The sequence below is a fragment of the Panthera onca genome, chromosome A2 (genome assembly GCF_046562875.1).
Source record: "Panthera onca isolate mPanOnc1 chromosome A2, mPanOnc1 haplotype 2, whole genome shotgun sequence".
NCBI classification, from domain to species: Eukaryota; Metazoa; Chordata; class Mammalia; order Carnivora; family Felidae; genus Panthera; species Panthera onca.
This window is the reverse complement of record NC_138340.1, coordinates 55,184,653-55,469,100: the sequence shown is the minus strand read 5'-3', so window position 1 is coordinate 55,469,100 and position 284,448 is coordinate 55,184,653. Positions and strand designations below refer to the sequence as shown.

General features: G+C 52.1%; 2 protein-coding genes and 1 non-coding gene across 8 annotated transcripts; 2 read left to right on the top strand and 1 right to left on the bottom strand.

The window, feature by feature from the left end:
- The first annotated feature begins 79,479 nt into the window (after nt 1-79,479).
- LOC132679952 (U6 spliceosomal RNA) lies at nt 79,480-79,582 on the top strand. Its single transcript, XR_009610438.1, has one exon. It is a non-coding gene; the product is annotated as a U6 spliceosomal RNA (small nuclear RNA).
- A 9,994-nt stretch (nt 79,583-89,576) lies between these two features.
- Nucleotides 89,577-178,029, top strand: SLC6A6 (solute carrier family 6 member 6). 3 transcript variants are annotated; one of them, XM_060631863.3, is made up of 15 exons: nt 89,577-89,865; nt 103,235-103,272; nt 133,474-133,716; nt 135,616-135,750; nt 137,085-137,319; nt 147,531-147,663; nt 155,179-155,313; nt 156,521-156,624; nt 156,755-156,879; nt 160,818-160,930; nt 165,382-165,519; nt 166,851-166,953; nt 167,526-167,626; nt 170,104-170,274; nt 173,538-178,029. In XM_060631863.3, exons 3-15 carry the CDS (start codon nt 133,488-133,490, stop codon nt 173,676-173,678), a joined length of 1,863 nt encoding a protein of 620 aa, XP_060487846.1. In that variant the 5' UTR covers nt 89,577-89,865; nt 103,235-103,272; nt 133,474-133,487; the 3' UTR covers nt 173,679-178,029. The 3 variants fall into 3 exon arrangements, with proteins under 3 accessions (XP_060487846.1, XP_081651123.1, XP_060487847.1); XM_081794997.1 differs by lacking the exon at nt 103,235-103,272; XM_060631864.3 differs by lacking the exons at nt 89,577-89,865; nt 103,235-103,272 and adding an exon at nt 121,254-123,576.
- Nucleotides 178,030-183,434: 5,405 nt separating this feature from the next.
- Nucleotides 183,435-276,383, bottom strand: GRIP2 (glutamate receptor interacting protein 2). Of its 4 annotated transcripts, none has more exons than XM_060631860.3 (24): nt 276,129-276,383; nt 211,819-211,899; nt 211,398-211,533; nt 210,341-210,486; nt 209,576-209,662; nt 208,990-209,065; nt 207,624-207,769; nt 206,616-206,763; nt 206,334-206,503; nt 204,124-204,249; nt 203,646-203,795; nt 200,838-201,024; nt 200,199-200,344; nt 199,359-199,439; nt 196,736-196,802; nt 196,498-196,643; nt 195,533-195,677; nt 193,496-193,635; nt 192,691-192,870; nt 191,482-191,671; nt 189,778-189,883; nt 185,598-185,741; nt 184,700-184,846; nt 183,435-183,668 (listed from the first exon to the last, which is right to left on the bottom strand). In XM_060631860.3, exons 1-24 carry the CDS (start codon nt 276,181-276,183, stop codon nt 183,510-183,512), a joined length of 3,159 nt encoding a protein of 1,052 aa, XP_060487843.3. In that variant the 5' UTR covers nt 276,184-276,383; the 3' UTR covers nt 183,435-183,509. The 4 variants fall into 4 exon arrangements, with proteins under 4 accessions (XP_060487843.3, XP_060487842.3, XP_060487844.3 ...); XM_060631859.3 differs by lacking the exon at nt 276,129-276,383 and adding an exon at nt 239,009-239,230; XM_060631861.3 differs by lacking the exon at nt 276,129-276,383 and adding an exon at nt 224,277-224,397.
- Between the last annotated feature and the right edge of the window lie 8,065 nt (nt 276,384-284,448).

The window sequence follows — 284,448 nt, the reverse complement described above, 5'->3', positions numbered from 1 at the left end:
GAAAAGTTGTTAACTTTAATCAAAGACAACATATATATTTCTTTTTTTCCAGTTAGGGTGCCTTGTCTCCTGTTTAGAAAAATCCTTGCCTCCCAAAGGCCATGAGGACTGTCTCCAATGCTCCATCCAGTCCATCATCCACCTTGGATCATTTCTATGCACAGAGTAGGGTAGAAAGTCAAGGGGTGTTGGGGCTCCTGGGTGGCTCAGTCGGTCAAGTGTCTGACTTTGGCTCAGGTCACGATCTCACGGTTCATGAGTTCGAGCCCCGCGTCAGGCTCTGTGCTGACAGCTCAGAGCCCAGATCCTGCTTCTGACTCTGTGTCTTCCTCTCTCTCTGCCCACCCCCCACTCTTTCTCTCTCCTCTCTCTCTCCAAAATAAACACTAAAAAAAAGAAAGAAAGTCAAAGGGTGTGGTTTTCCATATGATGTCCAGTCATGAACACAAGAGCTGCTGCCTCACACAACAGCATGGGTAAAGTCTGTAGATTTTATGGTGAACAAGAGAAGCCAGACACAAGGGAACATGCTGCAAGATTCCATTTAGGGGGCCTTCCAGAGAGGCCTCTGCCATGACAGGGTGATCCTGGAAGCCTCATCATGGGGTGTCACCCAGGAGGGGGCACGAGGGATTCTTCTGGGGTGTGGAAATGTTCTTTACCTTGACCTGGGTGTTGGGTCCACGGGTGACTGCAAATGAAAACAAAATTGATGAGCTGTGCCATTAAGAGAACATTCTTTTAACTTAGTGTGCAAACAGCCACCATTTGCACGCTATATGCTAATTTTAAGGACTGTTCTTGGAGCATGGGGGAGGAATTCTGCATTCAGACGGAAAGTGTTCCCTGAGGAAGCTGAGGAGTGGTGGAGGGAGAAAAAGAGAAGCAGCCCCTGGAAGCTGGCCTGGCTCCTAGCTGGGTCGTGCTGGCCTCCTGTGGGACGTTAACAAGCTCACAAAACACCAACCTCAGCAGAGGTCCCTCTGGGACAATGAGAGAGTGAGACACAGCAAGGCCACTTCACAGTCATGTCTCAGCATAGACACAACCCGTGCCACCCACAAAACACAAGCGGCCTGTCTAACTGGGCCTCTCATTCAGTTAAAATAAATATATCTTTACCAATGATCATCTTTATCAGCAATATCATCATTTGGGCCTCCCCTGTCTGTAGATGAGATTGACTGAGATCCTCAGTCACAGAATTGCCTCTGCTTTCTGACGCCATTGAATCTGGTGAACCCCTTCGACCTGGGTTCCTCCCCTAAACCACCCAGCCAAAGACCAAACCCCATACTAGGTTCTTTCTAGCACTCTCTACCGAGAACCCATAGTCCCCACAGGTGTATTCTCCCTCGCTGCAGTGAGTAGCAAACCCACCTTGTTTAACCACAGGTGGCTACAGGTAGTTTTGCCGGAGGACATCTGCCAGGCATTTGACCGAAGTCCTGAAGAACAGAGAATAAACAGGTGTTTGCCACCTCTCATGTTTCAAAAAAAATGTTTAAGAAAAACTCTCATTTTTTAAAACTTACATAAATTTACTTCAAAAGGATATCTCTTATTATTACTTCAAGTAGAAAGTGAATATCACTTTGCTAAAAACAAACAAACAAAAAAAGACAGAGGGGCTTGTCCAGGAGGCAGCTGGACACATAGGTCTGGAGTCCGGGGGGTGGGGGGATCTGGACAGCAGATGCGCATTTGGGGTGATCAGCATGTAGACTGAGGAGGCTGCCAAGGACTGAGCCCCAGGACCTCAACAAGCTAGGGAGCTGAAGAAAATAGCAGTACAGGACCATTTGGCATCCGAGCTGCTCCTGTGGCAGAAGGTGTAGGGAGGCAAGGGCGAGGGGCTGCCGAGGAGGGTGGTCCCCTCACCAGGAGCCCAGAGCGCCTGCAGAAGAACATACGGCCAACTGTGGCTTATGAAAGTTCAAATATCAGATGCCTCCTTTAGGAACACAGACCTCAGCATTTTGCTATAAAATGCTTTTCCTACCTCTCCCATAAATGTAAAGTTTCCTATTTAAAAAAAAATAATTTGGGGGCGCCCGGGTAGCTCATTCGGTTGAGCATCTGACTTCGGCTCAGGTCATGATCTCCCAGTTTGGGAGTTCGAGCCCCACGTCAGGCTCTGTGCTGACAGCTCGGAGCCTGGAGCCTGCTTCAGATTCTGTGTCTGCCTCGCTCTCTGCCCCTTCCCCGCTCATGCTCTGTCTCTCTCTGTCTCTCAATAATAAACAAACGATAAAAAAAAAAAAAAAAGAAAAAAATAATTTTGAGGGGTGCCTGGGTGGCTCAGTCGGTTGACGTCCTACTTCAGCTCAGGTCATGATCTCATGGCTTGTGAATTTGAGTCCCGCGTTGGGTTCTGTGCTGACAGCTCAGAGCCTGGAGCCTGCTTCGGATTCTATGTCTCCCTCTCTCTGCCCTTTCCCCACTCATACTCTGTCCCTGTCTCTCTCTTTCAAAAATCATAAACATTAAAAAAAATTTTTTAAATAGATAAAAATAAAACAAAATAAAATTTTTTTCACGAGAAAAACAAATGATGATTGATATCTTTCCAAGGGATTAAGTAACTCAAAACCAGCTTTTACTTGATGCATAAGCTGATATCTTCAACATATCCCATTCCAAAAATAACAATAACCAAAAAAACAAAACAAAACAAAACAAAATACAAACAGGGTATGTTGGACACCAAAGTAGAGAAGCTTCCAGAAAAATTTAAAAAAAATTATTTGTCTAAGGTTTTAACAACCAAGCTGACACTACCCCCCACCCCTCACCTTGGCTTCCAGACTGTAATCAGAGCTGAACAATGGAGTAAGACAAGCCTGTTTTCCCTGAGGTGCAGGCCCATGTCAGCGGATTCATCAGTGGGGTGTCTGATCCTGTCCAGCTTCGTGTTTCTGAGCTGATGTGCAACACAATTCACTTAGTTGGTTTCCTGGTTTGAGTTGAGAGCATCTGCGCCACCCCCTGCCACAGTAGACAGCCCCCTTTTCCAGCAGACCTGGTTTGGCTACAAGGGGCCAGTCTCAGTGGACTTTGGCTGAAGACTCTTAACTCCTTGGACTGGCATTCAAGGCTCTTCCCAGCCTCCCAAGACTCCATTCCCTTAGACTTAGCCCTTCCCTGCAAGCATCTGGTGGTTTCCCACCTCTCAGCCTTAGCAGTTGCTGTTCCCTCCATCTGATACACTCTTACTGCCACCCATCCCCAATCTCTGCATATTCAAATTCTCGCCGTCTCTTAAGACCAAAGTGAGCACAGAATCCAACTAACTTGCCATAGTCCGGGTTTGTATGTTTTGTTCGGGTGTAATTATTAACAGGGCCCCCTTTCACTCTCAAAAATATGTATCTTGGTTCAGACAACAGATTCTGACAAGAGGTCCAGCTCAAATGCCTCTTCTGGGAAGCCACCCCTAATTTCCAGAGCAAGATCTTCGACATCTTGAACTTGCACAGCCCCGAGTCCCTCTCCTGAATATATCACACACACCATTGTGACTACCCTCCTCTACATGCAGGTCTCTCTCCTCGGCTAGGCAGATACAGTCTCTTTATTAAAAGCATTTATAAACATAGTATTACAGGTTAGATTGTGTTCCCCAAAAAGTTACATTGAAATCTTCACCCCTGGTACCTGTGAATGTGACCTTATTTGGAAATTATCTTTGCAGATTTAACAAGGTTAGGATGAGGTCATTGGGTGGGCCCTAATCCAGTATGACTGTGTCCTTACAAAAAGGGGAAATCTGGACAGAGAGACAGAGAGACATGGAGAAGACTACCATGTGACTGGAATCACGTGTCCATAAGCCAGGGACGCTGAGGGCTGCTGGCAAACACCAGAAGCTGGAAGAGGCAAGGAAGGATCCTCCCTAGAGCCATCAGAGGGAACACGACCCTACTGACGTCCTGATCTCGTACTTCTAGCCCCCAGACCTATGAGACGATAGGTTTCTGAGGTTTAAAGCCACCCTGTTTTGGGTACTTTGTTACAACAACCTTAGGAAACAAATAAATACAGTAACTACTCTTTTAAATAATTGCTTCATTGAGACACAATCCGTGTGCTATAAAACTCACCCTTTCAAGGTGTACAACCCATGGTTTTTGGTGTATTCACAGAGCGGTGCAGCCATCACCACCACCTAATTTTAGAACATTTTGTCGCCCCAAAAAGAAACCCAAAACTCGTCAGCAGTCATTCCTTATTCTTCCTCATTCCTGAGGCAACCACTAACCCGCTTTCTGTCCCTATGGCTTTGCCTACTCTGGACATTTCATACAATAGATGGCATTTGTGTTTGGCTTCTTTCACTTGGCATGGTTCTAAGGTTCATCCATGCTGGGCATGTATTGGCACTTCATTCCTTTTTATGGCTGAATAGTGTTCCAGTGTAGGGATAGACCACATTTTATTTACCCATTCACCAGTTGATGGACATTATTTCCACATTTCGGCTCTTATGACCGGGGCTGCTATGGTCATTCATGTACACGTTTTTGCATGGACATGTATTTTTGATTCCCTTGGATAAGTAACCTTTTTCAATGGAAAGATCAAGCCTGCACATGGTAAACAAAAGTGCCAGAGCTTTAAAAAAAAAAAAAAAAAGTATATACCATTAAAAGCCAGACTCTTTCTCTCTCCAGGTAGAGATGCCTCCCCAGAGACCACCTGTTCGTTTCGTTTCATTCCTGTCCTTCCAGAAATGTTGTCTGCACCTTCACACTCAGGTAAGTGAATGTGTGTTTTCTCCAGCAAGAATACCAGCACACAGCTGTTGCTGTGTTCCTGTTCTTCTAACATATCAATACTTCTTGATCCTTCTGCATTGGGGCCGAGGGCCACACTTTATTCTGTCAGTGACTGCCTTGCTCAATTGCGTGAATTGAAATTAAATTCAATTAAAAGCCCTCAGCTTTTTAATTGTTTGAAGGACATTTAGGCTGCTCCTAATTCTTTGTCGCTGCAAATATACTGGGCTGAACGTGCTTGCAAAAATTTCTTAGGGGTAGACCAGAAGGCCCAGGGGTGGACTTGCTGGGACACAGAATGTGAGCTTCTCAGGAGATGACCCTGAGTTTCTTGAAATCGTGGCTGAGTCTTGGTCACCCTGGTGACCCACAAAGACATGTGCCCAACGGGGAGATGGGTGGAGCTTGCCCTATTCTATTCTGTCCCTTGAACTTGTGTGTTTTGAGCCTCGCAGGGCTGGGGGGATATATGCTGCACGGTACCTGCTGATTCACCAGCCAGTTGGTGACCTCTTGTAGATGTTATGTTTCTAGTAGAGAAACTAGATCCAACCATTTTGCCAACCCATTTCCATAAATGTTAACAGCCGAACTCAATTATTCTCTTAAAAAAATAATAATTTTCTAGAGGTTAGAAACCTGCAACTTTAAAACCAGCCAGATTAACAAAAAATAATCTTTCTGAATTATATACTTGGTATTATGGTATGGAAAGTCTTTTATTTATTTATTTATGTATTTTTTTTTTTTTTTTTGCATCTTGCTGACACAAAGACAGGCTTTGAAAACAATCTTTGTTAACTTTACACTCATTTTCCAACCGGACAAAGGTTTTTTTTGACAGATCAATTTTATTGTACAGCGTGCCTTAAAAGTTGAGAATCAGGTGAGGGCAACTCTATCCCAGCCCTGACACCAAATTAGCCTGGTGACCTTGAGAATGTTTGTTATCTTCACTAAGGTAGCAGTGTGCTTAACAACAAAGGGAGGGGTTAGATAAGACTGAGAGAGAGCCCAAGATCTTCAACTTCTAGATCAAGGTAATCTCTGTACTCGATGGTGCCTACGTGCCCACTGGTGGATAGGGAGTCCTCTCTTCTGGCCTGAAACCTTAACCTCAGAGGAGGGGTGAATATCAGACTTACCGTCTAAACCTTGTTTGAACTTGAAGGGCAAACAAAGGGTTAATGTCATATGTAACCATCCAGAGGGCCATTTCAGGACCTTATTTGCCTAGATAAACTCAGAACCGAGCTTATTAGCCTGTGCAGGTACCTTTGGCAGAAGTTTCCGGGTGGAGATGGGGCTTGGGAGTGACCAAGGGATTACAGATGAATTAGCATTTCTTCCCCTGGCTCATTACCGGCAGATAAAGGCACCTCCCGCAGCTCCCAGCAGGTTGGGAGCAGGAAGTTGGGTGGTTTGGACAGCAGGAATCTGGCCCCACAAAGGCCGCTGAAAAGCCATTGTTCCAGGGCTTAACAGGGCCCTTTTGTTGGCAGCTCCCTTCAGTCTCAACTGGAGCCAAGGTTTTCACCCAGACACTGATAAACAACACAGTCTGTGCCAGAATAAGCTTCATACAGTCCCCTGCCAGCCAGTCACTCCCCTGCTCAAGAACCCTCAATGACTCCCTGTAGTCCACCCACTCTCCACTTGGTGCTCCAAGCTAACCAGACCACTTACCTGGCTAATCCTCATGCCCACTACTTCGCAGTGGTTTATTTTAACCAACGTCTGTCCAGCATCCAGTCTGAGCCAGCTCCTGTGCCAGGTGCTATGTGAGCATCATCCTGTCTCATCATGATAAGCATCCTTAAAGAAGGTCTCATCCCCATTGCGTAGATGATGAAACTGAGCCCAGAGGAGCTACAACAGCCTGCCTAATGCCTCACAGCCAAGAAGCCAAGAGCCAATGCAATCCCCAGTTGAAATGTCCCTGCTGCCTGAGGTTGGGGCCATGTACCGAGCACCAGTGTGGGCAAGGCAGAAATAGAGGGCTTCTGAGGAAGTGACGCTGAATGATGAGAGGGAACAAGCTAGGTGACAAGGGGGGAAGAACATTCCAAACAGGGATCAGCATAGACAAAAGCCTTTCTCTGGGCCTCTGATTTCTTTATCTGTCAAAATGTACATAAATGTGTGTGTGTGTGTGTGTGTGTGTGTGTGTGTGTGTGTGTGTAAGGTGTTATTTTCTGGTTCCCTGATCCTACTTGCACCCTTAAAACATCTGAAATTTCTCTGAATCTCCACCCCCGCCCCCAAAATCAATGAGTGAGTTGGGGGGGGGCTCTTTAAATGTTGTGCCCTAGGTACCTTCCTTGTCTCTCCTCTGGACACATCAGGCTGCTGGCTGCAGTCACCCTTTAACCTGATTCAGGAAATAAATAACCAACCTGGCTGAGATTGGTGACATGGGAGTGGGGAGAACTGGAATGATCTGTTCTGGCAAAAGTCAGCTGGACTGAGCACAGGCTGCTCCCTTCAGACAGGGCACATCTCCATCACTCCTTACTTATAAACCAGCTAGGTCTGACTCATTTTTATCCCCTGCAAGGCCCTTGTAGCAATCCGAGCTTGCAACTGCTACGCAGCGTGTTTCATGAGGCAAGGACCCATTGTTCAATCTCTATTCTACTTAACACACCTTTGGCAACCATGTTCCTTCTCATTTGCTAATTTTCGTTATTCTTATTCCTTGCTTTCCTGTTCTATCATCTTCTATTCCTTCCGTCTACAGTCTCTCTTCTCAGTCCTCACCACATTCCCTCTCACCCTTACTTATTTCTCTGTCACATCATGTCTAAATATGCTTTGACACAGGGGCACCTGGGTGACTCAGTCGGTTAAGTGTTCGACTCTCGATTTCGGCTCATGTCATGATCGCACAGTTGTGGGTTCAAGCCTTGTGTCGGGCTCTGCGCTGACGGGGGGAGCCTGCTTGGGATTTTCTCTCTCCCTCTCTCTCTGCCCCTCCTCTTCTCGTGCTCACGCTCTCTCTCTTTCTCAAAAATAAATAAATAAACATTAAAAATATATATATGTTGACATAAGAAGTCTATCAGGAATCAGGAGGAGCTTCAGTGAGATGGTAACACTTCAGCAGAACTTTGAGGGGTGAACGGGAGTTTGTCGAATAGAGAAGGAAGGAAGGAAGGAAGGAAGGGGCAAGAGACCCACATACATAAATACAAGGGCTGGATTCTTACAGGCCAAGTACGAATCCTGGCTTCTCTATTCTCAAGCTCTGTGCTCTGGGCCAGAATATATCACATCATCAAGCCTCACTTACCTCATCAGTATGGTGGGAATTTCTCTAGCACTTACTAAAGAGCTGAACTCAGCCTTCAGCGAGAAAACCTCTTGATATAGGCCTGGTGCCTGACTTACAGAAGGCACTCGGTAGGCATTTGTTGAATGAATGCAGAGATATTCCAGGCAGTGAGGATGGCACAGAGAAAGGTCTGGACATGAGACCGAGCACAGCATGTGTGGGTCTGGCTGCCAGAATCTGTGGCACAGCCTGGTCTTGCTGGTCCCTGAGAGCCAATCACGTGCATCTCTTTGCAACCCTGCCTTTAGTGATGTCACTTGGTGGCTTGGGATCCACCACTGTGGAAATTGGCAAACATAGTAGAGCTTCCCACCCCCTCCAATGAGCCAGGTTACCAGGATGCCACCCCCTGTAAGCTAGGAAGACGGGCTAGGGTTACGTCCCAAGGGGCCTTGGATTTCCAGGGCCTGGTGATGTTCTGCACACTTTGGTTGTTGGAGGACTTTAGAGATCCCGGTTTGACTTTACTTGACCTGAGAAAGAGGTGTCTCAGAACTAAAGAAGACCAGAATTTGAGTTCCTAAAGAATTCCCAGACATATAACCATTTTATACTCATATAAGTCTAAAAAAGACCCTCAGTTTAATTTTAAAAAAAGACCATTTATTTCTATTGAATTAGCAAAACTTGAATTAGAAAATCACTTATTCCCAAGCTGAAAAATCAGATTTTTAAGAAGAAATTATTCATTTTTTTTAACGTTTATTTATTTCTTTTGAGAGAGAGAGAGAGAGCAGGGGAGGGGCAGAGAAAGAGGGAGAGAGAGAATCCTAAGCAGGCTTCGTGCTATCAGCACAGAGCCCAACATGGGGCTCGATCCCACAAACGGCAACATCATGAGCCCAAATCAAGAGACGGATGCTCAACCCAACTGAGCCACCCAGGCGCCCTGAAAAATCAGATTTTTAACTAGGAGAAATGGGTGTGGGAGGCCCAGTATGAGAGGGTGGCAACAGCCAGGCCACACATGATTTTGTGGGAAAGGATGTTGGCTTTGATCCTAACAGCAGTGGGAAATCATTGGAGGGCTTGAAGCAAATTAATGAGATGATCAGCTTCTGGTCTTGTAAAAGAGCCTTCCCGCTCCTCTGTGGAGAGCCTGGAGGGGGCCAACATGGATTCAAGGAGACCAGGCAAGGGATTGCCCGGGTGCAGATAAGCGTGTTTCTGGACAAACAAGACCACGTGCTCACCTTACTTCCTTTTCCTCCAGGACACTCAGCTGGACTACCTTTCCTCGTCTGAGGTTAGGAGGGATCATGTGATCTAGCACTGGCCAATAGAATATGGGAGGGAGTGATGTAAGCCACTTCCCCCTCCTGGCCATAAACACCTCCTGGCCAATTGTTGAGGTTGTTTCTCTTCCCCTCACACCTTACGCCAAGGATCCAATGGAGGACTCCAAGGCCTGGGGAATGGCGGGGCCAGAAGCTTGAAGGGGGCTGGGTCACAGAATGGCTGTAGGGAGCAGAGTGCCCCCGTCTCCCCGCAGTGGACTGCACTGAGAAGAGCAAAGCTTCATTGTGTTGAGCCAGGACATCTGAGTCTGCTTGTTATATAGCAGCTGACCTGGCCTATGTAGGGGGATGGAAGCAGAGACAGGTGTAGACACCTGACAGCTTTTCTAGGGTAGAATCGTGGGACTTGTGATTGGTTGCAATGGAATGAGTGAAGAAGAGGCATTGCAGGCCACACTTCTTACTGAATGGAGAAGACACCTTGGGGGACCATCAGGTACATTTGAGGCACCAGAGTGGAGGCATCAAGAGAGATGTCTTAGCCCAAAAGAGACTCTTCCTGTAGCCTCTGCAACCCAAGGCCGTCTGGCAGATCCTCTGGCAGCACATGATGGTTACGAGGACCACTGCCACTCATGGGGACAGAACACAGGGAACGTCTGTCTGTGGAGCCATCATGCTGTCCTTGACCAGAGCCTTTCCATGAGGGTGCTGGAAATACTGCTTCCTTCCCACTGTGGCACACACCTCACCATGTCCAGCCTGGACTCTGAGCTATAGCAAGGCTCATGTTGGGACACAACTTACTTCTTTTTTTTTTTCCCTTTCAACAAACATTTCCTGACTCCCTACTATAATAATAATGTTAAAACTATCATTTATTGACCACTTCGCATTATGCCAAGACCTTATGTCATGCACTTTACTATATGACTTCGTTTATCTTCAAACAACAGAGATGAGAATTATGGCCCCATTCGACAGGTGGGAAAACGGAGGCTCAGAGAGGTCACAGCCCTTGAACCCAGGTCATTGTCAAATTCCAGAGTCCACCATTGCAGGCATGGGGCCAACCCTGCCCTGGGCACTGAGATTGACACAGTCTCAGAGCTGAGTGTGTCCCCATCTCCTGAGTTCTTCTAGTGATGGCCCCTTCAGTCCCTCACAGTTCCTGTTCCTCTCAATTGGGTAGTGGCTGCTTTCTGCCACCCAACGCATTGACACATCCTGGATCCCTCTTCCTTTGTCTTCAGGAAGCCTAGGAGCAGGACGCCATATTTCATTTCCTTCTCCCACAGGGGACTGTCATTGTGCCAGGTCCTGGGGCCTAAATTACTGGTCCAACCACTGTTGGTATCAAAACAAGATCATATGACCCAAATTATGGCCTCTGATGAGCACAGATTCCCAGGCAGTCACTGTCCTCAGAAGGGGGCCATGGGCTTAGCATCAAGAGAGATTCCAAGGAGAGTCTGGAAAGCCATTTGAACCAGCTTAGCCCAAAAGTAGGGTTTAAGGCATCACAGAATACAAGGGAGGGTTTAACCAAAACCTAGAATCAGACACCTGGATGCTGCTATAATGTTCTCTCCATCTCTCATCTCTGCTTCTTGACGACTGTCACAGGGCAGAAGTGAACAGTTGCCCACCCAGCATCCCTTTTCATTTAAAGAGCCCTGATTTTGTTCAGCAATGTACTCGGCTAAACATTCTTTCCCAGCTTCCTTTGCTGTAGCCATGAGACATTGTTTTGGTCATTGAGATGTAAACAGGTAACTGCTGTGGGTTTTTGTTTTTGTTTATCTGTTTTTGTTTTGTTTTGTTTTGTTTTGTTTTTGATAAAAGGCATCAAACTCAGTTGGCCTAGCTCTTCTCCCCTTCATCTTTCCATGAATGCAGATTTGATGGCTGGAGTAGAAGCAGCCATCTTACAGTCATGAGGGAATGGCAAACAAAATTCTGGCTCTGACATCATTGAGTGACTGAACCGATGTCTGTGATCAACTCCTTCTAGATTTCTTATCATATAAGACAAATATGATTTTATTTATTAAGTCATTGATGGCCAGATTTGTTTTGACTTGCAGGAGAAAGCCATCCTGATAGAGACAATTGCTGTCATTTTCACTGTGGCTGCATAAATGGAAATGCAATTGCCCCTGGCCCCCGAGTTTCACATTTTACAGTGTCTGAACTTAACCTTCTGAGTCCCAAGTTTGAAAAACATTCCTGGATGAGGACTCATTGGCCCAGTTTAGATTTCTTATGCCTGGGCCAATCACCGGTGACCAAAGAGGGCAGGCTGTGACTGGTCCAATCAGTGCCAACCCCTAGGCCAATCAACCACAGCCAATACAGGAACGGGAGGGGTTCCATTTGAACATGACAGTCAAAAAGGCTCAGGACAGCTTAACCTATCAGTGTCTGTTCTTGTCACCCAGCCAAGGCAACTGACCAGGTCATCTCCACTCACCCCCTCCAGCTTTCATTCATCCCACCATGTTTATTATGCATTTTCTGTGTGTGCTGCATAGTGCTGGGGCAGAGCAGCATTTGAACTGAGTCCACCATCTGGCCCATTGCCACAGCTAGACCCCAATGGCTGCCTGGCTTTATGTTGTCTTTGGACTCAGTTTACAGGGTTCAAACGGCCATTTCCCACCACAGCTCTGTTTCCTCATCTGTATTAGGTTGGGACACCCTGCTAATCCTTGTCCTCTCCTGACTTCAGTAAACTTCAGAGTCAGCAGACTGGATTCTGTTCCCCACCCTGCCCCTTCCTGCCTGTGTGACCTCAGGACAGCTGCCTCACTTCTCTGTGTGTGATCTCCCTGTCTGTAAACTGAGGGGATAATCTTGACCTCCCAGGTTGTCAGGGTAAGAAGATTCATGAGACAACTCTGGTCACACAGGAGGTGCTCAGTAAAATCCTAAAAATAAAAATGTAATGGTCCCAAGGGAACGTATGAGGGGCAACAAGCAGAGTTTCCTAAGAACAGCTGCCCAGGAGGACACTGGGCACCCACGCCCACCCCCCAGCCTGGAGATCCTGCTGGAACAGGCAGACAGGACAAACAAAGGGTCTCCCAGCCCCTGGCTCAGGCCTGCTTAAGCTCATGGGACTGGTTGGCAGATGTGGGTCAGTGGTGCATGCCAATCCCCAGGGTGAGGGAAGCAGAAAGCTGTTCCTGTCCATCTGGGGGCTGGCAGCCACCAGGGCCACATCTACGTCGGAGAGAGAAACCAAGGGCAGCACTTGGGTCCTTCAATGACAGCTGCTGGCCCCAGAAGAGAGGCTGACCTTCTCTTTGTACCGTGGGAGCAGGGCAGGGCTGGATGGGTAGACAGCGGCTCCAATCCAGGAGTTTAGGCAACCTTCCCCATACACTTCGAGGTGCCTCGCCAATTGCAGGCCAGGGGCTGTGAGGAGAACAAAGCTTCCTGTCCGTGCCAGGCACCTACCACCACCTTCCTGGCCAGGCGCTGGGCCGGGGCTGCTGAGAAGGCCCCGCTCTGCCCTCAGGACACTCACTGACTGATGGGGGATAGAAACTACGATTGAATCAGAATAGCTCTCTTTATCAAGGATCTGCTGGGTGTCAGGCACGGTGGCCTGATGTCATTATTGCTCACCATGACCTTAGGAAAGAGAAGCTGTTATTATACTGTCCTTATCCCCATTTCACAGAAAAGGAAACTGAGGCTGGGAGAGATGAGCTGGCTTGCCCAGGATCACACAGTCAGGAAGTGGAAACGGGATTCCAGACCAAGTCTGTTCCAACCCTAAGAGCGTTTACTTTCTCCTGTGTGACCGTCTCCAGGAAGCAGGCAAAGGGTCAAAATGGCATTCGGGTGTCATGAGAAGCAGTTGGATTGGGCACCAGAGAACTGCCCCTTGTTCTCCCCAAATCCCCATGGCCTGGCCTAGCTGTCTGCCTGAACCACCTCTCTTCCCTCTCCCTAAAGCTTAGCTTTTCTGCCACCTCCTGCCTCCGTTTAGATGCTGCCTCCTCTGGGAAGTCCCCTTTGGTTTTCCGCAGGTTGTGGCTCCTTTTCTGAGCTCCCATAGCCCCCTCTGTCCAAATCCATCTGTCTGCCTCAGGAAAATTTAAACTCCAGAGGACATTTCTGTAAAATCCCCACAATATCTTCAGGGTATAGCAGGGTGCTGGCACATAGTAGGCTCTCAGTAAACATGTGGAATAAATGACTTTGACCAACAAGAGTACAGACCCTTAGTGGGAGTGGGTAGAGACTGCATCTCTGAATCAAGGGGAACAAGACAGAGCAGACCCCAGGAATCCCAGGGGTCCCAGGGACTGCCACTCAGGACCCTGTCCACCACCCCGGGTGAGATGTGTCCCCAGAGCCCAGCCCATTGAATTTTTTCCTGCCGACTCACTCTGTGATTCATGCTCAGCCCCTGGCATGCCTGGGTCTACCCAGAAGCCACAGGCCCCCGTGCTAAGTTTAGTGACTGCAAAATGTCCCCGTGAAATTCCAGGCAGAGCCAGGGTGCTGGTGGCACATTCCACAGAGCTTCCTTGGGCTGAAGAGGAACCAAGCGTCCTTCCAGTGAATAGCCTGGAAAGGCTGAGTCCTCCTCTCAGGGCCTTGACCAAAGGCCACAGAGCTCAAGGACAAAGACATCCTTTAATGTCAGAGGAGCTTGGTGTGGAGAGATGGAAGCCTGGGGAGCTTTTGAATGACATACAACAATGGAGAGGGGTTTATCAGGATTCAGGGCAAGCCCCTGTCCCTGCAAATCCCATTGACATGTTGCCTTCTTGCTGAGGGCTGGGGTCTGCCTCCCTATGGAGATAGAAATGTCCCAGCTCTACCTTTTGGGACTCAGACCCACCTGTCTATTGCCCTTCACAAGACAGAACCCCTATCCCTCTCCCTACTCTGTAGCCCCCTCCACAATTTTCCTCTCTGTTCTGTCCCTTCCCCTGAGATGCACAAAAAAAACCCAAACAGGATTGAGTAGAGGAGAAGGTATGGGACATATGTGAGACCCACAGTATCTTCCCTTCTTCTGCACACAGTATAAACTATATATATGCCATGAGAGCAGTCAAGGGGATCTTAAATTACCTTAAATTATTGACGTGGATTGAGCTTGTGGCCCATTGAGACCTTCAGATCATGTTCACATGAACATGTTCCCTGGGAAGGCATCCCCCAGCTTGCATTTGGGCAATTGGTTTCGATCAATTCATCCTCCATTTGTGTCTTTCCAAATGGAAGAAACCACAGCTCCCTCATCATAAGTCAGAAGCCTCAGTCTTACCGATAGACAGTCAGCTCAATGGGGGTGGGAAAGGGCTGTCAGATCACAACAGTCTCCCCAGCACCGAGCACAATAGTGGTGTCTGAGGCACTGAGATGGAGGTCCTTCTCTAAATGTGAAATACATACATTTATATGCAGAAGAGAATCAACAGTTTAAAGAATAATAATTTCAATTTTTTTAATCTATTATTTATTTTTGAGAGAGAGAGAGACAGAGTGGAAGCAGAGGAGGAACAGAGAGAGAGGGAGACACAGAATCCAAAGCAGGCTCTAGTCTCCGAGCTATCAGCACAGAGCCTGACACAGGGCTCGAACCCACGAACTGTGAGATCATGACCTGAGCCGAAGTCGGAAGCTTAACCGACTGAGCCACTCAGGTGCCCCAAGAATAATAATTTTAAAATAATAAACCAAGGCATTGAATCAACTCAATAGAGAGAGAAAAGTACTTTTAACAAATGGAAAAAATAGGAGATCAGGGAAAAAAAAAAGAATCTCAACAGCTACATCACTCCATATGCAAAAATCAATTTGAAAATAATAACAATAATAATAATAGGGGCAGGAACAAACTTTGGGGGGGTGATGGATATGTCTATGACCTTGATGGTGGTGATGGTTTCATGGGTGTATTCTCACCCCCAAACTTGTCAAGTTGTATACATTAAATATGTATGGCTTTTTACATATCAAAAACCAATCAATGTGAAATGGATCATAGACCTAAATGTAAAAAGCAGAACCAAAATTCTAGAGGACACAGAGACGAATATTTTGCTACATAAGGGAGGCAAAGCACTACCCTAAAACAAACAAGCAAACAAAAAATGTAAAAATTGGACTTCATCCAAATTCGAATTTTCTGCTCATTAAAAGATGCCATTAACAAAACTAATAGGCAAAACAAAGACTGGGAAAAAATTGCCAGGGAGTGTGTGTGTGTGTGTGTGTGTGTGTGTGTGTGTGTGTGTCTGATCTAACAAAGGACTTATACCCAGAACATATAAATAACTATATATCAACAGGAACCAAACGCACAATCCAAGTGTAAAAAAAACGCAGAACACTGGAACAGTTATTACAGAAGGAGATATACGAATGGTCAGTAAGGAAAACAGAGCTTGACACAGAGGATGTGCAAAACATCAGAATTAAGATTAAAACCACACACCGTCTCATACCCCCCAGAATGGCTAAAAGTCCGTAAAGCTTACAACACGGAGCACTGTGCTGTGGACGTGGGCCAACTGGAGTTCTCTGGCTCTGCTGGAGGAAATACAGAATGGACAGATACTTCGGAAGACAGTTGGGAAGTTTCCTGTAAAGTTGGGCAGGGAAGGAGGTCTTCAAGTTGCCTTAAATGAAGCACACATCCAGCCATGGGATGACTCAATCACTCCGCTCCTAGCTACTTACTCAGAGAGATGAAAACACAGGCCTTCACGGAGACTTGTGTGAAAATGCTCACAGAAGTTTTCTTCACATTAACCAAGAATGGAAACAAGCCAGATGTCTATCACCAGGGAAGTGGATAAATAAACTGGAACATCCATACAATGGAATACTACTCAGCAATAAAGACACACGGACCACTGAGAACATGGCCGCATCTCCAACATCATGTGTCAGGGGAGGGATCCAGACTCAAAAGAGTGCAGCTTGTACAAATCCATTTGTGTGACCCCCCCTAGGGGAGGAAAGCCAACCCATGGTGAAGGATACCTGCAAAGCTGTTGTCTCTGGGGGGACAACGGGCGACTGCAGAGGGGTCCAAGGGAGGTTTCCAGGGAGCTAGAAATGTTCCATATCGTGCTCAAGTGATGACTATGGCGGCGAATACGAGTGTAAGAACGCATTGAGGTGAACACTTAAGATGTGTGCAATTTATTCTATCCTGATTATATTTGTCTTCAGCAAAATATGTCTTTTAAAATAAAAATAAATAAATAAGTCATGGCGTTAATAATTTTTTTAAGGTTTCATTATTAAGTGATCTCTACACCTGGAGTGCCGGGGTGGCTCAGTCGGTTAAGTGGCCGACTTCGGCTCAGGTCATGATCTTGCCGTTTGTGGGTTCGGGCCCCGTGTCGGGCTCTGTGCTGACAGCTCAGAGCCCGGAGCCTGTTTCAGATTCTGTGTCTCCCTCTCTCTCTGCCCCTGCGCCACTCGTGCTCTGTCTCTCTCAAAAATAAACACTAAAAATTGTTTTTGAAACGTAATCTCCACACCCGACATGGGGCTCAAACCCACAACCCCTAGATCAAGAGTCGCACGCTCTATCGGCTGAGCCACCCAGGTGCCCCAATAATAATTGTAACTAATAGTCATATAGCAAACTGAACATTTCCACTCCCCAGCTTAAGAAATAGAGCAGGAGCACGATCTTAGAACCTTGGCATTGTCCTCCCTCCCTCAGAAGTGAGCACGAGCTGGAAGTGTGTGTTCATTATTCTGTGGATTTTCCTCTTAATTGCAGCACCTCTGCCAATTCCTTAAGTAGTTTATTGCATAGTGTGTCTGCCTGGGGATGCTGTGTGTTTTGTCTTGTCTGCATTCTTCTGAAGCTTGCTTTTTTCACTTTCGTTGTGTCCCTGACATTCACCCCTATTGTCTAAAGCTGAACCTCATTCATTATCGTTACTGTATAGTATTCTGGTGTGGAGCTTTACTGCGACTGGTTTATCATTGTCCTGTTGATGGACATTGGGTTATTTCTAGCCTAGAACAAATAGTGCTTGTGCGTGTCCTCTGACTCACAGGGGCACGGGTTCTCCTAGGGTATGAACCCGGGACAGGAATCGCCGGGTCATGGTAGATGCATGTTTTCGATTTACGAAACGATTCCAACTTTACCCGAAATTATTGGATAGTTTCCAAAGCGACCCCAAGCAGCTCTTTGTAAGTTACCCCGGCTACCACAGAGGATAAAAATTCCAGCTGCTTCACACCCTCACCAAACCTTGGAATTATTGGACTTTTATTATCATAGTAAAACCTTGGTTTGGAAGCATAATTCGTCCCGGAAATATGCTTGTAATCCAAGGCACACATATACCAAAGTGAATTTCAAGCATTCAGTTCAGTCGTGATCATGTGACATTGGGCGCCTTGTACCACTTGTATTGCAAGATGTCACTCATTTATCAAGTTAAAACTTACTGGAAATGTTTGCTGGTCTTGCGGAACACTCATAGAACAAGTTACAATCCAAGGTTTTACTGCATTTTTTTTTTTATTTTTTTTAAGGTTTTATTTATTTTTGAGACAGAGAGACACAGAGCATGAACAGGGGAGGGTCAGAGAGAGGGAGACACAGAATCTGAAACAGGCTCCAGGCTCTGAGCTGTCAGCACAGAGCCCGACGCGGGGCTCAAACTCATGGACCGTGAGATCATGACCTGAGCTGAAGTCAGACGCCCAACCGACTGAGCCACCCAGGCGCCCCTGCATTTTTTTTTTTATTTTAGAGAGAGCGAGTGTGCATAGGGGCAGAGGAAGAGAGAGAGAGAGAGAGAGAGAGAGAGAGAGAGAGAGAGAGAGAAAGAGAGAGAGAGAGAGAGAGAGAGACAGAGAATCTTAAGCAGGCTACACACTCAGGCATGGAGCCTGACACAAGGTTCAATCCCACGACCTGAGCAGAAATCAAGAGTAGGTCGCTCAACCAATTGAGCCACACAGGCACCGCTGGACTTTTAGATGTTTGAAAACGAGGATAGGAACCCAAGTTCAGATGCCTTAGGAGCTACTAAAGTAACCAGTGATCGGACTGGGGGGCACAGTAAGAGAGGCACGGACTACAACAAACTGGAACACGTGCATCCTGTCTGAAAGAGGTGGCCTTGGCTCTGCTACCCTGACTGTGGTTGGGAGGGAGTGTAGAACCCAGGATGGCCAGAGTTCCAGAATATTCCAAAGAAGCCAGAAATCCGGATTGTTACATGAAATCTGATTTTGAAACGTCAGCAGTGATTTCAGATTTGTTTAAAACACTGTATCGTACCAAGTACATCTGTGCACCAAACCTTAACTATTCTAATAGGTAGATTTCATTAAAATTCAATTCACTTTAATTTATAGCTATTGGAACTTTGGCAAAGTGACCTCAACTTTCCATGGCTTCAGTGCTGATGTGCTTTATAGATTGTCATTCCTTATTGTCATGAGCTCACTGTGCTTCCTTGTGATTTATTATTCAGAAAGCTCAGATTTCCACAAGCCCACTGTCTCAAAGGAACCAGGATAGTGGGGTGCTATTCTAGTCTGCTGTTAGGTTAAACCTTATTCATTTCAAGCTACTGGAAGAAATCGTTCTCTCCTTCGTCACTACAACCCTCCTGTGTCTTGTTTTCAGCTCAGCATCCAGATAGATTCTTGCAGGATATAAATCAGACGATGTTGCTTCCCTTGCGTGAGTCCTTCAGTCCATCACTGTCATCCTCATAGATAGTCCAACCCCCTGACCAGGGGGCCTTCATTGCATCTTTGCCACACACTGTGCTTCCCCCTCAACCCATCCAGTTCTCGAGCTCAGTCTCAACTCGGGGTGTTTGCACATGCTGTTCCCGTTCATGACCTCCCTTCCCTCTGATTGTCCATGGCTGGTTCTTTCTCAGCCTCCAGGTCTGGCATAAATGTCACCTTCCCAGAAAGGCCTCCCCTGACCACTTACCTAAATAGCAAATCGCTCCCCCTGGTGCCCTCCCTCACGGCCCTCTGTGGCTGTCCTTCTCTGCACTCCACCATCTGCGTTCATCTGATGCACTTGTGTTCCGAGTGCTGACTACCTCCCCTATGATGGGGTCAGCTCCTGTCCCCTGCCCCTGATGTGGGGACTGGCATATAAGTAGCTTTTGAATGAACAGATGTGTGTGTGCGGGACCCATGTACTAGGGGGCAGAGTGAGACCAAGCATCACCGTAGCCCAGGCCTCGGGAAGACAAGACTAAGGAGAGGAGGCCGAATCATCCATAAAGAGCCACGGTGCGAGGCAGGAATTGCCGTACATGGTGCAAGGCAGGGGTGCAGGCCTGGTGTCCTGATACGGCCGAGTTGGCTGTTTGCAGCTAGCATCTGTTCCCATAGATTGCTGTGTGCCCTGCCAGTTCTTCAATATTCTCATTTTCTTCCCTACATAGAGCTAGCGGTGACAGCAAAGTCTAGCAGAGCAAAAACGACTTAGGGGCAGATGAGCACTGGGCACAGGGTCAGAATCCCAGCCCTGTAGTCTCGGGAAGCCTCAGTGTGGATGAGGGATGGACACCCCCATTCCCGGAGTCAGGGAGAAGGCAGCACCATCCTGTGTGTGATCAATGCTATGATGTATTGGTGATGAGTCCTGCCAGGTGCTGCGAGGCCAGGAGGTTGGAGTGTAGTCTAGGGGACTTGGTAGGGTAGGGAGTGGAGGATGCCTTCCTGGCAGGTAGAAGGGAGTTAGCAGGGGCCAGATAAGCAGGTGAGGGGTGGGGGACTGAGGTGCAGGAAAGCACCAGGGTACCCAGGCCTCACTCGGGCCTCATTATGTCCCCACCTGTCCTCCAACAGCACCAGGATTTAACTTAAATGCCCTCCTCTCCTCTAGGTACTCAGGGGGCTTCCACTCTTAGCCTGAGATGCTGCCACACTTACGGGCTTTCCTGTGGGAGACGGGGTGCCCAGTGGATCAGGTGACTTCTCTGCAGGCTCAGTGACCTCCAGGGGCCACCCTGTGGACAGTGGGCTGTGTGGGGTACATGCTTGAGAAGACAGTGAAGGGACCACATTTATGGAACATTTGCTGTATCCCAAGCCATGAGGAGACCAGAATTGAGAGAGGTTAAGTGAGCTGCCCAGGGCCACCCAGCAACAAATACGGAGATTGAACTCAGCTCTTCTGATCCCAGGTCCCAGGGTCATGATACAAAGTGCCAATTATGTGTCAGGCGCTGTGTGGTTATTTACATGTGCAGATGTTGGCACATCCAATCCCCACAACAACCCCGTGAGACAAGTAGAGTAATTTATCTCAATTTCTCAGAAGAGAAGTCTGAGCGTCAGAGAAGTTAAGAAACAGGTGACAAGTTGTATCAGAATGATAATGGCATTTGTAGTAAGAGGTAGCCAACACTTAGATCGTGATTACTCCATGCCCAGCACTGGCCTGAGTGCTTTGTTAACCTCTTCGGTCCCCGCAGCCACCCATCCAGATATATGCTATCCCTTCACCGCCATTTTACAAGCCCGGGAACCGAGGGAAAAGAGGTTAAGTCTTTGAGCCCAGGTCGGTCTGACTCCTGAGCCTGGACAGTCATGCACCAGCCAGTGGCACAACTCCCCCATGTTCTGCAGCAGCCAACTCAGACTCGTTCTGCTATTCCAGAAGGTAGCAGCAACACCACTCTGAGAGGTGACTGGCCTCCCACCTCTGGGGGTGTGCAAACTGAGGAGGTCAAGGATGCCATGGGTGCCTGGAAAGCATCACGGATGCTGTGTGAGGGGACGTGTCCATGTTACCTAACCCGCTCGATCCCCCAGCTGGTGGTTCCGTGGTCCAGGGAGGTAGGTGGGTACCAGCGGGGGAACAGCTGGACTGTTTGGTCCAGAATGCATCGGCCACCTCAGAGGTCAGCTCCCCTAGTTGGGCTGAGCCCTGAATTCTGGAGGCTCCACAGGGCCCGGTCCTGCCCTGCCCTTGCCTTTGGAAGGCAGTGACCTCCCCTGAGCCAGGGCTGGGCACACCAAGAAGCTGCCTGGCAGCCAGCAAAGCGGAAAACATTGCTCTAATTAGTCTAATATGTGCACTATGTGCAGCGTGCATCTGGGCCCAGCTGGGCCTGCCTGCTTGCTGGGAAGCCTGGGGTTTTCCAGGCTGGAGTCTACTGTGGGGCCTCCTTCCTTCCTTCTTTCCCCGCTTAGGCATTTATTGAGCACCTCCTGTTTGCCAGGTACACTCTGCCTTGGGTCCCAAAAGTTGGCGTTCATATGTTAGTTCCTAGGGCAGGGACTGCCTCCTCTCTTCCAATCTGCTGTGTTGGAGAGGAGGGCTCTGATAGTCCTGGTTCCGAATTCAGGGACTGCCATTTGCTCACCGTGTAACCTCACGTCAGTTGCTTCCCACTCTGTAAAATGGGCTGACAACCCAGCCTGCACAGGGTAGGTTAAAGTCTCACCTCCCTCAGAAAGCCCTCTGGGACTTATGGGTCCTAAATCCCAAAGAGCTTCTCCCTGCTGGACTCTGGCAGTGAGTGCCGTGGGGAGTGAGATGGCCTCAGTTCCCCATCTGCTAAAACCCTGGGAACCATCGGGGCGGAAGGCAAGAAGTAACCCAGGAGCTCAACCCCTCCCTCCACAGGTTGCCCAGGGGAACTGAGACCCTCTCTGGGGACTGGCCTGAGATAACACAGTGAGCCAATGGCAGAGTCAGTGCTAGAACAAAGGCCTCAGGACTCCGTCTCCAGTGCTCTTCTCAAAACAGGGCCCTCCTGAGGCAGCTCAGCCGACGGCGAAGAGCACAGCTTGGAAGTCCCATGAACCTGAGTCTGAATCCCAACTTCCCCACTTAACAGCTGGGGGCCTGGAGCCGCTAGTTACATCTTGCCGGACCTCAGTCGCTGCATCTGTAAATGGGGATGATAATTATATTGTTGTTAGAGTGCTTGTTGCCGCAGCCCCTTGGGGGAAGCCAAGAGTATGAGATTCACTGGCTCCCTCTGAGCCTTGGCTATGAATGGATACTCCCCCTTCTGGAAAGCCAGAGGTGAGGTCAGCCATGGTGAGCGTGGGAAAGAGCGTGGGCTCTGGAGACATCCTGGTCCAAAGCCTGGCTTTATTCTTTCTCAGCTGTGTGACTTGGGGAAAATTACTGAGCCCCTCTGGACCTCAGTTCCCCGTCTGCTAAAACAAAGTTAGTGTAGAAACTCTCCTCACTGAGGATGAAATGGGTTAATATTTGTGAAATGCTTGGAACAGTACCTGGAGGCAAGGCTTACAGTTTAAATAAAATATGAATGCCCACCTTGCATCCCTGTCCTGATCAGTGCACTGTGGGGGGTCTAACGCCTTCCCTCCTAGAGGGCTCATGAGGCAATGCAGAGCCCACAGGATGGCGGGGGGGGGGGGGGGAAGGGGGGGGGAGCGTGTCTGGGACATTGGCCCCTGACCCTGCCCCCTCAGCTGTCCCTCTCCGGGGAGAGTCAGCTCTGGGCGGGGCAGGGGGTGTCCTGAGCATCAGTCACTGGGTGAGCCAAGAAAAGATCAGAATGTGTCTACTCGTGATCTTTTTAAAAATTCCATTCGAGTATGTGCTTTATAGTGTACATAATAGGCTAGTTCAGTGACGCATCTATACTTCATAAATAAATATCCGTCTGTGGGGGCCGTGTTCTCATTCAAGCTTGGAGGCCGTTTGACCTAAATTAATAACAGTGCTTGCCAGGAACCCAACACTGCGCTAAAAGTACATCCGCTCCTCTGATCCTCCGATGACCGTAGGAGGCGAATGCTGTTATCGTCACCACCTTCCAGGTGAGGCAAGGAGAAAATCAAGGCGACTCTTCCAGATCAGGAAGCTGGCGGTAGCCCAGGGTTCACACCCCCACAGTCTGGGGCCAGGGGGCTGTGCTGCTGGTTTTAACTTAAAAGGTCTAAAATGAAAGAAACGATCACCTTCGTGAGGATTAATTTTCTTCCTGTAGTCCCCAAAATGCATGTGCGTGCGTGCACACACACACACACACACCCCACCATGACACCACCACCAGCTACTTGTATTTTTTCTGGCTTTTGCTAGAAACCTTGATGTCCCTTCTATCAGCATAACTGTGGCCTCATTTCCTGCGAACACAGACCCCAACCTAGTCCGCGGGGAGAGAAGCCTCCCGCTGCTGTGTCTAGATCTCGAGTTCCATCTCCTTCTCTGGGTTCACAAGGTGTCTCCCAAGCCCACCCTGGGATGCGAGGGGATGTTTGCTGAGGCAGGACTGGCAGAGAGCACAGGTGAGCCGAGCCTGGTGCTGGCACGCAGTAGGTCTGTTTAACTCTCTGTGACCCTCTCTGCTCTAGGCTAGTGGAGTCCGTCTGACTTTTGCAGTCCCACTCAGGAGGTGCCAGTAAATGCTTCCTGTGAGAAGGAGGGTCCTCCTCTGTGAAAATAAAAACTCCAGGGGTGCCTGGGTGGTTCAGTCAGTTAAGCATCTAGCTTCAGCTCAGGTCATGATCTATCTCGCGGTTCATGAGTTTGAGCTCTGTGTCGGGCTCTGGACTGACAGTTCGGAGACTGGAGCCTGCTTCAGATTCTGTGTCTCCCTCTCTCTGTGCCCCTCCCCTGCTTGTGCTCTCTCTCTCAAAAGTAAACATTAAAAAATTTAAAAAAAAAAACCTCCAGTCCAGTCCCCAGAAAGCCAACCAGCCGGTAGTTTGGGTCCTGCTACTGGCTAAGTATGGAATTCAGCTCCTTAGGAGATTCCTAGGACATAAGAGGAAACCAAAGAAACCGGGAGAGGCCAGTGCCTCTCACCACCCAACTGCATTTTACAGAAGGGGAAACTGAGGCCCAGAGAGACACCGTGAGTTGGGCAGAGTCTCTAGGAAGTCTGGGGCATGGTCTGGGTCATTGGATGAAGGAGTGCGTGCACAGCCAGAGCCTGCCCCTTGCTGTGGACCAAACCTTAACCGTGCAGACCCCTCCCCAGGATTTATAGGAACAAGCTTCGGGGACCCGGCAGGAGGAGGTCAGTTGCCTTGGGTCTCAGAGGGGTCCCAGGAGCCAGCTGAGGCCAGGTCCTACTTTTCTCACCACTGCCATGTGGAGATGACTAGTGTGGTAGTATCCTCCCTGTGGTCCCAAGAAGGAGGCCTGGCTGAGAGGTTCAGACACATCTGCCTCTGCCCTGGCCCCACCACTCTGATGTGACCCTACGTGGCTGAGCTCCCCTCTGCAAGCCTCAGTTTCTCCATCTGTATAATAGGAATGATAACAAAGTCATAGCCCCACTAATAACATTGGCCATCCTATACTCACCGGTGAAGCACTGTGCCGCACCTGGCCAGTCCTCAGGGTGGCACTGGGTGTTGAGGACCGTCATTCCTTGTTCCCATTTACCGTGATAAAATTGGAGGCTTTTCTTTTTCCCTTTGAGCAACATGCCCACCTTTGCACAGCTATGAAGCTGCCCGGTGTTTAAGGACACAGGTTGTCGATCTCCAAACTCATGCCTTTAAGTTTGTTTTACATGTTTATTTATTTTTGAGAGAGAGAGTGAGAGAGCACACAAGCAGGGGAGGGGCAGAGAGAGAGGGGGACAGAGAATCCCAAGTAGGCTCCACACTGATAGCAGCGACCCCGATGCAGGGCTCAAACTCACGAACCATGAGATCGTGACCAGAGCCAAAGTCAGACGTGCAACTGACTGAGCCACCCAGGTGCCCCCAAACTCGTGCCTTTAAATACGGTGTTATGTTACCCACTTGTCTTTTGCCCACACCATCAAATGAACCAACGGATGTACAAAGGGATTGGTGTCATGCCTGGCCCACAGAAGCATTGAGGAGATGGTGGTGTTAGTGTTAGCACTGAAATTATTATCATGACTCGTGTTTACTGCTCAAACACTGCACTGAAACGCCCCGAGCCAGAGGCAGACGGGTGGGGCAAGAAAGCATGGCCTGGACATAGAATCATTCTCTCTCTGTCTCTCTCTCTCTCTTTTAGGTTGCAATTGTCCGTTCCCCTAGAATCCAATGCCTCAGATGAAAACATTTTTGCCTTTGGGCTCCAGTGCCCATCCGTCATTGGCCTGTGCCAGCTGCACCCCGCCCCTCCCCCCATCCTCGTTTCATTATCTTCTCCTCTTGGTTCCCATTTGTCGCCGTCTGCAGTGTAGACGACCATCCTCCAGTGTGCGTTGCCTGCCCCTCTGTGTGCCTTCTTGCAAAGTGCGGACACTTCTAGCTTCCAGGACACCTGTTCAGAGGAAGTCACTCATACAGAAAAGGCCAGAAGCGACACACGGAGAGCTTTGTGAATTTTCACAACCTGAACACACCTGCGTCACCCAGGTTAGGGAGCAGGATCCAATGAGTGTGTCGTAGAAGCTCCCACGTGCCCCCCCCCCCGCCCCCACCCAAAGAAGGGCGGCTTTCCTGATTCCTAACACCCTAGAGTCAACTTGGCTGTGTTTGAACTTTGTACCAATGGGATCATGCACCGGGCACCCCCCCCCCCAGCTTCTTTTGCTCAATAGCACGTCAGTGAGACTCATCCAGGTTGGGGTGGAGCTCATCCCAGCTCGTCTATTCTCTTTGCTGTCTGTGATTGCCTCGTATGGAGCTGCTACAGAGCACCTTCTCCCGCTGTTGGGCGCGTGGAGGGTTTCCAGTTTCCAGCCGTTCCAAACACCGCCGCACATTCCTGAACAAGGCTTTCGGTGATCCGGTGATCGTAGTACGTATCTCTGTTGGGTAAATAGCTCGGGGTGAATGGCTGGGTCGCACGTACGTGTACCCTCAGCTTCAGTAGGCTCCACCAAAGCTTTCCAAGTGCCTGCACCGCCTTACGCCCCCACCGGCCGTGTAGGAGAGTGCCAGCCCCCCCACATCCTCACAACTTGCTGCTGCCTGTCCTTCTCATCATAGCCTTTATGCTGAGCGCACCTGGATGCGTGATTTCTGTGAACGGTGGTGTTTCCCGGCTCTCGCTTTATTTTACTCTTCCCCCCATGCAGCCCCTGCGTCTTTCCTAATAGCTGGAAATTGCAGCTCCTGTTTGCTGAACACTCTATACACACCAGGCTTTAGAGCTTAATTCTACGACTATTACCTCACTCAACCCTCAGACACCCAATGAGGGAAGTACCATTTCACAGATGGCAAAACCACGGCACAGAGAGGGAAAGACCCCCTCCCCTGGACACAGCTGATCGTCCCAGTCAGCAGGAGGAGAAGGGGTCAAAGTGAAAACCTTCAACATGACTTAGGGATGCTCTGACCCGACCTCTCCTTTGCCTAAAATGTGACTGAGAGGCAGGGAGGGGCCCCTGTGCCTGCCCTCCCTGCCTTAATTCTGGGAAAATCCTAGTCCTTCCCAGGCTCAGTCTTCCCATCTGTAAAATGACAGTGTCCAGCACCAGGCACAAAGACACACATTTGCTCCATTAAATGACAACCCACATCCAGACCCTACAGCATGAGAGGTGGTCTTCACATATTATCTCACTTGATTCTCACACAATCCCTTCAAACTGTGTAGGAAATCTCCCTGTCACAGCCACGAACACCGAGGTCCAGAGAGGTGGGCACACTTGAGCAGAGTCAGACAACAGGTGATAATGCTGGGATTTGAACTCACATGACTCACTGACATGCCCGATCCCCTCACGATTCCCCCATTTGGGGCTTAGCCCGACCTTTTCGGAAGCTGCAGAGATGCTTAGGTGTTGCAATGTATTTTTAAATTGTTAAAGAAAGATGGGGTGCATGTGAGGCTCAGTTGGTTGAGCGTCCGACTCTTGATTTCTTTTGGCTCAGGTCATGATCCCAGGGTCGTGGGACTGAGCCCCACATTGTGCTCAGCACTGAGCATGGAGACTGCTTGGGATTCTCTCTCTCTCTCTCTCTCTCTCTCTCTCTCTCTGTCCCTCTCTCCCTCTGTTCCTCTCCCCAGCTCGGGCATGCATGCACATGCTCTCTCTCTCTGTCTCTCTGTCTCTCTAGTGTATGTATATATATATATATATATATATATATATATATATATATATTTCATTTTTACTCTAAATTAAAAGGGAGCAGAATGTTAACTATACAGTTACTGTATGTTCCAGCAATTCCATTCCATGTACTCAATAAAAATGAAGACATATGTCTCTATATCATTATTCATAGCAGCATTAATCACAACAGTTAAAAGGTAGTTAAAAAGTCAAATGCCCATCAATAGATTAATGGATAAACAAAATTCAGTGTAGCCACACAATGGACTCTTCCTCACCAATAAAAAGGGATATGGTGCTGGTGAGGCTGGACAGCTCAGTCGGTTGAGTGTCTGACTGTTGATTTTGGCTCAGGTCATGATCTCACAGTTCATGAGTTCGAGCCCCGCACTGGGCTCCACACTGACAGCCTGGAACCTACTTAGGATCCCCTCTCTCCCTCTCTCTCTCTGCCCCTGCCCCACTTGTGCTCTCTTTCTTTCTTAAAATAAATAAATAAACTTAAGGGGGAAAAAAAAAGGAATATGGTACTGATACATGTCACAGCACGGGTGAACCGAACAGGCTATGCAAGTGAAAGAAACCAGTCACAAATATGAAAAAATGCAGAATAGGTCAGTCAGAGAAAGTAGCTTAGTGATTGCCTAGAGCCGGCAGTGGGGCGATAGGGATGGGGAGTGAGTGCTAATGGATGCAGAGTTTCTTTTTTGGAGGGATGAGAATGTTCTAAAATTAGATGGTGGTAATAGTTGCACAATTCTGTAACTATGCTAAAAAACACTGAATTGCACATTTTAAATGGATGGATTTTATGGCATATGATTATATCTCAATAAAGCTGTTTTTTTTTTTTTACAACTCAAGTAAGTGGCTGAACATGAAGCATGCTGGACAGGACATGCTCTGGGGGCTTTCTGCAAGCTTGTTACTGCCCTCACCCCCGCAGCTTGCCTCTTGAATTGGGCAACTCGCCCCTTGCCACCCCATGCTGCCAGCTGTCCTTAATGCGTAACAAAGGGTCATCGGAACGAATTTGGTGTCCAGGCTTTGCTCACTGTGGCCTCGTTTGCAGGAAAAATTGTTGGCCGTCTTCCTCGTTGTTTGTCTCTCTAGGCTCCTGAACTATCTTTTCTGGTTCATTTATCCATTTTGTTTAGTCATCAGGCATTTATTGAATACCTACTGTGTACCAGGTTCTGTTCTGGTCATGAGAGAGATTCAATCCAGTCCCTGACCTTTAAGAGTAAACATTTTGTCATGGGAACAGACTCAGAAAGGGAAACATGGAATCTGATACAATACATCTGGCCACGTATTTGATGACTATTTATTGAGTGCCTACTACATACTGGACCTGTGTTGGGGACTGGGGACATCATGGTGCCAGAGAAGCAGCATAGCCCCGACTCAGGTGTCCAGACCACAGCTGCACCGCCTGGGTTCAGGTCCCGGCTCTGCCACATGACCCTCCTGTAAACTGGGGATGAAAATAGAGTCTATGTTCTAAGGCTAGTATATGTGAAGTTCCGCGAACAGCACCTGGTCCCTACTAAGGATCAGGTAAACGTCAGCTATCACCACCAATGTCACTTTTAGTTCTGCTAGATGTGGACAGTCTAGGGGAAGCAGGGGAGGTCCCAGTGGGTCAGGTGATGGTGGGCAAAGAGTATAGCAAGCAGAGGGGATGGCTTGGCCAGGAGCCTTGGTGCAGGACGACTGTAGAGGCGGAATGCACAGAAGAGGTGGTAAGGATGAGAAACGAGATAGATCCTGCAGAGCCGTGGAGCTCCTGGTTTCCTCTGCACTGGCTCTGCCTGTACTCTGGGGGTTGGGGGGCCTCTCCCTCCAGAGCAACCTTACAGCCTTGAAGTCAGGGGAGTCCTCTGGAGCCAGTGCAGGGGGAAAGGGCCAGTGCACCTGGGTAGAAAGAGGCTGGGGACAGAGCTGGATGCCAGCTGCTAAGGGTCCAGGCGGGTGGGAGGAGCTGGCTTCGTGGATTCCCTCCCGTCTACCGCCACAACCTCTATGAAGCTGGCATATCTTTATCCCCACTTGACAGAAGAGAAATCTGAGACTCAGGGAAAGGAAGCACCTGGCCAAGGTCACACAGCCCTGAGTGGAGGTGCTGCTGAGGTTCAAGCCCACATGGATTTCCCTGAACCCCCCATCCTTAGCCGCCAAACGGGGGAGGAAGGCAGTGACTGCAGAGGCTGGAGATGTGGATTAGGGTCAGAGTTAAGTTTTGCATTAGCTAGCGTCAGACTTCCTGTGAGCCCCCAGAAACCCTGCCCCTCCCTGGGCCTCAGTCTCCTTCTCTGCACAATGAAAGCAGCAGAGACTATTCAAAAGCAGCTACACTCACCTACCAGGTGGCCCCAGGAGCACTTGAAAGGTCGAGTATTTGATGGTCAAGCGCCATCCAAGTATCCGGGAAGGACGCTGTCTGTCTATGTGACCTCAAGCAAAGCCTTCTGCATTCCAGGCCTTGGGTCACAGATGGGGAAATGTGATTTCTGAGTCACTTTTGTCTGAGGTTTCCTGAAAATGTTCACCTGGTCTTCAACTTCAAGGGCACTTAAGTTAGTTTCAGGGTTACCGTCTGGAGGTGAAGCATGAGTAGGAGTAGGAGTACGGTTGCCAGATTTAGCAAATAAAAATAAAGGAAACCCACTTAAACTTGAATTTCATATAAACGACAAATCCTTGTTTAGTAGAAGCGGGTTCCCATGAAATATTTGGGATACACTCGTACTAAAAATATGTCATTGTTTTTCTGAAATTCTAATGTATCAGGGCGTCCTGTGTTTGATCCCGCAGCCTTCGTGGGGGTAGGTTGAATGTCTGCCTGAGAGACACTGGTGTTGGTCTCTCTTCACCAGAAAAACATGGTCCCAAGAAGCCAGAGGCTTTGTGGGAGGGGGTAGGAAAATCAGAGGGAAAACATACCTCCCCCTCTAGCATCCTCCTTTCTTCTGTTATTGTTCTGAAACTCACCCCTGCTGTTGGCTCCCTCAGCACTGGGGGCCTGAAGAGATGTGATGTAAGACTAGCCTTTATCTGATGGGCAAGTTCGGAATGGCTGTTGGGTGTTTGGGACCAGGGTATGGGTGGGAGGGGCAGGCAGCCAGGGGACCTAGCAGGCTTCAGACCCCAAGTTATTTATGCCACCCTCTCCTGCCTGCCACTCTCCCACCATCACTGGAACCCAAAGAACACTGGGTTTGAGGACCACCCTACCTCCTGGGACACGCCATGCCCTGTGATCTGGTCTGCACCTTGAGTGGGGTCTCAGACCACTTCATAGGGACGAGGGCCTTCTCGCTGGGCCCTGTTTTCTCACCTGGGAAATCGGGTTTAATTTCTCTGACCACTGCAGCTGGGGGAGATGGTTTCCCAAACGCCTCGAGCGTGTGCCCGTGTGCAGTGCTGTGTCCCCTGCTCAGTTCCCTCTGTCCAGCCACACCGCCCGCCCTGAGTTCCTCAAATGTGCCCTGTTCCAGGGTTGGCTGCATAATCTGAGGCCCCCTTACTCCCATTCAAAAGAAAGGAATAAAGTATCATTAAAGGGACTAAAATATAAACCTCTTCCATTCTTCCTCCGTCTTTCTTCTTCCAGTCTGTTCTCTCTCTCTGTCATGGTGTTTTGTATTTGCCACTTAATGTCACACTCCCTTCAGTGCAGAGATGCTCGTGGGGTCTCACACCTGCACCTGGGGCTTTACCCCCAAACTCAGCACTCCTGCACCCACTGACTTCCGGGTTGCCCCTCCCACAGGCTGCCTGACCTGTGCCGTGCCCCAGGACAGGGGTGGCAGACCAAGCTAGACATCTCCCCTTCCTGGGCCCGTCACCCCAACCCACTATGCGAGGCAATGCACAGGGTATTGTGCCTTCCTTGCTGGGGCAATGTCCTTCTGTACTGGGTACCTAGACCCCCTAGAGTAGCTTAGAGATGCCTCCTGGTGCTGCCAGCTTGGTGCAAGAATTCCCATTGCTTTGCCCTTCTCTGAGATGCTAGGGATGTGTGATCCTGACCCTCTGTCTGCCAGCACCCCAGTGCCTGGCGGAAGACGTGTCAGTCACTGGGTGGGGTCTGGGGTGCTGGGAGTGGGGTCACGGGCGGGACTTTTAATGTCCTGGAGCGATGGCAGGAGGTGGGACCACATGCCAGCGTGCCAGCCGACGCTCCAAGTCCCTGATACACAAATTCAAAGACAAAACTATTATGAATTTCAAGGCAGCAATGGGGAGCTTTAAACACCAAGCGTGGGGCCCTTCTGAGAGACTGCACGGGTGACACATGGGTGAAGGCAGCCTTGTCCTGCTGCCTCCTGCTTCACGGAAGTTCGCATGGCTGCTCCCTCTGCTTGGAATGCTCTTCCCTCCCTTGCTTCCCTAATTCACTTGTACACACTCAGCACCTGCTCAGGTATATCCCTTCCCTGGAGAATCTGCATCAATCCGTCCTCCCAGACTGGAAGCTCGTGAGAGCAGGAAACAGATTTCATCCTCAGAGTACTCAGGGCCTGGCACAGAGAAGGCGCTCAGTAGTGTGGAATGAGTTAGGAGCTGAATGAGTGGCTGGGTGGGGAAGAGAACGTGAGAGAGGTCTATACCAGGCAAGGGAGACAGCAAGGCAGCTGCCTGGAGGCATGATGAGCCTGGTGTGTTTGGGAGACTGTTATTCCCTGGGTCAGAAGGCAGGCGAAGGGCTGCTGGGAAATGAGGCACCATATCAAGTTGGGGTCAGACTGTCAAGAGCCTCGAATGCCATGCTGAGGATTCAGACTGTATCCTGGAGAGAGCAGAGTTCTCAGAGGGGACTCTGGCACTGGCGTGCTACGGTCACAGCTGTGCTGTGGGCTGATTGGAGAGGGTAAGACTGGAGGCAGGGAGCCTGGTGGAGGCTGGTACAATTGTCCAGACCCCAGGCAGTGAGGGAGGAGTGAGGGCAGAGCCGTTCAGCCTCTGTCCCCTGTGCTGGGTCCCACACAGCCTAATCCCTTTCTCTGGCACGTTAGAACGAGGTGCTTAAACGTCACGGGGCCGCTGAGCCCCGTGCTATGGGATTATTGTACGCTCGTGGACTTGGGCCCCGAGGAGGGACACACACCAGTGTGCAGCCACTGCTGAATCTCGTTGCTGCCATGCAGCTTCTCTCGTCCGATCTAGGGTCCAGATTTAGCTCTGAGTCTGAAACCCCTCGCGCTCCTAGCACGAGAACTTTGGAGATCAGGCGGGGCCCTGGAAAAGGGAGTGTGGAGAGAGACGGGCAGATGCCAACCCAGGAGAGTAAGTGATAATTCCAGGAGCAGTGCAGGCGCAGGTTCCCGTCCCAGTGTGAAGGGTTGCCCTTAGAACCGAGCGACACCCTAGACAGGTGGAGATGCTGCGGGTGGGGAGGGAGTCAACAGAAGGGGTGTGAGTGCCAGGTGAGGACACGGTAGGCAGTGAATCAAAGATCTCTGAGTTTATCCAACTCCCCCGCCCCTACCCCACCCCCCAGTTCTGAGTGACTTCTTGGTTTGGGAAGAGACCGTGACGAAGGGAGAACTACTGGGCTGAGCTGGAGACCATGGGCTAGACCATCCTGGTGCCCATCCTGGCTGGGACACAGCTGGCCAGCCAGTGCCCAAGAGGAAGGGGGAGTAACGCGCCAGATCCTGATGGAAGCAGCAGGTAGTCGGTAACAGAGAGCTTGTTAAACGAGTGAGTTTAATAAGCGTGTGCTTCGGAACTGCCCGGCACCATGATGATGCCCAGAACGACCAGGCAATCAGATGCTGCTTCTGCCCTCAAAGAGCATCAGGTCTCCATGGGGGAAACTCCCCAGTGAGCTACTCTGAAGGCGAAAGAGTTCATGCACTTCAGAGAAGTGGAGTCGGAGGAGGGGAGCTTGAAGCTAGAACCCAGGGTGGTTTCTTGGCTCTGCCGTGAGCAAGGGGAGGCCTTGGGCCTCAGGGTCCTGTCATGCACTGGACCTGAGCAGGCATCCCCAAGCCCGATGGAGCATTGGAATCCCAGGAGCTTGTGACACACCCTTCGCTGGGCCCCACCCCCAGAGTGTCTGATTCTGTAGGTCTGAGGAGGGGCCAGAAAGGTGCATTTCTAACAAGTTCCAGAAGCTGCTGTTGGTGGTCCAGGGACCCTGCCTTGAGAACCAGCAGACTTGAGTAAGGACTTTCAGCCATTGCTTTATGGGCATAGCCTGTCCTTGTGAGATCCTACCAGAAGCTCTGAAAGAAAGGTGCATGGGCGTGATCAGGGAGCGCGACACTGCCACCCACTTAGGTGACACATTACCGCCCCCCCCCCCCATTTGTGCTCAGCAGCCCTGAGCTAAGGCCCCGGGGACATCAACAGGGTCCAGACAAAGTTTGCTGCTGACAAGGTTTGCTGCTGGCCTCGGGTACGGACCCTGTGTGCCCTTTCTGGCCCTCAGTTTCCTGCTCTATGAAATGGGTCATCGTGAGAGCGAGCAAGGCACAAGGCCGCTGCTGTGGGCAGTCTGGTCAGCATTTCTGCTGTCCGGGTTTCTCCCTACATCCTTGGGCGGCTGCGTCGGCTTCTGGTGCTCACAGCCAAGAAACCAGCCGGATTCGGCCCCCAACACCCCAAACCACAGGCATGTGCCGCCCCCACTGGGGAGGAGCAGGCCAGGGTTCATCTGGCCCCCAGGAGCCCCTGGCTTCTGGCTTTGGGGCAGGCTGAATATCTCCAGTTACAGAACCTCCCAGAGCAGTGGCTGTCTCGGGCCTGCTTCTATCTCTGCCACCCCTTGCAAAGCCCCTCAGGCAAAAGCTATCACGGGGGTTTTGTTCGGTGTTTTGTTACTGAATTCTTCTTCTCTAAGAAAGAACCCACTGTGTCGGGCAACGCCTGGAGTCTGGCAGGGCAAGAGGGTCATACCCCTTTCCCCGCCCCACCCCCTCCATCCAGAGCTGCTTGCTGAGGGTAGAGATAGTTCCAGGGGCTTGGGTTTCTTCTCTCAAGCTCCCCTTCCTCCAGGGAGCAGTTTCCAAAAAGTCACCGCAGTTCTTGATGCCCACGTCTTGTGCTTGGCATTCGAGGTCCCTGGAAGCCAGTCCCTCCTCTTCTCTCCCTCTCCTCCCTGCTCCCCAGACCCGGCAGGGTTTCCACAAACCAAAGCAGCAATATCTTCCACTCACAAACTTTCATTCCCACCTCCCAGCCTTTGCTGGGGCCGGGCCTCTCGCCTGCCTTGCCCTCCCTTCATTCAAGAGTGACCTGCAAACCCAATGTGCCCATGACTGAGGTTGCCAGGATGCACGCTGTCAGTGCTCAGGCTGGGACTATCCCAGACAAATGGGATGAGTGGGTCACTTTAATTTACTCTATGCGCACCACATCAAGGCAGCCACTCGCCCAGAGCAGGGCAAGGACACAGACACAGAATGGAATAACAGTTCAGAGTCTAGCCAATCCAGGTAGACCTTGATCCAGGTCCTTGGTCCATAGCCACATAGCCTCCTCCTGGGTACAGTCTCTGTTCTCTGCTGCCCCATGCCTTGCTTCCAGGAGTCTGGGATCTGTTTTATGGAGCAAGTAGCAAATGTTAGGGAGGCCATGGAGGCAGAGACTGAGCCAGGAGAGGCAGCCAAGGGTGTGGGCAACGTGTGGATTTGCAGTCTCTACCTCTTGCTGCTGTGTGACTTTGGACAAGGCACTTCCCTTTCTGAGCCCAGTTTCCCCAACTGTAAAAACAGCCTTTTGATACTATACCTTTAGTGGCATCAATAAATGGCAGACCAGATTATAATAAAGTTTAACTAGCAGCCCATAGCAGATAGAGGATCCAAAATCTTGCAGTCCAATGCCCTGTGTTCCCTGCATATTTGAGATATGAGACTTGGGGCCCCAGAATAGAGGAGAAGTCCTCTCCCAGGCACTGAGACCACCCAGGGAGTAAGGTACAGCAGGGCTGGACTGACCTCATGACTCCTGGGATGGTCAGGAGAGGCCTCTTTGAGAAAGTGACCTTTGGGCTGAGACACAAAGAAAGGGAGTAACCAAAATCTGGGGGAAGAACATTCCGGGCAGAGAAAACAACCAGTGCAAAGGCCCTGAGGTAAGATCTAGCTGGATGTGTCTGTGGCTGATAGGGCTAGGGTAGGAGACAAGATCAAGGAGCCCAGTGTGGGTCAGGTCATGCAGATGTATGAGTGCAGCAGATGTGAGTCTAGAGAGATCATTTGACCCACCTGGGGTCACATGTCAAGCTCATGAGTACAAGGCTGAGGTGGGAGTCATGCGAGGTTGGGGCCCAGCAGAGGATGCTGTTTTTCTAGTGCTCGAGGCAGAGAATGCTGGGGTCCAACACCCCACTCAGCTAGGGCAGGGCAACTAGATCTGACCCAGATGCAGCCTCAGGATGGTGGCCTGAGCAAGGAGCAAGTACCAGATCCCTTGGATCTACAGGACTGAAGGCATAGAAGGGCCAGCTGCACTTTTGGTCCTGTGGACTGGGTTCCAGATGTTTCCAAGTAACATAGGACATGTCAGCAAATGAGAGCAAAGGTCCCTGACTCCAGAGCCTCTGTTATCCCTGGAGATTGCATGTGACCCTGTGCCCACCATGCATTCATTCATTCATTCATTCATCCTTTTACTCTCTTATTTCACTCACTCATTCATTCACTCAAAAAACTTTAATGAACAGCCACGCTCTGAATCAGATCTTATTAATAGCCACATAGCCTTAGAACCCAACCAGACTCTTACAAAAAACAAAAAACAAACAAACAAACAAACAAACAAACAAAAAACAAGAGGAACTTGTCCCTGGGAAAGGATCCCCAGAGGCGAGGACATTTGCACTAAGACTGCAGAAGGTCTGTTGGAGAGAGGAAAAGGCACCCTGGGCTTCGGGTACTGACTACAAGGGCACAGAGTTGTGAACTTGCATGGCTTTTAGTGTCTGGGACCAGGGCCACTTGGGCACAATTGCATCATAGGGTGCAGGGACTTGTGGGAGAGTAGGAGGGGACCAGTAGGTGTGAACAGGACCGGGGGGCTTGATGCCATGGACCCTGGGGAGCCACCGAGGGAGCCTTACCACTGGCTCCATAACTCCAGGCCATGTCCAAGCTGGCCCCAGGACCCCAGCACCCTGGATTCCTTTGGCAGCTTGGCCACTTCTGCCTCTCCCTCCCGCCCTCCCATGAGTTCCAAGGCTGGACTCGTGGGTGTCTTTTCTCCTCTCATAGCCAATCCCCATAAATCACCCCTGCTCATCCCTGAGTTATTTTTTCACCGTGGAGATATAACCTTGCACATGCTTGGCCTGGAGCCACCCATTTGCTGGAAGGAGATATCAAGGCTCACATTGCTCAGGGCCCTCCTAGCCTATCGTGCCCTAGCAAAGCTGGGAGGAGCAACTAAGCTGGGAACATTCCTACAGTTCGGTCATTAAACATGTACGGAACAAGGGGCTGGACCCATTGAGGGGCTCAATGCCCACTGATTACATCAAGAGACCAAGATGGGGCTCATCCTCTTCCCCAATTTATAGTTCAAGTGAGGTAAAGAAGGTCCTCAGAGGACCTCCGTCATTCAGAGGCTGAACCTTTAATGTCTTCACATTTGCTTCTTAGGCCCCCCACTTTCCTTTCCCAGTTTAGCAGGGTCTTGTCCTGGCTGAAGTAACAAAGGTATTAATGTCCACTGAAGCATCAGCTGAGAAACAGGACGGTGAGAGATCACGAAGCGTTAACTTAGAAGTAAGGCGTTTAGCTGAAAACAAAGATGTTAGTTGCTAATTAAAACATTAGTCAAAAAGCAAGGAGTTTGGGGTGCTTGTGTGGCTCCGTTGGTTGGGCGTCCAATTCTTGATTTCGGCTAAGCTCGTGATCTCACAGTTATGGGATCGAGCCCCTCGTCTGACTCTGCATTGAGCATGGAGCTTGTGTAAGATTCTCTTTCTCTCTCCCTCTGCCCCTCTCCCCAGTTCACACCACTCTCTCTCTCAAATTAAAAATTGAAAAAATTTAAAAACAAGGAGTTAAGTGGTCACCAAGGTGTGAGCCCATCTTCCAGATACTGGCTAAAATTTAGGGATGGTGAATAACTCAAGTGTTAGTCGATAACTTAGATGTTGGCTGAAACACTAAAGCAGTCAACCACAACTAAGGTGGAAACTAAGATATTAATTTAGAATTAAGGTTTTCCTAACTTGGTAATGAAATGACTACCCAATTATTGAGGCAGAAACTCTAAGGGATATTTGTACACCAACATTCATCTCAGTATTAGTCTCAATAGCTAAAACACGTCCGTCGATGGATGAATGTGGCATGTGCGCACAATGCTCACAAATCACAATGTGGCGTTCTCTCACAACGGAATATTCAGCCTCGAAAAGGAAGGAAATTCTGACACATGCAGAGCATGGGCAAACCTTGAGGACATTATGCTCAGTGAAATAAATAAAACTCATAAAAGGACAGACACTGTATACTTTAATTTATATGAGGTCCTTAGAGTCAAAGTCATAGAGACAGACAGCAGGATGGTGATTGCAGAGGCGGGGGGAGGGGAACGGAGAGTTAGGGTTTAATGGGGACATAGTATGGGAAGGTAACAAAGTTCTGGAGGGGCGCCTGGGTGGCTCAGTCGGTTAAGCATCTGACTCTTGATTTCGGCTCTGTCATGATCTCACAGTTCATGAGACGAACCCCGCATCAGGCCCCACACTGTCAGCATGGAACCTGCTTGGGATTCTCTCTCTCATTCTCTTTCTGCCCTCTCCCTCTTGTGCATGCTCACTCTCTCTCTCTCTCTCTGTCAAAATAAATATACAAACGTAATAAAAAGTTCTGTGGATAGATGATGGGGATGGCTGCACAGCAGTGTGAATGGACTACTGGCACTGAACTACACTCCCAAAGTGGTTAAAATGGCGAATTTTATATTATTGTGGTATCTTCAACCACAATAAAAAAAATGGCAACCCACATGGGTGAAAGGAAAGATATAGGGTGGCCAATAAGCACATGAAAAGATGCTCAACATCACTAGTCATCAGGGAATTGCAAGTTAAGCCACCATGCCATCCCAGCACATACCCTTTGGAACTCAAGTCAGAGCGACAGGTCACATCAAGGGTAGATGCAGAGATGGAACCCTCAGAACTCTCTTGCATGCCTGGTGGGAGTATGAGATGGCCCAATCTCCCTGGAGAACAGCTAAAAGTTAAACATCTGTTCACCATTTGGTCCAGTGGCCCGGCCCCTGGTGGGGGGTGGGTACCCAAGAGAAATGGAAACATATGGCCACAAAAAGACCTAGACTCAAATATTGCCAGAATTTTAATTTTATTATTAAACTCCAACCTGGAGACCACCCAAATGTCTCTCACACAGTGATCCATCCACAAAGGATCACTAGTGACAATAAAAGGGAATCGACTACGGGGCACCTGGGTGGCTCGGTCGGTTAAGCATCCGATTCTTGGTTTCAGCTCAGGTCATGATCTCAAGGTTTGAGCCCCAATTTGGGCTCTGTGCTGACAGTTCAGAGCCCATTTGGGATTCTCTCTCTCTCTCTCCCTCACTCTCTACCCCTCCCCTGCTTGCTCTCTCTCTCTCTCTCTCTTAAATAAATAAACTTTAAAAAAAGACAAAAGGGAGCCTACTACTCATTGCACAACATGAATGAACCCTGAAATCATTTTGCTGAGGGGGAAAGGATAGGCTGCAAATAATACACATTGAGTGATCCCATTTATGTGAAGTCTAGAAAGGACGAATCAAATTGATAGTGACGTGAGGGATAGAGGCGGGAATTGTCTGCAAAGGGACAGAAGGGTAATGTTTTGGGGGGTGATGGATACGTTTTGCATCTTGATTATACCATTCACTACATGGGTGTACAAAACTCAGCAGAGTATAAACTTAAAAGGGGTATGTATTGTGTGTCCCCCTCATCAAATTCGTATGTTGTGCTCCTAACCCTCAGACCCTCAGAATGTGACTATACTTGGAGAGAGGGCCTTCAAGGAGGTGATTAAGTTAAAATGAGGTCTGAATAGACATTCTTCCAAAGAAGACATACTGATGGCCAACAGGGACGTGAGAAAGTGCTCAACATCACTCATCATCAGGGAAATGCAAATGAAAACCACAATGGGATACTACCTCACACTCATTAGCATGGCTATCATCAAACAGACAAGAGAACACTAGCGTTGGCAAAAACGTGGAGAAAAGAGAATCCTTGTGCACTGATGGTAGAAATGCCAACTGATGCAGCCACAGTGGAAACCAGTATGGAAGTTCCTCAGAAAATTAAAAATAGAACTACCCTATGATGCAGCAATCCCACTTCTGGGTGTATATCCGAAGGAAATGAAATCACTACCTCAAAGAGACACGTGCACCCTCGTATCCACTGCAGCATTCTTCACAATAGCCAAGGCACAGGAACGATCTAAGTTTCCTTCAGTGGCAGAATGGGCAAAGAAAATGTGGTGTATAGATACAGTAGAATAATATTTGGCCACAAAAAAGGAAATCCTGCCATTTGCGACAACATGGATGGACCTGCAGGACATTATGCAAAGCGAAATAAGTCAGAGAAAGGCAGATGCCATCTGGGCTCACTTACGTGGAGTGTTAAGGAGTCAGACTCACAGCACCAGAGAGGAGAAGGGTGGATGCCAGGGTCCAGAGAGTCCAGGATAGGTGAGATGTTAGTCAAGGGCACAAACGTTCTGTTGCAAGAGGAGTACGTCCAGAGGATCTAATGTGTAGCCTGGTGACTGTAGTTAACAATCCCGTACAGTATACTTGAAATTTGCTAAGACGGTCCCTCTTAAATGTCCTCACCACACACAAAAAAGAGGTAACTATGAGGTGATGGATGTGTTGATGGACTTTACTGTGGTGATCATTGCACAACATGGACAAATATCAAATCATTATGTTGTATACCTCAGACTTGTACAATTTTATTTGTCAGTCATACCTCAGTAAAGCTGGGGGGGAGGAGTAAGGTGAGGTCGTGTGGGTGGGCGCTAATCTAATAGGACCGCTGTCCTTACAAGAAGAGGAGATCGGGACACAGACACAGACAGAGGGATGACCATGTGAGGACACAGCGAGAACAGAAGACTGAGAAGAAGCCAACTCTGCCAACACCTTGGTCTTGAACTTGCCAGCCTCCAGAATTGCGAGAAAACAAACTTCTGTTGTTTAAGTACCCCCGTCCCAGGTCTATGATACTTGTTCTGGCAGCCCCAGTAAACGAATACATTTTACTCTATGTAAATTATAGCTCTATAAAACAAAAGTGAAGGGAAATGAAAAGACGAGCAAGGTTCCGTGATAACTGGATTATACGGCAGGTCCTCAGGGCTCGTGCGTCCCCACACTCGGGTCTGCTCCTCGTGAGCCCTCCATAAATGCAATAAATGCCAAAGTCCTGACTGCCACCAAAAGCATGAAGTGATCATTGTGGCACTCCCTTCCTTTCTCCGGGAGATTCTGGAATTTTTAAAAGCCTCTCCAACAGAGACAGAAAGTAGCATATGGTGGCTGCCAGGCACTGGAGGGGGGGAGGGGGGATCGGGGAGTTAGTGTTTCCCGGGTGCAGAGTTTCAGTTTGGCAAGACGAAAAGAATTACGGAGACGGATGGTGGTGATGATTGCAGACAACATTAGGGACTGTGGTTAACACCACAGAACTGCACACTTAAAAAACGGTTAAGACGGCACATTTTATGTCATGTGTATTTTACCGTGAGTTTTAATATTGAAGGAAAAAAAAAGTTTCTCCAGTCCAGAGCAATACCTACTACGTGCCAGACTAGATATGTAATAGTGGCCAAATGACCCAGTGGTTTTTGAACACTGTGAGGCTGTTTTTTTTCACCTGCATTGTACAGGTGGGGTTTCTGAGGCTCAGAGAGAAGACGTGACTTGCCAAAAGTCACACAGTGAGTTGGTGGCCATGTCGATGGCCCAATGAAAGCCGTTGTTCACACACGGGTGGGTCAGGTTTCCATGGGCTCACCAGTTCCCTGGGCAAGTGCCCAGATCCTTTCAGAGGAGGTAAGTTCCTCTACACTTAGCTTTGTTGGGCTTTGAGAGGCCTAAGGCAGGTGTTATCTTTCAGGGCTGTGGGGTTCCTTCACTTAGCCAGGAGCCTGCATGTGGACACTGGCACCAGGGAGGCCAGGGAAATGGCCTGGAAGGTGGGCTGGACTGTCCCACCCTGCCGGGGGGGTGGGGGGAAGCTGGTTAGTGACTTGCAAGCCCAGGAGGTGCGCCCTGGTTGATGGGGGTGGGGGTCACGTCCCTGAGACCCAGGGCGATGTGGCCGTGGAGGAGAGGGCTGTGGTAGTGTGGTCTGGGTGGCTGCCTGGCTGTGGCCTTCGGCGTTTCTGTCTGACCGCCTTTTCCTTATTTCATTTCACATCTTCCGGGCAGGCGGTCCTGACCCTAGCAGACCAGGGGCGCCTCTGGCTCCCACAGCCCACTGGCCACTCACACCTACTCTCAACTGTCTGTGGACCTTCCTCCTCCCCCCAGATCGGGAGCTCCAGGACGCAGAGCCCGCGCCTGCCTTCTGCCGAGCCCCCAGAGCCAGCCACACTCAAAGGGGGGCCAGACAGTGAAGTGGAACAAGCACACAAGCTAGCATCACACCTGCATTCAGCTCCCAGCTTACCCAGCCACTCACCGTGGGACCCTAACAAGTCACCACATGCCTTTGAGCCTCAGTTTCCACTTCGGTCAAATGGGGCCAACGAGGACTGTCTGCCTCTCTAACTGCAGATGACATGACATGGTTCAGAGGCCCTGGGACTCCCTTCCTCAAGAGTCCCACAGTAGGTGGGGAAGGCAGGCCAGGACGGCCTGGGCCCAGGGGTGGGACCCTGCTGGAGAGAATCCCAGTAGACTTCAGGGAGGAGGACACTCCTCGAGCAGGGCCTTGAACGACACCACTGGGAGCAGGCATACTGAGAATCATAGTGACAGTAAGGGCAGACGTTTCTTGAGGACGTACCCTCTGCCAGGCACAGTTCTAAGTGCTTTTAACAGATTCGCTCATCTGAACCTCAGGATAACTCTTAAATGTAGTAACTCTCATTAGCCCCCTTTTATAGAGAAGAAGGCCAAGGCACAGAGAAGCTACATAACTTACCCAAGTAGGAGTTGGCCAAAGTAGGGCTTAGCAAGTAAAGGGGACAGCCTGGAGGAAGGCACAGAGACGGGAAACGAACAGACTGGCGCACGGGGAGCCAGTGGTAGGTTGGCGCGGTAGTGGCTCCCGTGACTCACCCCTCCCTGGATTTTCGCCCTGGTGTAGCCCCCTCCCACACTGGCTCTGGCTTGGCCAGGTAACTTGCCTTAGCCAACGGAACATCGGCAAACGTGACGTAAGCAGACATTTAGAAAGAGGGATGCCCAAGGCACACTAAGACTTGCTCTGGGAAAGCTGCATCCAGCGGAGAAGCCCAGGCTAGCCTCCTGGAGGCGTGTGGCTCGGCCAACAGCCACCACACCAGGCCTCAGGGATGTCATCTTCCACCATCCGGCCCCAAGGTGTCTACAGCTGCCTGAGTGCGTCCAAACAAAACCGCAGAAGTGCCCAGCTGCACCCGGATCAGATGGCAGAGCTAATAAAGTGGTTGCTATTTTAAGCCACTAAGTTTGGGGATGGTTTTGATGCATCAATAGATCATTAAGACAAACTTCTGAGTGTCTGGTGCCTAAACGGAAAGGGACAGGCAATGCCATACAGTGTGACATAACAGATGACTGGAAGGTGGCCTGTCCTGGGGAGCATCGTGGGAAGAAAAGACTTTTTAAAGGAGAAATTCTGGGGCTCGGGTTAGCCAACATGTGCCGCCCCCTCAGGAGGTAGCGGGGGTTTGTACCCTCCTCTGAATTCTGGACCCTGAAAAGAACCCTAGCCTAGCGTCCCACATCACTATTTCCAAACCATCCAACTACCCTCAAAGGCTGTCCCGTCTAGCACCGGGCATGAGCCCAGGCACACAGTAGGTGCTTTAGAAATGGTCACATGATAGAGGATGCATGGGTCCTTGCGTCCCCACCCTGTACCCTGAGCCACTGTGGAAACACTAGATTTCAGCTGCCTTGTGTCCACCCCTCCAATGGATGGAGTGTTCTCCTCCCTCGTTAGGCTGAATCTGGTGTTCTGCCCCCCTCCCATGTTAGGCGGCCCCCAAATCTCCCTGTGGAACGAATTGGGGCGTGCGTCCCCCCTTGGAATGGATGAGTGTAATCTGACTCCCCATTTAGATTACGGGGAATGTCCATCTACTCCCTCACACTGGATAGGAGCAGCCCACCTGGGAGCTCCTTGACAGTAGGGTGTCCACTTCATCCACCCCCGTGGCCCCACACCCAGCGTAAGACCTGGCCCCAAGGCTCTGCGGCATGAGCCTCTGTTTTTCAGGAGGGCCTCCAGCCTCCACTGCCTGATCTTTCAGTGTCTGTCTAGAGCTTGGAGTTCATGCGTGATGGTCAGAAAGAGGGACGGACACACAGCCTGCTTCCATTTTCACTAGTTTCCTCTTCCTCGTCCCTCTCTCCTGCCCAGCATGTTTCTTGCACCCATTTCACAGAACATGAAACTGAGACCCACAAGTGATGATGGATGTGCTCAAGTTGCCGACAGGCAGTGTGGGATGGAGCCAGGACTCAAACTCAGGTCCATCTGGCTGCAGGCCCAGAATTCCTGAGAAGCACACCAAGAGCCACTGTGCAGGAGGGAGACTGTGCTGTTTGCCAGGGTTCCTGGGTGAGGCTCAGGAGCCAGTCTTGAAACGCTGCCTGGAGAGGGCCCCTCTGGCAAGGCTGTGCATCTAGGCAGGACCTCCGAGGACCACCCGAGGAGGGCTGCAGGAGTCCCTCCAGACCCACAGGGACTCACAGGCCCTGCAAAGAGCCCTGGCCCAGGAGGCACACACAGCTAGAAGCCAGTCTTGACTCTGCAGCTAACTAGCCACCTTGTCTCAGTTTCCTCATCCATACAATGGGGACAGTAATACCCATCTGAGAGCAAGGTACTAAGTGCCTGGCCCATAGTAAGTGCTCAGTAAACACGAGATCCCCTGACTCAAGGAGCCCCCATCCCACCTTGGTCTCCCTTCCTCCTCATTCACACAGGTGCCCCCCCCCCCATTTCCTGGGTCAAATGCCAGCCACAAATGTCATCCTCCTTTGACTTACCCAAGGCAAGTTGGAGTTGGCCATAAAATAGAACAAAATACCAGCAAGGAAAAAGAAAAAAAAAACAAACTCAGAATAAACAAGCCCCCAAGGCTCGATGCCTCTGAGTGACACGTGAGTTGGGGGTCACTTGGACAACCATGACCATCCAGCTCACCTTCACTCCAGCCATCAGGGGTGGAGAGGACCGGAGGCCACCCCAGGGTTCTGAAGCTGCCAGCCCTGCCCTTCATCCAGGCTCCACTTTTCGGTCAGTGTATGACCTTTGGAGAGCTGTGTGGCCTCTCTGTGCCTCACTCTCCCCATCTGTGAAATGGGCAGAGAAGTAGCCATACTTGTCTGCCTAATAATCTTATTTGCCTGTTAAATGTTCCACTGAAGGTAGAGCATCTAGCACGGTGTGAAGCCGAGTTGGGCTTTTCAAGAGGCTGCTGTTGGTGTTCTTCCACGATAGGTGGACACCATGGGGAAATTCAATGCTGCCACAGACCGGGGGCACCCCCAGTCCACAGCCCCTTCACACTCCACAAGAGATATAAGCACAGCCAAAAGATTGGGGGAGCCTCTCCTTGGCCCCCCAAAAGCCTGCCCAGAGCCCTGCACCCACCGGGTCCTTTGCCAATCGTAGCATGTCAGCTTTGGAAGTTCATCTAACCCAGTGGTGTTGAAATTTTTTTGTGATAAGAATTTTTAGCCTCAGATCTCTTTCTTCAAACGAATTCTTACAGAGTAGCCCGTTGGGTAAAAAACAGCACAAGGTCCCACATTCTGTCAGTTTGCTCCTCCTCCCCCTGCCTCCAGACACCCCCAGACCCCCCACATGAACCATCATGTGTAAATCCCTGCCACAGCACAGTAGTAATGACACCTCCTGCATTAATAGTGCGCCTGCTGTGTGCTCCGCACTGCCCGAACCTGTTGTCTCCATCCCCTGCACTTTCCAATCACAGTCAGAGAACTGACACCTCATTGTATTCCATCACCCAGGTGGGAAGACTAAGTTAGCCAAGGTCACCCGGCTCCTATGGGGTGGATGAGATTCCCACCGAGGCCTGCCATGAGCTCCTTCTACTGCCCCACATGAGGCATGGAGAAACTGAGGCCAGAGTGGGGGACAGAGCAGTGACTTCCTGAGGCCATACCCAAATCTGCTGAACCTGGGTCAAGACCAGTGTGATCGGGGTGACTTCTAGGCTGGTCATCTGCCTGTGGGTCCCTGGGTGGGGAGAATTTGCTAGGCCAGGATTTACAACTGTCCTAGACTTGGCCTTGCAGCAGATTAACCTCCAGAGCAGCTGAGTTTTAGGGTGTCTGGGGCTGAATGCTGTCATTGCTTTTCACCCTGAAACTCAGCTCCAAGGCATCTGAGGGTGGCTAGAATAGAGGGATTATCATGTCTAACCCTCTTGCTTACAGATAGGGAAACTGAAGCCCGGCCTTCCAGCTGGCAGCCAGTGGCTTTCCAATGGGCATTCTCTGTCACCATTATTTTATGTGTGACACTAGTGACAGCATCCTCTTAACAACCCCAGCAGTCAAGGAAGGGGCAGCATTTATTAAGTGCCAACTGTATGCCTATCCTGCATTAGCATTAGTTACTATGATGGGAGTATGGTTGGCACAGATATTATATTGGTGCACAACATAGTGATTCAACAATTCTATATGTTACACAACATTCACCACCGTGACTGTGGTCATCATCTGTCACATACAAGGTTACTGCAATATCATTGGCCATGCTCCCTATGCTGTACTTTTCATCTCTGTGACTTCTTTGTTTTAAATTGGAAATTTTTACTTGCTAATCCCCTTCACCCGCCACCACCCCTTTCCCCCTGGCAACCACCAGTTCGTTCCCTGTATTTATGAGTCTGTTTCTGTTTTCTTGTTTGTTTTGTTTTTTCCTAGATTCCACATGTAAATGAAATCGTATGGTATTTGTCTTTCTCTGACTTATTTCACTTAGCAGAATATCCTCTAGCTCCATCCATGTTGTTGCAAATGGCAAGATGTCATTCTTTTTTATGGCTAATATTCCATTATATATATATTTCTACATACACACACACACATATTCACCACGTCTTCATCCATTCATCTATTAATGGACACTTGGGTTGCTTCCATATCTTGTCTATTGTAAATAATGCTGCAACGAACATATATCTTTTTGCATTAGTGTTTTCGTTTTCTTTGGGTAAATACCCAGTAGTGGAATTACAACGGAGGAATAAACTGAGGCTGTTTTCCGAGAAGGCCTCCAGCCTCCACTGCCTGATCTTTCATTGTCTGTTTAGAGCTTGGAGTCTATGCGTGGTGGTCAGAAAGAGGGACCGACACACAGCCTGCTTCCATTTTCACTAGTTTCCTCGTCCTTGTCCCTCCCTCCTCCCCAGCATGTTTCTTGCGCCCATTCACAGAACATGAATCTGAGACCCACAAGTGATAGTGTTTCTATTGTTAAATTTGAGGAACCTTCATATTGTTTTCCATGGTGGTTGCACCAGTTTACATTCCCACCATCAGGGCACAAGGGTTCCTTTGTCTCTAAAACCTCACCGACACTTGCTTCTTGTCTTTTTGTGACTAGCTGTTCTGACTAGTGTATAGGTATATTTCCAACTATCATCTCCTTTGCTCTGCACAACGGCCCATCTAGTAGAAGGGGGAACTGAGGCTCTGAGAGGGAAAGTGACTTGTACCTTCCCAATGCCATGGAACTCACAATAGGTGTGGCAGTGTGAGGAAGAGGGAGGGGGTAATTTATAACTCTGGACACACCCACTAAGAAGCTCTCCACTCCCCACCAAACAGAATGTGGACTCTTCCACACATAATATATGCCTGTGGAATGTGTGGAGGACTGGATGGATGTCAGGCTCATTGGTGGTGCTCTGCAAGGGTTTATTGAATGAGAGGATGGATGGATGGATGGATGGATGGATGGATGGATGGATGACTGTCCATAGGGCACCTTAGTGGCTCCAGGCCACTGACCCTAGAGAGGAGGCCCGGAGAAGTCTGCTTCTATGCCCCCAACACCATGCCTCCAATTCTTTCCACCTTTTTATTCCTCCAGGGGAGCCAGCTGCCCACCTCCGTTTCTCCTTTGAAAGTAATTGTTTCTGCTTCCCTCTGTCTCTTGCCTCTCAGAACTAGTTCCATGATGCATTCCTTCAAGGACAACTCTTGACTGAGGATTGAGCACAGATGGGCTGCCTGGTTCCTTTCTAGGGGAAAGGTTTACACTTTGAAAGGGTTAGTCTTGAGACAATTGAATCTGAGGACTTGGTGTGTGGTCTGGCAGCATGCAGGATTGGGGCTCAGCCTGGGGCTGGACTTAGGACTCAGTGTGTAACCAGGGGAAGGGCTTAGCCTGGGGAATGGGTCAGTCAGGGATGAAGCTAGGGCTCAGTGTACAACCAGGAGCAGGGCTCAGTCTTTGACCAGATCCAGGGCTCAGTTTGGAGCTGGGGTTAGAACTGAAGACTCAGTCTATAACTTGGGTTAGGATTCAGCTGGGTTAATGTTTGGGATCAGACAAGGATAAAGATCAGGTTTGAGTGTATAGTCATGATCAGGGCTTAGTTCATTCCATGAACCAGGATTAGGGATTCGTCTATGGTTAGCATCAGAGCTCCATGTAAAACCAGGATCAGTCCTAATTCTATGGCCAGAGCTAGGGCTCAGTCTATGACCTGAAACCCAGTTCTGTCTATGACCAGAGTCAAGGCCCAGGTTTTGACCAGGAACAGTGCTCAGCTTGGAACTAAGGTCAGGGCACAGTTTATTTTTAGGGTCAGGGCCCAGGCTCTGACTAGGGTCAGGCTTCAGTCTGTGAACAGGATCAAAGGCAAACCTATGAACAGAACTAGGGCGTGTTTGAGGGAGAAATTCAGGCCTTAGGCTACAGCTAGGATGGGGGTTCAGTCTGGAACCAAGGCTGGAGCCAGAGCTCAATCTGTGACCAGGGTCAGGGCCCAGGTTATGATCAGGATCAAGGCTCAGTTTATGTCTGAGGCTATGTTTATAACCAGGCTATGACTGGGGGGAGGAGTCCGTCTGAGACTGTGATCAGGGCTCAGCCTACATCTAAGTTTAGAAGCTCTTCCATGGATTCCTAGTGACATAAAAGATTGAAGACAGATTCCAAAACCACTTAGCTCCCTCCCCAAATTTGAACCCCCTGGAGCCAACTGAATTTTTCTTCTGTTCATTAAAAACCTAGCTTCTTTCTAGCGGGTGCTGTCCTAGTACATCCCACACCACCAGGGGAGCTGCCTCAGTGCCTCCACCCAGACCCTGTCTCCCCCATCCCTGCCAGGGAGCCTCCTGGCTCCAGGGCTATTAAGGGAGGAATCTGTGGGAAGAAGAGGGTAAACAAAATCTGTCACGCGGGGCCGGGGCAGGCGCCCGATCCTCCCTGTGGCTCCACCAGCTGACTCCGAGGGAAACCAGCAGCACTGAGCCAGTGATGTTGACGGGAGACTTAATGAAATCCAGAGGGAGGGGCCCTGGCAGGGCCCACCTGGAAGGAGGCCCGAGATGGTAATTAAATTAATTCTGGTATATGTCCCAACAAGCGCAGAAGCAAGATCTGGGGCCAGGGTCCGTTTGCCCAAGGCTCCAGGAGTCTGTCATAATTACAGGGAAAAATAAGTTTCAGAACTTACGTAACTCCACTGCTTGGGCCCCAGGGGTTGGGCCCAAATTGTTTTTCTTTTCCAGGAAATGCATATATGACAAAGTTGCACCTGCACACCAGGGTCACTTCCGTGGGTCACAGGACATGAAAGAGCACAGAACGACAATTTAGTTCTTATCCCCCTTTCTCAGATGAGGCAAAATGAAGTTTGCAAAAGCCTCTTGTCAGAGTTAGGTGATCAGGACATAGGACTATCAGCAAGCCCCAGAACCCGGTTATGCTGCTCCAAAACCTCTCTACTGTAGAACTGTGGGCAACCAGGGGAGGGGCAGATTCATTCTGCCTGAGAGAGAGGAAGGGAAGGTTCTGGAAGGGGGCCCTCCTTTAAGGATGAATTGGGGTTGGCCAGACTGAGAAAAGGAACCACATACCAGGCAGAGGAAACAGCACATACAAAAGCACAGTCACTGGAAAGAGCATGGCATGATGGGAGGAAGGGGTCATCCTATAAGGCTGAGTGCTACCTCAAGGGCAGGGTGGGAAGAGGAAGCTGAGGCAGTGTGGCAAAGAGCCCCATACGACAGATAAGTAAATTGAGGCTCAGGTGATTTGAGACATCTGTCCAAAGCAACACAGCCAGAAAGTGGTGCAGCTGGGATTAGAACCCACATCTGTCAGGCTCAAAACTGCTTCCTTAAATGTGTTTCTTTCCTGCTTTACCCATCCCCCAGCCCCATGCTTTCCCAGCTTCCCAGCGCAGCTCAGCCTGGGTGCCAAGGCATGGAGATACCCCTGGCCATGGTGGAAAACCATCGGGGTCTCCAGAAAATGAGGAGGAACAATGGGACCACCAGCCCAGGAGCAGGGCAGCGGCAGGGGGCTGGTTGCTGACCCACAGGGCTGTCTGCAGGGTGAGGAAGCAGAGGAGTCTAGGGACCCAAGACCCATGGTGGCAGGGGAGAAGGCAGTTCCTGAGAAGCCAGTTCCAGTCTTGAACAGGAAGTAAGCATCCCACCCAGGAAGATATATAGGCCAGGCACGGACAGGGAAGAAGGAGAAGCCACTTCTGGATTGGTCCCTCCAGAATCTTCACATCAAGTTCTCAGGAGCCCCCGCTTCTCCTGGAAAATGCCATCCCTGGTGGTTGGCAACTGAGGGATGCCATCAAATGTAGCTCCTAGAAGAGGCCAGGCCTGCCCAAAGGATCTATTTGCTTTCAGAGGGTTTCCCTCTCCAGATGCTTTTTTTTTTTTAAATATTTTTTTAACGTTTATTTATTTTTGAGACAGGGAGAGACAGCATGAACGGGGGAGGGTCAGAGAGAGAGAGAGGGAGACACAGAATCTGAAACAGGCTCCAGGCTCTGAGCTGTCAGCACAGAGCCTGATGCGGGGCTCAAACTCACGGACTGCAAGATCATGACCTGAGCCGAAGTTGGACGCTTAACTGACTGAGCCACCCAGGCACCCCCCTCTCCAGATGCTTCTAATACCTTGAAAACAGCACCTGAATGGAACCTGAAAAAAAAGTCTTTAGCTTGTGGAGACCTCTCTGTGGGGTTTTGTCTCCTCCCTCAGCTGGAGGCAAATAGATTCTATAGCACAGAGATGAGCAGTGACTGACCAGACATCACACAGCACAGTCCAGGTGGGCCTCCTGGAGAAGGGATGTGATCAGGCTCAACCCCCAAGGCAGGGCTCTCTCATTTGGGTCAGAGGGTCCTTGACGTCGCCCTTAATCAGGAATGAGAGTGTTTGTTTTCAGCTGAATATTTCCCCAACCGCAGACGAGACGGGACTGCACATTCCAGATTCCTGGCAGCTTGGGAAACTGTACTGTGGGTCCTGCCTGGTCACTTCTCCACCTCCTGGTGGCCTAGTGCCCACCCCTAAGGCCTTGGGGTCTGGCTGCCAGCTTGGATGAGAACACTACTTGTGGCAAAAGGTGCTGGCAATATCTTACTGCCTCTCCTTTCCCCGTCCTTCCAGACTCCTCTGTTCCCTTCCCTCAGATCTCATCTCCACAGATGCTAACTTGGGTCATTGGAGTTTCACCAGACACAGTGAGGATAAGCATCTCAGGCAGGGGAACAGCATGTGCTACAGCCCAGAGGCAGGAAAATGGTGCAGCCTCTTAGGAGAAGGTCCATGAGCCCGGTGGCTAAAGCATGGTGGCTCCTGCCCAGCGAGGGGTGGGTGATGAGACAGGGCTGGCTTGCTGAGGGCCCAGAGCACTAAGGACCTGTTTTATCTAATAGCATCAGGGAGCCATAGAAGTTAAGCAGGGGAGTGCCAAGGTCAGAAACGTATCCCAGAAAGCACCCTTCAGTGGGGGTCGGTGGGGGTGGATTGCACAGGTGAGCATGTGGAATCCAAGAAATGAGGGAAGGAGTTGGAGGGGAGGGCCCAACCCAAGCCCAAGCCAGGTTCAGGACCCTCCAAAAGATGACACAGGCAGAGCCACGTCATCAACAGATACGGGGTCGACAGACATGCATGGCAAGGCCCCCATTTTACAAAAGAGAAAACTGAGGCTCAGAAAAAAGTGACTTGCCCAAGGTCACCTATCCAGGAAGTGATGGAGCACAGCAGACTCCAAATCGCACACTGTTTGTCTCTCCTACAGTCTCCTTTGCCACCTGTGCCCGGGATCTCTGAGGTGATTCACGCCTCCAGCCAGGGCCCTGGTTAGAGGGGACACATCTCCACCCCCATTCGCTCCCACCAGCCCTGAAGTGAGCTCCACTCTCCCGCACGATCTGTTTCTCCCCCTCTACTCTTCGGTGGGGTTCACTTTGGGAAGTTCAGAGGTCTGCCTCCTTGCTTTCATCCAACTTAAATCTGCCCCTCCCTCTCCAGCCCCCTGTCCACTGCTCACCTGGACAGCTGGGCAATTTTCTCCCCAGGCAACGCATCCCATTGACCCCATGCCCCCTACCATCTTAGTGACCCCGAACTGTGGGATGTTGCCAAATAGACCACACACTGCCACACAGCCATGACGGCACACTGGCCATGCTATCTGTCTAGGTCACTTTTCCTCGCGAACTTCTATTCATCCCTTGATACCCAAATGAAAACCACCTCCTCAGAGTTTGCCCTCTCAGACTGCTCCAGCCAGAATCGATGTCTTTCTTCTCCAAACCCTAGGGAGGTGGCTTGTTTGCCTACCCCACCACCAGGGAAGGCCTTGGGGACAGAGCACCTGTCTCACCTCTGCCTCCTCAGCATGCTGAACAAGGCCAGGTATACAGTAGGTACTCAGTAACTGCCTACTGTAGCCGATTAGAGAGAGAGATGAATGAACGCTTAAGTGAATGAATGAAGGAATGACTCCGTGCTCACACCCCAGAAGCACAGATGGTCAAAGACAAGTTTCTAAGCCAGATCCCAGCTCTGCCTTTTGCTGGCTGGGTGGCCATGTGGCTTCAGCCCCCGAACCTCAGTTTCCTCCCCCATAGAGTGTTGGCAATCATCCTTACCGTGCAGCCTGAAGAACGAGTTAGGTAATACGCTGATAACAGACCCAGCACAGTGGCGCCCTTGAAAACATGCTCCGCAAAGCCAGCTGGCCTGTTTGCCTCTGCCACCTACCAGCGGTGTGAGTTTGGACAAATTACTTGACTGGTCTGTGCCTCGGTTTCCCCATCTGCAAAATGGAGACTAATCGTGCCGACCGCAGAGGGTCCTTTGGAGGAGCAGAAGAGGAAATGCACTTAAGATGCTTACAACAGAATGTGGCAAGTGCTAAGTGCCAGATACATGCTTGTTTCATAAACTTGTACGCAAAGCGCCTCACACGTGGTGTGTGTTTGAACAGGGTGAGTGGGCAGGCCCTCTCACGTCCCCTACCTCTGTCCTGCAGCCCGGGGCAGAGGGGGTTCTGATTAGTTGTCACAGCCACAGCTATGCAGAAACATCAGTGAGTCAAACGTTGCAGCATCTGCTGGTTTTCCAAACAGAGATCCCACACAGGCATCGAGTTAACCGCCCATGTCAACAATAACGGCATTCGCTTCAGAACCTTCCGTGGAGGGGGCAAATACAAAGCAGGTCACGCTGACAGGGGACTTCAACTTAATGGGCTTCACCCTCTGAGCCCTGCTCTAGAAACGCCTTTTGAACCTGCTCCTTTTAAGTCCCAAACCAAAGTGTTCCCTTCCGCTCTGCGAGGCTGATATTGCTGTGAGCATGATTATTTTAGTTGCTTTTTCTTTCTTTCTTTTTTTTTTCTGAGCTCTAAGTACCAGCTGATTCACTCAAATGATGATTTAATCCCTTTAGCCTATGACAAGAGTATGATTCCCAATGGAAAGAAGAAGAGACCGAGGCTCAGAGAGGTTGCCAAATGAGCCAGAGTTCACCCAGCGTGGAAGCAGAGGTTGTGTCTGACTCTAAAGGCAGTGCTCTTAACATCGGTGCTCAGCACTGGCTGTACGTTGGAATCAACTGGGGAGCTTTGAAAATGCTGACCCTGGGGAGCAGCCTGGGCATCAGGTTTTATAAAGCTCCCCAGGAGATCCACTCGACAGCCAGGTTGGCAGGAGAGGACCTGGGGACAGAAGAGCATGTCCAGGGGAGACACAACCAATGGGACATGTACAATCCATGCAGCTCTAAACCTCACCCCCAGCAAGGATGGAGTGACCATCTGTGCCTTGGTGAGCCAGCTCCCGCCAGCCTCCCAGTGGCAATTTAATCATTAAAGACCAGACCCCAGCCGGACACAGGCCTGGAGCTTCCGGAAAGCTGAAATTCTGCGAAGGATCAGCAAGAAGGCAGCACATCTTGGGGCGGAATTTCTTCCAGGAGCCCCTGCTGACCCCAGACTGTTGCCTGGACTGGGGGCTCAGCGTGTCCCCTTGATCTGGCTTCGGCGCCTGCCTCCCCTGATGGTTCAGCTCAGGCATGGCTTTCTGACTTTTTATTCCTTTATTAGCATGAGATCATTTCTTCAAAGAAAATCTCAGGGATTTGGTTTCTCCAGACTTTGACTCAGGCCCATTCATTCTGACATTCCAGTGAAATGTTTCTAAGCCAGCGTCCTCCCTCCAAAACTCCTCTGATATCCACAAACATCAGTCCTCGTTGCTCATCCAGGTTCCCAGAGGCCGGCAGATTCCACAGCCCCTAAAAGAGTTCAAGTTCTAATTCCGGTTCTGCCACCTTTGAACTGAGTGCCATGGGCTGGTCGCTTAACTTCTCTGAGTCTCAGTGTTGTCACCTAAAATGGGTACTTACCTCATACTCATTCAAAGACTACTGAGGGGGCGCCTGGGTGGCTCAGGCTGTTAAATGTCCAACTTTGGCTCAGGCCACGATTTCACAGTTCGTGAGTTCAAGCCCCACATTGGGCTCTCTGCTGTCAGCTCAGAGCCAATCCTCTGCTCTCCCCTCTTTCTTCTCTCCCCCCCCCCTCAAAAATAAATAAACATTTTAAAAAAAGGACTACTGAGATTAGATGAGATAAGAATGTAACATTCTTAGCCAGCGCCTGGCATGCAGGAAGCACTCCATAAAGACAGCTGTTATTAGATTGTAGTCAGAGAGGGATAGAAAACCCCGAGTCCCACAGCCTCTGCTCCGGGCCTCAGGGATTCATATCCTGTGTGGCCCACAGCTCTGACCCAAAGTCATTGTCCTGCCGCCAGAGATGGATCCCAGGCGGCCATCCTCTGGGTCAGATGCTGGCACACCTACTGATACACTGCCCGCCTCCCCTCTGCCCTGGCCACAGTAATGAATAAAATGAAGCGGAGCCCTGAGAAACTACCAGCTGCCACCAGCCCTAACACCATCTCTAAGGCTCTCTCGTTCTGTCCCCAATGCCACCACCCTAGTTCAGGCCCCCACTGGTGCTCATTCCTTACTCCTACCCTGCCTCTAGGCTCAGCCCCACAAGTGGTTTCTCTACTCAGCTGAAGCCACATAAATCATTTTATTTTTTTTACGTTTATTTATTTTTGAGAGAGAGAGACACAGACACACGGTGAGAGCCAAGGAGGGTCAGAGAGAGAGGGAGACACAGAATCCAAAGCAGGCTCCAGGCTCTGAGCTGTCAGCACAGAGCCCGACGCGGGGCTCCAGCTCATGAACCAAGAGATCATGACCTGAGCCGCAGTCAGATGCTCAACAGAGTGAGCCACCCAGGTGCCCCTCCACATAAATCATTTTAAAACACTGTGATCATCTGGTTATAATCTTCTATGGCTCCCTAGTCCTTCCATCTAGAAATCACGCAGCATCATTCTGTCTTTGTCGCGGGCCCACCCAGACTCAAGGGGAGAGAATACACCGGGCCTCACCTCTCCAAGTGAGGAGGGTCGAAGCCACATCCTGAGAAAAGCCTGGACAGTGGGAGCTGGTTGCAGCCATTCTCAGAAAACATGAACTGCCCCAGGGAGGGGGGAGGGAGGGGAAGGTACATGTAACAACTACATAAGCACAGCAGCCGGGGACACTCAGTGCAGGGACAAATGTCCATGACCTTCACTGTCTTACGACTCATGCCTTGGTGGCTGATATGGGCCTGACTCAGTCAGGAAGGCTCAGCTGTTAGCCCTGCCTGTAACACGCAGGAAGCATGCAGGAAGATGTCTGTCTGTACCGGGAACATTGGCCACATAACAGGTTTTGAATTTGAAAGCTCTGAAGGTTAGTGATCTTAAAAATTCCCCTGTGATGCTGAAAATGTGAGATGGGCTACAAATGATTTCCAAGAGGTTTGGGGCAGGAAAGATGGGAAGTTTTCCAACTCTTCCTGGCCAGCTGAGGCTCCTGTCCTCCAGAGGTTATCAGGAGAAGAGGGGCTAACTGGCATCTACCCTTCCAAACACAGAAAGGATTTGGAACATTCTGGGCAGATGTTCCGATGGGATTGGGTGCATAGGCATTCCATGCAGAGGTTACAGGAGGGAATTATAGGGTCAGGGGTAGGGGGCTGACATGGGCGGATTTCCTCTCTTCTTTTTCACCCTGGGCCTTGACTCCTCTTTCCTCTCAGCAGTTGAGCCCAAACAATACAGACTTCCAGAATGTGGGGAATCCTTCAGATCCCATGGTTTAGCCACTGATACTTGTTTTGGCTGTTTTCTGTGCAGACCCCCACTCACCTTCAGACCTTTGGTTGTACCATATGGATCTCCCGGGCCTCTGGTATTGACATCTGTCTCCTTGCCCAGGAAAGGCAAGGCTGTGCCACCTGGGGTATGTCCCCTCACCTCTCTGAGTCAGTCCTAGTAGCAACCTCTGAGCTGCTAGTCTTATGGGGCAGTTAGGAAATAACAACACAAAAGTGCTCTGTAAAGGAATAGTAACAGGCTATTAGTAACAGGAGTTAATAGTAACAGGAGTGTGGGAAGAGAAAAGATTTTAGGATCAGAAGGCATGAGCTCTTTTGCTTCCAAGTGTGGGTGAACCTCTCACTGAGCATTTATTGAGGACCCACAGTATGCCAGGCCCCAGGCAGTGCTGCGGAGACAATGACACACACAGTGAACCTGAACTTGAGGGCTCACAGTCTGATCTGGACTGTTCCAGAAACTGGGGGCAGGGACTAAGCAGATACCTGAAAGATGAAGAAGAATTAGCAAGACAGAGAGGCAGAGAAGGGGGAAGTATGGAGAAAGTGGCAGTTCTGTGGTACACATAACCTGTCTGTCTTCTGGGTTCCTGGCAGACATCATTAACTGTGACCTGTTTCCCCTTGATCCCAGGTGGCTTTTCAGACTCCTGACCCCAGAGCTTTAGGCTGTCACTCCCACTAAATGGAGGTGAACACCCAGAGAGGTTGGAAGGCAGTCCAGGTTCACATGGGGATGGGAACCATAATTTGTGGGTGTCGACCACGGGTCTAGCGCTGGCTAGGTGCTTTTTAAAAAATTAATGTATTATTATTATTCATTCATTAATATCCAGCTTTATTGAGATGATAATTGACATGTGCTCGTTGCTTTTCAAATTCTCTCATTTCAACAGCCACAGCATAAACCGGGGGGTTGGCATTAGCTGCCCACCTCACAGATGAGGAAACTGAGACTCTGTGAGGTCCAGAGACCCGCCCAGAATTTCCCAGTTAGGAAGTTTAGCATCAGAATTCAAACACGACGGTCATTAATTACCGTGCCATCCCCAGTTCCCTGCGGGAGACCCCTTCCCCAATCGGCTCAGGCCTCGCTCACCACACCTAGGCCTCCTGGCCCTGCCAGGGCCCTACATTCCAACAGGCTGGTAGAGGCAGGTGTGGGCAAAGCACACCTGGAGGCTGAGAACGCCGCCTGCCAACCCTCGGGCCAAGCAGGATGGCGTGAAGGGGTGCGTGCTCCAATGTGGGGAGCCAGGCACTGGCTGGGGGCTGGCCCAGCCCCGCCCAGGGGCTAAGGGCAGAGCATGGCCAAGGTCGTCAGTTTCTTCTCTCCTCTGACGCAAATAGAAGTTCAGGGCCGAGGGTTCTTAAGGAAAAAAGTACAACTTGGGACATGGGATCATCTATGCTTGGAGATGGGGCAGGCCCCTGTCACCTGGGCCACTCTCCCCCCACCGGGGCATCTTCCACGTAATTAGAGAGTTGATGTGTCTGTCTGTCCTGATGTACTGGGCGGTCCCTAAGAACCTGGTATGACTGAGGAGGACAAAGAGGCTCATGCTTCTGTAAGGGGCTCCAGAGCCTGAGCTGGGATACCGCTCTGTCACTTACCTGCTGTGGGGCCTTGGGCCAGTTACTTTACCTCTCTGGGCCTCTTTATATGTATAAAAGGAAACAGTATCTACTTCATAAGGTTTTTGTGGGTATTGTGAGTGGCAATACACATAGAACATTTAGCACGTTATTGGTTATTGTTGCTATTATCAATTATTATTCGTCCCTGAGACTTCAAGATCCACATGGACCTGAGCAGGTACCCAGTTGATCTGTGGAGAAACAGTGCAGCCTGCCTCCTTGAGATGGTACTGGGATGGGGGTTCATGAAGAAGGAAAGGGAAGGAGGGAGCCGGGTATGAGCCCATGTCAGCTACCGTATGAGCTTGGACAAGTCTAGTGTCCTCTCTGGACCTCCATCGCCCTCTTGTTCGTGTGCAGGACACATACGACAGCACTCTCCTTTGGCGGCTCTGTGACAAGACTTTGTTTTGACACCTGTTGTGGGCCCAGCCCAGGACCAGGTGATCTCTGAGGCCTTGCTCTCAGAGTTAGAGGGGGCTTGGGATCCCTCCCAGTCCCTTGGAAGGGTGCCTGTTTTCCCCAAGGAGGATGACTGGTCCTTCCTGTTTTCCCCAAGGAGGATGGCTGGTCTTGTTACTGGATTTCTTCCCCTGTGCACGTCCTTCCTACCTTCCACCGGTCTGTGAGTTCTAGGAGGAACCATACTCTTTCTCTCTCAGTGCTCTGCAAAGCTCAAGCCTCAGGACGAGACCTGCTCCTCCTCCTTCCAATCTCAGCTTGGGCTTCTCCTCCTCCAGGAAACCTTCCTTGACCCGGGCTGAGTCAGCTGCCTCCCTGGGCCTCCTCAGGGTCTGTGCTTCCCCCTCTCATGAGAGGGTCAAGCGTGGGGTCCGTCTCCCTACCAGACAGCTATATTGGCAGGTGGGGGCCATGTGTCACCTGTTGCTGTGTCCCCGGGCACTTGCCTCTGGCCACAGCAGGCCTGGGGAATCCTTGATGAATGATGGATGAATGAGTGGAGGCCATCTAAGGCTCCAGCCTCAGAAGGAAGGGATCTTTCATGCCGTCTGCCTGTCGGGATGGGACTGCACTGAAAAATGGGCAGAGAATGAGGAGTCACGTGGATTTGGGTCTGAATCCTGGCTCTGCTCTGTGCCATCTGGGCAGACTCCCCCGCTCTGAGCCTCGGTTTCCTTATCTGCCAAAAGTGGCCAATTCTCACTGCCTCTCAGGCAGACCCACATGGAAGGCTGATCCCTGCAGTGCTTGGAGATAGCATGGATATAGTAGTGAAGGGTCTCTGCTGGGTGACATTCCGTGTGTGCCCCCGCCCAGTCATGGGCTCTCCCAGAACCCACCCTGCCTCACTGGCTTCTTGCCATCGGACCAGCCCTGCCTCGCCCACCCAGGGCAGGGCCAGGCTGCCTCGGCCTGACCTCCTGTGCCAAGAAGTGGTCTCCTTGCAGGGGGCTGTGGAGCGGGCAGGTTCTGACGATGTGAGTGCTTGCAAGAGTCTAAGCAGAAATCCGGGCAGGCTGGACAGCCTCTGCTCATCCCCAGCTTGGCTGGGCAACCTCCATCCAGTGACCAACACCTTGAAGCCTCCATCCTGTCACCTGTTAAGTGGGGACGCTCAGCATCATCTCAAAGATTAAAAGAGCTGCAGACACAGAGGCTTGCCTGGCTCTAAGGAGAAGAGACTCACCCGGGAGAGAACTTTTCCCTTTGCTAATGTCTTCAGTCCTCTGGGGACTCAGAGCAGGGCTAGGTGTCTCGGATGCCTCTCTGGCCACTTGGTATTCTGTCCTTTTAGCAAGCCAGAGGCAGGTCTCTCTGGCTTTGAACTCTCCCGGGTCACAGCATCTAGAGAAGATTACAAGGCCACATTCTGTCTTTCGTTGTATTTGTTCTTCTGGTGCCTTCTGTTTACAACAGCCATTTCTCGGATGTGACATGGCTTTTTCTTTTTAAATGTGCTGACCTAAGCAACAGTGTCAGGTGGCAGCGAAGTGTCAGCCCAGGGGCCCTGGGGCCAGGTGGGCCTGGTTCAAACCCCAGCTCTGCGTCCTTGTTGCCGTGTGCCCTCAGGCAGTTCTTGCCCTCTCTCCTCACCCGTCTGTGTGAGGAAAGCAGTGGGACCCCACCTGGCCTGAAGGCTGTTTTGAGCATTGCGCTTAGAGCTGGGCCCAGGGCCTAGTCAGGGTTACCTTCTGCCGCGGCAAACATTTTACAGAGGGAGCCGGTGCAGAGCAAGCAGGTTGGATAAACCTGGTGAGTTGTAGAAATCACGGCCTGGGAAACACTGGCCCGGGCCGCCCGCCCTGCCTGCTCCAGGAGGCCTGCTGCTACCTGCCTCGCTGGTAAGCCCCCTGGCAGCAGCATCGTCTTTCATCTCCAGGCTGGTAAACATGCGATCGGGTTTCCCAGGCTTTGTCCTGTTACTTGGAGCAGTTCTCAGGCTCGGCACCCTCCTCCCAACCAGCCCTCCCCATCGCCCTGATTCCAAAAGCCTCAGATTCCCTCTGCCCCTGACCCATGCCTCAGTCTCCTCATCTGTGAAATGGGCGATGATTCCTACCTCTCACCCGTGCAATGGGCAGAGCACCGTTCTTGTCTCCGAGGCTGGGACGAGACACGGAGCTGCTGTTATCACACGCATCGCTGTTGTTCCCTGGCTGGCTCAAACGCCAACGGCAGGGCCCCAGACGCTTCTGCGGTGCCCTGTGCCCACCACTGCCCACTCTCACCTCTCAGCCTCCTCCTGAGCTGGGACCATCACCCCGAACGCCCTTCCCATTCTTTCCCACTCATCTTCCCTTCCACTCTGAACATCCCACAATGTGGGAACCGAGGGCATGACCTGCTGCTGGGCAGGTGGGCTGGGCAGAGGCTGGTCAGACCTCAGGGACCAGACACGTGGGCTTGGGAAGGGCACTCAGCTCCCCGTGCCGCTGTTTCCGCATCTGCAAAGTGGGAACGGTAACAGTTGCTTCCTCGGAGGTCATCACAGTGACTTTGTGAGCTGTGTGCCTGGCACGCACTCTGCCTGCCGTGGCTATGTTCACTGGTGTCATCATCTGTGTGAGTCCAAAACAGGGAGGAAAGCCTGCTTTCTGCGGGGTGGTTTTCGGCACTGCCTTTGCTCTTGGCACAAACAGAGAAATTGACCCAGTCACACGCTCTATGCACACAGCTACCTTGGCAGGGTGGCTGGCGCCTCTCACCCACCCGTTGCCACAGACCCCGCCTGTCGCCCCGGCTTCCAGGCCCCATGTGTGACCAGCTCCTTCCCTGCCCGAAGCCTCTTGTGGTGCCTCACTGTCCTCACCTCCTCCCGGCTACTCTATTGCCGCCTCCGCTGGTGCCCTGGCCGGGCCCCGTGACGTACGACACCCCAGAGAGGCCTCGTGCTTTCCCGGCTGGGCCTCCAGCCCAGAGGCCTCTTGGGCCAGCCCTGTCCTGTCACCTGCTGAAATATTACTCATAGTTCAAGGCCTCGGGCTTGCCACCTTCCTGGACAGAGCTCGGGGCCCCGGGTCAGCCAGGCCTGCGCCCAAATCAAGGCCTCCACCTCTGATCTGTTGCCTGATCCTGGCTAAGTCACCTTTCTTCCTAAAGCCTCAGTTTTTCCGAGTGGAAAATAGGATCATGCTGGAGATTCAGGATAACACAACTTATCAAGTGGTTCTGATGATCCAGGCACCCGGCCAAATATTTCACCAGCATGATTTCATTTTCTCTTTCCAACTGCACTGTGACGTGGGTTAACAACTAATATTTATGAGCAATGACTCTGTGCTAAGCTCTGTTCCAAGCATTTTATATATATTCGTGCATTTAATCTGCAAAACAATGCCAGAATCTCTCTCTGTTTTACATATGAGGAAACTAAGGAATAGGATGGTGATGTGACCAGCCCAAGGTCACATACGAACAAATGACAGAGCCGGGCAGTCTCGCTCCAGAACATATGTATTTAACCCTTTAGTGACGTGGTATCTCCATATGCCCATTTCGGATGAGGAAACGAGACCTAGAGAGGGAAAGTGACCTTGTCCAAGTCCAAACAGCAGCACTGAGTCTGAGGTTGGGTCATTCTGAAGTCCATACCCACTGCCCTATTCTGTGCCTGGCACAGGCCAGGTACATAGTAGAGCCTCTGCAGAAAGGATTGAGTGGGACTGCCACTGACTAAGGGAATATCACTCTCCTTAAGAGAGTCCTCTTTGGCACAGTCCTCTTTAGGACCCCTAGGCCTTTCTGCCTGAAAAGGAAGTGAGTTATGAACAAGGGTAACGCTCCTACTCACCTGGGGGCTCCTTGATGATAAGGGCTTTGCCTCATTTATGCATCCACTTACCCACCCATTCATCCTTCCATCCATCCACATACACCCCACTCATCCATCCACACCGACCCACCCCTCCATCCATTCACACCCCCACCCACTCATCTCTCCATTCACCCAAAACCCATCTATCCACCTATCTATACAACCAACCATCCCTCCATCCATCCATCCATCCATCCACCCATCCATCCACCTCTTTATCCATGCATCCATCTATCCGGTCATGTGTCCACTCATCCATCCATCCAACTATCCACCCACCCATCCATCCACCTATCCATCCACCTATCTACCCATCCATCCATCCACACATCCATCCACCTATCCACCAATCTACCCACCCATTCATCCACCCACCTATCTACCCATCCATCCATCCACACATCCATCCACCTACCCATCACTCTACTTTCCATCCATCTGCCCCTCTATCCACCTATTTGCCCACTCTTCCTCCCCTGCTCCCTCCCTTCCTTCCTTCTCTCTTTCTTAATTTCCTCCCTTCCTTTAATCCTGCATCCATCCATCCGTTCACCCATCCCATCCATCTTTCCATCTATCCAGCCACTCCGCCAACATCTCTTCTGTGCTAGGCCCTGTGCTGGGCTGTGCTGAGGACTTGGTCAATTGTCCCCAGTCCCTAATGTCTAGGACTCACTCCCCAGTAAGGGAGACCAATTTATAATTTAGTGGCACATGATGTGACAAATGCTATGTAACTGAGGCAGCAGGAAGGGCTAGAATAGACCAGAGAAAGTAGAGGACTCTTGGAATCAAGGAAGGAGGTGCCTTTTGAAGGACGTCTGTATGGGTCAAGGCTCTCCAAAGAAAGAGAACCAATAGAAAGTATATATAAAAGAGATTTATTTTAAATAAATTATGATTATTTGGCAAGTCCAAAATCTGCAAAGTGGGGCAACAGGTTGGAGACCCAGGAACAGCTGATATTGCAGTTCAAGTCTGAAAACCATCTACTCAGGGGAGGTCAGTTTTATGTTCTATTCAGGACTTCACCTGATTAAATGAGGCCCACCCACATTTGGAGGACAATCTGCTTTACTCAAAGTCCACCTTTTGAAATATTAATCTCATCCCCAAACCCTCTCACAGAAATATCTACAATAATGTTTGGCCATATACTGGGGCACTGTGGTTCAGCCAGGCTGACACATAAAATTAACCACGACAGCATCTTACACAAGAAGAGGAACAGGGGCTCAGAGCATCCTAAGCAGTAGAAACAATCCTTGCAGCGGTCCAGAGGTGGAACGTGGCTGTGGGACAGTGAGCAGCCTCCTAAGGATAGAGAACGTGGGCAGGAAGAGGGACAGCGAGAGGCGTGAGTAGGTGACTCTGTCCTACACACAGCAGGGAACATTTGCTGAAATCTACCTACTCAGATGTGGGGGAAATGTGCTGGTTCACAGCTGACATTGCCCACCTGTTCCCCTCCCCCCACCACGGGGGCTCTGCCAGGCCCAAGCCGGAAGCGGCAGGCATGGAAGAGGGCCTGGCAGGCCAAGGCTACTCCAGCTGCTGCATCCAGCTGCTGCATCCAGCTGCTCCTGGGTGAGGGACCTTGTCCCTGCTATCAGGGAGGGGCAGACCTGGCTGGGTTTCCTTGTGCTCCCCACCCCCTCACTCTGATTTTTCTCCCCCCCACCCCCACATCTCTGTTCACCTTCTCTGTTCTCTGTACTTTTGTCTGTAGCTGTATCTGCTTCTCCCACACCACCACCTCTCTCTCTATTTTGTTCTCTGTCTCTCTACCTGTGTGGTACCTGCTGTCCTTGTGGGTCTCTCTCCATCTCTCAGATCAATGAGGCACATATCAATGGCTCTTTCCCACCCAGACATTCAAACATCCCCAAAACTGAGAATATCCTGCTGGAAATATCTCAGAGACCACCTTGTCCAACAGCTGGGATCATTGAGGCCTTTGGGTCTTGCCCAACATCAGTCAGCAGGTAAAAGGGGGTAAGAAGTGCCTTCCATCTCCACTAACTCAAAAGTGAGCCATCTCAGGTCATGATCTCAGGCTTCGTGAGTTCAAGCCCTGGGTTGGGCTCTGCTCTGACAGAGTGGAGTCGCCTTGGGATTCTCCCTCTCCCTCTCTGTCTGCCTCTCCCCTGCTCTCTCTCTCTCTCTCTCTCTCTCTCTCTCTCTCTCTCTCTCTCAAAAACGAATAAATAAACTTGAAAAATATCTTTAAAAAAAAAAGTGGGCCATCCATGGAGTTTCCAGGGTCTGGGACCCTTCTCTTTATCTGCAACCCCTAAGACTGCTAAACACTCAAAATAGTGGCAGAACTTCAAAGTAGCAGTTAAACCCAAGGCTCACAGGAGGGGCCAGTTGCTAAGGGCAGAGGACATTGCTTGCTGAAGGAGAAGTGCCTCGGAAGTTTCAGGGCAACCAAATGTCACGGGACACCCAGGAAGAGGTGGCCGGGGAGGCAGATGCCGCATGTGTGCCTCAGTTTCTCCAACTGTCTCTCTCTGCTTCTGTGATGCCTCCGGTCTTCAGAGGCTGGGGTCTCGTTTGGGGATTTCTACAGGCCCAGGCCCCTCCCTGGCCTGCCCCCTCGGAGCACCCACATTTCCTGCTCTTCAGCCTCTCTCCTCAGACCTGCTGGTGCGAGGCCTGGGAACATGGGCGTTCTCTCTGTGTGGCCTGGGGTGACAACTGGGTGTCAAGTTCCTGGCATTCATCTCCCTGTGCCTCCCTTTTCTCATCTATTGCATGGGGACAGTAACACCTGCTTCACAGAGCTCTTGTGAAATATGAGTTAGTTCATACTTTTAAGTGCCTAGGACGGTGCCTGGCACAGAGTGGATACCGTGATCCCCTCCTCCTCTCGTTTGCTAGTGTTGTTACAGCTAACACTACAACAAGTGGCTTCAGCCTCTTGTTTCTCTTCCCAGAGATGCCAGTTCCATTGTGTCCACTCTGGAAGAAAGAGCTTAGGATATTCTGACCAGCTGATGCTGTGATCTTGTGAACAATGCCATCCAGGGGGCAGGAGGTCTAGACCCTCACCCACCGCTGCTGGTCCCTGTGCCTCAGTTTCCCTACCTGGGAAATGATTTCCCCCCCCCCCCCCAATCCTTCCAGCCCTGGGAAATTTTGGCAAAACTCTCAGCCCAGCTATTTAAGTGTGAAATGCCCCCCTGGCAGTGGGGGAAAGGAGGAAAGGAGAAGAAGCCTGAGCTCTTGGTGGGGGGGATAGTGGACCCAGGTGCCGGAACCCTTTCAACGTGGCCTCCCTGCTGGCACTGAGAGACACCAACTGGCGGGACTCCTCACCCTTGTGTTCTTGGTTGAATCATCCTCTCACTGGGCCCTCTCCAGGCCCCACCCCAAAATCTAACTCTTTGGCAGGCGTCCTCTAGGCTCAGCTCAAATTCCTTTTCTTCCATTAAGTCTTCCGGGCTCTGCACCCCAATGACTGTCATCCCACCTCCTTGTCCCTCCCTCCTTCCTCTCTCTCTGGTTCTCTTGGTGATTGCCTCTTTCTCACTCCCCTCTTTCTCTCCCTCTCTGTTCCCATACTTCCCTGGCTCCCTCTCTTCGCTGCCCCCTCGGGCACTTACCAGCCATACCAACCTCAGCACCTGGCCTCCCTGGCCCTCCCTCCCCTGGCCTTCAGCATTTGCCCTGCAGTCATGAGTGCGAGCCCTCCAGCAAAGGGGGGCCCACTCGCCTCTTCTTCCCAGCCCCTGTGCGGGCCCTGTCCCCTCCATCATCCCATCGGATCCCACATCAGGGCTTATGCAGGGCACACGGCATGCGCGGGGGTCCCACAGCCCTACAGTGGCAGCAGCAAGATCAGCCCCAGGCTGTCGGACCCAGTTTCCAAGCTCCTGAATCAACTTGCCATATCTCCATCCAGGGTGGGACCCTTGTTCAGCCAGAATCAACTGACAGCGGGGTCTTTCCAAAAGCAGTGGGGGACATGGGAGGCAGAAAAAATGGGGGCTGAAACAGATAAACCAATAGGGGTAAGGATGGAAGGGACCGCTGGGGCCCTGGGTCCTCGGTGACACCCAGAGAAGATTTCCCAGCAGGGGCCCGCCTGAGCCCTGAGCCGTCTCTGAGGGTGACCTGAATTGGCTCTTCCTGTCGGGTTCACGTTGGTGTCAAGCCAGTGCCTCGTGCCTGAGTGAAGACGTGAGGGTGGGCAGGCTCCCCTGGCAGCAGCCGCCCCTGGCAGGATGGGCGGGGGCCTGTGCCAGGTGCCGAGGGTTGATGGTCTCTGGTGGGTAGGCAGACGGGGTGGCTGTGGAAACTCTGAGGGAAGCCGCTGCCCCTCCCCTGGGAGTGGAGTGGCAGAGAGGGGTGAGGAAGGGAGAGCGAAGGAGACAGGACGAAGGGGGTTTTCCTCTGGCCCCTGTCCTTGGGGTGACGTGCCTGCATGTCTGGGCCATGAGCTGACTGACTGATTGTGTCCACAGCCACATCCTAGAGCCTGCCCAGCACGGGGACGGTGCCAGCAACCGGCAGCTCTGGGCTCTGGGATGCTCACTGGTGGCCCTTGCAGGCTTGCCTTGGAGGTGCTGCTCTGCTCGGAACGGGGCGGGGGAGAGGAGACACGACTCACCTCCCTGGAGCCAAGTGAGGGTCTGGGCATCTCACAAAGCCCATTCCAGAGAGCCGCAGAGAGGGCAGTGTGGCCCACGCTCACATAGCCCATTCCCCATTTGTGACTGGTCCTCACCTACCACAGCTGCGGCTGTGTCCTCTGCTCCATCCTGACTCCCAATTCTTCATCACTGTCGGGTCCTCAGCGCTCCATTTAGCACTTGGCCATGGCACATGTCCAGCACATGCTTGTTGAATGGATGAATGAATGAATGAATGAACCTGAACAAAATAGGAATCAGAGGAACCATGAGATCATTAAATCTCAGATGTTCCTGAACAGTAGTCAAGCCTGTCTCTGAGCAGGTACAACAGTTATCCCCAAGTCACAGATGAGGAAACTGACCCCCAGAGTCGAGTCTGGCTCTCTCATTCAGCATCCCTGGCAGCAGGTGCCTCAGGGAGGACAGTCTACCCTGTGGTTTGTATGCACTTCCCATGCAGTGGACAGAGGCCACAGAAGGATTTGGGGCTGGGGTGATCTATGCCCACAGGGCCACCTTCCCAATCAATGCCATTTCAAGGCCCCTCCTCTCCCGGCCACCCCCAAGAGGTGACATAGCCCAAGGTCTAGTCCAGCTGCGTGGTCTCTTTTCCTTTTCGTTCACAAAACCAAAGATAAAGGAGTATGTGAGCCACATTATTCAGTGTTCAATAGGGTTTTTTTCTGCCACTTAGAAGCCGGCTAATCCCAGATGAACTCTTTAACCTCTGGGAGCCTGCTTTCCCATCTGTAATATGGAAACCAAAATCACACCCACCTGGACCAGTGGGACTAAAATCAGGAACAAAAGACTAAGCTGGAGCCTTTCTGGGGAGTACTACACAGCAGTGAAAAATGAACGAGCGTGAGTTACACATACCGACTCCGTGAACCTCAGAAACACACTGCAGAGGGAGAAAGGCAAGGTCCAAGAGAGAGCATTCAGTGTCGAACTTATGCAAGGTACAGCTGTGTTAAAATATGATGTTTAGGAACATCACATGACCAATCTGTGCATCGTCCAGGCCAGTGATAAAGGTGGACAGGTATGGTGGCAAAGGAGAGGCAGATCCGACTGGTATTTTGAAGGTATATTTTGACAGGTCCTGCTTTGGGGTTGTATCTGTATTTGGGACAACTGATGTGACCTCACTGAGCTCAGTCTCCTCATCTGTGAAATGGGGAGCATCTGTGCATGAAGTGCTGCGAGGGGCAATAAAGCCCAGCACAATGCCTGGCTCCCTCAGGCACTCTTTCAGAGATGAATGGCCTTAACCACTAACATGGTGGGGGGGGGGGGTGTGGAAAAGGGGAAGAGCTGAATGGGGGCTCTGGGACTCAGGGCCCCTAAGCCAGGGCAGCCCCCGACTGGCCCACTAGCAGTTCAGGGCCTCTGCATCTCCCCCCATGGCAGGAGATCGGGCCCGGAGACACTTTGCTTCACAGCAATCCCTGCAAATCCCTCCCCACGCGACTCATGGGCCCCACTAATCGGTCATATGGTTGACCCCGAGCACAGAGGCTGAGCCACACAACTCAGTACTACCCTCCTCCCACTGTTGTGAAGGCCTAGGCTGGCATGGAGGCCTCCTCCCAGTGGGAAAGAGAAGGCAGCTCCTGCAGCCCAGAGCATTCCAGAGAGCCGGGCCGAGGGCTAGTGCACCGGTATCTGTCTGGGCTCCCGACGCCCACTTACAAAGCCTGGGATTAGGCTTGGCTCTGGACCGTGGCCAGTCCTTCCAGCTGTGAGCCTCTCATCTGTCAAATGGGGATGTGATGGTGCACACTGCTTGGGGATCAGATGATGCACGTACATAGCATGGCTGAAATGGAGGTAGCTTTATTGTTAGTATCAATCTCAAGGTCACCTTCAGGCTCTGTTCCTGACACAGGATTTTAGTTTTAAGCACCAGAAGGTCTGTTTCATCCACTGCTGAATTCCAGTGGCCAGCACAGGCCATGACGCACAATAGAGAATGTGATTAATTGCTTTGTTGTCAAGTAGAAGTTGAAGGGTATCTCAGGAGGTCCCTGTCATGCGCCTGAGCCCCATGTCTGACTTGACCCCTCAGTGACACTATCCCCCACCTTCATGTTCTCCTGGACGTCAAAACCAGCTCAAATGCCACCTCCTCCTGGGGCTTCCCTGATTGCTTCCAGGCCAAGGAGGTTTCTCTCTCCTTCTAGGTGTTGTTGCTGTTCACTCCAGTGCACCCGGCACATCCAGCCATGTATTCGAGGCTCTGGGTGGAGTGCAATGCCCTTGCTAAGGAGGCTCCATTCGGGCTCAGTGGCTTTGTTCATCCCTGTGTGGCCCACAGGGCTTTGCTCTCCTAACGAATCCACTGAATGCATGGAGTTCTTTCTGCTTAACAGAGGCTGGGCCTGTTGCGTTCACGCCTGCACGTCCAAAGCCAGGCATAGAGCCTGGCACGCAGGATCACTAGAGCTCGGGCAAGTAGACCGGAAGGTTGGTGGTGTTCTTCCCTGCTCAATGCCCACGCGCCTCCCAATGGGGTCCAGTCATTCTTTCCTCCTGGTAGGCACACCCTTACGCGGTCCCCCCCTCACACCAAACAGGGCCGACCTGCGTAACCGATAGGATATTGCAGAAAGGATGGTGTGTGACTTCCGAGGTTAAGTCACAGGGTATTGCATATTGCAGCTTCCGCCCTCCTCTAGGACCACTTCCTCTGGGGGAAGCCAGCCACCACGGGGGCAGAAGCCTGTGCACAGGAACCGAGGCCTCCCACCAATAGCCCTGTGAGGGGGCCACCTTGAGATCAGAGCCTCCAGCCCCCATCAGGCCTTCTCATGACAGCCTCCCAGCCTGACCCCTTGAGAGTGACCTCATGAGAGACCACTGGTGCCTCCACAAGCCAGAGGCAGCCAGCTAAGCCACCCCAGAATTCCTGACCCACAGAAAACATGAGATACAACCAATACCGATTGTTCTTTGGGGCGATTTGTTACACAGTGATGGATCACGAATGCAGGCAACCTAGGCTCCCACCATATTCCTTGGCGCAAACAGAATTTCAGATGGGAGCTGCCCCAGGTGGCTGGGGACAGCCTGTCAGGTGTAGGGGCCGGTCCTCATGCCTGGGCCCCAGCCTCAGGGAGGAAAAGAGAGCTCTTTGACCTAGGCTCCAAGCTGGGAAGCTTCTGTCCTCGGGAGGCAGACCTGACTGTTCTCAACATGGTCACTCTAGGGCTTTGTGAATGGTGCTCCCTGAAGGCAGAAGGGCATCCTTGGTGATTCATGATGCTCAGGGAGGAGGGTGGAGCATGTTATTAATCAGAAGCTGCTGCAAGGGCTGCTGGGAAACCAGGTCAGACTCTTGTTCTGTTTTTTTTGTTTTTTGTTTTTGTTTTTATTGCAGCATCAAACCCCTCCCAAATTCAGGCAGACCCAGGTATGATGGGGACATTCTCTCTGCAAGGTCCTAGGCTGGGTACACAGAAGTGAATGAGCCATGGTCTCTGCCTTCTCGAAGCTCAATGCAGGCAACTAAACTTGACCAAGCCCCTCCACATGTAGGTGCTGAGGCTAGCAGGACTCTACTCAGAATCCTCTTCTTACCACCTCCACTGCTGCCACCATCGTCACTCACCTGGACTGCTGGGGTAGCCTCCCCACTGGCCTCCCTGATTCTGCCTGTGACCCCCTACAGTCTATTCTCTAAACGGAACTCAAAGTGCTCTCGACAAGAGGTGAATCAGACCCTGTCACTCCCCTGCTCAAAACTCTCCACTGACCCTGATGTAAAAACTAAACTTACCTTAAGAGTGGAAAGATCTGAGGTCACCCCCTGACCAATCAGAAATCACTAACAGAAAGACCACCTGACACTTTGGGCCTTTTTGTAGGATGTGTTACGAGGAGCACAGCCCTACCTGTGAAATCTTGACCTGGCTTCTCCAAGGCGTTTCAGTTCATGTAAAATCAGGGGACAGAAGGACAAATTAAGCCACACCACGGGGAAATCAACAGACACCACAACCGTCCCAGACTCTTCACGCGAGTCAATGCCTTATTCATCATCGCCAACGCACTCCAAATAGCCCTCAATGGGACAACAGGAAAGTGTGGTTCATTCACAGCAACGCGATGACTCTCTCAGATGTCATGCTAAGTAAAAGAAACCTTACCCGAGAGAAGGTGCTATATGGGTCCATCTGCAGGAAGTTCTAAGACAGCCTAAACCAATCTGGAGTGATAACTATTAGAATTGTTCTTGCCTCAGGTGGGGGGTAGGGATTCCCTGGAAAGAGCTCAAGGGAAACTCTGGGGAGGATGGAAATATTCTATATCTTGATCTGGGTGGTGATTATTTTTATGTGTAAATTCCATCAAGCTGCAGACTTAAGACTCGTTCGCTGTATGGGTGACATACCTCAATTTAATAAAGTAATAAAATGAATAAAATTATAAAAGGTCAGCGTCAGGGGAAACAGGTGGGAGACTGTTCTAGTTTAAAACAACTCGACATAGCCATCAAGTATAACACATAAGCCTTCATTAGATCCTGGTTCTAGAAAAGGAAGGAAGGAAGACCCAGCTATGTAAAACATTTACAGGACAGGGGTGCCTGGGTGGCCCAGTTGGTTAAGTGTCTGACTTCGGCTCAGGTCAGGATCTCACAGTTTGTGACTTCGAGCCCGCATCGGGCTCTGTGCTGACAGCTCAGAGCCTGGAGCCTGCTTCGGATTCTGTGTCTCCCTCTCTCTGCCCCTCCCCCACTCGCTCTCTGTGTTTCTCTCTCTCTCAAAAATAAATAAACACTTCAAAAGTTAAAAAAAAAAATTTGCTGCACAATTTGAATATAAATTGAGTATCAGAGAACTGTTTTCATTTTCTCTGGTTATCACGGTAATGTGCCTAGATAGAGGGACATCCTTGCTTTTAGGAGTTAAGAGTTGTGAAGTCTTCAACTTACCATCAAACACTAAGCCAAACAAAAACAAAAACAAAAAAACACACATACATATCCTAAAATAAGGCAAAACTGCTGAAATATTCACAGTGGTTGAACCCAATGGAAATATCAGTGCTCATTCTATATTCTTTCAATTGTTCTATGTTTTAGGACATTTTTCTAATAAAAAGTTGGGGGTACAATGAATAGAATCTAAAATTCTGTGAGGTTCTATGTCATCCAACCTTGATCTCATCTTCTGCACACTCCCCCTCTCCCCACGTGCGCGTACGTGCACACAATGCTTCCTCCCTGGTACGGGAGCACACCAAGCTTCCTTCCTGCCTGGGGCCTGGCATTGGCTATTCCCTCTGCCTGGAACAGCTTCTCCCTAGATTGCCACATGGCTGGTTCTTGTCACACAGGTCTCAGCCCTGATCCCAGGGGCCTCAGTAGCTCAGTGCTGACCCAGGGAACCACAGCACTTTCTGACTTTCCACAAAGCCGTCCCTCAGCATGTCAGTGACACCTTCCCTTGTGGACACTGAGGTGGACGGGATATCAGGCACCCCGGGCAATGAGGTGTCCCTTTCTTTTCTCCAGGAGGAAAATCCTTCTCTTAAAGCCCCTAGCTGACTTTCTCTTATGTCTCATTGGCCAGAACATGGCCAATGCTCCCGACCTGTCACCGGCTATGGGAATGGGGTGGCTGGGACTGTGCATTCCACTCAAGGTGGACCACACCAGGGGACATGTTACTCCCTCCCCCAAAGTCAGAGTTCTCTTGGCCAAGACGAAAGGGGATGCCTACTGGGGAGACAATATCAGGGGAAATCCTTGCACGTTTCTGGAACTTGGAGATAATATGGCTCCTTATCTCTCTGTGCCTTCTTGTAAGACTTCCCACCGGCTTGGGGAGCAAGCAGCTGGTGGTCTCAAATCTCATTTCACAGTTGGGCAAATGGAGGATCCGGGAGGCAGGACTTACCTAGCCCTGGCTGGACCAACCCCAAATCCTCTGTAAGCGGAAAGGCTGCAAGGACTTCCTGGGTAAAACATCACGGAGGTGCAGGAGGGGAGAGGTTCCATCATACTGGGAAACACAGCCAGGCTTCAAGGACAGCGTAGCACTCGGTGGTGCCTGGAGAGTGCAGAGGATTTCAAGAGAGGCTGGACAAAGTGTCAGGAGGAGGGAGGTGAGTGAGCAAGGGCAAGGAGGGGCAGAGTACACAGTATATTTGGGCAGCGAGAATGGAGGGGAGCGACGGAAAAGGAGGCTAGGGCCAGATTTACCCACCTGGAGTGTCAAAGGAAGGCCTGTAATTTGTTCTGCTGGCAACCAGGAGCCACTGAAGGTTCTGGGGGGCAGGAGCATCGCAGAATGAGCCAAGAGAGAACTGGAGGGGCGAGATGGGGACCAGAAGACCATGGAGCAGGCTGGTGCAGAGCTGTGGACCTGGAGGGAAGACTTGGAGGGAGCTCACGGGTCTGGGGGCTCACAGGGCTATTTCTTTGGGGAGAAAACCTCTACTTCCTGGGTGACTGGGCCTTCCCTGTGAGACAGCAACGGCAACGCCACCTCACGAGACTCTTGTGAGGAAGAAATTTCTTAGCACAGCACCTGTTCCTAAGGGGTCTTCCCCTTCCCTCCTGCCTTTCGGGGCACAGCCATTTACTGCCTGTGTCAGAGCAGTTCCTACGTAGTGGCCTTGTGCTGAGGACCGCACTGAATTCCCGCAGCCACTTGGGAGGACGGCATTTGTGAAGGGCCTTGTCCACGGCAAACAGCTAAGGGAGGGTCTGGAGATCAGGGGCCTGTGAACGAGGTGCCATGTGGGGGCCTCCTGGCCCAAAGTCCCACAAGTCGGGCCAGCCCGGCTCAAGGGCTCCCGGGACCTGCAGTGGCCCATCTCAGATGACTCCATCTCGTGTCCAGCCTGATCCCGAGCTGCCTCCTGCCTCCCCCATCCCTGCCTCTGCCCTGGCACAGCTTCATCCCCCAGACCTCCACCTCCCTCTGACCCCTTCATCTCCCAGACCCCCACTGCAGGCTGGGCAGCGGGAGGCTGAGCCTCCTGGAAGCCAAGAAAACGGGCGGAAGGATGCCAGGTGCCCACAGCCAATCCCTGGGGCACAGCCCAGATGCTGGCTTGGTTTCAATCTCAAGGAAACCTCACACTCAGAAGGGGCCCTGAGAGCCCTCCTGAGGGGACCCCAGAAGGTCTGTGGTAGCAGACGCTTTCCTTTAACTGCTGGCTGACACGATTCTGTGCATCATGCAAGTGGGCACAGGGCAGCAGCCAGGAGGCTGTGGGCAACTGGCAACAACAGCCTTGGGCACACCAGTTTCCAGAAGCCTCCCAGCTGACGTCTTCTGGAATGTTCTGGGTGGGAGAGGGAGGACTCACGGGCTTCTCGAGTTCGTTCAGATGGGGAGGGTTCAGGGGCCTTGATCCTGAGTCTCTGCTGGCTGACATTCCCCCATTAGGACACTGGGTTTCCACGAACTTTTATCTCTTGTTGCTTCCGAAACTGAGGGCTCCTGCCGCCTCGTGATCCTCCCGTGGCGGCCGGGGAAGTGCTGTGGGTGCAGGGGTGCAGGGGTGCAGAAAGGGCTGGCCCCCAGCCTCAAGGAGTTCGGGAGTAATTGCACAGAACCCACTGTGGCAAGGCAGTTTGATGGGCTCTGTTACCTGCCTCGGGAGGAGCCATCAGCTGGGCCTGGGGAACAGGAGGGTGGACCCACAGAAGGACTTGTTACACAAAGACACACAGTGGGAAAATCCAAAGAGAAGAGAAGCCTTGCCTGCGGCCCGTCTGAAGAACTTAGGGGAGGCAGCTGGGAGACCAGCTGGAAGGCAAGCGTTAGGGCACCCTGAGGGCAGGGCTGAGGGGTTCAATCACTTGGGAGACAATAGGGAGCCACCAAAGATTCTGTAGTAAGAGTGACGTGTGCGTTAGCTTTTCCCCAGGGATCCAAGTGGTGGCAGAGCCTGTGAGGAGGGTTCTGTCAGGGGTGGCGCGGAGGGTCAGAGCCCCAGTCAGGGACTTGGTTCCCCATTAGGTAAGAGTCTCCTGGGGGGAATCTCCAGAGGGCAGGGACTGGCTCAGGGTTGACCAGGTCGGACATTTAAGCCCCAGTAAGGAGCAGGAAGAGACCACGAGAGAGGAGCTTCTGGGTAGCTCAAGAGAGCAGGACTCAGCCCTTTACTGCACAGATGAGGTCACTACGTCCAAAGAGGGCCAGGCTCCCACATGAGTCTGGTGGTTCTGGGCCCCAAGCCCAGGCTGCAGATCCTGACCCTGACCCCTGACTCTGTCTACTGGAACAGGCACCCCCTTCCCTGCTTGCTCTGGAGTCAGGCCGCCATGATTAGGATTCCAGTTCTGCTCCTGCCCGCCAGGGTCTGTCACAGAGGGGAGATGGCTCCATTTCCCTGTGGGCAAAGTGGGGATGACAAGGGCACCTGTCTGGCCGGGCTGCCATGAGGAGTAAATAAATTGACAGGGCTCAAGCTGAGAGTAGGGACTGGCACACAGCAAGTGTGAAGAAGCATCCTTGCCCCCATTATCCCCTCCCTGTCCCCTCCCTCCCCTCTCTTCCTTCCTGCCCTCACTCCCACACGCCACCCTTTCCTCTATTTTGTTTTTCCCTTCCATAAAACACAGGCATTCACCTGGTCAGGTGTGTTTTATGAAAACAAAGATCAAACTCACAGCTCCCCGGGAGACTTGCCGGCCAAGGGGGGCCCCTCATACCCCCACCGCTGTCCCTGGAGCTCCCCCTCCATGGGATAGTGCTGGGGGCAGCTCTCACAGCTCTGCGGTACAGGTGACGATGCGGAAGCCCAGAGAGGTGAGGCTGCTAGCCCAAGGTCACACAGCTTGCAATTATGACGGCTGGGGGTGTCCTACTCCAGAGCCTCTGTGCTGGGCCCCAGCGATGGGTCGGGGGCAGGGTGGGGGAGGGCTGGCCCTCGGGGGCATTCTATCCAAGGGGATTTCACTCGCGCACTTGTTCATTTATTCATTCACCCACCCTCTCTGTTTATCCTCGTGGATCTCACGTTTCTCGAACTCAGACTGTTGTGTTTATTTCCGTATCCCCCAGTCCCAGGAGCCCAGGAGGAGCCCCTAGACGGAAGTGGAAGAAATGCGTACGTGAGAGACTATTTGCGAACGCGACACATCTACATTCCATGCCTTCTATCCATCTGGCTTTCTCCTTGAGCCACCGTGTTCCGACTTCTTTCCCTTGTGCTCCGTGGAACCCCATCTTGCCAGCACCACAGAGCTCATCTTCGTGTGGACACATCCGACTGCCTCTGGTCAGTCCTCTTTCACTGAGCTTCCCTTCACCCCATTACGCCCTCCTCCGTCATGACTCCCATGACATACCCTCTTCTGGTTCCCTTCAACTTCCTGCCCTTCCTCTTCAGGCCCCTTTACAAGCTCCTCTTCTGAAGCCCACTCCTTCAGGGTTGGGGTTCTCTTCTCTCTTAACATACTCCTCCTCTGGGTGTTCTCACGAATTCCCTGGGGTTGAAAATGCTCATAAGGAGGGCTCTCATGAAGGGCACCTAACCCCAAACCACCAACAGGAGCCCCTCTATGACTAGGGCATGGAGAAGGGAACCCATCTCAGGTGAGAGGAAATTAGTAGAAAAAGCACCAAACCCACAAGAGACTTCACCTTCTTTCTTCTACCTTTGACCACTAAGGAGAATTTCGCCAGAGGAGCAAGAGAACATTGGCATTGCGTGGGCATCCATTGTGGTAGGCACTACCCACCTTGTTTACTCCTCAGCAGCCCAGAGAGGACTGGACTGGAAGGTGCCGTCGGCATCAGCAGTTTAACAAGTACCCCCGAAACTAAGGGTCTTAAAACGACGATGATGTGTTTTGGCTCACGGTTCTGTGGGTTGGTGATTCGGACTTAGCTCACCGAGTGGTTCTTCTGCTGGCCTGGCTGGCCTGCCTCACGGTGCCCCATCTGCCAGAAGGCCACCCTGACTTTACACGTGGCAGCTGTGCAGAAGCTGAGCAGAGAGCAGCAGCAGAAGCTGCAAGGTCTCTCGAGGCCCAGGCTTCAAACTGGCACAGTGTCACTTCCAGCATATTTGATTAACCTGAGCAGGTCGCAGGGCCAGCCTTGATTCAAGGGCAGCAGGAACAGACCCCACCTCTCAGTGGGGAGGGCTGTAAGCGTCATGGTCATTTCCCAATGACAGTCTTTTCTTAAAAAAACGTTCACTTATTTATTTTGAGTGAGAGAGAGCGTGCACACATGTGTGAGTGGCAGGAGGAGCAGAGAAGGAGAGAGACAGAGAGACAGAAAGAATCCCAAGCAGGCTCCTCGCTAATAGCATGGAGCCAGACTCCAGGCTCAATCTCACGAACCAGGGGATCTTGACCTGAGCCGAAACCAAGAGTCAGACACTCAACTGACTGAGCCACCCAGGCGTCCCAAACAGTCTTCATTTTATAAAGAAGGCTGGTGGGGACAGAGGGGCTGTCTACACTGCAGGTCCAGTGCCCCTCCCACAAATCCAGACCCGCATGCCTTCAACCTCGGAAAGGCAGGCCTCACCAAAGAGGCTGCTCTGAGGGGTCCCAGGCAGGCCGGTGACAAGTAGGGGCTTGACTCAAGAGGAGGATTAAGGACACTAAATCCATCCCTCGGGCTTGAAGCCTGGCCAAACAGCAGGGCACTGTTCCAAGTACAGGCTTCTGAGGGACGAGCACAGGGCCTCCCCACCAGGCTGCCTGGCTCTAGCTTTGCCAGCCTGTCCCGCGGGGACGCCAAGCATCGTGGGCTGGGCCTGGGGATCTGAGGGCTGACCACGGTCCTCGCCCACACTGTCAGGACCCAAACTCAAAGCCCTCAGTAATGTTTCCCCTGTGGACGTCCTTAGATCTGGGGCTCCTGAGACTGCCTGCGTATAGCCCCATCCTTCCCGAGTGCTGGGTGGGTTGTGAGGCCTTGGGCGCATTACCCCTCTCCCCGTGAGTCTCGGTTTCCTCCTCTGTAACGTGGGATTGAAGGTTATGCGTTCCTCACAGGGACCAGGTGATGAGGATTTGGGAGGACAAGACCGTCAAGGACTTCTCTCTGGGCCAGACAGAGGTGACGCTGTCACCAATTATAGTCTAGGGTCCAAAGTCTTCTCTGCAAACCCTTGAGTCCAAATGTGATCGGGATTGCAAGAACGACGCAGCGCCTATACCGTATGTTACATATCACCCGACAGGGTCTGGAGCAGCCCCTCCAGGCAGCCCAACTGATATGTCTACAGTGAAGCTATGACTAGTGCTATAGGGGCTAAATAGAGTTTCTAGATAGTTTTGTAGAATCTCTAGTTTTGCCCCCAGGTTTGTTTTTAGATTTTTGTCTTTCAAAAAATTGCTGGCTATGGGAATTACGATTATGCGGGTCATTATAATTATTAGTCATGATTCTCAACCGTGGCTGCATATTAGAATGAGCTGGGGAGGGGCGCCTGGGTGGCTCGGTCGCTTGAGCATCCGACTTTGGCTCGGGTCATGATCTCACCGCTCGTGAGTTTGAGCCCCGCGTCAGGTTCTGTGCTGACAGGTCAGAGCCTGGAGCCTGCTTCCGATTCTGTGTCTCCCCCTCTCTCTCTGCCCCTCCCCTTCTTTCTCTCCCTCTCCCTCTCTCTTTAAAAAAATGAATAAACATAAAAAATTTTAAAAAGAATGAACTGGGGAACTGCTTAAGATGCAGGTTCTTGGTCTCATGCCAGACCAAAGGAATCAGAAGTTCAGGAGGGGAGCCCTGGGGAATGGCTTTTTTTTTTTTTTAAGTAATCTCTACACCCAACATGGGGCTCAAACTCACAACCTGGAGATCAAGAGTCACATGCTTCAGGTGGCTCAGTCAGTTAAGCGTCCGACTTTGGCTCAGGTCATGATCTCACGGGTCTGAGTTCAAGCCCCGCATGGAGCTCTGCACTAACCCTGCAGAACCCACTTGGAATTCTCTCTCTCCCTGCCCCTCTCCCATGGTGCGCATACATGTGTTCTCTCTCTCTCTCTCTCTCTCTCTCCTTCCCTCTCTCAAAAGTAAACAACTAAACTTTAAAAAAAAATTAAAAAGAAAAAAACAAGAGTAGCCTGCTTCACTGACTGAGCTAGCCAGGCTCCCCCGGAATGGGTATTTGCAAAAAGCTGCCAAGGCGAGTGTGTTGATGCACAGCAGGGATGAGCCATATCCTAGAGATTATAAAACCGTGTTGGTTGTGGGGTGGGGGTGCGGGGGTGCTTCACTAGTCAGGGAGATCAGGGAAGACTTCCCTGAAAGCGGGACCAAGCTTGAGTACAGCAGGCAGGTGAAGGGGTGGAAGAACCTCCCCAGCAGCGGGAACAGCAGAGGGAACAGCGTGCACAAACTCCCCATGGCAGGAAGACCCTCAGCAGCAAATTAACAAATTATGGGAACTGAAAGGTCCCTCGGGTGGCTGGAGCCTGTGAGGGAAGGGCCCCAAGGCTGAGCTGCCTCCTCCACTTCCTCTCTGGTGGGGTTCAGAGGGGAGCCTGGAGACCGGGGTCTTTCCTGAGGGCAAAATCTGTGCAGATAGACACTCTGTTCCCAGAGAAAAGAGAGCAGTGAGCAGCGGCTGTTCCTCCCTTCCCGGTCCAGGGAAGAGAATGAGTTAAAATCAGAGTGGGTGCAAGGAGTCGCTCGGACTCACCAGCCCAGTGGTTTTAAAGTGTTTTAGTGCTCGCTTCAGCTAAAGGTAGATGACACAGAGACGATTAGCATGGCCCCTGCACAAAGTGACACGCAAATCCATGAAGAGTTCCCTATTTTAAAAATATATGAATTAATAAAGGGTTCTTATCTTGCAAGTTATTTTGGTGCCTTTTTGTCAAACAAGAGATTTCTCCACTGTCCCAATAACAGTTGGAGCAAAGTGGTGCTAATACTGGGGGGTCTGGAGTCCTGCTCTCTCTGACCTCCCCCAGGTCTCCCCAGGTTCCTCGGGGACTCTGTGGGACCCAGCTGGAAAACTCCAGGGAACCGAGGTTCAGAGAAGGGGACAACAGGATTGCCCAAGGAGTTCCCATCGTGAGGGCAAGGCTGGGGCCAGATTCTGGCCCCCTGACTCCCTTTCCCGTGCTCTTCGGGCCGGGGCAGAGTTCCCCAAACCTTTGTCCATTAGGTCCCTCTGTACAAGTATTTCCTTACAACAACTCACCTGTTGGGTATGGGTTGAACTGTGTCCCCCCACAAAAAGATATGTTGAAGTCCTAACTCCCAGGACCTGTGGATGTGACTTTGGAAATAGGGTCTGTGCAGATGTAATCAATGTAAGATGAGGTCATTAGGGTGGCCCTAATCCAACATGACTGGTGTCCTTATAAGAAGAGGGGATTTAGGTTCTTAGTGGCTGGTTCCTGAGGATGTGGGGTCCTGCAGAGTGAAGAGTTAAATCCCAAGGTCATTGCAAAACATCTGAAGTTCATTGCCAGGACCATGATGGCACAGGAAGGGAATGTTCAAGGTGCCTCCAGGACCCTAAACAGAATCCTCACCATGGATGGGATCATTGAGGACATTAAGGGGCAGCAGTACTATGAAAAGCCTTGTGCTGACAGCAGGGAAGCTATGAAACCTGCCTGCAGATCTGTAACACGGAATGACTCGAAAGACCAACTTGATGAGACAATTGGGCAGATCGGTGGCAGGGCTGCTGAGGCCTGTGGATAGTAGGCCCAGTATGAAAATCCCTATCCAGCTGTCTCCTTTCTTTCTCCAACCCCATTCTCTCTTGCCTTTCTTATGATAAACTCAATCCTGTACATGCAAGAAAGTCTTCAGATATCAAAGCAATCCTATAGTTAGCAGTGGACCCTCGCTTTTATTACGTGAAAGAGAAATTGAGTCAAAAAGTAGTCTAGGAGGAGTACCTGGGTGGCTCTGTCAGTCAAGTGTCCAACTTCTGTTCAGGCTGTGATCTTGCGGTTTGTGAGGTTCGAGCCCCACATCAAGCCTCGCATCCGGCTCCGTGCTGAGCATGGACTCTGCTCAGGATTCTCTCTCTCTCTCTCTCTCTCTCTCTCTCTCTCTCTCCCTCCCTTGCTCACGCTCTCTCTCTCTCGAAATAAATAAGCATTAAAAAGAATAGTCTAGGAGTAGAATGGTGGTTGCCGAGGACTGGTTGGGAGAGCAGAATGGGGAATTGCTTTGTTTAATGGGTGCAGAGTTCCAACTGGGAAAGCTGAAAAAGTTCCAGAGATGGATGGTGGTGATACTTGCACAACAGTGTGAGGGTACTTAGTGCCAATGAACTGTGAATTTAAGTGGTTACGATGGCAAATTTTATGTATATTTTGCTATAATAAATTTTTAAGTAAAAAAAAAGAGAGAATTCAGGACACAGGGGGATGGGCTCTCAGGGATGCACACGGAGAAGGTCATGTAACAGCAGAGACAGAGGTTGGAGTGATGCAGGGACAACCCAATGATTGATGGAAACCACTAGAAGCTAGGAAGGGGCAAGGAAGGATACTATCTATCCAGGGCCTCAGAGGGAGCAACACCATCTCTGACCTTTGGCCTCCAGAAGTGTGAGAGAACAGGTTTCTGCTGTTTGAAGCCAGCAGTTTGCGGTAGTTGGTTAAGGCAGCCCTAGGAAACCGATATACCTTCCTAAATCACTGCTCGCTTCATTTTTTTCCTTCAGATGAACTCATTTTCAAACAACTTGCATACAATTTGCTAAAAGTAAACCTCCCATCACTGCTATAAATGGAAGACCATGATCTTTTCCATAAATAGAAGGCTCCTTAAAAATAAAGACAATGAGGGGCGCCTGGGTGGCTCGGTCAGTTGAGTGCCCGACTTGAATTCAGGTCATGATCTCACAGTTTGTGGGTTCAAGCCCCACATCAGGCTCTGTGCTGACAGCTCGGAGCCTGGAGCCTGCTTCAGATTCTGTGTCTCCCCCTCTCTCTGCCCCTCCCTGCTCACTCTCTCTCTCTTTCTCTCTCTCTCAAAAATAAATAAACATTAAAAAAAAAAAGAAAAGAAAAAGAAAAAGGACATGAGCAAATGACAAAGGGTGTTGAAGATATACAGGCACCTAGCTGAGACTTCTCGGCTTATCAGAGGGATAAAAAGAGAATTGAAAAGAGAAAATCTGATTATTACCCAAAATGTCTCATTCTGAGGTATTTCTAATGATTAGGACTTCAGGTATGGCCATTTTCCCTCCTGCCATCTTCCCTTCATGTTTGAGGAAACCGAGCCCAGAAAAGTTCAGTGATTTGCCCCAGGTCACAGAGCACTGGTGGCCAAGTCTGGATTTGGGCTGCACTCCTACGTTCTTTCCAGGAAAGGACTTCCCAGTCCCACCCAGCAACCCCAGGTCATGCCCAGGTGGCCAGGAGCTGAGTGCATGGATGTAGGGCAGGCGTATTAAACTCTCAAGGGTGAGCAAACAGACACAGCCTGTATGTGTTCCGATCCCATAGAAGTTATAGCCAAGTGAAGTCTGTGCAGGGTTATTACTATGCTTCAAGCAACTGGACCTGGACAAAACTTGGCTCACACCAAGTGTTATAACCCAAGTGATGATTGCAAGAGTTTTTTCTTCTTGCTCCATTGGACCACCCATATCAAAAATCAGGGTCCATGCAGCAGCTGTCCCACATCTCGTCACCTATGCTCACCTGCTAAGCAACTGAGGCCATGGGGCACATGTCCAACACCAGGCATCTCCTCCACCCTTGTTCTGACCCTGATGTCACCTTCTTCCTCCTCCCTCTGCTTCTCTCTCTTCTCTTGGCTTTGGCCTATGGAAAGGAGCAGGGCTCATAGCTTAGAGTCCAGCATGCTTGGATTCGAATCCTAGCTCCACTGTGTGGCCTCAAGTCAGTGGCTCATCATCTCTGAGATTCAGTTTCCTCATCTATTACATGGGTTCCTTCCTCCCAGTTACTGGAAAGGGTCGAAAAGATCATGCTTGTGAGCCTAGGAGCTCAGAAAACTTTCATTCTCTCCCCCTGCCAGACTGCAAGAGATGACTGAGGCCTTCTCAGTACTGCTGTGTGTCCTGGGACCAGTCACTCACCCTTTCTGAGCCTCCATTTCCCAGGGGAAGTGGCCTCAGAGGGTGCCTATGGCCATTCAGAGCTGAGGGATTCTGGGATTCCAGGAGTAGAGCTGGGGTGGCCTGTGAGCTGGGGCCCACCCTGCCTGGCTCAGATGACCAGTCCCGAGGGCCCAATCAGGCCAGCTTTGGATCAGGCCATAAGTGGGAACAAAACAGCCAGGGAGCTCGCCTCTCTGGCTTTGTTTATTGTCTGGGAGCTGGGAATATTTTGAATTGTTGTGTTTGGGGAGGGAGGGAAAAATAACCAAATATAAGAAGGCAGCCAGTGAGAGGCCCGGGCAGGAATGCAGAGGAATTAGGCCTGCCTGGGTATGTCTGGGAGATGGTGATGCTCCCAGAGGCCCCAGCACCCCCTAGGTCAAGGATTCTCATCTCTGTTGAACCATTCAAATTGCCTGGAGAACTTAATTTTTTTAAAAGCCTCATGCCCAATTACATTAGGATTTCGAAGGGTGGGACTCAGACAGCAGGACTTTGTAAGCTTTCTGGGTGACTGTGACAGGCAGCCAGTGTTGAGAATGAGTGCTGCCCACAGCAGTGTATCAGGAGCCCCTGAAGGGTTTGTGAAGCATGACTGCTGGGCCCCCCATCCAGAGTTCCTGAATCAGGAGGTCTGGGCTCTGCCTAGGACCATGCATTTCTCACAGGGGCTGCAGCTGCTGCTGCGACTGGCCTGGGGACACACTTTGAGAACCTCTCCTGCACTCTCATGACTCAAGGTGTTGCCTGTGGGCCAGGGGTGTCTGCCTGGAGCTAGTGAGAAATAGGAACCTTGGGCCCCTCCCCAGACCATGCAGTGGGATCTGCATGTGAACAACATCCCCAGGTGACTATATGCACTTTGCAGCTGGAGGAGGGCTGGACTAGGGCCATCTTGGCTCACCTTTGGTGCTAGAGATGGGGAGACTGAGACACCCAGATGCCTCAGGGCTTAGATCCAGATCTCTCCAGGGCAGAAGGGGAAGGGAGGGAGCTCCTGGAGGTGGAACTGAATTCACAGTTTTGCTGACTGGCCCCTTTACCCCCAGCGGCACAAATGGTTAGTTTTGCACTGTGTGTGTGTGTGTGTGTGTGTGTGTGTGTGTGTGTGCGCGCGCGCGCGCGCGCGCGCACGTGCGCGGAGGAGGGAGGGGGTGATCCCTTATATGGATGTGCACAGCAACTGTAGATAGCTACAGCATCATTCATTCGTTCAGCAAATATTCCCTGGGCACCTACCATGGGCCAGGCACTGTTCTAGGCCCTGGGAATGTGGTGCTGGACCTGCCTGGCTCAGCCCTGCCCATGTCAAGTGGGCAGCCTCAATGTGGAAACAGATAGAAACAGGCCAATATATATATGATCGAGGTACATTTGCGCTGTTATCCAAGTTCGGGTGGAAATAAAACCAGGCCCACAGCACAGTGCTGGTGGGGAGGGGCAGGTGGCTGTATGAGACACGGTGGTCAGGGAAGGTCTTTGGGGAAGGAGACACTGGCACTGAGGTCCAAAGAATGGGAAGGGATGCCTTCTGGGCGGGGGAGCAGCCAAAAGCAAAGGCTGGACAGCAGAAGGAGCTTAGGTCGAAGGGAAACCAGTGTGGCGGGAGCGGGTGGAAGGAGAGGCATGGTGCAGATGGGAGGGGCCGGTCCCAGAGGCACTGAGGGGTGCGGGCTTCCATCAGCACAGTGAGAGCTGTGGGGCCATTTAAAGCAGGAAGGACAATGGAGTGGGCCTGAGGACCTTTGTGCTGAGTGAAATGCACGTATCTAAAGTATACAGCACACAGGTGCTGGGGAGATATACCTATGCTCAGGATAAAGCCCCTTTCCAACCCTCAGGAGGGTTTCTTGGGGTCCTTCCAGCCACCCCGCCCCCGCCCCCACCCCCAGAGGTGATCACTGCTCCTGTTTCCAAGACCCTAAGTTTGCTTGGCTGAACTGAGAAGTCCACATGGTCTGTGGTGTTCTCTCACCAAGCCTGGTGTTTTGCAGACCGCCCTACAGTTTCGTGCATCTCATAGTCCTTCATCTGTTTGTCTGTTTTTCCGTTCTCCTGTGGGTGTTACGCAACCAGGATTATTTCTGTTTTTTGGGCTATTATGAATGGTGCTGCCGTTCGCATTCTTATACGAGTCTTTGTGTGTGGACGTATGTTTTCATTTCTCTTTGGTCAATGCCTAGGCATAGAATTGCTGGCTGTAGGCTCAGTGGATGTTTAACCTTATAAGAAATTGCTGAACTGTTTTCCACAGTGACTGTGTCATTCCATGCCCCCACCAGCCGTGGAGGAGGGTCCCAGCATCCCTCTGGCTGCTGAGTGGAGATGGGCTGGTGGGCAGGAGAGGAAGCCAGAAAGCCAGGAAGGAGGCCCCTGGGATGGCCAAGGAGCTGTATTAGTAGATGAATAAATATGCACGTGGACCCATCCCCTCCCCTGAAAGTCTGCCCCGTGCCTTGACACTCCTCTCATCCCTGGGACAGATCTACCACATTCTTGTGGAAGGAGAGAAGGAAATGAGTCCTTGGAGGCTTGCCACACACAGGCCACATCCAGCAAGCATTTCCTGGGATCTTCCGTGCTCTGGGCCCCGTACTAGGGATCGCTGACTTATGGGTGCTCCCGGTCTGGGCCTCCAAGACCCAAGACCTGCTCAACCCCAGGTTTCAGGAGGACAATGGGCAAAGTGTTTTGGGGAAGGGAACAGTGTGGAGGAAACCCAGAAGGTGGGAAAGCTCGGGGCATACATGTGAAAAGGCCAGCGAGTGTTCTGGTTACCCCAACATTGGACTGTGTGCCCAGCATCAAGCTCAGTGCTTTGTATGAATCTTCTCCACTTAGTTCCCACAACAACCTGGGGCATAGAGGTTATGATTAGCCTAGCTTAACAAATTGGGAAACTGAGGCACAGAGATATTTTTTTTTTTTCCCCACGATTCAATCTAGGTCACACAGCCCAAGACAGATGAAGCTGGGATGTGCAAGCAGGCAAGAGGAGGTTAGATAAGTGGGAAGCAGATTCCTGAAGGTTCAGATGCTCTGTTAAAGCCTCCATGGTTCAGGGGTCCACCCATACACATCCAGCAGTATGGACACAGGGGGTGTGTCCAGGAGAAAGTGCCCAGGATGGGGACCATTCGACAGTCTCATGACTGTCCCTTTGTCTCTTCAGGGAATGCCATTCTGAGAGGCTGACCCCATCACCCTCGGCAGGGCTGGTGCGGAGGGGTACCCTGCACTGGCCAGATGGCCCAGCATGGCTGGACCTCCGGCGAGAATTTCAACAGCTCTCCTTGGCCAGTGGTCACCTGATAGATGAGACAAATTATTCTCTGGCAGAGGACTAAAGGTTTTGTTCCAAGTCCTGGATCGATTTTATTTTATTATTGCCAGTTGCTGAAAAAAGCATGATCAGGAACCTTTTCCAAATTGCATTCACTGCTTTTAAGTTAAGGGCAGTGCACAGAAGCCTGAAACTTGGCCACCTTTCCCCACATACCCTCCATGAGCTCTTCCGGCAATTGATTTTCATTCTCAAAACAGTCCCAGTGGAATTTCAGGCTAGTATGTGGCTTTTGAAGGAAACCTCTGCCTGGGTTTCCTTGAAGCTCCCTTCTCGCTGCCAGCGCTTTCAGCTCCTTGGTGCTCACTGTCTCTCCCTGGAGTTTCCAGCTGCCGTCCCCTGGCAAGGCGCAGGGACGGTGCACAGAGCACACTAGGCTTCTCTTGGTCTGCTCTCTGCAGGGCCGGCTGAGTGGCATAAATGAGGGAATTAGCCCGGTGGGGACTGTGGCACCCTGGGGATCCCACATCCCCATGGGAGCAGCTGGCTGATGCCACTCAGCTCCAAGGGATGGTGGACAGGTAGATAATGGCTTGAGGAGGCTCCATCTTGCCATTTTCTAAATGTGAAATCTTTCCACCAGACATTCAGATTCCTAATAGTGAGATCTTCCAAGTTTTTCTTCATGGCAATTAACTCAAGACATTTTAAAGCCAGAAAAGCCCATCTGGGAGCTAGATTCGGCACAGGGCCCCCCAGTTGGAGACCTTTCGTCACCATGGCTCTGCGAGGTAGGACTCACTATCCTATGTCACAGATGAGGAAACCGGTGCCCAGAGAGTGGGCATGCAGACTCCAGTCACACAGCTGGACAGCAGCAGAGGGGCAAATACAAACTGGGGGTCTCTGGCCTCCACGGGGAGCTCTCTCCACCCCACCCTATACTTCCCCCAGTTCCCCTCCCCACCCCACCCCACCCCCACCCCACCAGCCCTTCTCCACCTCTTATGCCACCTTTCCTTGGGGTTGAGGTTGGAGCACTTCCTGGCTTTTCTTCTCCTTCCCCTCCCCCTTCCCCTTATCTCTCCTTCTCCTTCTCCTCCTTCCCCTTCTTCTTCCCCTTCTTCTTCCCACCTTGGGTTTAAATCTCAGCTGTACGACTTACCAGCTGAACGACTTTGGACAAGCTATTTAATTTCTCTGTGGCTCGGTTTTCCTTTCTGTAAATGGGGGAGATTAATAGCAGGTACTTCAGAGGGTGGTTGTCAGGATTCAATGAGTTGAAATATACAAATGCATTGAACTGTGCCTGGCATGCAACTGCATGCCGTCTGTATAAGGGTTTGCTAAATAGAAGGAGGGCAACAAACATTTATCGGGTATCTGCTGTGTGCCAGGCCCTATGATGGACCTCAGGACGCAACGGGGGCACAAAGGACAAGGTCCCAACCTCACGGAACTTATGCCCTACAGGAGGAAGATACATGATTGGACAAGCATCATCCGTGTGTCCTAAGCTGGCACCATCTGTACTATACTGACCTGCCTGAAGCTCGCATGATCCGAAGGGCTTTCCACTGGACGTGCCCCCCCGCTCCCCCCCCCGCTTCCCCCCCCCCCCCCCCCGCTCCTCCCATGGCCTCCACTGCCTTCGCTCACTCTCCGTGACCCTCAGCTGGCCCATATCACCTTGGCTTAGGGCCCAACCACTCTTGCCAACAAGCTTTTCCACAGCAGCTTCCTCTGCTCCCCCCTCCCTTCCCCTCAACCCCTTGGCTTAGTCAAAGCCTCCTCTCCAAAGTCACTTAACCATATTATGACCTGCCACTTGGTGCTGTGTGCAGTGACACACGCGGGAGGCTGAGGAGTTTGGGGTTGCCATCTGCTCCTTCAGCTCACGGAGGAGCCTCGCTCACATAGGGAAGGAGGGGAGAGATGTGAGGACTCAGTTGTTCTCTTCTCCAGCTTTGCTTTCCTCACCCGTAAGAGGGGTGCAATCACCATGAACTCAAAAGACCGAGCTGAGGAGCCGGGAGGTAGATGCCACCTGGCTTGGCTGGGTGCTTCCTGGAGGAGGGGACGGCTGGGGACAGCAGAGAAGGGCAGGGGAGGGCATGTCTGCTCAGCTGCAGCTGGGGGAGAGGGTAACCCACTAGAAGGTCAAGATGGAGGCAGACAGCAGGGGGCCTCAATGAGAAAACCAGGCAGAGGATAAGCGTCATCTCTCCAATCCTGCTCCTCAGCTTCCCTGGTCTGCCTTCTGGGGGCTGTTCTGGAAGAGGGTGTTATGAAGCTCATCCAGACACAGCCAGGTATGATGTGGGGGATGGCTCTCTGTAGAGCCTGTATTTCCTCTTTTATTCTCAGTTGCAAAGGTGGAAGGATCCACGTGTTCTGCACACAGCCTCCCAGGTGCAGAGACGGAGTGAGTGAGAGGAGAAAGTGGAGAGCATTGAGAGAGGGAAAGGCCTTGCTTGAGGTCACACGGCACTCCTCCTCATGCCCACACAGGGCGGGAGTGTGGAAAATGGTCTCAGAGGAGCCACTCATGCAAATAAGGACAAGAATAATGGCACATTCCCCATTTTCATTTAAAAATAGTCACAGTAGCTGACACTTGCCTGGCACTTTCTAAGTGCCCGTGCCTTTCTGAGCTTTTTACACTGTTAACCTTGAGTCTTCATAGCGGTTAGAGGAGATAGGTTCTATTATATTTATTTCCATTTTACAGATGAGGAAACTGAGGGTTAGAGAGTTTGAGTAACCCCCCAAAGTGACCCAGCAGGGGCAAAGCCAAGAATCAAAGAGCTGCTGACTGCTTCATATCACAGCTTCAGATCACTCATGCCTCTGGGGAGGCAGTGAGGGCGGGGTTACTGTGCCCATTTTTCAGAGGAGTAAACCGAGGTCGGAGAACCTGGATGACCGCCCAAAAGGAAGCAGTGGAGTGGTTTGGGACCTGGCCACTCAATGAGCGGTAGGTCCCTCTTTTGAGCCAGGTGGATGGGCGAGTGGTGGCGGTGGGTAAGGGAGGGGGCGGGTCGGGCCCGGGGCTCTCTAGCTCTTTTTCTGGAAGCAGCAGGAGGCTGAGGACCGGCTGTACCACTTGGCACCAGCTTTTGAAAGGAAAGGGTTTCCTTGAGAAGTGCGCTCTAATAGGGGAAGCGGTGGGCCAAACGTTCGCCGCGCTGCATGAGGGTGTGTGCGCGCGCGCTCGGCGAGCCCGGGCTCTTTGTCCGAGCCCGTGCGCGCGTGCGTGTGTGGTGCGCGCGCGCGCGCGTGTGTGCGTGTGCGTGTGCGTGTGCGTGTGTGTGTGTGTGTGTGTGTGTGCATGTGTGCGTCCGCATATGGGGCGGGGCTGGGCGTCCGGCCCCGCCCCCGGCCCCGCCCCCGGCCCGGCCAAGCTGGTATTTTTCCACCCAGCAGGATGGGTGATGCTGAGAGCTGCCTGCTCAGACAACAGACACGCGAGGTCAGGAAGAAGCCGCTTATAAATTACCGCTTCCTCCGCGCCGCCGCCAGCGCAGAGCTCCGGGCCCTGGCCGCAGCCCTGCTCGCTTGCCAGCACCGAGCCCCTAGGACCGCGAGCCCGGAGACCGAGCCAAGCCGGGAAGGAGCGCGGAGCGCAGAGCCCGCGGGCCAGAGACGGAGCAGGAGGGCAGCCCCCGGCCAGTGGAGCCGAGCGCAGCCGAGCGCAGCCCCGCGGCCACCCCAGGTACCCGAGGGAGAGGGAGCCGGGCGCGCGGAGCCCCCTCCCCATCCCTGCGCTCCAGCCGGCCCGACCTCCCCGCCGAGTGCCCCCGATTCCGGCGCCCCATTCGCCACCGAGGGAGGGACGGAGGGTCGCCTGCTCGGACCCGCTGGCGGGGCTGTTATTGTTTGGCCAGTGAAAAGGGCTTGGGCTTTTCGTGCAGGCGGCAGGTGTGTGTGTGTGTGTGTGTGTGTGTGTGTGTGTGTGTCTCCCTCCGTCTCACTGGGTGTCTGTGCCCCCATGTCCCCGTGTGTGTCTGTGTTTCTGAGGGTGGGTGGTGCTCCATTTCTCCAGCAGTGTGCACTTGTGTGTCTCCGTGTGTGCCTGCTGTTCTGTGTCTTGGGTTGTGCGTCTCTGTGTGTTGTGGTGTGTCTGATACCTGAGTGTGGCTGTGTCAGTGTGTCTTTGGATGTGTGCACTTGTGTGTCCCGGTGTGTGTCTGGTGTGGACCTGTGTGTATGTGACTGTGTCTCCGAGTACCTGGCTGTGCACGTGTGTGTCCCAGAGTGTGGCTGTGTCTCCGGGCCCCTGCTTGCGGGCATTTGTGTGTCCTCTCGGCAGTACCTGAGGGAGTGTCCCCGGTGCCTGGAGGACGGAACAGCCAGAGCTGATTCTCCAGGGCAGGGAGCGAGTGGGGAGAGGTGATAGGGGGGCACGGCTCCAAGGGTGCTGCCCGTGTGTGGCGTGCAGGTGGCGGTGCCAACGTCCAGCCGTCTTGCGTGGCAGGACGGAGGCCCCGAGGGACAGCTGGGGGCCAAATGGGCAGCAGGCAGGGACAGCAGGACACATCCTCCTCTAGCCTTTTCTGCTTCCTTCTGAGGGTTCCTCTTTCGAGCAAGAGACTCTCGTCCCCCTCCCACCAGGGAAGCCAGATAGAGAATCTTGGGGACCTCCTCTGACAGCCTCAAAGCTTCAGCCTAAACTGGAGGGGGGGACCTGTGGGCCACCCTCCCCGGCCTTCAGAGGGAGGTGTGTGCCGGGCAGGGCCACCGGCCTGGCTATTTTGGTCACTGCCTAGCCTCTGCCAGATCCTGGTGTCCCCTAGGACCAGCCCCAAAGGCTTGGGAGGCAGCCCGAGCCCCCATTTCCGGCCTGGAGAAATAAATCAGCTCAGTAACTGCCCAGACACTTGAACGGAGGGTCTTTGGGCTGAGGGTTAGTGGCGCGTGGCTGGCTCCATTTGGACTTCGGTAAATTGGCCCACGCTTTGGCACTGCTGGCGTTCAAATAAATGTCATGGAGAAGTCGTTTTAAATTTTCTTTTTAATTTTTTTCTTGGCTAGAAGGGAGGGGATCTCATCCAGAGTCTCCCAGCCAGAAGGAGTTTATTTTTGTGAGAAAGAGCGGGTGAGTGCTTAGCAACCGCCTGCCTCCCTCTCGACCAGGGAGTCATCCTGAAGAGTGTGGGGTGGGCATGAGCAGGTACGGGGGTGGGAGTGGGGGAAGGAGTTTAATCAGGATGGTGTTGAGGGGGATTAGAGGGATGCCCGAGGGCACCGGCTGAGAACCCAGCACCGAGCGGGCTTGGCAGAATAGCCTGGGCTTGAGCCTGGCTCGGCCCCCGGTTGACCTTGTGCAACCTTTTCTTGGCCTCAGTTTCCACATCTGTAAAATGGGTGGAGTCGACTGGTTATGAGGTAAACTGGGACTGAGAGGCAGGAGCATGTCCCCAGGGAGCTGAGTTCAGTTACCGTGCCTCAGTTACTGTGTCTTAGTCGGTAGGTGACCTTGGGAGATACTCTTGGCCTCTTTGAACCTCAGCTTGGCCGTCTGGGCAGCAAGGACGCCAATGCCGGCTTCGCTGCGTCCTTGAGGGGATTGAGGGAGATGAGAGTGAATAAGCCTGCGGTAAGCTGTAAAGCCGGGCTCGGCTTCGTAGCTGCCGATTAGAGGGTATCACGAGGTCTCAGGTCACTGTGGTATGTGGCAGGGCCAAGGTGCACTCTTGAGCTTTTGTCCTTCAGGGATACCCTTGTGCTGGCCCATGATACAGCTGCAGTCAGCCTCCTCTGCCCCATTCCTCTCCCTCCTCTCCACTTGTCCTGCAGTGATTGGGTCACATCTGCTTTGCAGAGTCGGGAGGCCAGAGTGGGAAGTGCCCATTTTAGAGATCAGCAAACTGAGAGCTGCCTAGAGGACTTTGCCTTGATTGGATAGTGATGAGAGTGGGCTTTGGGTGTCTTCCCTTGGCCAGCCACGACTTTTGGCCCTGTGGAGCTTTAGTCACTGCTGTGCTGAAGTGTTGAACTTGGACCCTGGCTGGGACCTGGGGAAAAGGAGAGTCACAGATGCCTCAGTCCTCAGGGTTGGAGGGTGGGTGCCTGGGGCCCACTGGCACCTCAATTCTGTCCCTAGTTATACACTCTCCCTTTTTTGTGCCACTCTTCCTACACAAGGGTCAGTCCCCAGGAGGCAGTTTGGGTTCTGGTGATGGTGTTTTCTAACTTCCAACTTGTCTGCCTGTCCATCTGTCAAAGGACTTGGGAGCTGTACTCTGAAAGTGTATCCAAAGTTCCTGAAATAATAAGATCCCTGTGAGTCATTGAACACATTCCTGTAGTGGCACCTGGGTGCTCAGTCGGTTGAGCGTCTGACTTCGGCTCTGGTCATGATCTCACGGTTCGGAGGTTCGAGCCCCGCGTCAGGCTCTGTGCTGACAGCTCAGAGCCGGGAGCTGCTTCAGATTCTGTGTCTCCCTCTCTCTCTGCCCCTCCCTTGCTGGCGCGGCTGTCTCTCTGTCCCTCTCTCTCTTAAAAATAAACATTAAAAAAAATTACATTGGACACATTCCTGTATATAGGAAAGAGTTGACAAATACAGGGAGCACCAGAGTGCAGCTTCACCACAGCAGGGTGGGGATCTGGGTGGGAACGGGGCTGACCTCGGAACCCCAGGGTGACCCCCGCAGGTGCAGGCTGGTCACTCTCTTCGGCAGAAGGTCATAAGCAAGAGTCAGATTCTTTGGGGCTATATCTCACTCCTCTGTGTTGGCCACCTTATCTTGGTCCAAGTGTTTGTTTGAATTTATGGGTTCTGGGGAGGAGCTGTGGATGTGGACATGCCCAGGGTGGCCTTCAAGTGTAAAAGAGAGCTCTTTTGTTTGTTTGCTTGTTTGTTTTGAGAGGGGGGTCGGGGGGGGGGGGCAGAGGGAGAGAGAGGCAATCCCAAGTAGCCTCCGTGATGCCAGCCCAGAGCCCGCCAGCACAGAGCCCGATGTGGGGCTCGATCACAAACCATGAGACCATGACCTGAGCCAAAATCAAGAGTCGGACGCTTAACCAACTGAACCACCCAGGCGCCCCAAAGAGAGCTTTTTTAATGTGCCTCATCTAGTTGTTTGAGTAACCTAGCTGAGGTCAGTTCTGGCCAGGCACTGGATCTGGGGTAGAATATTGGCTTTTAAGGTGCTCGTAGCCCAGAGGGAGAGAGGACAGTGACCATGCCATCCGTGGCATGCTGTGAAGACTCAAGAGACCAGGTGTACGTTGATGGCAAGGTCGTAGGCAGAGGGCAGTTCATCTTCTTGGAGGGGGTGGTGTCAGGGCTGGCATTTTCTGTGAGTGGAAGAACAGTATGGGCTGGCATTCTGGGCAGGGGGTATAGCAGGTGCAAAGGCACAGCGGCATGAAATAGCCATCATGATAAGCCTTGCAGGGTCCCTGCTGGAGAGAGCAGGAGCCAGGTGGTAGAGGGGAGTGGGCACTGGGTAAATGGGCTTGAGCTTTATTCTGAGGGCAGCAGCAGGGAGAGAAATAGCATCAGACTGGCTTTGGGGGCAGCAGTGGAGAAGCCAGTTCAACCCGGGAGCCCAGAAGACCCCTGACGGTAGGTGAGGAACTAGGCTGGGGTCCAGGAAACCGAAGATGGCCAGCTGGGCCCCTGCTGGTTAGGGCACAAAGCGTTTTCTGTGCCAGTGACTCTTGCCCTGAGCTCTTTTTGTAAACACAGGGTGAAGGCCTGGACATACAGTTTAATAGGTACACAGGCCATTAACTTACTGGCTTTGACCTCCCTGGAAGCATGAAGCCCAGGAGTCTTTAGGGTGAGCAATGTCTGCCCCCTGGACAGGGCATTGGGGTTTCTCTTCCCACCTCACCTGGTCAGAGGCTTTGTTTGGAAACCTGAGCTGAGGGGCAGGGGTTTTGGGTGGCCAAGAGAGGGGAGAAAGAATGGAAATTGCTGTCCTGTTTCTAAAGCTCTGCGAGTCTGCCAACTCCCTTATAAAAACCAATATACCCAAGAAAAGTCACCTAAAACAATAAAAGGAAAGGGAAGTATAGGGGGGTAGGGGTCAGGCAGTATTGAGTCTAATTAGGTGGAGAATGACCTGAGTTACTTTTCACAAATTCAGATTCCCAGGCCCTGCATGGACACACTGAATTGATCCCCTTGAGGAATCTGTATTTTATTTTTTTATTTATTTATTTTTTTTTTTATTTATTTTTGGGACAGAGAGAGACAGAGCATGAACAGGGGAGGGGCAGAGAGAGAGGGAGACACAGAATCGGAAACAGGCTCCAGGCTCCGAGCCATCAGCCCAGAGCCTGACGCGGGGCTCGAACTCACGGACCGCGAGATCGTGACCAGGCTGAAGTCGGACGCTTAACCGACTGCGCCACCCAGGCGCCCCGGGAATCTGTATTTTAAATATTTCCATGTGATTTAAAAAAAAAAATCTTTTTGAATTAAGATATAATTTACATGCAGTGAAATGCAAAGACTCTGTTACAGTTGGATGCGTTTCGACAAATTTATATTCCTGTGTAACTAACCACCCAGATCAAGGTAATAGACTATTCCCAGCTCCCCTAGAAAGTTAGTCGCCCTGTGCCCTTCCCCTCCCAGAGGCGACTAGTTTCTGATTTTTGTCACCACAAATTAGTCTTGCCAAGCCTCGAACTTTGTATCAATGGACTTGTGTCGTCTATATGCTTTTGTGTCTGGCTTCTTTCTGCTTGATGTTTTTGAGATCCATCCATGCTGTTGAGTGTGTCAGAAGGTGCTTCCTTTTATTGCTGAGTAGTATTCCACTGTATGGATTTATCTGTTGTTATCCATTCACCTGTTGATGGACATTTGGGTGTTTCCAGTTTGGGATGATTACAAATAAAGCTGCTATGAGCATTCCTGTACAAGTCTTCTAGTGGACTTATCTTTTCCATAGCTCTAGGAGTGAGACTGGGTTGTAGGGTGGATATATGTTAACTTTATGAGAAACTGTCAAAGGATTCTTTTAGTTACAGAAGTAATACACCTCAAGCAGTACAAAACCCTATCAACTAAAAGTGATTTAAAATATTTTTTTAACATTTATTCATTAAAAATTTTTTTTAAATGTTTTTATTTATTTTTGAAGGAGAGAAAGAGAGCGTGAGCGGGGGAGGGGCAGAGAGAGAGGGAGACACAGAATCCGAAGCAGGCTCCAGGCTCTGGGCTGTCAGCACAGAGCCCGACGCCGGGCTCGAACTCATGAACCGTGAGATCATGACCTGAGCCAAACGAAGTGGGACGCTTAACCGACTGAGCCACCCAGGCTCCCCTAACATTTATTCATTTTTGAGAGAGAGAGGGAGACAGAGCATGAGCAGGCGGGGGTGGGGTGCAGAAAGAGGGAGACACAGAATCTGAGGCAGTCTCCATGCTCTGAGCTGTCAGCACAGAGCCCGACGCAGTGCTCAAACCTGTGAACCGCGAGATCATGACCTGAGCCGAAGTCGGACGCCTAACCGACTGAGCCACCCAGGCGCACCTACTAAAAGTGATTCTTAAAGATAATTTAAAAAAAAAAAAGTGCACTGTAGTCTTCACTCAGTTTATTTGTTTCTTTCTCTGATAATGGTAAGATTACACATTTTCCTCTGCATACAGCTTTAACTGAATCCCTTGGATATTTACGTGGACATATATATTCCTTTTTATTACTTTCTAGGTCAGTTTTCTCTTCAGTTTTGAGGTCCTCTTTGATCTGGGGCTATTTAGGACGTGTCCAGCAAGCTGGCTCTCATTCTGTGGTGTTGTTATCGAAAATGGCATCGTACTGTTCTTGGTTCTGCCACTCACTCTTCAAACAACGGACCATTGTGGGACCGCCATTTGTCAGAACGTACAGACCTGCCAGGCCACCCTGAATAGCTAGTCTGCATTTGGGAATCACTGACCTAGTCTGGCCTGTCTTAGTCACCGCAAGCGCTGCCAGCTCAGTGAATGAAAAGCTCCCATCCGGTGACTTTGAACTTAAAGAAGCAGGCCGAGGCCATTCAGCAGGCTGAGGTGGGAAGGATTGATACTTACTGAGCACCCAAGATGCCTTGTCTCCCTTCCTGCATTTAAGCCCTGTGCCTGACTTGGGGGTTCTTCCCTCCATCTTCTGGATGAGTTCACCCGGTCTCAGGACAGTAACTTGTGCTGCAGCTCACACAGCTGGGATATAGGAAAGGGAATTAGAATGAGACAGAGCCCCCCCTTACTCCACTGGCGGCACTGCAGAGCTTTACTGAGCACCTACTGCGTATCAGGCTGAGTGCCAAGGCCAGGAGGGCAAGGATAAGTAAATAAAACAGCCCCTGTGCTCAAGTGGCTCAGTCTCACAGGAGGGGAGAAGATCTGTATCAGGAAGAGGTTAATGAACAGTTCCAGAGGCTCATGCCAAGGGCAGGCAAAAGTCCAGGTCCAGGCAGGGAAAAGCATGGAAGGTCTGAGGGGGAGTGGTCCATTGGCAGGGGGAAAAGTGTGGGGACTTTGAGATCTTTGAGTTAAGCCTCCCCGCCCATCCACTTTCTGGATCTGGAGAGTGAGGTCTGAATGAGGCTGATCAGCTATCAAAAGGGCCATTGTTCCCAAACGAGTTCTTCCCCCAGACTCAGGCTCCATTCAGTGATTACGTTAAACAGGTAAATTTAAGGGCAGGGTTTTTACCTTTGTTTCAGACTCTTGATGGCCACATTCATAATTCAGATTCTGATTTTATCACAGCTAATAGGAAAGGGAGTGAGAGGACGAAGCCATACTGATCCAAAAGATTCCTTAGCACTTGGTTGCTCAAGAGACATCTGCAGAATCCGGAATGGGGGTTCCTGGAAAGCAGGACCTCCTGGCTCCCGTGGGCAGCTCTGTGGAATAGAATCAAGGCAATTGCAAGAGGGCTAGAGGGCCGGGGCTGAGCTCTAGATTTGCTCACTTGGGTCCTCCCTAGTCCCTTGGAGCTTTAGCCTCCCCATTAAATGGAGGCTGGGAGGCTGGGGGCACTTCTGAGAGTCCTGGCCCTCCCACGGCTTTTCGGCTCTTTGCACACAATAAAAGTGCTAAGCCAATCACTGCCATGTTCCACCATCCCCTTTCCGGCAGAAAGTCTCTAACCCAGGCCAGGTTGCCTGTTGCCTGGTGGGGGGGGGGGGGGTGGAGGGGTGAAGTGTATTTCAGCAGAGTCATGCTTAGTGGGTGAAGGGCACCGGAAGGTGGTGGTCATGAGGGCTCTGCCCTCTTGCCCCATAGCCAGTTGGCACCTGGAGATGATGGCTGCTGAGTTAGGCCTCAGGGAAGACTCAGGCCATGATTTCAAGGACATTCATGCTCTCACCAGATGGCACTTGGTATCTCTTCTCTGGGTGGATATCCCTATGGCTTGAGACAACAGGCTTCTTGCCAGGCTCTATTCCTCCTAGGCACCGCTCTGTGGGGGCATGCCACTCTCCTTGTCAGAAGCCTTCAGTGGCTCCCTAGTGCTGTATGAAATCAGGTCCACACGCCTTAGCCTGGCATTCGAGGCCCTGCAGAATCTGGCTCCTGGCCAGTGTTTACCCTCAGCGGCTACCACTTTTCCCCTCTCCTCGTGATTTGGCTGTTTTCTGCTCCTAAAATGAGCCTGGGGCTCTCTTGGCTCTGCCATGCCTCAGCCCACAAGGCTCTTCCTCCCTTCTTTTTTTTTCAAAGTAGGCTCCATGCCCAACATAGGGCTTGAACTCAAGACCCTGAGTTCAAGAGTCACATGCTCTACAGACTGAGAGCCAGCCAGGTGCCCCTCTCCCTTCTCTTTTTATTCCCCCTCTTCAAGGGCCAGCCTGAAGCTGCCTGCTTCATGAAGCTTTCCTTCAGCCCCTTAACTGTGCCTGACACATAGTAAGTACTCAAAAAGGATCAGATGAGACAAAGTGTACATAATCTAACCTTGCTCTCGGAGCCTCTGTAGGACAGAGCTCAGATCTTTGCAGTGTTGCCTTTTATCCATTCATCTGACTGACAGCACAGCCGGGGAGGGAGGGATAGATGCACCCGCATCCAGCAGAGGGCCTGGCACACAGTAGGTGCTCAGCACACAACTGAAGGCTGATTTCATCTATTCTGAGATGAGAGCCTATAGTTTAAACAACTGAGTGGGTCCGGGCTTGAAAATTATATTCACCCATTACCATCCATATTTATTGGTTCTGGGCCCTGGGGATGTGGCAGGTGAGCCATTCAGACCAAAGCATGGCCATACCCTCCCTCATGGAGCTGACTATAAAATGGTTTAATGAATGATCGCAGCGGCGTGGGGCACCAGACTTTGGTTGCCAGATCAAGCCCCAGGCCTGAAAAAACAGTACCAGTGGCTGCAAAATGGTCTCCCGGGGCCAGCTCTGGACCACAGGCACGTTTTGTGTTGTCCACACGGAGTTGTATAATCGAGCCAGTAGTTTTCAGCATAGGGTTTATTTATTTTGCGGCTGCATCTGGCCGTTGTCTAGTGTCTCTGAACACACTGCCGTCCCACCTGGCCACCCCCTCAACACGCCCCTGACCCCCTAGCTGCTTCCTTGGGTCTGGCCTGGCCCTGGAGGCATGGAAATGCGCTGCCAGGGGACCCCGGGCAGGTGGAAGCATTCCGCTCTGTTCATCCAACGGGGCTGGCAGCGCAGTGCGCACGCGCGAGAGATCCACGAAGGCCGGCTTCGTGTTTACGGCCCTCCAGCGCAGACCTTCGTGTTTCCACGGGGGCAGCTTGAGGCCGGAGCTGGGGAGATCCAGGCAGCCCCCACGCTGCTCCGCGAAGGGCCCGCGGCACACCCCTACGTCGGGCGGAGTCACGCACCTTCCCAGGCAGCCCGCTGTTGTCAGCCTCTGCCGGGAGTTCCGGGCTGCGGGCTCCAGGCAGACGGCCATTTGCCTCCTTGAATGCAAAAGAGTCAGCCTTCTGCAGAGAGGATCCGAGGGCAGCCCTAATCGGCCACCGGAAGCCCTCGGTCTGAGACCTGGAATGTTTTCAGTGGATCACGTTAGCTTGGCCGAGCCTGTGAGTGAAGTTAGTGGGTGATCGGTACCTATTCTTTAAGGCCCCATCGCAGGATGCAGCGGTCCCCCACCCACCCGAGCCGTGGAGGGGCTTGTCGTTAGTGGGGAGGCCGAGAGGCGCGGGAGAAGTTTTCTTCCCCCTCCATCTCTTCCTTCCCTCTGACCCGTGCCTGTGGTTCCCCCAGGCCTGCGGGTTGTTGCTACATCTTGGCCCTGTCCTGGGATATGGCAACAGCCATAATAATGGTAAACGCACAGCAGTGCTTCTCAGACTTGAAAGCTGTAGAGGTCACCTGAGAGCTTAAGATGCCCCTTCCCATGCAGGAGGACTAAGTTGAGGGCCTGAGTTGTGCATTTCTAACCAACTTCCGGCGGTGATCTTGCTGCTGGTCTGCAGACCACGCTTTGAATAAAGGAGGTAAATCATAGCTCTTGGGTGCCCGCCCTACTTCCTCAACCAGCCCCTGTGCCTTGTGAGCATCATCTCCCTAACCATCACAAGAGATACGATGATTTCCATTTTGCTTGTGAAAAGTCAAAGCCCCAGAAACCGCAGGTAACTTGCCCCCAAGGTCACACAGCTGGGAGGCCGCTGAGCCAGGCCAGGCCCTCTGGGCCAGAGCCACCTTGGAAAGGATGCTGGTGGGGAAGCCGTTTTCTACTGAATGGTGTCCACGGTCCAAAAGCCACAGGAGGCTTTTCAAGGCAGCCAAGTCGGATGTAAATCAGGGAGAGCCCAGGGCCAGCCAAGCAGCGCTGACAGCAGGGCGGCCTGAGGCAGTGTGTCAGGATCAGGTCTGAAGTGGGTCTTGCTGCCTGGCGTGACGAGCTGCCCGGGGATGCTCCCAGCTCCTGGAAGACCAGTGTGGGGCCTGCCGGAACCCAAGAAGGCTCCTTGTCAGTCTTACAGCCTCGTTATTTAGATGCATCCCAGGGTGGAGGGCTGGGCGGAAGCGTAGGCACTGGAAGGGCTGTTAGCTGGGACCTGGTGCGTCATTGTTTAAATACTGGTTCATCCTTGCAACTGGGGATCTGATGGAGGGCTGAGGTTGCTGAGATCTTCTTCGTGGCTGGGGCTTTATTTTTGCACCCGGCACCTGCCCCAGGCGATTGGGAAGAGAACAGATTTGGAGTTTGGGTCCTCACAATGTGGTCACAGGATGCACAGTCACGTCATCACCTGGGAATTTGTTAGAAGGTAGAATCTTGAGCCTCACCCCAGACCTGCTGACTCAGACCCTGGGGGTGGGGCCCAGCACTCTGGTTTAACAAAGCCCTCAAGGCTTAACTCTGAGAACGGCTGATTTCTCCATCTCAGGCCAAATGCCCAGGAGTCAGGGAGGGTCAGTCCTACCCTTTGCTGCACATTCTTGGAAGCCAGAGTACCAGGGTTGCAGGGGGACTTCAGATTCATTTCATCTGTGCCCCACTTTTCTGATGACCTGAATGTCAGATAAAGGGGCATGCACAAAGTTATACAGCACATCTGAGACAGGGCGTACGCCGGGATTCTTAGAGTTACAAGTTGCAGAAATCACTTGAAACTAACTTGAAGAAGAAGGAAGAGGAGGAGGAGGAGGAGGAGGAGGAGGAGGAGGAGGAGGAGGAGAAGAAGAAGAAGAAGAAGAAAAGAAGAGGAAGAAGAAAGAAAGAATGTAAAGAAGAAGAAGAAAGAATGTAAAGAAGAAGAAGAAGAAGAAAAGAAGAGGAAGAAGAATGTAAAGAAGAAAGACTGTAGAGGAGGAGGAGAAGGAGAAGAAGAAGAAGAAGAAGAAGAAGAAGAAGAAGAAGAAGAAAAGAAGAAAGAATGTAAAGAAGAGAAAAGAAGAAGAAGAAGAAGAAGAAGAAGAAGAAGAAGAAGAAGAAAGAATATAAAAGAGAAAGAACATTTACTGACTCTTAATTGAAAAGCCCCCGGGTCATACTTCAGGCATGGCGGGATCCAGGTCTTTGGACCTCCGTTTCTCTCTCCATTCCTAGGCTTCTGTGTTGGCTTCATTCTCCTTGGGCTACCCTCAACTGCATAGGATACCTCCTGTCCCAGCATAGCCATCTCAGCCTAGAAAGAGCCTTTTTCCACCCCCTCTTTTTTTAAGAGAGTGTGGGAGGAGGGAAAAGGGGCAGAGGAAGAGAGAGAATCTTAAGCAGGCTCCATACTCAGCATGGAGTCTGATGCCGGGCTTGATCCCTCAACCCTGGGATCATGACCTGAGCTGAAATCAAGAGTCAGACACTCAACTGAATGAGCCACCCAGGGGCCCCGAAAGAGCCTTCTTTTTTCACGATATTTTTAGCACAAGCCCCTGTCATCACTCTCATTGTCCACGCTTGGTCAAGCCCTTATCCTTGAGCCAGTTGTCACGGCCTCTCTGGTTGGCTAGGCCTGGCTCACATGCCCACCCAGAGCCCTATGGGCTGAAAGTGGGTGTGCATGGGTCTCCAGGTGGAAGAGATGTGAGGCTGTCCCCAGAAGAAGGGTCATGGGTGCCAGGAGGCTGTCCCCACAGGAACTTAGTGCCACTCTTTTCCTCCTCCTCCTGAGCTGGGCTGCCCTCACGCAACTGCAATGTTCTCACACCAGATAGAATTATACTCCTTCTTCTGGTTCCCTTAACATTATGCTTATAACTGTGCGTTAAACATGCTGCTTCATCTTTCCCCCTTTCCCTCTTCCCTTGCTGTCAGGATGGCAGGTTACTCGCGCCACAGCACCTACACCTGTGGTAGGCATCACTAACCTACCCCAGCCTTCGCGATGCCATGGGAAGCCTCCGAGGCATTGTGTCACATGTTGGCCCTTTCCATGGGGTTCTGGGCTCCATGACAGCGGGGACCTCAGCTGTCTTGCTCATTGCTGTGTTCCCAGTGCCTAAAGCAGTGCCTGGCCCATAGTAGGTGCTCCATGATCTTTAAAAATGTATTTTATTTTTAAGTAATCTCTATACACGACATGGGGCTCGAACTTACAACCCAGAGATCAAGAGTTGCATGCTCTACCAACTGAGGCAGCCAGGGACCCCTTAATAAATTATTGACTGAATATTCTTACCCCACAGGGCCTTGAACACAGTGGGCACCCACGTGAGCCCATGGGGGCCCTGACGTAGTAATGAAGTTGTGTAATTTGGGGGACCGGGAACTCCATAGACTGCTGGGGCCATGTTTCTGTCAGGAAGGGGCTCCAAGGGCAGGGCCTGAGGCATGGTGAGGAAAGACTTGCCCACCCTGCGGCCTCTTCTGCCCTCCCACCATCTCTCCTTTCCTTCTTTACCCTTCATTTACATGTTCACTGAAATGTGAGATCTTAGTTGATAAGGAGCCATTTCCTGGTTTTCTGCATTTTTATATTCTAGGAAACCAGGGAGCTTTCCAGCACTGCTCTGCTGGTAGAGTGAGAGGGAGAGGTGATCCTCCCCCATTTGCATTTTTCCCTAAGCTGAGTTCCAAAGAACAGGAGGTGTTCTATTAAAAAAAAAAAAAAAAAAAAAAAAAGCCTTCTGGGGTCAATCACATTTGGGGACTGTTTGGCTCAGCAAAGTTCAGATTTCCTTGGCACCATGATTCTCGGAGGCTCTAGCCAGTCGATGAGTTACCGTATTCTCCCAAGAATCTGGGGCCCCCAGGGCCTCCTCAGCCCCTCTGTCTTGCCTTATCATGTCTCTGTGCTCACAGGGAACAGCCATTCACAGAGCTGGGCCCATGGCTAGGCACGGGGCTCCCAGGGATGTAGGCTGCTGGGTAGGGACAGGGCCCCGGTGGCTCTTGCTGCTGACAGTTTGAAGGGCCCTGCATCCAGGAGACGTGTGTGTGTGTGTGTGTGTGTGTGTGTGTGTGTGTGTGAGAGAGAGAGAGAGAGAGAGAGAGAGAGAGAGAGAGAGAGCGCATGTGCGTGTATGCATGAGTGTCTGAGCCCCTGATTTTCCCAGCCCTGGCCCCACTGGGTGTTGATCTGGCCCCTCCCAGCATGTATGAGTTGGTCACACATGGAAGAAGGCTCTGGGTCTCGTGTAAGCCACAACCTGACCAGATCTTCTCTTCTTTCCTTCTTTGCTTCCTCTCGTAATAGGTCCAGAACAACAGCCCTTTCCGAGGAGCCTCCAAAACGTAAGTGGCCTTTGACCTTCTCATGGCATTGGTGTCTCACCGACATGGGGCACTCAGGATCTCAGTGTGTTCTCCGGGCTCCAGGAGAAGGAAACAGAACCCCTAGGGCTCCAGGACCTCGTCCACGCGTCACCTCCGGGCTGTGGGTTTATGGCCCAGGTTGGCCGCCTGTATGCCTACTGTGCCAGGGAGGTAGCCCTACAAATGCTGAGCACTGATTTTGGAGTCTGGCCTGGACCCCATTCCTGGCTCTGCCAGCGAGTGGTAATGGGGAATTGTGAGGATTGGGGTTGCGCACATGTAAAAGGGTGAGATGCTTGGCTCCCAGCACAGCTAGGATGCTCCAGGACTTGGGGCTGGTGTCCTGACTGTCTCTTCATTAAACTTTTTATTTTTATAAAATTGGAAACCCTCAGAAAAGTTGCAAGGATAATACGGTGACCTCCTGTATACCTTTCACTTAGATTTTCCCATTGTTAACATTTGCTATGTTTGCTTCATCTCTATATATATGCTATAAAAATAGTCACGTTAATATTCTTTTTTTTTTTTTTTTTTTTTGCTGACTCATTAGGAAATAAATTGCAGGCATGATGCCCCTTTACCCCTAATACTTCATATGTATTTCGTAAGAGCAAGGCCACTCATTCTCTTATATAAGCACATGCAATTATCAACCCCAGGACATTTAACATTGACACAATTCTGTTATCTAATCTACAGACCTTAATGACATTTTGCTGACTGTCTCATATTTACAGAAGCTGCCCCCCCCGCCCCCCCCAGTTCAGGATCACAGTGTTTTTAAAAGGGGTTTAATGGGGCAGGAACCTGACTTTCCTGCAGATGACTTCTTTACCTTGGTTTAAAACATCCTTACTATTGGGGCTTTCAAAGCTTTTTCATTATGACATTCAGTAAGGAATAGATTTATAGCAGGATGCCACTGAGCTCCCATGTATACACACAGATGAAAGTGAAACCAGCCTCATGGATAAGTCACATCCTCACCCTCTTTAGGGCTCTGTTGTATTCCGTTCTCTTTTATAAAAATGATAGTCCTGACCCTTTAAGTTGATTTCATGGCCCATTGGTAGACTCTGCTCTGGAATTTGAACACCCTGGCTTCTTGGGCAGAAATTTCTCTTGGGGGTGGAAGGGGGGGAGGGGAGGAAGGTAGTGCCCTGGCCAAGCTCCCACTGGTCCCGAGTTGGAGTTTGGCAGATTTGGGGTCCCCTAGGAAGCCAGGACTAGGAGAAAGATCCTGGGGACCCTGGCCCACCGCTGCCCATGGTAGACCTTATTCCATCCCTGTAATCCACTCCCCACCCCCCTCTAGGCTACCTCACCTTCTGGAGACTTGTTCTTTATGCTGTGACATCAGACATGGAAAATCAGGCAGGTGTATCTCTGGGGGCTCAGGACAGCTCCCTGGCCAGCTGCTGAGTGGGAATGGAAACGTTCCCATCCATGTCAGCCTCCAGAGTCATTGCCATATTTGTCACAAACGTCAATAAGAATTATCGTGAACATTTATTGAACTCTTTAACAGCATGCTCGATATGGCATCGAGAGGTTTAATGCATAGGAGCTCATTTTATCCTACAATAGTCTTAGGATGTGGATGTTGTTGTTCTTTTTGTAAAAATGACATACATTTACTGAACATTTACTGTGTATCAGGTACTGCTAGGCACTTTATAGACTCCTGCAGTCTTCAAAGTAACCCTCATGAGTTAGATAATTAGCTCCATTGTACAGATGCAGAAACTGAGGTGCAGAGAGGTGAATTGACTCCCCCCCACCAAGGTCACACAGCTAGGAAGGATTTGAACCCCAGGTTTTTGACCCTGGTATCCACACCATCCAGCGCTGGTCTCCCCTCCCCACCGGGCTTGAAGCGACTCCCAGTCTGGTCCCTTCCCAAGGCCTTGCACTAGTTAATGAGTAGCCCCGGGGCAGCTTGGAAGCCAGATGCCTGTGGCTACAAAGCTGGAGTTTGAGTTCTGCTTCCAGATAAAGAGTCTTGTGCAAGGGGCCCAGCCCCCATCTGGTCTGGTGGCTTTATAGGCAACAAAGGGTCACTGTTCCTCTCCTCCAAGGTTTGCTGATCCGTCCACACTTGGTGGGAACCCATTTCACAGGAGAGCCAGTGGAGGCTGAGAAGCGGGTTTGCTCTCAGGTCTGTGTGACGCCTCCTCCACGCTGCCAAGTTTTCTCTTTATGGAAGGGCTCGTTGGCCATCTGACATGGCAGGCAGCAGGATCTGGAGGGAGGGTGTTGTCAGGGAACAGAAACTGTCATCTCTGAAGCTGGAGCCCCACCGGGCACAAAGGTGTGTGGCTCTCCTCCCTGAGGCCTCCAGGTTCCCATCTGAGGACGGGTGATAATCACTACCCACTAGCCCCTCACAGGGTGTGCACGGCTGGGAGATGATTGAGGTATGGAGGGTTTTCAGTTGTTCAGCAGACTCTGAGTTATTAAAGAGCCGGCCAAAAAAAATCATTCCTGACAGGCACCACCCATCTGGTGGAAAGTCCGTGGAGCTGGAGAGTCAGATAGTCCTGGATCCAAATCCTGTCTCGGTCCTTTGCCAGCTGTGTGACCTCGGGAGGGGAGTCCCTGAACTCCTCAGAGCCTCAGCTTCCCCACCTGTAAAATGGAGCAATAAATGCCCCAAGAGGATTGGAAAGACAGGCAGCCTTTCCTGTGATGACCCCTTTGTCGTCACAGTGGAGGTTTGAAGTCAACAGGCCTAACAGTCAGTCCCAAGCACCCTGGTACATTTTCTAATTTCAGCTCCCTGGACAGATCCCCAGGAGCCACCCGCCCTTAACCTGCCTCAGCTGAAAATCCGATCCACCCTTGGGGGTGTCTGTGGTAATCTTAGCCGGAGGGGAAAGCCTCTCTGGGCTTGCCATAAGAATTCCCAGAGGGCTTTCTCCCTCACCCCGTCCCCTCCCCCCCCACCCCTCCAGGTTGTAAACTCCGGCAGACCTGTGACCCCTCATCACCCCCTCCCTGGAGGGGCCCAGGCAGTGAGAAAATGGTATTCACTGTTTGTCCTGATTATAAAAGTGACACATTTTTAAAAAGTTGAGATATATGTGACATAAAACATTCTGTAAGGTTTTTTTGGAATGTTTATTTGTTTTTAGAGAGAGAGAGACACAGAGCATGAGCTAGGGAGGGGCAGAGGAAGGGAGGGAGACACAGAATCCTAAACAGGCTCCAGGCTCTGAGCTGTCAGCACAGAGCCAGACATGGGGCTTGAATGCAAAAACCATGAGATCATGACCTGAGCCAAAATCGGACTTAACCAACTGAGCCACCCAGGTGCCCCACAACATTCTATAAGTTTTAAGGTGTTAAAACATTTTGATTTGATACATTTATAGTGCAACATGTTTGTCACTTTACATTAGCCATTCTATTGGGCCACATCATTATCATTTCTTCTAGGAGAGAGAGAGAAGGCACATGAGCAGGGCTGAGGGGCAGAGGGAGAGAGAGAATCTTGTTTATTTTATTTTTTAATTTAATTTAATTTAATTTAATTTAATTTAATTTTATCTTTTACTTTAAGAGAGAGCACATACAGGAGTGGGGGAGAGGAGCAGAGAGAGAATCTTTTTTTTTTTTTTTTTGAGAGAGCAAGCATGAGTGGGGGAAGGGCAGAGAGAGGGGGACAGAGGATCTGAAGCAGCCTCTGCACTGACAGTGGTGAGCCCGATGTGGGGCTTGAATTCAGAAACCATGAGTTCATGACTTTAGCGGGAGTTGGATGTTTAACCGACTGAGCCACCCTGGTGACCCAAGTTTTTGTTTTTATTTTAATTTTTTAAATTTTTTTGAGAGACAGAGAAAGACAGACTGTGAGCAGGGGAGGGGCAGAGAGAGAGGGAGACACAGAATCTGAAGCAGGCTCCAGGCTCCGAGCTGTCAGCACAGAGCCCGACGCGGGGCTTGAACCCTTGAACCATGAGATCATGACCTGAGCCGAAGCAGGACGCTCAACACTCTGAGCCACCCACCTGCCCCACCCCCCTTTTTTTTCTATTTTAGAGAGAGAGCACACACGCGCGCATGCTCGAGCTTGTGAGCAGGGGTGAGGGGCAGAAGGGGAGAGAGACAACCTTACGCAAGCTTCACACCCAGCAGGGAGCGTGACTCTGGGGCTCAATCTCAAGTCCTTGAGCTGAAATCAGGAGTCAGACCCACTGAGCCCACTGAGCCACCCAGGTGCCTCAGTAACGTATTTTTAATACAGAAAATTCGGAGAGCACAGAGGAGTCAAAAGAAGAAAATGTAATTTATCTCTGTTCTCGCCGTCCAAACATAACCATCTAACAGTGCATTTATAAACGTGTGGGTAAATATACATTATTTAAATGTTTCCTTTTCAAGTTGAATTCACAGTGTAGCAATGTTTGGGAGCCAACTTCCCGCCCCCGCCCCTTAACATATTTCTAAGCGTTTTTCTGGTTCTTTGGTCTTCTAAGTCAGGGTCAGCAGGGTTTTTTTTCAAAGGGTTAGATCGGATGTATTTTGGGCTTCGGGGCCATGTGGTTTTGCCTCCACTGATCTCAGTGGAGTTTGTCCCGCCTCTGCGGTTGTAGCCAGAATGCAGTCTTAGACGATATGCAAATGAGCAGGTGTAGTTCTATGCTAATAAAACTTTATTTACAAAAAATAACCTGCTAGATTTGGCCCAGGAGCTGAGGTTTGCTGACCCCCCCCCCCTTTCTTAATTTGTTCTGATTTGTTTGAGGAAACCATCATTTATTTAATTAATCCCCTAGTGATGAGAGATTGGTCGTTTGTAGTTTCTCTTTCATGTAAACCACTCTGCTGTGAACATCTTTTTTTTTTCTTTCTATTTTTAATTGTGGTAAAATATACATAACATAAAATTAACCATCTTAACCATTTTTACGTCTACAGTATAGTAGTGTTCGGTATATTCACATTGTTGGGCAACCAATCTCTAGAACTGTTTTCATCTTGCCAAACCGAAGGCAGTGAACATCTCTGAGTGGGCATCTTTACACATTGGTCTGTTTCAGAAAATTGGAATTGCTATCCTAAGCTGGGGGTGCGTTTTTGCAGTGCTGGGCACGTGTTGCCGCATCATTGATGCTGAGAGATTGCCCCAATTTAAGCCTTTGCCTATCAGCGGTGACAGCATAGAGGCATCAGGAGGGAGCGGTTCCCCCTCCCTGGGGAGCTGCTGCCTTCAGGCCTTTAGGGAGCAGTGGATTTAAAACAACTCATCCCAGAGAAACAGCTTCAGCCTGTGAGCCTTCCTCTGTTGGGGAAGAAAAGAAAAATTCAATAAACAAGGTATGCTATGAATACTGGACCAGACTCAGAGGTTGATAAATATACCCTTTAGAGAGAGGGGAGGTATGGGGCTCCTGGGTGGCTCAGTCGGCTAAGTGTCCGACTTCAGCTCAGGTCACGATCTCGCAGTTCGCAGGTTCGAGCCCCGCGTCGGGCTCTGTACTGACAGCTCAGAGCCTGGAGCCTGTTTCAGATTCTGTGTCTCCCTCTCTCTCTGACGCACCCCGTTCATGCTCTAGCTCTCTGTGTCTCAAAAATAAATAAACGTTAAAAAAAAATTTTTTTTTTTTTTTAAAAAGAGAGGGGAGGTGTGGTTAAGACCTCAGTTCAGGTGTCCAGTGACTCTGGGTGTAAATGCAATTTGGCCTCGACCTTGCTGTGTGACCCAGGGCATGTCACTTAACCTCTCTGGGGCCTAGAGTTCTCTCAAAATAGACCTGATGTAGAATGATGTAGAGGCTCTCCTTTCTGGTTGGAAGATCACGGAAGAGATACTATGAAAGTTCTTAGCACAGTGACTGCACGTAGGCATATACAGGCAATAATAGTATGTGCAGCCCTTTGCTGTTCTCAGAAAGGTTTTCCATCTGTAATACTTGCATTATTTTATAGCGTAGTTATTACTGTCCCCGTGTAACAGGTGAGAAATTTGAGGCTCAAGAAGGCAACGGCCACCTCGAGGTCAGCCATGTGTCAGGACAGGGAGCCACGTCTTTGGCTTGTAGTCGGTCCCACACAGCAGCTGCTGGGAGCTGGGGCCTCTGGACGACCAGGGTGAGCAGGAGCCTCCTCTTTGGGCCTCACCTATGCTGGGAAAGCTTGGGCCTCAGGTGGAGGGAGAGAGGATTCCTTGGTTTATGTCCCTGTCTTGGCTTTTAGCACCAACTGGGGTCAGATGAGGGTTTTTTCAAGGAGAGATGTTATGATTCTAACCTGTGGGGATTTTTCCCCCCACACCACCGAGCGATTCTCCAGCACTTGCTGGAGGTCCTGCCTTTAAACTGGCTTCTGACACTATCTCCCTGGAGACAGCGTCAGATTCTGCAGGTTAATGATTCAGTCCTCCCAGGCCGCCCCCCGCCCCCACTCCCACCTATACCTGTGCTTTCGACCAACTGGCTGTAAATCGGAGGTTCCTACAACCTCCTCCTTGGGTTTGATTAATTTGCTCGCAGAACCCAGAGAAACATTTTATCGACCAGATTAGCGGTCTGTTTATTAAAGGACATAACTCAGCAACAGCCAATCGGGCACATGGAAGAGACGCGTGGGGCAGTGTCTGGGGAAGAGGCTCCGAGTTTCCATGCTCTCTCCAGTGCCTCTCTCCCCAACTCTCCATGTGTTCACCAGTCTGGAAGCTCTCCGAACCCCGTCCTTTTAAATTTTTATGGAGGCTTCATTACTTAAGCGCGATGGATTAAATCATTGGCCGTTTGGTGACTGAACTCTATCTCCAGCCCCTGTCCTTTCCATGGAGGTCAGGGGGTGGGGACTGAAACTTCCAACCCCCACATCCCTCCTTGGGTTCTCCTAGCAACCAGCCCCCATCCTTAGGTACTTTCTAGAATCACTCGTTAACATAACAAAAAGACACCTTTATCACTTTCCTCACTTGGGAAATTACAAGGATTTTAGGAGCTCTGCCAGCTTTCGGGGGGCAAGACCAAATATATATATTTATTAAAAATCTCAGTATCACAGTTTTTTGTTTGTTTTTTCCAGAAACTGGCAGGGCATTTCAGAGAGCAGAGCTGCCCGCCGACGTGAAACCTGAGTGGGGTTTCTGGGAGGTATTCCCATTTGTTAGTCTGTTCTCAGCCTGCAGATAAGAAGTCCAGAAGCCCAGGCTCCCAAAAGCAGGAGCCTCCTGGATTCCTAAGGCTGCAGACAGCTCCGGGTTGGGAGGGGCTGGCTCCCTGAGGCACCCCCGAAGGAGGGTGCCCTGAGTCAGTATTCAGACCCAGCCTCCCAAAGGGTTCCCCGTGGCACCACCTTTATCTACCCATGTCCCCGCCAACTTGCTGGGGGACCTTGGACGAGTCACTTGCCTTCTCTGGGCCCTCTTTTTCCTCATGCGTAGAACAAGGGTCCGGAATCATTTTCCCGGGGAGCTTCTGGGATAGCAGTGCCCAGCTTTGGACATGAATCTCAGCTCTGCCATTTAGGAGCCAGTGCCTACTGTGGTGGTCTCCTTCCCTAGGCTGGGTGTTCTCTATAAAGCAGACATCAGTGTGCATGCCCCGTAGGGTCTACCGCGTGCTTAACGGCTGGCCCCTCCCCCCAGCCTGGCAGCTTGGTGGCACACCTTCTGTAGTGGCTTTTTGCATAATAGGTTTTTCACGCCTATGCCTATGCCTGCATCCCTAGGAGTAGCCAGAGGCAGAGTTTGTTGGTTTTTTTTTAATACTTATTTTTTTGAGAGGTGGGGCAGACGCTTGAGTCGGGGAGGGGCGGAGAGGGGGGACACAGAGGATCTGAAGCAGGCTCTGCACTGACAGCAGAGAGCCCGATGCTCAACTCAGGAACCATGAGATCATGACCTGAGCTGAAGTCTGACTCTTAACCCACCGAGCCCCCTCAGGGCCCCCCTGCCGGAGGCAGTTTTGAATGGCTCCTCTGCTCCTCATCCCAGCCCAGCTTAGCTCCCACATGACGTTGCACATGTGTTCTCTGACCCCCAGATTTCTCCACATTCCTTTCATCACCCCTGAGCTCTTGCTCTGTGGGCCCCATCTGCTCTGCTGTGTTGTGACCAGGCCATGCCTCCCTCCCTACCTCTTGCCACAGTGAGGGGGTCATCGTTCTGATTTATGTTTTCAGTTCGAGTTCTGCTGTGGCCTTCTGTTTGATTCCTTCCTAGTCTTTTCTTGGTTTCCTGCCTGTCCCGACCGTGTCCCCAACATGAGAGCTTTCCTTGTTTTTTTGTTTTTTTAATTTTAATTTTATTTTTTTTTTTATTTTAGAGAGAGGGCGTGCAATTGGAGGGGAGGGGTAGAGGGAGGGAGGGAGAGAGAATCTTTTTTTTTAAATTTTTTTTTAACGTTTATTTATTTTTGAGACAGAGAGAGGACAGAGCATGAACGGGGTAGGGTTAGAGAGAGGGATACACAGAACCCGAAGCAGGCTCCAGGCTCTGAGCTGTCAGCACAGAGCCCGACGGGGGGCTCGAACTTGTGAACTGTGAGATCATGACCTGAGCCAAAGTCGGCTGCTCAACCGACTGAGCCACCCAGGTGCCCCTTTTTTTAAGTTATTTATTTTGAGAGAGAGTAGGGGAGGGGGAGAGAGAGAATCCCAAGCAGGCTCCATGCTAATAGTGCAGAGCCTGACATGGGGCTCAAACCTACCAACCTCGAGATCATGACCTGAGCTAAAATCAAGTCAGATGCTCAATGGACTGATCCATCCAGGCACCCCATGAGAGCTTTCTCTTGTCTGTTAGGTTGCTGAGGCCGAGAAAGAAACCATGCTTGTTTGTTTTTAATTTTTTTTAATGTTTATTTTTGAGAGAGAAAGAGACAGCACGAGCATGGTGGCGGGGGGGGGGGGGGTGCAGAGAGAGGGGACACAGAATCCGAAGCAGACTCCAGGCTCTGAGCTGTCAGCACAGAGCCCGATGCGGGGCCCGAACCCACAAACCATGAGATCATGACCTGACCCAAAGTTGGATGCTCAAGCAACTGAGCCACAGAGCCCCCCCCCCCCGCCCAAGGCCATGTTTTAATAAGGACTGTAAGGCTGGCTCCTGATCTGTGGGAAGGATGCCATGATCGATTAGGAATGTCTGTCGGGAGATCAGAATAGGTGGATGTGGTATTCAGGGCATCTGTGAGGTAAGGACTATAGGACATCTTTGGGATCAGACACCTGCCCTAGAAAAACTATGGAAACAGGGAAGAGGTGAGAGGAGCAGGTACCAGGTGAGAAGCTTCCTCTGAGTGGGAAGAAAGAAAGGAACATTCCTGTGGGAGGATGTGACCCTTACAGTCCCAGGGTATTTCATTTGTACTCAGGTTGAAGTTTTCAGTCCAGACGGCCCAAGTATTTGATCCCTTTTATTTCCTGGGTGTCACATTTTATGCTGGATTCTGGGGGCAGGGAGGAGGGTGGTGGTGATAACAGAGATCCCTCCAGATACTCCGAATAAGGTTGCTAGATAAAATACTGGGCGTCCAGTTGAAGTAGAAATTCAGATATACGGTGAGTCATGTTCTGAGCGAAGGATGTCCTCTCTGCGGTCTCTGTCGACCCGGCCGTCTTACCTCTGCAACGTCATTGATTCAGGCCGTTCCGGCAAACTGGGTTGAACCGCTGCTTGAAGTTGCGGACGGTCCCCGTGAGCTGGTTGCAGCAGCTCTCGCCCCAGCCCTGGCCCTCTTGGCGGTGAATCTCTGAGACGTTGCCGCCTTGGGCATCTGCGTCCTCATCCAGGCACCCGAAGGGTCAGCCCGGTGGACTTACGAGGTCTGGTTTTGACGTGGAGATGCTTACTGGGCCCCAGTGACACCCCAGAACTTTACAGTCGTTTCCTCATCTGAGCCATGAGATGGTCCTGTGTCAAAGTCCTGATGTTCTCTGTTTCACGGGTGGAAAAGCCGGGGTCGGAGGGGTGCCTGGGGATGTTGCTGCAGCCACACAGACAGTAGGAGACAGGAATGGTGCGCTTCTAGTCCAGGCCCGGGCTGCCCACCCTGCCCTCCTTCCACAGGGTGCTGCCCAGTGGGACCCTGCTGCTCTCTTCTGGACTATTCCCTCCAGACCTTCTCCTGTCCTGGGAGGATCTCACAGCTGAATGAGTAGAGTCGCTTACTTAGCATTCATCTGTTCATTCACATGGTGAGCATTCGTGGAACACCTGCTGTATACCAGGCAGAGTGCTGGGCAGTGGGGATAGAATGAGGAACAAGGCCGGAAGGAAGATCACAAAAAACACTTTGGTTGCAAAGCGGAACAGGGGTTCCAGAATGCAGTCCGTGTGCATAACCAGGTCTTGTCTCTGGGTGGAGGAGAGAAGCGGGCCACTTCTCCTGCAGCCGTCTGCCTCCACCCTCCTGTCTGTCCGTCCTTGTGATGAGCCTTCTGAGGCTCAGAGAAGTGCACTGACATGCCCAAGGTCACACGGCACCTTGAGACCTAGTGCCTGCACTCCTCCCGTAACCACCCTTTTGGCCCTGGTCTGCAGCTTCCTGGCCGTGTGACCTCTGGCCAGTCCCACCTGCCAGGGCTTCAGTTGCCCCACCTGTAAAAGGGGGACCATGTGCCCACCAGGCTAACTGGTGACGAGGAGAAAGTAGTTTGGTGTATCGAAAAGCTTGACGCAAATAGGTCTTATGAATGTGTGTTACTAATTTTAAATGGTCGTATTGAAGTGCTTTCAGGGGTGACTTAGTCACATTAAATAGTCCAGACACCCAGGAATGTCTCATCCGAAAAGAAACAAAACTAGAAAAGCTGCAGTTCTGGACGGCCCCTGGGGCCGAGGCAGCTTCTAGGTACTGACTCCCATACATCTCTGGCCTCGTCTGGGATCCCAGCTGATCCCCATGTGGCCAGGCCTGAAAGCTTTGTGGCTGCAGACTGGGCATGCGGCGTGCTTCTGGGGAGAAAGGCCACCCCCAACTTCCTTAAAAAATTAATTTTATGGTGCACCTGAGAGGCTCAGTTGGTTAAGCGTCTGACTTCGGCTCAGGTCACGATCTCGTGGTTTGTGAGTTCCAGCCCTGCATCGGGCTCTCTGCTGTCCGCACAGAACCCACTTCAGATCCTCTGTCCCCTGCCACCCCCCCCCCCACCCCCGCCTTCTCTATTCTTCCCCTACTTGTGCTCCCTCCCTCTCTCTCTTAAAAATAAACATTAAGCAAATTGATTATATTTCATATCCATAAGCTATGTGACGGAGCTAGTGACACAAATATAAAGACACAGCGTCCATTTTTTAGAATCTTACAATCTAGTGAGATACATGTGAACCTATAAACTACATGAAAATTGAGTGTGAGCTTTCTCTTTCTGTCTTACCGAGGGACAGTTGGCATACATCATGCCAGGCCTGTGGCATGATGGTTTCATGGAACACGCTGGGAAGTGATCATCACAGGCTCTGTTGCCCTGCATCATCTCACGTAGATAACTGTAGCTCCCAACTCCATAAGGTCATGGCGGGGCAGACCTTGTGTTTTCCTTTTGACATTTATGGTCCATTTGAGAAATTCATATATTTTCAAACCCCTTCCAGCCCCACTGAGTGGGGGAAAGGCCCAGACAAGAATCTTTGATGTCAGGGGAAGTTTGGGGAAAACCTGTAAGCATCTGAAACCCAAGAATTGAAAGTCTGTTCGTTCAGTCATCAAGAGACTTCTGGACTTCTCCCGCAGTGCGGGCCCTGGCTGTGCCCTGGAGACCCAGAGCCGAGCCTCACTCTGCCCAGCCTGGGAACCACCAGGCCAGTGAGGACACAAGTTGGCTGTGGTTGGTGGGGTCTCTGGAAGATGCTTTGGGCAACAGAGTTCAAAAAACTTGCCCAGAGGCCTCCAACGACAAAAGCATGCCAGGCAGGCGCTGGACAGGAAAGGCATCACCAGCCCTGAAAAGGGAAAGCCGGAAGTCTCTCCAGATGCTGCAAGTAGCTGGGCTTGGCTGGGGCTTGGCTGCGGTGTCTCGCTCTGGGGCAGAGGGCAGGGGAGAGGAGCTGGATGGGAGGTCTCAGCTAGTGACCCTGAACGCCCCGCCGAGTGGTTGGCCTTGATTCACTTTGGGGAGCCAGCCTGGGACCAGAAGTCCTTACGTACTGCTGCCAGGTGCCCCCTCAAAGGTAGCGACTAGGCAGTTGTTTTGACCACTGGCTTCTGCTCAGGAAAACAAACAGCCCAGCCCAGCCCTCGCCCAAACAGGGCTGCGGGAGGATTGCAGGCGCTGCCAGAGGTCCCAAGAGGAAACCCACTCTAACGAGATGTCTAACCTAGTTTTGACGACTCACGTGGTTTGGGGAGCACGCAAAATGCCTTGGGAAGGGTTGGCGGTGAGCAGACTCGGCTGCCCATTTGACACAGAACACTGGACGAGGAACTGTTTGTTTGGTTTTGGCCCCTGCGGCTTGTTGCTGCCTCTCCCTGCACTTAGTTGCAGGGTGCTAAGGAGGGGCGGAGTCTGTGTTACTGATGAACAGCTTGAAGTGAAAGGTGGCTGGTCTTCCGCATCCTGGGGCAGGCCGTTTCTCCTGAGAGCAAATCCAATCGTGCATAGAGGCACTTCCTCCTACCTTCCGTTGTGTAATTCCAGACGGCCCATTTTACAGATGGTGCAATTGAGGCCCCAAGGGGAAGTGACATTCCTGAGGTCACCGCTTACAGCTGACAAGTAACAGACTTAGGTTCCAACTAAAATCTTTTAAGGTGACGCAGCACAGGCAAAAGTGGAACTAGGCAAAGCGTATGTGGGGAGCAGGGTCTTGCAGCGGGGGAATTGCAGTTGGGGAATTCGGAGAACAAAGCTAGAGAGGCCAGGGGGGTCCCTCCTCTCCACAGACAGCACGAGGATGGAATTATGTAGAACTCAGCCATCTGGGGGTCAGCAGGAACCGATTGACCAAATAAATAGATGAGTCAATTAAAAAGGACGGATTTCTTGACTATTTATAGTTGTGGCCTAAATCTCAGCTACCCTTGTCCCCAAGGAGTAAAAGGAGACTTTTTCTGATCGGCCAGGCCATCTAAAGGGTGAATAAGCTGATTAAGTCCTGGGCTGCTGCAGGGGATGGGACACTGCAGGACGGTCAGGGTGAGAGGAGCTCAGAGGAGGTGGGGGCAGGGATGATGCTCTTTGGACTCCGTCCTTTTCCTCCATCCACTTATGATTAGCCACACCCTCAGGTTTTAGCCACCTAATTGCTCTAGGTAGTATGAATTGAAATGGTAACAGTTCTTCCTGGCCCGAGGGGCCAGTATTTAGTCATCCCGGCACGTATACGTAATTACATGGGAAGGTCCTTGTAAAGCATTTAGCACAAAGCCTCAGCGATGTGGATGTTTTTGTTACTGCCATTTTTAAAAAATGTATTTGTTTATTCAGAGAGAGAGAGATTGGGAGAGAGAGGGAGAGCAGGGCAGGGGCAGGGAGAGGGGAAGAGAGAGAATCACAAGCAGGCTCTGCGCTGTCAGCATGGAGCCCGACGCGGGGCTCAAACTCAAGAAGTGCGAGATCATGACCTGAGCTGAAATCAAGAGTCAGACGCTCAACTGCCTAAGCCACCCAGGCGCCCCTGTTACTGCAGTTTTATGATTGAGACTGGCCCAGTACCCGTGATAGGGGCCCACTCGGGAGACCCGGCTTCTAATCCTAGCTGGTTCATTTGCAGAATGACATCCCCACCTCCTGCTGGCCTCAGTTTCCTCTGGTGTCAGGTGCAGAGGGGGACTTGCTGGTGTCAAAGGTCATAGTCAGGAGATGCCCCAGAGCCCAGTGGTTGAGGACCCAGGATTCTGGAGGTGCCTGTGCCTCTCTGAGCCTCAGATGCGGTGAGATTCCTCATCTCATAGGGTGGTTGGTAAGGACTGGGTAAAAGTACATCCCCAAATGCCAGGCGCTGAGCTGGGCATATGCAGGGTCACTCAACCCAGGGAGTTCTGGGACTGGTGTGCAGTTGGAGGATTTTCCATACTTTTGAGGCGTTTAGAGTGTGCTTCTTGTTCTATGAGAGTCTCCGAAAATGTTATGAAGTCTTATTACCTTTGGATTGATTATAGGAGGAAAGCAAGCAGCAGTAATCAGTGAGAAGTGATCTAAGCAAATAAAAATATTTAACATGATTGAAAAGTTACTAACCAACTTGGGGCACCTCGTGGCTCAGTCAGTTAAGCGTCTGACTTCAGCTCAGGTCATGATCTCACAGTTCGTGAGTTCGAGCCCTGAATTGGGCTCCACAGTAGCCGAGCTGAGCCTGCCTCTCTCTCTGCCCCTTCCTGGTGTTCTCTCTCTCTCTGTCTCTTTCTCTCTCCCTCTCAAATATAAATAAACTTAAACAAAACTTAAAGTAGAAAATGAAAAATTACTAGCAGCTAGAATTATATCAAATGCCCAACATAGTGCCAGCTACAACTATTTTTTTGTTTCCAGGACATAAGAACAGCTGGAATTCGAACAAAAGGTTGCCATGGCAATGATATACCCGGGTCCTCCTCATTGGCTGCCTCTAGGGAGGAGGCCCACCCTCTGTCCTAGAGCATCCTCTGACTGTGGGAGGAAGAAACTAGGATTACAGCTGAGCAATCTGTTCTGCCAGGAGATGGACCGGGGATGGTCAGGGAAGGCTTCCTGGAGGAAGTATTTGAGGATCGAGAAGAGCAGGGATGTGCATTTCAGGGCCTGAAATGGCCTGTGAAAATGCACCCACTGAGCTGTGAGAGCCCAGGGCTTCCCAGGCACTGATGTAGAGAGACAGTAAGTTCTATGACAAAGGACCCTCCTCTGGCTTTAATTCTGCTAGGGACATTCCCAGTCGGTGGCATTTTTCTGGAGTATGCAGTCTCTGGGTACCTGGGCTGTGTTGGAAGGGGCATTGTGACCTCAGCAGATTTTCTGAGGTCCATAGCCAGCGTGCTATGGGCATCTTTTATACTCTCTCAGGCTTCATGAGAAGCCCGGTTTCCCAGTGTCTGGGGGAAGTCCACCTGTGTTCCTGTCTGCTTACAGGGCCTCTGTCCCCTTACAGAACCTTCCTGAGCTGCCTTCTGTGATTCAAGTCTGTGAGGTCCCCAACAGCTGCAGTTACCTAGGAAACGGTGTCCAGGGAGTCCACCCAGGAGAGGGAGCAGATGCTCTGACCTGAGTGGTCCTTCAGGGGGTCTGGTGGGAACAAGAATCAATGCCTGAAGGAGCCTCTTGGCCCCTGGACTGACGGGAAGTAGATTGCTGGATAAACAGGCAGGGCCTTCTCTTGGAGTCAAAGACCTTTGTGGGATTTGTGCATGTCCTGGGTCTGGGTAAGAGCTCCCCAAATAAGCTGGTCCTAGGCTTCCAAATAGTAGGAGCGGGCAAGGCAACCAGAGGCCTAGAACCTGAGTTGAAACACTAGAGACCAAAGCTCTTATGCCTAGGCCTCAATTTCCCCACCTGTAAAATGGGCATATTAGGCCAGATGATGGTATTGAATTTCATGTACACATTCAAAAAAAACAATTGGAGTTGAAGAATGGAGTGGCCCATCCTTCTTGGGCTGGAAAACTTTTTGCCATAATTGCTGTGGTCTTGCCTTCCTACTAGCAAGCAGTTGCCTGAGATTTGCTCCAGCATGAATAATGTTTGCCCTCACGCACAACATCTTAATATGCACCTGTCTGGCACCTGGCCCCGTACTTAGTGATTTACCTGCATCAGCTCACGTGATCACCCCTCTGCCCTGAGGGGGTGATGCCATTATTGGTCACCTTTTACAGATGAGGAAACAGACCCAGTAGGGCTGCCCAGGGTCCCACAGCAGAGCCTTGGAGCTTCCTGGAAAGCCCCCTTCCCTTTTCAAGCCTCAGTCTCCTCTGTAAACTGGGCATTGGCATCTGGGGCTGATCTGTCATTTGTTGATGGCCACTTAAGGGGTCTCAGGTACCCAGGGATTTCTAGCGAGGACCTTTGGGGTTTTGAGGCCCCTGGCAGTTGAGGGGGCCGCGGAATCTGATTTCTGTAGCTCCAGCCCAAGGTCCGCAGCTGTGCCCACCAGGAAGGAGGGAGGCTGCCTGGCCGCTCTGCTCCAGTAGCTGGTCTGCATTTCCGCCATGGGCTGTTGGGTCCGCTCTGCAGCCCATTTCCCCGGCAGCGCCTGCCGCACATGTTTTGTCTGCTCTCAAGGTCGGGCCCCAGGCCCTGTAACTTCCACGTCCCCCGCCGCCCGTGGGCCAGAGGGGTACCGACACCACCTCGTGTGCTGGCCTGGGCGCCGGCTCCTCTGGGCACCTTCTGCCTGTCTGTGGGCAGCTGCCTGAGCTGCTCTCCCGACCCTACTCCGAGGCTAGGGATAGGAGGTGACAGGTTTCCGCATCTGTGCTCAGATCCCCAGGGAGCCACCAGCCCACAGGACCTACATCGTCCTAGTCAGCGAGTGTACTGAGAGTGTCCCCCAGGGACACTGGTTCCCCCCACTGTGGAAGAGGAATGGAAGAGGAGGCAGGGGCGTTAGGGTGATGCCCCGTGTCTCAGAACTGGCCGGCCTGCCTTTGAACCCTGGTCCTGGCTCTGCGAGGTGATCTGTCAGGTGCCCAGCAGACCTGGCACACAGGACATGCCCAGCAGGACCTTGGCTGTGAGTCCAGGCTGTCACTGGTCTCAGGAAGAATATGCCTGCATTTGGTCATTGCCCTGATAGCTCATGTTTTGTTCTGGCAGAGTCATCTGTACATATTAGCTCATTTAATCTCTCAGCAACCCGAAGAGGTAGGTACTATTACTGTCCTCGTTCTACATTTGAGGAAACTGGGGTGCTGACAGGTGTATCTGTGGTGTGTATTTTCTTCTGGTGGACAGGTTGCCTTTGCAGAAGGAGAGGTGGCTGTGTGTGTGTCTGTGTGTGTGTGTGTGTGTGTGCACCTGCGTGTGGGACGGATGGTTGGGATACCGCCCTTGCAAGCTGTCAGGGTCTGCTGGTCACCTGGTAGAAACCACAGCCCAGAGAGGGGCAGGTCTTGCCTTGGTCAAACAGTGGCCACTGGCCCAGCCAGGGCCTCACCAGGGCCTCACCAGGGCCTCCTGGGTTCTTGCCTGTGGTTGTTCCTTGGGTTTGGAGAGCTGGCATGTTAGGGACAGGTGCTTCTCCTGTTGGAAAGGCCCCACCCGTTGCCTCCACTTTAGGGAAAAAGTGACCCCCTGTGCCAGGGTGACAGGTGCGGGGAGGGGTTCCCAGGTCTCAGGTGATGTGCCCTACACTCTGCGTCTCTTTGGAGATGCTGACTGAGGCCTGCTCTGCTGGATTTTGCCCCCTGGGTGCTTGTCCCTCCAGGACCCCTACTCCACCAGCTCCCTGCCCCAGGAACCCCAGATAATCCACCTGCCAGCCCCAACCTTTATTTCTCAAATGCCTTTTAACTTAAGAAGCCAGTAGAGGGAGTATTGCCTTGTCCTGGGTTCAAATTCTGTCACTTGCTCACTGGGTAACCTTGGCTCCATCATGTTTCATCTCTGAGCTTCAGTTTTCTTATCTGTAAAATGGGGACAAAAGTGCCCGTCCCCCGGGAGTACTGTAAGGAGCAGTGGCAAAAGGGAGTAGGAGAGCCTCTGGCAAACTATCATGGCAAACCATGTCTGGGCACATGGTTACAGGGTAGTCCCTGGACTCAACTGGGGCTGGCAGACGTGAAAGCCAGCCAGGCCCGGCCCCCAGATGCTCATAGTCTGGCAGGGGAGACCGATGGTCCATGGGCACACACATGTGCACAGCTATGCACACTCGCATGCAGTTTCATCAGCCAGTAATAGTCTCTTTCATCGATTGATTTTGTTTTACATGTTACCAAGCACCTCCCAGTTTGTTAGCACCCACTATGCCTAACCTCACCCGGTTCTACTATTCACTCGGGGGGGGGGGGGGGTTGGTCTAATATCCTTAAAGATTCAGTCAGGAGGTCTGGGGAGGGGCCAGGCATCTGCATTTTCAGTCAGAGGCCCAGGCCGTGCTGAGGTTCAGGCACCTGGGATCTTCTAGCAACTCTGCTCAGGGGCCCAGAGACTTCAGCACGGGACGGTTTTACAGATTAGGGGGCCCGCTTTACAGATGAAGAAACTGAGCTTTCCCAAGGAGAACTTTGAACTCTGTCTAGGGTGTCACAGTCTGAACAAGAGCCCAGAACCAGGTGCATGGTGTGGTGACACAAGTCAGAGGAGGCGAGGGGAAAGAGTGGGGTGGACAGGAAGGGCTTCCTGGAGGAGGTGACTCTCGGGCCAGGTCTTCAGGTTGGGTGGGATCTACCTAAACATAAGAGAACTCACGGGCTCTTAAAGTGCAGGATTGAATGGGATAATGATGGAGAAAACAAGGAGGTCCTGGGACTCAGGCAGGACCAGAGGGTGGGAACTGGGGACAAGGGCAATGTCAAGTGTAAGGAGCTTTGGGTTCCTGATGGGGAAATACAGTGATTATTCTCCAAGCAGCTGGGAGCCACCAGTGATAGTTCTCGAGCTGAGGGCGACATGGTGGGTAGTGGGGTTTGCTAGAAACAGGCTTGGCTGAGCTAGTGGGCACGCCTCTAGGGAGTTTCCAGTGGATGAGGTGGCCTCATTTTGTGTCACTGCACGGGTGGCTGGCCGTGAGGAGGCAGCGCCACATCCCCTACACAGTGCTCTCGGCGAACAGCACTGGGGGCGTGAAAGGTTGAGAAGGTTAGAGGGTGCCTGGGGGTTGCCCTGGGAGACTGTATGCATAATTGAGAAATGTGCATCCTCCCTTGAGCCCCCCCCATCCCTGGTATGGATTTTAATGCTGAGCTTTTCTTCTAGCCAAATGCTGGCTGCTTTAGGCACCACCTTGGAGCCCTGGAAGTTGCCACGGCTGCTGTGCCAACAGCCACCAACCTGACGGAATTAGATCTGAGGCGGTCCACGCGGGTTTGGAATAAGAGCGGGCTGGGATAATCCCACCTCCTTCTGGCCTCACTTTCTCCTTTGAAATGAGGTCCCCTGAGCTCTGATGGCGCATCTGTGAAAGAGGCTGGTGGCTCCTGTTGATCTGCTGTGTGTCTGGGGCCTCGGTTTGCTCATTCCGAAAGTGGGCTTGCACGCGCATGTGCCACTACTCTAAGGCCCCATTTGGAGCCTCCCAGTTTTCGTGCAGGATCCACTGGGATCCTCTAGTACCCGGCGAACCTTTAGGAGACCAAGGAGAATTCACCTCAGAGTCCCTTTTTGGAAGATGCTCAGAGAACACGTCGTTTAATGAAAATTGATTTCCTGAAGATTTCGGTCTCATCTATCAAAAGAGGGCAAAGCTCTGCAGGGGTTTGACCACTTGCAGGGGAATTGTGCTCAGATGCCGGGAACACACCCCCTCTGTCTAGCAGAGGCTGTGTACGGCCCATTCTTCCTCTGTCAACAGCCCTGCCTGGGTCCTAAACATCTGCTGTTGTTTGCTCTCTCACCCTAGTTGAGGACCCACCCCCCCCGCCCTGCTACACATAGCTACAATGAAGAAGATATTTACTACTATGCTGAGTGTCCCCAGAGTTGTGAGTCCTAAAGGTTCCATCTGACAAATATTTATAGTGCCGGGCCTCATACTGGGTGTCAGGAAGCTGGCCCTGGGTAAGCAGACAATTATGATATGGGCTGGTAAGCATGGGAACAGAGGTGGTGTGGCCCATGGAGCCCAAGGGAGGCATTGGAGGGTCATTGTCCCGAGGGATCGTCTGAGGATTGCTTGTACCATACTTGGGGAACAGTGTGCCAGGCTAGGGGAACAGAATGAGCCAAGGCATGGAGGTGTGAGAAAGCCTAAGATGTGTGTGGTTCAGGAGCCCCTGGGGATCTCAGGTGGGCTGTGGGTGGTGGAGGCCAACCGGAAGTTGACTTCCAGATAAATGGAGAAAATTCCAGGCAACAAGTCCCTTTGCTCCGAGACGGCACAGGCACCGGGGCACCGGCAGCAGACATTGCTAGCTGATCGCCACCTCTATCTTGCTAAATCTCAAGCTGCTTCATTCCTTGGGCACCAAACTCTCCTTGAGCTAAATTTCTAAGTGAGGATGAGGTTTGGGTACAGCTAGGAAGGAAGAAGGTCCTTCCTCATTAGGTAGAGACGTGTTTAAAAGAGGAACAGGGACCTTGTTTACAAACATTTACTGAGCTAGGAGTCTTCACACACCATAGATGGGATATTATGCCCATCCTACAGACAATAACACTGAGGCTTAGAGAGGTGACTTCCCAAGGCTGTTCCGCAGAGCGTTCTTTGACTGTTTCCATGGAGATGTGACTTCCGGCCGAGCCCAGGTGAGGGAGTTGGAGGTGGCTGGCTCTGAGTGGGTGTTGGGCCACAGACGTGCCCTTAGCTAGCCTTGTCGCTGAGATCCTGTCGCTCTCCAGTTTCTATAGAGCTATGGAGGGGTAGCTCTGTTTGCTTTCCACAAGCAGTGAGAGGAGGGCGGCTTTAGGGTTCTTATAGCTTTAAAGGGGAAGTTTGCGGAAATGGAAACTGCGCTTTTCTTGTTTCTCGTGTCTCTTTTTTTGTGGCCTCCAGAAATAATCCTGGGTTCTACAGAGCCTGCCTCAGGATCATGGTAGACCCTACCCCACCCCCACTTCCGGCAAAACCAGGCTGAGGGCTGGGGTGGTGGGGAAGCTGACGGGAGAGTGACAGGCTGTGGCTGGTGAGTCAGTGCCAGGAGACTGTTGCCTGCTGACTCACTGCCCTGTGCACCAAAACAGGCCCCTGAGCGCCCCCGTTAGATGCCATGGCGGCCCTCCTCTGTCTCCCTGCTTTCTCTCCTTTAGCTAAGCTTTAGTTCTGGTGGTGTATGCTCAAAATCGACCTAAGTGGCATTTGGGGTCTGAGCCCGCTGCGACAGAATCCGTGACACTGGACTGTTCCCAGATACTCACCTTTCCCCAGGAGTCCAGGTCCAGCCAGGCTGTGTGGGGCCCAACCCGGAGGGTGTCCCAGGCACCTGTTCCTTGAAGCTCCTCTCATTCACCCTTGACCAGATGCACGACTCCTGTCCTTGCAGAATAATGTTTGTGTTACTTTGACAAAACGAGTCCCTCCCCTCCGTCTCTGGACATTAGCACCTTGAGGGCAGGGAGGTGACCTCGTATCCCCCTGCAGTGGCCCTGGGTCAGCAGTGTAAGTAGGTGCTCAGTTAGCATGGGACATTTGGGGCTTTTCCGCCCCACTGCCCCAGGTAAGTGCCTGCTTGGCAGGGGTTAGTCACTTGTCTCAGATTATTTAGCATCAGAGGCTGACACTCTTCTTCCCAAACCCGTGGGCTTCACCCTTGTTGAGGTCCGGACTCAACTCACAAGAACATTTTCTTCTCTGTGGCACTGGTGTTGTGACCCTTGGCCAACGAGAAGGAGTTCTGGCCACCCATCCTTGGGTGATCCCTCTTCATAAAGAACAGCGGTTGTCTTCAGCCAGTCCTGCAGGTATTTGGCACAGGATGAGGGGGCTGGGTGGCTCCGGGGTGTCAGGGATAAAGGACCCAGGTTCTAAAAGCCCCCACTCATAGTAGCTTACAGGGAAAAGCCCAGCATGAACCCTTGAATCCCCTCCCAGAGTGGAAGGGAGGGGTTGGTCAGGCAGTCAGGGACAAGCAGGGGCTGTGGAGCCACACGGTTGAGTCCCCACTGAGCACAAAATTCTCCAGGGGCTGCCACCAGCCTCTGGATAAACCCAGCTTTTAATCCTGGCCTCCGGACATGGCCTCGTCTCTAGGTCACCCTATCCCCTGTTTCCCTTTGTTCTCTGTCTCACACTGGCCTTCTCTCTTTTCCTTTACCATGCCCTGTGTGGCCCTCTTTGGAGCACGCCATTCCCTGCTCTGAGAACATTTCCCAGCTGTTTGCCATGCAGACCTCAGTTTCGGTGTAGTTGAAAGCATGGACCCCAAAACCCATTGCCTGGGTTCAGATCCCAGCTGTGTCACTTTAGGCGAGTGACGTCGCTTCCCTGGGCCTCATTGCTTCATCCAGGCTGCTGAGAGGAATAAATGCATTGGTGCCTGGAAGGTCCCTGAAAGGTTCCTGAAAGCTCAGTGAGCGTCTGCCATTACGAAACCATACCTCCTCGGAGGGGCCTCACTGACTCCTGTGTCCCTGTCCCTTACACCTCATCCTGCTTGGCTGTCTTCTACATGCTGGTCCTGGTTGTAAATATTGATCTCCCCTTCTGGAACGTCAGCTCCTCAGGGCTCACCTCCATGCCCCCAGTTCCTAGAGCAGTGCCTGGCACCCAGTACGGTAGGTTCTCAGGAAGTGCTTACTCAGCAGTCACTGCCTGCCGGGGTTACCCTTGCTCTGTTTTGTCCCTGGACTTCTGAGATGCAGAGGGGCAGTACTTGGCCTGCATGACCCAGTGGAACTAGAACTAGACCCAGCCTTTTGGCCCCTAGTCCACTGCCCTTTCCCCTGACTCAGTGGCCTGCTTGGCTGGTGCCTGGGGGCTGCGCCGGCCATCCTGCCCCCACCCCTCGGCCCCTCCCTTGGCCCGGCCTCCTGCCTCCCCCCACCTAGTACCCTCCCCCTCACTCCCATGCAGCTTGCATGCCTTCTTTTTTGTTCTTCTCTGTTGACCGCCTGTGGTTCTCTGGGCTTTGGGTCAGTGCTTGCCACCTCTAAGGAGATAAGAAAAATATTTGGACCCGGTCCCCGGACCTCTCACCTGTAAACATTTTTTGAGGAGAAGAGGACAAAGTGGCTGTGCATTGGGCCCACATCCTGCCTGCCACCAGTGTTGTCCCAGAGGCTGGTTCTCTGTAAAACCTGTTCCCTCTCACCCACTTTTGCCTCTGCAAATCACAGAGCCAGAGGTACGACTTGTTCTGGTAGGTCCCTGTCCAGAGGTCACCTCGTCTCTGGGTGGTGTGGAGTCAGGATCTGGGGTCAAATCCTGACCTACTGCCTCATGACTGTGTGACCTGGGCCTGACCTTCCCCTTGCCTAAGCTTCAGCATCCTGATTTGTGAAAGGGGAGCCTCTGTGAAGCTCAGGGAGAGGTAGACACTTGACGTAGGTTGAGGGCTAATAATGAGCCAGGCAAGGTGCTCTCAATGGAAACGAGGGGTCTCTGAGGGTGGACCTGAGTTTTTGTGGGGTGGGGGTTTCCAGCTCGACCAGGGAAGGGGAGAACTCGCCCACAGACAATGAACCCCAGGTAGATTAACAAGCCCTGTCCCCAGAGATGTCATGCTAAAAACAATTCCCCAAACGGAATTCACTTTCACTAGGACCAGAATGCGGTCGCTCATTGTTCAGCTTTGTTCCGGGCAAAACAATGCCAGACTTCCTGGATGACCTCACCGGGGGAGCCGTTGGGCCGGTGAGGCCGGGCTGGTCAGCATCTCCAGGCAAGCCTGCCCCCTGCCCTGCCCTGCCCTTTGCTGTGGCCACCTCAGGTGACCTGGGGTAATGGCGTAAGCAAAGAAGGCAAACCATATTTGTATTTGGGCCGTGGCATGTTTTAGAAATTAGAAAATGTATATGCAGCAGCTGGAGCTGAGGAGAGCGGCCCATCCGGTTTGCCGCAAGCCCTACTCCTCCCCGAAGCCTCCCTGCCTCCCCACCAAACTCTGTTTTTCGTGGCCAGGTCCTTGTAGGCTGTTGAGATTGTCACATGAGTTATCCTGAGATACAGACAGATAAACAAGACAGAAGGATACAGACCACGTGATTTAATCAAATGATTACATCTTTTAAAGGTGCACCTTTTCCTGAAAAACAAAAACAAAAGTCTTTCTCTGAGTAACTTCTACTTTCTTTTCAAAAATAGCTACCCTTAAGGTCTTGGGTTAAATAGCACTCTTGACACACCTCGTGTTTTTGTTTTTGTTTGTTTGGTTGGTTTGGGGTGCTTAATTTTCTTTAAAAATGTTTATTTGTTTATTTAGAGAGGGAGAGAAGAGAGAGAGCAAGGGAGGGCAGAGGGAGAGAAGGAGAGAGAGAATCCCAAGCAGGGTCTGTGCTGTCAGCTCAGAGTCCGACCCAGGGCTCAATCCCATGAACTGTGAGATCATGACTCGAATTGAAACCAAGAGTCAGATGCTTAACCGACTGAGCCACCCACCCAGGTGCCCTGGTTTTCGTTTTTTGTTTTTTGTGCTTAGGTTTCAAATGCTTCCTAGGGTCAGGAGGGTACCTAAGGAGCATGGCCATGGCAGACATTACTAATTGATCCCAGCCCTGCTACTCACTGAACCTGTCCTTTGCCTGGAATCTGTGGACACAGTGCTTTGAAGGAGCCCCTTCAGGCTTATCAGAGAAGTCTGGGAGGCTCTCCCTGCCTGCTGGAGGAAGACTCTGGTCCAGAGTGCCATGTGTTCTGGCTGTCAGTGCCACTTCATGAGCCTGTCCAGCCCTTCCCTATGGCCCTGGGCAGTGACTGCTCCCCAGGTCCCCGGGCCCTGCCCCATCTGTGTCCTGTGGCTCCTTGCGTCCCTGTCGGCCCTCCCATACCACCCTGATGTGTCCAGTCCAGCGGCTTGGAGTGGACTTAAAGGCACCAGGCCTGATTTCACTTGGTCACCTTGCAGGTGATCCCAGATGGCCAAGTGCTTGAGAACATGGGACAGAGGCTGAAGCAGACCTGCGAGCTGTTTGAAGCCTCCGCGGCCGTTTTACTTGCCGTGTGATTCTGGATGGGTGACTTCACCTCTCCAGGCCTCGTCAGCAAAATGGCTCCTATAGGGGGGTTAACTGAGAAAATGCTTGCAAAGCACTTAGCACACTGCTAGATAAACGTGTGTGTAGTCAATGCTTCATAAATGCAGCTTGCTTTTTTTCTTCTTTTCAAAACACTCAGGATATGATGCCTGCCACACAGTATTAATAAAATTCCAGTGTGGTCAGCTGTTTTCTTCAGTAATAGCTAATATTTATTAATCACTTAGCATGTAAGAGACCCTGTGCTGAACATTTTACAGGCATCGTCCTACTTAATCCCTAGGAGGGGAGTTCTTATAGCCAATGAGGCACAGAGAGGTTGTTACCTGCTCTAGGTCATGCAGCTGGATCGTAGCCTCAGTGAGCCCAGAACCCTGGCTCTGGAGTGGACAGGGGAATGGGAGGAGAGGATAAAGCCTTGCCCCAGAATGCTTAATTCCACAGTGAGCCCAACAGGACATTGCTATTTTTCCACCTCTAAGTGGGGGTCTCTTCTGGGATTCTAGGTGCTGCTTGCCTCACCCCCAGAGGCTTGCTGAGAAACACTCACTGTCCAGAGATGGATCTCAGGGGCTGACTGTGTGCCTCTGAGTGGGTGGAAGGGCTTCTAAAGAGGAAACAGCAAAGTGTACCTACCTGCCCTCTTATTTTGAAAACCTGATAGAACCTCACTGATTGGTTAAGTCAGTGACAATGAGAGATTGAAGTCCTCGTTCTCTTCCAGAGAGCCTTGTGGGATTGTTTTTTTTTTTTTTGGTTTTTTTTTTTACGGGAAACGTTTCAAGTTCTGCCGGGGAAGGGTGAGAACTTCTCGGGCAAGGGCTTGCTCTCCCCCACAGCCTTGGACTGAAGCGGCAGGTGCTGGGAAAGGCAGCCACCGCGGTGTCTGCAGCTTGATTCGAGGTCCAGCTGGCTGGCACCTGGGCACCTGGGGCCAGAGGGGTTGGGAGGGCATGGGAGGTGGACAGGACACCCAGTCCCCACTGTGTCCTGCTATACATCTGGCCTTTTTCCTCTGGCCTCAGCATCTTCATCTGCAAACAGGGCAGAGGTCTCCTCCTTCTAAGCTTGGCTCCAGCGCCTTAGGCATTGGGCAGGTGGAGGTGGGAATTCTGGCTTCCGGCTTCTGTGTGCATAGCCCCAAGCAGGCCACTCACTCTCTCACGTGAGCTTCAACTTCCTTCATGGGTGAAACAGGACTAGAAATCCATTCCCTTGCACAGTAAGGCTGTTTGAGGAGTAAATAGACCACTAGTTACTGACAGCTCAGCACAACGTGTAAGTACCAAAATTCTAGTGGGTTTAAATGGGGGAGAAGCAAAGGAACATCTGATAAATCCACGGCACCTCTGGCACCAGGTCGAATCTGTCCGTGGACGTGCCAGAGCTGACCAGGTGATCTGTAAGTCGGTCTTCAGGCACAGCCAGTTCTGGCCTTGACCCCTGCAACAGAGACAAGGAGAATTTAAGCTGGGCAAGGAGGGAGCCTTAATCCTGGAGCCTCTGTGTCAGAGCTGATTCTAATGCCGATTCTAATCACTTGTAGCTGTAATAACCAAAGAGGAAGCTCTTAAAATGGGGAATTATGTATCACGGCTACAAAATAGCCCTGGGCCTGGGGCCAAGGAAAACAGCTTTTGGCAGCCAGCGGGCTGCTGGAATGCCTAGGAGGGGGCTTGTTCCTAAGTGCTCACTGCACTGTGGGGAGGGTGTTGTGGGGTGACAGGTGGGAATTAGTGGGCCTCCAGGAGTCTGCAGAGATGGATGGAAGTATTCCAGGGAAGGTGTTGTCTGAGATTGGGCTGGGCCGGGGGAGGGATTGGTGGCAGAGCTGAAAGTTCGGCGCACGTGTTACAGTTACTGTCACTACCGGGTATATGACCTCAGGAGTGTCGCTTGGCCTCCCCGGGTCTCGCCGATCTCCCCTTGAGTAGAACCAAGGCCTTGCATACCCCAAGGTCAAGGTGGACCCAATAATAATTGTGGCGGTAACAACAGTAACGCAGCCGCTACTGTGTAAGGAGTACTTGCCACTACGGTTCTAAGTACTTTCCATGCATTCCTCTCCTCCCCTGTGGAGTCTCCACAATATCCCTATGAGCTGAGCGTGATTATCCCCACGTTACAGGTGAGGCCACGAAAGACTGGAGAGGTTGAGCAACTTGCCCGAGGACACCCAGCCAGGAAACGGCTGTCAGCTTCTAGGCCGGGGCTCATACTCCAGTTCCTCCAGGGGTCAGGTCGCCACCAGAGGGCTTGAAGCAGCCGCGTAGGGAGCCTGAAGCTGAGGAGTGGGATGAACGAAAGAGTGTCGCAAGGAGAAGGGAGAATGGGGAGATGGCGCCTAGGCTGTGGTGAGGAGTTTGTGTTTTCTCCTAGGAGTAATGGGGTATGTTCTGGTCTGCTGTGCTCTATACGTTGCCCTCAGCTGCTGTGCTGAGAACGGTTTGGGGAGCTGGGACAGTGTAGCAGCAGGGAGACCTGGGAGGAGGCTGCCGCAGATGCCCAGGCAAGAGCTGTCAGGGCCCCTGAGCACCGCGGTTGCCATGGCAACGGAGAGATGTGGGTGGATGCCAGGAATGTACAGGAGGCGGAAGCCAAGGGTCTTACTGCAATGGGCTTTTACAGGCACGGGGCTGGTCAGGCACCACAGAAGGGCTTGGAATGAGCCCCCTGAGCGGGAGGTGGGATGCCTGCACCTGGGCCTGGCCTCATCAGGGCATGAGTAGGTCTTGGACGAGGTCACGGACTGTGGCCCTGGTGGCAGGGAGCCAGAGGCAGGGCAACCGGCTGGTGTGTTCCTGAAGGGCAGGTGGGCTTGTATTCGTGGCAGCCGTGGGTGAGACAGGTGACATAACAGAAGAACACGTCCCTGGATGTGCTTTTGGGATGAGGAGACGGGAAACCCCCGTGGTGCCAGACACGTGACAGGCCCCAGCTGTGCCCCATTCAAGCCCCGCCCACATCCTGGCTCAGCCATGGGTGCTGGGTGCTGGGAAGACGGGGTCCTGAGGGGAGAAGGGGCTGGAGGTCTCACCTCATGGGAAACAGGAGCCTGGAGCAGAGGGTCTCGGGGAACTTGTTGCTGCCCCCCACCCCCACGTTTCTGCAGGGTCCTCTGAGTGCCAGCCTGGCAAGTGGGTTTGGGGACCTGGGGGGGCAGAGCCAGGACTCTCAGGGTAGCCACAGGGAAGCTGCCCCAGCTCCTAGGATCCTACTGGGGCAGAACTTTCGCCGTTCCCAGCTGCCTGTGCGAACAGAAGCTGGCCACCTCCCCCCTCCGCCTGGCTGACCTTGTGAAGTGCCTCGTAGCCCCGAGATCCAAGGAGAGCCTGAAAGGGCGGAACCGACCCTCTTGGTGAGGAGGTTCAGGGGTCATTCCCTGAAAAACATCTTCACTAGGAGGGACTTGAGTCCCACATCCTCCAATTATGCTCCCATCCAGCCAGCCCACAATGGGCTGCTCAGATAACCATCGGGGGCTGCACAAATTAATGCTAGAACAATGCTGGCCGCTGGGGCTATTTTTACAGTAGCCATACGCCTGGCCGAACCCCCACGTCGCCCCGAGGGAGCAGGGCAAAGAAAGGCTGTGCGGATGCCGCCACCAGTCTGCGCTCCAGGAGACAGAGGAAGGGCTCAGCGAGCGCACGGCGGCTCCAGGAAGCCTTTTCTTGGTCTGCTCATGGCCAGATAGCGAAACAATCGGGGTCCCCCACCCCGAGCCAGGGAGAGGAAGGAGGCGTGGGGGAAATGGGGGTTCTGTTGTGCTTTTGTGCCTCTCCTCCTCCTCAGAGGAGAGGAGCCCCTGTGGGTCTGTCTGCTGGGGCCAGGCCAGGGCATCCTCTGTGCACACCCCAGGTCCTCAGGCAGCCCCCATCTCACCCTGCCCAGACCGCCACCCACGCCAGGCGGAGACACTCGCTGGCATCAGAGCTGGGACGTGGCAACAGCTGCTTGAAGACCCCACTCTGGGGACCATTTACACATCCGTTCTTACCTGGCGACCTCCGGCACTCCAGGTTTTGGGCACAGCAGTAGATAAGACAGGTCTTTGTCACCATGGAGCCTGTGTTCTTGTCAAGGTAGAGACGGTTAACAAGGAAGCAAGGGCTTGAGCAAGACATTGTCAGGTATGTAGTGCTAAGCACTTTGCCAAGGCAGACTCAGATCCCCACTAGAGATGTCCTGTGAGCCGGGTGGCAGGGTGTGCTTGGGTGAGCGGGCCGCATCTGGTCCAGCCGATCGTTCCCTTGAGGAATGTGAACCCAAAGAGGCCTGATGACCTTCACATGTTTTAAGAAAACCTAGAAATCTTGACTTCTCTCGGTTATTTCCATGTTGGCCATCCGTTTGGATCCCAGGCTGTTTGGCTATGAGTTGGTCACACTTTTTATTCTGCTCGGGGAGGTGTGGGTAGGCCCCCTAAGTCTGGCTCCCCCAGCTCAGCTGCCTTCCGTGGCCGTCCACCGGGTGGGGGTAAACCCTCAAAGGCACCCTCTCACCCTGGGCTGGGACTCGCGGTGCTCTTCCCTCAAAGCCCAGCTGGCAGCGGGGGGTAGGGCTCAGGGACCTGAGAAGTAGAGAAAGATGTTCTTTCCTGGCTGGTGGCAGACTTCCTCTAGAGTGGGCTCGAAGCCGGGGTGGGCTGAGTGTGATCCTGAACAGCTTCTGGGGACTTGGAGATTAGACCTCATCTGGGGTCTTCCATTGCTGAACCCAACAGGGAGTCAGAGGGCAAGAGGGCCTGGATGGCGCAGGGGTTAGAGCAAGCCAGAGTGGCTAGAGAGGGATGGGCAAATGGACATTAGCCCCTGTTCTTCCGTTAGCCCCACAGTGTGCCGCAGAGATGTGACTGGTTAATGAACTGCAAACCTGTTTCGTAAACATCTGTTTTCCATACTTTGATGGAAACCTCGTTTTTCAAATACCGTGACCATTCTGGCTTGAAACTCCATTCCGTATTCATTTATGTTTAGCCATTCTTTCTTTTTCGAATCTGCTTTTTCAAAGCTGGGAATGAGAACCTCCTATGGCCAGGCACTGTGCTGGGTCTTGAATGAAATGGGAGCCATCATTCTCTAGGCAAATCTGAAATTTGAGACAGTGTCTGTTCATTTCTAGCAAATGCAGGCAGGCTGTTATTGGGAAGTTACCTTGGATTTGCCCGGCGTGTGTCTTATTTTGTGGAGATGATGCCAGCGTTGGGGTAGCTTCTCTGCCTCTGGGTGCAGAACAAGGCATGACATTTGGAGATGACAAACATGGGATCCCCGTGCTTCTGTTCAGCAGTGCCTGGGGAACCTGTCAGTTCCTGAGTCTTGAGGTCCCTGATCACCTAGGGGGTCCAAATCACTCAGGACAGAGCAGTGGATAGACAGGGGATGTCAGGCCCCCTGCCACTGGCCTGGGTGGATCAGAGCCAGCTCATGGGTGAGAAAGGAGAGCATGTGCCGAAGACAAACAGGCTGTCCCTTACCGAGCACACGTTGTCTTCTGTTTTGTCCCCTACAGAAATCAAGGAGGATATGGCCACCAAGGAGAAACTGCAGTGTTTGAAAGACTTTCACAAAGACATCTTGAAGCCATCCCCGGGGAAGAGCCCAGGCACGCGGCCCGAAGATGAGGCAGAGGGGAAGCCCCCTCAGAGGGAGAAGTGGTCCAGCAAGATCGACTTTGTGCTCTCTGTGGCTGGTGGCTTCGTTGGCTTGGGCAACGTCTGGCGTTTCCCGTACCTCTGCTACAAAAATGGTGGAGGTAAGCCTGGACTGGGCAGAGAGTGGCATTGGAGGAGAGGGCGGGGCCAGACCACAGGGTTCTCTCCATGCCCCGCTTTCCCAGGCCCCCAGCCTGGACCTCCCCTGGGTCAGCCTGCTACCTCCCACCCCATCTCAGAGGCAAGAAATGAGCACAACTGGGAGTCAGGTGATATTCTGTCAGGGTCTTGCTGGGCAACCTCGAGTAAGTCCTTTACCATCTCTCTCTCGAGAGGCGATGAGGCCAGACCCATATGACCCAGGCCTCAGGCATTCACATGGCCCCTTCATAAATCCCCCCATATCTACGTGCCTTTGCTTTGCCTTTTCTTTTCCTTTTTTTTTTTTCTTAAAGTTTACTTATTTATTTCGAGAGAGAGAGAGAGAGAGAAAGAATCCCAAGCAGGCTCTGTGCCGTCAGCATGGAGCCCAATGTGGGACTCGAACCCACAAACCGTGAGATCATCACCTGAGCGAAAGTCAGACGCTTAACCCGCTGAGCCACCCGTGCACCCCTGCTTTGGCTTTTTCTAACTTAATCCAAATGTACTTCAAAAGCAGGCTTTGTTCCCACCCCCATAAATGGAAAACCAGTATTATTTGCCGCGATGGAAAGGTATCCAAGAAAAGAAATTCGGTGAATCTATTCTAAAATATATTCTTTTTTAATTAAAAATTTTGCTCCCATTTCCTTGAGATACAATTGACATGTAACATTTATTAGCTTAAGGTGTACGACATAATGCACTGATACATGTGTATATTGCTAAATGATCTCCACAGTAACTCCAGTGACCATCCATCCCCCCACGCAGTTAGACATTTTTTTCTGGGGTTGAGAACTTCAGATTTCTTCTCGCAGCAACTTTGAAATACACAGTACGGGTCTGTTAACTACCGTTGTTGTGCTGTACATTGTGTCCCCAGAGCTTAGACCTTGAATCTGTATCTTTCAACCATCTTTGAAGATAATTTTTTTTAATGTAAATGGGTATTCGACTAGTTGGCTGGTTTGGGTTTTTTGGTTCAGGGTTTTGGTGTGTTTTTTGGTTTTTTGGGTTTTTTTCAACCTGCTGCTGCTCAGAGGATTCTGAGCTAAAATCCTCTCTTGTCGGAGGTATCACAGTCGGGCAGCACGTGATGGAGACCTTCTCCTTGGTGCAAGGAGAGGGCTTATGGAACACTGGGCAGGGAGGAATTGCTCAGCGCCCGGGACGGCCTGCAATCAGAGGCTTGCTTGGCAGCAGGTGGCTTGCTGCCCAAGTTAGGAGAACCACCTTTTGGGAAATTCTGCCTTAGATCCTGGTTTCTTAACCTTTTGTAGGTCTCAGGCGCCTTTGGGACTCTGATGAGTGCCCTAGACGCTCCCCAGAACAAAGCACATACACATAGACCCAAGTTGCCCACAGTTTCAAAGGGTTTATGGACCCGCCGAAGCCATTAGTGGATGCCAGGTAGGAACCCTCACCCTGGCTCTTACCCCCAGCTGGAGACTCCCACCTCTTGCTTCTCATCACTGCACCCTTCCTAGCCGGTTCTTCTCAGCTTCCTGCCCTGGGCGGGCCTGGGGAAGGATGGGCGAAGGCTTCAGTGAGGAGGTCGTGTTCGAGATGGACGGATGTGGGGAAGGCAGGCAGGTCGTTGGCACAGCTTAAGCAAAGGCTTGGAGGCTTCGAAAAGCACCTGGTGGGTTTGAAGCAGGTGAGAAGGCACACTGGAAGGGTGATGCCCCCTGGACAGGTGGGCAAGGCCCGGAGAATTTTCAACCAGGTCCAAGAGTTTGGCCTTTATCCCTCACGCCCCTCCCTCATTCTCCTGGATTCCATTGGCCGGGAGGGCTTGGGAGTGGCCCCTGTGGCAGCCACAGTCTGACCCTCATCCCACTCTGCTCTCTCTGCAGGTGCGTTTCTCATACCATATTTTATTTTCCTGTTTGGCGGCGGCCTGCCTGTGTTTTTCCTGGAGGTAATCATAGGCCAGTACACCTCTGAAGGGGGCATCACCTGCTGGGAAAAGATCTGCCCCTTGTTCTCCGGTGAGTATGGGACAAAGGTCACCCGGGGCCTGGCGTTCATCGGGTCAGCAAATTTTTATTGAGCACCTACTATTTGCGAGGTACATTGGAGCCTCATGCAAGCCCACTTGGCACTGTGCCTGACGCACGGTGGCAGGCAGTTGGTGCGTTATTCCTGTGATGCTGCGGCCCGTGGTGGCTGCCCAATACACATGAGCGGTTCCCACCTCTCTGCACTGTTGAAGGATCCGTATGTAGCAGCTGCTCAGCCATATAGTGCAGAAGATAAGCACTCAAATTCAGGAGCTGTATGATGTCATGTCCTATGTCCTCCTCTTGCTCGAACTCTTGTGACTCTGGGAAAGTCCCTTAATCGCCTCGTGCCTCAGTTTCCTCATCTGTAAAATGGAAATAGTATGCTTACTTTCATAGGGTTACTATGAAGACAAAATGACATTGCTACGTAAAAGTGTCTTGTATACGTACTAAGCACCAAATTAATGGTAACTTTATTATTATTATTATAACATTTACTCCTATGCCTAATACCTAGTATGCACTCATAAAATAATCACTGTTATGATTATAATTGGCAGGGGTGGGAGGATGTGTGAGTCCATTCATTCATCTATATAAACCTATCCATCCAGTAAACTTTCTTCCATTAGTCAATTAGACCAGCCTTCCGTCTACCCATCTACCCATCCCCTCATTCATCCATCCATTCATCTACCTAACCTTCCAACCAGCCACCATCCATACATCCATCCAACATATTGAACATCCATCTATCAACCCAAGATCTATCCATTCAGCTGTCTATCCAACCAAACATCTATCCATCTACTCATCTATCTATCCAGCCATATATTCATTGCTCTACCCATCCTCTATCCATCCTTCCATTCATCCTGCTTATCAGACCATCCATTCTTTCACCCATCCACCCATCCATCCGGCCATCCATTCATCCTATAAATATTTGCTGGTCATTAGGTTTTTTAAAAAAATTTTTAATGGTTATTTATTTTTGAGAGAGAGAGAGAGAGAGAGGGAGAGAGAGTGTGGGGGGGGGGAGGGGCAGCGAGAGAGGGAGACACAGATTTGGAAGTAGGCTCCAGGCTCCAAGCTGTCAGCACAGAGTCAGACACAGGGCTCAAACTCACGAACCGCAAGATCATGACCTGGGCCGGAGTCAGAAGCTTAACTAATTGATCCACCCAGGTGCCCCTATTTGCTGGTCATTATTGAAGGGCCCGTCTGGGCCCCAGCCCTGGGGATACTGAAGTTGAATAGGTGGCCATGGTGGGTCTGGCCCCCTTCCTGATTCTCATCTTGATTGCCCACACCCACAGGCATCGGCTATGCCTCCATCGTGATCGTGTCCCTCCTGAATATATACTACGTCATCATCCTGGCCTGGGCCACATACTATCTGTTCCAGTCCTTCCAGTCGGAGCTGCCCTGGGCACACTGTAACCACAGCTGGAACACGCCGCAGTGCATGGAAGACACTATGCGCAAGAACAAGAGCCTGTGGGCCACCCTCAACACCAACAACTTCACCTCGCCCGTCACCGAGTTCTGGGAGTAAGGCCAGCCTCACCGAAGGCAGGAGGGAGGAGGGCACGGGTTGGGGGCTGGACGACAGGCTACTCCCTCATCTTCTCCCCAGGGATGTGGCAGTCACTGTCTTGGGATGGATGGTGGGGGAAGGAGGGTGCAGATTTGGAGATCAATCCATGCCTTTGGTCTCAGACAGGCTTGGAACCGAATCCCAGTTCTGCCATTTTACTGGCTGTTTGACCTTCGGCAAGTCACTGCCCCTTTCTGAGCCTCAGTTTCTTTAACTGTCAAATGAGGGGAATGAATCATTCCTACACCCGTATGCAGGTATATGTACTTCTGTTGTCTGAAAATGATGTAGTTTTCTTAATGCATTTTCAGAAAAAATGTATAGTTAGCACATCAAACCTGTTATTGCGTAGAGAAAAATGCATGTATGAAGCTGAAGTAGTTACTCAAGCGGAAAGGTGAATAGATAGAGCAAGAAAATATGTATTGGCTAGCTTTTGCTGTGTAACAATCACCCCCAAACTTGGTAGCTTTAAACAACCACCATTTATTTGGCTCATGGTTCTGCTCATTGGCAGTTTGGGCTGAGCTTGGCTGGGCAGTTCTTCTGGTCTTTGCTGGGCTCCTTCATGGGTAGGTCAGCTGCAGGATCTCAGGATAGCTCTTCTGGGGATTAGCTGGCTATTGGCTGGGGTGCCAGGGGCAATGGGTCCATATGGGTCCATCATGCAGCCGGCTAGCCTGAGCCTAGGCCTGTTTACAGGAGGCTCAGCGTTTCCAAAACAATGAATGGGAAAGCCCCAGCACAGGACCTCTTTTCAAGCCTCTGCTCCATTTTCATTAATGTCCCATTGGCCAAAGAAAGCCACAGGCTAACCCAGATTCAAGAGGTAGGATCTAGGCCCTGTCTCTTCAGGAGAGGAGTGGAGAGCTGTGGACGTTTTTATGGTTTACCACAATGTAGTCAGCACCTACAGGAATATAGACAGCGGACACACAGCAGAAAGGCAGAATGTGGAAACCTGAAGTTTGGGCACCTCTTTGCTGATGTCCGAGGGAGTCCTGTGAACCCAGTGTTTGGAGGCCAATCAAAAATGGACTTGTGCGTCATTTTCCACTAAACTTGGGGTTTGGCACCTTGGTATGATCCTGATGGTCCTGAAAATGACTGAGATAAGTCCTCACCTGGAGGGTGAGAGCCAGGGGCAGGAGACATCAGTAAGGAAGGGGGTGGTCCCTCCTCGTCATGAGATGTTACTCCTCTTTGTGTGCAGCTTTGGGGTTTCCAAGGGTCTTCCCCGCTCTTAGAAGCTGGCCCAGGAACAGGCCCACAGAAGAGGGGGTTGCCTGCTGACCAGTCCCAGCCATGCGTCAGGGCTGGGGCCCGGAAATCATAGGCAAGATAGGGTCAGGTGGCCCACTCTCAGGTGGTCCATTCTCTGTCGTGACATGCGAGCCTTCGGTCTGTGCTCACAAGGCCCTAGGCCTGCTTGGACAAGGGCTCTCTGTGTGTACATATTTTCCACTTGTAGACAGAGAGAGCATTACAAGCATATTCGTCACCCACTCCACGCCACCCCCACCAGACAGCTGAGTTTATAGACAAAGAAATGCAGGCACCATGAACTTCTCACTTGAGTGGGGCCCGAAACCACAGCCTTGTGTGCTCTCGGCTGTTCCTGGCACAGCCTGACCACACGCGGCCTGCCCCACCCAGGAAACTGGTGCCCAACCAGCCACTTGGATACCTGCTGGGACCTCATTGCCTCGGGCACGGATTGGCTGCCTGGGTTCGAACCCTCGATCTGCCGGTCCTAGCTTGGACAGGTGCTTTTTCCTCTCTGGGCCCCAGTGTTCTCCCCTGTGCTTGGGGAGATCATAGCACTGCCCTTCCAGGGATGTAGGGCTGCCCTTAACTGAGTGAGACTGTGCACAGCTCTGAGTCTCACTCAGAGACACAGACTGTGAGACTGTGCAGCTTCTCAGAGTGAGACTGAGCTCTGAGAAGCTGCTTGAGAAATGTGGGCCATTTTAATTTATTGAGTGCCCTTGTAGTGGATAAAACTGCCCTCTAGGGGCATTTGAAACTCAAGTGATCTGCCCTTCAGAGGGACTAAGAATGGCCCCTTCTCAAATTCCCGTATGCACCCCCCCTCCCCCCAAATTGCAAAGGGACTGTCCTCCTTCCCCCTCTCTGCTAGCGTAGACGTGAGGGCTCTTGGGAAGGACTCATAAGAGCAATGAGGTCCTCAGGGTGTCTGGTTTTTCCCATGCCTTCTCACGTGCCCGTCCCCCACACCCGGCCCTCCTGTGGGTTCTAAGGCTCCTGCCTTCCAGAATCCCCATCCTGAGTGCCCAAGCTGCCCTTCCTGGCCTGGAAGCCACAGAGACAGGATTTATCTTCAGAAATGTCCGGAGCCCGCAGGCGGCTTCCAAAGGCCCACGTGATGCGGATGGACTTGCTCAGCCCACAGAGCGCCGGCCACCTGCCCGGTGCTCACCTTCCACTCCAGCCTTTGGGTCTCAGCAGAGCTTTGTGAGCCCACCTGAATGTCTCCAAGTGGCTTACCCTCTTTTGGAACCCTGGGGAGGACTGGGGTCCACAGAACAGGAGCCTGGAAAGCAGGCTTAGTCGAGAAAACCTGGCCAGCCACCTGCACGAGCAGAGGCTGGGGCCAGTGAGTGGGGCCGGGGGCTTCAGTGCAGTGTAGCCCTGGGCCAGGTGCTAAGGGTGAGAAGGGCCCGGCTCCCAGCCTTCTAGAGCCTCCCTTCTCCTGCACATGGAAGAGGGGGGAGGAAAGAGAACTAACGGCTCCAGTGAGCACTGTGCCGGGACTTGCCCCTCTCACTGCATTTCATCTTTGGAGAGGTGCTTCAAGGAGGGAAGTCGTAGGATTCATCCCAAACTCCTGCCCACCTCAAAGCTCCCATCCAGTTCGCAGGTGCTCTTGGCTCTCCCTTTCAAGTATATCCAGAGTCTGACCCCTCTCCCCACTTGCACTCCCCCCCCACCCTGCATGGGAGTCCCATCATCACTCTCCCAGACCCCAGCGCTGGACTCTCCTCTCCCTGCCTTACCCTTGTGTCTCTGCAGTCAACTGTGAATCCAAATGTGGCATTTCTCAGCCCAGAACCCTCTCCTGGCTTTTGCGATACTATGATCTCACTCAGCCCGGGGGGATTAAGTGAGAATGTTTCAACACAGTGAGTGCCCACCGAGTGCCGATTCTTCTCACTGATTGCTTGTCTGCATCCACTTGGCTTTGTAGCCCAGAGCAGCAAGGCAGCCACCCCTCTCTGGCCTAGTTTCCTCAACTGCAAGTGGAAAGGCCATATGAGCTGGGCTTTGAGGTGTGAATAGGAGCTCCCTAGGCTGGAAAGGAGAGAGAAAAGACGTTCTGGGTGGAAGGAACAGCCCATGAAGAGGCTTGCCATTCTGAACACACACAAGTGTTTGGGAGTAGTAAAGTCACCAGTTTGGCTGGAGTGTAGGACGCATGGGGCCAGGAGAAGGTTTGAGGCTCTGAATGTTAGCCCGGTAAGTTTGAGCTTTGTTCTCTAGGAGGGGGAGCCATAGAAGGTATACGAGAAGGGGAGTGACATGAGTGAATATGTTTTGGACACTGCTCAAGGAACACAGTAGTGGGAGAGAGACTAGGGCATATATGAAGCACCAACTATAGACAGGGCCTCACAGGGGTCAGGCATCAGTGGGTCTGGGTTCCCTTTGGGGTGACACATAGCTTCTGTGATTTCCCCTGAAAATAGCCACCAGCCCTACAGTGACCAGCTCTGCGGCTTCCATTAGGAGAGGCTTGCTGGGACATTATGGAGGTATCCATGACTGGTACCAGCTGACTCTCAAAAGGCTGGTCTCCATGTCCCTCGAGCCAAAGCCCGGCCCCAGCCATCGTTTCCCTCCACGTCTCTCACCTGCAGCAGACGCGTAGGTCTTCGAGGTGACCTTGCCTTCAGCAAACGATGCCTGATGAGAGCTGCCTAGGAATCAAGATAAGGCACTGTGAAAGCTGAGACTTCCTTATGGGCCCTGGACAGGGAAGGAACTTGCCGAACATCGCTGCCAGCTGCCCCTCCCCCTCCAGTTTTACTAGAGGAGGTCGTCGGGAGCAGGGAGGCTGACTCTGGCCACCACGCATCCCAGCTGCAACACCCCAGGGCAGAGACCTCACCTCTCTAAACCTTGGAGATAGCATGGTTTCAACACCTTCACAGTCTGGCTCTATTTAAAGAGCTAAGACAAGGGATATGCTAAGGACAGGGCCTCCAGTCACGGCTCCTCGGGGATGACACTGAGGACCAGAGAGGTTAAGTGATGCAGGGAGCTAGACAGGCAGCAGAGCTCCCAGACCTCACCTCTGCCACCAGACACCACCTGCAGCGTCTGTGTCCCCACCAGCCGCAAGCCCATGGTCACAGGTAAAATTGTGCCGTATGTGTTTGCGTGACCCACTCTCAGGTTGCGTGGGGTCTTCTCTTGGCCTGGACCCCCCACGCCCACCCTGTCTGCAACGCCAAAGCACCACTGTCAGCAGGAGCTGGTGAGATGTGCCCTTGCAGACCCCTGTGACAGCCACCTGGGCCCCTGGGACATTCATTTCACACTGGCTGTGAATTATAATTGGACTCTGAGTTGCTCTGTGATGGAAAACAGAGCTTCTGCCCCCGCTTAACCTCATCCTGCGTGTCTCTGCTCTGGGGTCTTCTTCTGTCTGCCCCAAGGGTCCTGCTTCACCCCAGCCCTGGAAGCCAGGCGGGGCCAGATCTGGCCTAATGCCCTCCATCAGGCCGGAGCCATGCCTTCCTCCCTGGTTCCTCCCGAGCCCCCCGGGAGCTCAGCACGTATCATTAGGCTTTATTAGAATCAAAGAAATGAGTCATATTTGCAAACAAGCCGTGCTCAGCCAATCTTCCCCTGCAGCTGTCGGAAGGAGGAGGCGGTGGGGAGAGCCTTGTGTGGCCCCATGCTTGGGGAGGACGGGCTCTTTTATAATTGTTGCCTCCGCCAGTCTCCAGGGAAGAGCCATGGCCAATAAATGGCTGGCCGGCAGTCAAAAGGAAACGATTTGGCCCACTCGGAGGACGTATTTACATCTCTGAGTGCCGGCTGGACGGCAGCGGGGCGGCCGACTCAAAACAGACGTCCAGGCGATTCTTTTTTGGATCCCACCCTGGAATGAATCATTACTATTCTTGGACAAGAATGCAGCTCACCTCTGGGCCTCCTCCCTCTGTATGAGAGATGCAGGGAAGCCTGGGATGCTGGGGGCTCTCGCAAAGGGCAGCGTAGGACCTGGTACACAGGGGGCTGGTCCCAGGGCAGCATCAGAAAAAGGGAACCAGGCCCAGGGTTGATTTTTAGCTGGGTAATTTCAGGTGAATTCCTGAACCTCTCTGAGCCTCAGTTTCCCCATCAACCAAATGGGTACGATTAATTTACTCAGTTAATGTCTGTTGGACACCCACTATGTGCCAGGCACTGCTCTGGGTCCAGCAGTGATCAGACACAGGCCCTGCCTCCATGGACGTGTCATTGCAGTAAGACAGCCAGACATTACACAGATAACACAAATATGATTGTAGTATAAAAGTGATGATCCATGATGAAAAATAAAGCCGGGGCGGGAGAAGGAGAGTGACCAGGGATGCTATTTTCATACGATGGACAGGAGAGGCTGCCCCAGTGAAGTAACATTTGAACAGAAACCTGAAGCAGGGAGGGCGTTGCCATGTCTTGTAACACGTGACTGGGAAAACAACCAGTTCAAAGGTCCTGAGGCAGGAATGTGCTCAATCTATTCAGAGAACACAGTGGCTGAAGGGGCCGTACTGAGGTTCGAGATGGGGCTACCATACATAAGCTTGTCCCGGACACGTCCCATTTACACCTGTGGTCCCACTGTCATTATTAATAGGTCTGAACGATAAGAGTATTTGGTCACCTTATTCAGGGAGGCAAAAAAGAGATAGGGGCAGCTTGGGAGGGCCTTGTTAGCCAGGTAGGTAGGAGCCAAGGGAGGATATGGAACAGAGGAGGGGTGTGACCTGACTTGGGTATGGACACATTCTTTCTTGATGAGAACAGACTTGGGGGCAGGGTGACAGTGGAGGCAGGAAGGCAAGTGGGAAGCCTGCTGAAATAGCTCTGGGGAGCAGTGGGGGCCCAGACAGGAGTGGTGGCAGTGCTGGGGACATGGCTAGATTTGGGGTAATGTGCAGTTTCCTGGGGTGGTTAGCAGGCATCGTCGAGGGGCAGTGCACCACAGCCGTGCCTCTGGGGTACAGCACTCTACAGTTTCCTGAGCCCTCCCATGCAGCACAGGCGGAAGGCCCAACAGATCCCTATCTGTTGCTTTGTGGCTGAGGCCACAGGAGTCCCACGGGGGGGGGGGGGGGGAGCTTGGGGAGGGTCCTTCACACTTGGGTCCCTTCAAAGAGGGGTTCGAACGGATGCACACACTCTCTGGCCTCCACGGCTACCCAAAGATATCTTTGGAAAGGATGTCGGTCACTTTGGCCCTGGGCCCACGTTGGGCTCTGTTTTGACAACCTCTGACGGATGAGACACACTCATTCCATTCCTAGAACGTCTGCATGGCCCATTACAAACATTTTCAAGAATTTTAAATAATTTTTATAAAGGTGCTATTAAAAACATGGAATCCTTCTTCTGACAACATCAGACATTCACCGAGAAAAACATTCAGACTGAAAACAGCCAAATAGAAAAAATGGTATTCAGTGCCAAGTGAGCGCCCCTCCCCCGTGTCCCCACCGCCAGGTCCCCCTCCCCACAGGCAGCGACTGCAACCGCGTCTTGTGTGTCCTACCAGAAATAGTCTGTGCGTAGTCAAGCACAAATGTACATCCACCCCCTTCCCTTTTGAACACAATAGGGAGCATGCCACAGTGCTGTCCACCTTGCTTTGTTCACTTGTTTTATGTTCCTTATCTGCATCCAGGGAGCTTTTCCATTGTCTTAGGGGCCGTGGTGCATCCCACTGTGTGTCTTCCCTGCCCCTGCGGAGCCCCTGTTGAGGGCCATTTGGGTGGCGTCCAGGCGTCGGCCCTGCAGACGCTGCTGCGATGAATAGCTTGGGGTGGACCCCGTCGGTGGCCACACGTGCAAGAGTAATTACAGGAGAGAGTCTTAGGAACGGAGTATTGCCGGATCCAAGAGCACGTGCCTTCAACAGTGTCGCTGCAGGTGTCGCCAGCTCCTTTAAGGAATTCGCTGCCAGCAGCGGAGACTCAGTTTCCTTGTTTGTTGTGGCTTCCGTAGCTGCTCAGCTAGCTGCCCAGAGCAAGCCTCCCGTCTGTCACGGGCACCAGGGGTTTACCCGGCACAGGAGGGGGAGAAGGTCGAAAGGGCGTCCGTGAACCGGCTGGCCGTGGTGTGGTCAGATTCTGAGCTCTGGGGTTTCAGGCTCCTCGGTCGGCTTGCCCTTAGGAGAGCAGAAAAGGCCGGGCACCTCCTCAGCGTTAGCTGAGCACCTACTGTGTACCTGCCTGTGAGATCCTTGTCCTTGGGATGTTTGGAGCCTGGTAAGCGAGACAGACTTTTCACCTGTGGGTGACACTCTGTGCAGCCACATATAGAAGCCGCAAGACCGACAGGGACTCTGGTGGTCTGTGGGGCAGCAGGGAAGGCTTCTCTGGAAGCCCAAGGGCCGCGTGGCTGGCAATGCAGAGGGTGTGCAAAGGTGTGGAGGTGGAAAAGCACTCTCCCTGTGACGCTGCCCATTCACAAGGAAGCCTTGGGCCGCTGCCCAGCATGCCCCGGGCCTTCATTGAAGGCGCTGAGCTCTGGAGCCTGCGGGAAGGGCTTTTTATTCTCAGGCAGCTGCAGCCGCCAGATCCACGTGCTTGGCAGGGCCCCAGCCGGGATGCGTCTGGCGGACGGCCTGCCTCACGGGGATGCCCCCTGGCCTGAGGCTTCAGGTGACCCTGGCCCATAGCAGGGACTGGACAGATTCTTTTTAAAGTTTAGGCTCTATTCTCTCTTTGCCAGAGGAGCAGCATGGGGGAGTCCACAGAGTGCGGGCTTTTGGAGTCAGACAGGCTTGAGTACAGGGTGGTAACACTGTCGCCTGCTGGCTGTGTGTCTGTGGGCAATTGGGTCTTCCGTGCCTTGGTGTTCCCCGTCTGTAAAATGGGGCCAGTGACCTTAGTCCTTGAATCAGATGAGATGAATTGAAAACGCCTTGTGGATGGTATGAGCACACCATTGTGGGTGACAGAGGGGAGGCCATTTGATGTCAGGGTTCTCATCAAGAAAAGGGTAGGAAAGCTGGCCCCTTTTAAGGTGCGTTAATGGTAATACTGCATGGATTGGTCCAGAGTGCCACGTGAACTTGCCAGCTGCCTCAGCTGAGTCCCTGGTTCGTTCACTCAACAGGTATTTATCGAGGCTGTACTATGTGCCACATGCTCTTGTAGGTGCTGGGACCATGGCAGTGACCCAAAGAAAGGCCTCGGTCGAATGCCAATTGAGAGGGGCATCTTGGATTTATTCAAGGTCCTCATGTTGACTCTGGAAAAAAGAAGGAAAAGCAATGACACATCTGGCCCAGTAGGCATTCTGAGACCCAGAGCCCTGACCACAGGGAACTTCCCACAGGCTGGCTGAGAGCTAGGGAATGGTCTGGAATGCTTTGCCAGGCAGCAGCATGGGGGCAGGAACTGTTACCTGCGTTTTACAGAAGAGAGCCTAGGGCACAAAGCACACTCCCTCTCTGCCTCTCTTGCTTGAGTGTGGCCTTGAAACCAGGAGCGAACTTTGGTTAGAACAGGAGCGAACCAGATTTTTCCCAGGGGAGCACGAGCTCCCTGGCTCCCATGGTCAGCAGCCCGGGGATTCAGCGGACAGGGACCCTGATGGAGTGGCGGTTAGGGCTGACATCCCTGGGCTCGGTGTGCCTGCCCTTGGTCACTGCTGCAGTATCAGGGCTCTGGGACAATGGGGACAGTTTCTTGGCATTACGATGTGTGGCTTCTGGCCGTCAGCACCCCGTGCTGCCCCACCCTGACTTCAGATGGCATCTGCCCCGCAGAGATGTGTCTGTGAGTAGGTGTTTCTATGCATCTTCCACAGGTCAGTAAGTCTCTTGGACTCCCAAGGACCCAGCCTCTGCTGTGTGATGCCGGGCAGGGAGGGTGGGTGCTCTGAGCTGATTAGCCTTCAGACTGTCTACCTGTCCCCACCCCCCGACCCCCAAGACCTTCACAACCCTGCTGGGGGTTGGGAGGAGACCAGCATCGCTTAGGTACCAGGACCTATTCTGGGCGTCTCAAGGCCAGGACAGAAACAGGTTTACCCAGTGCTGGTTGCACCCAGACCCTGTAGTTAGCACTTCATGTGGGTTTTCTCTTATTTTTTTTTTATTATTTTTTTTTAACGTTTATTTATTTTTGAGACAGAGAGAGACAGAGCATGAATGGGGGAGGGTCAGAGAGAGGGAGACACAGAATCGGAAACAGGCTCCAGGCTCTGAGCCATCAGCCCAGAGCCCAACACAGGGCTCGAACCCACGGACCACGAGATCGTGACCTGAGCTGAAGTTTGCCGCTCAACCGACCGAACCACCCAGGCGCCCCGTGTGGGTTTTCTTTTAACACCAATCTCTATAAAGTGCTGTGCAGCCGCATGTAGAAGCCTTGTGAGGCTGACATTTTAGTGGAGATCTGGATAAGGAACAGGGGTGAATAGAATAAGAGGGATGGGACAGAGTGTTGGGGGAGGGTAGTCATTCCCATTTCCCAAATGAGGAGACTCAGGCCCAGGAGTTTGGGTAACCAGCCCAGTGATTACACTGTAGAGCCAAGTTTGAACCCAGTGTTTGGCCCTTGGTGGGCACTGAAGCAGGGTCTACTAAGAATCGATCCACAGGAATTAGTACCCATTTTACAGATGAGGAAACTGAGGCTTGGAGGTTTACTTAACTTTCCTGAGGCCAGACTGGGTTGAACCCGGGTTCGCCTGACGTAGGAGTCCGAATCTGTCTCCTTGTTGACTTCTCCACAGCCCTGTGGCCTGGGTGGGAGCTGCTTCAAAGACCCATGGCGATTCCAGGGCTTGGAGAGGCGAGAGGCCTTGTGGAAACATGGCGCCTGAGTCGGGGTTTCAACCCCAGCCTGTTGGCGCCTCGGCCTCAGCTCTCGCTGCCCCAGGGCCGGCCCGACTGACTTGCGGCTTTGTTTGCTCGAAGGCGCAATGTGCTGAGCTTGTCCTCTGGAATCGACGACCCCGGCTCCTTGAAGTGGGACCTTGCTCTCTGCCTTCTCCTCGTCTGGCTGGTCTGTTTCTTCTGCATCTGGAAGGGCGTCAAGTCCACGGGAAAAGTGAGTGGTGTTTCTGTCTCTCCCCTGCCTCAGCCCAGAGAATCTTCCGCCTACCCCCCTCCCAGGACCTCCCGCTTGGACGCAGAGCCCAGACCAAAGTGCTGGTGTGTGCGACAGAGCAATCCCCTAAAAGAAAATAAGGCCCTGCTTTGTGGTATTTGCCCACTTCGTGGTGGAAATACTCCCACCATGTCTGACTTCAAGTTACCAAGGGCTTCACAACGAGCTGACACAATTCCTGAAAATCGGGCAGTGGGCTCTGTGGTACCTGTACAAGCTCCCATAGTCACTGGCTCCCACGGCCAAGCGTAGCTGTTAGCAGATATCCGACGTTAGCTTTGTAACTGTGAAGTTAGCTGCAAGCAAGGTGAGCTGGCAGCTTGATTGTCGATTCTCAGCCAGTCCCTAACAGCACGGACCCTGTCTCTGCAAAATGCGCCCTGATGGGCAGCATCTCCCGCAAACTTGCTGGCAATGCAGACCCATGCCCCCCCCCCCCCCACACCTGCAGAATCAGAACCCACATTTGAACAGCATCCCCGGATAATCCAAATGCTCACTGAGGGTTTGAAAAGCACTGACCGGGAGTTTTGCTGCTAAGTCCGATGCACTGAATCATCTTACCAGTGACATTTCAGCTGGAAACTGAATTGTTAGTTATTAAGGAAAGCTTTCGCTAATAAGATTAAGTCATGTGCTCATAACCAAGATGTTAGTTGTTAACCAGAATGTTAGCCATCACTGAAATATTCGCCACTGATTTAATATGTTACACGATGACTAGACTGTTAGCTATTAACAGAGGTAGTAGCTGATCATTAAAATGTTAGCTTATAATTGAGGTTTTAGGTATGGGCTGGTGTATTGGCAATCATGAAAATGTCAGCCTATGATTAAAATGTTACCTGTTAAAATTAGAGCTAAACCATTACCTGATTAACCAAGACACTGGCCGGCATCATGGTCATTGCCATCTCAGGTCAGTGCAGAGGGCTCTGTCACGATCAGAGGTATGAGCCTGTGCCTCGGCCAGGCTCTAGGCCATAGTGAAGGTGTTGGCTCATCTGCCTTTACATGTCCCCCATCTATCATTTCCCTCCTATCAGTTGCATCTCAATGGGGGAAAATCTCTTTAAGGTCTAAAAGCCCCCAAAGGTCAAGCGAGTATGTTAAGGTGGCATTTGAGGTACAGCAGTGGGCAGTGGGTGGTAAAGTTGTCTGGAGAAGGGGCCTTTGCTGCACCAGAATTTAAATGAAAGACCCTGTTGTCTCTGGATGAAGAGCCCCCGAAGTGAAATCACGGGTCTGGATGGATCCCAGCATCTCCTTCAGGGCAAGATCCGGGCGCCCAGGATGGCAGAGGCAGAATGGGAAGGATTCTGGAGTGGGGGCCTGCCCAGCCCACACACCCTCTGCCTGTTTCTGTGCTCGGAGCCATCCCGCTTTCCTAAAACCCCGTCCAGAAAGGAAGCAGGCCAGGCTTCAGAAATGTCCACACGCAGCACCCCTGGCCAGCATTGCCCCACCGGGACAGGCAGGAAGAGGGCCCCTCGAGCAATCCACACAATGCCTCAGGGTGCGCGTTCACCCGTGACACCCCACCCCCTCCTCCGTCTTGTGTGCAAGCTGCTTCCTCACCGCCTTTCTTCAAACGTGAGGGAACTAAGCTGGGAGAGGTTAGGCGGCTTGTTCAAAGGTACTCCCTCACCTTGAAGCCCCAGTTTCCTCATCTACAGAACGGGAGGAAGCGAGGGTTCAAACAAGAAGTGTTACGTAGCCAGCACGATGCTTGTCTCAGACGCAGACGGTACAGTAAATACCAACCCTGTTTTCACTGGGCCTCCGTTTCCCCACATGGAGATGAGTTTTTCTCAGGAAGTTTCTATGGAGCAGTGTTCTTGAGCAATGCTGGACACATGATCGTTTCCTTATGCATCTGTCCATTTTGTGCCTCTACTATTCGTCAGGTCCTATTGTAGGAATGGGGCCGGGGGACACGCAGGGGTCAGCAAGACAGACATCTCTGTGCTCCAGGAGCTGACACATTTGCTGGTTGTGACAAGGTGAATGTGTGAAATATATAGGAGTCAGGTGGTGACTAGAGTATGGTGGTTAAAGGACAGTGTGGTGAAGGAGAATAGGAAGTGTTGGGGTATACTTTTAAATAGGGTGGCCAGGCAGGCTCACCAAGAAGGTGACTTTGGGGCACAGGTCTGAAGGAAGTGAGAGGTAAGCCATGTGGATATCTGGAGGAAAAAAAATTCTAAAGAGAGAGAACAGCCAGTGCAAAGGCCCTGAGGTATATCTGATCCAGATCTATGGGGAGCCCCCAGTCTGATGGAGGAAGCTGATGTTTCGCAGGAACAGCGGGCAAGACAATAGAATCAAAGCGAAAAGCAGAGGGTACCAGGCTGCAACTGTGGCCAGTTGAAGACGTGACTTGATAGAGGTCCCCTACCCTACCCCACCCCTGGAGACAACCTCCTCCTCACACAGCTCCAGGCCCCTGAGGGGCGGGCATGGCTCCCAGAACAATAGCAGGGCCTGGGCCAGCCCAAAGAAGCCAAGACAAACACAGTAAGGCTCTGTGGACTTCCTTGAGCTCTACAGCCTGCCTGCCTGCCCGCCCGCCGCCAGCCGCCAGCCATGGCTTTCAGCCCTGGCCACAGACCAGGTTCATGGCCGCTGTGGGGGCTGGGCCCATGGGCAGCAGGGCAGGCCTCATCCTGGCATGGCCCTGCTTCAGTGGCTGACACTGGTCCGGTAGGGAGAGGGTGGACGGACGGAGGGCCTGGGCAGCTCAGGACCCAAGTTCAAGTCACTTTGCCTCTCTGAGCCTCAGTTCCCTTTTTTGTAAACTGTCGTCATTCCAAGGATCTGAGCCATGGCCCAGGTATGTTGGGGCTTAATTCATTCAACAAACCGTGATAATGGCAGCAAATGCTGTGTAACACACATCACCGGCACTGTTCTCAGTGCTGTTTATTAGCTCATTTAACCATCCTAATGTTCTGAGGTGTCTGGGACAAGCTGGGATTTGAACCCAGACAGCCCAGCTGCCAAGCTCGGCGCCCTGCATTCTTCCACCCCCTAACCATCACCTGCTGCCTGCCCTAACCTGTGCTAGCCTGATGGTGCAGTGGGGCATGAGGCAGGCATGTCCCTGCTCACAGAGCCTCAGGTCCAAGAAGGTGATGCAAGTCTAGACCCTCACACAGGAAGTACGGCGCCATGGACCCGAAGGGGAACACATTTGCGGGCAGACAGGAGCACAGACATGGTCTGAGGCCGCACCCTTCCATCGCCAGCTCTTCCGTCTGGCTCTTAGAAACAAAGGGGTGGCAGTCAGAGTCAGATGTGGTTTGGGATCTCAGTTTCGGTCCCACAGGCTGCGTGACTTTGGGCACGTCCTTCCGCTTATGTGAAATGAGTTCGTGATGCTGCCCTCACACACACAGGGGTGCTGTGAAAGCCTTCAGGGCCTGCCTAGGTGCTGGGCACAGACTCATGGCCCCACCTCTCGGACCTCCATCTCTGGGCTGAGGGACCCCAGCTCCCCAGGCCTTTCCCCCCAAGGGAAGTTCAGGGCAGTGTGAGACTAGCCTGTCTCCCTCCTGCCTTGCAGACCACCTTCTCTCCACCGTCCCTAGGGGAGTGAGGAAGAGTTGTCCTCTCAAGTTTCTAGGGCAGTTGGGCCACAGGGCTTTTGGATCAAGGGCTCAGAGGAACCATGAGCTTGCCAGCAAGAGTGGAAAAATACCACGTCCCGTGGCAAGGCCTGCTGGGCCACCACTAGAGGCCCACTGGTGGCGGCTGGCACCAGCCTCTCCCGTGAGGATCCCGGGGGAGTCACGGAAAAGTTGAGAGAATGGGCCTCAGGGGCTTGTCCTCAGAGCAGCGAGTTCTGCAAAACAAGGGTGGCTTTCCAAAAAGGCAGATGAAGTGGGGTGACTAGGTGGGGCTGTGATCAGGTGGGGCTGTCCTGGTCTGGACTGGGGGAGGGACAGGGATAACACGCACACACACCACACAAAAGACACGGGACTCTGAGGTCAGCTGGCCTAGATCAAGTCCCACCTCTGCCACCTACCAGTTCTGTGACCCCAGGCACCTGACATCAACCTCTCTGGGCCAGTCTTCTCATCTAGAAAATGCAGGTGATACACGTACCGACCCCTTTAGGATTAAATGAGTAACACACATAAAGCTTAGTAGAGTGCCTGGCACACAGTAAGTGCTACTTAAGTGCTTGTTAAACAAATGTAATATGTGAAAACAAGGGAAGCCACCCCCATCCCTGGGTGGTTTCCTGTGTCCCTGACACAAAGCCCTCTGGCCAGAGCCTGGTTGCCCAGCCTGGTGGGGCCCAGCTGGCTTTGAAGTGGCCGCCCTCTGGGGACAGCGTGCTGTCAGCAGCTGTTGTTCACCAGGCCCAGGGTGTGGCCCACAGCAGGGCCCAGAGTTGGGAACTGGTTGGGGGCCTGTCTGCAGGAAGGGAGGAGCGGCCTGGAGGGGGGCATGCTGGGTTTCTTTCTTTCACCCCTTCTGTGGCTTCCTGGCCTGCCTTCGCCCTCTGCATCTGCCTTCTGGTCCTTGGGAAATTGGAAGGGTTCTCTGCTGGGAAAACTGAGGCCCTGATGGAGCAAAGGCATCCCGGGAAGGAGCTGCAGAGACAGGTGTAGGGCCCGCCCTTCACCTGGGGTCACCAGGATCACTGCCAAGGTTCCCTGAGGGTGGCAGGCGAGGTCAGCTCCCTTAATCCTCCCCATACAGATGGAAGCTGAGGCCAAACCACCCAGCTGGGAGGTGGCGGAGATGGGACGCAAACCCCAGCCTGGGTGACCCACACCACTCTACCCTTCCCCTTGGGGTGGCAGGGCTGGAGGGAACTTCAGAGCTCATCTGGCCTGAGCCTCCCACTTCGGCGGGCTTCAGCTTGTGGGGAAATGAAGCCCAGAGAGGGACAGTAGCTTGCTCAAGGTCTGACAGCAAGCCAGTCACTGAGCTTGAAGTTCAACCTGTGCCCTTGGGGAGTCCAGCCTTCCTCGGGTCGTTGGAAGGATTGAATAAACTGCCAGACTTGGAAGTACTTTTTTTTTTTTTTTTTTGAGAGAGAGAGAGAGAGAGAGGGCAAGTGTGAGCAGGGGAGGGGCAGAGGGAGAGGGAGAGAGAGAGAGAGAGAGAGAGAAAGAAAGAATCTTAAGCAGACTCCATGCTCAGCATGATGCCCGACTCAGGGCTCGATCTCACAACTGTGAGATCGTGACCCGAGCCGAAAACAAAAGAGTGGGACACTTAACCGACTGAGCCACCCAGGCGCCCCACAGAAGGGCTTTTTATTACTCTGCCTCTTAAGTGCGGTGTGACCTGTGTGGGCAAGCAGTGGACTTGCCCAGGTCATCTACAGAGCACAGGACCTGCACCCAGGGCCCGTGGAGATTAACCACTTTGCTCTGAGCAAAGGCTTCAGTTCCTCACCTTCAAGATGAACACGGGGCACCTGGGTGGCTCAGCTGGTTGAGCATCCCAACTTCGGCTCAGGTCATGATCTCACAGCTCATGGGTTGGAACCCTGCATTGGACTCTGTCCTGACAGCTCAGAGCCTGGAACCTGCTTCGGATTCTGTGTCTCCCCCTCTCTCTCTGTGCCCCTCCCCTGCTCACACTCTGTCTGTCTGTCTGTCTCTCTCTCTCAAAAATAAAATAAACATTAAAAAAAAAAGACGAAGATAGTACTGAAACCTACCTCAAAGGGCTAGGGTAGGGCAGGACCAACTAAGTATAGAAGTTACTGCACTTGGAATAGTACCAGGCTTACAGTAAGCGTTCAATAAATGCTGGTTGGCAGTACTGGCTGAGGGCAGCCGAGCCAGGCGGGTCCTGAGAGCTTTTTTCTTGCCCTTTTCCAGAGGCCCTTTCTAGTTATTTCTACTCAAAGGGATGTCGGCTATCCAAGAACTGTGCTCCAGTGAGGGTTCCTGTGCCAGATCGGTGGGGTTCAGGGTCTGTCACCCTCCATTGGCCTCTGTTACCCACCTGGGCACTTCTGGCTGCAGCAACCGAGCACCGCCCCCGCCCCCCAGCACCACAGACACATTCAGCCTGCTCTCTGGGTGTCTGTTTCCTCACCTGTAAAATGGGTGCATTGGCTACATAGTCGTTCCTTTCTGAGGTCCCCAGGGAGTCAGGGGCTCTGCGACCTAGTCTTAGCATGTGGTCAACATGACCTTTCTGTATGTGCTCCATCGGCAATGTGAAATACCTCATGCCTTTGCTCAGAGCGAGGTGGTTAATCTCCACGGGCCCTGGGTGCAGGTCCTGTGCTCTTTAGATGACCTGGGCAAGTCTTCAAGCCCTGTTGAGCCTCGGTTCCTCCTCTGTCAGCACGGTGGCCAGCACACCAGTTTAGGGGGGGTGTAGTGAGCACGAAGTGGGCTCGGGCCTGGGGAGTCCTCATTCAGCCAGTGTCCTGCTGGAAGTACCAGGAGTTCGCTGTCTGTTCAGAGCCGTGCACCTCTGAGCCCCTCCCAGGCATAAACCCTGCCTGGAAACTTCTCAGGTTGAAGGAAAAGATTGGGAAATCCATCTAAGAGGACTGAGGCCGCAGGGTGTTTGAAGACCAGTGCTCTCAGGACAGGGGAGGATATGGAGGGCAGGCCCTTGGCAATGGCACGGCACAGCCTCGGTCGTCTCTGGTCCCCACCTCCAATTGGCCTTAGGTTGCCTGGGATGTGCTGTGTGATCCAGGGAAGGCCGTGGGCCTCCCACGGCCCCAAGGGAGTGGAGGCTCTTCCCCATCTCCTGGCCAAGGGGCTTTAGAGACTTCATCTCCTCCTAGAAGTTGTCGTGTCCTTCCTACAAAATCAGAGTCAACAACAGGCCCCATTTCTTGAGCACCGAAGTGCCAGGCACTCACCTCAGCTTTTGACAGAGGTCTTTTATTACTTTTGTCTCCATTTACACATGAGGGAACAGTCCCAGAAAGGTTAAGCAACATGCCCAAGGCCACCCAGCAAGAGAGGGGACAGAGCTGGGATTTGAACCCACACTTAACTGATCCCGAACCGTAAGAGTCGTACTAAAAGTTGTAATGTTAGCTAATACGTACTGAGTGTCACATGCCAACCACTTGGGTCAGCCTTTTACACATACACTTGATAGTTCACACTCTTACTTTCCATTTTCCTTCTTTACTCACTAGAGTGTCTGTTCGTGAGGGCAGGGATTTGTTTTCTGCCTTGTCCACCGCTCTATTTCCAGGGCCTAGATATTCAGTAAATATTCATAGGATTGCTTTCATTGAATCTCAGTAAATCTGTGAGGTGAGTACTTGTGTGATACCCAGGTTACAGGTGAGGCAACTGAGGCCCCGAGAGGTTAAACGATATGTGTAAGGTCACACAGCAAGTGAAGCAGCAGGCTCAGCTCCAGACCCTCGGCTCCGGAGGGAATGCTGGAATTTGACAGCAGCAGGTGAGGCCACGGGCTCCCCTGAATCCCTCTCGTCCCTCACAGGTTGTCTACTTCACGGCCACCTTCCCCTTCGCCATGCTCCTGGTGCTGCTGGTCCGTGGACTGACACTGCCCGGTGCAGGCGCAGGCATCAAGTTTTATCTGTACCCTGACATCAGCCGCCTGGAGGACCCACAGGTACACCAGGAGGCAGCCTGTCCTCCCTCCCACCCGGGGCCAGGCAGGGCAGGGTGAGGGGGAAGCGAAGCTGACGGCCCAGTTTCCGCGGTTCTTGGGCACACGCATCTGGTCGGGCCGTCCGGCTCCGGTACTTTTCCGCTGGGCTGTGGCGGTTTGTTCACCATGCACATGGGCCCTTCCCGCTGTGGGCGTATCTTTTCATGTCGAGGCCTCCTGAGGCCAGCCAGTTATAGTCTTCTTCCGGCCCTGTGCCAGGTAAGGGGGGCTGGTCTCAGGAGCCAGCCTCCTCCTCGCCCCTGGCCTTTGCCCGCAGTGGCCGAGAGGGCTGCCTCGTGGGGATGGGAGAGTCGGCTCAGGAGTGCCGCTTCTGGCTTCCTTGGCCGAGGTCGGAATTCAGAGTTGGCGATGAGCTCTTGGAATGTCAGAGGGCAGATACTAAACGTCTGGCTCCTGGCAGTCAGCCATGTGACCGCGGGAGGTTGGAGAACACCCTACAATGTTTTACTGGCCCATTTGAGGACCTTTTGTCCCTGGGATCCTCAACCTTCAAGTTGCCTTTAAGGTCCTGTGCTGCTCTGGGTCTCCTCCCCACTGCCCTCTCGCCCTCTCCTAGGTGAGAGGGGGCTTGGCCAACATCAGAGGACAGCTGGGAAGGCAGTTTTGTGGCCATCGGGAGCTCCTCAAGGAAAGTTCTGGAGAGCAGCTTTGCCTGCATAATCCGTTCGGGAATACCCCCCGTTCCAACTTGGGGGTCCCCAGACAATAGCAGTTACGGTAACGATAGCGGCCTTGACTTCACGGTCTTACCCTGTGCCTGCACTGGGCTGAATCTATTTTCCAAAAATAGGCATGATAGTGCTGTGCGTCAGGGCAGTGGAGCCCATGGTACAGATGTGAAAACTGAGGCTCCAGGCGGGAGTCCTATTGCCCACAATCATTTCATAGTTGGAATTCAGATCTGTCTGCTTCAAAAGTCCATCCTCCTAATCCTGACGCTCAGTGCCTGGGGGTTTCTTTGACTTCTGGGCTTCCTTGCAGCTCAGTATTGCCTTCAAAGACGCCTTGGATTCCAGCACAAATGCTCTCGTTGCAGTCAAGAGTCTGCACATTTTGAGGTGCCCAGGGCCCACACTGCCCCCTCCAGGAAGCTGGTCCTAACGGCCCCTTCTCTCTCTCCTTACCACTCCCACCCCAACCCCCATAGGTATGGATCGATGCCGGGACACAAATATTCTTCTCCTACGCCATCTGCCTGGGGGCCATGACCTCTCTGGGGAGCTACAACAAGTACAAGTACAACTCGTACAGGCAAGTGTCGCGCCAGCGGGCCTGGTAAACCTTAGAAATGATGATGTTTAAAGAAAAAAAGAGAAGAAGTAGGGAGCGTGGCTTCCTTGTGTTGTGAATTAACTTGCTCCCTGACATATGTGTAACTTAGGGACTGTATGCTGCTGGGATGCCTGAACAGTGGTACCAGTTTTGTGTCTGGCTTCGCAATTTTTTCCATCCTGGGCTTCATGGCACAAGAGCAAGGGGTGGACATTGCTGATGTGGCTGAGTCAGGTATGGTGGTATTGGTGGCAGTGGTGGTGGGCACTGCCACCTAGTGTGTAAGCCAAGTACTGCAGGCATGAAGCCAGACCCCAGGGGGCTTTGGGGGGGGACGAGCCTGGTTTCCGAAACGGACCCCCCCCACCAAGATGTCCCCCACGTATCAAAGAGTACAAAAGCTAAATTTTAAGCACTTTGCAATTTGGCCCAAGGGGCTAGCAGAAACATGGGGGTTGGTTAAGTTGGGGGAATACTTAGCTACTCTTGTGTGGTCTTCCCTCCCTCTCCTTCCCCAGCAAACTCCTGGTTTCAGCAACAGAAACCACTTTCCTAACTCAGGCCCAAGCCAGCCACCAGTCGGCATTCCATCACCACCTTCGCAGCTTTGGTTTCTGTATTTTGCACTTTGCTCCCAGCGCGCTCCCTCTAGCAAACCCATTCATTCATTCCACCGATGCTGTTGATTTATGGAGTCTGCCCTGTGTCAGCCACCACCGTAGGCAGTGGGGTGGGAGAGAGACGGTGGGCATGGCGGTCGCCCGCTGGGACCGTGACAGACCCAGTTTGGGGTAGTTTATGGGGACACTGTCACCCCCTGGAGGCGTGGGGCCCTGTTGGTGGGGTGCTCCTTCCGGAAGTAGAGGAAAGTCTTAGAATCGTGAACTCTGCAAAGCCTGGGATCCTAGGCTGGGATCCTGGAGCTCCAGGAAGGTGGTTCTGGAACCTGAAAATGACAAAGCCTTCAGTTGCTAGAATCCTAGAGCCTCAGAATCACAGTATTCTAGGACTTGCTGCCGGAAGTGCTAAGTCCTGGAACTGCAGCCATAGAACTGCAGTGGCTTGGATACGGGAACAGGAACCACAGGCTCCCGAGTTCCCCAAGGGCTATCTTTGTGGCTTCTCTACCTCCCTCCTGTCCTGCCCATTCACCAGGTGGGTGCTCATCAGCTGCCTGGAAGGTTTGGTAACTTTGTACATGTCCTCTGCTGCACCCGACCTCTCGATTTCTCACGACCTCTCTGGGCCCACATGGAGAGAGGCGAGGGTCCTGGGCTGAGGCCCCTCTCAGGTCCAGAGGACAGCCTAGTGTCCTAACTCCAGGGACCACCACAGACCAGAGTCAGGCATAGCTAGAGCCCTTGCCATGGCATTGCTCTGGCCCTTGTTGAAAACAGGGTGGCATCCTGGCTTCTCAGCCACAGAACCCTACCGTTGGGGGTCAGGAGTACCTCAGCATTGTGCATTTAGACGTCTGTTCTGCAGATGAGGAGACCAGTGGCTTGAGAGCAAGGGCCTTGCTCGGGCTGATCAGGATCCGAGTTGGGGTCTCCTGGACAGGGCGCCCGCCACCTCCTGGACAGGCCCCTCTGCCACGAGGACGTCCTCTGCCTCCTGCCTTCCCACTCACCCTGGACACACGTGATAATTCTGGTCTTCCCTGTGTGAGAATGCATCTGAGCTCCTCTGACTTTCTCTGACCTCAGAGCCCGTGGGCCCTGCTCTCATCCTTGCTTGGCAAAGACGTTCTCTGCCCCCTCCCCACCGCCCGCCCCGCAGTGTCGCAGGACAAGTGTGGCAAGCCCACGCATCTCTCCGCTGGCCCCCAGTCCCAGGTCGGACCATCAGACATAGCTTTCCTTCCCCAAGGGCCCCAAGAAGCAGGCCAGGGACTGAGGACACAGAAAGTTAATTCCAGAAAGATCCACACCCACTTGGGAGTTTGGCAGGTCCAGTGATGAGGGGGAGACCATTTGCAGCTTCTTTGCAGCGGCTTTTTTCAGTTGAGGGCTTGCAAAGCAGTTGTGATTGCCAGGAGCATGGAGTGAATTGGTGGTGGGATATATATAGATATATATATCTATATATCTATATATCTATATATATCTCGATATCTAAAATAGATCTTTCTCTGTGGACAACTAGGTACTTTTATATGTGTATATATCATCACCCTAAGTTGTTTTCTTCCTCCTGTCCACTTCAAAGACCTTGTTGTTTATTCCCCACGGTGATGTCTGAACAGCTGACAGATACCTCAAGGGTGATTATTTCTCTAATAAGCTTTTAACAAGCACCATATTGAGCGAAGTGCATTTGAACAAGATAATTATTTGGCCGAACGGAGTATACACGGCACGTGCAGCGGCGCGTTCTCTGCTCGCGGAGGGGCATGCATTGGTGCTCGGAGCAGCTGCGTGACTTCACATGGACTTCTCTCTCTATAGTTCCCCGTGTGCTTTTAGAGAAAGATGCTCAGACCCTCTCCCAGAGGCTGGCTTGAGAAAGGCAAAACTGAAATACAGAAACGAGCGTGTTGAGAACCTCCCCCAGGCCCCAGCGGGCGGCGGGAGGTGGGCGGCGGGTGGCGGGTGGGGGTTGGGGGGCCCCATTTTACATCTGTCTCGCAGTCGGCTGGACTTGAATCCACACGCAGTGACGCTTACCAGTCGGGCCAGAGCTGACGTGTAGGGGGACCAGGGGGGCCCCAGCGAGGTGCACACGGGGCTTCCGTTGCAGCTTGGACTTTGGGGTTTTGGTAGGACCGCCCCTTCTACCACTTCTCGTGGGATTTGCTACCATCGACGCCTGAGGATACCCGAGTAGACTCTGGACAGTAGAAGGACTCGCCCTTGCCTGCCACATTTGTGGTTAACGCCCTACTGTGCGGTTTCTGGCTCCAATTTATTTTAAAGGTTTTTTGGGTTGGGTTTTTTTTTTTTTTTTTGGTGGTTTTTTTGTTGTTGTTGTGTTTTGTTTTGTTTTTTTCTCATTCTTAAGCTAGTCATTTGGTTTCTGATATCTGCTCTAAATATCCTGGCCTCTAGCCCTTTTTGTTTTCACATTTCTTGACCTTTTTTATTTATTTATTTATTTATTTATTTATTTTATTTTTATTATTATTTTTTTTTAAGTTGTGGATCTTACTTTATTTTTTCAGCCCGGGCCCTTTCAGGCCTCCTTTCTTTTGCTGCTTGCTGCCGCCTCTTAGAACCACAGGTCTTAACCCCTGGCTTCTCCCCCCAGACGCGCCGGAGGCAGGAGGAGACATTTCTCTATGTCTCTGGAATGTTTCCAGGCAGAAAGATGCCCCCTGAGCTGGCGGGGCTCCCGTCTCCCACACCGGGCCTCCAGATTCTGTCCGAGTCCCCTCCTCAGAAACCAGAAGCCCTTTTCTAGGGAAGTGGGCTCAGCATCTGAGAATCTGAGCACGAGAAGTCTCCTTGGGAGTCATTTCCTGGATCCTGCCCCTCCCTTCTCAGGTGGGGAAGCAGGTCCCTGCAGGGGTGCGTGGTGACACAAAGAGAAGGTGGAGTGAGACCTGAATGGAAGTCTCAGGTCTCCGGAGCCTGGGGTCTTGCCCCGCGCACACCTCCCTTTAACTTTGGGCCTTGCCTCTGACATTGCTCAGTGGGGTGCACAGACGCACCCCTGAAGCGAGGTTTGCCCTGCAGGGCATGGTTCTGTATTCTTTCACAATGTTTTAGTCATTAACTCAGAAGTAGAAACCTTTTCTTTGCCAACGGGGGCTTCGGTAGTCCGATAACCAGATCTTTCCCCCTTTGCTTCCTTCCAGCAAACGTTGGCCTGGTTACTCTGGTTTGGGGAGCCCTCCTTTTCCAAGCCGGCAGACTGGGTCCCAGGCTCGGTCCCATCCCCCGCCCCCAAATGGCCAGGTCTGCCGGATTCTGGTGTGTGAGGCCACTTGTACTGCTGCATAGGAGACAGATGCTAAAACGGGGCCCCACCTGAGCCCCAGTGCACCCCATCCGAAAGGGAGGCAGGCCTGGGCTCTTCCCCCAGGCACAGATTCAGACCCGGCTCCTCCCTGCATTTGGGGTTTGGGACACCGCCTCAGTCCCGAGTGTCTTTGTGTGAGCTCCAGTGCCCCGGGTGGCCGGGTCACTGATGTGCCTCCCCCTCTGCCCCTCCCCATTTTCTCTTCCCTTTAGGTCCTGGCCTGGCCTTCATTGCCTACCCAAAAGCTGTGACAATGATGCCGCTGCCCACGTTTTGGTCCATTCTCTTTTTTATTATGCTTCTCTTGCTTGGACTGGATAGCCAGGTATGTCCAGATCAAGGGGACGCCATACAGAGGGAGTGCCCGGGGGAGTGTGGTTCTGGGAAGGTGCCCTTCACCGTGCCGTGTGTGACACGTTCCCTCCCTTCCCGCCCTCACATCAGACTTGCACCAGCTTCAGCCAGCAAGGGTTCCTCCAAGACCCCAGGGGTAGAAAAGGCCTCAGGGCAACAGGAGGAGGACGTCTGCCCCAAAGCTCAGGTCTTTGGCCCCAGCAAGGGGAAATGGATACCTGAGGCGTGTGGTTAAAATGAAACTAAAGACAGGAAATAGAAGGTCAAGGCCAAGTGGTGATGATGATGTGTTCCGTGGAGGGTCCACACGGGGGCCCAGGACATGGCAGGCAGTTCAGGGAAGGGGCGACAGTGCCTGCCCAAGCTGTCACTGATTGTCCTAAGTGCAGCCAGAGAAGCCCAAACCACACATGGTGTTCTGTGATTCCTGGCGCATGTGAGTAGCGTCCCACGGAGTGAAACCATGATCCTCCAGCGCTGGGGAGCCTCGCTCAGGCCCACCCTGTCCTCTGGCCAGCCCAGCTTCTGCCCTCCCAAGGCACGACTCCATCTATACCAACACTGTTTTCCTGCACTTCTGAACCCCTGTGTCCCGCCCCTCCAGGGCTCAGACCTCCATGGGGTGTGTCAGTGAGAGCCAACCAGGGGCTGAGACTGGCTTCGGAGTAACAGTTCCAAGCCCCCATGCTGTGTGGCATTGGGCACATTCCCTCCCCTCGCTGAGACTCCGTTTTCTCATCTGGTAAATGGGTGTGATTTTACCCACATTGCCTTGTATGAAGTACCAGGCACAGTGCCTGATACAGAGCAGCATGTGGTGCTTGGAAAACAGAGTTCCCTTGGGGATATGTGTATTTTCCTTGGGGTAGTCTCAAGATGACAGTTGAGAGGGCAGGCGTGATCCAGGAGTGGAGAGTTAGGATGCGCAGGGTGGGCTGGTGGTATGCTCAGACCAGAGCCCTGTACACGGTGCCACCACCCCGGGGCCATCATCTGAGGTCCATCGCTGAAAGGCAGGCACTTTGCGGCCTTCTATGTGGTCTGGGTATCTGGCTGCCTCATGGGAAATCTTAGGTCCAGAGACCTGCTGCCAGTTCAGGAGAGGGCTTCACCACCCACCCCATGGGCAGCAGCCTCAAAGTTGCTGCCCAGGGTGAGTCCCTGTGGACTCAGAACCAGATAGGAGGAACGTCTTAGAAGGTCAGGCAGAGGAGAGGAGGCAGTCTGCCAGCAAGGTCAAGAACAGAGTGAAGGATTTGGCAGGAAGGGGACCAGGATTAGCAGAGAAGACAGAGTGGAAACATTTGGGAGACTGAAAACAAAATACTTGTGTAGTTGTTGGTGGGCTTGAGCTGTATAAACAGCAAGAGGAGTCCATTAATCATCCCTCGTTAATGAGTTTGGCCTTCGGAGGCCCCAAGCAAATGGCTTTTATAACTTCTTCCAAAGCTCTAAGTGAAAGCAAAAAACAAAAACAGAGTGGTTAATAAATGACAAAGCGTGACGTCTCCATGGGCCCAAAATGGGCCTCTTGGGCCAAGGAAGCTGCTTCCGGAGGGAGTGGAGGTGGTTTATATTAAGTTTTCTCCCTGGGAGGCAGGTGGGGCCTGGCTGGCGAGGCACACGTCTGAGCCAGGCCTCATGGCGGCCAACGGGCTCAGGGAATCTTGGTGAGCTCTCCAAGCCAGCCTCAGAGGGAGCTGGCACCCTTTCCACTCAGAACCTGGAACTCAGGGCTCAGAGCCCTTCAAATGACCTGCCTAATTGATATCCCACGAAGGGCATGAGTAGGATTTGAACCCAGGGAGCTAGGACATAATGTCTCAGGGGTCTGATGGCCTAGGTTGGAATCCCTCCTTTGCATCTATTTGCCAAATGTGAGCTCGCAGATGGTGGGGGGGGAAGGTTTTGCAGATGCTGGTGACCGTCTCACGCCCCACCAGCACCGTGATATAGTCAGAGCGCTGTCCTGCGAGGTGTTTCTGTGGGCAAGTCTTCATGTCGGGCTTTTTATGTATGTGTGTGGCAAAATACACAACATGAAATGGACCATCTGAACCATTTTTAAGCATGCAGTTCAGCGGTATGAAGTACATTCATGTTGTTGTGCGACCATCGCCGCCACCCGCCCCTGGAACCTTTGTGTCTTCCTAAAACGAAGCTCTGTCCCCATTAAATACAACTCCCCATTCCGGGGCCCTTTCCCTGTCCTGTTTTTATATATATATGTAAACTCTTTAATCTGTAGCGTCTCTACAGCTGGGTACAACTGTTGCCCTGTGGAGCCAAGAAAACTGAGGCTGAGCAAGAACAAGGGATCGGCCGAGGCCACGCACAGCTGGTTTCAGGAATGGGCTTGGTTCTGGGGCTACCCATTCCCTGACCTGCTAGTTCATCCCTCCTGGCCTTATCTTGGAGTTCCCCCCAAATAGCTTCCTCTCATGGAAGTGCAGAGATCCATAGCCAACCTCAGGCAGAGGCCTCTCACTGATGGAGTGTGCCCATCAAGGAAATGCCCCCCGCCTGCCCCCCCCACCCCAGGATGTCTGGCATCTGCAGGGAGCGCTCTTTGACTTAGGGACCACTGCGTATTTCTTGGTGAGATGGGGTGGGGGTGGCATGCACGTGGAGGCAGATGCTTGCACGAGATAACAAGCAGCACCGGTGGAGGAGAGAGCTGGCCCCCATCTCCCTGGAGCTCACTCATCCCCTGACGTGGGTTTGCAGCAATCACCCAATTACCAGCTTACTCTTGTGATTTCACATCTTTGTCCCCCTCCCTGCCGAGCAGGCAAGACCTTCCCATTTTACAGGGGAGACAGACGGACATTTGGAGAAATCAGGGTCACATAGCTGTTAAGTGAGGGAGGTCTGAAGAGGCCGGTGGAGCAGGGCTGAGGGCTGGGGCTGGCGTTCTCCAGAAATGGAAGGGAGCTTGGAAATGAGGGGCGTGTGCTGGTGTTGACCCTGCCCCACAGTGACACTGGACCTTCCTGCCTTTAATTTCCCCATCTCAAAAAGGAAAGAACCTTTGTCTTTAACTCCTTTTGAAGCTTAATGTTTGGGCCGCAGGTTTGCTGTAATTCAGTGGTAATTTAGGTTGAAAACTCTGTGGCTGACACATCAGTCCGAGATCAAAACATCAGCCCCTCCTCTTTGGGCCCCTTTCAAGAGCCTCTCGCTCCTCTTTTCCCTGAATTCCTGGCAACAAAGGATCATTTCTCCAGCCCCTCTCAGCCATGAAAGGGATTCGCTCCCAGTTTGTATCCCTTGATCCTCCTATGATGCATCCCAAAGGAATAAGTGGTGGGATCTCTCTTGTAGGAATGCTGGGGAAACATCCTTCCCAAATGCCTCTCTCGGATGAAAGAACAGAAGGGTCAAGGCTTTAGCTTTTCGACTTTTAAAGGAATCAGACAGACCGGCCTTGGAGGGTATGTTGGCTGGCAAAGCATTTTGGCAGTAGTCACCCAAATGTAAACTGCTTCTATGTGCCCTTCGGTCCTGAAGCTTCATTTCTAGATTGTGCTCCGGATGCTTCTGCCCCAAAGATAGAGGTAGAGGAGGAGTCTTTGCCCGGACCAGTAGCCGCAGAAGGGTGGAACCCGTCCATTGGGGACTGGTTACATCCATGACAATAAGTGTCCATAGGACAGAGTTTCCTGCTGCATTTTAACAGAGGCAGCTCTCCATGTAATGATCTGGCTCCGTCTCCAAGTTATATGTTAGAAAGATTTAGAAAGATTGAGAATCATCCTAGCACATTACCCAAGGAAGGGCCTCTTCAATGGGTTTCCTTACCTTTGGGAGCCCAGGGACGGGTTCCTGGGGTCACAGTTAGCATGTGGCTCACACACGTGGGCGCTTAGGTGTGCAGGATTTCCTCGTGGATCCACGTTCCCCACAGAGCTAAAGCCATTGTGTGAATCTGATGGGGAAATGGGGGTCCAGACTTGCCCTGAGTTACCCATTCATTCTTCATGTGTCCACTGAGCAACCACATGTCCCTAGCCCACCTGGGCACTCCAGGCCCAGAGACGAGGGGGCACTGCCCTTGGTGTCAGAAAGGACCAAGACCAAGATGGGGGGAGGTGTTTGTGCCAATACATATGTGCCAGCAAGTGTGAGAAGGTGAGGGTCAGCATGAGCTTCAGAGAAGTGGTCATTCTTGAGTGAAGTCTTAAATGACAAGGGAAAGGCATTCTGAACCAAAGACACAGACATGTGGGATATTTGGAGGACTGTGAGTGGCCCACCGTGGCAAGACCGGCTGGCGGGGCTCCCCAGGTAGAGTTCAGGAGACCACGTTCACACATTTGGTCTTGACCCCGCAGGCTACTCCGTGAGTGCCAGGAGTCTCCTCTCTGAGCGGAGGGGAGGTGCTGGGCATCTGGGACTCAACCACTCTCTTCTCCTCCGCAGTTTGTTGAAGTCGAAGGACAGATCACGTCCTTGGTCGATCTTTACCCATCCTTCCTAAGGAAGGGTTTCCGTCGGGAAATCTTCATCGCCTTCATATGTAGCATCAGCTACTTGCTGGGGCTGGCGATGGTGACGGAGGTAGGTGGCTTTCTCACCTGGCCCGAGGGACCTCCTCTTGCAGGGCTCTTGGTGACCTACACATGCTTCAAAGACCAGTCCAAGGCTGTACTGCCCCTCCTCCCACTGGTGGAGGCAGTGGCTAGGCTGCAGCACCGAGATGGGTTGTCTCCCGGCCCCACCCAGTTCAGGGATCCCACCCTGCCCAGGGGACCTGGCCTACATTTCGGGCAGCAGGAGACAGCTCAGGACCCAGCAGTTGACCCAGACTTCCCAACCCTTTCTCCTGTTACCATGGCAACACCTTGGCCACCCCCTGCCCTCCGTCTCTCCCTCGTCCCAGGATGCCTGGGAGAGAGGTGCTTCAGCCGAAATCCATTTTAATGGCAGCTCTTTTCACCCACGACTGTGCGACAGCCCTTCTCAGGCCTGGAGGGGAGGTGGAGACATTCAAAAAGATAAATGCAGACCTCCCGGTAGATACCACCGGCGGTGCTGGGCCTGTGCAGTCGGCAGGGAGTGTGCACTGTTCAGAGGGTGGGCGGGGTCCTGAGGAGGCTCCATCCAGAAGGGAAAAAAGATGCAGGAACAGTACAGTGTCTAAGGCAGAGGTGGGCCAGCTGTCTAAGAAGAGGCAGCAGAAAAGAAAGATTCTTGCGCTAAGATAAACACGGAAGCCTGGCATAGGCCTGGGGCCTGCTGTCCTATGCTCCCCTCCCCACCTACCACCCCTCATTCTCCATCAAATCACTGCATTTGCTCCCAAACTCCGTTCAGGTTTCACATCACCACTTTTTCCTACTGGAAATGCAAATGACTGTTTCTCTAGAAATGTCTTTAAGAAACACACACACACGCACACACACACACACGCACACACACGCATGCACCAAAGGCAGATCACAGCTCCACACTGAGCAGTTGGCTTTCACTGAAGTATCCTCTGTTGGCCCCGGTTAGTTTTCAGCACCTGCTTCCGGAAACCCATCATTTTTGCTGAGGAAAACATCTTTTGCTTTCATTTTCCTGTGTGTATTTGTGTGTGTTTTAAGATTTTATTTAGTTAAGTAATCTCTGCACCTAGCGTGGAGCTCGATCTCAAAACCCCAAGATCAAGAGTCGCACGCTCCACTGACTGAGCCAGCTGGGCGCCCCTGTGTGTCTGTGTTTTTTAATTAAATTTGTCAAACATGAAGTTGAGCATCTTTCTACACATGTATCTAGTCATCATAGTCTGTGCCCATTTTCCTCTTGGGTTTTCTATTTCTTATTGATCTGTCAAAGCTCTTTATATATTAAGGGAATTGGATACCAAATAACAAGTCAACCTTCTCTGGTTTTTTTCTTCATAGGGTGGCATGTATGTGTTTCAACTCTTTGACTACTATGCAGCTAGCGGTGTATGCCTTTTGTGGGTTGCATTCTTTGAATGTTTTGTTATTGCCTGGATATATGGTGAGTACAGACTTTGGCATATACTCTCTCAAGTCTCTTCTTTGGGTCTCTGTATTTAGAAGCTTCCAAAACAGAATTCTAAGGGGAATTCACTCTGAGTTGAACACAAAGGCTTTCCCTACTTGGCATTTCCCCTCAAGGCTTCCCCTTTTGTACAGAAATAATATCGTTGTGGCCACATGACATATTCTCCCCATGCTAAAGGTGCAGGGTGTGACTGTATGTTTTGAGAAACACAGAATTTGTCTGTGCAGGGGGTAAATCTATGATTTACTGCTCTGGGACCCGGACATGGTCTATTTTAATCCTCTTGAGACCTTGGATTGGCCACACCAGGATTTGGGGGCTGCCTAAGTTTGCCTCAAAAATATACGATGCCCAGTTACATTTGAGTTTCACATAATTTCAGATGAACATCTGCCACTCTTGGATCTATGTGGTGTTGAGCAGCAGGGACCTTGAGCAGACCCCCGAGTCCCCCTCGTGGCCCTTGAGCCCCTGCTGTGCAATTCCCAGGGCAGATGTTGGCATTGGACACAGTGTCACTCTCTGTCTCCCTCTGTCTCTCCTAGGCAGCGATAACCTTTATGACGGTATTGAGGACATGATTGGCTACCGGCCTGGACCCTGGATGAAGTACAGCTGGGCCGTGGTCACTCCAGTTCTCTGTGTTGTGAGTTCTGCCCTGCCTGGCTTGTGGGTGCTAGCCTTTTGTCCATGGGGCTTGACCTTATCACCTCCTGAACCATTTTTTGCTCAGCACCTGCCAAGCACTGGCCTGTAACAAGCCCAGTGACACCTCTGCCTGGGAGAGGTGAGGCAGCAGGCTGCTCCCAAAAGTTCCTTGAGATGAGTTTTGAAGAATAAGTAAGAGCTTGTCGGGAAGAGAAAATAGAAAGGGCATTCCTGGCAGAGGAACCAGCCTGGGCCGTGCAAAGGCAAGGCGTTGCGGAAGAGGAAGGTGTGTCGGGGCATGTCAAGAAATTCAGGGGGTCCACAACAAAGCACATAACCTTTCCCCAAGCCCTTCTGGAGCTCGTGAGCTCAGTTTGGGTCACTGATCCAATTGAGGGGCCTTTAGGGTGTCAAATGGAGAGAGGTCATAGACGCTGGAAGTGTGGTGTTTCCATGGCAGGGTGGGAGTTGTGTCCAGAAAGGGGAAATCCCAGCAAAGAGATGCTCTGGACTCTCCCAAGAACAAGGAAGCTTCGTACCCACCGAGGACCCAAGGGCAGTGATGTGCCACATTCCTCTCCCCCCGCCCCCCCACCCCCGCGCCAGGTTTCCCTTGCCCGCCATCTTGGAATGCAGGTTAGAGCATGCCCAGACACTCCATTTCAATCTTTTCCCCAGAGGTTCTGGCAGAAGGGAAGTCCTCTTCTTCCCTGTCATTATTTGAAACCACTTGTGAGCTTTGGAGCTAATTGCAGGGGAAGACATCTGCTAGGCCATTCTTGGCTCGTGCCATGAGGCGCACAAATGGCAGAAATGTTCCTTGCGTTTAGGAACCAGGTGCTGAGGGATGAACAGGCCCTCCCCTCAGTGACCCTGCTCTCAGGGCCAGAATAAATCAACACGGCCGTGAACTCGCAGTGTGCACCTCCCTTCTCTTGGGGCCCTGGTTTCCCCCGTTTGTAATGGCAAGGAGGCTCTGCAGTAAGAGGTGAGTGACAGGCGACAACCTTAGGTTTGCTGTCATTTAGTATGGCTGTGGCCTTCTCATCTGAGGTGCATGTTTTCCCCACAAAATGCAATAAGCTGTAGCAACCAGCAGCCACAACAACTGGCAAGTTTATCGTGGGAGATGAATTTAGTTGGGTTCAGAGCCTGTGTTCTTGTCCTCACTCGACAGTGGTTTGTGAGCACCTCCTGTCACCACTCTGTCCCTCCCTGAGATGAGGGAGGGGTAGATCAGAGGTAGGCTGTATCCCCAGGCAGTGGGATGAGGTCACCCTAGTGGAAAGAGGAATGTGAAGGGGCAGGTACTAAGCTTCCTCGTGCTGGGAGAGCCCAGAGTAGCGCTCTCCTGGGCCCCATCCCAACCTAAGCTACACCCCACCCTTAGGGATGGAAGCAACAACAGGGCCAGGCAAACGGTAGTTGCCCCCGGGAAAGTATCTGTAGCCCAATGCTCTCCCTTCCCCTGCCACCAATTCTGATTTATGTGGATTTGTCTTCCCGTCAAACCCCAGTTATTAGATAATGAAGATTTAAGTCCTTTTTACGTTGTGGATCCATCCAAGGCAATCCTGGGTCATATGTGAGATGCTATAATTTTGACCAAAAACAAGCCCTGGGCCCTCCCAACCAGCCTTATGTGCTCTTCTCAGGGAAATGTGGACTTTGCACAGGCTTTGGGGCTCAGAGCTCACCGCACCCCACTGTTCATGGATACTGATGGCCACTGGCCACTGGCTTGGGCTTGGGGCTGGACACACCCCCACAGGGCAAGACCCAGGTCTACACCCTGTCCTGGGGGTCAGGGATGGAGATGGGTGAGTGGGGGAAGGGAGGAAAGGCTTTCACCCAGGCAGCTAACATTTATTATGCACCTGCTGTGTACATCTGGAGCTGCACCAGGTGTTAGAGAAACAGGGGAGCAAAAGAGACGTCCTGCTTGCCCTCGCCGATTCAGTTAGGTCGGGGGAGCATGTGTGAAGAAGCAATTATAACCGTATGCTTTCTGGGAAGGAAAGGTATGGTCACCTGACAGAGTCCGGGCAGGGCCTGGACACGTAAGACGAAGACAGGACCGTTCGAGCTAAATGAGGATGGAGGGTAAGGGCTCAAGTCAAGAGAACAGCCTGTTCTAAGGCGCCAGGGCATGCAGCTTAAGGAGCTGGAAGGATCTCAGGACAGCTGGAGTGCGGACATGGAGAGGGGGTGGCAGGCTGGTGAGGGGTGAAGGGGCACAGCTCTTGGCTAACGTTGCTGGCCGGACTGAGGGACTTGGACTGGATCCTGAAGGCACTGGGGGACCATGGAAGGGTGTTGAGCAGGGAAGCGACGTGGTCAGGTTTGCCCCAGAGGAGGTCCTCAGGCAGCCGAGTGAGGAAGGGCATAAGGCCCCTTGAGTGGGCCCTGCCCTGCTCCTAGAGCCCCCTGCTCCTGATGCCAGGGCCCCCCTGACTGCCCCATCTCTCTCCACAGGGATGTTTTATCTTCTCTCTCGTCAAGTACGTACCCCTGACTTACAACAAAGTCTACGTGTACCCCACCTGGGCCATCGGGCTGGGCTGGAGCCTGGCCCTGTCCTCCATGATGTGTGTCCCCTTGGTCATGGTCATCCGCCTCTGCCAGACGGAAGGGCCGTTCCTTGTGGTGAGCACGTGGGGCCGAGGCTGGATATGGGGGTGCGGGAGGGTGAGAAGGGAGAGGGTGAAAGCCAGCCACTGGCTGTCGGCTGTTCCATTTGCTGTGTGACCTTGGGCATGTTGCTTGCCCTCTCTGGGTCCTAAACCCGTTGCCTGCCCCCTGGAGGGGTTGAGGTTGTCAGCAGGCATGTGGGGAAACAGGAACAAAAACAGTTCACATGGACGAAGGCTCTGGTGACATTCAGAGCAGAACTGTGGCAGGGCGAGGAATTTGCCAAGCAGAGAATGAGAAGTGGAAGGGTGTGACGCTTGGTATGTTCACAGGGAAGGACAAGTGATAGTGTTTGGGCAGCAATGACATGTTCTGAGGGGGGCAGGTGAGTGATGAAGCTTGAGAGGTGACAGTAGCTTTGCATGTCAGGCTAAGAGGTAGGGCTTTATCCTGGGAGCAGTGGGGACCATGGTGCTGAAGCAGTAAGACAGGAGACAAGGAGCTGGGAAGGAAGCCTGAGCTCTACCCAGAGGCCTTCTCTTACCCTGGAGCCATGTTCTGGATAAGCCCGGCCCATGCTGGTGTCCCCTTCCCCAGATCTGTGGCCCCATCTGCTGCCTGAGACAGGCCCTCAGTCCTCCAAGCTTCTGTGCCTGCCAGTCTCCCACCCCGAGGTCCCCTCCTTACCACCAGCCCCTCAGAAATTTCTCTAACAATACTGCAGATTCCAGGCTGTGGCAAAAACTGGGGCTCTTTCCAAGAAATCCTTTTCTTAGAATCTCTCTTAACCTTTGGGCTTGGGCCAGCTCCAAGACTACACTGTTTTGTTCTGGACTCTTTTTATTGTTATTCTCTTAAAAATCTGGAGCCAGGATGTCCTGGGGCCTTGGCTCCCCCTTGGGCTGGGCCGGTTTCCTTGTGGGCAGAGGAATGGCCTGGAGGTGGTGTTGGTGGGGGGAGAGGGGTGGCTGGGCAGAAGGCACCAGCCTTCCCTAGACAGAGGAAGCAGGCCAGGGTGTGCCCGGGAGGAAAACATGAAGCCACGAAGCCGGGGTCTGTCTGAGCTGGGATAGCCCTTGGGCCCTTGAGGTGTTCCTGCAGCATCGGACCCATTGTAATTTCTCAGAGGACACAGGGAAGGACCCCAGCACTCAGCCAGAATGCTGATAGGACCTGTCATTTGTGAAAATCCTGAAATAGGGGGTCTGGGGACAGATCTGTGATCGCTACCGTCCTGAGCCCTCCACATGTCCCTCCCTGCCCAACCCCCCCCCCCCCCCCCGCCGTTACCTCTTGCAAACCCAGCCCCTCCCTGGGAATATCCAGAATGTCCCTACTGCCCAGAAACTAACGGGTTAATTGGGGCAGAGCAGACAGTCTTGGATGTTTGTTCCAATTGGTCTCTGCCCACAGCAGCCACATATTTCAACCCTGGGGGACACCTTACACTAACTTGTGTCCCTTCAAAGCCTAATTTTAAAATATTGTTCCATCCCAAGTTCAGAGGTTTGATGAGAATGGGTTTTGGCGGGGTGGGGGGGGCAGGGAGGGAAGGAGTGTGTGGAGGGGGGGAGGAGGAGGGTGTGGGTGAGGCCTCCTCCCAAACTTGCACCTCATGGTTGCCTCCAAGCCAGGTGGATAGCCAAAGCGCTGTCCTCTGAAGGCATTTGAGCCACCATCCATCTGTTTGTCACGTGCCCCTCGACCTCCCGTCTGCGCTCCCAGCCATGAGCTTCTCCCTGAGCCACATTTGTAAACTGAGAGCTCCGTCCCGGGGTGACTCCCCTTCTGTCCGCACCTCCCATATACGTGGAGTCCCGGGTGGCTGTCTGGCATTGCCTGCCTCTCGTCCCACCTTCTGGGCTCACAGCTGTATAGAGAGGCAGCATGACGGCAGGGAGCCGAGCCTGCTCTCCTGCTGGCCCTCCGTCCCTTACCCTTTCCCTGGGGCCTCCAGGCTGGTTCCCCCAGAACCAGGCGGGGAACCTGGGCAAGGGAAGGACTCACTCGGGGCCAGGAGGGACCTGGAGAAGGCGATCGAAAGTTGCAGCAGGCAGCCATGTGCTCAGCTCTGGCCTGTTGTTACTAGTTGCCAAATCTTGCAAGGTTTTAAGAGCAGATGGAAATTAAATTTGGATTTTTCAAGTGAAATATGGTAGCTCTTGGGGCACCTGAGTGGCTCAGTCAGTTAAGCGTCCGACTTCAGCTCAGGTCATGATCTCGCGGTTTGTGAGTTCAATCCCTGCGTTGGGCTCTGTGCTGACAGCTCGGAGCCTGGAGCCTGCTTCCAATTCTGTGTCTACCTCTCTCTGCCCCTCCCCAGCTGGCACTCTATCTCTGTTTCTCTCAAAAATAAATAAATGTTTAAAAACATTTTTTTAAAAAAGAAATGAGATATGGTAGCTTTTAATAAGCAGCTTAAAAATTGTAATATACTTAAGTTGAATGTAAATGTCTAAAGAGAGGATATTTTATTCACAGCTGCTTCCTATTTAAGTCTTTGAGTAGACCCTTGGCAGGGGAAAGCTGGGGGTCAGGAAACCTGAGTTCCAGTCCCAAATCCGCTGTGGGTCTTCTGGGTGTCCTGGGAAGGCTCTTTCCCTCGCTGATTCTATGATCAGGCAACCAGCCAGAAGGATGAAACTCGTCCTGTCCCAAAGTGATGGGACAACTCTCATGAAGTCCAATCTCAGGTCCCTCTCTGAGGACCTCAGACACGAGCAGTGTCTCTGAGCCCCCAGCAGGGAGAACTAGATACCTGCAGGAGAACGGGAGGGCCATGCAAGAAGGCAGGAAATGCAGTTTACAGGTGGCTGAGGAGTTGGGGGTTTCTCCTTGGGGAAGGTAGGAAGCCAGGGGAGGCTCATAACCGTCTTCCTACCTCGGGCTTACAAATTGCAGAAACTCAGCTGCTTTGCAAGTCAGAGAAATCTGGGGATGGGGATTACAAGGAGGCAGATTTCAGCCTCGTAGGAGAAAGAAGTCGGAGCCAGGCGGTATGAGTCCCCCTGTCCCTGAGGTGTGCAAGCAGGGGTTGGCCAAGGAAACTACTGACAGGAATTCTGCCCTCATTCAGGGCCCAGAGGGACCTTAGAAGAAGCACCTTAGTTCAGCTCCTTCATTTGCTAGTGGATGAAATGGGAGGTCCAGAGACGGGGGTAGTTTGCCAAAGGCCAAACAGCGCACTGGCCGGGCTCGGAGGGGATAGACGACTGTGGTGAAGAGGGGAACTAGGACGCCTGACTTTCCTCTCTGCTCCCATCCTCTTCCTTCTCCAGAGACTCAAGTACCTGCTGACCCCGAGGGAACCCAACCGCTGGGCTGTGGAGCGCGAGGGAGCTATGCCCTACAGCTCCCGCCTGGCCGTGAACGGCGCTCTCATGAAACCAACCCACATCATAGTAGAGACCATGATGTGAGCTCTCGGGCGCTCGGGCGGACGGGCTGCTTCCCTGCTGTTTACTAACATTAGATTCTCATAGGACCAGGTTTACAGAGCTTTCTATTTGCACTAGGATTGTTTTTTTTAATTGTCACAGAAAATGTTACTCTGTGTGCGTGCGTGTGTGTGTGTGTGTGTGTGTGTGTGTGGTATCGTGTGTATGTGTTTTTTGTTTTGATTTGGGGATATTTTATACAAAAAAGAAAACCCACCGGCGGATGTCCGGGGCGAGGCAGAGTTTTCATATTGAATTAGATGTATTTTATGGGAACTTGGTAAATTTTTCTTTGTATTTTTTTTTTTTACATATAACTATATATACATTTAGAGATTGTCATACACTTTTACCACTTGAATCGATCTTGCCAGCAACAGATCTCGTTTTCAAAAGCAATTCTTCGGTGCTTGTATAGCTGGCAGAAAGTTCTGCCCCCAAAAACACAGGGTGGAATTTTCCTGGACGGGAGACCCATTTTAAAGGTGTAGTACCTTCTCAGCCTAGTTCAGATAGAAGCATACAGCAGAGGGGAGGCCCCACCAGCCGGCCTGACCCAGAGGGGCTAGAGAAAGGAGGGCCACAAGGAGAGGTTTCATTGCACTTGTCTTAGCCAAGAAGAGAGATGCCAAATAGTGAATCAGCGCCTCCAGTCAAGGGACTGACTTACAGCTGACAGGTGAGGCCTTACAGCCAAAATCTGATTCTCTAGAAACCGTTGCACCAAGAGCAAAATCCCGCCTGTTATTTTGAGATGGAGGGTGGATAGTCAGAAGGACTGTCAGATCGATTGTTAGGACCGTTCATCGGAGCGGGGGCAGTAAGAGCTCCCAAGAGGGTGCTGGGGAGGATGGAACCCTGACATTCAGGAGGCCTCGGGAGACTGCAGTCCCACGGCTTCCCAGCTAGAGTTCGGGGCCGGCGTTGCGGGAGCCGCCAGCGGTCTCAGGGCTCCGACCCTCACACGGATGGGTCTGTTGCGTTTTAATGGGGTTCTATCAGGTTCTGGCCGGCCCCCCGCTGACCTCTCTCGCAGCTGCGTGTAGGAGAGAAGCATGATGTATTTGGTGAGGGACGAGAGGTGAGCCAGTGGACCAAAGGGTGTGGGCCCAGGCATTCAGAGAGGCCTGGTGTCAGGGAGGGGTGCTTTTCTTTCCTCAGCAATCCACGCTCAGCTCTGTCCTCGTCTCCCAGGGGCTGGGAAACTCCCGACACGCTCCCGGCTCAGGGCTGCCCCCGTGGGAGTGCCAGGAGTGCTTTTGGAGCCTCCCTGGATCTTTGACTTGGGCGAAGTGCTCCCAAACCCTCCTCCCCGTTCAGGCACAAGAACAGCCCTTGGTGGTGACTCGGGAGATGGTGAAACTCTTCACAACTCCTGCGGTAGCTGGTGTTAGATACACACTATGTGGGGACCGAGGAGAGGAGGTGAGAGGGCATTTTCTAGAAGGGTGGGATTGTTCAGGGGGCTGGCACCCCAGAACTGGCTTACCCAAGAGCCTGTCTTCTCTGAACCAGGAGAGAAGGTACTCCACCTTTAAAATCCCGAGACGGACACGTCTCCGCCCCAGCCCCCATTTGGACCTAAACTGTGCCATTTAAACTGTCACTTCCAAGTTCAGAGTCTAAATACGACACGTTGTCACGCACAAATTACAGTGACGGCCTCATGGGGCGTGGAGAGTGGTCCAGCTCGGGTTTTCAGAGCAGGGGCTCTCTGAATCCTGGAACCCTCTCCCCAGATTCGGGAGGGGAGGAGCCTCTGGGGTCTGAGGGGCAGAGGCAGTTCTGAACCTCTTCTCTTTGGCAAGCATCCACATTTCACTGTTTCCAAAGCATATACTCTGCCAAACAATACCCAGTCCTATTCCAAACTGTTAACAATTCTGTGTTCCTGTTTCTCTATGTATTTATGGTTGCCGCTGTGTCTGATTTGATTTTGTTGGGTTTTTTTTTCCTAATTTTACCAAGTAGCAATGTGACCTGTTTTCCTTTGTCTCATGGAACTTAGTGAACTAACCACTGTCAACGATTGGGGACAGGTGACACGTGGGGTCGAGGGGGGCCTGGCGTGCAGTGGCTGCCTGGGCATTTTGTGGCCATTTCAGGCTACAATGTCTCCCCTCTGGTGAAAGGCTACAGTATTTTGGGTTGGTAGGCAAATTGCAACATTCTGGAAATGGCCTGGGAAAGGCCTCTCCTCTTACAAAATTCGCAGACCAAATTCTAGACCAAAGACACATGCAGACCAAGTCCCCAGGCCCCGCCTGGAAGGAAGGTCAGCCACTTTTCCCAAGCCCGCTCCTCGACAATCGTCCAGTGCACCTGTCTCCAATTGGACCCTCTTGTCTACTCCCCTCGCCCTTGTGTTTCCGCAGAACTTGGCTCTGTGAGTACAAGGTGTGATGGTGCGTGACTTTTCTATGTCTCCTCATAAACCTGTCATTGGAGCTCATGACTCTGGTCCTCCTGTCTCTGGAGAACAGGCAGCCCGCCCACTCTCTGCCTTGGGATGGGTTAGAATTTCCAGTGCCCGCAGATAGCCCAGCAGGCCAGCTCTGGAAGGGAAGCGAGGGAGGTGGTTAAAGAACTTGTTTTAGGATGCAGAAATGGGTAAGGGCCTCAGGATAAATCTCACCCAGGGAGATGCTTCGCCGGGCCTGGCATGGGCCGTGTCAGTCCCCGCGGTGGGCAGTCTTGCGTGGTCAGTGCCTCCCCGGTCAGCGCCCTTATAAAATGGGGGAAATGAGACCTGCTGTGAGGAAGAAGCTGGGCACGGCAAGCAGGGACTGGAGCCGGGCTGTCTGGAGTCCGTCTGGCTGCAGGTTCCCCAAGGGGTGTGTGATGAGTGGCGCATGTAGCTCCCCAGTGTTCTCCCTGAAGACCAAAGACGAGCCTTTATGAAAAAGGAAGCGCTCTGTCCCCCCAGCGTTCAGGGACGAGGAGAGCAGCACCCCCCGTCCTCTCACCATCCTCGGGCCAACTGGACCTCAAGCTGTGGCTCCGTGGGACCGACGACTGCCCTTCCTCTGGTAGGAGAGGTGGCACCCGTTCACCCTGGCCCTGCACCCAACAGCCCTCTGTGAGCTAGGAGCTGACCTCCCTATGGCACGTGAGGAAACTGAGGCCCAGTGAAGCTGGTTGGTGTGCAAGAGGCAGAATCCCTTAGGCAGGATTTAGCCTGAGGCCGCGAGGGACATTCCCAGGCAGAGAAGTGAGTGGCCTTGGATGATTTCTGGGTGACACGGCCCCCTCTCTGTACCTGTGCTCCCTCATTCTTACCCCAGATCCCAGCGCACCCCTAGAGAAGGTGGCAAAGTCCAAGGGGAGTGAGCCACCCTCAGCCTAGCACAGGGTGATCTTGTGTCACCCGGTGCCACTGCACAGTGGTCCGGGGCCCAGCCAGCATCTCCCCAGCACTGCCCCTCTGGACGGGGAAATGCTCTGGGCAGCCAGGGCTAAAGGCAGACACTGCCTCCCTTCCCCTCCAGCCTCAGACACTGGCCAGGAAGGGACCCAAGAGAAACCCTGAGGTGGCTAGAGGTCCCATCCAGCCCTGAGCCCCAATGTCAGGCAGCCCCAGGCTGGGCTGTCCACGTGAATGCTATAAATAGCCCGGTGCAAAAATCCAACAGGCACAAACCAAACAACATCCCAGATATCAAAACGCAGAGAGGGGTGTGGGCAACCTGGAAGCCAGAGAACAGCATTTCCCTCGCCCCCAACGCCCTGTTAATGCCTGGCCCTCAGACTGCTGTTTTAATCGGAAGCTATGTTTCATTGTTCTCTTGGTGGGTGTCACTACAGACGTGTTCTGACAGTTCCCTGAGGAATCTTGTTATATATTTGGCTTCCAATTGAGATGTTGGCTCCATTTCTTTCTCCCCCCCCCACCCTTATTTTTTACCCACTTAATTTTCGAATCCCTAGCAACTGTGACTCTGTATTTAGCACAAGAGAAAGCTGAGAACGTGGGTCTTGCCTCCTTCCAGAAATATGTCTGGCTCATCAGGACTTTTTTTTAAAACTTCAAAATATTTTTAAGATATTTTAAACTTTTGTAAAAAAAAAAAAATCAACCAACGAGAGACTCTTCTGAGGAGGAATTTGTATTTGAATAAGATCCTTGGTGTGTAATTCAGTCTTGCAGTATACAAGCTTTTGTGTATAAATGTTTTATGATATGAATCCCTGTATTTTGCAGGGCTTTTCTTTTCCTCTTTTGCTTTTTAGATAAATATGTATATCGATATTTTAAATTCATCTTTGCTTTTTTTTAGAGGAGTTTGTAATCACCTTATAACATGAAAATAAACATTTCCTTTTTAAAATCCAACACGTGTTGGTTCTGTGTTTTTCTTTTTTAATTTTTCTTTTGAGAGTGTGCACATGTGCAAGCAAGTTGGGAGGGGGGCAGGAGCAGAGAGAGAGAATCCCAAGCAGGTTCCACACTCAGCGCAGAGCCTGACTCGGGGCTCAATCCCAGGACCCGAGGATCATGACCTGAGCCGAAGTCAAGAGTCAGACACTTAACTGACTGAGCTTCCCAGGTGCCCTTGGTTCTGTTTTGATGAGGCTGTTTTTCCTCATGTTTGACAAGCACCTTAACAGTTTACAAAGGGCTTTCAGTTCTGCCCTAGGATGCTCATCAAAGGTGGGTATTGTAGGGGCCCGAGGGTGGCTCAGTCGGTTAAGCGTCTGACTTCGGCTCAGGTCATGATCTCGAGGTTTGGGAGTTCGAGCCCCGTGTCGGGCTCTGTGCTGACAGCTCAGTGTCAGATTCTGTGTCTCCCTCTCTCTCTGCTCCTCTCCTGCTTGTGTTCTCTCTACCAAAAATAAACATTAAAAAAAAAAAAGGTGGGGGGGGGGTGGTAATTGTCTATGGAGACACTGAGGCAGAGGCTCACAGAGGGGTACACTTAACTCAGGGGCACAGAGCGAGTCTTTGAAAGAATTGTCCTGGGTCTGCTCCGGGCTGGTTCCCCTGATGCTGGGGACTGAAGCCCACCTGGCATGCATCCCACCCCGCATGGCTGGGACACCACACATCAGTCTCCTGAGCCTCAGTTTCCCCACCTGGAATAAACTGCTGCCCCTTTCAAGGCTTCGGGCTGATTAGAGGTCATGCACAGGAGTAGTTACTGGCACCCAAACGGGCTTTCTGACCGCCAGGCCTGAGTGGGGGAGGCTGCAGGGAGGAGCATAAGCCCTAGAGGGATGCAAATAGAAATCACACCACAGACACTGGGGCCTCAGAAGGCAGAACACTCAGGACCTCAGAAAGTATTTGGTACAGGAAGTATTTGGTCCTCTGCGTTGGGAATCGTGTGCTCAACTCACTGTTATAGGTGGGGAAACTGAGGCCAGGAGAGGGGTTCAGCTTTGCTGGGATCATAATATTTTGGACAGATCAGTGTGTGGGCAAATTTAGGGAAGCCTCCTGGGTCCTTTTCTCCAATTCGCCAGACCAAACATCTCTCAATAACTCATTTTTTAAAAGTGTATTTTGAGAGAGCAAGTATGTATGAGCGGGGGAGGGGCAGACAGAGAGAGAACACCTCAGTGCGGGGCTCAATCCCATGGAGCTTGAGATCATGACCAGAGCCAAAACCAAGAGCCACTCAGCTAAACTGACCCACCCAGGTGCCCCTCAGTAATATAAACTCATTATTTATAGATGATGTTAGAATAAAATGCCACTCCCCCAGCTTTTTCTGGTTGTTGGCCTTTCTTTTTTGATATATATATTTTTTATTTTTGAGACAGAGACAGACAGAACGTGAGTGGGGGAGGGGCACAGAGGGGGAGACACAGAATCTGAAGTAGATTCCAGGCTCTGAGCTGTCAGCACAGAGCCCGGCGTGGGCTCAGACCCACAAACTGTGAGATTTTGACCTGAGCCGAAGTCAGACGCCTCACCAACTGAGCCACCCAGGCGTCCCTTGTTGGCCTTTCTGATGGCCTCTGTCCACCTCCCTCCTCCCTGTGTGTTTTGGCCATAACTTGTATTCAAATCCTTGTATTCCATCCCTTACTATTTGTGTGACTTAGGGCAAGTTACTTAACCTCTCTGTACATTTCCTCACCTATGACACTGGGCTAACAGAACCACCTCTGAAGGCTGTAGGAGAATCCAGAGAATTCTTGAAAAGCACACAGAAGTGCCTGCACGAAGCCAGTCTGTAGCACAGGGGTACCTCTCTAGGTCTGGCCCTGTCCACACCCTCTTCCCTGTTTCAGAAGGGCCCAGAGTCTATCGCCTGGCACTAGGGAGAGCAGAGGTACCCTGTGCCCAATCTGGCCTTTGGCTTCCCTGGCCCAGCCACACTAACACATCTCCAGAGATGGGGGGCTCACTCCCTCATGCATAGCTGATGGGAAGAAGCTCTTCATCTGCCCCCACAGAGCTGTGGACCCCTAGTGAGGCCTGGCCGTGCCCTCTGGGCCCATCCTGCCCTGGATGCCCAGTGAAGACTCAGGACATCAGTGAGATCCCACCCAGGATAAAGTGGCTCCATGCAGCAGACCCACCACTTACGTGCCTCGGCGGCTTCCTCCTGCAGATAGGATAAAATCCAGTCCAGACCCAAGCCCTCACCACTGGGCCCTGCACCCTCCAACCTGGTCTCCCCACTCTGCTTTTGGGCCTCCTTTCTCTTCCTTGACCCACCAAGCTCATTCCCACCTCAGAGCCTTCGCACTTGCGCCCCCTGCCTGGGACACTGTGCTTTCCGGTCTCCACAGGGTTGGCTCCTGTCTTGAAGGTCTCCGCACAAATACCTCTTCAGAAAAGTCCTTCCCTGACCCCGGAGCTAAAGCTCTCACCCTCCACTGTGTCCCCATGACTGTTTTGTTTTGTTTTTTCATTCTGAAATAATTCTTTACAATGTACTCCCTTGTTCATTGTCTGTTTTCCACTAGAATTATAAGCCCCATGCAGACAGGACCTCCTCCGCCTTGTTCATGTTGTTTTTCCAGGGGTGAAAACAATGCATAGTCCAAGCAGACTTTTTCTTTTTTTAATTTTTTTTTTTAACGTTTATTTATTTTTGAGACAGAGAAAGATAGAACGTGAACGGGGGAGGGTCAGAGAGAGAGGGAGACACAGAATCCGAAACAGGCTCCAGGCTCTGAGCTGTCAGCACAGAGCCCAACGCGGGGCTCGAACTCACGGACCGCGAGATCATGACCTGAGCTGAAGTCAGACATCCAACCGACTGAGCCACCCAGGCGCCCCCCAAGCAGACTTTTTGGATGGATGAATGAATGAATGAAACAGGTTAAGATGTCCTAAGATCCAAACAGAAGCTACTGCCAGCCTATGATCAAAAAAAATAAATAAAAAACAAAAAAAGAAAGAAAAAGGCAGACACTCCAGTCCAGTTGCATTTAAATAACTTTATTTAAAAAATCATCCCAATGGCACCCCACCCCCAGCTCCCACGTCATTGCAATCCCTGGCAGAACGGATTTACGCGTGGGCCCCAAAGAGACCCCAATGGCCTTTGCAATGCAGCCCCTTGGCATGTGCTTCCCGAGAGCTCTAAGAAAACCCCATGTAGAAAAATACTTTACAAGGAATATGCTCTAATCTCAGCCAGAGAAAAATACAGCTTTTGAGGGTGGGAGGGACATGTCACAGGAGCTGTACCCAAAATGCATAGGCAGGCAGGATGCTCACCGGGGACGGGTGTCGGGAAATGTCAAGTCTGGGATCTATGATCCCCATGAGAAGCCAGAAGAAATATTGCATATGAGAAGGCCGGCCACGGCCAGGGGCCACCTGCCGGGCCCGGTTGCATACGTCTGGGGGAAATGGCAGAGGCCTCCAGCCCGAGAAAACAGGGGAGCACTGGACGGGTCAGAACGCATCTTCCTTCACCTGCAGCCAGATGCAGCTTTCCCAAGCTGACAGGCCCTGGGAGTATGTCCTGTCTAGCCCTGTCACTTGACAGAGGCCCAGAGAGGCTGGGCAACTTGCCTAAGTTCACACAGCTGTGGCTGCCAGTGGCCATGTCTCTGCTGTGTCACCCCCCACACCCCCAAGCTGAGGGCTCTTGGCTTTTCCTCAGTGCCCCTGTGATGGGTGGGCAGTGCCCTTTCACCCTGGGGCGGATGTTCACACAGGAATCCAAGATAGCAGAGGCATTGGACAGTCCAGCCGTGGCATGAAGGGCTCTCCAGGGAAGACAGGAAAGGGCAGGCTCTGGGAAACTGGAGGGAGGAGAGGGAAAGCAGGCCCCCAGGGAGAGTGTGGGTGGGGTGCCCAGTGGGCCTGGTTCTGGCCATGACAGGGAGGCCCGTACCTGCTCAGAGACTGTCCACCCCTTGATTGTCCAGAGAGGGCCAGACCAGACCCGGAGGGGGTCACGGAGCAACCAAGCAGCAACCCAGGGTGAAAAGAACAGGCCTCTCGACTCCCCATCTTGTCCCTTGAGTGGAAGAGTGTTTCTGGGGGGCCTCCCTTGGAGGGAAGCATGGAGGATGCAGATGGGAATGGGTGCCCCGTTTTCCTGAGACCCCCATTAAGAGCAAAGCAAATCCCCAGACCTGACTGAATCCTCCCTGCCCGCCTCCATCCCTGGGGCCCCAGCCCAGACCACCAGGTGAAGGCTGCCCGTGCCCTTCTCAAAATCAAAAGGGTTTCTGGGTCTGTGGAAAATGAGGACAATGATTTTAAGGGATGCTGGTGCTTCCAGATTTCAAGTGGGAATAAATTTCCTTGAATGACCACCTTGGACACTGTCGCCTTTGGGCATGAGAGAAGACGGCCCATCTCTCTCCTGCCTGCCTCTCTATCTCTGTGCCTCCCTCTCCCTGTCTCTCCTCCTTCACTAATTTAGATATTGAAGAGGAGCTGTGTCATCTAACATGGCATACTTCCATGGTTTTCCCATCTCCACTGAAATGGCAGATGAATGGAAACCCCTGGGTCGTCTGTTCCAAATGACTCCCTCCCGCAGTGTGGGACCTGGCCTGAGAGGGGTGTATTCATATGGATCTGTGCCTGTGCACCCTACAAAAGCAGCAGGAGGGGCTGAGAGCCCAAAGCCACAGTGAGCTTGCCCAAAGGGCCCAGCACTGTGGTCTCAAATCACAGAGGCTTCAGACCAGAGATGCCGAAGAAAACCACTCGCTTTCAGAGTCTGCGGGCTGACGCTTCCTGGGCTTCAGCCATCCCAGCTCAGAGTCTCTCCAGTGGGGATGCCAGTGAGACCCAAACACCAGAATGCTGGAGAAGAGAAGGGGCTAGGCTCCCACCCTGAGTGGCATCTTTCTTGGTGGGAGGCGGTCCAGAAAACAAGAAACACCCTAAATGCTCTCCCCCTGTTGGGAAACTAACTACCTGAGCATGTGTGGACCCACTGCCCGGATGCTTCATACCTCAGTCCATGACTGCACTGGGGGTATCCAGCTCCCACTTGCTCACCTCTTGGGATGGGGAGCTCACTCCTCCCTGGCAGCTCCATAGCTCTGCTGGGAGAAAGCACTCCCTACACGGAGCTGGGCTCCCCAGCCCCTCTTCTCCCAGCTGAGCAGCCTGTCTCAGCCCCTACTGAGTGGGGCTCCTCCGGGCATCTTGGAGCCCCAACGTGGAGAAAGACCTGGACGTCACTCCAGCTGGCACAGGGACATCACTGCCTGGGACTCCAGGCACCACAGAACCGGAGAATAGACACAGAGTCCGGTCCCCGGCTCAGAGCCTGCCAGACAGACAGATGGATAAGTGAGCGGCCACTTCTCCAGCCCAGCTACAGGTCTGGGGGTCAGGGTCTACTCGGGCAGCCCCTGGGGTGTCCAGACCGCACGCTGACTTCAGAGCATCCGGGGGCTGCTGGGGCCTGGTGCTCGCGGGGCTCGGCTGCTCTGCGCCAGAGGGTTGCGGCTGATGACCAGTGCCAGGACATCGCCTGCCTCGGCCAGGAGTGGCACCGCCAGGCAGCAGTCGAAGTCCCGCGTGCGAACGTGGTTGACCTGCACAGTATACAGCCAAGGGGACAGAACGGCATTAGCTGAGCCTGGTCTAAAGTAGGTGGGAATCGTGGGACTTCCTGAAACGTGGGCCCTGCCCCAGCCCAGGTACAGGGTAAATCTAGAACACTCCTAGAGAGGAAGTCCTCCTTCATTTAGTTCTCTTTCAATCTTTCTGGTTAGGTTTTATCAGAGAAACCCCAGAGGGGGTGCCAGTACCTCCTTCCCACTCCACGAACACCCACCTCTCTCCCTTTTTTTTTTTAACATAAAAGAGCAGACCACACACCCAGCTTCCTGCCTAGAATTTTGTGACATTGCTTTGTTTCTGTTTTATTTTTATTTTAGATTGATCTTTTATGTCAAGCAAAGGGGTGCTGGGTTTTCATTCCTAATTGACACGAAAAGCTTCCTTTCAAAATAAATTTCAGTTGAACTGAAAGGAAACATATTTAGTAAATGTAGCACTGATATAGCAGAAATCACATCATGGGAACAAAGGTAGCTGGGGCCTGGGAAAGGCGGTGCAGGGTGGCTGGGCCAGGCCTGTCCCAGAGCTTTCGATCTGCTCACCCACATTTCCCAGGCTCCCTTGCAGTTAGCAAGGTCACATCACTAGTTCCGGAAGGCCAATAGGCTGTGAAGGGGAGGAGCAGGTGTTCTGGGTGAAGGCAGGAAAAAACCCATGTGTGATGTTCCAGTCGCTTTTCCTAAGTCACGTCATCTAAGGTATTTACAAGAGGGTACAGCCCCCATCAGCCTGGGTGGATTAAGCCTATGCCAGCCCACTGTGGACAGGTATACGTTCATGTACATTAAGCTACTGAGATTCGGGGTTGTTACTGCAACACAACTGAACCTAACCTGACTAGAGGCCTGGTCCTGTCATTCCCTTTGCTCTATGAGAAAGCTGGGGCTCAGAGAGGGGAGGCGACCTGCCTGAGGCCTTTCAGCCAGGGTAGAAACAGGGTTCTTTCTCCACCATGAGGCAAGAAAAGGCCACGCTATCCATGGTGCCCCCGGCCCAGCATTACCTGAAGGACCCTGTCGAAGGGCCGGAGGCCCCCACGTTGGGCTGGCCCATCAGGGCGCACAGTGTGGACATAGACGCCCTTCTCCAGGAGGCCATCGGAGACACTAAAACCGAAGTCATTCCGCAAAGGGTCCTTGTGCAGTGTCACCTGGGAGCGGAAGGAGGAGGAGGTCCCTGGAGCTTTGACCTTTGTCCCCCGCCCCCCACAGCAGCCCTTGGTGCGGGACACACACTTAGCCTGCCGCCTAGCTGTGCTCCCCACACTTCACTGCGTTTGTCCCACAGCGCCCCCTTGCGTTCTGCATGGCAGCACATCCTCCAGTTAGCACCAGTCACAAAGGGGAAGTTAGATATAGGGCACCTTCTCAGTTCTTTTTCAATCCTCTCCCTTCCACCCAGAAGAAAGTCTCCGTGGGGTACCAACGGGTTTTCACCCTTCTAACACTTGCTCCTCTCCCAATTTACCAAGAGGCTCTGAGCCTTCTGAGGACTACCAGCTGAGAGGTTTCTTCTCTGTTTTTCTATATAGTAACCTACAGATGGCAAGGGAGGCTGGCTTCTCCTTTAAGGAAGTGATATATATAGATACACACATACAACTACATATACATGTATTCTATATAAATGCCTTTAGATCTTACACACACACTAACTTAAGTGGGAAAACAGTGAGTCTACTTAAAGAAATGTATTAATAGCAGCCTGGTGTGTATCATTGGGGGTGGGGGTGTGTATCACCCAAATGATGAGAATTTTGGAAAACTCAGTCTAATACCAAATCGTGTTTGGTGGTGGAGAATGAAGCCCAGAGAGGGGTGCAGCCCCTCGGGAGCCCCTGGTGAGTCCTCGCGGCCCCGGGACACCCATCCAGGCTTCCCGTGCCCAGCCCCGGTGCCCACCTTGTGCATCTCTAAGGGTGTCGGCACAAGCAGCTCCTGTGTCTCTTCAGGGGACGCTCGTACCTCCTGGCTCCTCCGCCAGGGCCGGTGGCCAGGCCTGCCCTCAAGGGCCACGCTCTGCACCGTGCCCGTCATGATGGATGCCTGAGGACACACAGAGCTTCATTCAGATGCTTGTTGGCTCGCCGTCTGCAGTCAGCATCTATGGACACCTGCTATGTGCCAGCCTTCAAGGTCACAACAGTGAACAGCATAGTCATGGTCCCTGGCCTCCTGTGGCTCTCAGTCTGAGGGTGTGCAGGGGTGAGGTGGGGGAGGTCCTCGATCACACCAGCAATTAGCATACTAATTGTTGGCACTGAATGGCACTTACTCTGTGCCGAGCTCAAGTCTAAGGACTATTCCCACAAAATTCATTTTGCTCTCTACAATCCTATGAAACAAGCAAATACCATTCTACCATTCCTTTGGTCCATTTTATAGGTGAGGAAACAGAGGCTAAGAGAAATTAAGATCTGAACTCGGAGTCTGGCTTCAAAATCAAAGGTTTTAACCACTCTGCTACCCTGCTATTGGTAAAAATAAGTAAGATAAAATCACTCACAAAACCTAAAAGAGTTTACCGCCTCAAGATTCTCACTGAAAGATCTTAAAGGATGAACTGAGACGGGAAACATGGAATGCGAGAAACAATGGTGAGCAAAGAAATTACCAGTAACAGTAAATGAGTATTGACTAAAATCCCACAAAACTAATTTTGAGCAATTTTATAAACAAGTGGGGAGAGGAGTTGGTATGGTAGGGAAATGGAAGCATTCTGTAGGGCCTGTCTCATTCGGGAGGAGGACAAAGGCACTGATTAGACTTTGTTAAAAAAAAAAAAAAAAGAAAAAAAATAAGGAAAGTGAAGATGGTAAAAAAATTCAAGGCAAAGTCCACCGGGCCTGGTCTTTTCAAAAAGTCAGCAACATGGTCTATCCATGGGACGGAATATTATGTGGCCATAAAAAGCATGAAGTATTGATACGTTCTACAACATTAAGCTAAATGAAAAAAGGCCACATAGCGCATGACTACATTTGTAAGAACAGGCAAATCAGACAGCGGTTGAGAGATGTGGGACTCCTTTTTGGGATGTTAGAAATGTTCTGGTCATGTATGCACAACATTGTGAATACACTATAAAAGCCCTTGAATTACTAGTGATTATCCTTAATTCATTCTTTTTACTTTTAATATTTAATTTACATTTGAACGGTTTGTAAATTTTTTTAAAAAAATTTTTAATGTTTCTTTATTTTTGAGAGAAAGAGAGAGAGAGTGTGAGCAGGGGAGGGGCAGAGAAAGGAAGACACAGAATCCGAAACAGGCTCCAGGCTCTGAGCTGTGAGCACAGAGCCCGACCCAGGCGCAAACTCACAAACCACCAGATTATGACCTGAGCTGAAGTTGGACGCTTAACCAGCTGAGCCACCCAGGGGCTCCATAACATTATGTAAATCTTATGTTATGTGAATTTTATCTTGATAAACAAAAATTTTATGTCAGCATCGTTAAAAAGGCACTGGACTAAAATTAAGAGAGACTGAAAAGGCATAAAAACCAAGTGCCAAGCATGGATTAGGGACTAGTTTAGCCAGACCAGACCTAAAGGGAAATTTGGGGTCAACTGTGAAAACCTATGACCTTGCTATTAGAAGAGATGAAAATATATTAGAAGATTATTTCCATATACGGAAAAACAGAGTAGCTGACTGAAAAAGCATATAAAAGAGCATGTACATCATGGTTTTGTTATCCTAAAAATGCATACACACTCACTTAAGCAGTAACAGTGGTAATCTATGTGTGATGAGGCTGTTTTGTTCTTATGTTTTACTCTGCTTATTTCATTTTTTATTTTACTTTGTTTATCTAATTTTGCACCATCCACATGTGTGGCTTCTGTAATAATAAAAAAAATTAAATGTAAAAATTCAATATTAAAAGTAAAACAGGGGGATGCCTGGGTGGCTCAGTCGGTTAAGTGTCTGACTTTGGCTCAGGTCATGATCTCATGGTTCGTGGGTTCAAGTCCCATGTCGGGCTCTGTGCTGACAGCTCAGCGCCTGGAGCCTGCTTCGGATTTTGTGCCTCCTTCTCTCTCTGCCCCTCCCCACTCACGCTCTGTCTCTCTCTCTCTCAAAAATCAATAAACGTTAAAAAAAATTAAAAATAAATAAAAAGTAAAACAGGGGCACCTAGGTGGCTCAGTAGGTTGAGCATCCGACTCTTGATCTTGTCATGATCCCAGGGTCATGGGATCAAGTCCCTCATCAGGATCTATGCTGAGCATGGAACCTGCTTAAGAGTCTCTCTCTCTCTCTCTCTCTCTCTCTCTCTCTCTGTCTCTCTCTCTCTCCCCCCTTCCTCTGCCCATCTCCCCGGCTCACACTTTCTCTCTAAAATAAAAAAAAAAGGTAAAACGAATTAAGGATAATCACTAAAAGAATAAAAATTATAAAAAATATCCTTTTTCATGATGGAAAGAGTGCAGGAATAGGAGATTTATCAATACGAGAAAAGTTAAGATAGATCAGAAGTATTGAGAAAGTAGGATACATAGAAAGTATAAATTCTTTGCTAGAAATAACTTTATATTAGTAATCACAAAAAGAATAAATGAACTAAACTTGCCTTAAAAGAAGACCCTTGGCTTGGGGGGACAATCAGCTATATATAGCATACAACAGATACACTTAAAATGAGAAATGTACAACTTAGTAACACAGTAAGTTTGAAAATAAAGAAATTGGAAAAAAGACAGGAAACATTACTAAAATAAAGCTGGTGGAGCCATATTATTATGGGAAAAATGGAATTTAAAGTGGAAAGCAGATAGGGATAGAGATACTGATTAATAACAAAAAGAAAAATTCACCAAGAAGTTATAGTCATCATGCGCTTAATGACAGACAAATTTTGACATAGACAAAAATTGACAGAATGTCAAGAATTTGCCAAATCTCTACTCACAATGGGATTTTATCATACTATTAACAACAACAAAAAACCACACAAAGATAAATAAAGCATATAACATTTCATCAGGATGCAGATTTGAACAAGTTTATGAACAATCTTGATCTGCAGAGAACCTTACACCCAAAAAAGGGAATTCACATTGTTTTGCAGGCATACACGAAACATTTACTAGAACTGATACTAGAAAGAAACCTCTCCACTTCTGTATATGTTAAGGGTCTAACTAAAATTGTACTAGACATTTTTTAAATATTTGGAACTGAATGATCAATTAAAGCACTACAAATCAAAACTTGTGGGATGCAGCCAAAGCAGTACTTATGGGTAAAATCATAGCTTAAGATGCACCACAGTAGAAAACAAGGGAAAATGAAAATTAAGGACCTAAGAAACCAGGAAAAGTATCATTACTGAAACACAAAGAAGTTAAACACAGAAATGAGTAAGATAGGAAACAATGAAACACAAGACAGAATTAGCAAAGCCAAAAACTAGTTCTCTGAGGAGCATAGTAAATAGCAAGGCTGGTGGAGAAAAAAAAAAAGGCCCTAGTCAACAATATTAGGGGCAAAAGCACAGGTAAAGCAGAGGTTTACATTATCGCTCTCAGAGTATGAAGGAGCTTCTGAAATGACCCAGCTGGATCTTTCCTAGACCTTCTGCGCAGCCTGTTCTGTTGTGGGCAATGTTGACCTCACACAAAGCTGTAGTCACTTCTCAGCCCCCTGACCCCGATCCCCTGTGCTGTCACTGATGTTGACATCCACATGCTTCCACAGGGCATGCCCAAAACCGTGTCCACATACTGCACATGCACACACAGACACCAAAACTGTCCCTGTGCATATCCAACTGTGCACACTCAGACACACCTGCTCTGAAATGCCCACACGCATGCTCCCAATGCACACATGATACCAGACAGGTTCACACGTGCATACGCCTCGAACCGCCACACCACAGTGTTCTCAGTCACACTTGTGTATGTGTCCGCACATGTGTGCAGACACCTTTACATGGCAGGTGCTGGGTGAGTGCATGACACACATGACACGCAGGCAGGATCCCATCAACACGCTTGTCTCCTATGGCATGCCTGTCAGTGTGTCCATGCACAGGTGCCCCCAGGAAGGTCTGCGGGGTGGGTTGGCCCTACCTCCAGTTCCCTCAGCAGCTCTGACTGACCACACGACTCCAGGTCTTCGAGGGCTTCCCCGAACATGCGCCAGAAGCCCTCCTCACGGGCAGGGCCAGGGGCTGGGCTGTAACGTAGGAACCAGAGAGCGTCAACTCCTGGTGGACAGATGGGCGGGCAGGCGGGCTGGGGCCTGAGGAGTCTTCGGGGCCCCAGGGCCCGGCGTTGGGCTCAAGGGGCCAGAGGGTGGGCGGGCGGGCGGGCGGGCAGGCAGGCGGGCATCCTCGGTGGCAGTGCTGGGGCCCCGGGGCAGTGGTTGGTGACACGGAATGGGGGGAAGACGCAGTTAGGGGCGACCAGGACTGTCGGTGGCCAGTTAGAACAGGGGCAGATGAGACGGGGTGGAGAGCGGTGACACAGGACGCCTGGGAAGAGAGACAGACGGACGGACAGACAGATAGACAGAGAGGAGATCCATGGTGTAGCCCCAGAGGACGGCCCCTGGCCCCACCCAGACACATGGCATCATAGCACAGTGACAGGGACAGAGCTGGAGCCAGCAAGGACACAGATGGATGGAGATGGCGTGTCTGTGCTGGGGAAGGGTCCAGGCCACCCCACAGCTTCCGTCACAGGGTGTAGGAGCCCATCATCACTCTAAAATTGAGGCGCGATAGAATAATACCAAGTCACACTTGCACGCTTCATAGTTCACAAAGCCACTTGCTGCCTACAAAGTCCTGGCCGCTTATAAAGTATGATTTGCAAAGCACTTTCTTATAAAGGCCCTCCAGCTTTTATCTCCTAGGGAGACTCAGGGAGGCTGATGCATGATAGTTGCCTCCTGCCCTTCCCATTTTAAAGATGAGAAGACTGAGGCTGAAGGACATTCTCTCCATTCAAATCATTTCTACAAATGTTTTGAGCCAGGGCTCCATCCACAGGGTTCGCGGCTACGGAGGTAAAGAAGGTGTCGCCCCTGTTCTTAAGGAGCTGGCGGTTCCTTCACAAAGTGTGCAGGAGTGCCTCCTGGGTGCCAGGCACTTAGCAGAAGGGACCACAGCCAGGGAACGCATCAGGTGGACACAAGGCAGCCAGTGCCATGAGGAGGCTCACATGCCTTCTGCCTGAAAAAGTCAGGGAAGCTTCCCGGAGGCAGGACCTGGGTTTTGAAGGCACAGTAGGCCTTGGTCAGGAGAGAGTAGGCAGAAGGAAGTGCCTGATTGAAAGCCCAGATGCGGGAGGGCTCAGTGAGGAACAGCCACAGGGCCTGTTCTCCACAGGGGCCTCCTCCAGGGGTGACAACGTGCCCTTCAAAGCCAACACTACAAAACCCATCGCTTCCACAGCTCAGGGCTGGCACCTGTGACCCGAAGGCCCTTGTAGGGGGGCCATCAAGGAATCTGGGCTAAGTCAGGAGGGTTGGGTTCAAGTTCTGAGTCTGTTGCCTTTCTTCTGAGAACGCGAGATTAGCAGACTTCGGAAAGGCAAACACCTTCCACACATTTGCCACGGCAGCACCCTCTGCCTAGCACAGCCTCATTGCCATCTCAGCCAGGCCGAGGCAGCTCTGACGGACGTTTCCTCCTCTCTCCTGGGAAGAGACCCTCCTCGGGAGCCAGACAAGACTCCTCCGCTGCCCCCCTATGGTGGCACAGGGACCCTCACCCATCCTAGCCAGGAGACCGTGACTGCCTCCTCCCTCATGGCGTTGCCACCACAGACCTAGTTGGTGGCTCCCAGTCCTCCTCCTCCTCCTCCTCCTCCTCCTCCTCCTCGGGGAAGCTCTCGTCTGTGGGGGCTGGGGTGTAGCTTGTCCTCCGGGGCTCCGTGGGTGGGGGGCTGCTTCTCAGCCGGCTGGGCCGCCACTCCTGGGGGGTCACACTCCGAGCCGCTGCCTGTGGAGTGTAGGAGCCTGGCAGGTGGAGAGGGGGGTGTCTGAGAGGGTATAGCTCACCCTCCTTTCTGCCCCTTTTCCAGCTGTGCTGGGTGACCCTGGATAGGTCTTTCCCCCGTCTGGACCTGCATGACTACTCAGAGTCCCCTGAGGGCCCGGCCGCCACCCAGAACCCTCTGAATCACCCAGCAGAAGAGTTAATGCCCAGGGCTCCAGGACCCTGTCCCGCCTCCATCAAGCTTCGCCCAGCTGCCCCTGCACGGGAAGGAGTTTCACTATTTTGACCATTCCTCTCTGACTGCCTTTGGGAGCTCTGAGGACCCTGCCCCGGGAGTAAGCTAAGAGATACTGATCAAGTACTTGAGATGGGGAAGCTGAGACCCCAGGGAAGGCAGATATACAGACAGTGAGGACAGGGGCTGGGAGCCACCTGAGGGCACTTAGAAGCCTCGCTCCACTAGTTCTCTGAGCTTGGCCTTGGGGAGCCCCTGTGGCTCTGTGTTGCAGAGGCCAGAAGGCCAGCTGCTGCAGTCAAATGCCCCCAACCCCCAAAGCTACCTATGGGTCTCAACACGCATGGGCAGGGGAGCTCGTGTCCTAAGAGGGTGGCCTGGAGGTGTCCACTTTAAGGCTGGATCTTGCGGGATGAGGTGGGAAGGGGTTTTTTGCCCAGGACTCCACGGATGCAATAAACATTGATTGGGCACCTGCTGTGTGCAGGGCACTGGGCTGGGAATGACAAAGACAGAAGTATGGCCAGCTTGGTCCCTAACCTCAGGGTGGGGAACTCTGAATAGCCAGCTGAGGTGCTATGGATGCTAATCAAAAGATGTGTGAAGGCCTGGGGTCCATGCTCTGAGCAGTGAGGGGCCCTGGGAATGGCTGACGTGGCTCAGGTGGGTCTGCCTCCAGGAAGCGTCCCTGAAGGAGCTGGGAGAGGAGGAGGAAGGATTAAGCAGAGGGAGCAGCCCCTACAAAGGCCTGGCAGCTGGGGCGGCCCAGAGAGAGCATGTTGCTTATAGGCGATGAAGTGTTACCTGGGCCCCCAAACCCCCCCTCTGTGGCCGAGCTGTCCCAGGACTCCACGGCGCTGTCCACGCTGGGCACGGCAGGGGAGAACCGGGCTGCCAGCAAGCCTCCTTTGAGCGCCTCTGGAGTGTCCTCATCTGCATCGCTGGCCTCGCTGAGGCTGCCCGACTTGCGGTGTGGGAGGGGGCCTGGGATGGAAAGGGGGTGTCACTGCCACTGACCTCTGACCTCAGAGACAGAGATGCTCAGTGAGCCTCAGTTTCCCCACTTCAGTCTGGTTTGGGAACTCACAGGCACTAAGCACTCCCCCCGAGCCTGCTGCTGGGCCCCCTGATATGAGGGAGGTGGTGCACCAATGGGCAAACCCATTTCACAGACAGGAAAACAGAGGCTGAGTTCTCTGAGCTGGGCCTCGGGGAGCCCCTGTGGCGTTGTGTGTGCACAACATGCCCAAGGTCACAGGGTGAGCAACAGTGGGGCACGGGTCAGAAGGAAGACCCTGAAGGCTCCTTCCACGGCGGGCGGTGGCCTCGCTTGCCAAGGTACAGGGTACAAATCGGGGGAAACTGAGGAAAGGACAGGTACGGCCCGAAGGCATAACGAGCAGCTGTGAGAGGCAGGAGGCAATGAAGTCAGTGGGTGGTTCAGGCCCAGACTCTGCCCCATACAAGCTGTGACCCTTCTGAGTCTAGTCTCCTCAGCTGTCCCAGGTGCCTTCCCGCCTCTGTGGGGTTTGGTGGGGATTCCACGAGGCTGGGCACAGAGGGGTTCCCACAAGGGCTGAGGGCCCCCAGGTGGTGGGGTGAGGCTCACGGTCTAGCTGCTTCTTGATCTTCAGTGTGACAGTCTCACCAGCCACCTGCAGGAGGTGGATGGCCTCACTCAGAGGCCGGCCCTTGAGGCTGACGCTGTTGATGGCCAGGATGCGATCCCCAACGTGGATAGCGCCAGTCCTGGGGAGGGGGCACAGGACAGAGAACGAGACACAGTCGAGGCTTCAGAGTGGGGGTCTGCCCTCAGGGAACTCAGGAACCCCAAGGCACAAGCCCGACGGACCTCAATCAAACCCAGCTGCAACAGAAGGCAAGTGTGATCTCTGGTGGTATGAACGGAGGTACAAAGTCTAGAATTTGGAAGGGGAGGGATCCTGCCTGACTGTAGGGGCAGGTTCTGGAAGCAGGGTCAAGCATGAGTTCTGAGCACGGTCTGAATCGCGCAGAGCAGCTGTCAACTACTACGTGATCTGGAGCCCGTAAATGAGAGTGATAAACTTACTTTACCTAATTCTAACTGAAAGATGGATGGATGGAAGGGATTCATGCTTCTCTCCATGGACAGCCTTTCCCTTTCCCTTTCCCTGGGCCTCAGCTTCCTCACCTAGAGAATGAGCACAGGGTGCCCAGGCGACCTCACAAGGGGATGCAAGGGGCTGGCAAGGCCAGGCAGCAGCATTGATCCGGTCCAGTGGGTTTCTGCCTGGACACCATTAGAATTACCTGAGGAGCTTTTCTAAACATGCACACGTCTGGCCCCCACGCCCGGCCAATTAAATGGTATCCCTGGGAATCGGGCTGGGGAAGGGGATCCTGAGGAACAGCCAGCACTGAGAGCAGGGAGAGCAGCTGCAGGTGGGCACCGCCCACCAAGCTCCCCAGGAGTCCAGGGGACTGAGTAAGTCAGGGCGGTGGCAGGCTGAGTGAGGGAGGGAGGTCTGTCCAGTTCGGCAGCCGCCTGTGGCTACTGGGCCCCATAGAGTGGCTGCCACAAACTGAGACGCCTTGACTTAGGCAAACTACGCACCAGATTCTGAAGACACAATTAAAAAAACAGTGTAAACTATCTCACTAATCATTTGTATATTGATTACGTGTTGAAATAAATACATACATAAGATTCATTTTATTTCTCTTTATTTTTCTAATATGGCTACCAGGAAGTTGATAATTAAATGTGTGGCTCGCATTACACTGCAGCTAGACAGCACTAAGCTAGATCAGCCCGGTGAGGGCACGGGGGACTGTCTGTTGTGCTCCCAGCGTCCAGAATGAGCCGCCACATAGTAGGTACCCAGTAAACGTGGGAGTAGATGAACATACTTGAGGTGGGAACCATCCACACTGGCCCCTGGAGTGGGCCAGCAGGGGGCGCTCCGGGAGCAAGGACACCAACAGGGAGCCACGGACCACACTCCTCAGGCCCCTCCGTCCCACTGCAGCACCCCGTCACCACGTGGCCCTTCCTGCTTTGTGTCCTCCCCCAGGGGCCCAGCCTGCCCCCTCCAGGCCTGCCCAGTCTCTCCCTTTACAGCCAGTTCCTCTCAGTGTCTGGAGAAAGCTGCATCTCGCCCAGACTGGGACCACCTCCCTGTGACCCCCATGGGGCCCTGTTCTACCTCTGGGCCCCAGATTCACCTGCTCCTCCCAGTCTGGCCAGCCTGGGGCACCCTCTTTCTCACACCTTCCCCAAAGGAGAGGACAGCAGGGGGGCCCATAATGCCTGCAGAAAAGCCCCATGCTGTGCCAGGATTGAAGGCACACAGCAGGTGCTCCAAAAAGGCTCACAATGCTGACTTTCCAGAAATCTCCAGGAATCTCCACGTTGGGAGAGAGAGGAGAGTTGGCATACATTTATCTGGCACTTACTGAAGCTGGAGAGGTCAGCCAGGGAGGGACTGGTCTACCTCTGTGGAACTGAGGCTCAGTGAGGGAAGGGACAGTCCTGATGTCACCCAGAATGTCAACGTTGGAACCAAGGTCAGAATCCACTTCAGCTGTTCTCAAAGCACAACCCCTGCCCCATGAGGGTCCCTGGGCCCACCCCATGCATCCCCCCCCCAGAACCCTGGCTCACCTCTCAGCCAGACCACGCTTGGTGAGGCCTGAGATGACAATGGGGTCAAAAGGCTCCTCTGTGCCCGAAATGGTGATACCCAGGGGACCCCCGTAACGTTTCAGTTCCACTGTGTAGCTAATGGCACCCGTGGTCTCCTGTTCATCTGCAAAGGTGGCACCTATCAGGGCGGGGTGCAGTGGGGCAGGATCCAGGAGATGGACGCCCCCAGCCCCCAACACCTTGGTGTCCTTACTCCCACTCGCACTCACTCATTTGTTAATTCACCCACTCACTCCTGCCATGACTTTGGATGGCACAACCCGGGGACCCTGATGCCATCTTCTGCCTCCAGAAATGTTTTCTGGCACCCAAATACCATGAACCCAGCACTCTAAAATATAGATTTCATGCATGACACAAAATAACGATAATGAGAAGAAGAAACCAGATTTCCAGCTTTCTTTAAAAAAGAAAACTTAGAAGAAGTTTTGCCCACAAGACAGCATCCTTCCCAGAGTAGGAGTTGCCTCTCTGAATAAGGGATTGGCTCTCCAGGGACCACAAGCCTCACCCCTCCTTACTGCCTCCCCAACCTGTATACATTTTTCTTACCTTCTGTCCAGTTCACTCACTTCTGTCACCTGTCTGGCCTCAGAGGTGTCACAGCTTTTACTTCTTCACTCACACACTGCCCTTGCAGGGTGCAGTCATTGAGGCATCCCTGCCCCGCCCACTCATCTGTTCGCTGCTGCCCCCTGGGGGTCCCCTCTGCTAGGCTTTGTGCTGGGCGCAGAGGATCCAGGCAGCCCCAGGGATGGTGAGACATCTGTGCTGGGGCTCCTCCCTGCATCTGTTCATTCAAGGAACCTGCACCAGCAGCCTGCCTCCCTCCCTCCTTGGCCAGAGGGAACCTCAAATTGCAAGCTGGGGACCCATCATCCGGGGGTGGACCGAGAGGCGGCAGGGCCGGGCAGGGGCCATACCGGAGTTGTCCTCGTCCTTCCGGATCTTCAGCTTCACCAGGTCCTCGCACTGCCGCAGGATTTGCACAGCGTCCTCCATGGGGCAGTTGTCCAGGCGGATATTGTCGATGGCCAGAAGCTTGTCTCCTGGCTCAAGGGTGCCGGTCCTGCATGAGCAGGGGTCGGGGACAGAAAGAGGCTGGCACACGCTACTCCCCCTGGATTACTCCCCCTGCCCTGTGCCCAGGGCCAGCCCTACCTGTGTGCCACGCTGCCCTTCTTGATGTCAGAGATGATGAGGGGCTCTCCTCGCTTCCTGCTGGTCGCTGGGGGGGGGGAGGGGGGAGAAGCATGAATCTGACCTTTGACCACCTCAGCCTCAGGGAATTTGGAGGGGTCAGGAGTTAGAGCATGTCCTGCTCTCACTGCTTCCTGTCTGGGTGACCGTGAGCAAATCAGCCCCCTTTCTGCCTCAGTTTCCCCTCTGTAAAATGGGGGGGGGGATGCCACAGAACTCATGGAGATGTCATGAGATCAAACTAGACAAAGCAAAACCTAACATGGATCCCGGCACATAACAGGTGCTCAATCCACATCAACGCTTTTCCCTTCTGCTCAGCCCATCCCCCAGCAAACTGCGAACTCCTTCAGGGGCTGTGTCAGGGACTCCCTCCCACCTGGCACAGGGCCAGGACCCAGGAACTGGGTGACCCTTCCACAATTGAGTTTTCCCTTCTCCCATCTGCAGGGAGTGCTAGCTGAATGGCCCACAGGGGGCTCCCTCTCTGGAAACTGCCTCTGACCAAGAGAACAGCCTCACCCAAGGTTATGCAACTCCTGGGTACAGCCTGGTCCAACAGAGGTGCAAAGGCCTGGCTCCCAGCCTCATTCAGGACAACTTCCAAAGCCTTCCTGGCCCTCGGGCTCTCCGTGGGATTGGCTGAGCCACCTGCTGTGGTCGCATCACAACCCAGCTCCTCCAACTGCCCAGCCCCACATCCTTCACCTCGCACAGGTGGTGATTCCAAGAGCCCTTCTCAGCAAACCCCCGGAACATAACTCTGTCTAAGAAGCTCTTTCTGGGGAAACGTGACCTAAGACAATGGGTGTTGCATGAATAGCTAAGTTTTCTTGTGGAAAGAATCCATCTGGGCGAATGGGTTTTCCCATTAGTGACCAGATGGTAGGAGCCTCTTCTAGCCCATGTGGCATCTTTGCAGATGAGACAAGGGCACCTCTTCCAACTGATGTAATAAAATTGTAAGTCTACCTCAAATGGGCATCCTTGTGTCATGTACAACTTGTGCAACTGTATCTGGCAGCCCTACCCAGAGGTTCCTGGGCTGGAAGCAGCTTCTCCCCTCCCAGAGTGCTTAAACTTCCACCTCCATTGACTGTGGAGTCTGGGGAAGGAAGGAGCTGCAGTCACCCTCTGTCAAGCCCAGGGTGGGGACTGAGGATCATTTCACACAAGGACTGCAATCCTGGTCTTCTGTTCTCTGGGGTTCCCTGAATCTCCCTGGGGAATGAGGTCCAAGCATCTGTTGCCTGACCTGGGGTCAGCCTACCAGTGTGTGTGCTGCCCTGGCCAGAGTGGACACCCGCCAGGAGGTCACCTCAGCAGGGCAGTGGGGGTGGCAATGCTACAGCCAGCCGGGGGGTGTCTCCACCCCTTATCCCAACGTCTTTCCCTTCAGGATCCCCAGGGCACAGTTGAATCTCGACTATGTATGTGCAAGGGAGAGGGAGAGGGAACAAAACAAAGATCCCCACCCTCCTGGGGCTACCAGTCAAGCGGGGGACACAGATAATCAACAACATTTTCAAGCACAGCTGGCCTTTGAACTATGTGGGGGTTAGGGGTGCTGTCTCCCCATGCAGTTGAGTATTAACTTTTGACTCCCCCAAAACTTAACTACTAATAGCCTACGGTTGAATGGACACCTTACAAATAACACAATTGATTAACATGTACTTTGTATGTTATATGTATCACATACTGTGTTCTTAAAATAAAGTATGCTAGAAAAAAGAAAATGTTAAGAAAATCTTAAGGAAGAGAAAATACATTTACAGGACTTACTGTATTTACCGGAAAAAATCCACGTTTAAGTGGACCTGCACAGTTCAAACCCATGTTGTTCAAGGGCCAACTGTACATAGTTTGTCAACTGATAAAGCATGCTGTGGAGAAAAAGAAAGAATGGAAGGGGCCATGTGGAGGGTAGGGCAAGTGTAAATCGGGGTGGTAGAAAAGGACTTCCAAAGGTGCCATTTGAGCAAATGGTGGGGAAGAGGGCAGAGGGAACAGCCAGTGCAAAGGCCCTGAGGCTGGAAGGAACAGTATGTTCAAGGATCAACCAGGAGGCCAGCAGTGGCTGGTGGCGCATGATGGAGGGATGGCAGGAGATGAAGTCAGAGATCACTAGGACCAGATCACAAAGGCCTCATCAGCCGTGAGGACTTCAGCTTTTACTCAGAGTAGGATGAAGCCATGGGAGGGTTCTGAAGGTCCCTATGCTTGTACATTCTACTCTTCTGTTTTCATCCTCCCACTACTGGGAATGTGAAGGTAAAAAACAACAACAAAAAAAAACAAATAAAAAACCAATCTGGCCCACATGTTTGGTGCCTTACAAGCCACTTAATCCCACTGGGAGAGCCAGATGGCCAGGAAACTCCCATTGTGCAGAACGGGAAACTGATGCTCCCAGCGGCTAGGGTGTCGCCCAAGGACACAGAGCTGAGCGTTGCAGGCAGAGGGAACCCAAGCCAGCCCTCCCACCACCTGGAGCACCCCCCTCTTCTAGGCTGGAGGTGTGTGCTTTCCCCCAGCAGGAGGCTCACTCGGCGTGGGGACTGGATGGCGGGGAGAGACTCACAGCCAATGGTGATGCCCAGCTCCACTCCACGCCTCTTGGGCAGCTTCACGTGGAACGTACCGCTGCTCGGGATGACGGACTCTGCAGGCAAACACACGTGGACTCATGTGAGGCCTGAGGGAGAAGACTCAGGGAGTCCCAGTAGGCCAGCTGGGAGAGACTGCAAAAAGTCACCATCCCAACCCCATCCTGCGTCTTCCACCTGACAGATGAGAGAACTGAGGCATGGTGAGCCGGCATTTGCCCAAGACAACCCATCTGGTCAGAGCAGATTTGGGGCTGGCGCCCAGGCCCCATGACGGCCAGCCAACCCAGTTCAGACCCAGTAACAATCTACCAAACACCTACTACGTGCCGGGCCTTAGCTGGGTGTTTCCACGATTTATCTCATCTAACCCAACAATATCCATTGTAGTAGGACTCTATTCACCAGTTCAAGTTGGGGAAGCTGAGGATGGGTGGTGGGAGGGAGTGTCCAAAGTCACAGAATGTCGAAATCACAAGACCAGAACGTCTAACTGAGCTTTTGTGTGGGGTTCTTTGCCTAAGCCCTGCAGAGGGGCAGGGAATGTTTTCAGCCCCCCTCTGCCCTCCCTTGGTCCTGTTTCGGCACAAAACTCCCTCATCAATGCTCCCACTGGTGTGCAGAATTCCTGTCTCCCCGGCCAGTGCCTTCCTGGTGCTGGTGCTCAGGCACACGCTGCAAACGCTCAGGCAGAAGGGTCGCTGCGCGGGGGGGTCGGGTGGGGGTGGAGGAGCACGTGCACCAGGCGAGAGCACAGGACAGGAGGGAGCACAGGGTCCCCAAGGGCGAAGGGGGAGGTAGGGACACTCACTCACCTGCCACATCAAACTCGACCTCCAGTGCGACCCTGTGGGCCAGTGCTGCGTCCCGCAGCAGCTGGTTAGCTTCCTCCATCGTCCCGTCCTCAGTGGCAATACCATTGATGGACAGGACCCGGTCTCCCACCTGCAGCAGCCCACACCTGAATCCCGGGCAGCCCCGCGGAGAGAAGAAGTTCCGTTACCAGCATGGCTATCCCCGGGGGACAGGAATGCCATGCAGGGGCAGGCTCGGGGTATGACTCCCAGCTCGGCCCTATACCAGCTGTACATCCTCAGGCCATTCAGCACGTGACTCTGGCTAAGGGAGTGAACTTGCTGGGCCTCGGCTTCTCTGTCTGCCCAAGGGGGGTGATGCGTGCCTTAGGAGATATGTATATAGAGGACTCTGGCTTCAGGCAGACAGGGGTTCCAGTCCTGGGGCACTCACAAGCTGCGTGACCCTGGGCAATGCATCAGCTTCTCTGCACCTCAGTTTCCTCATCTGTAAAGTGGGGCTGATGACGGAGTTGATGGGATGGCGGAACGAGATACACTTGTGAAGCCAGGCTTAGCATGTGACTCAGTTTCCCTGGCTGTCTGTGAGCCCTGAGTTGGAGAGTGGCAGGCCCAGCGGGGCAGGGGAAGTTGGCTCACCTCTCTGCTGGGCTGTCGGGCTCGATGAAGCGCACGAGTGGAGGGGAAGAAAGGGTCTCGGTGGCAAAGATGCCACCCTGGAGCTGGAGGCCGAAGCCGCTGAGGGGGTCTCCGCAAAGTATGACCTCCGTGGTCTCCGTGTGCACGATCTGTCCCCCTGGCCCCACAGTGCTGGAGGCCAGTGACACTGCAGGACAGGTGGGCATGGCTGTCAGGTGGGCAGTCCCAGAGAGCCCTTTGGGCCAGAACCAACCCATGCCTAGGCTCAAGAACCTGGAGTCAGACGGGCAAGTGAGTGGCCCAGGGAGTCACAGCCTGTTCTGGGCAGTGCTCTCCTCATCTGCACAGTGGGGGATTCCCACCCAGCAGGGCCGTGACAAGGATTAAGGGAGACAGCTCCTGGGACTGCCATGTTGTAAAACAGAGGATTGTGATGTGTGATGTGATGTTGTAAAATCCTCTGTAAAACAGAGGATTGTGATGTTACGTTGGGTTAGTGTTGTTCTAACGCTAGTATAATACCATAATACGTAGTATGCTATTTTTGGTAACAGCTTTATTGAGATACAATTCACCTAACATAGCATTCACCAATTTAAAGTGTACAACTTAGTGTGTTATAGTATATTAACAACGTAGTACAACCATCAGCACAATCAAATGTAGAATCCTTTCATCATCTCAGAAAGAAACCCCATTCCTTTTAGCTAATGTTCCAGATCCTTCCATCTCTCCTGGCCCTAAGCAACCTCTAATCTATTTTCTTCTCTATGGGTTTGCCTATTCTGGACATTCCCTGTAAATGTAATCCTATAATATGTGGTCTTTTGTGTCTGGCTTCTGTCACTAAGCGTAATATTTTCAAGGTTCTCCTTTATAAGGCTAAATAACATCCCACAGTATGAATATGCCACATTTTCTTTAACCATTCATATCTCTCTCTCTCTCTCTCTCTCTCTCTCTGAGAGAGAGAGTGTGCATGAGAGCAGGACAGGGGCACAGGGAGAGAGAGAGAGAATCCTAAGCAGGCTCCATGCTCAGCGAGAAGTCCGATGCGGGGCTCGATCCCACAACCCCGGGATCACGACCTGGGCCGAAACCAAAAGTTGGACGCTCAACCAACTGACCCACCCAGGCACCCTTATCCATTCATCTCTTGATGGACATCTGGGTTGTTTCCACCTTTTGGCTAAAATGAATAATGTTGCTACGAGTATTCATGTATAAGTTTTTGGGTAGACATGACATATATTTTCATTTCTCTTGGGCATATATCAATGTGGAATTGCTGGGTCATATGAAAATTTTATATCTGTTTGATATATTATGTTACTTAATATATATTGTTTTATATTCCAGATATAAAAATATCTGTATTATTAATAGGGACACTGGATACCATTTATTAAATATAATTTATTATATTTAATTCTATTATGAATTCTATTATACTATTATGCCTTTATTACTATTTTGTTATACTTTATATTACATGTTACAATCTGTGTAATATATTGTATTGTTGCATATGTTGTATTGCTATAATTTTCATAGTTCCATCCCTAATAATAAGAATGGTGCTTGGTATATAGGAGGTGTTCAAAACGTTTAACTAATTAACTAATGGTTATCATCAATAATAATAATAATAATACTTTACTATTCATCCATCTTAGGAAAGGGACAGGTAAAGGGGTCCCAAGAGCCCTTAGCCTCCACATGCCCCTGCCTATGAACAGCATTTCTGAATCTTTTTACCTACACACCTCCAGCTTTGGTGGTTGACAAAGGAGGTTGGTAAAGACGTATTTTAATCTCTCATCTGACTCTGAAATGTTTCCATTTTCACCTTGGCTTCCAGGAAGCTCATAACTGTATTTAGCTCCTTTCCAGGAGATTTGTGTTCCTCTTCTCCCTCACCTGGTTCAATTACAAACAGCCCAGTTAACCTTTCATCCTTCCTGGAGGCCTCTACAACTCACAGAGCAGAAGGCTGGATAAACTCTCTACATCAACAAAGGAAGGACTTTTCCCAGGAAAGACTTCAAAATTCTTGGCATTCTCGTGACTTTTGCTATTTCCACACGTCTCTTGCATTATCATTCACTACTATTTGTCTTTACATTCACTCACTTTTTAAAATACTTATACCTTCATTTCAAAAGGGAACTACATATACAGTGATTGCAAATAGAAATGCCTATAAACAAAAGGTAAGTAGAAATCTATACGTGTGTGTATATATGTGTGTATGTCTACACGTATATGTGTATGTATACATACAGACTGAATGTGAAAATTACCACATGCTGGATGGCTAGCCTCAGGCCTGCATGTCTTTGTCTTAGGGGAAATTAAAAAATGTCAGAGAATTGGTAAAGACGTAGCTGCACCATGCTCACACTTTCTCCTTGAATGGATCAGAACGAGTCCAGAACGAAAGAAAATGAAATGGAGTTCCCGTAAGACCTTTGTGAAAATCTGAAAGAGGAAAGCTCTTCAGATTCAGGTATCCTCTCCTCAAGGCACTTTAAGGTGAGGTGCCTCTTTGATGGTGAGGTCCTATCACCTGCTGGGAATTTTCCATAATAAATGTACAAAGTAACTGGAACTCATCAGGTGCATCCTTGTACACTGCACAACCTACCCAACCATCCAAGGCAGTCTGGCATACCACTCATGCTATTTAATGACCCCACAAACATAGAACTGGGGCCCTGCCCCAAATGCCCCCATTCTTCGGCAAATCTCTCAGGATCAGGCATACACGTAGCTCAAAGCGGAGGGAAGAGCCCATGGCTTACTTACATGAGCTCTTGTGCTCCCTTCTTCGCTGCCTCCTCCGCCCCATTGTGGTCCGGGGGCTCATGGGGTGGGATCCACGGGGAAGGGTGCTGGGGTTGGTGCAGGGAAAGGCATGATTCATGGTCGGCGAGGAAAAGGGAGTCGAGGACAAGGCTGGGGAGATGAGAGCACAGCCCCGTGAATCCCAGAAGGGCCTGCCACCTTGCCACACAGTGGGTGCTAGGCAGCCACCCCAGCACAAGGCGACATGGGGACGCACTCCCCCTTTCACCTCAACCACTGGCTGTGTGACCTCAGGTAAGTCTCTCCCACTCTGGGCCTCAAAGACTGCAGGGTTTTCACAGACCTGGTGAAACCCAGCTGCCAGGCTCACGTCACCACTAATGTGCTGGGTAATACCGGGCAGACCCCCTAACTTCTCTGCATCTTGGTTTCCTCCCCTATGAAACATGCACAAGCCATGGTGAGATGGGCACATTACATCGGCTCTGGTCCTGGCCGGCAGGTGTGGCCCAGGTGGGCGTCCTGCAGTGGCCGGGCCGCGGGCTGTGGCAGGAGAGCACGCAGGGGTCCCAGCGATGTGGCTGTTCGCTCCTCTGCACCTTCACTGTGACCCAAGGAAGAGGAGACAGAGGTGCAGGTGTTAGGGACTGAGCGAGTCTGGACTCACCACGCTCCCCTGGAGGCCAGGCTCCCATCTGCAAGATGAAGCGAGAAGAGCAGGACCAGACAGCCCGAGTTTCCCCAGAGCCAAGCCAGGCATTCATTCGGATGCCGCTCATGTGTCCCGAACCCCCCCACTACGTGCCAGGCACTGTGCTCAGCTCTCAGCCAGGCGGCAGCAAGGATGGGAGGGAAAGCAGGCCCAGCCTGAGAACTGGCCTATCAGCTTTGGGCAGTGCAGCTGGCAGACCCCACTGGGCCCCTGCGCCTTTAGGATCTACTGCAGTGCTGTGGCCTGGGCAGCCCTGGCCAGGGGCTGAGCACATGGGGGCACTAGGGCCTGGCTGTTTCCACCCATGCTGGGCTCTCGAGGCAACCTATGCTCCAGGGCCGAGGAGTTGGCCGAGGTCTGCTCACACCTGCAATGCAGTCTGAAGCTGCTCTGGCTTCCTGCCCCCTGGCCTCCAAACTTCTGCAGGCTTTACCCCCAGATGAATTCTTTGCACTCTCCTCCATCTGCTTCCCACGGGACTCCAGCGATCCTGCCTCCCCCACCTGCCCCACCAGATCTTCTAAACCGGCTGCCATGCAACGCCTCCTCCCAGACTGCCCCAGGTCCCGCCTTGGCTCTTCCTTCTGCTGTGGGGCTTTCGGGGGGGGGCCAGCCTGGTGCAACGTGTCCATGGACGGATGAGTGAGAACCCAGCTATCTCAGCCCAGTGACTCCACCCCCTGTGCAGCACCTCCATCCCACACAGGGAGAGCACGGCACACAAGCCAACTCAGGAGCCAGCTGCCAGGTCCTTGAGACAGGCCACTTGGCCCCTCTGTGCCTCACTGTCATTATCTGTATAATGGGGCTAAGATAGTGGCTGCCTCCCAGGATAACGGGGAGGATGTGAACGAGCTACCACATAGGACATGCTTAGAGCAGTGCCTGGCACCTAGCAGAGGCCCACAAGGGCCAGGAGGGCTGTCGGCAGCCGTGTGCCCTCATGAGGCACCTCAGGGGTGCCTCTCTGAGCCTCAGCTGCCTCAACCTCCTCTGGAAAGTGGAATAACAGCAATACTGACCTCACAGACTCGTCCCGAGAATGAAAGGAGGCGACCCATGGGAAGCCCCAGCCCACAGCAGGTGCTCCACATGTGACTCCAGCTCAAGCCCCAAAGCCTTCCGTGTCAGGCCCTGGCTGTGGCTTGATGGGGCCTTTTCAGACCCTGGCAGAGACCACACAGATGGACCCTCCCCAACGCCTGTCTCCCCGCATTTTATTTGGGGGGTTTCTTTCTCTCCCAGATGATCAATCGGGCGTGCCAGGCTGGGATTCACACCCCTGGGCTGTGCTCTATCCTCTACCTCGGTTAACTTCTCCCAAGCCTGTGCATGTGGGGTCTTCACTCCCATTTACGGACGAGGCGATGGAGGCTGAGAGATGCAGAGGCTGTTCAGCTGGGGCAGCGCTGGCATTTGAACCCAAAGCCCAAGGTCTGGAATGCTAGAGGCACTTCCCTGCCCCAAGTACAGCTCTGCCCTCTGGTCTCTTAGACTACCTACTTCCACTGCTCTTGGACTGCCTCACACCCAGCTCTCTGCTCTGGTCTGGGAGCCCCCAACTCCTCAAAAGGTTGGGCTCTCGGTCCTCCTGACTGACTGGCTGCCCCCTCTGGTCCTGCTGAGGACCGTAAGCTTAGCCCCAGATCTAAGCTCTGAGTAGCACAGAGCACAGAAGGACTGTCCCCAACCTTGGTCTAGCCGTTGTATTTCTATTAATACAAAGAGTGACGGAAACAGCCTTGGGACACCCACCCCAGCAGACTGTCAACACTCAAACATTCAAGTTGTTTCTCTGCCCCACCGGCCCAGCCTCGGCTGCTACACTTGACAGTCTGAGCTTCCCCATGGGAGCGGACATTTGTTCCAGTAAATTTTAGCCTGCCCAGGGCTACAGTCCTAGGCCTCTGGGACCCTGTGCAATCCTCCCCATCCGCCCTCAGATTTGGAGGCTGAGACCCTCCAAGGGGACCCACCTGCCTCTGACGGTTTCAGGGGCCGCCGACTTTGGGGTGCTGGCAGGATCTCTAGCCGCACTTTCTCTGACACGTTGGCCAGGAGCTTGGTGGCCTCCAGAAGCGAGCAGTGTGCTGTGCTGGTGCCGTCGATGGACAGGATGTGGTCTCCAGCATGTAGGGCCCCACTCCTGGCCGGGCGGGAGAATGAAAGGGGAGGCTGGTCTGGCCAGAGAGAGCTCAAGGTGGCCTCTCCCCCGTCCATCCCTGGCCACTACGGGGGCAGCACCCAGTGTGCCTCACCTGTCCACCACACTGGCCGGCTTGATGCGGTCGATAGTGATGACTGACTTGTTCCGGTGGGAGCCGGTGGTGAGCGAGATCCCCAGGGCGGACCCAGGCGTCTTGGTTATCTCCACTATCAAGGGCCCCGAAGCATTGGCCACTGTGTCTGGCACATGGAAGGAGACAAGAGTTCGAAATGCAAACATTGAACGCTTGCCTCCCCAGCCTCAGTCGGCTATCTCAATTTAACCCCCACTGCTGGGGAGGGATTACTGTACCCATTTTACAGACGGGTAAACTGAGATGTATGGACGTAAAGGCCTTGTCAAGTCCACACAAACACTCAGCAGCAGAGGAGGGTCAGGAACTCAGCTCTGAGGGGCTCTGACCCCACAGCTCTGCTAGACAACACTAAGGTGCTCCCACTTATGGAGAGCCTGCCATTTGTCTACAACCTTTTCCCATCTCAGGAAATGGCACCCCCATTAACCCACCCAGTGGTTTAAATACGAAACCTAGCTCCTTGTGCTCTCGACGCTCCTGCCCAACCCCCGCCACTGTGTCCAAACGTCAGCAAATCAAACCAAATCGACTTTCATCATATTTCCTGAATGCAACCTATCTATGCTTCTCAGGCAACCAGCCTGGTCCAGCCACCATCACCTTTCTCTCCCCTGGCCTTTCCCATCTCTCCCTGATGTTTTGTTTTGGTTTTTTTTAGAATGCCACTTATTGCTATCTGACACCTTCCATACTTGATTTATTCTGTTTACTGTCCACCTCTCCCCACTAGAAGGTGAGCCCCCTGAGAACAGAGGCCTCGTCTGTATTGCTCTCACCTGGATCTCCAGTACCTCAAACAATGCCTGACACATAATGTTTATTGCCCAGAGAGGCTCAGAGAGGCTAGGTGCTGGTCCAAGGTCACAGAGCCTTTGCAGTGGTGAGGATTTGGGTCTGCTACCCCCTGCCCCAAGCCCTGGGCCTCTTTCTGCCCCAACCCTAGTCCTCAGACCCCCAACTCACCTGGGATGGCCACATCATACTCCACCTGGAAGAGCGCCTCGTGGCTGCACTGTTGCAGCGTGGCCATGGCAGTGGCATGGCTGGCCCCGTGCAGCGGGATCCCATCAACGCTGAGCAGCCTGTCGCCCACCTTCAAGGAACCTTCCCTGCAGGGAAGGGCCTGGTCAGCCAGCCCGGCCTCAATGAGCACTGTGCACAGCCCTCCCGAGAGGGTGCTGGGAAAGGTTGGGGCACGGGGGACAGAGAGGGGCAGGCAGTGGGTGAAGGAGAAAGGGACAGAATGATGAGTGAGGGAACGTAGGAGGGAGTCCATGGGTAAGCGGCTGAATAAATGAAGCAGGCAGGTAAGGATAGCTGGGACCAGCGACCAGCTCTGACAGCTCCCCCCTTTCTTGGTGCTTAATAAATTCATAGCCCCAGCTCAACCCTAGAACGTCTGAGTGGGAACGCCCCAGGGATACAAGAGAATGCCAGTGCCCAGAAAGGACACCAGCCCTGTCAGGGCCACACAGCATCAGGGGCGGGGTGGTCTGGAGGCTTCATGCTTCCCGTCATGAGGTCCGCTCTCACTGCCCCCACTCTGGCTCCTCAGCAGTGATTCTGGCCTGGTGACAAATGCACCTGGGAACAAATTCAGCAGGGGCCCCGGGAGAGGGGCCTGAGTGGGGGTTCACCTCGGTTTGGGTCAAATCTCCACCCTGGAGTGCTTGCCCCAACAGATGGCCAAAGCTATTCTGGGAGGTTCTATGAATAGCTCATCACAGCCTCTGTCCCAAGAATGGGTTTAGATTTCTGACAAGGCCGTTCCAGGCTTCTCTTAAAATGGCCAAGACTCTCCCACTGGGGAGGTCAGGGGTCAGGTGCTGGGAACTGGACACGTTCGTCTCCCACATTCTCATCTCCTGGCCCTGCCTGCCTGGTCCTTCTGGGCTATGCCCAGGCAGAGCCAGGCAGGGTGGCACGGCCAGGACTCCAGAGGCTGCGTTATAGAGGCCATAGCGGCACTGCTAACAGGGCCCCCAAATCTCTCACAGCAACTCCTAGGGGCTGTAGTATCCGCCCCATGCCACAGATGGGGAAAACTAAAGCCAGGGAAGGGAAGAACAACATAATGCCAAGGCTAGCTTCCCTCCCCACCCTTGAGACAGTAGGTTGTTGGGGAGGAAAGATCTTGGGGTCTCTCACGTTTGGCATTGAGTCCTGCTCCACCAACAAGTCCAAGTGACTCTGAACAAGGTGTGTCCTCTCTTTGAGCCTCAGTTTGCTCATCTAGAGAACAGTGGTTTCTGGTCTGCCTTCTTCACAGAGGAGCTGGGGGCAGTCAGGGCAGGGAAAGGCTGTATGGCTTCTTCTGGTTCAGGCTCACCTGTCTGCAGGGCCGCCAGGCCGGACACAGGTCAGGACGAGCGGGCGGGTCTTATGTACGTCTTCATGGGCACCCCCTGGACAGAACTCAACAAGAGGAATCAGTCATCTACCCACTCTTTCCCTGATGCCTAGAGGCCCCAACTCAGCCCCTAACCAGGCTCCCTTAACTAAATCTGTTTTAGGACCTGTCCCTTCTATTCACGGGCCCTCTTGTAAGATACCAACCGTAAATCCCCAGAGCTGGAACAAAAAGTAGGGAACGTGACTGAAATCCTTTCTTAAATGGCTTGCTTCCCTTCCTATGATCTCATCCTACTTCCCTTTTTGCCCTGGTTGCTAGGCAGCTCCAAACTTTGTTCTCAATCTCACTCCCAGCAATCATGCACCCTTCATTGCTTGGCAAATGTTTCCATTTAACATTTGACTTAATGGCCCTGGGTTCTTTAGAATCAGAAGCAAGAAGCGATCCTATCTATCCATATACCTATCCCTACAACCCATTAAAGCAAAACATGTGTTCACACATGGAATTAGCGGTAGCCTCCTTCCCACCTCTTGGCCCCAAGTATGACTCTTACACTGACCTCTGAGGACAAAGCCAAAGCTATTGCCCTCCTTGTACAGGGAGACGTCCACTGTCTTTGTGACGATCCCTGGGCTGTTCTCAGGGGCTGGGGAGAAATAGAGGGCTCCTTTGAGTACCTCAGTCACATCACCAAGCCACAGACATCCCCAAAGCTCATTCTGGGAGAACTGGGTGACCAGACAGAGATTACAGGGAGGGTAAACTTCCCCCCACCCCAGTTTACAGGTAGGACAAGCAAGACTTCAAGGGACCCTTCACCTTAACACCCACTTAGAGAGAGGCCTGCCCAGGCTCACACAGAGACCACGACAGAACTCAGATGTGAGTCCATGGCTATGGGCTCAGGCCAGGGTTGAATTCCAGTCATTCAAATCTTAAGACTTTAGACCAGCTTTGAAAATTCAGAGCTAGGCTAAACCCTTGCCCACTGTACTCTGTGCAAGCCGGCGGGGTGAAGACACCAGTAGGGCTGGGAATAACTGTTTCAGCCCCCATTCCCCAAACCATCCCCCCACCCCCCCCCGCCATGAGGAAGAAATCTGGACGCTACACGTAAAAAACGACAACGGGTTATAAACAGGGCCCTGCCACCTCCTGGTGACACCACACTGCAGTTGCAGCCGAAGTCCCTAGGTGTGACATAGGCCGGTCTTCAGGTCCCACCCACCCAGCTGGTCCCCACCACCCAGGTGCTGGCAGGGAGGCAGCTGTGTCTACCCATGACTAAGGCAGTGGAGAAAGTTCCCCGTCCAAGGGCACCCACCGGGCGGGGGCAGCTCATACTCCACCTCCAGCACCACGCGCTCGCCCACATTCTTGAGCAGGGTGATGATCTCATCATGGCGGAGCCTGGTCAGGTGGATCCCGTTCACTGACCGAATATAGTCGCCCACGTTCAACAGGTCACTCCTGGGAGCAAGGAGGCCAGAGCACATGCACGGTGAAGGTGCCAGCATTCACACCCACTCTTCTGTTGAATCCTTATTCAACAGCTTATTCTGTTGATCCTTATGATCTCCGAATCCCCATGTCACAGATGGGGAAGCAGTGGCTCAGAGAGGTCAGACATCGTCCAGGGTCACACAGCGGGTCAGTAAGAGAGCGCAGATTCTAACCTACACCTGTCTGACACCCAGGCCTGGCATTTCCCCCGATGCCGGCCTGCCTGCTTTTCCTCCTGCTGGGGTGTTGCCCTCATAGTTAAGGCTCCGACCAGCCTCAGAGGAGCCTACAGAGTGGCTGGATCATCTCCTTATTTGCTGTTTCCTAGAGCTCACCCTGGCTTCTAACCACTAATCTTCTGTTCTATTCAACTGGACGCTACCGGTGCCTGCCCTGTGTGAGGCCCAGAGAGGTGGCAACAGAGAGGCTAACCCCCAAGTCTCATGGAACTCCTGATCCAAGGGACCCGCATAGGTCAGACGACAGGAAAATCCAGAGCGATGTGTGCAGAATTGGCACGCAGGGCCATGCGAGCAGAGCAGAGGAGCCGCCTGGGCCTGGGGTACGGGGGGCCTCCCAGAGGCAGTGTGGATGGATGAATAGGAGGCTGCCAGCAGGGAACCTTCTGGCAAGTTAACTGCATGTGCAAAAGCTTGGAGGGCCTGGCAAGAGTGGGATGCTGTGGTCGAGCCAGCCCCTTGAGTAAAGGGGAAGAGAAGAAGCTGGGGCCTAGAATTACAGCCACCACCGGAGGCCTCCCTCCAAGGAGCACTTGGGCGCTCCCGGAAACAACTGACTGATGGCTTTACCGACAGCCCTGGTACCTTTTCCACTGGCCCCTGCCCACCTCCTCCTGCCCCACGGAGCCCACTCCTCACCTGGCTGCGAGCCCCCCTGGTCTCAGGTTGGAGACCCTGGGCTTCCCATCCTTGTCGGTGCCACCTGAGATGGTTAGGCCCAGCGTGCTGCCTTCCTTCTTGGTCAGCTCCACCACGGTGACCCCGCGGAACTCCTCTGTCAACAGATGGGGGGGTGAGCGGGCAGTATGGCACAATTCCAGGCCCCCAGCTCCAATACAAATGAGACCCACGCTTGGTAAACAGAGCACCTGGCTGCAAAATGCTGGGTAAGATCATCTCCTTTTTACACAAAGAGGATCAGAGAAGTTAAGTGACCGGTCTAAGGTCACAGAGTGAGTTATCGGCAGAGCCACTGACGTCTGACCCCCCCCCCCGCCCCCCGCTCTGAGCCACCTGTGCCTCCAGGACAGAGAAAGGGGAAGGGGAAGAGGCTCATCACCTGGAATGCTCTGTCTGCGGCATGCCAGGGCCACGTCGGTCCCTCCTGCATCCTTGCCCCCTTTGGAGTAAGGTCCATCGTCTGCAAGCAAGAAAGAGAAAAGGCCCTGAGTTCCACTTTTATTTCCATGCAGGTGAAACCTTTCTGCCTTGGGACTCTTCTGCTTCATGGATGTGACCTGTAAAAGGGGTTCCTTCCTGCCACCGGCTCCGACTGAATCTGCTGGGCGGCAGCGGGGGGGGGGGGGGTTCCTCATGGCTTCTCCTCCCAAAGGAGGCTCCATCTCTGCCCTTGAGTGGAATAACCTTCTTCTGAACACCACCACATACTGGGGCTTCACAGCCATCCTGTGGTTAAGTGTCATTCCACTGTATAGATAGAGAAGCGGAGGCCCCAAGCCGGACAACTCAGGCCCACAGTCACACAGCTGGGGAGTCGCGCCATCTGGATTAGAGCACAGGTCTTGGGGCCCCACCACCCGGGAGCTGTGCCTGCACAACTGCCGGGACTGGCAACTCTCTCCCATGCAGGCACCACAGCACAGGTGAGACGGGGCTGACCGTGAGCAAACTCAGTCGAATGGACCCACTCAGCGCTCCTTCATGAGGACTGCACTTGATAGTTTACAGTTCACATTCTCAGATGTTCTGGCAGCCTGCGAGAAGTGTGTCTCCTTTAGCTTTAATTCTAGAAAACGTTCGCTTTAAGAAGTTTTCACAGATTTCAAACATAATGAAAACAGAATAGTACAATGCGGAGGTTCTCAAAGCATGGCTCCTAGACCGGCAGCACCAGCAACCCCTGGGAGCTGGTCAGAAACGCAGATTCTCGGGTCCCACCTAGGACGTAGTACATTAGAAACTCTGAGGATGGGGGTCCAGCAATCTGCATGTGTACATGTTTTAGTAGATTACCCTAACTTAACATTTTCATCTATTTTTTTAATTTTATAGACATTAAAATTCTTTGTCGTGTGCTCTTCTCTGGGTTTTGGGAAATGTGTCCTGACCACCACAACCAAGATTTAGAATAATTCCATCACCCCCCAAATTTTCCCTTGCTGCCCCCTTTGTAACCAACCAGTCCCTGCCCAACCCTCAGCCCCCAACTACCACTGATCTGTTTTCTCTATATATATACTCTTGGCTTCCCTAGAATGCCATATAAATAGAATCATGTAAGTATGTGGGCTGTTAAGTCTACTTTCTTTTATTTAGCATAATCATTTGGGATTCACTCCTGTTTTGCATGGATCAGTAGTTTGGTCCTCTTTTTTTATTTAAAAAAGTTTTTTTATGTTTATTTTTGAGAGAGAGAGAGAGAGAGAGAGAGAGCAAGCAGGGAAGGGGCAGAGGGAGAAGGAGACACAGAATTCAAAGCAGGCTCCAGGCTCCAAGCTGTCAGCACAGAGCCCAATGAGGAGCTCGAACTCATGAACCGTGAGATCATGACCCAAGCTGAAGTCGGATGCTTAACCAACTGAGCCACCCAGGAGCCCCAGTTTGTTCCTCTTTATTGCTGACAGATGTTCCACTGAAGGGATGCATCTGTTTGCTTAGCCATTCACCTACTGAAACACATTTCCACTCTTCCCAGTTTGGTGCAGTTTCACAGGGGGCATAATAAATATTTGCATACAGATTTTTGTTTGAACATAACTTTCTGTTCCATTTGGGTAAATACCCAGGGATGGGATTCTGGGTCACATGGTAAGGATGAGGTTAACTTTGTGTGAAACTGCCAACCTGCTTTTCAGGATGGCTGCACTATTTGTGGGTCCACCAGTAATGTAGGAGGGGTCTGGTTACTTCACATTCTCACCAGTATTTGGCAATCTCAGCTAGGATTGTTTTTTTTTTGTTTTGTTGTTGTTGTTTTAATTTTAGTCGTCCTAACAGATATGTAGAGGCTTCTTACTGTGTTTTTTTTAAAGACTTTATTTTTAAGTAAACTGCACACCCAGCGGGGGCTCAAACTTACAATCCTGAGATCAAGAGTCACATGCTCTCCCTGCCTGAGCCAGCCAGGTGCCCTTCTTACTGTGGTTTAATGCACACTTGCCTAATGACTATGATGTGATACGCTTTTCCTCATTTGCCACCCATATATATCTTCATTGGTGCAATATCTATCCAAACCTTTTGCTCATTTTTAAATTGGGTTGTTTGTTTTCTTGTTATCAAATCTTTATATATTCCAGATTCCTCTGTGTAGATGTAATAATTTTGTGTTTTGCAAAGGCAACTCTGTGTCACACTGAAGTTTAAGAACCACTGGTATAATGAATCATCTTTACCCAACATCTAGTTTTAACAATTATTAACACTTTGTCATATTTATCCCATGTATTTTTATGTTGAGATACTTTAAAACAAACCCCAGATATGATGAAATTACACTCTAAATATTTCAGTATGTATTAAAAAAAGTGGGAACACGTTTCTTAAATAGCAAAAATATCACTATCACACCTTACAACAAATGATTCCTGGGGCGTCTGGGTGGCTCAGTTGGTTGAGTGTCTGACTTCAGCTCAGGTCCTAATCTTGCGGTTCATGAGTTCGAGCCCCACATCAGGCTCACTGCTGTCAGCCTGTCAGCACAGAGTCTGCTTCGATTCTCTGTCTCCCTCTCTCTACCCCTCCCTCACTTGTGCTCTGCCCAAAATAAATTAATTTTTTTTTTATTTTTTTTAAATCTTTATTTATTTTTGAGAGAGAGACAGCGTGTGAACCAGGGAGGAGCACAGAGAGAGGGAGACACAGAATCTGAAGGAGGCTCCAGGCTCCGAGCTGTCAGCACAGAGCCCGACGTGGGGCTTGAACTCACGAACCGTGAGATCATGACCTGAGCTGAAGTCAGACGCTCAACTGACTGAGCCACCCAGGTGCCCCAAAATAAATAAATATTTTTTAAAAAAATTCCTTAATTATTAAATTACTAATTAAAATCCACTCCATATTCAAATTTTCCCAATTTCAATAAGTTTCTAATTTCAACGAGTACAATTTTGGTTTTGGAAAGTTGTGTTTGGTTCTTTTGCTTATATCCTTGTCATATATTGTTCTTTCCTTATCTAGTGCACCTTACAGGTCTCTAATAATTTTAAATCTTTGCAATGTTCATCTATTACTCACTTTTCCATTATTTCAGACTCTTGAGAGGTGTTTCTGCTGTCTGGGATGTCTGATGACTCTCCCTCGTGGTGAACTACTTCCTTGTATGTTTGGTAATTGTTGGATTGTGAGTTCATCTCTAGTAGGGCTTCATCTGTGGGAATCTTATTCAGCCTGGTTGAAGGCAGGTCCCTCCAGGGTCCAGAGAGAATTTGCAATTCCTTTCCCTCAGTGCCTGCCAAGGCATTATTTATAGAAATATTGGCTCAGGGGTTCTGGAACCAGGGGAGTAGTGTGAATCACAACCTTCAACAGATACCAGGGGCACATCTCGGAAACCCAAATCTCAAGACCTAGCTGAGACAGACATTCTCTCTCTTTGGTAGATGGGTGGGTATTTTCCAAGTCCCCACTTGCACTGAGGGTATGTCCTTTTAAAGGTCCTGGCTTTATGCTGGGGTGTGAGTTCCAACTAGGGAAGGTATAGGGACATCATCTCCTGTATCCTTAAGCTATTAAAACCTAAGCCTTTGGTTGCCAGACCAGCAAACACCTTCATTCCTGCTGCCACCCCAGTAAGGAAGCTTATCAGCCTACATGCATCCTGCTGGTTTTCAGCTTTCTCTTCATTTTTTGATTAGAAATGTACTAAATTTACAGACCAATTTGTGGACAGTTGACATCTTTACAATATCAGGTCTTCCAATCAACGAGCATGATCTACTCTTTCATTTATTTTTGTCTTCTTTAATCTCTGCCAAGAATATTGTATACTTCCATGGGCAAAGACCATGTACATCTTTCATTAAATATATTCCTAGATATTTGAAGTGTCTTAATGCTATTGTAAATTGGATTGTTGTTCAAATTTAATTTTCTAATCATTTGTTGCTGATATATAATAACAGAGTTGATTTTGTATACTGACCTTTAAAACTCCCGTATTAATTCTAATAGTTTATCTGTAGGTTCTCTGGGCTTTTCTGTTGTCTGTGAAAAATGACAGGTTTTTTTTCTTACTTTCTAAATGTCATACTTTTTATTTCTTTTACCTGCCTTTTTGCACTGGTCAGACTTCCAGTGCAAAACTGACAGAAGTGGTTATGAAGGCCACCCTTATCTCTTCTCCAATGCACCCTCTTCATTTCCTATGAGTTTATCTGTGCATCTCAAAAGAGTTTGAAGCTGGAAGGTTTCAGGTTACCTGCTCTGTGATAATGCCTGAGCCCTTGCCTCTCCTCAGCACTTGTTTGTCTTAGACACTGTGCATACTCTGGATTCTCCTCTATGCCCTGGCAGCAGGGGGGAAGGGGGGCTCACACATCATGCACCAACCATCCACACTATCCCCTATATCTCATTTACTTCTAACAGTAACCCTGGGAGGAGGGAGATGTTACCATCACTTCCACTTGACAGATGAGAAAACCTGAGACTCATAGGGGCAAAGTTCTTGGCCAAGGAAGCTTCTGCCAAGAGCCAGGACCTGACCCCAGGCCCCTTTGCCCCTGTCACCCCACATTCCCGGCCCCCTTAACCAGGTTATTTTTTTCACACTCCTTCTCCAGGTTCTTCCTCAGCACCAGACTGAGATGGGCAAAGACAACTGGCAAACCCTCAGGCTGGCAGGCTCTCCCGTGCTGACTCGGGGGCCACCCCTCCCAGCACCAGACATGTCCCATGGGTCTCCAAGGCTTCCTCAGGCCTCATGTGAGCCTGCACACACCCCCACCCACCAATGAAGAAGAGCCCTCCTGCTGCCCTCATTCAGGCAGCTCCAGCCCGGCCCAGTGTTAAGGGGATGAGCTCAGGGTTCAACCCATCCTGAGTGCAGACTCGGGCTCAGCTATTCACCAGCTGTGGGAAAGCCACTCCTCTCCCCAAGCCTCTGGCCATGGCAAGACCTAACTCACAGCACCCATCTTCCCTTCTGACTCCTCTGCGGAGGCACATGGAAGCAGAGTTGATGAGGAATTAGCCCCTGCAAGGGGCAGAAGGCACAAATCCCATCCCAGCCAGGTCCTTTTCAGATTAGGGTTCAGCGGGGGGTGGAGTCAGGCTGGGCCAAGGTCAGGGCTCAGCTAGAATCAGTCAAACTGGGGGAGCCTGGGTGGCTCAGTCAGCTGGGCGTCTGACTTTGGCTCAGGTCATGATCTCATGGTTCGTGAGTTTGAGCCCCGCGTTGGGCTCTGTGCTGACAGCTTGGAGCCTGGAGCCCACTTCGGATTCTGTGTCTCCCTCTCTCTCTGCCCCTCCCCGACTCACATTCTGTCTCCCTCTCTCTCTCAAAAACAAATAAACATTAAAAATAAAAGAATCAGTCAAACTACAGCAGGTTTCTCAACCTCTGCACTATTGATGTTTTTTTTGCTAGATAATTCCACATGGTGGGGGGGGGGGGGGGCTCTGTTCTGCACGGTACGATGCTTAGCAGCATCCCTGCCCTCTAACCACTAGATGCCAGTAGCACCCCACCCCTACTCACGACAACAAAAATGACTCCAGACATTGCCAGATGTCCCCTAAGGGGGCAATAGTGCCCCCACCCAACCCCCTCCCCCTGAAAATCACTGCTCTAGAGTCAAAGTGGGGCTCAGGCTGGGGCTGGGTCAGGTTCAGCAGGAGGTCGGGGTCACAGCACAGCCAGAACCTCAGGAAGGTGAGCCCCTTCACCACCTGCAGCTCTAGCCACTGAGAAACTACCCAGCTCCCCCATCGCTCTGCTTTTCCAGACCAAGGCTAGGCTCCCTTTGCTTGCCAGAAGGTGGCAAATAACAAATCAGATAGCAGGTGAGCCCCAAACCATTTCCAGGGCCCCTGCAGTTGGGCCCCCAGCAGCTTTGCTTACTAGCTGCCCCCACCTCATCCCCCAGGCCCTTGTTCATACAAGCCACCACCAATTGAGGCAACACACCATTAAGTATAATGCCTCCCGTAACGGTTCCCTAATTTGCACTTCATTTAGATTCAACAAGATGTTTCTGAGCTAATAAAATGAAAAAGACTGGTTTCTATCAACTCTGTGACAGTGAACATCTCTGGTATTTCATTGTGGGAAATTCCAGAATTAAAATTGGTCTCATCTCCTGCAAATGAGATTCTTGTCACTGGAAAATCCCTCTCTCCTGGGCTGTCCTGGGAGGACCCGAGATAAGCTTGCCGGCTCCAGGTTTGATTCCAGGGAGGCGGTTGCGGGGAGGGGAGAGATTATCTCTTAAGGAAAGGACCGGGAAAGCAGAGGGTCAAGTTCACCAAATTCAGTGCAGCAGGATCCCCAAGAAGGGAGTATGAAACAACAGTCGGTTTAAGGTGGTGTTCTGGGCCCTGATATCAAAAACAAAGTACCTAGAAACCTAGAGTGAGGAACGGTGGGATCCCCAAATGCTGGGTTCCGAAGCAGAGGCTGCAGGATGTTGGCTCTGAAAGAGAAAACCCATGTCCTGGGGTGTCTCCACGTGTGGCTTCCACGTGGCCTCTCCTCCCTTTGTACACCCCAATGTTCAGATTTTGCTCCGCTGAACCATACGGGGCCACATCGGCCCACAATGACCCCCTTGGGACAGAGGTGTCAGGACCACCTGTCTCAACCCTGAGTGACCCCTATTCCCTCCCTTCTACAATTCTTTTGCTGGCTTTGGGCTCAGGCTGTGAGCCATCTCTTTTCCGGCTGGCAGGTGTGCTGCGAACTGACATTCATACGACTGTGTGCAAAGAGTCAGTGGGCAATAAACTGGGACTTGAGAGACTCTTCTCTAGAAAAGGCATGTGCATTTTAGTGTGTGGCCTTGATGACCTCTCTTGGAGACTGAGGCCACTCAAGGCAGCCAGTTGCTGGGTAAGAGGCTCCTGGATAGCCAAGACCCCGTACCATATTCAGGAAGGCACCCATGAGAAATGCGACAACATTTGCTGATGCCTGTTCAGCAACAGTGCCCCACTTTCATGAGCATCCAGGGTGGGGGGAAACCGAGGCAGCCTTCAAACCAAGAATCAAGGCAAGGCCAGAATTTTCAGTTGGCTGCGTGACTTGAGTCTCTATTTCTCCATCCATAAAATGGGGGTGTATCCCCCCACTGCTGGCTTTAGCCAAGCCAGTCTTGAGAATTTGAGGGAATTATTTATAGAAAATTCTATGGGGGTTCAGACCCTTGTCCTCCTCCCTAGCACAACGTGCTCACTCTCTCCCGCTCTGTCTTTTTTTTTTTTTTTTTTTTTGTTCTGGGACTTGGTAATTATATGCCTAGAGATGAAGGCTTTTCAAAAACATCTTTCCCACCAATTTTCAGCTGGAAACGTGCATAAAAACAGAGATATTTTTATCCGCGTGTTTCTTTTTTCCTGTCTCCTCCTTCCAGCAATGGGCAATTATGAGCTTTTGCCTTCAGTCAATCCGTCCTGTAAGAACTCGCTTCAGAGGGAAATGCATTTCCGCAGCGAAGCCAGCCTGTCCCGGCAGATGCGGGCTGGCCCCGTCAGGGAGCAGAAGGGAGCCAGGACACGCAGTGCCCAGTGCAGGGTATACACCTGGTCCCAGGCCCCACGCTGCAGCCAGGGGTGGGTGGGTGGGCTTCTTTTTTATTTTATTTCTCTTGAAAGCTTTGTTAACTTGCCTTCATTATCCCTGTCTCTCTGGGGCTCCAGGGAGCTATTGAGCTCTGACAAAGGGCAAAGGAAGTCTGCCCCTGGCCAGGCCGCCTGTGCCAGGATCCCGCCTAAGCAAGAAAGGGGCGCGGGAGGGCGGGGCGGCAGACTCAGCCTACTGAGCTTGGTTCTGTGGGTCTCCAGGAGGGAGCATTCGGCCTCTGAGGGGGGGCCACTGAGAAAACACATGTTCCGAGGCTCAATCTGGGGGGAACAGGAAATGACTGCGTGACACCCAGCCACCAACGGGGCCAGCCCAGCCCCGCACTGATAAGAAGGGGGGCCCCACTTTCCTCTGGGCCCAACGTTGACTGCATTCAAGTACAGTACTCAGGGGCCCGTTGCTGACCCTGGGGCAGCAGCCGCTCACTGCTCCCACAGGCCACCTGGGATCTACCAGCCCCAGCTCCGCTGTTCCCACCTCTGCAGGCATGGCTGGTCCGATGGAAAAAGGAAGGACGGACTTTGGAGTTAGGCCAACTTCAGAGTCTGATTCTAAACCTTGCTGCCCACTGGCTAGGGATCTAGGACCAGCCGCTTCTCCTCTCTGAGCCTCAGGCTTCTACTCTGCACAGTGGGGGGCAAGGGCCCGCCTCATGGGTTGGTATGAGGAATCTAGTTAACATTATAGGGTACACACAAGCCATGAAACACGGGAGTTCTCTCCCTGTCCCCGCTACTGACCTCGTTAGAAAAGTTTTCATAGATTAATAATGGTAGCAACTCCTTTTGATGAAGTGCTGGGTGTTGTGCTATGCACGTTATAAGCATCGTCTCATTTAATCCTCACTACCCTCTGAGATGGTATGATCGTTATTCCCAATTTACAGAGGGGGAAACCGAGGCACAGAGAAGTTACCTGACTTCCAATGGTAAGAAGCAGGGTCAAGATTTGAACCCAAGCCGTGTTCTATGAACTTTAAAATTATTACCACTTTAAGGGTGCCTGGGTGGGGCCCAGTCGGTTAAGCATCCTACTCTTGGTTTTCGACTCAGATTATGATCTCACAGTTTGTGAGTTTGAGCCCTGCATGGGACTCTGTGCTGCTTGGGATTCTCTCCCTCTCTCTCTCTGCCCCTCCCCTGCTTGCTCTCTCTCTGTCTCTCAAAATAACAAATAAACTTTTAAAAATTAGTACTGCTTTATCCTCACGATAATCCTACGTGGTGGGTGCCATTGTCATCCTCATGTTCTAGATGAGGAAAACGAGGCACAGAGAGGTTAAGGGACTTACCCAGGGTTACACAGCTCCTAAGCTCCTAGTCATGGGCCCCCTCCAGCCTCCTACCTCCTCCTACCCTATGACAGTCTTGGGGAGTCACCAATGAAACCATTTTATTTCCTGGCGGTGGCTGCCTAGAGCAGTAAAAACTCATTTCACTCCGTGAAGAGTAAAAGCAAAAGTTCCTGCCACAAGTGACAGTCCCTCGGCCTCCCTGACTTTGCCAGATGATACGCGTCCCTCCGCCAGCTCCCTCCACTCCAGGTCCCGGGTCTTCTCGCTGTTCCACACACCAGACTTGTGCCCACCCCACGGCCTTTGCACCGACTGTTCCCTCTGCCCAGAATGCACTTCCCCAGACATCCACAAAACTCCCTCCCTCACCTCCTTCAGCAACTTGTGGAAATGTCATCCTCTCAGGAAGATCTTCCCCAATCAGCCTGTTTGAACTTACCCTGCACCCCACCACCACCTCCCACACCTCCATTACTCTGTATCTTTCTTCATGCACTCAACACCATCTAACAGATCTCACTTTTGTAAAAACTTAGTGATCTCATTTACTATCTTCCTCTGCCCACTAGGATGTCAGCTCCAGAGGGCTGGCGTTTGGTTGCTGTGTCCGGGAAGGAAAGCATGGCATACGGTAAGTGTTCAGTAAATAATCTGGAATTCAATTCCCACTTACAGAGTAGGAGAATGAGGATCAAAGAGGTGGCATGAGATTTTTAAAGTCATAGAATCGGAAGAGGCAGAGCGAGGATGCCAATCCAGGCCTCCCTGGATCCATACTGTGGCCTCTGTGGTGGAGGGCCTGGGGTTGCCCCATGGCCATAGCCCCTGCCATGCAGTAGGAGGTGAGGCCTGACAGAGGATCCAGGCAGTGATGGTGAGAGCCCCTCAGAGGAGTGGGCAGCCCAGGCCACAGCAGAAGGACTACCCTTCCCAATCTCTACAACACACACGCATACCCTGCCTGAGCCTTCCCAGGCCCAAGCGATACTCACTGAGGCCCAGAGGCCCTGGGAACAAAGACCACTTTGTGGCCAGGAGTCAGAGGGGAGTGAACACTGGGAGGGCTGGGGGTGGGGCTTCCTGCCAAAATCCGCATTCAGGCCTCCAGTGCACCCAACCCTGGTCACATCCCTTTCCGCAAGGGCTTAGGGTTAGTGGGTGGTGAACGAGGCTCCCGGGGCATATGCAGGCAGGAGTCCATCAGGGGCAGAGAAAGGGCACTGGGTAGTGCATTCCACAGACCCCAACCCCAAGCCAGGCTCTCACTGAGGAGCTCTGCAAAGTGGCCTGACTTCTTACGGCCCAGCCTTCCCTGCAAAATGTGCAGGGTGTATGGAGTGGCCACCTGTTGGCTATCCTTGTCTCCCCTGCTCCTGGGGAGGCCACTCGACCAGGCCTGGCCAGCCAATCAGAGGCCTAGTGACTGTTCAAGGGTGAGCATGTGATCCAAGCTGGGCCAACAAGAGCTGGCCCTGGGATGTTTGCTGGAACTACTGGAAACAGGTTCTCTTTCCTTAGAGACGACTGACCTGGTTGACCTTAAGCTCAAAGGTCATGGGGCCCTCTGGGCACCTCAAGGAAAGGAAAGAGTCTGCCTGGAAATGAAGATTGCCTAAACCAAAGCAGAGACCCAGAGTCCTAATGATGTAAACTGAGCACCTGGATCCCACTGTACCCAAGCTCCACCTTTGGACTTTTCTAAAAAAAAAAAAAAGCCTTAGTGCTGAACATCAAATGTGGCAGGTGTACTCAAGAGGCTCTGTGGCCTGGGAAGGAGTCTAGGGTGGGGGCTGCTGTGGTGAGGATGGGGGTCCAATAAGTCAACAGAGAGAGAAAAAGCCAGGGAGATGCCAAGATAAGCCTTGAATGCCAAGATAAGGAGCTGTGATCAGATTTGAGTTTTAGAAAGTTCCCTCCTAGGGCAGGATGGGAAAGTGGGGTGGAGGCTAGAAGGCCAAGAAAGAGACTGGGGCAAAGGTCCAGGCAGGCAATGCTGAGACCTGAGCCTAGGTGGAGGCCACAGGCCCATGAGGCCCATGAGGCCCATGAGGTGAGGGAAGACAACCTCCCTGGCAGTGCTCCAGGGGGGGTCTCCAGGGCGCTGTTGCACTTGTGGCTCTGATCACTGGAGGACAAGGTCACCCCACTCACCTGGGCCTTAGGTCAAGAGGACAGATATACCCAGGCCAGGGGAGCAATGCCTCCATTTACAGTGTAGTCACCAGGAGGAAGCCGGGGCAGACCACATGGGGAACATCCCAGCTTTGCTACTTCTGGCTGTGTAGCCTTGGACAAGTCACTTAACACCTCCATGCCTCAGTTTCCCCAGCTGGAAAATGAGAGAAAAATAGTACCAAACTCACAGTATTGTGCAAATTAAATGAGAAAATGCACAGAAAGAGCTTAGAACGGAGCCTGGCACAGAGTAAGATCTCAACAGCTATTAGCTACATTATTCATGTTATTATCTGGGGGCCAGGGGGTGACCCTGTCCCTGCCCCTTGCCATGGGGGGGCGGGGTGGGAGCCTAAGTTCACTGGGCCCTCGGAAGCAAGATGGAGGTAGCTGTGCCATAAAAGTCATCTGGGGCTAGTCCTGCTTGGACACTGCACTGTAGCTGTGGGGCCTTGGGTGTGCCACCACCCCTCTCTGAGCCTGTTTCCATCGGTCCACTAGGACCACAGCCCTTACCCTCGGAACTGTTTCAAGGAGGTACCATTAAGAGTATGTTGAGTGCGGGAAGGGATTGACAGGGGTAGTCCCAGGGCACTGAGTGAAGGATGACCGGTTCCCGGCTCTTGATAAGCCCGGGCTGGGGTCAGGGGGTAGGGCAGGAGCAGGGTTAGGAAGGCAGCCCGGCAGGAGAAGGCTGGAAAGACAGGCGGCCAGACGGACAGATGGAGCAACCATGTCTGCTCCAGAGCCCCTCCCACAGTGCCCATCCTGGGCCCACTTAGGAATGTGGCAGCTGTGTGATACCTGCCCCACTGCATTCCCAGGGCCCCGGGGCTCCCCAGCCAGACCCCGGGCCGGGCCGGGCCGGGGCTTCTGCCTCCTGCCAGGAGGTGCAGCCTCCCGCCTGCTGTAGGAGCTCCCTCTACACCACCCTGAGCTCAGCCTCTGCTCTCACATCTCTGGGCCGGGAGCTCACTCCCACCAGCTGATGCCCATGCAGAGAGGGGACGCACCTCCCTGAGGCACCTCTAAGGGGCTGAGGGCTGCCCTCTGGAACTCCAGATCTGCCTGCTGCCCCTGCTGTGCGGGACAGGGGACAGCCCGGGGGACTCAGTCTCTGGCTGCAGGACAGCAGCCCTCTCATGGGCCCACCGGGGGCTGGGTGTCCCAGCCCTGCACTATCTCGGGGCTCTGGGTCTCCAGGGAGTGGCCATCCTTGTCTCTTCTCTGGGCAGCAGTTCCGGAGGGTTCAGTCCCATCACTCTGCCTACAGGTTCCCATTACTCACCCGCCTCTCCAGGGGTCTCCCGGCTGAGCCCACACAGCATGTCTGCTATTGTCTCCTCGGCTGCCCACCAACTCCCTCGGGAGCCACGCTGCTCAGCCCTCCCTCACCCTCCCCGGGGAGGGGCTGTGGGAGGGAAGCTCACGGCTCCCACTGGCTGGGCACCGAGTCCACCCACTGCAGCGGGCGGCTCTCTGCTTAAAGGGGACACGGCCACTGTATGACTGGCTCCTGGATGTGGTTCTACACCCCCCGGGGCCCACGGTCTGAGTCTGGGTGAGGATCTCTGAAGATGGCATGTCTGGGTCCTCCCACTGGGTCCCCAAGCAGATGGACCCCTGGAGCCAGTTCTGTTCCTAACTTGCTCTAGGACTTTGGTAAGTGACTGCTCTCCCCAGGCCTCAGTTTTTCCATCTAGAAAAGAGGAACAGTGCCTTGAAAACTTTTTTTTTTTTTAAGTAGCAGATTCCAACAGAATCTCGTACAGAATCCCAGGACACAAGCCAGATAAAGTGCAGCCATATGCCAAAGAGCATTTGCAGGACTCAGCGTTAGAAATCCCTGAGCTCAGAGCCCCCTGGGGCTCTTCCACTGACATTCCAACTACCTCCTCCAGGCCTCAGTTTCCTTTTCTGTAAGGGAGGGCCTGGGGAGGATGAGCCCAGCAGCCTGCCCCACGGAGCACTCCCCCAGCCTTTGGGGAAGACAGAGTAAGATGGGCAAAGGATCCGCCTGCCTTGGGCTTGATGGGCAGGGGCAGCTGGTCAGAATTCCAGCCCCGGCTGGGCCTCAGCCCTGCACACTCCTACATTCCTCCACGCTAGCTCAGGACTGACTCTGCCAACCCTGATGGACGCACAAGGCCCCTCCTCCCAGCTGCTTCTGCGCTCCATCCCACCAGTGTGTGTGGGCACCTACTGAGGGCCAGACCCCGCACAGGTGCTGGGAAGAAAGGTGGGTGATAGGGACACAGGGTGTCAATAGCCTGTATGCCTAACTCCTGCTGAATGCAGAAGAGAGCAACACAGATGAGGTCCCAGCTCCCATGGAGAGTTTCCTGGATACACAGAAACAAATGGAGCTCCAGTTTGTTCTGTGTCCTGCAGTAAATGAAAATGTACAGTACCGTGGTTGGGGACTGGGAGCTTCTTCTAGGTTCCTTCCCGTTGCCCACTTCCCAAGGCTGCCTTCTTCTTAGGGTGACTCCACATGTACCCCAGGGGGCAGGGTCCGGGTTCCAGGTCAAGCTCACTGGGCCAGAAGTGAGGCCAAGGTCTCAGCCATTGAAGGGGTAGTGAGCATTGGGTCAGAGAGGGGGGTCTGAATTGGGAGGAATTTGCTGGGAGAATCAAGCCAGGCAGGGAAGCGGGGGGGGGTGCAGGCTCTCAGGTTGGTCCATGGTACCCAGCAATAGTCAGGACAAGGCTCTCAATGACCATGAGCAGGACGCTAAGGGCCACCTTGGGGTAGTCCCAGCTCCATACCAGGCAGGGACGTGGCCCTTCTCAGCATGTGAACTGCCCTTAACAGACTCTCACCCTCTTCCCCTCACCCCTTATTTACAGCTCCCTGAGGGGCCAACTGCATGGTGCACAAGCCTTTAGAGCTACATCCGTCCCTTCTTGTAAGAAAATATTTGCTCGCCACACAGATGCATTTAAATGAGCGATGAAGATTGGCGATCTCTCTTCCTGCTCCTTTGGTATTTACTTTTGTGGATGAGAAGCTCCTGGAAAGGTCACGCCGTGGGTTATGAGAGAGCTTCCGTGTGGTGTTTTTCTGAATGCCCGCTGTGCCAGGCGCTGGGGACCGAGACACCAGGAGACAGGTGGGAAACTGTCTTCCCTCTGCCCTCTGTCCCTGCCATCCCACTGAGCACATTTTCCACTTGATTTTATCCAAGAGTGAGTTTGGAAGCAAGTGCTGGTCCATTTTAGAACAAGGCAGGGTTTAAATAAATATCTGGCACAAAGGTTAAGTCACCTGCCCTAGATCTCCCAGCTATGAGAGTGGAGCCAGGTTCACACCTAAGAGTCCTCGGACTCTTGGTTTCGGCTCAGGTCATTATCTCACGGTTTCGTGCGATCGAGCCCTGCTTGAGTTCGAGAAAAGCCTTGCTTTTCTCTCTCCCTCTCTGTGCCCCCGACTTGTGCTCTCTCTTAAAATAAGTAAATAAACTTTAAAATTTTTTTAAAAAAGAATGAAAGTCACTGCTGTGTGCCTCTCGGGATTTCAGGGGCTAGTAAAGGGTTCCAGAAGTGCAGATGAGGAGCAGTTGGCTCTGTTGGGGTTCCACCAAGGAAGCGTTTTGAGTCTGACTTTGAAAGATGAGAGGGAATGTGCCCAAGAAGGGAAAAGCCATTGCAGGTGTGTGTCGGGGAATGCAATCCTGGGTTTGAGAAGAGAGGGGACCAGACAGGAAGTGCACGTGGAGCCAGGCCATGAAGGGTCTACTAAGGCCTCCCAGGGGAGCTCCTCAGCCATGCAGACTCTCAGGCCCCACCCTGGCCCACTGAATCAGAATCTGCATTTGAACAAACTCCCCAGGGGACACATAGAAGTTTGAGAAGTGCTCTGTTAGGAGTTTGGCTTTCATCCTGTAGGCAACGGGAGCCAAGGATGGTTATAGAGCAAGGGAGTGAGAAGGCTCTGTAAGGACCTCAGACCTGCGGCACCACCTGAGGGACAAGGGAGGGGGGCCTGGCAGTGAGCAGCAAGGGTCCCTTCTGGGAGCTGAGGGCAGGCGAAGCTGCTGTCGGTCCTGCTCCAAAGACGACCCCTCTCATCCAGTGAGCGCTGCCAAACTTCAGGGAAGCAGAGGAAAAAGGGGACAGATTGCTGGGTGTGTAAGGTGGCTAGAAGCCAGGCCTGCTAGGGATCCGGGCCGGCAGCAGCTCCCAGTCATGTTTCCAGCATTGTGAATGGGCAGACAGGAAGACTGGACAACCTAGGGGAGGTGGCAGGGCCACTGAGCCGGTGGGCAGACCCTCCACGGTCAGCGGAGGCCCTGACACCCGCACGTCCTTAGGTTTTGTAAGACAACTGGAGGATGGATTGCGGTGTGACCTGGGGCATGCGTCCAAGCCTCTCTGGACTTCAGCTTCCTCGCCATATAGCACCCACCCCCTAGGGTAGGGAGACCACATGTTAATAAGTCAGAAAGCACTTATCCGTCCACTTTCCCACCAAGACTCTCATATACCAACGTTGTGAAACAGACCAGAGAGGAAAAACTTGGAGGTGGCTGAGCACACAGGTCAGGTGCGCCCAGGTTCGAGTTCCGGCTCTGCCACCCTTGAACGATGTGACTCCGGGCCAGTCACTTCTGTGAAGAGACTTGGAAGGGCTGAGCAGACTGTGACTGTCCAGCACATACGACCTCTTCCCTACACGAAGCCAGGCCTGCGGGGCCCTTCTTAGTGTCTCTTAACAGGGTGCCACTGGCATGATACTCTCTGGCGTGTCAGGTTGTCCCTGCAGGACACCCTTCGGGACTCCTGGCACCCCTGGACCCCGCCCACCCAGGAGCGGTGACTGCCACAACTGGGACGGAAAACCGAGACCCAGATGGGGCCGTGTCTGGGGACCCCCACCAGCACAGAGTGGGAGCCTGGACCCCAGCCTCCACCTTTCCTCTCAGACCCCAGGGCTGAGTCCACCATAACCACAGGGGAGCTGTACCAAGCCCGCCAGCACCACCACCCTCCCCGACGGACAGCCGGAAATGAAGTCTGGGTGGGAACGAGGCAGAGACGGCGATTTGAAGACAAGACAGATAAACCCTTTATTGCTGTTCTGTTGCTTCTTCCTCCCCCTCTCCTCAAACCACCCCAGAGGCCAGGCCAGGACAATCACGGCCCCCTGCCTGGTTGGTAAACATTTCCACGAGGTGGGTCCCCATTTTACAGCTGGGGAAACTGAGACCCAGCCTGCCCTTCCAGCAGCCACGGGCGAGGCACGAGTGACCCCCGTCTTAGGAGGTGCTGTTTGGCCGCAGCCCCTACTCCGGCCACGCTGTTCCACACACACCCCCACTGTCCCTCAGCTACTCCAGGGCGGGCTAGGGAGAGCTTCGGGGGTAGTGCCACGTCGGTGGGCGGCTCCCAGGCTGTGGCCCCAGACACCTGCCGGTTGCCAGCACCCTTCACCGCAGCCTTCCTCCAGCCGTGGAGGGCACAGCGGCATGCCAGCCAAGGGGACCCGGGCGACAGGCCGTGTGCTCAGACTAGGGAAGGGGGAGGCTCTGGGATGTGAGAGGAACCACAGAACCAGGTGGTGCAGAGACTTTGTGTGCCGGGCCTGACTTTCAACGCTGTATACATCTTTCCTCACTTCATCCACAACACCTGCACTTCAGCGATGAAAAGCAGGGGCCCAGAGAAGGGAAGCCCCTTGCTCTTACTCACACAGAAGGGGAAGGAAGAACCGGGATCTGAACCCAGGTACTCCTGATGCCATCTGCACCAACACCCCAACCCCAAGCCCCCTGAGAAAGGCACACTCAGAAGCCCTCTCCCCAGCCCAGAGAGATACAGGAAGGACAAAGGACTGTGGGGGAAGGGGGAGGGCCACGCTGCTGCCCCTGGGGAGTCTCTGGGAATCTCCTAACTGGAGAGGGTCAAGAGGCACCAGCCCAGGCCTGGCTGTGAGTAGGGCATCTCCCTAAGGCTCCCTCTTGCCCTCTGTATTTCCTGACACCTGCAATGGCTTCCCTCCTGGAAAACATGACATGAGGCCACAACCGTGCAGAGGGCCTCCCTGAGCCTCAGGTTCCTCCTCTAAAGTATTGATGAGATTGTCCATTCAAAGGATTCTTGTGAGAAACTCGGTGAATAAACAAAACACCTAGAAAACTGTCAAGTACGGGGCCCACAGAGGTAGCTAGGGTGATCACAGCCTTGCCCTGTCTCTCTGGCCACTCACGCATTCAACGAGTATTTATCATGCACCCACTACCTGCTAGAATCTAAGCTTGGCCTAAGCTTTCTGCAGTGAACAAAATATGATAGAGCCTACCTCTCTGGCTGCCAGTTCAGGGGAGGGGCAGAGGTCAAAGGAGAAAAACACACAAGTATAGATACATAATGAGATGCTGCTGAGGGAAGCCGGGACAGCACAAGGCAGGGGGGGTCAGGGAGCCTCTCAGGGCAGGTATTGTTCAGGCAGAGGTGAAGGATGGGAAGGGGAAGGGGAGACATCGGGGGCCAGTGCAGCTGAGGCTGCTGGGTAGACAAGGAGTCAAGATTCTGCTTTGGGCATGAGGAGAGCTGCTGAAGGGTTTTTAGCAGGGTCTTTTGTGATCTTATTCCAAATGGTGGCCAGATGGAATGGGCTGCAGGGTCAGGATGGCATGGGGCAGAGGTGGGGACAAGAGGGGAGGAAAGCAGAAAGGCACCTTAGAGGCAGGAAGCCTGGAACCCCAGCGTCTCTCCTGAGGACACTGGGGAGCCATTGAAGAGTTTAGAGGGAGAAAGGGATAACTGCCTTAGAAAACTAACTTGACTGGGTGCTAAGAGAGTCACTGCACAGGATGAGGGCCTCCGCTGACCTCAGTCCCACCCCCATCATGCTCCTCCCCACAGAGTCCGCTCTGACTCTGCCCACCTGCCCTCTCACTGCCTTTCAAGCAAAGGGAGCAAAACGTGGGGCACCTGGGTGACGCAGCCGGTTAAGCGTCTGACTCTTGGTTTCAGCTCAGGTCATGATCTCACGGTTTGTGGGCCTGAGCCCCGAATTGAGCTCTGTGCTGACAGCACAGGGTCTGCTTGGGATTCTCTCTCCCTCTCTCTCTCTGCCTTTCTCTGTCTCTCTCTCAAAATAAATAAATAAACTTAAAAAAAAAAGCTTTAAAAAAAGCAAAACATAAAAATAAATGGGCAAGTTGTCAGGGCTTAGCCCTGGGAAAGAGCAGTGTTATGCATTCCAACCTCAGGAGGTCAATGCCACCCTGGCAACGGCTCCTCCCTGCCCTGCCCCGGGGAGAACCCTGGGCTGGGTGTCAAAAGACCAGGTTCAAGGCCCAGCAACTGCTCACGCAGGGCCTACTCCATGCCAAGAACGTCACATGTGATGTCAGAACATCAGCATCTCTTGCAGAAGGAACTATACCCAAAGAGGATCTGCTATAGGCCCAAACATAGCAAAGGGGGCCAAAGAGGAGGAGTCAGGGAAAGCTGCCTGGTAGAGGTGGTGTCTGAGCCAAGCCTTGAGGGACAAAGGAACCAGACACTCAAAGGTGAGGCAGGAACGACATTCGAGACAGAGGGGACAGCCTAGGCAAAGGGCGGGAGATAGAAAGGTGCACAGTATATGTAGGGAAAGGCACCAACCAGCATGGCTGGGGTCAGAGGACCCCAAAGAGCAGGTGGGCTGGGCTGGCAAGTGGGGCTGGGTCCCAACGACACAGAGACCTGCTTTGGAGGAGGGAATGCACTGAATGGGGCATTCCTGGCACCGTGGCCACCACATGCATGACACTTAGGGAAGAATGGTCTCAAGCTGTCAGGAGCAGCGGGTGGAGCTTCTGCACACTGGAGCCTGATTACAGCGACACCCCCTGTATTTGATGAGGATGTGGGAGGGGAAGGCACCGCCCTCAAGCTGTGCCCTCGAGTGACAGAGTGGAGTGGGAGACTGAACTGGGGCTCAGCCTTGTGGCGAGCACTATGCCTGGAATCCCACCTTCCACGTTCTAGGTCAAGCATTACCCTTGTCCAAATGCATATGCCCCAGAGGAAAAAAAAGGTCTAACATGTACAAAGCACCTACTGGATACCAAGCACTTGATGTTTAGTGTGCTGCAGAACCTTTCAAAAGCCCTGCTGCTCCCATTTGAGGAGAAACTGAGGTCCAGAGAGAAGGGAGGGACTGGGCCAAGGACTCTAGCTAGTACAGGCCAAGGGACAGATTGGCAGAATCAGGTACTCCCTCCTCGGGTCCTTTACATGGGCCTTTCCCTCCTTCTGGAAGTCTCTCCCCACATCTAAAGATGAAAATCCGTACAGCCCAACCTAAATGCTGCCTCCACCAAGAAGCCCACCCTGACCACACCAGGTGAGTCCCCTTCACCTCCTCCCAGTCTTTCCACCGATGCATTTGCTCACCTGTTCTTTTCCACCAAACGGGGCCCCTGGCTATCTTGCTTATTGATTTCAACCCTATATCCAGGGCTAAGCTCAGCACACAGTAAGTGCTAGGATAAATCAATGAAAAACAAATGGTGATTAGGCATAATCTCTAGATTGCTATGTTGGAAAAGAAAGCAATAATTCATCCCCTCTAACACATCAACACAGAAACGTTTTCTGGTGTTTGATATAGTTAGTATACCTCCACGAATGGAAAGCTCACCACCTCCTAAGCAGCCACCCAACTCCTGAAGAGTCAAAGGATGAGTCGCTCCATTATCCTGAGCTGGAGCCTGCCTCCCTGTGGCTTCCTGTGGCTCCCTGGGGCACCCAGACCCCCTGCCCCAGGACTGCCCTGCATAGAGTCAGGGGCCCTGTCTGGACCCGGGCCATGGCCTCTGAGCCCTGGCAAGAGAGGGAGGCCACCGCTCAGGATCTGGATGTGGCTTCCACCGCATGGTCCCACGAGCAACCATCCCATCCCGAGGGCCTCCCCTGGGTGTGTGGCTGGAATGAGTGGGCGGCCACACATCCCAGCGTTCTGGGGCCATGCTCACACGTGCATCTTCAATCCCTATGGATTTCGGCAAGCCTTTACCTCCAGTGTGTCGGCACCAGGCCCACGAGGCTGGGATAATCACCTCTTTCCACAGATAAGGAAACTAGAGTCCAGAGGGGCAAGAGACTGAGGAATGCAGGTGTCTGGCTCCAAAGCCTTAATCACAGTTCGGGAGCCACACGTTCTCAAAAGGGCTTTGTGTGAGAGCCTCATTTTATCTCGTGGCCTCCTGGTGGACCTGAACATTGAAAGAGAACCCTAGAGGCAGGGGCTGATGGGGCGCCTCAGGCAGGGTGATGATCTGGGAAGGCCCACCCAAGGGTCCCACACAGCTCATGAATATCCCAGGAGATCCGGGCAGCAGCTCTCCCACTGGGGAGTTGTGGGGTGGGGGGGCCCTGCAGGGTTGGGGGTGGGCCACTTGTTTGAGGACAAGGCTTGACACTGAGATTCCTGGGCCAGTGCCTGCTGCCTGCCAGCTGAGGCCTCCCACGGCTCACGGCCCCTCAGTGCTGTTTAGGAAGAACCACTGGGAGGTTGCCAAACCATGTCCAGAACTGGCTGCCTACCTCTCCAGCATCGCCCACCCCTATCCCCAGCATCACACACCCTGAGCCCTTTCCACCTCCCAGCCTTCACACTCATGGTCCCTCAGGAACGCCCCCTCCCTCATCCCTTGCCTGCCTGGCCAAATGCTGCAAGTCCCCCAGGCTGCCCACTGTCCCTTCCTCCAGGAAGCCTTCCCTGATCCTCCAGCTGCTGATGCCTCACCTGGGTTCCCAATGCCCTCGGGCACCTCTAGGTCCCACTTCTGTCCACTCACCAGATGTCCCACCCTCTTTGCCCATCTATCCCCAGATGAGCCTGACACCAAAGTGGTGAGGAACATTCCAGACTGCCCTCCCAGCCTGTTAGCATCGCCTCCTCCAGCAGTAGTGCCATGGGAGCCTTAGCAGAGCCCTGGGTTCAAGTCCTGACTCTACCTCTGACTGGTTGGGTGACCTTCAGCAAAAGTGGCCTCAACCCACTCATGTGTAAAATAGGGGTGCACGTATGGGCTGGAGCCGGGGTTGGACCTGTGGTCTCTGGGTGCTATTTCAGCTCTGACCTCAGCTAACCTGGGACCCCCTCACCCCAGTCTCTGTCTGAGACTCAAGGATCCCCAACCTTTTCCAAATCTCAAACAAACCTTCCTCAACAGACTCATTCTGCAAACGGGGCACCAAGACTCAGCAAGTGGCAAGGACCTTCCCCAAGGTCACCCACAGGGACCCACTGCCCCAGTTGTGCGGCTGTGAGAGGTTGCTGAGTGTGTAGCCTCCCTTGGCCCGCCTACCTGCCCACATATCTGCTTATGAGTCACCATCACCTCGGCCAAGACGGCGAAATGTGGGGGCTGGAGACAGAAGGTCAGCCCAAGGAGAGCAAATGGGTGGATGGGGGGAAGGGCAGTGAGGGGGTTTCCAGCCACTGGAGAGCACAGCAGGGGGCACAGAAGGGAAACTGAAGCCAGGAAGAGCAAGCACCTGCTGAAGGACCCCAGAAAGTAGAGTCAGCCTCAGTCTCCTGTCTAATGGATGTTCTTTCTGCTCCATCAGGCCATTTCCCCAGGAAGGGAGACAGGGCCCGCAGCTTTCACAATTATCCGGGCAATTAAGACAGGCAGATGGTCCCACTGGACCGAACATTCAAGCTGACAAATGGAGACAATGCTGGGACATTAACTGACAAGATTGGCACTAGTTCTGGTGGGTGACATGGGCAAGGTGAATGTGCCATCAAGACGGTTCACTGCCCGGAATCAGGAAAGGGCCCAGCTATTCTGCCTCTGCTCAGACTTCCCCACACCCTGCCTGGGCTCAACTCTGGGCTCTGCCCTGCAAGAGGGACACACACAGGCTGGGACATGGACAGAGATGGTGACCAGGTGGGGAGGGGTGAGAGACTCTGAGAAATGGGGCCACTTAGCCTGAAAGGGCAATCTTGGGGAGGCACCAATGCTGTCTCCACAGGGCTGTCTTGGGGCAGGGGGAGCAGAGGGAGGGCGGAGAACCTTGAGGGAGCCTGGGGAAGACAGACCAGCAGCCACATGCTGGGAATGCAACAGAGAGGTCCCTTCTTGCTGGCAGGGCAGCCAGATAACTGACCACTGAGAAATGCCCCTGTGGTGAGACATTTGGGCTTGGAAGTCAGACTGCCTGGGGGGTAGGGGCAGGGCACAGATTCCACCATCTCCTTCCTAGCTGTGTGACCTCGGAAAGTCACTTCTTCTTTGGACCTCAGTTTCCCTACCTGCAAAATGGGGCAATTTATACCATAACTCACAGGGTTGTTGTGAAAATAAGAAAGTACATGTGAAGTACTCAGCATAGCACTTGACATACAGTAAGTGCTCAGTAAATGCTTGGGGAACAAAGAACAGGACCAGAGGTTTGCACTTTATCTCTGCCTTCTTGATAAAAAAAGAAATCCGTGGTCTCTGAGACACTGCAGTTGATCTAAACTTCTGGTGCCCTCCCCAGTCTGGGCATGGAGGAGGGCAGAGGCCTAGGAGCCGGGAGCTGTTCAGGCGCTGGAGGGAGGGGCTGGCTTCCCCATTGGGAATCAGATGTGAGACCCCAATGCAGCTACTGCACTGTGAGAAATGCCAGGAGCCGGATGTGGAGGCGAGATAGAGAGCCTCATTATAGAGGGGAAGGAAGGAGTAAATAATTCATCACAGATGTGCACCATGGAGGGGGTGCAGGCAGAGAAAGCTCGGGAGTGTGAGGCACAGTCCCTCCCTGTGCCCAGGAGGTGCCATGTAGCCAGCAACAGGGATTCCTGTCCTTAACCTTGGGATAACCTTGTTATCCCTAAAATTGCCCACTGCTCCTCTAATACATCCCCTCTCCTCACCCGGGCCTGGGAGGCCAGATAATAACGCCCTTGCTCAGAACCTCTTTGAGCCCATACCCTCTGTCCTTTTTCAGCCCCTCTGCTCTACCCTTGCCAGCCTGGGAACAACCAACATGTTCATACCTCAGGACCTTTGCACTGGCTGTGGCCTCTGCCACATCCTCCTCTGGATAGCCATGTGGCCTCCCTCACCTCCATAAAGGCTTTGCTCTCATGTCACCTTCTAGGTGTGGCCCTCTCTGAAGACACCACTTAAAACCGCACACACTACCCACATACCCCATCCCCTCTTTCTGCTTTATTTTTCTGCACACACGTATCACCGCCATACATTTTCCTCGCTTTCCCGCTGCTAGAATGTCAGCTCTACAAGGGCCCGGATTTAGGTCGATCTAGTTCCCTACCGTATGTCCCCCTGGGGCCTAGAACAGTAGTTCTAACACATAACAGGTGCTAACAGATGCCTGTTGAAATCGTGAATGGCAAAGCATAGTCTACTGCCTCAACATCCATCAACTCCACCCACCCTAGAGCCCTAGCTCCCTACCTCTCACGTGGACCCCACCCTAGTCCCCTCCCTGCATCCTCACCTGTAGTCTGCACTGTAGCCAGAGCCTATGTTAACACAAAAAGCTGTTCTCCCCTCTCTCCTGCTCAGGGACCTTCCATGGCTCCCACGGATCTCTGGACAGAGTCCAAACTCCATAACCTCCTGCCTCCTCCACCCTGGCTCCCTTCTCTCTTTACACTCTTCACAAAGTTCTCAGCTCCCTGAGGCAGATCTTTGAAGCTTCAGATATTTGTGCTGGCTAGTCCCTTTGCCTGGCAAACTCCTATTCATCCTTAAAAACTCCGTTCAGGGGGGATTTCCTTGACCTCGCTTAAGCAAAAGCATTTCTCTCTTCTCCAGGTACCAAGTGGACCCATCCACCCCCGCCCCCACCCCATCCCACTGAAGTGCCAACATCATCTACATATCATTTCCTCCTCCCCCAAGCCCTCTGGGTCAGGAACTGCAAGTGATCTCCTTCGGGGGCCCTGACACCTAGCACTCTGAAAATTTCACCTCAGTTGTCCTTGCAGCCTACCCAAGGAGGAAGGCTCTAATATTAACTCTATTTTACAGACAGGAAAACTGAGGCCCACTAGGCCCAGTTGCACAGCTGGGATAAATCCCTGGCCGTTGGCTCCAGAGCCTGTGCTCTGTATATCTTTCCTCCCTCACATCCACACACAGCAAACAAAATCCCTCACTCTTTGAATCAAACGTGACCATTTTATGCCCGCAAAGGCCCAAGCATAGCCCCATAGGAAACCTTGATCTGATAGCCCAGAATCCTCTGGGGTGATGCCATCATTATGCCCAGGCTAGGAAAGAAGGCACAGTGGCCTGGGAATGTCTGCGTCCTCTGCAGACACTGGGGTCCAGGACATGCATGTTAGAGTCAGGCCAGCGCCACAGGCCCCTCCCCACCCCCGAGGGCTCCGTTTCCTCACTGTCCAGATGCGGACATCCAGACACTTTCAGGGCTGTCTGAGATGGAGCAGGGCCGTGTTTCCATCTGTGCATGCACGTTAGGTGCTCCCCCTCACCTCGGAACCCTGGCCAAAATTGGGGAAGCTGAGTCAGGACTGAACACCTCCTGTCTCCAGTCCCGGCCTGGGCGGGGAGTACAGCTCACAAATGTGAGCAAAGCCTCAAATCCCAGTCTGAGGGACACAGGAGGGCTCTCATCTGGCCGCAAGGCCCAGAGACCCCCACCCTTAAACAATCACAGGGTAAAGAACTTAAGGGTCTTACCCAGAAAAGATGGGGAACAGGAAGGCCTACTAGAAAATACTGGCTAGAAGTGGGAAGATGTGTCCTTAGGCATTAAAAAAAATGCTTTGGAAACATAAACTGAAGAAACACCTCCCCTTCCTCCAATCTTCCCCCCTTGAATCCTTCTCCCTTGAGCTTTTACATTTTCACAAATGTATGAAAACAAGTTCCCTGTGCCTCTGACAGAGCCCCCGGCAAAGAAGTGGAGAGATGTCAGACAGGAGCCTGGCACACGCCAGCACACCGTGTGCCCCCAATTGGGGTGCGCTCCCCCCTCTGTTTTGTTACAGGTCTGCTGGTCCCAGACATCACCCTGGGGTCAGTGGTGTGCATATGGCTGGGGTGGGAGTAGGAAGCGAGTGGTTACATGAAATTCAAAATTACCAGGTGTCTACTGTGTGCCAGGCTCTGCGCTAGTCTTTCCCAATCATCACTGCAATCTCAGAAGGGTGGCCTTTCTTGGGTCCATCGTCTAGAAGAGGAAACTGAGGTTCTGAGTGGGCTGCACAGGAAGGAAGAACGGGGATAGCATTTGAATCCAGGTGGGCTATGGATAATGCAAGTACTTTCTCCACCTCCAAGGGGGCAGAGCCTGATCCATAGTATTTAGTTGGCTGTTCTCCAAAACCCGAGGACAGCCCGGGATGTATCTGTCTATCCCTCCAGCCTAGGAGGATCCCACCCGGTTCTCAGGGTCTGTGGACCTGAAGAGGAGGACAACAGCCTTGACGGGGCAGGGGACTTCTCCCTTGGAGGCGGTCCCAACACAGGAGTCCCTGGAAAGCCCCAAAGGAAACTCTGTTCCTGATACTCTCCAAGTTTTTCCTGCTCTGTTGTACGGAAGGGACTGACAAAGGCCTCTAGATGTCAGACCAGCAGCAGCCTGCGGGCAAGTACAGAGCCTAGAGTCCCTCTGATACCCCCAAAGACCCTACTACCTTACCCTTTGACCACTCCTGAGGCAGCCCCTCTGTTTGTAGGCTCCTCCGAGTCCAGAAAATGTTCATGGCAGTTAGGAGAGCTGGCTTGAGAGAGCCTCTGAGTGTTGCCTGTGTAGCCTAGAGCAAGCCACTTACCCTTTCTGTGCCTGTTTCCCCGTCTACACAATCGGGATAAGGACGGGACCAACCTTGCAGAGCTGTTGTGAGGAATTACTAAGTGAATGTATTGCCTGGCACACAGTGGCACTGAATTAATGTCACTGACTGTTTCTCTTATTAACAGCATGATTATTCTTAGTTCTGAGGCCGGCAACATAAAAACTGTGCATCCACCGTCTCTCACCTCCCCTCCACGTTGTCGACGGACAGATGGCAACACAGGGAAGCCACAGATGAAACCTAGGGTCACACAGCTTGGGCAGCTTGACTCCCAGCTGGACACTACTCTGACCCCGACTCACCCTCAGCCTTTCCCCCCTCCCGGGCCCCCTCCTGGAGCCGCCTGTGCAGGATGGGGCTTTGCACACAGTGGGGCTCAGCACACACTCCATGTCACCCAGGGTCAAGTCTTGCCTCCACCCACGGCCCCCCCGGCCCTGAATGCCCACACACAGCCCTTGGCCCCCACCCCCCGCCCCCCCACACATAGCAACCCTGCCGGCCCAGCTCGACCAAGACAACCTCATGCCCCAAACAGAAGGGAAAATAAAGGCCATCAGCGACATGCCATGTGAGGGGGACAAGGAAAGGGACTGTGACACAGGAAAGCAGAGAGGAAGAGAGACAGACGCAGACAGGGACCATGAGAGAGACACAGAGAGAGAGAAAGAGAGAAAGAGAGAGAAGAACAAGACAGAAGGGGAGAGAAAGACAAGGAAAAAACAGGTTGGGGCAGAGAGAAACAAAGATGAGAGAGAACCAGACAAAGAGAGAGACAGTAAGAGGCAGAGAACAGAAAGAGACAGAGGCAGAGAGAAAGATGGAGAGACAGAGGACAACAATCTGAAAACAATATGGTCCATGAGACTAGATTAACAATTAAAAAAAAAAAAGATGGACAGAGAGACAGAGAGACTCAGCCAGACAAAGAGATGGGGGGTGGGGGCGGTGCAGGGACAAACCGTCGAGAGATGGAGAGGTGCAGAAGGCAACAGAGCCGGCTGGGCAGAGAGAAACCAGACACACACACAGATTGAGAAAGAAACCCGGAACGGAAGCAAAGCCCAAACAGTGCCAGAAGAGATGGGGTGGAGGCAGAGATGGGGCAGGGAAGGAGGCCCCAGGTCCCCAGGAGCCCTCAGCCTCTGCCTTCCAACCGGATCGGGTCCAGCCGCCCAGCCCCTGGGCAGGCAGCCGGGCTGCCCCCTGCCCATCTCCCCACTCAGTACCTTTGGGTCGCCGCCTCACCACGCCCAGCCGCCACTTGAGCGACACAGCCAGCATCAGCCCCTCGGGGCCCTTGGGGCCCAGGGCCAGGGACACGACCTGCCCAAGCCTCCCTGCGCTCCTGGAGCCAGGCGCTCCTCTGTGCGCTCCGCTCCGGAGCCGCCTGTGCTAACTGGCAGAGGCTGGGCGCTCCCAGCCTCCACCCTCCCGAGTTGCTAAAATAGATAATCCTCCCCAGAGCCAGCAGCGGTGGCATCGGCAGTGGCATCTGTGGCAGCAAGTCCCTTCCTCCACCGCAGCCCCAGCTAGGGAGTGAAGCACCAGGGTGTTCCAAACCCTGGGGCAAACCTTCATGGGGCACCCGGCCCGAAACCGCAGTCTTCTTTCTCCCAAAGCGCTCACCTTGCCTACCCCTTCTTTTGCCAAAATCTGCAGATCCCCCTCCTTCTGCCTTCCCCAGGCGGTGCTATTTGAAGCCCCCAGGCCTTTGCACTTGCAGGGCCCTCCACCTCAAATGCCTGTCCTGTCTGGCATGGCACCATTGAACTTCTGTGCCTGGGAAGGTCTGCTCAGACTTCAGAGACCCCTGATGGCTGGAAATCCTTGCTATCGGGTCTCAATAATGCTTTCTGTTCATACTAGGTTGAAGCTGACTATCCACCCCTGAAACCAGGAGCTCCCCGAAACAAGGATAGGGTCCACCTGTCCCGTGTCCCCTACACTCAGCACAGGCATTCGATGGGGTCGCTGGTGCATAATGATGAGACCTAGGCCCTGCCTCTTCACTCCTTATCCTGACAATGACTCTTGTCTGTAACAGAGAGAATCCACCCGGCTGGCTGACTGAGTGGAGTGGATGGGAGTAACGAGGAGTGCTCCAGATATTCAGCAAGAACTCAATAAATGCATCTGGTATCTCTTCCTCTTGCTGAACAGAAAAGCTCTGACCTAGCAAACAGTGAGGGGAGGAGTCAGAGATCACAAGTCTCTGGAGACCTGAGTTCGAATCCTGGCTCAGTGTGCCCCACTGAGCCTGTTTTCTCATCTGACTGATGGGGCTAATAGTTCCTGTCTCTCATATAGTGGGGCCTGTATGAGCCTGTGCACAGAGCACTTAGTTGAGTCCTGGCACACAGTAGGGGCTTGATAAATAATAAATCACAACTATTCATATTATGGTTATTCTACATGCAGCCCAACACCTGTGTGTGAGTGGAGACAGGAAATCCATCAAAGTGACGGCCCGGCTAAGGTCAGACAAGAAAGTCAAGAATCCAGTGCTTTCCATGCACATCTTAGTTAAGCCTTCCAGTGCACCCGGGTGGTCCTAGGATCATCCTCACTTCCCAGATGAGGAAACTGAGGCTCAGAGAGGTACAAGACAGCCTCAGGCTCACACAGCATGTAAGTGGCAGAGTCTGATACCAGCTGCCAGACTATGCCACCACCGCAGCCAGGCCGTTAGGGAGCTCTTGTTAAACCCGTACTGTGTGCCAGGCTCTGTACTGAGCACCCTGCCGGCTTTGCCCTGCCCAGAGCCACGCAGACTGTTAAGCAGCAGAGCCAGGACAGGAGCCCAGCCAGTCCGAGTCCAGAGCAAGAACTCTGGCCAAGAACGAGGCTGCCCCCCACCTCCGTCGCTGCCTTTGGTGAGAAGATAAATGGCCCCAGTGGTTTCGGGCACACGTGGAAAGTACAATAAATAAGGATGCACAGAGAGGGCATTGAGGCAGCGGGGGCGGGGGGGGGGGGGCGAGATCCAGCAGCCTGGCCTAGGAGGGTTTCCTGTCACCAGTATACCCTGGAGGATGCCCTGCAAGTGTCCCAGGCCCCACAGGTGAAGACGTCCCCCGGGCCAGAGCCACACATGGATAGAGAGGTGGGTCGGCCCAGCCGGAGCGTTGACACTGGGGTCACACACACACACCTGGGGATAGAACCCAGCTTGGAAACTCCCTGCCCGTGTGGCCTTAGGTAAGTTTCCCTTGGTTTCCTCAGCTGCAAAATGGACACAGTGACCGCACCTCACCTGCCTCCAGGACTGTCACGGGTCAGAAAGGAAGCTCTCAGGGCAGGGTGGGACAGGGAGCCTGAGGATGTTAAATGGCCTGGAGAGCAATCACAGGAGTGTGTCAAGATCTTATATGTTGTGAGGAGGAAATAAGATAGGGTGAACATAAGGGCGCCTGGGTGGCTTAGTCAGTTAAGCATCCGACTTCAGCTCAGGTTATGATCTCGCGGTTTGTGGGTTCGAGCCCTGCGTCGGGCTCTGTGCTGACAGCTCGGAGCCTGGAGCCTGCTTTGGATTCTGTGTCTCCCTCTCTCTCTGCCCCTCGCCCATTCTCTCTCTCTCTCAAAAATAAATAAACATTAAAAAAAAAAATAGGGTAAACATAAAGCTCCCAAAACAACCCCTGGCACACAGTAAGTGCTCAATAAATACTACACGTAAGGATTCTCATTAAGAGCTGTTGGTAGGTGTAGCAGAGGCCCAACTTCAGTTTAAGTGGAGTTCAGGTTTAAGAGATGGACCTCGGTGCCTCAGGCAAATGAGCAGGGCAGGTGAGCCACCACGGAGGCCCCGGGAAAGAATTTATCCTAAAGAAAAGGAGCCAAGAGAGGTGAACACAAGACAAGAGTCCCTATGAGTGGGCCTGTGTGCATTGTGGTGAGCCCCGGAGGGAGGACTGCGGGAAGGAGTAAGTTTATTTCCCTATCTCTTCCCAAGTTCAAGGCCTCATCTCGAAGACAGGATACACCCAGAAGTCACTCCAGCCCAGCCGCTCGGAGCTGATTTGGGAGGTGGCTCCTTGGGTCCCAGAAGACCCAGGTCCTCCTGAGAAGCTTGCTGGCTCTGTGCTCGGTGCTACACCAAAAGCAGAGCTGAGGAGGACACGATCCCTGCACACTAAGGGCTCCCGGACTGTAGGTGCTGCTTCTCTCTGAGTCTCTTTCCCATCTGAACCCAGGGGACAGGAATGTGCACCTCCTGGGGCCCCAGAGAGGAAACAATGACTCCACGTATCAGAACACATGTATGCAGTAGGTGCTCAATAAACACCTTTCCCCAGGCACAGGCCAGCTTCTCCAGGTGGTGAGCTCTCCGACAGCTGGCATCTGCGGGGGCCCCCGCTGTTCTGCCTCCTGCTCCTCTTCTTCCAGCAGTATCACCCATTTTCCCCGGGGAGCCCCTCCGCTCCCCGCACTCAGTGTGGGGAAAGCTGGCGCCACCGCCCATCCCCCCAAGGAGAGCGCTTGACCCAGAGCTTGGCGATGGCACACTCCCACCCCACCCCTGGTGGCTGGCTCAGGAATGAGCACATGGCCCAAGTAGATCCAATGAGAGATTATTCTGGGATTTAGGATGAAACTACTCAGAAAGGGAAATTCCTTCCCCCCTGAGGGGGCCGGGGGTACAGAAAACAGCGTCAGTCTGGAGCTGCTGGTGGCAGAGAGAAAGGGGAGGGAGGACTGAGGCTGATCACACCCTGATGATGTGGTCCTCTCAGCACCTGGAACCCACCACACCTTAAGTTGGCAATATCCCTTTCCAGTTACTTTAGCCAATAAATTCCTTTCTCTGCTTAAGCCTGTTTGGGTTGGGTTTTTCGTAACTTGGACCCAAAAGAGTCCTGGCCGATCCAGTGCCTCCCTCCTCTAAGAGTCCCAGATTCCAGCACAGACCGGGGACTCAGCAAATGCACAATGAGGGAATGATGAACAGAACATGGAGTGATATGTTCATATCTCCAAGCTGCCTTCAGGGCCAGTCAGGGAGGCAATGGAAGGAGGCCTCAGCTGCATGATGGGTTCCTAGCCTCCAGCGAGCAGTTGGCCTGGCAGACAGCAGAGTCCGCAGTCAGGAATGGAGATCTAGGGTTCTGGTTTCCAGGCGCTTAACGCTTGTCTGTTATCTCAGACACACCTGCCAGGCGCCTCCCTTCTGTGGCCCCCAGATTTTCACAGGGCTCCTTTTGCAGAAATGGCAGCCACAGGGACAGTGTGGGAGAGCACAGGACCTCTCAGAGGAGAGGAAACCAGGGGTGAACACCAGATCAGCCCAGAGGGAGGGTCAGGAGGCCTGAGCTCAGGTCCAAGCTGGCCGTGGACATCTGACCCTCTCAAAAATGAGCGGACAGAACTCAAAGATGGGCTAAGAGAAGGACACCAATCACAGAGGGATGCAGACCAGCCTCTACCCCTCAGATTCTGCCTTTTCCATTCCTTCTCAGCCTCACAAAGCCCCAGAGGCAGGGGCTGTTGCCACACCCGCCTGCTACCAGGAACAAATTAGCATCTCATCAGACATGCCTTTAATCTTCTTGGGGCTGGCCCTTTCTTCCCCATGGGCCAAGTGGTGACATTTCTGCCTCCCAGCTCTACTCATCTAAGTAAGACAGAAGCCCTGAGGCTCTGCAGGCAGAGGAGGGGTGGGGGTGGGGCAGACCCCTCTTCATCACTTCTCCAGGCTTGGGGAGGGGGAGGACAAGGGCCATCTATCCATCCATTCACTCATTCAACAAACATTTATTAAGCACCTTCTGTGTGCCAGGCCCAGAGGTATACAGCCATGGGCAAAATCAAGCCTTCATGGATATTCTGGTGGGGGGGGGGGGGGGCGGGCAGAGAAGAAATGGCAAATGTAATAATTAAGTAAATTTGCAGTATGCTAGAGCTGAAACATGCTAGAAGTAAATAGAGTGGAGTGAGGGGTATCGGGGCACAGAGGGAAAGTAGTAAGGGGGTAGTATCCCCAGAACCCAGACTACCGTCTCTAAACATCTTTTCCCACTAAAAGGGCCCCCAAGGGCCTCCGGAGAAGTGGCTGATTCCAGGACTGGGGAGGAGAAAGTACAAGATGAGCCTCGAACATATTCTGGCACCAGAAAGTAAGCAAACGCTCCAAGTCTGATGGGGACAGGCCGACGGGACACAGAAGCCAGCTTCAGGGGGCTCCCACCGGCTTAATCTGGGTCACTTTGAGCATCAGAAAGAATAATGACTGCAAAGTGTACAAATTCATGTGCTTGTGATTCTCAGAAGAAAAAAAAAACAATCTCACTGATCCCTTTGGAGGTAGTTAAGGCACCAGTTCATTATTCTATAAACAGATATTGAAGGTAAAAAATGAAGCATTTATCCTGTCTTCTCGTGTGAATGGTATTTGGGGGGGGGGGGGAACCTAATAAGGCAAAGTCATTCTTAGCAGAAAAACCACAGCAAATAAGTGCAGAGGAAATAACAGAATTGGAAAACCACTTTTCTGCAATCCTAACGAAATAAAGGATGCAACATTGACCATCCGTGGAAGGCTGAAAGAGACCCTATGACAGAGAGACAAGCAGACAGCATTTGGCCCCCTGGACCAATCTTAGCATCACCCAAAGTGGAACACTCTGGAATTGTGTACCTCCCGATAGGATGTGGAAGGAAGCCCACAGCACCACCCATGACATATTCCTGCCTACAAAATTAGACCTGAACCAAATCCAGCTTTAGACTCGAATACAAGTTGACAGCGAGTACAGGGGACAAAAGAATGTATGAAATGACACCATGAGGCATTTCCACAAGACAAACAACCTGGTTATCCCAAGAAATAATTAGAGTGAAAAAAACCGGGGTGGGGGGAGGTGGTTGCTACAGATTAAGAGAGAATTGAGACCCATCAACCAAATACAATCTGGGGACCTTAGATTTGCATAAACTGAGTGTGACAAGACACTGGGAGCCAACAGGGGTAACTGCACAAGGATTGAGTATCAGTTGATGTGGAGAGATTCTGCTTAATTCAGTTGGGTTAATGCTGTTCTTATAATTACACTTAGGAAAAAGTCTATTGAAGATACACATGTAACAAAAAAAGTCTGAGATTTTGCCTTTAAAATGCCCCAGGGATATTCCTGTGTTATATGTGCCATGTAGAAGTAAATAAAAATTTCAGGGGCGCCTGGGTGGCTCAATTGGTTAAATGTACAACTTTGGCTCAGGTCATGACCTCACAGTTTGTGAGTTCGAGCCCTGCGTCGAGTTCTGTGCTGACAGCACAGAGCCTGGAGCCTGCTTCGGATTCTGTGTCTCCTTCTCTCTCTCTGCCCCTCCCCTGCTCACAGTCTGTCTGTCTGTCTCTCTCTCTCTCTCTCTCTCTCTCTCTCTCTCAAAAATAAACATTAATTTTTTTTTAAAAAAAGAAGTAAATAAAAATTTCAAAAAAAAAAAAAATGGAGGAGGGGTCATAAAGGGCCCCACTAAGAAGGTAACATTTGAAGAAAGGCTGAAAAGAGGGAGGCAGCCATGAGGTGGGGGGGGGGGGGGGCTGCTCCAGGATGGAGGGGGCAGTAGGAAGGGGGTATGCAAGGGGAGGGGAAGGGGGCATAATGCAGGGCCTCCTAAGGACTCTGGCTTTCCTGAGGGATGTGGGAGCCATTGCAGCATTTGGAGCAGAGGAAGGGCATGGTCTGGCCATGATTTAGCACCATCCCATGGCTGCTGGGGGGGCAGGGAGAGTGGAGGCAGGGAGGAGGCACTACTGGAGGCCAGGGATCACCAATGGCCACCGGACTGGGGTGGGGACACAAGCAGTGATAACATGGGTGGAATCTGGTTGCTTCTGAGGGTCCAGCCACCTTCTTCTGGTCTTCTCCCAGGGTTAAACATTGGCAGAATGGCAGACAGTCCTTTGTTTGGGTCAGGAGCAAGAGCTCTGGGGTCAAGAAAGCCTGGGCTAGTTAAGATGGAGCCCCCACTCTCGTGTGGTCCCTTCCCCACTCTGGGCCTCAGTTTCCCCACTGGTAAAATGAAGACGGTGACCAAGAGCTCGGACAATCATTAGGCTACTTTACGGAGACAAGAGAGGTGAGAATGTCCTATAAACTGGAAGGGCTGGGCTTGCGTCACAAGGAAACAGCCTTTACCGGGCACCTACTACATGCCAGGCACAGAGCTCAGGGCTCCGCAGGTATCAAGCCTCACCCCATCACTGGTGATTATCACCTGGGGAGCTTAAAACAACTCAGGCTGAATCAGAAACTTTCTGGGTACCAGGGTGGAGAATCACTGCCTCCTTGCTGGCCTGTAACACAGATGGGGCACTGACATTCAGAGAGGGAAAGTGACTGCTCTGGCATCACACAGCTTCCAAGTGGCAGAGCGGGGATTACCTTTTCTGGACCCCCTCACTTTCACCAGACCCCCCCTAGCCCGCTCCAAGGCCAAGAGCCAGAATGCAACCCCATGGGAGACTTAGACCCAGACAGGGGAAGCAGCCCATCTGTGTGACGGTTCCGAGACACTTCTGAGCCAAGAAATAAAATGCCACCAAGCATTTTCGGCATGGGCCAGGGCGGCTGTCTGACAGGTGCACCAACAGGGCCACCTGCCAGGAAACAGGTGGCACGCCTGTTAATGTTCCTGGCTCTGCCTTCACAGCGCAATAATTGGGAGCAAATGCTTGGGCAGGCACCATTAACGAGTATGCAGGTTAAATTGTGGGGCCCTTGGGCAGAGGTGACAGAAATGCCGCAATTATGGCCCTACAGGGGCTCCACGTGCCAGGCCCAGCCAGCGCCCTTTCCCACCCTGACTCCTGGGCCTCGCCCCCCATACCTGCCTACCGAGTCCTAGGTAGAGGACAGCCTGGTGGGGAGGTGTAGAGGCCAACAGTGCTGGATTCAAATCCTGTGCTGCCTGGCCCAGGACTTTTCTATGTCCATAAAGGGGGCACAACATCACGCAGGCACCAGGTGGTTGTGACAGCTTCATGAAATGATGCGGGTCCGAGGCCTCTAAGGGCTCCCAGAGCAAGACCTATCTCCTAATTACACGCCAGGCATTGGCTTTCAGATTGCCGTTTCCGGTCTGAAAAAATGGGGATAAAAATAACCAACGTGTATTAAGTCTTACTCTGCAGCAGACACTGTTCCGGCTTTTGCACACAATAACCTTCTCTGTCACCCCACAAGGTGGGGACTATGATTAGCTTCGTGTTATGAACGTGAAGACCAAGGCACATGGAGCAAGGAAAAGGGCCAAGGTCACACGGCTCCGAGCCTGAACCCAGGAGGGCTGGTCCCAAGCCCACCCTCATACCCGCTCTGCTGTTCTTTCTCAACACAGACGCCTCTGTTATGGTCTCCGTGCGAACGTGTGGGTGGGTGTGATTAAATACAGCAAACGTGGCAAAGTGAGCACTGGGGCACACGCAGCCCACGGTCGGGCTCCGGTGCACTTCTGGCAACGCTGGTCTGTGCGCCCTCCTACCTTGTTTCCCACCACGTGGCCGTCCCTGCAGGCCAGACGGCCAAGGTGCCTGGACCGAGAGGCAAATGGGGTGGGACCCCTCCCTGACCCTGGGCTCCTCTCCCCATCCACGCTGTGGGGCATCCACCTGACACACAGGTACGTATGCTGGTATCCTGTCCGCCCTCTCCCTTGGCAATAGCCAGTGAGACCCACATCTCAGAAACTGAGGCAAGAATCAAAGGGAGGAGGCAAAGACTGGATCCGTCCTTGGAGAGGCGTGGTACCACATGAGGGGCTTTTGTCTCCACTTTGCAGGTGGGGAGATTGAGGCCCAGAGAGGGGAAGAAACAACTTCAAGGTCACAGAGACCCCAGACAGCAGTCAGAACTGCAACCCAAGGTGCTGGGCTCCCAGTAGGGTTGCCATTCCCACTAAACAGATGTGCCCGTCAGGACTGGTGACTCAAGTGGGGCTTGGATTCCTTACTGACTAGGGGCTTCTCAGAAGGTCCTTACTTATGGGCCACCCGGGTGGCTCAGTCGGCTAAGTGTCTGACTCCTGGTTTCGGCTCAGGTCATGATGTTATAGTTGGTGAGACCTAGCCCCACAGCGGGCTCTGTGCTGACAGTAGAGAGCTTGCTTGGGATTCTCTCTTTCTCCCTCTCTCTCTGCCCCTCCCCCTGCTTGCAAACACACACACTCTCACTCTCTCACTAAATACATAAACTAAAAAAAAAAAAGTCCTCATTTAGACAGGAAATGCCTCTGCCTTGGGGAGACAGGGCTGGGACTAGAACCAGGGACCTTTGGTTCCAAGTACCCTCCTGATCTGTTCTGGGACACTGAAAAATATTTACAGGGAAGAAGAGAGCAAGCTTCCAAGGGGAATCCTGGCCACAAGTCAATCAAAGTCCTTGCCACCACATGGGTTCCAGTTGAGTGAGGCTGACCATCCATCATGGCTAGATTTAATGAGGCTATTAAGTGCCACAGCCTTCCCTGGGGACACTGCATGCCTCTGGGCTACTGTGTCACATAGCATCCAGGGACTCAGGAGACAGCAAGAGTTTCAGGCTGATACCACTTCAGAGACAAGGAAAACCTGGGGTCAGACTGAAGTCACCACTCTTATCAGGGAAGGGGGATCTTCTTGTCCCCAAACCAGGGCCTGCCTGAGGCTTGGGCAGCAGAGGCACTGAGAGAAAGATAATGGTTACAGTCATGACAATCTGGTACCATTTATTCCCAGACCCCACGCATTCAATTGTACCCCATCATTCATTCACTCCCCCACCTAAGAGTTGCTGAGCAGCTCTTATGCTCCAGCAGAGAATAAATCATGTAACATTTACATTCTACTAGGGGAGGCAGACAGTAAACAGAATATGCAACAGAATATAGTTGAAATGAGCACACTGAAGAAAAATAAAGTAGGCTGAGAGAACTGTCTGTTGGGGCAGAGACTTCTCTGAGCAAATCTTTACACAAATGGAGGAACTGGGGGACCCAGCCCTGCAGACCTCCAAACGAGGCAAAGGATACAGCCAGTGCAAAGGCCCTGAGGCAGGACTGTGCCTGGAATGTTTGAGGACCATCAAGGAAGCCAGTGTGGCTAGAGCTGAATGAGTAGATGTCTCAAAGGACATCAAGGGGTCACAGGGACAGATGATAGATGGCCAGGTTGGGTTCAGTGAGGACAGATGAGTAAGAGAGGAGGTAGCCAGGGGAATATTTCCAGAAGCACCCTTCAAACACCTGCCAAGGGGAGGCAGTGGGGAGCAGGGTACAATAGATGACCTGGGTTCCCATCCCACTCTGCCCTCACTAGCTGTGTGACCTTCAGCCTATCACTTAGCCTCTCTGTGCCTCAGCTCCTCACCTACTAAATGGTACTGTTGTGGGGGTAAATGTATGGAAAGTGCTGGACAGGCAGCAGCGGGGCCATCAGGATCCCAGGCAGGGGACACAGCAAGAGCCTTCTCACTCCATCCTGGCTGTCCCCACTGTCCCCACCTTCGGAGCTTTGCCTCACACCTTTTTCTATCATTTACAGTGAACTCCAGGCCTCCTCTCTGCCACAAATTCATGAGTGACAGCCATGACTGAGTCGTGCCTGCTTGCCTGGGATTATGACTTCAGGAGAAGAAAAAGACGAATACCCCTGAAACCAGGAGATAGACTGAATGACATAGTTGATGAAGGTTGATTTCTTGTAATCATACTGTGCCAGAGAGAGCTTCTGGTCCAAAATGCAGCCCACCCATTTTACAGATGGGAGACTGAGGCCTAGGAGGGAGGGAATGTTTTCTGAGCCACCAGACTCCCAGAGGCACAGGGAATCCAGGCAGGGTGATGGTGTTGGCCAGTCAGGATGGCCAGGGCCCTGCTGGGAGAGGCATTAACCATCTGGTTGCTGGATCACGGGAGATCCAGGGGTCTTGGGGGAGAGGCCTGAAGACACTTGGGGGAGGAGGACTTGGGAAGCAGTTATTCCCCAACCAATGTGGAAGTATGCCATCATTTTCACACCTGGCCACACTCTGGTGGCACCAGAAGCCTTCCTCTTTCCCCTCCTCCTCCTGTATGTGTGGGGCTCTTGCCTAGGATCTGGCTCCAAGATGCAACCTTTATATGCACCTTCCTTCCGGATCCTCACATCCACCCTGTGAGGGTGGAGGGGAAATGGGGGGTTAATGAAATGACCATTGCTCACTGAGGAGAAGTGACTTGTCCCAGGTCCCACAACTGGTAAGCAGCAGAGCCAGGGGCTGCGCCCAGGACTGGCTAGGAGCAAAGCCTGACCTGTTGCCACTCTAGCCTTTACCTTAGGGCCTCGCTCTCTGGAGCACTGCCTCCCAGGGGTCTCTGCCTCCAGTTTGCCCCACCAGGCACTGTTCGCCAAGCTCTGCCTCCACACGTTACGGGGACAGAATCAACCCTGACTGACAGTTGGCCCCGGATCTCCCCTCAGGGAGGAGACGTATCTGGCATGAGATATCTAGCAGAGAGCATGTGATATCAGTGGGTCTGGGAGCCAAGACAGCAGGGGAGGTGGCTACCTAAGAAAGTCAGAGGGAGTGGGGGGCTGCACGGAGTACAAAGAAATCCTGGAAGGTGTTGGAGCTGTTTGGGGCCTGGATTAGGGAGTCTGAGGCAATCACAGCCTCAGCCGTATTAAGAGCAGAGCTCCACAAAGTGCCATCTGTGGACCGGGGCCTTTCTTGAACTATTTCTTAATGGACAGCAACAGGTAAGTTAGAAACAGAGAACAGAGACTGTTACAGCAATCTGACATTGCCACAACATCCCAGCGTCTGATCAGTGGCTTGGATTTTTCATGTCTTTGTTGTTTTGTTTCATTTTCCAATAGTTCATTGCTGGTGTATTTTTCACATTTATCAGTCTCTAATAGATTGAAACTAAAAAGGAAATACTGGCCTTTCACCAGGCAGTCTAAGAAGCACGGCTTTAGAGGAACTAGCCAGTGACAAGAAGCTGGTACCTGGCCCAACGTGTAATTCAACATAAGATAAAGCTGTGAAATAAAAGTTTAGCTTTCGAAATGGCACAAAATTTTTAGGCGTGCTGAAATGGAAGTAACCTTTTTTAGATCAGGGTTTCTCAGCTTCTAGAACTACTGACATTCTGAACGGTATGGTACTTTGTTGTAGGGGGATATTTAGCAGCATCCCTGGAATTCTACCACTAGATGCCAGTACATCCCCTCCCCAGTTGTGACAACCAAAAATGTCCCCATTTGCCCCTAGGGGACAAAACCCCCAGTTGAGAACAGCTGGCATTGATGTTCTGACTGTGTGTGTGTGTGTGTGTGTGTATGTGTGTGTGTGTGTGTGTGTGTGTTATCCCTGGCCAGGCACCTGTAGTTTGTAATCTCTGGTGTCACCCATTACTCTTAAGGGGTGCCTGTTGGGTCTCCCCTCCCTAAAGCTGGCCCACAGAAGAGGCAAAGCGATCACTGAGGATGGGTCTAAGAAGGTTGCCATGGGAACCAGGGCTCTTAGAGCTGCAGTGCCTCCTACCCCCACCTCAATCTCCCAGAGGTCCCTGTATACCATGGACAGTAGACAATCAGCAGCTGGACAGAAACTGTGGCCTCCAGCCAGAAGGAAGGGGCCCAGTGCCTGAAGCACAACAGACAGAGAGATTGAGAGTAGTCTCTGAAACCTCAAGTCAGCAAGGCTGGCAGGGAGGCTAGTGCAGCAGGAGCTCCTAGGAGGGGACCATCAGGGAGCACACGGTTTGTTCAAGCTGCATGGGTCTGTCCCCAACCCTGGGAGGACACTGATTCAGAATGACCCAGCAGGGCCTCAGGGTCTGTATTTTTAAAGCTCATCAGACAATTCTGATGTCCAGCAAGAGTTGAGACCTCCCTCTGAGTGGATGAGAATCTCCTAGGAAGCTGGATACAAATATAGATTCACAGAAAAAAAAAATGTTTTTTAAAGGTCTGACAAACATCAAGTATGAGGATGTGGAGAGACTGGAACTCTCACACACTGTTGCTGAAAATGTAAAATGGTACAACTACTTTGGAAAGGAGTTTGGCCATATCTATTGAAATTTTTAAATATGCATACTTGAAAATGTGCCTCAATAAAGCTGTTAAAAACATGAATATGCTATGGTCCAGCAACTGCACTTGAAGGAGGGGGGGGGTACCCAATAGGAATGTGTCACCTGACTGCCCGAATGGCACATTCAAGAATATTCAGGCGCCTGGGTGACTCAGTCGGTTAAACATCCGACTTCGGCTCAGGTTCTGATCTCACAGTTCATGAGTTTGAGCCCCATGTCAGGCTCTGTGCCGACAGTGTGGAGCCTGGAGCCTGCATCGGATTCTGTGTCTCCCTTTCTCTCTGTCCCTCCCCTCCTCATGCTCTGTCTCTATCTCTCAAAAACAAATAAACTTCAAAAAAATTAAAAAGAATATTCATAGCAGCATTTTCCATAAGAGTCAAAAATTGGTAACAACCTTGAAGTCCATCAGTAAAACAGATGAGTAAAAACTGGCATATTTATGAAACGGAAGGAAATATAGCCGTTACACCAGCACAATGCATGGGTCTCAAAAACTTGACAGTGAGCAACAAAAGCTGGACAGAGAAAGATACACACTAAGATTTCATTTTTTTTAATGTTTATTTTTGAGAGAGCGTGCATGAGCACAAGTAGGAGAGGGGCAGAGAGAAAGGGAGATGGAAGATCTGAAGCAGGCTCTGTGCTAACAGCAGAGAGCCTGATGCAGGGCTCAAGTTCATGAGCCATGAGCTCATGACCTGAGCCAAAGGTGGACACTCAACTAACTGGGCCACTCAGGCACCCCAATACTAAGATTTCATTTATATCAAGTTTAAGAACAGGTGAAAACAAGCCCTACTGTGTAGTCACATATACAAGGTAGCAACACCATCAAGAAAGCCAAGAGAATAATCAAAGAGTCAAGATGGTGGCTACCTTAGGGTGGAGGAGGGAGGAAGATACAATTTGAGACGAACCCGAGGGGAACGTTCAAGAGGCTGGCGATATTCTATTTCTTAACCAGGGTGGTTAAAGGGTGTGGTTGCTTTTCATCATTCATTACACTACACTTCCATCTTATACCCACACGTATGTTTAACGATTTTCAATGAAAGGCGGAAAAAGTGTGTCTAGTCACGCCCAGCAGAGCTGACTCCTCAGTCCAGGTTGGGGCCTTGGGATGAGCATTTTAAACATGCCTCCACTTCCACTCCTGGGAGATCCTGATTTCTAAGGTTCTGGGGCCACATCTGCTGAGGCATGTTGGGGTGAGAAGCCCAGAGAGCCAGCCCCCAACTGGCAGGCCCTGCCTCTCAAAGCGAGCTGGGCCTTTGCAGCTCCTGAGTGGTGAGGAGCATCTGCGTTAAGACCCCAGTGGGTCACCAGCACAGGGGCCGGTCCACAGTGGGTCCTCAGCCAAAGCTGGTGCCCTAAAGAAAGGCCCTGTGAGCTGTTTGCTGTATCAGGAGTGGTTGTGGGCTCCTGGGGGTGCCTGGGTGACTCAGTTAAGAGTCAGACTTCGGCTCAGGTCATGATGTCACGGATGGTGAGTTCGAGACCTGTGTCGGGCTCTGTGCAGAGAGCTCAGAGCCTGGAGCCTGCTTCAGATTCGGTGTCTCCCTCTCTCTCTGCCCCTCCCCCACTCCCCCACCCTCAAAAATAAAATAAAAACATTAAAAAAATTTTTTACAGATGCTACCCCGGATGCAGGGGAAACTGGGAGGGAGGGTGGGTCGGAGTTCATCAGTCACTGAGATGCCACTGCAGGGGAACTGGCAGTGTTGTGTGCCCACCCCGGACCCCAGGCCAGGCTGACAGCCCCTTAAAGGAAAACAAAAAGGATGGGAGGAAGCAATTAAGGGGCTGCCATCAGGGAGGCAGCTGGCATCTGCTCAGGCATCTGCCAAGACTGTTCTGTCTCCCCAGAGCCCAGGCTGGGGGACCAGACCGGGGAACCTTCAGGCTCACCCTGTGTGTGAGGAGCCACAGAACACAGGTAGACATGTGGATGTCATGTCTCCTTTTCAGCCAGGACAGGCTGGTGTCGACAAGTCTCCAACCCACCAGCCATCGTGGTGGGAGTGGGCTACCCTCCCCCACGGCCCCTGATTTGTAGATCACCTGCTAAGTGCCAAGCCCCAGGGCAGAGCTGGGGACAGAAGACGGCAGGTCCCGGCCCATGGCCCTGAGGCTCAGGCACTGCAGCGGACAAGCTCAGATCAGCACAGCTCAGCACTGAGAGAGGGCATAACGGAATTCTGAGAGGCTTTCCTGGAGGAAAGATGCTTGGGGTGAGGTCTGCCGGATTAGTGGGAGTGAACCAGTGAAGGCCCCTTCTTCCCCCAGGCAGACAGAGCAGCGTGGGCTAGGGTCCTAAGGTGGGAATAAGAGTGAACATCCCTGAGCCCACAGGGCAGGCTTTCCTGCACTAACTCAGTTCATCCTCATGATGACACTCTGATATAGGTACTATTATTCCCATTTTACAGATGGAAGAAACCAGGCCTCAGAGAGAATAAGAAACCTGCACAAGGTCACACAGCTCATAAGTAGCAGAGACTGAACTTGAATCCGCTGAGCAACACTACCTCTCATTCAGCTCGTTTTCCCCAAGGAAGCAAAGGAGGCCAGTGTGGCTGGAGCCCAGAGGGCATGGGAAGAGAGCTGTGAGGGATGGGGCTGGAGGGCCAGCAGCACCGGGCCACCGGGGAGGATGCTGAACTTGGTCCTAGCAGCAGTGGGGGGCTGCTGAAGGTCGGAGGAAGTGATATATTTTAGAGATGCTGTCCGGCCAGGGTACAGTCAAAGAGTCGAGCAACACAGGACTATCAAAAGCACCCCACTAGTTGTTCAGCATTTACTGAGCACCTCAAGGCACCACAATATTCTCTCCAGATGGTGTGGTCCACTTTGGCTCCCCGTTAGACAGCAAGGACATCTCAAATACAAACACACTAACTTTACTGACTTTGGTGAACATGAGGAAGTGCTTTCTGGCATAAGCCCTGAAGACCCCGTTTAAACCTTTGATTAATTCCCTACAAAGTGTAGTTAAGCCACTGCCACATTGTTCTATTGCCATTTTCTGCTTTATTGAGGTCGATTTCATTGAGATCAAGTCTTTTCCTAACTAAGATTTGTGATGAAGATTTCACTCATCACTTCCTTTGTGAATAGCACATATTACAGCCTGTGGGCCACTGTCACCAGGGATTTCCCATTCTGGCCGTGACTCCTCTCAACCCAGATTCTCTCAGGTCAGATTTTTGCAGATCTTAGTGTTGGCATGGGGATTGATTCTTCTGTCAATTTTTAGGTCAATAACTATTCTTATTGTGCACAATTTTAGCCGATGTCAGTTTTATTTTGTGTTGATTATTTCTACCAGTGATGTTCATGACGGATTAGATCAGAGGCAAATGGTCTGTGTTTTTCTTAGGAGATCCGTGAAAAATTGAAACATGTTTGTAACCAAAAAAAAAAAAAAAAAAAAAAAAGACGACTAAAGAGAGACAGAGAGATCCAGAGACAGACAGGCTGACAGCTACAGACAGACACAGAGACAGGGATGCCTGGGTGGCTCAGTTGGTTGGGCGTCTGACTCTTGATTTTGGCTCAGGTCATGGTTTCCCAGTTTGTGAGTTCAAGCCCTGCATGGGGTTCTGTGCTGGCAGTGCAAAGCCTGCTGGGGATGGTCTCTTTCTCCCTCTCTCTCTCTGTCCCTCCCTGCCTCTCTCTCTCTCAAAATAAATAAATAAACTTTAAAAAAAAAAGACAGAGACAAAGACAGAGAGATCTGGACAAGGAGAGAGACCCATGAACTCCCAACCACTCAGCAGAGTCAAAAATGTCAATATCCAGACTGGTAGGCCCTGTCTCCTCTCCAGTCAAAGTCTGGACATTCTCACCTCTGGGCTGTTGTTCTGGCCCAGAAGGCCCTTCCCTTCTTGACATTCACCTCAGGGCTTGTCCATTCCATTACTCAGGAAAGCTTTATCAAAATAAGACAAAAAGTCATTCGGAATACATCTCAGCAGACAGGACGTCTGGACAGATACTGACCAGTTAACAACACCCCAGGCCCAAGTAAAACCAGTCCCAGCCCTTAGGCCGGAGCCAGAGAAATCCCAGCAAAAGGAGAACAGCCAATGTGGCAGAGGGGGCGTGGGCACTGGGGCAGGCTGGGTTCAAATTCTGACTATCTCTTGTCAGTTTCTCCACCTCAGGTCTCAGCTGCCGCCTCTGAGAACTGGTGATAAAAACCCAGCTTGCAAGGGTGCATGTGAGGCTGGGGCTCCAAGCGGGATGCACCTAATGGGTCCCTCTGCCCCTCTGTCCCTCGGTCCCTCAGAGGCCCCCATGCTGCTGGGCTGGCTAAGGATGAGGCAGTTGCTCTCAGCTCTGACTACTTGCCACAGAGCAATGTGGCAAGACCCTGGGGCCTGTGGGGTGAAGACAGTCTGAGCTTGGGGTCCCTTCCTGGCTCAGGCTTTAGGCTTCAGGCTGGTGAGCAGCCCTTCTAGAAGGCAGGGCTGGACCCTGCGCTGGTTTGGACTGTTCTCTTGCTTGCTGTCTCCAATCCATCATGAGTGGTTGTATGAGGTCACGTGTTAAAAAAAAAAAGTCTCTGAGGCTGAGTCAGCAGGAAAGAGCATGGCCATCCATTAGCAATATCCACCATGGCCTTGGGCTGGAGAGCATGTCTTTTGTTTTCTGCATCTTTAACTAGTGCCGACAGGACCAGGAGCACAGAGGACTGGGTTGGAGATTCAGCTACACCACTCCACGCTGGTATCCTCGGACAAATCATGTTACCTCCCTGAGCCTCAGTCTTTCACCTGGGAAATGGGGACAATATTATGATTTATTTCACAGGATTGTTGTCAGGATTAAGTGAAATGGTGTATATGTAGGTATCAGTAAAAGTTTATGAATTAATGCAGGGTTTTCTTCTTTCTTCTTTCTTAGCTGTGTCACTAGCAAGGTAAAAGAGCTTTGAGCTGAACTGGTTTTGTGTACTAAGTGACCCAGGTCAGCTGCTTTCTCTGACCCTTGATTTCCTTATCCATAAAATGGGCCTATTTCTTGTAAAATGTTGAACATATACTCAACAACCCAGTATCCCATACTTAGTGAATGAGCCCAGAGAAATGAAAACACGTTCACACAATCACTTGTACATGGGTCACAGCAGCCCCAAACTAGAATCCACCCAAACGCCCACACACAAGAGACTGGATAAAGACACGGGGGTATACCCACTCCCTGGATACACTCAGCAAGAAAAAGAACAAGGTACGGACACATACAACAGCCTGGATGGATCTTAAAATATGATGAATGCGCTGAACACATCAGAGACAAAAACTGTATACTATATGATTCCATTTATACAAAACTTCAAAAAAAGGACAAATCTAAGTTACAGTAACAAAAAGCAGATCCTGCCTGGGTCTGGCAGGAACAGAGGGTGACAGGAACTATTTGAGAAGGGCACAAGAAAACTCTGGGGGGTGATGGGAATGCTCTAATTATACCTGTGTAATTATCTATGTGTACAATTGTGTTTAATTGTGGTGGTGGTTACACAGGTACATACCTCTGTCAAAACGTATCAAACCATACACGGAAAATGCATGTATTTTACTGTGTGTAAGTTATCCTAGATAAAGTTACGATTTTTTTTTTTAATGTTCCTGAGACAATATTCTTGACAACTTCCCAGAGCTGGTCTGTGATGAGTTATCACATACCAATGGGCATGCGGGAACTCTGTCAGACTGGAGACTACTTTACAGGTGGAAAGGACTGTGGTTATTTCTATGGGTGGTACAGAAAACAAGATCCCAGCAGTACAGGTTCTGTTGGGATTCCTCTCCCTGCCCCACATGAAAGTAAGAATACCACAGCTCTGGCATGGCTGACCTGGGCTGGAACCCAGCCTCCTACCCTCACCAACCCCGCTGTCCAACCTGGGGCAAAGCAGTACTTTCCCTCCTGGAGTCTCAGTTTCCGGAACAGTCCTCTGTTCAAAGTCAGCAAAACTCTTCGCTCTGGGCTGAACACCACCAGGCATGCCATCGGCCCTCATCAAATATGACTTCTCCAGGATCCCACTGACTGGGAGACCAGTGCCAAGAAGGGAGCAGCTCCCAGGGACTCACAGCTGTGGAATGGCAGAGGCATCCGGAACCCCAAGATCTTCCACCCATTCCTCTGGGTTGTGGTCTGTGCCAGCCTGGGAAGCAGAGGGCTCGTCCATGTGTATGTAACAGTTTCCTCTGTCGTTAATTATGGTGATTCTCTCATCAGTGACTGGCATGCCCCTCCTTTCAGCACAGTGGCTGATGGCAAAATCACCTCATGTCAGGGCACTTGGAGAGCTTCTGACCCCACCACGAAACCTCATGCTGGATGCAGGAACTGCCTCCCCACCAGCCTGGGGATCTTCTAGCGAGGACTGTCTCCCTACCAGCCCAGAGGACCCAGGGGGAGGACTGCCTCCCCACTAGCCTGGGGATGCTACAGGACAGAGGCTTGGTCTGGCCACCCCTGCAGTCCAGCACCTAGAGCAGATGGCTGAGCCAACACTATATGATAGGTACTGAAAACCACACCCAAGGTCCTGGTGGCCCCAGAAGGTTCCCCTCCCCTATCCCTGTGCTGAGGCCATGTAGCCTCTCCTGTCCTTCCCTGAATGGTTCTCCTAGCCTTAGGTGGGAAGGGGACAAACACACTTTTACATTACCATATAATACTAACTTAAATAAACAACTTTGTTGCTCTGTGACAACTTGGCTAGGCTATCGTGCCCAGTTGTTTGGTCAAACGCCAGGCTAGAAGTTGCTACAAAGGTATTTTGTAGATATGAATACCACTCACAATCAGTTGACTCTGACTGAAGCAGATTACTCTCCATACTGTGGGTGGGCCTCACCCAATCAGTTGAAGGCCTTAAGAGCAAAGACAGAGGTTCTCCCAAGAAAAAAACAGAATTCTGCCTCAAGATTGCAGAACAGAAACCCTTCTTGAGTTTCCAGCCTACCTGAGCTGCACCACAGATTTATACAAGCCAGCTCCACAATCATTAAAAAATCTTAATGATTTAAATTCTTAAAAAATCTTTCAATAGATAGATAAATGGATAGATGGATAGATAGACAGATAGATCTCCTATTGGGTCTGTTTTTCTGGAGACGCCTGACTGATAAATTCTGAGCCCACTCTCCTCATACAAGTGAACTGAGGCCCCCATAGTGGACATTGGTTGTTTCTACCCATTCAACATCCAGACCTCCTTCTTCTGGTAACAACACTCTGATTTTGTTCTGGGGAGACCCCCTCCTCCACTGTCCATGTACTTCACGGGGCTGACCTTGCTTCCAAGGTGGGCAGAGCCAGGTTTAGCCAATCAGAGCAGTCCACTCTCTAGGCTACAGTGACTGACTAAGGAACACACATGTGACCCAATACTGTCCAATGGGACACAGCCCCAGGACTTTTGCTGGAGCCATCTGTACATTCTTTCCCCACCAGAATGTAGAATGATATGAGCCTGGAGCAAAGCCAGCAGAACAGAGAAAAGACAGGAAAGGAATGGAAAGATCAAGCTGTGACATCATCCTTTGAGCCCCTGGATTTAGCCCATCCTGAAGCTGATGTGAGCATTTAAGGTTTCTTCCTGGCTTAGGCTAGTGGGGGTTGGGTTTCCGTACTTTGTAACCTGGTAACACCTCCTGCAGCAGGCTTGAGAGAGCCTGGCTTCTGTTTTGGACATTGGTGTCCGAGCCTGGAAGCAAAGCTGATGAGCAGGGCAACACAGGAAAGGCTGTGAAGGAGAAGGAGAAGGAGTGGGAGAAGGGACCCAGCACTGGGGCTTCCAGGGAGACAGGCTGGAAGAGAGAGAGGATGGCCGGGTGAATGTGACTCCATGTTACTCTTTGGGGTGTGATATAAGCTGGTCCCCATCCCTCCAGGGAATCTTTAGTAAAGTGACATTTACACTCCCACTCTCAGTGCACGAAAGTCCTGCTGTTCCTCCTCCACGCAAACACTCAGTATTGTCAGCCTTTTTAATGTCAACCCTTCTGCTGGGTATCTCCCTGTGGTTTTAATTTCCATTTCCCTCTGTGAGATGATATTGAACACCTTTTCATATGTTTACAGGTCATTTGGATCTTCTTCATGAAGCACTTACTCAAGTCTCTTGTCCAATTTGCTACTGGGTTGTCTGGGTTTTTTTTCTTGTTGATTTATAAGAGCTCTTTATATATTCAAGATATGAGCTCTTTGTTGACTGTATATGCTAAATATGGCTGCAAGTTGGGCACAGAGACCACAGGCTACTCATGAGACTTAGGCTTATTTGGAATGGGTCTTTGGACAAGTCATGAAACCCTTCCATACTGGATGTTTTAGGAACCTAACCCTCCCATCTGGATTACATGGAGTATTCGAGCAGTCCAGGGAGAGCAAGAAAGCAGGAGGGTGGCGGGAAGGAGGAAGACAGAGCCAAGAATTTGCCCTGTGCCAAGACCTGTGCCAGACGTGTCACCCACCTGCTTCATCTCATTGTGCCTGCAGCCCCAGCCTTCCCCGAACATGCCAGACTTGTGTGCACCTCAGGGCCATTGCATGTGCCATTCCCTCTGCCTGTGCAGTTCTTTGCAGAGCTGGCTCCTTCTCCTCGTTCAAGTATATGCTCAAACGTCACCTCCCCAGAGAGGCCCTCCCTGAGTACTGCGACTGAGAGAGCTTCTCCACCATCTCTGTGCCCTGACTCTACTTCATTGGTTTTCATTCTACAACCTGCTGTTAGGGTGCACATCTACTTGCCAACATGGTGCTTGGCTGGTGCGCACACTGGAACGTCCATTAGGACAAGGTACTAGTCTGTCTTATTCCTCACGGTATCCCCAAGGGCCGAAGGCAGTGCCTGGCACATAGCAGCTGCTCAGTAAACATTTTGTCAAACGAATGAAAGAACAAGCCTCACAATAACCTTGTCAGGTAAATACCAACGCTGTGCCCATTTCACAGATGAAGACAAAAGACTCAGAGAAGTGAGACAACTTGTCTAAGGTCTCTGAAAAAATGGCAGAGCAGGGATGGAACCTGGTCCTTCTGACTCCATGGGCTGCCCCTGCTCTCCTGCCCTACTCATGGAGTCACAGTCACCCAGCCACTCTCTCTTCTCTTCTTTCAGTTCTGGGGGTGGCAGTTCCATGCATTGTTACTCTGTCTTATTACTGGGTTTCCTGGACCCCAGATGAGCTGGGTCAGGGGCGCAGGGGAGGACGGACTGTAGCAGGGATGATGTGGAGGCTGGGACCTGTGCCAAGGCACCAGTGCATGAACTGGAAAAAAGTAGGCCCTCCAAAGTGGTCAAGGCATCTCCAGAGAGGTCCTGAGCGTCCCCTGCTCCAACTCCCACACAGAACAGGAACCAGTCTGGTGGCATCCTTGATGGAGAGCTGGCTATCTCCTGGGACAGTCCAGTCCAGTCCTGCCCTGCTCCAGGGAAGCAAAAGGTGTTGGCTGGGAGGTCTGGAGGAGAAGGCCAGCACCTCCAAAATGAGGAACTCTGGGTGCTGCTGGATATGGGACAGAAAATTAGGTTAAAGAAGGAATAACCAGCTCATTAACCCCCTTGCCAGACTCCACACACACACCCACAGAGCCTGCTTCAGAGCCACACGGCCGACTGTCTCTGCCTGCCTGGATCCGGGTGGGGCACTACGAGCGAAATATTTTATTTATGTGTCGTGCATATTTATTAGAAAGAGGTAAATAAATTAGCTGCCTGCCATCTGCAACCACCAGCCTACAATAAGTTTCTTCCCTCCTCTGCTGCCTCGGGAAGGGCCCGACCAGCAAAGCCCTGGGACTATAAAAGAAAGGGCTCCTTTTTTTGGTATGATTTTCTCCAGGGCTTGAGCAGCTCTAGAACTATAATCTTCTCGAGAAAATGGGATGCTGGGGACTGTTATAGGCCACTTACCAGTAGCAGGTTCCCTCCACCTAGCAAGCCTGGGAGATGGGCATATTACCATGCTCATTTTGTAGATGAAGATACGGAGGCTCAGACATATTAGGTCGCTTGCCTAGGGTCATACAGCAAGTGAATGGAGAGGTTGAGCTAAACCCGGAGGAGCCCCAAAGACTTCGACAGTGTGCGGGGAGAAAGGCCAGACCAGGAGGTAACTACATTCCCAGCTCTGGTGCCAGTTGCCCTGGGGTCCACCCTGGTCCCTTAACTTTCCTGACGCCTCTCTGCTAAATGGGAAAGTAAAGCACAACAGGTCAGGCTCCACATGGGGCTGTGTGGCTACTCCATCCTGAGTAGCCTTCCAGCCCACCATGGAAGCTCCTGAGTCCACTGCTAAAAGGGCCAGACAGACTTCACCCCTGCCCCAGTCACTGTGTGACTCTGGGAACACCAGAGAACCTCTCAGAGCCTCAGTTTTCTCTTCTGTAAAATGGAAAAACAACTGGGCAGGGGAGGGCGCAGGCTATGAGAAAGAGGATTTCCCAAGTGTGGAAAGGCTTGTAAAATGCAGGTCTGGTGGGATATGGGCAGGAGGGTAGGGTCCAGGATCTTGGGGGAGGAGGGAACCCAGAATGGCAAATGGTGCTGCATAGCCCAGAGAGGGGCCATGACTTGCCCAGGGTCACACGGCAATCATCGCCACCAGGAACCTCAGACCATCTGCCGCCCAGGCTGCGAAGACAGAGCCCAGAGCACTGAGCCCAGCACCGCCCAAGCTCAGCCTAGATCTGAATCTTTTATGAAGCATCATAAATCTCCCTGGAATCGCTCCTGTCCAAGCCCGCAAGCCTTCCCTAACTGCCTCACTGCCTCTGCCTCCCTGCAGTGCCTTTTCATTAAATTAAGTGCAGAATCCGATGCAATTGCTCTTGATTTTCCCATAGGGGCCACCGGCCACCTCCCTCCAGGGAGCTTGAAGGGCCAGAGCCGCTGCAGAGGGCTCACCCACCCACTTCATACAAACTTTATAGAGATTTCTAGATAAAATATTATTTTTTAAGATGTTGAATTTAGTATCTTTGGAGCTGACCTTAATAAGCCCCCACAAGGTGCCAGCAAAACCTCCCAATAGCCCCAGGAGGCAGAATCTGCCCATTTCACACAGATGGATAGTTCAGAGCAAACACAGGCCCACCAGACCCCCACTTCTGGGGCCAAGTGAGGCGTGGGACTATGATGTGCAGAAGGAACAGGTGTGAGCTGCAGCAAGGGGGCAGGTCAGACTTGAAGGAGGCCAGGCAGCAGCCCGGTGTACTCTGGGACAAGCAAGTCTTACGACTTGACTTCCTTCATGAAGAGGGGACAACAATAAGAGCAGCTAACCCAACCAGACACCTACTGTGTGCCAGGCACTGCGGAGGTTTCCCATGACTCTCAGAGGAGACCCGAACACCTTCCTTCCACCAGCCGGGCCTGCCGGCCTCCCCCCACTCGTGCTCCCCCCATGACACTGCAGCCACACTGGCCTCCGTTCCTCAAACATTCAGAATGTGCCCAGGGCCTCTGCCCCTGCTGTTCCTTCCACCTGGAGTCCTCCTCTCCCAGGCATTCGCTTGGCTGGTCCCAGAACAAATGTCACCTCCTCCAGGAGGTCCTCCCTGACCACCTATCACCCTCTTTCATCTCATCCCCTTTTCCTGTCTTCTTATCCCCTTTTCTTGTCTTGTCTCCACCTGTTTACGACTTATCTCCCCTGTTCCATAAAGACAAAGACTCTGTCTCGTTTACTACTGTATCTCAGCACTTAGAACAGTGGCTAGCACATGGTAGGTCATAGTTAAACAACCACAGAATGAAAGGAGAAAGGAAGGCATCAGCCAACCTAGGGTCTGAGTGTCAGGACGGGGACACAGGCAGGAGGGAGGCAGCAAATGTCTGGGATGTGGGCAAGATGACAGCCCTCCCCTCCCCACTGGAGGTTGGGTCCCTGCATTGAAGGTGCTGGGCAGGGGGAGCAGGGGTGGGGGGAGGATTTGGGGAAGGGGCCGGCTTCCCAGAGGGAGTGGGGAAGCCTGGTGGGATATGGAGAAGGCGAAATGGCCTAGAACATAAGGAATAGCAACACTCCAGGAGATTACATGGCCATTAAAAATGACAAGTGTAAGAAATAACATCTGCAGGGGGAGAAAGCCTGTGCAGAATCACATCAAGGCTGATGACAACCCCAGGAAAGCGGACTCTTACAGCAACCTTACTTGTAACAGCAAAATGCTGGAAACAACCTCATTATCCAACCATGGGGGAGCAGGTAAATAAAATCTGCCTGGTACAGACACCCCATGTGGCATTCTGCAGCTGATCCTACAAAACTAAGCAAAGAAAAAAAAACATAAAATGGTATATGTCATATGATCTCAATGACAGTAGACAGTGGGAAAAAAGACTGGAAGGAAATGCAGGAAAGTTGTCTCTGGATGGTGGGTTGATGGAGGGTGATTTTAGTTTTCTTCCTGGTTTTTTATCTTTCCAAAATGGTCTATATTTAACAATAACTGCATACTTCATCAGAGAGAAAGTAACTTAGTATAAAAGGATACTCTTTTTTTAATGTTTATTTTTGAGAGAGAGAGAGAGAGAGTGTGAGTGTGTGTGTGTGTGTGTGTGTGTGTGTGTGTGTGTGTGTGTAGGCAGGGGAGGGCAGAGAGAGGGGGTGACAGAGAATCTGAAGCAGGCTCCAGGCTCCGAGCTGTCAGCACAGAGCCCGACCGACGCAGAGCTGGAACTCATTGACCGTGAATCATGACCTGACCGAAGTTGGATGTTCAACCGACTGAGCCACGCGGGTGCCCTAAGGATACTTTTTTTTAATGACAGCAAGAGGCCAGAAAAGTATGTACATGACATGTTAGTGCTGTAGTATGGAGAAAGGGGGACATTGCAATGTGTTTTTTTTAACTGATATTGCTGTGTTTAATTATTTAAAATGGTTTAAATACCCAATGAACATTCTATACGTCTTATTTTTTTTAATGGGAGACAGAAAAAGGAAGAACCGTGAAAATGGTCAATAGGAGGACTGAGAAAAGAATCCCAGCTCAGGCACGAAATGGGGCAAATCCGTTCTCTTCTCTGGGCCTCAGTCTCCTGGTCTGTAAAATGATGTTGGCCACCCTTGTCTCCCACTGTTGTTGTGGAGTCCAGGCCTTGACAGAAAAGGGTGCACCTGTGCCCAGCACTTAGTAGGTGCTCAGTACATATTGCCCTCGGCCCTGCAAGCAAGGGAGACCCCAGCCCAGGATCCCAGGGTCCTTCCAACAACTATAGTCTAGCACGTGGGCAGGGCGTGGTCCCCAAATCCTTCTGGCCTTGCACCCCTTTGTGTAAAAATGTCTGTGCATTCCTCTGCAATAACACACATGTATTATTTATGACTTACCCACGTGTTACCATATCTGTACATCACTCACATTATAAACACAGACAAAAGCAGAGAAAACGAAAATGTGATAGAAAACAAACGTAAGCTAAAGCTCTTCATATTTTTTCCCAGCCTCTTCCTCAAGAGGCTGTCCTGGGTGTGGCACCCACACCCAACTCTGGAGACCACCAGCGGAGTCTCTGAGCTCCTAGACGGCAGGGACCACTGAGGTCTTGGTCAGCACAGACTGCCAGCAAGTGGCCAACACTCAGTCAGAGGGAGGTCTGTGGTTTGGGCTGGTTTATCTTTGAAAGAAGCAGAACAGCAGAAAGCAAACCACTCACACCAGAGTCTGACCCCGCGGGTCTGGGGAAACCCTGGCCTCTCGTGGGACCCGGGCTTTCTGTCTCTCTGGACACAGTCTCCCCACCTAGAACCTGGGAAGCTGGACAAAGTGGCCTCTGAAGGAGGGTCCTCTCTGCTGTCCTCAGACAAGCTTGAGCTCCTTCCCACCCACCCATGTGAGGCAGGTGGCCTCTCCTGGGAGGCCACAGTGATTTATACCCTCCTGGGTCCCAGCCTCACCATAAAATACAGCTGTCCCCCTGCCTGTCCCCCAGGACTCCTGCCAACCAGAGCCAGCCGCCCATAAACCCCCAGACATAAATCTTGAGGCCCAGTTCCATCAGCACAGAAGGCAAGCAGTAAATTTGAGGCTCCTGGGTCTCTGGCAGCGAAGCTTCCTGGGAGAATCCATTTTTCTCCCTAGGATAAATTACCCTCACTGGACTACAGAAGGGAAGCATTTGTTCATACAGTTGAAAAATGGTTGCTCAAAGGGCACCCCTCTATGGGGTTCCCCAGCTGGGCTGCCAGCTCCCAGGGCCATCCATCTGGGGGCCTCCAGGACAGGGGCCTCTTGGCAGATCTCTCACACTCAGCCCCCTAAAATCCACCCCTGCATGCCCCTCCCCCCTCAGCTCAGTGAAAGGCACTAGCATAACCCCCCAGGCCAGGAGGAATCCCTGAGTGTCATCCAGGCCCGGCCCTCCACATCTGTCCACTGCCACATCTGGCCCATTCTGTTGCCTACGTCCCCCTGCTCTGGGCTTACAACCTCATCCCTGTGAAGCAGACAGGCCACAGGCCAAACCAAAGCCACCGTCCAGCCCTGGGACCTTGAACCAGCAAACCCACCTCAAATCCTTTTCTCTTCTGTAAAATTACATGAATCCCAAAGGGGAGTATAAATCCGAACAAACATTCTGGAGAGCCGTGTGGCACTGGGTGCTGGGAGCAATCTGTTTCTCAACCTGGGGTCTATTGCTGCTCTTTGAAAAACACAAATGTTTTAACACTCCTCGTTATGTACAACGTATTTCATGATAAAAGAGAGAGTTGCAGACAGTATGCTGTTATTTGTGTAAAAAGAAGGGAAAGAATGTGTATGCGTAGAGCTACCAACAGGTAACGGTAGGTACCTTCAGCCGAAGGTGGAGGCGGGGCTTGGCAAATGGGAGCAGAGGTTAGAGAGAGACCACTGAGCTGGTTGGAGGTTTGACATCTGAACCACCCCAGTGAAGGTCTGTGTCCATGTTGCCTTATGCATCTGTGCTAGATTCTTCCCTAGACTAGAAAATACTTGCAATACTTAGAAAAGGAATGGCTGGGTCAAAGGGTGTAAGCATTTTCCATATTGACAGATAACCCGTCAGACTGCCCTCCTATATGCTTCCCCTTCCTGCATATGTCAGCTTCTGCTTCCCCCGGGATCTCACCAACACTAGATGCTATGAATTTTTTAACTTCCCCTTCAAATTGATATTGTGCTGTTATTTCTGTGAGCATTTTCCTCATGCTAATACAATAATCCCCTAAAATGCTGAGGTTGGCCTTCTTTTCATTCACTCTCTGGCTATTTGTGTATCTTCTAGTAACTTCCTGCTTGAATTCATGACGTTCCTCCTAGACTGTGTATCTTTTCCTATTGATTTGCAGGAGATCCTGATATACATTGGCTCTTAGTCTTCAGCTGTGATGTATGTTGTAAATACCTTCCCTCCTGGGCTGTGGCTTGTCTTGGAACCTGGTCAATCGTGCCTTTCATCCTACATCACTTCTACATTTTTACGTAGCCCAATTTTTCAATCCTTTCTTTCATGGCATCTGCTTTTGTAGCTTCTATTTCCTCATCTGATAAGGCTGATCACCTGACCATGCACGGTTATCAGGAGAAGCAAAACAGTGTGAATAAGTGCCAAGCAAGTGCTCCTAACGTGGTCATTTTGGGGGTCTCTCTGCCTCACCTTGCCTCCCATACCCCAGCAGTCAGCAGGTGCTTCCTGAACATGCCACCGTCCTGCCTTAAAACCCTTCAGCTGGGGGTACCTGGGTGACTCGGTCAGTTAAGCGTCCAACTTCGGCTAAAGTCACTATCTCATGTTCATGAGTTCAAGCCTTGTGTTGGGCTCTCTGCTGTCAGCAAAGAGCCCACTTTAGATCTGTCCTCCTCTCTCTGCCCCTCCCCTGCTCTCGCTCTCTCTCTCTCTCTCTCTCTCTCTCAGAATAAATAAACTTTAAAAAATAAAGCTGCCTTCAGCAGCTTCAGCTGCCTGAAGATGATGAAGTTCAAACTCCTTTCCTGGGTGAGTTCAAGGTCTCAAACACAAACACCTCTAAGGCTGAGCAAGTAAGTGAATGCATCAGCGGCCAGATGGGGAGTACGGCAGGCACACTCCCAGTCCACAAGGCACAGCAGAAATGTAAGACCGAGGTTACCAGATCCTCTGAAGAAAGCTGCAGATATCTTTCTTTTTTTAATGTCAAATTCCCCCCCCCACACACACACACACACACTCAAAATTTAATGACAACCAATTGTGTGTGTGTGTGTGTGTGTGTGTGTGTGTGCGCGCGCGCGCCACTGTCAGGGTCAAGCAAGACCCATTTGTGACCAGGGTGTAGCCATCTCTACCCTCACCATCTGTCTCCAGCCAGAATCGTGCCACCCTCCCCCCACACACAGCACATGCAGCCACCCTGCACAACTATGGTCACACCAGGTTTTTCTCAACTCTGTACTTTTGCACACACCAATCTCTTGGCCTTACGTACCCTTCCCTGCGGCTTTCCTACCTGGCCACTCACACTTGCTCTTTAAAGCCCGGGTCAGAGGTCACCACCAATGCCCCCACCCCAGGCAGAATTCCATGCCCCTTCTCTAAGTGCCTCATTGCTTGTGACTCCTGGAAACAAAATTCCAAAGAAAGCAGTCTGGGGGCAGAGAAAGAGCCCTGGCTTGGGACAAAGACATTCCTGGGGTAAAAATCCTGCTTTGTCACTTCCTAGCAGTGCATCCTTGGGCAAGTGACTTAACTTCTCTGTGCCTCAGGTTCCCAAATGTTGAGATGGCCATAACAAGACCTAAAGGCGGTTAGCTTTCTGGGAATAGGAAGTAAAATGGTAAAAGAGAGGTAGCTGGCATGGAGTAGGGGCTTAACGATGAAATCACAGAATGAGGGGCACCTGGGTGGCTCAGTCTGTTAAGGGGCTGACTCCTGATTTCAGCTCAGGTCGGAATATCATGGTTTGTGAGATCAAGCCTCACGTTAGGCTCTGTGCTGACAGTGTGGAACCTGCTCTGGATTCTCTCTCCCTCTCTCTGCCCCTCTCCTACTTGTTCTCTCTCAATAAATAAACACTTACCAAAAAGAAATTGCAGAATGAAAAGATGTATGAAAAGAAGAATAAGTATTTCCTTAGACTCCTCGAACACACAGGTGAGGCACAGTCATGCCCAGGAAGTAACTGGCCATTGCCCTCACTGTGCCAGTCACCGCCACATGAGTGCGCCCCTTTCCATAGCTGGCAGAGCCCTCCCCCATCTGTCATCTCTGGATCCCCATGACAGCTCTCCCAGAGGCTGTTAATGCTCCCACTTTACAGAGAAGAAAAGCAAAACTCAGGCAAAGTCCCAGAGGCTGCTTTAGAGAATGGAACAAGGCAAGGACTGCACACCAGGCAGGGAAAAGCTATTCAGCTCAACAGGGGGCCCCGAGTTCAACATCCTCGTCACCAGGCCATTGAGAGTGAAGGATGCAAACACAGTCAGCCCAGGGCCTAGTTCACATGAGGTGCACAGAAAGGCTGGTGCCTCCCCCTTCCTTTCTCTATTTCATTTTCCCACTCACTTAGTGGGCTCCTACTGTATGCCAGCCCCTGAGCTGGGTGCTGTACACCCACAGATGGACTGGACAGGGCTCCTGCCCCGGGACCTCTGTGTCTAGCAGAGGAGACTGATGAGTAAGCATAGTTATGCTCCCACAGGAAAGGGGCTAGGACAGAAACATGGTGGGAGAGACGAATTCTGCCATGTCAGGAGGAGGGGGATAGCAGGAAGCTGCTCCTTGGTCTGGCCTGAGGTTGGAGCCAGAGGAAGCAGTACTTTGCTGGGTGAAGAAGTTGGCAGAGGAGAGGCACTCCAGGCATAGAGGCAGCCTAAGCAAAGGTTCAGACATGGGGCAGAACAAGGTCTGTGCATGACTAAGGAGGGAAGAAATGTTACCACAGCCAAATGGCAAAGAGCCTTGAATATGAGAGGCCTCTAACTCCAAAGGGAGGTCCTGCTTGACCCTCAGAGTCTGTCTGAATTGGTGTTTAACATTTTTAAATTGGTAGGTGGCATGTACAACTCTGAGTTTTTAGCTTCCCTAGAAAAATCAGGTCTGGCTTGCTGAGCCCAAGCTCCTATAAACTCTACACTCTCTGTCCCCCAGACCCAATTCACTCCCTTCATCTGCAAATATTTACTGAGCAATTGCCAGGCAAGGTACTGGTTCCTGGGGATAAAATGAAGAACAAGATAGACACAGCCACAGCCCTCATGGCACTTGCATACTAGTGGGAGAGAAGACATAACAAGGATATAATATAAGGTGAGGCAGCACAAAATGCTGGAAAGAAAAAGGAAGTTATGGGGATAAAAAGCAGCTATTTTAGATGGGATGGTCAGGGAAGGCCTCTCTGAGGAGGAGACAATTGCATAGATCTAAATGAAGTGAGTGAATTGTGTATATGCCAAAAGATCAATCCAGGAGACAGATTAGCAAGTGCAAAGGCCCTGGGGCCTTCTTCACTCATCTTTTGGGTTACTTGTCTTGCCCCTTTAGGCATTTAAGGGTGAGGCCCCTCCTGTAAGTAACAGAGCATATGAATAATGTGTAAACAGATAGAAAACATCCCCAGATGTATGTTTCAGATAAAACACTTCTGACCCATGGTGAGGGAGACATGAGAAATAGACATGAATGAAAGGCCTGGTATGATTTGTTTCCAATAGGAAACAGGATGGCATTTTGTCTCAAGGACAAACAGGCAGAGGAGGCTCCTCATACATGGAACGTTAAAACCTGAGCACAGTATGGAGAAACCAAGGGAGCGGGGAGGAGGGAAATCCTCATTTCCTCTTCACTACCTGTATCATCTGCCAAACCCTGTAAGGTGGGAGGCAGGAGTGGGGGAAGAGAGACTAAGAATGCTAAGTCTTCTGCAGCCTCGGAGCTCGTTGTTGTTATTATTGTTCCTGTTGCTGTTTTTCTGTTTTATTTTGTTTTCCCAAGCCTATCTGGGCTGCTGTTTGAGGAAGTCAGGTGCAAAGGAAACACTTTGGTGGGTTTCATTTGTTTGTTTCCCAATCCCCTTCCTAAGCAAAATTAAAGTGTGGATTCCTTGTCCTTTTACCTACAAAGTAGAAGAAAAAGATATTATTGTTCTAAAGAAGGAGAGAGGAGGAAAAAAAAAAACAGACCTACAATCTAATACCAACCTTTTCAGCTGGGGTGGGGGAGGCGATTCTGCAAACTGACATCACAGTCCATGTCACGGGACATAACTTCCGCCACTCAAAGCTCTATTTGCATTTTTAGCGATACAGGGAAATGCTGAAAATCAGCTCCAGGGTTGACACTGCAGTTATTAAAACCAAACAAAAGATCCTCTCCCAAGTCTAGCTGATTCTTCTTAAATTTATCTGGGCCCCCACTACCTGATTTAAGGCAATGAACAGATGTTTCCCAGCAGGAAGTGCATTAGCCCCAGATGCTGTCGCTTTGTTCAAGAGCTGCACACACATTCACTGGCAACCACACACACACACACACACACACACAGAACTCGGGGCAACAAACATTCACAGCTCCCCTTCCGGCACTTGGCACGCCCGCATGGACCATTTGTAACCTCTGCCTGCAGTTCTGACAGAGAGATGAGCAGCGGGAGTCAGTAGCCAATCAGATCCCACCCTATCGTCTTCCTGTTGTCTCCTAGGTAACCGGCACAGGGACACATCAGCTAGCTGGGTACCACGGACACATACACACACACACACACACACACACACACACACACACACAAAGTCCACAATTGCAGAGATACCGGATGCGCCTGTCAGAACCCTAGACAGCTCCCCAGAGCGGCATTCAATGCCTCTGGTTCCTGCCTGTCTGGCAGCCTCAGCCCCTACAGCTTTCCCACCTCCGCTCCTTTACTCATGCCATTCCTCTGCCTGGCATGCCTCTCCCCACTGCCATCTCTATCACTCAAAACCTTGCTCATCCTCGGAGCCAGCCCAAGTCCTTGGTCAAGGCTTCCAATGGCTCCCAACACAGAATAAAACCCACACTCCTTTCTCTACAGTGATCTGGCCTTTCGTGATCTGGCTACTCCAAGTCTCATCTCTTATCACTCCCCTCTCTCTCGCTCCTTTCTCTTCCTCCAACAGGTCAAATTGGTCCTCTCCACACTATGCCCTGCAGATCAGGCCTCTTCTTGGTACCGGTTGTTCCCGTGGCTACTAGGTCTGCCTTCTGTTCTTGGCATGCCTGAGCCCTCCTGATCTTTAGTCTTAGCTCAAAAGCCACCTTTCAGAGAGCCTTTCCCTGACCACCCTTGGCTGCCCTATCTGAAGACATCCCCTCCCCTGGGACTCCCCATGGCATCGCCTACTCTGCTCTTGTGTTCTCTTCATCTCACTAATGACTCTCTAGTTATGTTTCCTTGTCCTCTGTCTCCCCCCCCTAGAATGTGAAGTCCCTTACAGCAGGGTCTTTCTCTTGTTCATGGCCATAGCCGCAGCCCCCAGAACAGGGCCCAATAAATACTTGTCGAATGAATAAAAAGTCATTTCCTCCTCACTGCTTCTGTATTTCCCCATCTCTCTAATAAGACGAGATGACTTCTATTAACCCTCCTGGCTCACATTCCAAGAGTCCATTAGAAAGCAGAAAGGACTGGCATAAGGAGGAAAATTAATCAGGCCACACCACGGGAAGGATCTGCCAGTGGAAGGCTGACCTCCACCGGGTTGCAGAGCCCCCTCCTCTGAGCAGCCTGCCCACTCAGAATTGCTGCTTTCAACTTCATGTTCCCCAAGCACTGGGCACCTTGAACTTTTGTTATCTGACGGACTGGGGGCAACTTGAAGCTGAGGACTGGCTTTCATGTTTTTGATCCCACACAGAGCCTGGGGGTGGTGGAGGGGAGGTGGGGGGGGGGGGGCGGGGGCTCTGGAAGCATTTACTGCAGTGAATAGAAGAAAATGTGTCACTGTCTACAGGACCACAAACATCAAGGTGGAATTTCATTAGAACACAAGTCACACACGTGCACATGCACAAACACACACACACACACACAAACTCAGAAGCTTCATGAAGCTGGAATCAGAGTTCCCCAATCCCAGTGGCTGCCCGGGTCTTTCCCCAACAGACATGACTACTACTTTAGGTTCCAAAAACTGCAGAGTGGTCTGGACGCATGTGCTGTGCAAGCATGGGGGGCGCATAACCACGCTTTTGGTCAACCTCCTTAGGTAAGGCCAGATGGTGGATTCAAGTAGCCACACGTGGCAGACACAACCTGATCGGATCCCCCAAACCCTAGGCGTGGAGAGCCTCAAGGCTCATAATCCAGAAATCTACACAGAGTCCTGAGTTCTCCACTGACTCATGCACCAGATTATTTCCCCAAATATGAAGTTAAAGTAGATGTAAAGATCAAAAAAGATGAAGAACAGGATTAGCATTTCTTGAGCACCTACTGTATGCAGGTTTTATACTAGGATACATTAACATTGATTCCTCAAGACCACCCTGCAAGATCACCCTTCCCACTTTATGGATTGGAAACAACAACCACGACTGAAACCCAGAAGGAGTAAATAGTATGCCTAAGGTCACAAAGTTGGCAAGTGGAGAGGGCCTAAGTCTGGGACACGAGTCCGGTCTCCAAGTCCACATTTCTTCCTCCAGGGCCTTAAATTATACCACAGAATAAGCAGGTAAGCCGGATTTATTCAAAATGTCCCTCCCACTGGCTCTTCTCTGAGGATGACAGCCCTGTCTCTGCATATCTCTCTCTGTCACTCTTGGGCTTGACTGACCTTTCGCCATGAGCCTCTTATCAAGATGGACCCATGTATCAAAGTCTCTCATTTGAGACCCAGCCCACAGGAACCAATGTTCCCGTGACCCAGAGAAAGCCAGGGATTTTGTCTTTTTAAAACAGTAATTTCCTGCCAGCACCGGTAGATGCATCAGCCACACTCTGATTTAGTGCTGAGCTCAAGGATCAATCTCAAGTAAGATTTTCCAAGGAAAACTCAAATGGTGGGTACCTCCTGGCATTGAGGAAAGAAGTGGCTTCCTCTCAATGGATGTGGCCAGTGGCAGGCAAAATGACTGTAGGGACCACAAGACCCACGTGCCTCATACATGTCACACGCAAGCCTCATTGACACCCACATGCATCTCAAACATGACACCCATATACCTCATGCACACCTCACACACACACCACTCACGTGCCTTACCCATACCCCCCACCCCCACCCCACACACATATAAACACACAGCGTGGGGAGTGCAGATCAGGAGCAAGGGAGCAACATCCTTTCTTCAGGACATCAAAGCCCCCGCTTCCTCACCTGCCCTGGGCTACGTGCTACGCCAGGACTGAGACCTCATTTTATCCCCTTAGGAATCCCGTAGGATGAGCGTTAGGCCCTCCCCTTACAGATACAGAAAGTGAGCCTCAGAACAGGGGGAATGACTTGTCCAAGATCATAGAACACGCCTGGGGTTTAGCTGCCCTGTTTCCTGAAGGGCCAAGCTCACACTGAAGGGTGGTCATGGACACTGGCTCTGCAAGATTTCCTTCTTTCTTTTTTTTTTAATGTTTATTTATTTTCAGAGAGAGCGCGTGAGCAGGAGAGAGGCAAGAGAGAGAGACAGAGACAGAGAGAAAGAGAGAATACCAAGCTGGCTGCACACTCCAACTCACTAACCATGAGATCATGACCTGAGCCGAAATTGAGAGTCAGACACTCAACGGACTGAACCACCCAGGTGCTCCAAGATTTCCTCCTTAATCTCCTCTGTTCCTTGGGGGCAGCTCCATTGAATAGGGGCACTCCTCCAAGATGTCCTCCTTGTTGGTAGCCTTATCCAATCTTCCTCCTCCCAGGGAAGGAAACCTGGGCACCGGCTATGCCAACTCAGGTTGGATTAAGAGTGGAAGGTCTGCCCAATCCACTGGACGGAGCTATGGGCCTGCCTGGGTCTTGCCCACACCGGCTAAGGCCTGATGAGGGTCTAAACGAGACTCCACAGACTCTGCTCCCAGGCCCTCAGAACCTAGGGCCACAGTGGGGTAGAGGTTACAGATCTGACTTAACCCTGGGGACAGGGCAGGAGGAGCAGGGATGAGCTGTCACCCTCCTCTTCCCCTCCCCCACGCCCCACACAGGGTTTCTGGCCAGGGCTGGAAATGGATCCTTTCCTATGAACTGAACCAGGCCCAACTTGCAGAGGGACGTAAGGGAGGCCTGGCCCACCAAAATCTTGCCGGCCATAGAGACTTAAGTTCACATCCCAGCTTTATCACCTACAGGCTGTGTGACCTTGGGCAGGTTTCCTCTCTCGGAGGCTCAGTGTCCTCACCTGTAAAGTGGAAGGAATAACAGCGCCCTCCAGAGGGGGTGGCTGTGAAGGTTAAACACAGAAGCAGATGTTAGGCTCCAGGGCGCATAGTACGCGGTACCAGTAAGTCCGCCATTAGGCCCCCGCTAAGTGAGCAAAGGGTGGGCGACTGCCATTCCCACCTCACTCTGCCCCTGACTCAGAGTTCTATCAATTCTTGATTAGCACTGAATCCGAACTTTCCTCAGCAGAGGCAGAGCCTGGGCGCGGGTCCTTCTTCCTCTTCCCACCGCCAGGACGGTACAGACAACAGGTACAGGGGTGGAGCAGCCCTGGAGGCGCCCCGGCGGAGGGGGCTGCGCCGCAGCGCTGCGGCAGGGCCAAGCCCGGGTCGGGGGCAGTGCGGCCGAATCTCTCCGCTACCCCGCACCCCTTCCCATCTCCAGCCTCCCCGCAACTTTGACCAACTGCAGACTGTGGGGTCGGCGCGGGGGTGCTGCCGGGCGTGCGAAGGAAAGTTGGGTCCCGGCGACTGCAGCGTTTGGAACCGAAGTCCCCCGCGGTGAGCACCGGCACCTTCTGACCCCCGACAAACTCCCTGGGAGCCGGGAGGCACGTGGTCGCGCGCCGGCCAAGGCTCGCTCCGGGAACGGGACTCGCGAGCGGGTCGGGGGCTGCGCCCTCGAGGGTTCAGAGCCTGCGCTCCAGCCTTACGCGGCCGCCCTGCCCCGGGTCCCACCTCCACGCGCCCTGCCGAGTGCCCCCGCAGGTCTGCCCGGCAGGGCTCCGCTCCGCACCGCGTGTCCTGCGGTGACCCTGCAAGCTCCGCGCCTCGGACGCGGCCGCCCGCCCTTCGCCTCCCGCGGACACTCTCCGCGAGCGCCCCCGGCCAGCTCTGCGCTGGGTCCGCCCTCCGCGCCCCGCGCCGGTGCTCACCGGCCTGGGCAGCGGCCGCGTCCTACCTTCGTCCGGCAGCCGCTGCAGGCAGAGCGCGAGGTTCCTCCGCCAGCCCCGCATCCCGGCGGCCGCCCTGCGGCCCGGCGCCTCGCCAGCCCGACCCCGGCCCCGGCCCCGCCCCCGCCGGGCCGGGCGGCGCAGCGCAGCGCTGGGGAGGGCCGCGGGCCCGGGGCGCGGCGGGCATGGGCGGCCGCCGAGGATCGGGGGTGTCCCGGCGGCCGCCAGGCGCTCAGCTCGGCTCGCGAGCCCGCGGCTGAGCAGCGACGCTCCCCGAGAGCGCGCGCTTTCCCCGGCGCTGGGGGCGGGGCGGGGCGGCGGGCGGGGGCGGGCGCGGCGAGCTAGGCTGGAGGAGGACCCCGCGGGGCCCGCTCGCTCTCGCCCCCGCCGCCCACTTGCCACGGCCCCCGCCGCCCCCGTTTCCCACCTCCCCACCTCGGGGCTCTCCGGGCCACATCCTGATAACGATAATCACCACGAATTAGTCAATGAGTGAATGCGTGAAACAATGAACGCGTAAACAAATGGGTGAAGAAGTGAGTGGATGAGTGAATAAACGGGTGTATAGAGAAGTGAGAAAATGAGTGAGCGAATGAATGAATGAGTTAGTGAATTGATGAATGAGAAAATTAATCAGTGAATAAATGGGTGAAGGAATATGTAAATAAGTGAAGGAATAAATGTATGAACCAGTGAATCTGCGTGAGTGAGTGCACCCTGGCCTTGGGCCTGTAAGAGGCCTAGGACCCTCCGCAGAAGTCCTCACGCCTGACCTGGAAGGGAGGCCTGTGGGTGGCATCTTGCAGAGGAGACATGCGAGGCCCAGAGAGGGCGGGGCCTGTCTGCGAACACACAGCACGCTGGAGGCCAGTAGGGAGAAGGTGGTCTTGGTGTAGGCCTTGTCAACTGCACCTTAACCACAGTTGTCCTCCATCTGCCTGGTAGCCGTCGAGCTCACCAGGTCTCAGAGATTCTGGGAAGAATAGCCAGGGGAAGGAGCACAGGAGGGTCCCATCCTCAGAAGTCAGTTTGCTTTCTCTATGGGAGTGGGGTAGGGGGGTAAAGGGGAGGGGGGTGTACAATCCAGTCAAAGGAGTACTGCACTGCCCTAAAAAAGGAGGAGGACATTCTTTGGAAAAGGGTGAAATGAAGAACAGTGTTTATAATATGTTCAGTAGGTAGAAGGGAAGCCTCTGCATTCGTATTTGCTCAAGTATGTGGAAAATTATCTCCAATGGAAACACTGGTCCCTTGGAGAATGGGCATCATGTGGCCAGGGGCAGGAGGGAGAGGGAGAATCCCCTCCCTCTTTTGTGCCTCTTGAATCCCCTTTTGTGCCTCTTGAAATGTTGAACCCTGGAAATGCATTACTTGTTCAAAAAATAATCTAAAATTTAAAAAGTTTAATTTTAGATTATTTTTTAAGAGAGAGAGACAGAGTGTGAGCAGGGGAGGGGCAGAGGGAGAGGGAGACACAGAATCAGAAGCAGGCTCCAGACTCTGAGCTGTCAGCACAGAGCCTGACATGGGGCTCGAACTCATGAACTGTGAGATCATGACCTGAGCCAAAGCCTGATGCTCAACCCCCTGAGCCACCCAGGTGCCCCAATCTGAATTTTTTAAATAAATGTTTACAATATTAAGAAACATCTATACCTCAGTAAAAGCTGTCTCCTCCCTGACGAAGGAAGTCAGCCCATTTGCCTGGACGCCCTCTCTCCAGCACCTGGCTCAGAGAAGGAGAGGTTCTTGTTAGTCATCGTCAGAGTGAAATATGAATGTGGTGGTCAGTGCAGAACCCTTCTCCCCTTCATGAGTGTTGGGAAGAAAACAGGCATCTTCTGCTTGGATCCTGGGTCTGTCAGTCTTTAACTGTAGGTCTTTGGGCAAATTACCTCATTTTTTCGAGCCTCAGATTCTCCATCTGCAAACTAAGGATCATCATATTGTCCTAACAGGGTCCAGTAAGGCTGGAGTCAGGTACTTATATTCCAAAAGATAGTTCAGTGGTGGAACCCCAGCCATCTTGACCCTATCAATAAAGCCACCTAAACTTTGGCTTTCACAAGTACCCCTTTTGTATGGAAAGGGTATGCTTTTTATGCGATCTTACATCCCCAATACTTCAGCAAGCTTGGTATAATTAGCCCCATTTTTACAAAGGAGGGCACTGGCATTCAGAGAGGTTAACTGTCTTACCCAAGGTCACACAGCCAAGAGTTGTCCAAACTGCATTTAAACCGAGATCTGCCCAGCTCCAAGCACCACCAGACAGCACTGCCCACACAGACCATCTGATATATTTATCACCTGTTCATGCTCCTAAGACCCTCAGATGCATCATATCCCAGCCCCGTATTAATTCTGAATTATTCATCATTTCAGTAAGTAGGGCGCAGGCCCAGAGGTTTAGAGCAAGGGAGGGGCAGATCCGCACTCAGGCCCTAGTCTGCGGAGTGCTGACTCCAGAACTTGTCTTAATGGCTGTGAGCTTCTGACAAGGAAGCGAGTCTCCCCGGCAGCAGAATTGTGAATCACTGCTGTCTGCACCCAGATTGATGGCTCCACAGCCAGACTGCCCACTGCTCAGAGGATGACGGGGCTGGGATGGCTGAAGGGAGAGGCAAAGATACCAGCGCCAAGGTCAGGAGGCCCCGGCAGAGGAAGGCAGGGAGGAGAGCAGGGCACAGGAGAGAAGTGGCCGTGGCACAAGAGAAAGAGAAGGGATTTTAGGAGGATGGATGGCTTGATTGAGAGGAGAGTGTGCTGGTTAACCATTGTTGCAAATCAGGCCACTCTAAACTTAAGTGGCATAAAAAACCAGTGTATTATGGTCATGAATTCTATGGGGCAGGAAATTTGGGCAGGGCAGAGGGGCTGTCTCAGCTCTATGATATCAGAGCCTCAGCAGGTAAGACTTGAAGGCTGGGACTGTAATCATCTGGAGGCTTCTTCACTCACTGGTGCCCAAGCTGGAATGGTTCAAAGGCTGGGCTCAGCTGGGACTGTCACCCCAAGTACCTACCAGTGGCCTCTCCATGTGGCCTGGGCCTCCTTGCAGCATGGAAACCTGGGGGCAGTTGAATCTCTTACACGGGGCTCACGGGAACCGAGTCGTAACAGGTGTGCCAGAGCAGGTGTGCTGTAGCACAAGGTGGTAGCCGCATCCCCGCCTCGGAAGTCACGGAGCACCACTGCTGGCTAGCCTGGAAATGGTCACAAGCCTCCCAAATTCCAGGGAGGTGGCACAGACCACCTCTTGTGGAAGGAATCTCAAGGAATCTGCGAGTAGACTTCGGCTCAGGTCACGATCTCGCAGTTTGTGGGTTCGAGCCTCGCGTCGGGCTCTGTGCTGACAGCTCAGAGCCTGGAGCCTGTTTCGGATTCTGTGTCTCCTCCTCTCTCTGCCCGCACCCCCATGCTCATGCTCTGTCTCTCTCTGTCTCTCAATAAACGTTAAAAAAATAAATGTTAAAAAAATTAAAAAAAAAAAAGTTGTTGCAGTAGAAAGTGAAGAGAAGCAATGTGTAGAGAGGTAACATTAAGAATGGTAGTAAGAAAGGGGCCCCTGAGTGGCTCAGTTGGTTAAGTGTCTGACTCTTGATTTCAACTTGGGTCACGATCTCACAGTTTGTGAGTTTGAGCCCCGCGTCAGGCTCTGAGCTGACAGTGCGGAGCCTGCTTGGGATTCTCTGTCTTCCTCTCTCTCTGACCCTTCCCCACTAGTGTTCTTGCTCTTTAAAAAAAAAAAGAAAAAAGAAAAGAACGGTAGTAAGAAACATAATAGCAGCCCAACCAGGAGGAACTTCACTAGGAATGGGAGAGGCTCTTCTACTGTTGGGAGATTTGAGAGAGACAGTGTGCAAACAGAAGAATATTTGGGGAGTAACAGAAAGGAAGAAGTAACGAGAATGACAGCGAGTGAGCAACGTAGAATAGAAACAGGAAGAGGCCCAAGAATGGGGGAAATGCTAATTAATGAATGAAGGCAAGAGCAGGAGTAACAGAGTGGGTGTGGCCGAGTGGTTTAGGACCCGGACCACTCCAGAACCAGGGACCTGGTTTCAAATCCAACTCCAAACTGCACCTCTGGTGACTTTCTGAACTGTGCCTCAGTCTTTGTATCTGTAGAGTGGGGATGGTGATATTAATCACATCTCCCTGATGCGGTTGTAATGAGTTAATCTGTTAAAGCATTCAGTGCCTGGTTCATAGTGGAGTCTGTGTGTGTTAGATACCATTACGAGTTCTCTTAATACCATAGAAATGGGAGAGGTCCCCTGAGCAACAGATACTGCAGGGGGGTGCCTATTAAGGAAGTAGGTCCGGCTGACTCGAAGGCCTGGCTGGCCTGTTGCTACCTCGCTGGTGACCAGGGCATGGGTCCTCCTCAAAGACCCAGCCCACCGCCCGGCACATTCGGTTATGGTGCTCCCCACCCCACAGCCTCTGAGCAGGTCCCTGCGCACGAGGTAGGGTGACAACCAAAGCAGGGACAGAACTCAGCCAAGGTTACTCACCAAGGAGTGACAGGACCTGGGCTGCACCCAGGCTTCCAGGCTCCCTCCCCCCAGGGCTCTCAGGCGAGAAGGGGTGCATGCATGCTCGGTTCCAGGGGTGCTTGGGGCTGGTACACTAGAACCTTCTTGACTCCCAACTCTGACTGCATTTCGTGGGAACCTAACCGCCTTTGGTTGGGAGGGCAGCAGAGCATAACCCGGTCTGGTCTGATGACGTATGGGAGCTGAGCAAACCATTGGGGTGTGGGAAGGAGCTAGCATTACTTATCTTTCTCTTTATTTAAGATTTCCTGGTATTTAATATATGGATTGAGCATGGTGCATATATTCAATTTATAAGTATGTACACCTCTTGGGGGTGTGTGCTCCCAATTGTTTTACGAGTAAAGTGTGAGACCACAAAAGTTCAGAGAACCCTGTGCAAAGGTAATCACACCGTGCAAAGCAGCCCTCTGGGGGAAGGTTACGTTCAATCACCCGCTAACAATTACTCTGCAATTACTGCAGGACCCCGGCAGGGCTCCAGAAAAGCCTCTGTGTTCTGGTCTGAGCTCCTGAACAGGACCTCATGCCTCGCTTCTCTTTTCACACTCTGAGTCTGGGGTTGGCCTCCACCACATCCTGAGCTTTTACTTTGCTCCTCCCTGATTACTGCTATCAAAGAATCAGTAGTCTACATTTTTATACATCCTTCCTCTTCCAAGAAAATGATCCAGATAATTCCAGACAGATTGCCCAGAAGCAGCACTGAGCACTGGAAACAGCAACGGCTTCAGAATCACTCAGGCCTACGTTCAGATTTCCACTCCACTGTTTCATTCACTCGATGGTTATTTGTTGACCACCTACTACGTGCAAGGCATTCCACAAAATCGTTGCTCTTACACAGCTTACATCCTATGGGAACAGCTTATTTGCTGTGTGACCTTGAGTGGGTCACTGTACCTCTCTGTCAGTTTACCTATCTGTGAAGTGGGGTTCATAACCCCCAACCTTGCAGGGCAGCTGTGATGAGAGGAGGTCTGGGGCCTGGGACATTCGATGGAAGGCATCCCAGGTGCCTAGACCTGGAAGAAACCTCAGCCCAACCCTCTTATTCTGCAGCTCTTGACAAATGCTGTCGAGAGAGGGACAATGACTCATCCAACGCCACTCAGTGAGATAGGGCCGAGCGAGAACTGGATCTTCTCTTGTTCCTCTTTCCTCGAGTCTGAAGTTCTCTGCATGGTCCAGCCAAGGCTGGGGAAGACATCATATTCCTGGAAAGAAAGCACTCTGACTCTAGAGTTTACCTTCTCCTTGTGCCCTCCCCCACACCCAGAAGCCAACTTCTTCCCCACACTTCACCACCAAGTGGTCATTGTGGGAAATGTCCCCCAGCTCCCTTTGAGAAACAGCAGCAGCTAATGTGCGGGCCAGAACAATGGCTTGGGAGCCCCAGGCAGCCCGGCATCTGAGTCATGTGGAAATGACTCTTCTTAAATACCTACCTAGTTCAGCCACAGACCTTCAGGGAAAGGCCCCACACAGCGTGGGGAATGCTGAGGAGGACCGTGCAGGAGCCGGGATCAGTCTTTCTTTTCTCATCCCTCAAGTTCAGCTCCAGACACAAACCTGCACGTCTTACTCAGCAAAGCAAAGGCCTCATCCCTGCCCCATCCTTTTGTTAAAAAGACCAGTTGGTAGGCATGCTGTGGGAAGTCTGACCCTTTCCCCAGCTACAGGGGCCCACCCAAAGGATGATTTCATTGAATCCACAGAGGTCTCTGCACCAAAGAGTCGTGGGATATACCCCAGCCTTTCAGTTGGGATGAATGAGGGTTAAACCCCAGGAGAAAGTTGGGGGGTGGGAGGAGGCACAAGTAAACCAAGACTTAGAAAAATCATGACTCAGACTTGAATCAACATAGCCTCTGATTGGATTTAAGACAACATTCCCCAATTCAAGGTCTGTCACAGGAAAGGGCAATGTCTTCTCTGGAGAAAGGTAACAACGTGAAGATCCTCTCATGCACAATATCTGGCATTCAATTTAGACAAAAAATATTTTTTTTCTTAACCAGACACATGAATAAACAAACCAAAATGAAAAAAAAAAAAAACTGATCGAAAAAGACCCAAAGGTGACCCAAATATGAGTGTTATCAGATGTAGACTTTACAACAACTGTGATTGATATGTTCAAGAAGATGTAAGAAGACATGAAGAATTTTTATCAGAGACTGGGATCTGTAAGAAATAACCAATTGGAAATTCAAGAGAAAAACACAATCACTGAAATCGAGAACCCAGCCAATGTGTTTACAGATGATTGTGCAAATTTGAAGAGAGGATCTGTGAATTTGAAGATAGGTCAGTAAAAAATATGCAGAAAAATAGCTCCAAAATAAAGACGAAATATCATGGAAAACACAGGAGAGAGATGATTAGGACGTGGTGAAGAGGTCTAACTATATGGAATTGGAGTCGCAGAGAGGAGGACAAAGAGCATGGAGCAGAGGCAATAGTTCTGATAATGACACGAATTTTCCAGGATCGATAAAAAGACATCAAACTGGGCCGCCTGGGTGACTCAGTCGGTTAAGCATCAGACTTCAGCTCAGGTCATGATCTCACTGTTAGTGGGTCTGAGCCCTGCGTCAGGCTCTGTGCTGACAGTTCAGAGCCTGGAGCCTGCTTCGGATTCTCTGTCCTTCCCCGGCTTGCACTGTCTCTGTCTCTGGAGAAATGAATAAATGTTAAAAAAAAAAAAATATGTCCACACTAAAATGACAACAGCAACAAATGCTTAGCAGTTGGGACTGCCCGTGTGCCTGGGTGGCTCAGTTGACTGAGCAGGTTGAGCATCCAGACAGTTGGTCATGATCTTGAGGTTCATGAGTTCGAGCCTTGTGGTTTTGAATTGTATTTCCCTGATGATGAGTGATGTTGAGCATTTTGTCCTGTGTCAGTTGGCCATCTGGATGTCTTCTTTGAAGAAGTGTCTATTCATGTCTTTAGCCCATTTCTTCACTGGATTATTTGGTTTTTGGGTGTTGAATTGGATAAGTTCTTTATAGATTTTGGATACTAACCCTTTATCTGATATGTCGTTAGCAAATATCTTCTCCCATTCCGTCGGTTGCCTTTTAGTTTTGCGGATTGTTTCCTTCGCTATGCAGAAGCTTTTTCTTTTGATGAGGTCCCAATAGTTCATTTCTGCTTTTGTTTTCCCTTGCCTCTGGAGACATGTTGAGTAAGAAGTTGCTGCTGCGGCCAAGTCAAAGAGGTTTTTGCCTGCTTTCTCTTTGAGGATTTTGACAGCTTCCTGTCTTAGATTTAGATCTTTCATCCATTTTGAGTTTAGTTTGGGGTATGGTGTAAGAAAGTGATCCAGGTTCATTTTTCTGCATGTCGCTGTCCAGTTTTCCCAACACCACTTGCTGAACAGACTGTCTTTATTCCATTGGATATTCTTTCCTACTTTGTCAAAGATTAGTTGGCCATACATCTGTAGGTCCGTTTCTGGGTTCTCTATTGTGTTCCGTTGATCTGAGTGTCTGTTCTTGTGCCAGTACCATAGTGTCTTAATAATTACAGCTTTGTAATACAGCTTGAAGTCTGGGATTGTGATGCCTCCTGCTTTGGTTTTCTTTTTCAAGATTGCTTTGGCTCTTTGGGGTCTTTCGTGGTTCCATATTAATTTTAGGATTGTTTGTCCTAGCTCTAGGAAGAATGCTGATTTTATTTTGATAGGGATTGCATTGAATATGTAGATGTCTTTGGGTAGTATTGACATTTTAACAATATTTGTTCTTCCTATCCAGGA

What these genes read in the sequence shown, in the direction of transcription:
- SLC6A6 (XM_081794997.1), top strand. Translation starts at nt 133,488, where the DNA reads ATGGCCACCAAGGAGAAACTGCAGTGTTTGAAAGACTTTCACAAAGAC. An exon ending in GATCTGCCCCTTGTTCTCCG is followed by an intron (nt 135,751 to 137,084) that starts GTGAGTATGGGA and finishes CCACACCCACAG; the next exon opens with GCATCGGCTATGCCTCCATC. An exon ending in GGCTGGCGATGGTGACGGAG is followed by an intron (nt 165,520 to 166,850) that starts GTAGGTGGCTTT and finishes TTTTCTTCATAG; the next exon opens with GGTGGCATGTATGTGTTTCA.
- GRIP2 (XM_060631860.3), bottom strand. Translation starts at nt 276,183, where the DNA reads ATGCGGGGCTGGCGGAGGAACCTCGCGCTCTGCCTGCAGCGGCTGCCG. An exon ending in GTATGAGCTGCCCCCGCCCG is followed by an intron (nt 209,663 to 210,340) that starts GTGGGTGCCCTT and finishes ATTTCTCCCCAG; the next exon opens with CCCCTGAGAACAGCCCAGGG. An exon ending in GTATGATGTGGCCATCCCAG is followed by an intron (nt 206,764 to 207,623) that starts GTGAGTTGGGGG and finishes TCCATGTGCCAG; the next exon opens with ACACAGTGGCCAATGCTTCG.